We start from the raw sequence: 267,252 nt of genomic DNA on the forward strand, positions 1-267,252 counted from the left end.
AACCGACTACACACGAAAACTGTACAGCTCTGGTAGAAGAGATCACAAATTCCTCAACATGTACTGGTATGCAGTTCAAAGTCTCCTCTATAACAGCTCAATTATTTTATACTGTGGTAGAAGCAGGTTCTGTTGATGAGAAAACAAGCACCTAGGCTTTTGGTAGTAGCCCCTTCCCTGCACTTATCAAGAATACTCTCATGCTGTCATGGTTTAACCAAGTCATGGGTTGTGCTTCTAATCCCTAGCTGTCCCTAATACGGTCAATAAAACTTATAGAGTAATAGTATTAATAATAATGAAAATGTATATAATAAGAGACAATACCTCCTTTTCTCCCTCAGTTGCAATGATCTGAATCTTCAGTTATTAGAGAAAAGGAAAACCACTGTTTTTGTCTGAACAGAAGCACTAGCCCAAGTCATTCTGGAAAAGCAAGCCCTAAGTATCTCCTTGGCAGCGGGGAGAACAGGACACCAAAGACTGCATACTATTTAAAGTGTAAAAAGGGTATAAAATTTTATTTGACAAGTTAACAAGTAAGCATTTCATTAATCCATTAAAACACTTTATTACAAGTCAGCGTAGTTGAATTATAGCTACCCTACATTAAAGTTAATTCTGAGGTGAACAAACTGACCTACTAGTGAGTAGGCAGTTTAGAATGTATATCTATATCTATGCTATATCTATTTTATTTTTTAAAAGTACTTTGTAAAATTAAAAATTTACTAGCTGTCAGACAACTTCAAGAACTTCTAACACAGTGAACTTCAGAACTATTGTTCCCACATGATACCATCTTTTTTCAGTGTTGACTGAAGTTTCTGCACATATTTTAGCAGCTGAAGAGAGCTTCTGCTTTTCTGCCCAGGACAAGATTTAGAAAAACTTTTCCTTACAGTGACTGCAATTTCCTTTGCTTCCTTTTTGTCACCACACTTCAGTTCGACATGAGCTGCCCCTTGCTTCAATTTCTGAGTTTTTCTCTTTAATTTCTGCACCTAGGAAGAAAGTTTGCTAATTAGAATGTTACACACTTGGAAGACGTACAGCTGTGGAGCTTAACTGGACTTCTACCAAACTCCAAACTAAAGATGTCTAAGGGACATTAAAAAAAAAAAGTTAAAACCTACTAATCTTGCATATAGTTGTCTTGCTGTAACACAAAGCACCACAGAAAACTAACCTCGCCCACACAGAAAGCATTACAGAAAACTGACCTCACCCACGCTCAATAGGTTGTTGAACCCCATTACTCCCTAAGGTAAAAATGCTTGCCTGAGAGAGACAGAATATCATCTGTTACCAATTTATATTTATGATGGTCTTTTTCCCTTTCAGATTGTACTACCCTAACCAAAAAAAAAAGCACCCAACAAACGTATAAAATGTATACTGTTACTGTATCTAAGCAGTTCACTTTGAAGCCTCACAGCAAAATTAGAAAACAGAATAAATAGGGTTGATTGCTAAAGAATGTTTTTTAATAAGTCAAATAACAAGTCTTGACTTGCACTTGGCATGAAAAGGTCACTCCCAAAGATAAAATTAGGCTGGAAGCGTTCCATATGCCAATTTAGGCTTTTAGTCCATTTCTAAAAATAATTAACTTTAATTGCATTCTAGAACATATTATTAACTGTGAAACAAAGAGATGATAACAGTATTTTTAGTGTGACAGGTTCTAAAAGCAGAAATATGCATCAGAAATATTAAGATTGGTCTGTACAAAATACAAACAGAAATGCGTGGGTGCAAAAGCACCAGAAAAAACGATATAGGCCAAGGGTTACAGGAGTGGCCTGTATTGATAACCAGGACATGATGGACAGTAATCAAACAGACAAACACGAAGAATGTGCTATTTACATCATGACCCTACGGCGTGTGCTCTGATAAGGCTGTACCAGAGCCCAGATAACTTGCCAGTAGATCTGCACCCTGATAATAGGCAAGGGTGACAACAAGGTTGCACCACACTGTATCTGCTATTCCTCTTCTCCTTGTCCCAAAATGAAGGCAGACTGTAGTCTTAAAGATATGCAAAAGGAAGAAACAAAGGCACAGTTGTTGTCCATTGTCTCAGGTTCCTGGAAAATGAAGTCAGCAAGATTCTGAGGCAAGGACTAACACAGTAATTGTTGCCTCCTCCAGAATATAAGAAATTTATCCAAAAAACAGTTGACATCGTTGCCAAGAGAGGCAGTGAGGACTCAACAGTCAATGTCCTTTGTCCATATTGCTAACATGCAACCCTGACAAGACTACTTTGACATAAGCACCTTTGTGCTTGCAATTATGTGGACAATAAAAGGTTTGAGTGAGTAAAATCTATCAAAGAATGAATGTGAATAAAATTGGTCAGATTTAAATTAACCATCCCTCCCCCTTTCACAAGGTCTCACACTGAGTTTCATTTTGTTTCCTATATGAGCGAAGTTCTTAGGTAATTCTATTTATCCTGAAAGAAAAGATGGAAGAAGAGAAAACCATCAGACAGAACTATGGATTGCAATTTTTATCATATGTTCCAAACCAAATTGCTACAAAGAGGTTAAGCTGTTCATCTACAGAAGAGTAATCTTACATGGGCATGTATGAAAAGCTGTTTTCTATGCCTCTACAACAAATACTGACAGAATGCGTACAAGTTAGGGGTTAAACAAAACTGAAAGGCTGTCTGGATGACTTTGGAGAAGCCGTGGTCAACAGACTATTTGGTTAATAAAAAGCTTCAATATTTCAGTAATATAAAAGACATTTAATCCAATCTGTGCAGGAATTATAGCTTCTTTCTCATTCCCCAGAGGGACAGGGCACAAAGGAGTGAAATCTCAACAGTTTGTCTTAATGTGGTGAGCAGAAGTGACAGACTGAGCAACAGCAGCTCTGTATTGCAGAACTGCCACAGGGCAGGAAGTTTTCGCACTAGCATAGACACCTAGCTGCCAGCTGCAAGCACTTTTTCTTGATCAAAAGAAGGAATTGGAGGTACAAGAACACCGAGGTAGCAGCCTAATTGTAATCACCCATAATCCTGGTTTAAGCACTCCAGTGACATTCTAGTTAATGACAACAGGAGGCAGAGTTGTGGCAGCCTTCAACTAGAGAGTTTACATCTTGTTCTTACAGTAGCCTGATGCTTTTTCAGCTTGGATATTTGTTCTCCTTTAATCTCCATTTGTTTTACAAGGCAATCCAGCTCCCCTTCTAGGCCTTCACAAACTCTGGAATCTTCAATCTCCTGTATCTTCTTCAGAAGTTCTTGATGCTTGCTGTTAAAGACAAAAATGGCACACTAAGTATTCATGATATAGTCTCTAAGATTACTTCGAATACTTTCAGTGTATTGCAGGAGTTGCTACCTGTTTTGTCCACAGTACAGCAACTTAGCACTATTTACCCCCTCACACAATACACATTAATCTGAAATATACTCATCCTAGAAAAGAAAAAGTTTTTCCAGTGGGTCTGATTTTCTTATTCCAAATTTGCAGCTGATGTGCATCTTATTCCTCCCCCTTCCCACAATCATAACAACTACATGTGTAATGTAATAGTGTGCAAAATAAGAATTTAGAAAGTGAACAGCGGCTATGCAGCGTGGTATTTTCACTTCCTGCCCAATTTAGTGCAGACTTTGAAAGCTTAGTTTAATTCAGAAAAATATTGTTTAAACTAGTATATTTTATTTATAGTTTTTCTGACAGACAATTCAAATTAAAATATTCTACTCAAAAAGATCTGCAGTGAGGTGTGCTGGTTAATCAAATTAACCAATTAACCAGCTAAATTAAAAGAAATTAACTGTGTAGAATCATAGAATCATTTAGGTTGGAAAAGACCCTTGGGATCATCGAGTCCAACCATCAACTCCACTCTACAAAGTTCTCCCCTACACCATATCCCTTAACACCACATCTAAACGAGTCTTAAACACATTCAGGGATGGTGACTCCACCACCTCCCTGGGCAGCCTATTCCAGCGTCTAACCACTCTTTCTGTGAAGAATTTTTTCCTAATGTCCAGCCTAAACCTACCCTGCTGCAGCTTGAACCCATTCCCTCTTGTTCTATCACTAATTACCTGTGAGAAGAGACCAGCACCAGCCTCTCTACAATGTCCTTTCAAGTAGTTGTAGAGAGTGATGAGGTCTCCCCTCAGCCTCCTCTTCCTCAAACTAAACAGCCCCAGCTCCTTCAATTGCTCCTCAATGTAGATCTACTCAGTGTAGATCTACTCAGTGTAGATCTACTTGACCCCTAGATATCTGAACTAGTCGAAAACAGAGACCCTCTCTTAGATAAATAATCTCTTTACAAAGGTCACAGCTTCTTATTGACTTCTGAGTAACTGCTGCTGCTTGACAGTTTAATTGAAGCAACTGGATATTGCTATTAAAAAAAAAGTCTTGAATTGCCGTAAGTAAGCCAAAGCTTTTTGAAGAAGAGATTGGTTGCCAGTTTAAATTTTGCCACCAGTGTCAAACCAGTGTCAACATCCTAACTGGTTTAACCAACACATCCTCCTCTGTTCAAACCACAGCTCATTATGTTGACATGTCTAGTATGACCAGCTAGATAGCTTTGGCCCACAATTCTACAACCTTGCATTTATGGCAAGATGCCTAAGAACACAACAAGTTGTAATCCACATTCACTTGCACGGCTAGAAAGATACATACACTCCCATCTAATGCGTTAGCTTCTTCCACACCCTGCCCATTTTCTGGTAGGAGACCATCCCTCTTTCACAACCCTCTTACAGGACTGGCAAGTTCTCCTGCTACCAACACAGAAAAGGAACGAATTCCACACTGTCTTAGCACAATGACCCATCAGGTATGCAGGTACGGAGAAAACACCGAAAGAGTGAGGACAAAGTAATAGGCTAGATGTTGTGACAGGACTATTCCTGACCCAGCTGTACTAACCTATTCTACCACCCAAACTGACTGCATGCTGCAGGCTTGCTCAACATTAATACCACCTTTGCAGCCTTCTCCAGGAGAACATTCTTGGTGTAGTCAGTAGATCTCAGAGTATGTTTGAAACTTCTAAAAAGTACAGGGCTTTTTGAAATGAAAAATTTTTCATTTGCTGCAGCTGTTACTTCAGTAGCAGCTTGGTTACGCACAGGATACGGAAGCAAAAAGAAAAACAGCTGAAGAGTATGTTGCTTGCTCACAAGATGAGTTAAACACCAGGACAGAAAGAATTTTTTGAATGAGAAAAATCCTACCAGTCAGGCCTGCTCCGGCCATTCTGTCAACAAGTAGTCCTACACTTAAAACAGGCTAGGTTTGACTACAGCACACCCGTAGCTACCATTGAAGTCACTTTTACTCATAACACAAGGGATGAATACTCACAAGCTCATTTGGCCCAGCTCATCTTGTATGGCCAACAGAAGGTCCGAAAGATTTCTGGTGGCAGTAGGTGATGTGGAACAAGACGATACAGGTTTTGAAAGTGCACTGTGTGCTGAAATCCCAGATGAAGCTCCTCCTTGGCTTCGTGGTGAGATACGTGGATTGCGATGCTTCATAATATGCAACACACTTTGTACATTTGCACTAACAGAATGGCTGGAGCTGACAGACTTAAAGTAAAATTATTAAGTGGTTTACAGAAGTGATTAACAATTACAGTAAAGAGACTTATTAAAACTGTAAATGCCAGTTCAGCGGGAACATTTGATTTCACTCACCTTCCCAGCCACAAAAGGTAGTTCACCAGCCTTTACATGTAATTGTGAAAGGTGCATTTTCTTCATTGTAGGATTTCTCTGCCATAAGATAGACAGAAAAAGTAAGACAAGAAATTCCAATCCACTGAAACAACAGCACAATCTTAAACTTTTTTTTTAATAAGTAAAATTCATATAAAGAAGCAGCGAAACCTCAGTTTCCCTCTGGTTAAAAAAAAAATATTCCCTCCTGTATGAGGAAGGAGTAGGACTTTCCAAGAGCTGAGAAAAGTAAATTTTATTCCAGATGCGTTTAGCAGATAGTTTGACAATTAGGTTGACATTAAAGAAATTGAACATTGCTTATTTAAGTTTGCAAAACAACAGTTGCAAAATTTTGACTGACCTGTAACATGTGTTGCAAAATGAATTCTCTCGATTTCAGCAATGCCTTCAAAACACACCATCTTAAGATGCTTAGTTAAAATTGCTTTGGAAACTAATTTTGCCAGATAAACTGAAAGGCAGCAAAGACAGGACATGGGGGATGGCAGTAACACTGTAACAGAGGTTATTTTCCTGCTAGTAATTGAAAGTTTTACAGTGAGGTGCTACTAGCCCTAGCACCATTTTAACTACCAAAGGAAAAGAAAAAAGAAGTATTCAGCACTGTTCGTCACTTTGGAAATGGAGTAAAGTGCAGCAGACAAACCAAGTGCCTTTTACATCATCGTTTTTCACAAATTCCAATCTCTGTGCAAGTCAGATGCTATCAGCAACAGTATGCCAATAAAAACTTTCGTGTTACCTTCTTAGTTTTTTTCTTCTTCCCGTTTTCCTTTTTAGGTTCATTTTGAGATGTTACCAAAGACATCAAAATTCTGTTGATCTCAAATCCTGTTTGAAGCTGTGGGAATAAGCAAAAAAAAGAAAACAACCACTTAATGTCCTATTAGGAGTATGAAATCACATCGTTTAATTAATTCCCTCTTTCATGCATGGATAAGATCCAATTAAGGGCACTATTAACTGTCCTGCTTGGAAGGCATAAACTACACTTAAAAACCAAACAGATTACTAGGATGGCAGAGTACCAGGCAGATCTTGCAGCTCTGTCTTAGAAGTCCTCATTTTCATATTCAGCTGCAGCAGCTGTATTTTTCCATTGTGACAACCAGCAACTGAGATGAGCTAATTCTGCTGCGTGCTGGGGATCTGATCATAAAATCCAAAGAATATGAACATTTGGATCTTACAGTCTGGGGACAGAGAGAACTGAGCCCGTCTGTGTAACACTGAGGTCAAACCTGCTGGACAATCTTCAGGTTGCTCTGTAGTTCAAAGTTGATATAAAGGCCCATGATAAACAGGATAATAGCCATTCCCAATTAAACACAGGACAAGGACTTTGTTTTGGCACGTGTATCAGTTCCAGCTAAACAACACCGGAGGTCCATCACAAAAGTGAGATTATTTTGGCTTTTCTGTCATCAAAAGGAAGTGAACCACCCCACACCCTGTGTTTCCCAACCCAGATCCAACAGACCTAAATCCATCCTGCAGTGAACTAAGGATGATATTAATACTAGTTTAAGACTCAGTTTACTACCCTCAAGTCCTTTCTTGAGCAAATGTCTATACTACTGCTAAAGTAAGACTATCTGCTCTGGGAAAGTCATTCTTACTATGTTTCTCAGAAGATAAAATCTCCATAGTAGGCCTTCTGCTCTGCACCAGCAAGCAGTTTAAGCAAGAAACCCCAAAACCAGCAAGTTTTCAACTGTGTCATTCTGCTGGATTCTGGAGGTGGTCAGATACCTGGACTACAATTTGCATGTTATTTCAAGCTTCCTGGACTGATGAAATGATATCATCCTTGCATGAGGTATAAAAACTGACAGCAGTGATGAATTAATTTAAGCTGTCAGCTTTGCTTATGGCTAGGTTCTTTCACTATTATTCTTCAGCTCTGCATCCCCTCACCTTGCCCCAAGGGAATGCCACCACAACTGCTCTCTTTCAAAATGGCTACTACTTCTATGGGTACCTTGCTCCTTTAACAAAAGGTTTCTTTGATTTTGCTCTCTGGCAAATATTCCTCTCTCAGATGGACAGTGGCCCAACAAACTGATTATGGCTTCACAGAATAACAAATTATGCAAGCTCTCAGTTAATGAACAATGTAACAGTATCACTGATTAAAGACTTTTCCAAGTATGGTCCAGTATATTAGATTTCAGCAGATCTTAACAAAAAGAGGAAAACAAACAGAATAACCAACCTTACTTGGGGAATAAGGTTTCTTACATGACCACTTTCTAGTTACTGTAAGTTACGGTTATCTGATTTAGTTGCAGGTTCTCTACAAATTCATTTTCTACCCAGATCACTTACAGCAGCTTTGAGGCTGATGAACTGTATAACTAATACAAAACCAAGTAGAATCCTCCTTGACTGAGATATGCAACACACCTGGCAAGCTTTCTACTATGTAGTTTGTAACTGGTCTGGGTAGTATTCCAGGAGTTCTCCCTGGGTAATAATCATGTGGACTTTAATTGTAATAATAAAAAAAAAAAGAGTATTTTAGACAGATAGAATAGCTTTCTTCAGTCATAAAAAATAAGATAAAATAAAATCTTTTCAGTCTACCTGAGCAGTTTTGTCTTGTATTAGCTTACGCTGATGCTCTTCTTTACAAAGCTTTTCTTCTAAGTGTTTGATCTTGTCCTGAATTTGAAGGCAAGAATGATTAGTCACGCTCAGTTTGCCATGCTGAATCAGAAGTCTGAAGTAGCTTGCAATTGTAATCTGGGATAAAATAGGACTGTAGGAATTTTTAAAGCCCAGAATGATAAAAAGATTAATGAAAATTAAGCCAAGGTGGCATTCAGTCAGGTATGCTTTATGATCTTAGCTTTAATAGAGGAAACTGTTGCAAAACTTAGTACTATTAACAGTATGCCATACAAATGATATAAAATGAATGACTTTCAGGCTGTCATTCCATGCATCCTTACTTCTGCAATTCTCTGAGTAGCAGTAAGTTTAAAACACACTTCTTCTAGCATTTCAAGCTTTTCAAGTTTTGCGTGCAGTTCTAACCGCTTCTGATCTTCCTCTTTCTGAAACTGGGCCTGGAAAAAAGTAAGCAAGAACGGAGTTGGCAGCTGACTGAAATTGTTTCTGACAGCAAAAAACCAAGCACACTACAGTAAAGGTGTTTAACTAGTTTAAGTTTCATATTTTTTAAATTGCAAAGTGATGAAAAATAGCAGGCAGACAAAGAAGACTTAAGTTTCCAGCAGCCAAATGTGCAAGTATTAGCATGGTTTTGCTCATTAAGAGTTCCACCTAGGGAGTCTTTTCATACAATTCATTGAACAGTTGTCATCAGTCAGTCAGACAGTAAATTGCTTCCGTTTGCTACCACCCTGAGAAGAGCTTAGGAAGAATGATGGCCATAAAAAAGTTCTAATCTTACACATTTCTATACGTTTTAACAATATCGCTGCTTTGTTAGTATGCTAAAAGGCTTCACCTGTTGTTCTAAAATAATTTTCTTTTCCAGTTCCGCACTGGAAACCATTTTCCTCATGTAATCCAGCTGTTTCTCCAGCAGGGAGCAGCGGGATTGTGCTGCATTTATCTGCACACTTATATCTACAGAGAGAAACAAAGACATTCAGTACAGCAAGAGGAGTTACAAATTTAGACAGTCTGTCATCTCATTGAGGAATTCTCTGTCTTCAAAACATGCAAGAAAATTTTTGTTAGTCCAAACAAGTCATGTGGTTAAAATATATTTTATATATAAGACATGAGAATCAAAATGTTTTTCCAGACCTAGTCCCTAATTTGAATTCCAAAGGTGTGAGCATTGCAGTAACTTTGATTTATATCAGCAGATATCTAACCAGAATCTGGTTTCTTCCCTTCTCCTGACTTTCTCAAGTTAGCAGTGTTATACACGTAAGCAGCTGCTTGCTTATTGTAGGAGTTAAACATACCACCTGAAATCTGCTTGTTCTTTAAAATAGCTTCCTGGGTTATGCAATACTTGTTTAATGTATGTAAAAAAAGATCTCAACTTGATCCACAGTTATCCTGCCCCTCCCCAATCCTGAAGCAAAGAAGAAAGGGGAGTGCATTAATTATCAGTTTGTCAAAACAAACACTCCCTGGGTTATGCAGTCTTGGAGTTGCTGTGGCTATACCTTATCATTCAAGAGAAATACCTTTCCTCTGTTGCATCAGTTCTTGATGTACTGTGTCCCTCTTGTAGGATTCATGCTTTAAGGCCTTCCTATACTGAGCAGCTGCTATGGAGAGGCTGCGCAGATTATCTTCAACCTGTGACTTCTCCAACTCTAGATGGTGAATCTTTTCTTGAAGAGTTTTCAGGGCTGCCACCAGAGCTAGCAAACAATGCAACAGTTACACCTTAAGTAACGGTTCCTATTATTATTATTATTATTATTATTATTATTATTATTATTATTATTATTATTATTATTACAAAACACTTCAAACAGCAAAATACTATGTAAATTTTCTTCCCAGGATCACTCCTAAAATGAATTATGTTCCCCAGCAGTACCCTACCACACGCACAACGTATCTGGGAGAAAATGGACATGCTTACTGCATAACTGAGCTATAGAGCACAGGTCCTATGAGCAAAACTATTTTCACTCCAACAGGTAGCAAGCATAAAGAAATCGAAGCAAATTGAGTATAACGAATATAATGAACCCTAGGACTTCTGTTTACACAGAAGCAGAGAACACAGGTATCCAAGTATGTCACAAGTTTTCGTGTAATGCAGCTGGTGTGGACAGATTAAAAAACAAAACAAGACTCAGGTTTTGGGAGGGGGGGAAATCAGATACAAGGGGATATTTTAGTAGTGGATGCATTTTTAAAATGTTATTGTTTTAAAAGGTAATGATTTCATGCCCAGTTTCTTGTATTTGATGATTCTTTAAACCATAGAAACAATTCTGCAAGATTTTGCTTTTAGCATCAAATCAGTATGAGTCAAAATCATGCCAAAAATAAAAGCTGCAATTTAAGCTACAAGGAAAATTCTACTAGCTCTCCAAAAAACATACATATCTGTGGAAGTTTAAGACGTTCTGTAGCAAGTCAAGCTTCTTTTCTGACGTTTTATAAGCCTTGATAGTTTCCCTATACCAATTTTCTCAGCAGAGGAATACCCAGCAAATATTGCTGGCTCCTTAAGAACTCTCATTAGGTTACCACAGCCCCATCAGAATAAAACTTTTTTTTTTAAAAAAAAAAAAAAAAAAAAAAAAGAAAAGAAAAAAGCAGATACCAGAGAGCAGAAAGATGAAGTAGATGAAGGGGGACCACTTCTTCCATCTTTGTATTGGCATGCCAAACATTTCCTTACTTAAACATTTAGCTGCATAACATTAAACTGAACATTTTAATCCAAAAAAGCCCGAATTCTGTAGGACAAACGATTACTACAGAAGTTATAGATTCTTCAAATGAAAGAACAATGATCACACACATAGACTATGTTTGTGCAATATTGCAAAGTTGTCCGTGATAGTAAATCCAAGTATGGTATCCTTGTGATTCACTGAGCTCTCCAGATATGCCACCGACCATTTTTCCTGTGAGCTCGAGGGAGTAATTATCAATTAAGGCACCGGACAATCATAGTGGACCCATATTTCATACAGACTAACTTTCACGCTGCTAACCTTCCTGAGAGTCTGCATTAATCAAAAGTTCTTCCAAGGAATCATATCACACAAAAAACCTTAGAAGTGATTTTAAGCTAGAGGGAGTCGAATAGCACTACACAAAGCTAATTTCAAGTCAGCGTACGATACTAATGGTCTTTTTTTGCTGTATTAAAGTCATGAACTGCTTCTGCTGAGTTTGAAGCATTCTCCTTTGCTTTTAGAGGAAGTCTGATGATTTTAAGTTAAACAATTTTCAAAGCCAAAGTTTATAAGGATGTTAGAAGACTTGCAGCAGTTTCCATTCCAGACATATGACTTCAGGGAGACTACTCCCTCAGGACACATATACATCCTGTCTCAATGTCAGTCTATAATCACAGCAAGTCATTGAACTGAGTAAAACAGAACGGGGAGTTTGCTCAAGAAATTTCACATGGAACAATTAAAAAGACCACTTTAAGGACATATTTTGGTTTTACCTTGGTTATTGGGGATAGATGGCCTGTCACCACCAACAGCTGCCAACTTCTTTGATTCTACATAAGCAAAGGCTGCAGGAAGCATCTTATCTGGTGGCTGAAGAAAGCTTCCTACGAAACTGTTCTTTGATTGAGAATCCATAGCCTGTAAAAAGAGAGCTATTTAATGCCATTAGCTCTTTAATGGACTATGTAACTTTTCAAAGTATGTCATTGTGCTGTCCCTGGCTCTGTTTTATATCAAACCAGGTCATGTGCACCAAAATAATAATTAAAAAAAAAAAAACCACACGCCTCCAGATGAATCCTGTATTTTAATGCAATTCCAAAACAATGCCTTTCCTAACACTAAACATAGCTCTCCTCCACTATCCAATTTTTTTTTATGTTTCCTGGTGCTTTCTAATAACTTTTGCTGATTTTTTTCCTTTTAAAAGACAAGGATTAACACCATTTTATATTATCTATTTTACAGACTTCAGTGTCTGCCTCTCAGTACACCCTGCAGAGCAAGCATTCCAAGCTTTACAGCCTGTTTTCATTTGCAGCCTCCCTAGTGCTCTAACACCTAGCTTTTTCCATATGGCTTTATTACATAATAAAGACATGGTTCTCCACATTTAGTGTTGAGATAACAAAAGGATATTTAACATGCAACATTCCCAGCATTATCCCCATTATTAAGCATATGTATTAAGTCATGTTTCTCCACTCTCTTTCTGCCCTACCCTTTCACGTTCTTTATTTTATCAGAAGCACATTTGAAGACAGTCTACATCCCACCAAATAGCAATTTTCCTTGATACCTAAGACATGGACAGTGAAACTTGCAGAAAATGCTTTATGCAACCTCTAGGAGAGCAGACCCTTAAAGATACGCCCATATGCACTCTATGAGAAGTCATTCAAGCCTCATTTGGTTGTTTACATTGGTAATGCCACAACAACCAAGCATAGGCCATAGGTCATCTGAAAGAGGGCTACAGGCCATCTGAAGGAAAAAGGTGGTAAAATAACTAACATTAAAGAGCTAACATTAACATAAGAAGGACACAGAGTTGTTGGAGTGAGTCCAGAGGAGAGCCAGAAAGATGATCAGACGGCTGGAGCACCTCTCCTGTGGAGACAGCTGAGAGAGCTGGGGTTGTTCAGCCTGAACAAGGCTTCAGGGAGACCTTATAGCGGCCTTCCAGTATCTGAAGGGGGCCTACAGGAAAGATGAAGAGGGAGTCTTTATCAGGGAGTGTAGTGATAGGAGGAGGGGTAATGGTTTTAAACTGGAAGAGGGTAGATTTAGATTAGATATTAGGAAGAAATTCTTTACTGTCAGGGTGGTGAGGCACTGGCGCATATTGCCCAGGGAAGCTGTGGATGCCCCATCCCTGGAAGTGTTCAAGACCAGGCTGGATGGGACTTTGAGCAACCTGGTCTAGTGGAAGGTGTCCCTGCCCATGGCAGGGGGGTTGGAACTAGATGACCTTTAAGGTCCCTTCCAACTCTAACCATTCTATGTTTCTATTCTATGATTAAAGAGGTCTTTAATAACTTTGGACTTACTGGTACTGTAAAAATAGTGTTTGTTAAGCTTTTTCATTGTACTTTCTGCTCTTCTACTCATCTACTGGTCTTACATAAGCAGGAACAGCAGAGACTATGCTGCCCTCAAAAGTACACACTTTGGTCCATCTTAATAAGGGTCCTATTAACTTACACGTCAAAAATTGAGAGTTCCTCACTTCTGAAAGCTGTTAGCAGGTTTTGCTAGTGTAAACACCATACCAAGAGAAAGAAGTTAAAAGCAAATTTTAAATCACACTGCAGCTGCCCAGCAAAGTAGTACCAAGCATCTTACTTGATACAGTGTAAGAACTACAGGGTATATACAGCTTCAGTTAATAGAAAAGCAGCTTATTTGAAGGTTCAATGATACACAGTTATGGTATCACCCGAGTTTAAAATACAGGGCATGCAACTGGAACAGGCTTCCCGCTTGGACAGTGCTATTTACAGATGTAGTTCCCAGGAAAGTCACACAAAGGAGGTATGTAGTAACAGGAGGAAGGAAACCAAACGAAGATTGGAACCTGCTGATGAAGCACACCCAGGAAAAGCCATTCATACCAGGTGGGCAGGGAAGAAAGTTTTCAATGAAGGAAAAGATTTCCAAGAACAGCTCTTCCAGCACTCTTTCAGAGGCTGTATAAAATAGAAAAATCAGCATCCATCCACACTGCCTCTTTAAAATATGCACTAAACCAAAGGCACACAGAAATACTTCTTTCCTCCTCCAAGTTGTCATCACAGTCTCATCAACACGAGCATCTCTCCACCAGGGCTTGCTTGACATGGGGCCTCCCAGACACCCCTGCTTTCATATGCTAGCACCCCCAGGGCAGATCCCACACTGCATGACCCCCCGACTGGCACCAGCACAGCCTCCCCAGACCCACAAGGGAGGAGCTACCCAGGCTACCCTTGAACCACAGACCTTTCCCGGAGAGTTCCCCGCAGGGAAGACTTACCAATTTTCCCATTGCTTCTCAACCCCAACACATTGGTGATGAAAAAGACTAGCAAAAAAGGTCCATAAAAACACAGATGTGTGCATGCAACAGGCTTCCTACTGCTGTTGTGAACAGGGCAAGGCAACTTTGGAAACTCCAGAGGATGAACATGGGTTTTGCTCATGCCATCTAACCTTTTGGCATAAGAGGAGATTCACTTTTCCAACGTCCTCCAGTGGAACATGGCTCCCTCGCACGCCTGTAGCTGCTACGCATCAATTAGTTTCCTTATTACTGTCACATAAACAAGTCCTGCTGTTTCCAAGGAGATGGGTCTGTGGACAGTTGTAAGGAGGATGGTGATCTGAAGCAAATAATGAATAACAGAGAGAGGGAATAAAGCACCAGAAAAATTGAGAGTTTGTGGTCAAGCTCAGTAACACAAAGGGGGGGGGACACAGGGGACACCTATTCTGGAAAAAGGTAAGTAAAAACCCTTTAGTTCTGCAAGTGAAGCCAAAGGAAAGTGAAAGAGAAGAAGCCAGCTCACCAGCCCAGTGATGGTGATCCAGCTAATCCAGTGTGGGCTTCATCATGAAAACCCACAATTTTGCCATCACAGCAGAGGATAATACACTCTGCAGCTGGAGGGGGGAGCTCCCCAAGCTACTCGTACGAGCACAGGCTCAGCAAAGGGTGTGAAGGAATACAATACCACACAACTGAGACACCTGTGTTTGCAGAACCCCTGCTGTGGACATGGTTACGGACGCCTTGCTTTGCCACAGCTTTCTCAGACGCAGAGGCTGCGTGGAGCAGGCTGAGGTAACGGTTGCCATAGTGCTTGGAGGCTCTGTTAGCGTAATTACTCTAGTAGAGGTGCTCTGGTGTAGACGAGTCCTTTAATATCTTAGCAGGTAAATATAGTTTATAACAGCCATGCTGCACAGGAGTAATGTCTACAACACTGCAGACCTCAGGCAAGGACATGGGCCAGGAAAAGGACCAAGTCACTCTACAGTAGCAAGACACCACCAAACATCCTGACCACTTTCAGCCCTCTAGGACAAGAAACGTATCAGGAAATAATTAACTAGCTTGACGTATGTTTGGACGTCAGCTGTCCTACCATCCACTTTTTCCCCTGCAAGTATTTGAGTTTCTATAAAACCATCACAGACAGGTTTGCTTTTTAAAAAGGGTTACACAGCCCACACTGCAAGCTTAACCTACTGCTCTTATTCTGTGCTACTGTAGACGCTGGTACAGAGCCCTAGAGCAGTGCTTTAAAGCAGATATTGCTTCCTGAATGGCGATGTTTGTACTAATGTAACTCCATGAGGCTTAGGGGGATTTAGCACTTGAACAACACTTGTTAAAGCAGCCAAAACACCGTTGTTTAGACAAGCCCTTCGTTGAAGAAATTAGTGCACTCCTTCGAGTTTGGGGAACAGCCAAAGGTGAAGTATGCGTATTGAATGGAGGCTGACAAAACACCCCGGTTACAGGCAGAGGGAAGGGGAGGGGGAGGGAAGGAGGCAGAGATGCCTCGCTGCTGCCCCAGCTGCCTGTGCCATGGCAGGGAGGAGTGTTGTGTTATGTCAGTCGCATCCAGACTCCCTGCCAGCCCTTTGGGTTTTTTAACCAGAACTGACCCAGCCTGCACTAGTGGATGCAGTGGCGATGCTCAGGTGCCCGGTGTTATTTTACACATGAAGACACAAAGAAGCCAGTTCTTACATACCCTGCATCAAGACACGGGGCTATTCAGTGCTGCCTATAGGCCTGCCGTTAACCGTCAGCCTGGCCTTGCCACCTATGTTGTCCCCAAGCTGGAGCCAGGAGGCTCCCAGAGTGCAGTGCCATGCAGTCACAACCCTTTGCATGGTGCGTGGTGCCAGGCAGAGCAAATTAGCTGTGTGGCAGCACTGCACGAATGCAATTACACCGCCTACCTCTTTCCTACCTTGCTGCAGTTGGCGTGCTCCCCCCGGGGGTGTGAGGATGAGCAGTGGTACCCGCTTCTGCCTGTTGGGCTCACCGTCACATGCAGGCCAGGACCGAGCTTGCACAAAGGCTGTTGGAGAACAATCCCACCATCAGGTCTATCTGTACCTCTATATGTGGCTTTGACACCTCAGATGACAGCAAGCAAGCTGGAGTTTGGTACCTTGAGACAAACAGGGAATTTCCCATTTTATCATGTGATTTACATTTACCTTTACACTGTTTATTTTTGCTGAATGTGGCCTGCATTGAGTGCCAGAGTACTGGATTGGGTTGCTGTAAAAATCAATTGACATTTGAGTTACTGCTGTCTAGCACAAGTAAGCATGCCAACAGTGGAGAGCTACTGAACACCACTGAAATCCTAAATGTTACAGAAAGACCAGGTATGACTTCCTCATCCTCCTCCTGCCCTCTTCTCTGTTCCTCCCCTCCATTTCTAGCCACATCATAAAAAAAGTTTCAGAAAAAATTCTTCTGAAGTTAAAAGTCCAAAAACATTTTGCCACATATACAATTCTGTCCCATACTGTAAAGCAGCATATGGAAAAGCTTTTTCCACATGTGAACTATAGCAGATTCGGGGAATAATGCTGGCTTAGCAGTTTCCCAAAAGATATACAGTAAAGGAATAATGTAATAATTGCTGTGATAATGTAAGGGGTGCTTCCACTAAATTCTCCGATGCTTGTTATCTCACAGAGATCCTGGTTCATTCAAATCACTGTGAGGGCAACCTTTTAGAACCAAAGAAAGTGGTGCTGTCAGAACACCTTCAAAGAGGAAAGAGAAAAAACAGATCAAAGCATTTTTCAGAAAGAAATACACAGATACCTATCTTCTGACCTGACCTACTGGGCATGCACAATTTATAGTGGTTTTTTTCATAACTGAAAACAAAGTCTCAAATGAATCAAGGAATGATTCACTGTTTATCACACATAAGAGAAATTTTAAAGAATTGCCCCAACGCAGGCTATACCAAGAAACTCCCACATCGCTGGCTGCTGCCTTGTCTATTTGAGCCAAGCCTTGCTGGCGAAAGGTTATGTGAGAGGCCATTTTAGTGACACAATCCGAATTGGTCTATTTTTCTCCCGTTTCACTTTCCTTCAAGAACCAGGGAAAAGCTTGGTCAGCTGTATTAGCTATGCTGCAACGCTCTTTCAGCCTTATTCCCGACGGACAAAGAACAGCCCTTCCACTGACAAAAAGAAATAAATAATGTCATAGGCAAGCTGCATTGTTGTTTTGGGAACACCCGGTCTCTAGCATCCTGACACAACCGCTTTAATCAGCCTGAAACATATGACCTTGCTCAGAACTTATCTAAGTAACTGGTACTCATGTGCCTTCTTTAATCTAAGTGGGTTAGAAATGAAGTGGTGACAGCTGCAAAACTAATAGGAAGTGAAACCTCACTGAATGTTTTTAAGTAATGTCGAGTCCCACTTTAAATGAATTTAGAACAAACAACTGAAAATTGTTAGAGCAATTAAGGAACTTGGCAGTTTTTTGAAAAACTGACACAGGCAAATCCATGGGAGCAAGCTTGTTGTACAAACGGTCAGTCTCATCACTGGATATATAAAGGTTAAGTGCCCGGTTTCTTCTTTGATACTACAGTAGCAAAACCTATTCATTCATTAATTTCAAGTCTTATGCAGAACTTTCATCCAATAATTTTTTTTCAGTCTTGGAAGAAAAGGAAAAGAAATTCTGTGTTTTCTCATGACACTGTATGTACTGTGATGTATGGTAAAACCTGGTATTTTATTGAAAAAACCCCAAACTTCCTAAGCCCTTTATTTCATTGTGTCAGACCTTCTAAGCATTCATACTGATACTTCTACAGTTCCTGTTTGCTAGAGATAAAAGACAGAGAAGTAAAAGAGGAAGAAAGAAAATTGAATGAGTTACATAAGCACTTTGGGAACAAGGTAAAGAAATAACCAGGTGGGGAAAAAACAGAGATTTTTTTTTAAAAGAATTTTTTTTTAGGAATGGGTTCTAACCTGAGAGTGTATCAAGCAAACTTGGGTCATAATGTCATTAGAGTTTTGCTGTTTTCTTCAATGAGCACAGCAAACCCAATTCCTCATTAAACTAGGCCTTCATTCATAAGTGCATGAAAAAATCATATCCAATAGTTTGTGGGGAAATTGAGTTGGTGCAAACTGCTTTAACCTGTATGAGCAGAGGATAACTGAACTTAACATTCAGAGGAGCAAGACTGCAAATTCCTATCTAGTAACAATTGCTATGTTAGCATGAAAGCATCTGGCCTGGAATATAGTGTTGCCAAAATAATTACATTTCTAAGTCTTTTAATTAGTCCGAAGTAATTAAATATAACCTTTTTCTAATAAGTGTCAAACACAAAACCAAATAATATAAATGGTCACTAATATACTTCCTCACTTCCCTCGTAGTTCTGTCCCTCTTATCTTCTTTCATCCACCTCCACGTTATAATTGCTTTTTCTCCCTTATCTCCTCTCTCTTCCTTGTATTTACTTCATCCTATAGCTTTGTTCCTTGTTCTTTTCTCTTCGTTCTTCTTTTTCTCCAGCTCCCTCTTCTAGCATAAAAAGTTAGGGTTTTTTACAAAGTAAAAAGAGCCATTTTTTCCCACATAAGAATAACTATCAAATTTCTTCCCTTCACACTTAGGATGCAGTTCCAACAGATGCTGTTTGCTCTTAGTACGCTGACTGATGTGGAAATTCAAGGTGCTCTCCTCACCTCGGTACTCTACATGAAGAATGTAAAAAGCTACTTTTTCTCCTCACTGTTATTTTCTGCTGCTGATGCTATCACACTGTCTTCCATATGTAGTTTGCATAGCTTGGTCGCTTCTTGTTACCCTCAAAAATCTGCTTTTACTCATTAGATTGGAAGCAGCTCTCTCAGCTTTCTCAAGAGCAGAGCACCTGTGTCCCGATAGAGGGGAAGGCAGGAGGAAATTACTGGCTCTGGCTATTGGCCCTTGATTAGAAAGAGGGAGACTTTGGGAGACTTTGCTTTTGTGGAAAGGGAAGGCTTTCAAGGGCAACTGTCTTCTGTACAGAAGACTGCGTATCTGTGCACAGGCAGAATAATTAGAGACTAGAAAGGCAAATGCAGAATGGAAAAGACATATTAGGGTAGGTTGGGGCACATGTAAGAGTGGGTTGACATGGCAATCATAGTGAAGAAATATAATGAGCTACGGGATAGTTATTGCAGGTACTGACTCATTCACAGTAAACACTTTTACTGCATGATAATTTTCATCTTTTATGTCTCAAATATTTAATGGGATCACTGAAAGATGGTTCTGAACGTTGCAACTTGCCCTCTAGGCAGATGAAACACACAGATTGTGTCCCCACCATTGCCTTGGAATTTATTTTCAAAGTAAACTTCTGTTTTCACCAATTCTTTTTCTCAGGGAAAGTGTCGGTCTCTTCATCTGACATCCTTTAACCTAGCATGGAGATGAAGTAGGAGGTTGATTTTTATCCAGATTAACTAAAAGACCATGACATGGATGAGCAGAGAAACACAAAGAGGGTAATTGTTCATAGGATTTGTCTCCTTTTACCTACTACCACCCCTATGTTTTTTTTTTTTCACATATTCCTGTGCTGCTGATAACTAGGCACCTGGCAGGGATCAAGAACTTCATTATTCATTTGTACATCAGGCAACCTAACAAAAAGAACAAAAAAAAAAACCCCAAAACATAACAAGGAAAAGATAAGTTTCACTTCTAGCAAGAAGTGATTCTCAAAGTCATCTTTTGACAGGAACAATTGTCTTTAAAGATGCAGAAAAATTGCAAGCAGGTCCGACTCAGAGCAACTCCTCTGTCTTGTTTTGGAGACCTATTTTGCTGAAGAATAATTTTAAATTATATCATCTGCTTACAGGACTCAGAATGTTCACAGCAACTCCAACACATCTATATTGCGCATCTTGAACAGACACAAGATCGTAAATATTAATGCCAAAACGCTTGTAGATAATATAGTATAATGAGTATTCAAAAATGCAAAAATGGTCTATCACTACTTCTGGCCTGAGTTGTCTGAGAAAACTTAGAACATTCAAAGCCATGCAACAGAATGCTTGTTTCATACAATTTGTATATTTAAACTTGCATGATTTCAAGATGCAGGAAAAATCTGAGTAAGATGCTACAAAATCCTGCACAATGTGGCATACATAAAACTAACTTCAATTGATTATAAATTATTTAAGAGACATTTCTCCCCTATTAACTAGATGCACAGTTTCTGACTGCAAGGTAGTTTAGTGGATCTCTAAGGACGTGTCTTAAATTCTTGCTATTCTCTGTGACCTTAATAAATCACAGAGGGACGGTACTGATAAGAGACTGATGCTCCAGCATACATGAGCCTTCGAGCCTTAGGGCTGAATCACGAGTTTGGTAATGATAGGCTTATATTCCCTGCATGTAAAAGAAGTGCAGGTATACAGTCAAAACAAGCAGCATGCTCAGTGAGGAGCTAATAAAAGCTGTGTGCGGGGAAACTCCATGAACATAGATTTGTGTGAAGTCCCACCCTGGTGCTTGGCACCTTTGTCCTCTCGGGACTCAGAATTTGGAGTCCTCTTCTGGCGGTGAGTGCCAAAATCTGTTCTTTAAAACAATGAATAAAGAGTCCCTGTCGCTCCTCTGGTCTGTGACTTCATTTCATATGGCTGCTGGCCACCGCATTTTTCTTTGTGTTATTACTGGAAAACACCAAGGTCTGTGTTAACAGACAGCCTGCCAAAGGTGTTTAAAAGGCGTATTGGGCTGTCAGCAGATAAAAAATTCCCAATAAGCAATGCTCATTTTCTTTTAATTGTAGCTGGAGGAAATAGTGTCTATCTTCTCTGTGCTGTTAACCAGTGGTTAGAGCATTGGTCGGGAAGTGGGAGTTCCTGGGGAGCATTCATGCCACATCCCTGACCATCACGCTCGACTGGCAGGAGGAAGAGCAGGAAGGAAACAGGGAGTCGCCACCTTTTCGTTTGAAGTTATGACCCTGTTCAGACAGGCATGTAGGAGTCTAGGACAAGGAGAAGGCAGCAGCTGAGGTAAAAGACAGAGTAAAACAAGGATGTGTCTCTCATCTAGTTTAATCGTTGGATTGGTCCTGGGTTTTACTTCTGCATTTTGCAGTAAATAGTCCCTGGATAAAAAACTAGCTTGGGAATAGCTACCAGAAACCAGGAGTAGGGCCGTACAGCTCTCTGTGTCTCCTTCCTTCTAGTTCACACCAGAGTGACATGTTTGTCGACCTCTCCAACTTCAACAGGTGAGGTGATGAATGCTTCACTTCCACTTTGCAGTCCTTTTGAGCACCTGGGACACTCTCCCGGGAGTTAACAGATGTTGACATAAATCCCTTTGAGCTAAAAGCCAATTCTCTCATCACTGGGTTACTGCACTGAAGGTGAGCACTCTACCAAATGCGGCTGGGCACTGAAGCCAGCTGTGGCTATAACAGAAGAACCTGACCTGTTTGGCTCGGAGAGTTTCCTCTCAGCTGAACCTCTCTTGGAGCTGCTCTACCTACCTCCTAGACCATGAGTAAGCACAAAGGGGAGAGAGGTGCCAAGATGCCCAGCTTGGGGCCATTCTGGATATTTCTATCCAGAAAGAGACTAACAGCATTCAAGTGGCTGCCAGTGGAGTTTTGGGGATCTGACTGTTTAGTTTACCCATGCCCTTTTCCAGGGTCTAGTCTTTCGGGCCCTTAGTCTTTCAGGCCACATTTATACTGTTAAATGGAGTATAGTCAGAGAGTTGGCAAAGTACAGCACGACTTTAAGTGGCCTGTAGTTCTGGTGTGTCATAGCCCACCTCTTCTCAAAGCAACCCATGCTTCATCGTAAAACTATTCCATAGTCTTTCTGCCCGAAAGATTTGGTCTCTTAAGAAGAAGTCAGTGGCTAACTTTCCCATCCCTGCTGCATTTGTGACCTCTACAGAGGCAGAGTGGCAGAGTTTGGTGCAAAGGCACACAGACAACCCACAGCAGGCCAGAACCCATGGCAGATGTACCAACACGCGCTCAGAAACAAAACAAGGCCACATTTTCTCCCACATCTTACACTGCAGCTTGCTCCATCATTAAGGCCAGTCTGTTGGCGTGATACATGAGTCTGGGCTTGACACCAAGCTTGGGCCTGGGTTCAAAGGGAGTAAAGGAGTAGCCTCTGGATTTCTGGTGTCTCTCTGTAAAACATGAGTCACAGAGCTTTGCTTCCTCGGAGGGCTGCTCTGAAGAAAACCGCATTAAATACTGTGTAGTGCCCATTTATTGCTCCAACATGCCAAAACCCAGACCTAAAAGGGGAGGGTGAACTTTAAGAAGTAGTGATCCCATCCTAGGTATTTACTAGTTGGAATGAAATAAGCCTCAACAAAACCAGGTGTAAATAAAAGCAGTTGAAGGAATCTAATTTAAAAAGCAGTTTCCTCTAAGTTGCACAAGTTTTACTGTGGTACTACTAGTTCTCCAGTAACTAAGTGTATGCTGCAGTAAAGTGCTCTTTTGTGACATACAGAAACTGGAAAACACTTTTAAAGGTAAACATAATATAATTTAGATCTTATATCTTAGAAAGGACATGAATACAACTACTATACATTGTCTTTCAAAAAATAATTCTGCTGTTGGATATCATTTGCATATGGCTATAGAAGTCCTTATCTAGTTACAAAAAGAGGGAAGTATATAAATCATCAAGGAAGGAAATACTGAGGTTTAAAACAGCCACAAATTTGTTTTTCTTCAGCTTATCATTTTAAAAACTCAAATGCTGCAATTCTGGATGAGTTGCCAGATTGTTTCCTTCATAATTCTGCCTTTCTCTTATCCATTCTTTAGGGATCAAAAACAAGCATATTAACTTCAGCCACTGAACACGCAAATCAGACAAACACATTCCCCTAACTTCAGGCTCTGATTAATTCCACTGGTAGCCTTTGACCTTGATTTCCACAATGTCTTGCAGTACATGCAGAAACTTGACCCAGCATCGGAAAACTGCAGAGATTTGGTTTGGAAAAAATAAAACCACCTTCATCTCCATTACCAAAGTGCTACATTAAAATCTATAAAACAAAGGGCTGAAAATCTGAAGTTTAGGCCTTGGAGCCAGTTTCACAATCTGTTTCCTGTAGCCAGAGTTCATTTGCAGCCAGTGGAAAAAACAACTTCTAAAAGATAAAAGGCAGTGCTGTGACTTTCAATCAATCTTAGCATTCAGTGTGGGAATATAGCCGTACCAAAGTCTAACACCAGCGTTTCAGTTCTCATTATGGTTCACTTTACTGATCTTGGATGTATGTAGCCACTGTTAGAGACACCCAGCAAGCACAAACTTATCATGGGAAAAACGAGATCTATCCAACTTCTGAAGATCAAAATTTAGATAGATATAAAGCAAGCATACGTGATGTGCCTATTCACAGGAAAACTGGGAGACCATAAAGAGTAACGACAGAACGGGACGGGAAGCTGAAGTGGGAGCTAATGTAAAAAAAAAAAACAAAAAACCAACAAAAACCCAAAACAAAACATAAAAGGCACTGGCAGGATTATTTTCTTTGAACCCATCAGTTATGATGGGTGGAGGCCTTGAATGCTTAGAGAAGTCAAGACTCACATTTGTTACAGGTAGTGATGATTTCAGTAGATATATTGTTCACAAGGGTGCCAAAGGCCTAGAGGAAGCAGCTGCACAAAGCAGTCCAGGCCTGTCCACACTGCCGAACAATGGCAACACAGACTCCTTGCAGAAAGGATTTTATGGGAAAAAGAGATTGGTCTTCCTTGAAAGGTACAGGTAATGATAGAATGACACTTATTTTGCAAGCTTTAGAGAAACCCTGCCAGAAAACAAAAGGAATGTCAGATGAAGAAACCAGATTCTTTACAAATAAAAGAGTTGTTGATGGCTGGTGCTGGTGAGCCAGCCCAAGCTCTGTTCCTGGACTCAGGAGCCGCTTCTGTGTCTTTCTGTGGTATGCAAGTAGCTTGTTCTGCTTTTAAGTTCAGTTTTGAGGTTTGAATTTTAGAATAGGAAATGTGTAAATGAGAAATGTAAAATAATTATGCAAGACCCTATAGGCCCAATGTCCTGTTTCTGATTTACTTGCATGTGTTCTTTTCCCTTTCAGTATACTCAAAATTGTAGTTTTATGATTGCTTTAATGTGACACCTGCAAATGGGTGGTTCTGCCCTTGTCTACATGTTTCCTTCTCCTCTTCTCTGCCAAGAGGTGAATTACATCAAGGAACTGACTTGGCTGAAAATTACTTTTATCAAAAAAGTGCTTTTTCCCTGCAGGAAAAGCAAAAACAAGAGCAATACCAGCCCATTGGGTGGCAGATTAGACTTAATCACAGAATGGTTGAGGTTGGAAGGGACCTCTGGAGGCCATCTGGTTTGCTTCCCTGGACAGCCTGTGCCTGTACTCCGCCACCCTCACAGTAAAAAAATGTTTCCTGAATTTCTGAGGGAACCTCCTGTGTTTCAGTTTGCTCCCATTGCCTCTGGTCCCATCACTGGGCACCACTGGAAAGAGCCTGGCCCCCTCCTCCTTGCACCCTCCCTCCAGTTATTTGTATGTATGGGTCGGAGCAATCCCAAGCACAAATACAGGCTGGGCGGAGAATGGATTGAGAGCAGCCCTGAGGAGAAGGACTTGGTGGTATTGGTTGATGAGAAGCTCAACACAAGCCAGCAATGTGCGCTTGCAACTCAGAAGGCCAACTGTATCCTGGACTGCATCAAAAGAAGCGTGGCCAGCAGGTCAAGGGAGGTGATTCTGCCCCTCTACTCCACTCTGGTGAGACCCCACCTGGAGTACTGCGTCCAGCTCTGGGGCCCCCAACATAAAAAGGACATGGACCTGCTGGAACAGGTCCAGAGCAAGGCTGTGAAGGTGATTAGAGAGCTGGAGCACTTCTCCTGTGAAGACAGGCTGAGAGAGTTGGAGTTGTTCAGCCTGGAGAATACTCCAGGGAGACTTTATAGCAGCCTTCCACTATCTGAAGGAGGCCTGCAAGAAAGATGGAGAGGGATTTTTTACAAGCGCATGTAGTGATAGGACCAGGGGTAATGGCTTCAAACTGAAAGAGGGTAAATTTAGATTAGGAAGAAATTCTTTACTCTGAGGGTGGCGAGACACTGAAACATGAGAAGCTGTGGATGCCCCATCCCTGGAAGTGTTCAAGGCCAGGCTGGATGAGGCTTTGAGCAACCTGGTCTAGTGGGAGGTGTCCCTGCCCATGGCAGGGGGGCTGGAACTAGATGATCTTTAAGGTCCCTTCCAACCCAAACCATTCTGTAATTCTGTAAGGTCCCCACAAGCCTTCTCTTCTCCAGGATCATCAGCCCCAACAGAATGTGGATTAAAAAACCCTCTTGGATTAATTTGGATTACAAGACTGCAGAACTGTTGCCCAATTTTAATATTCCAGGTTTGTTTTTTTTTTCTCCCGCTCATTTTCAAGTGTTGAAGGCGCTGCATTTCGCTTGCACGGACTGTTTGCACGGACTTTCTGCTGATGTGTTTACTTAGGCTACATCAAAGGCTTCTGTCGAGGCGTCCATCTGACGAGACTTCGGCCGTTGCTTCCAAACACGCCTGTGCTTAATTGTTTTTTGGCCAATGCAAATTTCTGAAGCAAACTCACCACCGGAATCGCTTTATTCCTGGCTGCCGCCAGCCATTTGCTGTTGCGGTTGAACACCTGTTAAAGTGGAAGACACATACACCAAAAAAACTCCAATATTACGGGAAAAAAAGACCTGTAGAGGACCGGCAAGCGGACGCTCTCTCTCGCTCTCCCTCAGCGCCTGCGGCAAGGCGGGATCCACGCGCCGACAGCCCCGCGCGCTGCCTGCCGGGACACGTAGTCCTCCTCCCCCTCCGCGCGGGGGCCCTTCGGCCGGACTACGCATCCTGACACTCCCCATTGGGCCGCCGGCAGGGAGTGCTGAAAGGCGATTGGCTGGCGGGCGCGTCCGTCATGCGTTGGCCTTGCCCGTACCCGCCCACCCCCCCGCTCCGCGCTGGCCGGGGGGGTGGGGGGGTGTGTGTTTCGTCGGGGGGTCTGTGGCGGCCCGGACCCGGCGGGGAGGGCCGAGGGGGCCGCTCCGAGCCGCAGCGGAGAGGCAGGCCCGAGTCCGTCCCCTTCCCTCCATGCCTGGGGCGAGGAGGAGGAGGAGCTGCCGGAGCTGCCGGCGCTGCTGAGGCGAAGCCCCAGCGGCGTTGCTGGCTCGGCAGACCGGGCGGCGGTGGGCGGCGGTTGGCGGCGGCGCCCGCCGGGGCTGAGGGAACTGCCGCCCGCCCTGCCCCTCATGCGGCGCAGGCAGCGGTCTCTCCCCTCGCCGCCGCGTTTGTCGTCTTTGTGGGCGGGTTGGCGGCTGGCGGGAGCCCGCCATGGGGCGGCCGCGTCGGGGCTGCTGAGGCGGCGGCGGGGCAGCAGCCGGGCGGCCCCATGGAGGAGCGGGAAGGCGAGGTGCGGTGGGACGGGCTGTGCAGCCGCGACGCTGCCAGCCGCGCCGCCGCCTTGGATAACATCGGGCAAGCCGTTCTCCGCCGTAGCGAGACCATCGCTCCCGTGGCGGCGGTGCCGCTTAGCCGGGCGGCCGACGGGCCGCTGGTTCCCGCCGCCCGCGACGGGCTGAGCGAGGTGCTGGCCCGCCTGCTGATGCTCTCCAAGCGCTGCCCCTTCCCCGACGTGAGGGAGAAGAGCGAGGCGATCCTCAGCCGGGTGCAGGTAAGCACGGCAGACCCCACCTCCGCCGTGGGACGGGGCCGGGAGAGCCCCGCGGCCGCCCAGGGGCGGCCGCGGGGCTCTCCCGGCCCCGTCACACGGCAAGGGGTGCCCTCGACTTCCAGCTGTGCAACGGGGTGGGCATCTAACCCCGGCTGGTCGGACTTATTTGTGTAATAATACATGCTAAATGCTCCCCCACCCCTCGCGATGAAACATTTGGGGAAAAAGCGTTATTAAAAGGCAAAGGAAAAAAAAAAAGTGCGGTCCGGCGGAGAGGATTTAGCCATGAATGGCTGGCAAGTCGTTGGGGGTATCCCGAAGGAAGTGCTAACATGACAGCTTAAATGCTCTAGTTTTGGTCTGTAAGACCGGTACTGTGATATTGCCCGTTTTCTTTAATACAAAAGCAGGAAAGATTTGGGTATGAACATTCAGGGCTACCAATTAAAAATGTAAATCGGTGTGGGAAGTTTTTTTAGCTTTTAAAAGGTGCATGAGCTTCAAGAATATTAAAGCACAGCCTGTCAGAATTCCCTTTTTGTTGCTTATTGGTAAATAGTTTCTCCACTGGCATTGGAAAGATCCAAGCTATTTTTTTATAGCTCACAGACAGTCTAGCCAATAGAGGATTACATTTACTGTACTGACCTTTTATGCTAACAAAAATAAATGTTACTTTGTACTCTTCCACTGTTACAGTCTAATTATAGTTACTGGCATTGCAATTCTCTTGCTCACCTAAAGTTTTTGCTCAGGTCTTGGAATTCTGATGCAGGGCTTGTATCAACGAGTCCAGCAGCACTGCTAAAAATACTACTTGCTGCAGAGTAGGAAAAGGAAATTAAGGTATTTCTTTTAATCACAAGTGACTATATAGAGATATGCTTGGAGTTAGCTGCCTGATTCCCACAATTGTGTTTTTTCTACTTGAACTTACCAGGTTTAATATAGGGAATTTAGGGGAAAAAATAACATATATAATTATATCTAATACACATGTATATATATTATATATAAAACATTATATATATTATAATATGTATACAAAAACACATATATATGTATTTTAAAGAAACTTGTATATAGATCCATTTTTGCTCAGTCCTACTTTGAAATGGTTCAGAGAAATTCAGTGCTTGGATTATTGAAGCTGAGAGAGCCTCTGTTTATTTTATCTAACTTCTCAATAGTATACAACATGATAAATACACTATAATTTAATTTATTTTAAACAGTTTGGGCTGTATGGGGCATTTTTCTCACAGCAGATTTTTCCAGTAGAAGCTATAAATAAAACATGGTCTGTGTGAAAGGCTTGACAGCTATACTGCTTTTCTTTTAAAAACCCAAGGCAAAGAAACAAAACCACCCCTCACCAACTTGAATATTAAGTTGAAAACTTAATCTGGTACCTTTGCATTAGCATCTTCCCTGTTAAAGATTCGAATGAGATGTGATCCCATTACCAGTGAGAATGATGAGTCACTGGAGCAGACTGCTAAGGGAAGACTTGCTTTTATCAGGCACAAGTTATCAGAGCCTATTCAAAGGCCAAACAGGTGGTGATCTCTCACCTGTCTTGGAGGAGGTCAGAATACATGATCTGATGACTCCCTCTTAGGTTTTTATGTATAAAATTACTGGCATGTTCAACTACTAGTCGTGTTTAGAAACTTTGTTACTAACTTTTTTTAAATAGGCCAAAAAGTTCTAGCAGAAAATACATCCGTCTTGATAAAGCAAATGCAAGTTCAAATTCCATGGTGGTAGCTGACTTGATTAATAAAAATAAATGTGAAAGATATAATAGATATGAAACCAATTATATACACACCAGCTGCAGTAAAGGTTTAACAACAAGTTAAGCAAAATAAAACCAAATACAACATTACTTTAAGAAAATATTTAAAGGCTGCTTTTGTAGCTTTTCTTCTTAGGAACTAGATCTATGAGAGAAGTGGCAAGTCTTAGTTCTTATGACTGTACTCATAAATGAAAATTTTCATTGTAATCTTTGGATCCACATTTGTGGAAGAAATAATCTAACCCAAGTATTCCATTTTGGATGCTGCGGACTGTTGTCAGGCATGAAATGGTTTTCTGTTGATTCCATGGCCAAGAGGAATTCTATTCAAATATCTGCAATGAAGATGGCAGATAAAGCAAACTATTAAATTAAATTTAATTATCCCATAGAACTCATGGCTTTCAGCAGTTATTCTAAAGGTAAGTAGCTTAGTAACACTATAAAAATGTGAAATCGTATTCAGAATAGTAACAGTACTTAAAGGACTCAATTGTATTACTTTATCTCCCTGTTTTGGGATACGAAACTATCTTCCTTTAAGTCTACAGCAATATGTAGCATTATGCTCTCTAAACCTTATTCTCTGCCAAGTTCTTAAAGGACATAGAGCCTGGGGCAGGAGGCGGTAACTTTGAACCCAAAGGTTCTCCTGGGATCTGGTGCTTTCTTTCCTCCTTCCCTCTCCTATGGGATGGTCCAACTCAGACTAGTAGTCTGAGCTTGGACTCTTCCTGCCCGCTCCCCCCACCCTGCCCAGTAAAATGGAGAATTGTAAAATGTGCTTTCTTCATCTTTCTGCCCTGCATCCAGGATAGGTCAGTGAGGAAATCAAAGATTTGAAATTTTCTGTGTGGTCTGATAGCTATTTTTTTTTTCTGGGACTAGTGCCCTTTTGCCTGTGGGGGTAATCAACAAATATTTAGGCATAAGCAACTATGCTGATGGTGTTTTTGCAGCTTTGTGTCTGGAGCAAGTTGGTAGAATGCATTATATGGCTGGTGTAAGCTGCAGGCTTGGCAGCAGCCTCTGTCTGCATGGCATCCCTCTGAGCCTGCCTTTGTTATGGTCTTTTTTCTGGAGAAAAATTCCTCTGAAATATGGTGGAATCCTAAGTGTGCAACTTTTTTCTTTGCTGTTAATAAATACTATTATTAATGCTATTATTAGTAAATAGTATTGCCTGTATTAGAGTCTATTAAAATAAATTATTGTTCATTGTAAATTCCTGTGAATTTGACTTATATTCAGGATAATGAGTTTCTTATTGTAGGTTATATATATTTATATATAATAATACATTTTTTTTTGCATAAGAGAATATATCTAATTTCTCATTTAGCTTAGACAAGTTGTTTTTGTAAGAATTATTACAAAGACAGTATCAGCAAACTAGCCCTCTTTTTTCTCATTAAGACTTCCTTGGTTTTATTAATAAAAGCAAGGTAGCTAAAGTCACTGACCAAATATATATATATATATATTTTTAAATATTTTAAAGATATTTCAATTGCAATGCTTTAACCAAGTGAAAAGAGTTTGAATGTTTGTGTATGAATATATTTGATGAGTGTTTTTTGAGATAAAACCCCAAATATGTCACAGTTTTTTGATAACTTCTTGCATATGTGTTGTTTTGTACATATTTATAGCATGTTGCTTATGACCTTGCAGAATAGCGGGTCACTCCACCTAGTATGCTAGCCTGCACACCAACACAAAAATACTGGGGAATGAACAGCAGTGGAAGATTTTAACACGTGATCATCAGAAGTATTCTGCCCAGCCTCAATCAGATCAATTAGATGTATGTGACAGGAATATAAAGACAAAGCGTACTTCAGTAGCTGGAGAAGAATCATTGAAAGTATGAGATTTGCTAGTTAAAACCTTTCTTAATCATCCAATGGCTTTTGGAAAAGACTGAGCAGAGCATACTGCTCTGCTGAGATATATAAATACATAAAAATAGTATTTTAGATTAACAAAGAGAATGCCTAACTGGGATGCAGGCTCTGCAGAAGTGACCACAAGATGTTAGCCTACACAGGCTAAAAGATGACAGAACAGCAGAATAATGTCGAAAAGCTTAGAATTTGGCATGCAAAGCTGGATTGGGGGGCAAATATAAAGAAGAAAGAAACTGGTTTCAACTTCTTTGAGAAGTAATGTAGTAGTCCCAAACACTTTCACTGAAGGGGAAAATTAATAATGAAAAAAGGACTTTGTTCCCCATTGATGTAAACACAAGAAACAAAAAAAAAAGGGGGGGGGGGAAATTCTATGTTGCTGAAGATGCGTGAACAAAAGTGGGACAGTGAAATACATAATGAGGTATAGCTAAAAGGGATATTGGAAGAAAGCAAAAAGTAAAAGAGCCACAGATTGATGGATTGACAGATAGTGCTGAGGTGATTGAAATGTTTTCTGAAATGGTTAATCCATCCAGTGTAGTTAATAGCCACGATAAAAGCGTAAACAGTACTTGTCCCAGACTAGGGGGAAACAACTTTAGGTTGCTTGGATAAGCAACAGATTTTTTCAATCTTGTGGGGCCTGATGAAATTCATTCTGAGGTGCTTAAAAAACCAAAACAACTAGCTGAAGCAATCTCAGACCTGATAGTGATAGCGAAGGGAAATAGTCGACTCGGAGAATAAAGGTGCGTGCCTCTTCAGTATGGGCTAAGTGGGATAGAACGAAGGGGAAACTGGCGGATTTTTACTTTAGCTCAAAGAAAAAATACTGGAGCAGGGACAAATCACACTTTAGTGCCTAGAAAAAGATGCTGAACAACAGTCAAAACAGATTTATCCAGGATAAATTATTTTAAATCTGGCATTTCTACTTTTTCTATGATGGAGTAACAGGCCTTGTGGTGCAGAGAGATGATGTAATGTTAATATGCTGATATATTTGAGTCCTCAATATTTGCATGATATTATCATTAACAAGCTAGGGAATTATGATCTAGAAACTACTGTGCAGTGAGTAAAATTAGCTGGAAAACCAGCCCCAGAAGGTAAGCAAGGTCAGGTAGCAAGTACTTGGTACAGATTCTACAAGGGCCTGTCCAGCACGATCTTGAGTAACAAAATTTTTTTCTTGTTGAATTGCAGATTACAAGATGAGAGGGAGGGTAAAAATACCGGAGAGCAGCCATAGAATTTAAAATTATGTTAATAGTTAATAGGAGCTTGTATTATATCTTCTGGACCTCTGCTATTTTATTTTTTTTGAAGAAGAAGAAATTGGTGGTGGGTGGTATGGTCAGCTAAAAAGGAGGCTAGTGCAATATGTTCCCAAATAAATGGGCGCCAGAGGGGATGAAAAGACTGCTGGAAAGAGGAAGGAAACATGAGCTAGAATGAGTGATGTATTGATCTAAATTCCAGCAAGACTTTGGTTAGACATGTGGGCGAAAATTTAAAGGATTAGGGTAGTAAAGCATAGGCTATCCAGTGATGTTCATCGCTAGAACTCTTTGTCTAAACTGTTCTTAAACATCATGTAGGAGTGATAGGCTTATTTGACCTCACACTGGGAAAGGCAGAACATTGCTAACTGGATGATTTTTGCTTCCAGCCTCTTTTTCTGTGTTTTGTGTTGGTAACTGCTTGGAGGGATGCACCCTCCAAGTACTCTCCCTTTGACCTTGAAGACCATATTTACCAGATATCTAGCACTGGAACTTGTGGTCTGGAACCTCTGTCTCACTGAAAAGCAGCAGGTGGGCTTGGGAGGACTTTAAGTGCCTCCTTGTTTTCTTAGGCCTACAGCTTTAGTGGATAGGTAAACAGAATCTCATAGTTTGCTCACAGGGCTGTATGGCACATAACATGAGAGGGGTCGTATCAGCAGCTAAATATATATCCTATTGTATTATAACCTTCGGGCACTGCCTGTGACCTCAGCTTGCTTGGCAGGGGACATAGAATGGAATACCCTTACTTTCCAAATCCCAGCAAAATACTTGTATGGATTTAAATTAAATGAGCATCCAGAAAGGATGGGAAGACTTCTAGTCACAGCCAGAACAGGCATCCTGTCCTCTTCCTCCGCCACAGCATGTGTGACAAATAAAGCCTCTGCCGGGAGAGGAGGTAGTAGCTCCCCTGTGTATGTCCATAAAGGATAAAACAGGAGTTACTTTTCTGTTTCATTGGTAGATTTTTCTCACAATAGAGTTCACTGTCTCTTTGCTTTGTGTATGCCCTGTGGTGCATGCTTGTTAAGAGTAGTAAGAGTGAAACTCAAATATGCTCCTTGCTCTCAAATGGTTTATCCTGATGACTCTGGTATTACAGGAGACTGGCTAACTTTCCAAATCTTTAACCTGCTTTTGGTGTAATCTTTGATAAATGACTTCATAACTTTTTCTTCAGTCTTTTTAGCCTTCTTGCACAACAGAAGTAACTTTCTTTAGTGAGTCTTTAAATCTGTAGCTAGGCAGATCTGTTAGATTGTGGGATTTTTTTTGTCTGAGTAAATTTGGCTGTGTCCTGCTGTATGATAATAATGTTCCCCTGTGATGCTTACTGTTGGTCAGTCACCATGGAAAGGTGTATCAGATGAAATTTCTAGTCTGTTCAAGCCTACGAATTTAAATACAGTATCCTCACTTGTGGTGGTGAATCTGATCCATCTGGAAGCTGACTAGTCTCCTTCCACAATGCCAATACCCAAATGGGTTTCTGTTTCCCATAGTACTCTTATGCAAAGTGAATGAAAACATCCTTTTTTGTGAGTTCACTTCAGAGCAAAAGTATGTTCTGTCCCTTCCAACCATTAGGTGGAATGGGTTTAATTATGTATTGTAGGGTGCTCCCTTCAAAAGCTGCATGTCATTCTGCCAGGTTGCTAGTTTAGAAAACGTTTGTCTGTTAGGGTTTTTTTTGTGGTGTTCGGATACTTTGGCTCTTCTCAATATTGTGAGAGATACTGAAGTAATGACACGATGCACTTATTTACAACTTCTGCTAGCTTACAGAAAGAATTGTACCTCTGCAGTATTTATTGTAAACATGTTCTGATGATGAGTGTGTATCACATGTGTGTGGTGAGGCTGGCTGGAGAAGTTAAGGGAGAAGACTTAATCTTGACACGTCAGGAGATGTTCTGAACAGGGGTGTGAACATATTTTTAAAAAAAAAAAACTTAAATTGTCAATAGTCCTTAGATTGCTTTGTCTGACTCCCCCCTTCTTCAGCCTACTTGCCTGCTTTCTGAAGGCTCCAGTCTGTTTGTTGAGAGAGATGAAGAGAAATTTTCTTTTGCGGAGCTTGTCAGCTGCAGAATTGCTTGACCCTGAGAATGTCTTTAGTTGGAATAAAGAGTTGCTTGAAAACAGTGGAGGTTCTCAAAGTGATGTAGGATATCTGGGTCACTTCAAATGCTGTTTCTGTGTTTGGAGCCTTTCCATAATTTTCCATGCCAGCTGTATGCCATTCTTCTTCTATGGAAATAAGCTTTGCTCAGTCAACTTTTTCTTATAATTGTTTGGGATAACTTCGTCTGTAAATTTATGGGTTTATGTGATTCTGCTGAATTGATTTTTCAGGACATCATAACTAGAACTTTTATTTTCAAAAGAAGTGAAGAGTGAAGCACATATTTGATAATATTGGCTTTGTTGATATTTATTTTTTGACTGCATTGAAATGCTTTAAACTGAAGAAATAGAACACAAACATTTCCTCATCTCTTACTATTTACTAATGAGGTAAGCAACTGTAGGGTGTGTGTTGGTGGCTTACATAAAAAAAGGTTTGTTTCCTGATTTATTTTTTTTTTTTTTGCACAGGAGCTAATATGTAGAGATCTACAGAAACCAAAAATGCTTCAGCTTGAATGCATCTGTTCTCTTGATCTGGCAGTTGCTAAGTCACACGAGCTCTGGTTTAGGGTATTGTATTTTTGTATCTAGTCATGTATTCTAGTGTCAACTTCGTCCTTTATCTTGAACTATTTTTCTCACTCTGATACTAATGGTGTATGGGTAGCAGCAATCCTTCCCCTTTCCGCACTGATTTTGCTAGAAGTTCTGCTCTCCTTTAGTTTGCCAAAAAGGCAACTTATTTCTATTCTAAAAAAACCCAACACTCGTAATTTGTTTTCCCCATTTGGTATGTAAATAACTGTCTTAATTTTGGGGTGTTGGAATGCGTTTGGATCCTTTTTGCTTACATACGGAGAAATTTTATGCATTTTGAGGAGAGATTTTTCAATCAAAGTGAAAAATGCTAAGAATTTGGAAAGGTTTAGAGATTAGCATATGATATGCAAAGTATTAAGTAAAAAAAAAAATGGACTCCTAGGTTATGTAAAATAATACATCTTCCATTAGCTTGACCAAAGTATGTTGTTTAGAAGAAAATTACATTGTCTCACTGTGAAAAGTGCAAAGTGAGCATTGAAGAAATACTTGCTGTTTTGTCATCTTGCTCTTGACTTTTTCTTCAGGTCAGGGTTTCTCCTTTTACAATGAACTTAGTGGAAAAGTACTGAATATACCATTGTGTGACAGAAAAATAGTTTTGAAAGCTTGAGTATATTTTTCTGTGGATACTGAGTGTTCAAATTTCCAAAAATATGGTTTGCTGTCAGTATGGTTTTCTATTCCAGTAAGTTGTTTACGGTTTAAGGGGGGGGGGGGGAAAGCTTGGCGCTCTCTCCAGAAATCAAGTGAAACATGGAAATCTTCACTTGGACCTACATACATGAATTACATCCAAAAAGTTAAGTGGTGGTTTTTTTTCTTGTTTACCACTTTCTTGATGTTTCCAGTGACTTTGACTTTATTTTTTTTTTCTTTGTTTTTCTTCTGGAACGCTTAGGTTAGATTGCTGCCAAAAGTTGGGTTGGGAAGGTGAACTGGTTTAGTTCTAGTTAAACCTAGTAAACAATTAACCGTTTTCCTTACTCCACCTTTATGTAGAAACCACATTTGTTCTTTCAAGGCATTCTGGGCCAGAAGTATCACCCAGTGTTGTGTACTAGTGCCCAAATAGTACCCCAAAATACATTGGGCTGGTATTTTAAAAATAAAGGTGATGCTAGAATGCATATAGCTACTTATGAAATTTAATCGGATACAAATCTTTCTTCTGTGCAACTACAAGAACTTAGTTTCAATCCAGGCATGTGCTAAAGGAAAAGACAGTGCTTGTGAAAATGTGGTTGTTTTTTACTGTAAATTAATTAGAAATTTTAACTTTTCTTCACTTTTCTATGCTTTTTGGAGTCAGCAATAAGATTTTTTCATTTGCAAGTCTTACCTGGCAAGTCCTTTGTCTACCTAAATATCTGACTGGCTCTGTGAGTCTAAGTTTTGAGACTCAAGGTGTAACAACCTCTTACTTAAATTTTCTTCCTTCGGATATTCTTACTTGCTATTGAATTATTTTTAAACAGTTGTTCTTCCAAAATCTGTATTTTAGTTAAGGATTCCTTAGCTCCTGGATAGTAAACATGGAATAATAAGATATTTGTTCAAAGGAGGAACAAACTTGAAAATGGAAACTTACGTAAAGCTCTAAAGCCTTTTCTGTGTGCCTTTTTTTTTTTAATTTTCTGGAGGGGGGCCTCTTTTCTGAAAGATTTTTTCCATTGCAGCTTGTTGTTGAGCCTCCACTGTTTCTGGTGTTTTGGTGTAACAAAACTTAGCTTTAAAATGCAGCCTGTTTGCCAACAGCACATTCCACTCAGATTAAACTGTTTGTTTGGATTTTCCATTTATTTAAATTTTAGTTCTAATCTAGATTTTCACTGGTTTCCATGTAAAAGACTGAAGAGAGGAAAAAGCTTTTCTTGTATACATTTTCTTTGTATTTCTCTGAGTTTCCAATCAATGCTGAGTGCAAACTTATGTCCATTTAACAGTACTAAATAATTGGCAGCTGCCATGCATGTAACGCACATAACGTTTTCTGGAGATCATCATGTCATGAAGATAAGTCCTTATCAGGACAAGATTGCTTTAGGTATTTCCCCTAACTTCATATGTGTCCATTCTGTCCTTCCTGCTTGCGTTACAGAAAAGGTTTTAGAAGCATTGTAACTTTACCTAGATTATTTTTCTTTTTTTTTTAATAGGTATGTTCATAACAGTTGCATATATTTGCTTCAAAACTAATGTATAAGTAGTGTTCTGTACGAGAAGCTTCATTCTGACTTTTTCATTGTTACTGTTCTGTTCCTGGACACAGGAAAAGAAGCCAAATGGAAATGTTGTTGTCTGGCTTTTAGAATGCATACTGATATCTTGGCTTCTAGTGTTCTGCTTTTTTAACTATTCTGAACATGGCAACTGTGCTTGGCTGATGGCGTCTGGAATCTGTCGGAAGAAGAGTATGTGTAAATTGGGAAGCTCAAGTGTTGCTTCTCTTTCTTTCATTACTTGGTGTCAGATCTTCCTGTTAAAGGATTCAAGTTTTTGGGTGAGGTTTCGCTAGGAATGAAAGATGTTGGGTTTTTAATGCAGAAGATACTTTTTGTATTGCACAATGTAAAATATAATGAAATTTTAGATTCTAAAGGTAGTAGTTAACTCTATATAGCTTTTGCATTAAGCAAATACCTGATGCTGAAGCAGAGACTGTTTTGTGTTTGTTTTTTTTTTTTCTACTTTTTAGAGTTGGCTAGTAGGTTTGCTTACACTGGTAAAAGAGATTTGAGAGAAGTACAGTCTTCATACACTCTGAATTCAGGGTGCAAATCATTACTGCTCAAGGCAGTGGGAAATATGGCTGCTTCATAGTCCTTCCAGTGCAAAAATTATTTTTACAGTGATACATCCCATATACGTGCCTTACACCTACGTTCCTCCTCTCAGAGCCAGAGATCTGCATTAGAGGGTTCAGCAGTGCAATGTGTGGCACAGATTTGCATGTTTTGGGGGAAGTACAATTCCTGTATCTCAGATCTTCTGGGGTAGGGTAGCTACATGGCTCAAAAGTAGTTCCCAGTAATAATAAATCTTCATGCATGCACATAAAAACATGCTAAAATGATGAAGAAGATTCTGAAAATCTCATGTGGAAACTGAATAACTTGCTGTTCCCTCAAAAAATAATTGCTAAAAAGTACTTGGGAAGATGTCCTGAGGTTAAAAAAACCAAAACACTTTACAGAGAGTAATTTCAGATTTGAATACCATCTCCACACCCCAGAAATAACACTTGAACTTTTTCATGTCAGTTCAGACAGACAGCTCACCTTGGTTCAGCTCATCAGAAACTTCTGAGAGTCCTAGTAAATGCTTGTTATACAACCTCACAAGCTTTCTCTGAAGTAAATGGGCAAAATGGAGACTTGGCCCCAAATTCTTGTAACATCTCATCTTAATTTCAGGACTAAATGGTGTGCTATCTGGGAACTGTTTGTGACCTTTGTTATTCAGAGCTGGTTACCTAGGTGCTTTGGTGCTTACCTCTTGATAAACCAGACTAATACAGCAAATGCAGCAATAACAGCCGACTTCTCAGTGCCAGCCCCATTTAAGCCTAGTTTGTAATGGCCTGTTCCAGCTGGTATTTTGTAACAGATGTTTGTAATTGTGTTTGCGCTTTATTCAGGGATGCTGGCCTGGGAGGGCCAAAGCAGTATGTTTCAGTGAGCCTACTACCTTGTGTTGAAGATAGGGCTTTGGTGCAGACTTATCCCAGAATTCTGCAGTAGTAATACTTTGCATCTCTTATTTCCTATTTGCACACAGAAGCTGGTAGAAAGATGCCTTGGTCGGGAGATCAAGTGGGGCAGATGCCAGAGTGGTAATCTGATAGAGTGACCTTTGCTGTGTTCTCCCAGTCTCTCATGCAGTAGCAGTCCAGCAAAAGCAGAAATCTGTCTGGCCATGCTGGTACTTGGCACTGTCTGGAGTGGCTTAAATCTTGCCTCAGTGCACTTGCTAAATAGCTTATTGTGGAGGGATGGGCTAGAGAGGAAGATATTCTTTCTTCTCGGTTACTACAAAACACTTTCTAGATTTGCCAAATAAATATGCAGTGTGTAGACCCTTGGATGTAACATTCTCACCTTGGTTGCACTAGGGCCAAACCGAAGGGAACTACATAGGGTTGAGAATAGGGTTTCATAGTGGGCTTTGCTCTACCTTGCTGCCTAGAGCTGGGCAAATTTGGAACTGAAGCAGATCTTCTGTCCCTTGCTGATGGTGAAAGTCATTCATTTGATGCCAGTTCTGTTAGGACATTTACTGGGTATGCTATCATTTTTCCAAAAGACTATGTACTTGAACTATATTACAGAAAAACTCAGAATTTTTTTTCTTTATAGGTAGTTGGTTTAGACAGCTATAAGGAGATACCTTCTCGATTTTGTAACGGAAACAAACATACAAATCTCTATCATCATGTGAGTGTTTTCATAACTTCAGCAGAAAAATGAATACTAATATTTAAATATTTTTCTCTATATAATAATTGAATATTTGTTTACAAACAACAGAGTAGACAATCACACTAGGTAGGACTTGTAAAAAGCATTGAGTTCCTTTGTTGTCCAGAATTTCCAAGAAATGTAAATGGAAATCAAATTGGAAAGAGCACAGGCTGTAAGTTGTAATTAAGTATATACAATGTAGTAAGAGGCAAGCAATCCAACAAAGAACTAACTCTAACTTCTTAAGCCAAGCATTATTTATTTCATCTTGAAATAGCACGGAGGGATTTTACTAGGGATAAAATTATGCAAAATATCTTCTCCTTCTGTAACAGAAGTCAGGGATAATATAATTTAATAGCCTCACTTGAGACATGATTCCCTTATATAGTGCAATCTAGTAGATTCTGATGCTCACTGAAATCAAGCAGTGTATCTCTTAGAGATTAAGACGGTCTTAATATGGATAATAGAATCTAAAAAACTATGAGCATGAAGGTCTCACATTCCAGTCTGCTTTGCCTCTCTCAATGACTTGAGAGGGCAGTTGAATAGACAAAGTAGATCTCCTCAAGCAGTACAAATCGCATGTTTTTCCTTAAAGTAGTAAATATATTAGAGCATTTGCCTTAGATGTATGAGTTTCCCGTTCAAGCATGAGTGGTATCTGGACTGAACTGTAATTTTAAACCTGGTCTGCCTTATCTCAAATAAGAGACTTAGTTTTGAAGGTCTTGTTTATTGACAGGATGTCACATGGAGAAATAAGTACCTGAGGTCTTAAAACTTCCTCAAGTTAGGAAAAAATACCAGTTGTCCAGCTGCTGTGAAATTCATTTGCCTCAGTGCAAAAGTGCTTTATATTAAAACCAAAGTGGTGAGGAAGTTTCTAAGGCCCTCTGAGGTGGAGTGAGGGATTTTACCCAAGTAGCTGTACTACAGTTTTTAGATTAATTAGGTGAGCTGGACAATTATTTTAGTGAAGATTAAAACATGCTAAAATAATTTTGCCAATCATAATATTCAGTATTTATCTCCTGTTTCTTTTTTAGAACACTTTTAAATATGTTAACTTCAGAAAGCTAGGATGAAGTACATGTTTAGATAGCTTGTTTGAAGTTCAGCTACTAGAATCTTTTTCTTGGGGGGGGGGGGGGGGGGGGGGAATAAAATGTTGTGCTACAGAAATAACTCAGAATTTTCTTGTACCACAAGGGCAAAGCATTTATTCTTTATTCAGATAATAGGTTTGTATCCCTATGTCCCTTATTATGATATTAAACAAATCTGTTTAATTGGAAGACTGTTGTGGATGGCTTTTTGGTTTTTGTGTTTTGTGGGGTTTTTTTCCCTTGAAGATTTAAATTTTGAACTGGAGTAGTTGTTGTCATCTTAGCAGTAGTATTTTGGTCACCTGCTGTCACATTTGCAGTGGGAACTGTTTACTGAGGGTAGTTACATTACCCTCTGATGATTATTACCGTCTGATGATCAAAGAATTATGGATGAAAAATAAGCCAGCGTGTTCTTCATTAAGAATGTTGTGTACAACAGCCAATTTTGACATTATCCTGAAAAAATTCACAATTGCTTAATATTATTACTGGGAGCAGCCCTGAATTAACAGGGAAGCATACACGTTTGCAGGATTGAGGCTGTGTGCTGGTTGGTTTGTCCAAAAACATCTTGATACCTTGCAGGATTCCATTTCAAAACATTATTAGGACTTCCTTTTATTATGAACAATTGTGTGTTTCCTCTTACAGGTTTCAGGTTTCCTGGACCTTTTGTGGCCATAAGGTTTGTGATCACTATGCCAAGCTGATTGTCACGGTTGTCTCTTAATCTGAGAAGTTACATTGTGAGCAGAGAGATGTAGAAGGAGGTTTTGGATGTGCCATATTGAGCCTGGAAGCACAGTACCTCCATTTGTGGGGTGTTGTATCTTTTAGCAGGGCCTAGAAGGTTAAATGTCATGTCATATGAGTACAGCTGCAGTGTTTTCAGGACCAAATTGTCTCACTGATTGTGGCCTACCAGGTGTGCCAGTTACCATAGCAGTAAATAAACAAAGTCCATTCCAGTGCTTACAGTTAAATTAGTTAAGCAAACTCTTGCTCACTTGAGCATGCTTCACAGAATTCCATGCGGAAAGGGTCTGATAGCAGATAGCAGTTTTGAGATGACAACCTGCTACGGTCCAGCTCTGTCAGGCTTCTTGGAGACAGGAATAGCAGTTTTTTAGATCCTCAGCTGTACTGGAGCAAACCATTTTCTTCAGACTTGCCTTTATCGTTTTGTTTCTTACGTGACTGTTTTAACATGTAGGTGATCTAAATGAACTGAAGCTGATGCGCTCGCTGCAGAAAGATGTAATGATCTAAATGAACTGAAGCTGATGCGCTCGCTGCAGAAAGATGTAATGAATTTGAAGGAACACTTGGGGGAGACTTCATGACTCCTGTTTTATTTCCAGTTTTGGATTTGTTTGAATTAACATCACTGTGAATTGAGATGTATTATTCTAAAACTCCTGAAAAATGGAACATTAGTTCTTAACTTGTTGTCTCATGCTGTTTCTGATTCCAGAATAGTAATTTGAAAGCTTCTTGAGATGGGGCATATTTTTAGGTATTTCTTGTTGGTGATGATATCTTACTAGTTTTCTTTAAAAATGATGTAATTGTAACTGACTGACTTCTCTACCTAGATATGAAAGCAATGATGAGTGATACAGTTGTGGGGAAGGGAAGAAGAGGAGCATGGATGAATAACAAGCATGTGATAGTAGATGAACCAGATTGTTGTAGCACTTCATATATTAGTGAATGCTCACCACTATATTCAAGTTGCATGCCTATTTCTATTTTAATTCCTGATTTTCAGTATCTCAGTTTTATAAGGAATTTACCTTCAACTGAAACTTCCCAAATTTGATCTCTGTAGTGTTAATAAACACTTTGCATCAATATGTCTTAAAAAAAAATGAAAGAGCACATGTACAGCAAGAATTTACCACTTCTAAACACAGGAGGCATGCATTCCCACATACCAGAACAACAAAAACCACTACCCAACTAGAGTGACTATTCAACTATTCAAAAATAGTTGAAATAGTTGGAGTCAAAAAAGCCGAGGTTTGTGAAGGAAATCTGTCTTCTGAGTCTGTATGATGGTGTCTTTTGTTGCTGTCTGTGGCATAGACTTTCCCTGATCTAATCAGAAAATACTAGCACAGATACTTGCAGAAAATAACAGCCATAATCAGTCTGTTGTCTTTTTCTGAAGGATCTAGCAAGAGAGGGAAATGAAATTGCCGGAGAATTTGGGTGACTAACTCCTAGCTTCAGTTATGAGCTTACCAATGAAGAATTTTAAATTAGCGTATAGCAGATAACTAATTTTCTAAGTTGAGAGATCACAATAAAGTAGCTTCTATTTGGGGGGAGAGGGCTGACATTTAATGTTTTTGCTTTTTAGCTCATATTAAATAAAACTTAACCAATGAATGTGTTTAAGCTATCTCTAGAATAAAATTAATTTTTCTGCTGAACTATATTACCTGTAAAGTAAAATCATGTGTTGCATGGTAGTGTTGCTGTTTGATGATTTATTTTTTTTATTCCTGTTACAAGCAGAGTAAAACTACTGCATTGTCCAGGCTGAGTTTTGGAAAAATCTATTTAAATACTGCTCATTGTCCACTATTATAAAGATAGATAGTGGAAAAGATAATTCTTTGTCATTGGCAGTCCACGCTTGCTAGAAGAAACTAAGTTATTTGCTCTATGACTGTGGTCTATTACAAAGGACTTGCTCAGGCATGCTAAAAAGGACCCTGCACAGTGAAACATCCTGGATGCTGTGCTGCATTTTAGCTTCTCTCCTGCTGTTATGACTTGATGGCAAGGCCTCCTCCAGCTGGAAGGGTGCCCTACTTAGTTCAACCCTGACTGTAGCAATGACCCAACAGATTGTATGTATCCCCAAAGTTCACTACCAGGCCCTAATGCATCAGAACATAGGTGGTATTTCTAATTAAATAAGAAGGGGGGTAAAAAAAAGGCACTGGACCTTGTGGCTTCTTAGTCACATGAAAATACTCTTCAAGTTGTTTCAACTCCCTTACTATATGTATGCAACTGGAAGAGTTACACAGCTTATATCTTTGAAGAGTTTTCATACGCAATACTGCACCACTACTTACAGTGCTAGGTGTGCATTGGGTAGCCTCCTACAGATGATTTAAATGGTAATTCGGGCACTTGGTGTACATTTAGACAGACTTACTATGCAGTATTTTCATTGACCAGTTTGTTCCTACATAGCTCACAGTAACAATAAAAAAGGTGAAGTTCTGCAACAGATGGCACTGTAGGAAGAGGTAACCCTAACAGAAGAAGTTTTCCCTGTAGTCAAATGTAGATTTAAAAGTTGAAAGTTGGAATCACCTAGGTAGACTGAACTTCTGGTAGTTCCTAACATCAGAATGCATTGCTTTCCAAACTTGGTATTTTTATAGTACAGGGTTGGGTTGGTTTTGTTTTGTTTTTAAATGGAACAAGGTATCTTAAGATTTGTGGCACTCATGGTCAGCAACATAGGAATTCCTTTGTCCTGTATGATAATTATTCAGCAAGACAAAGGTCCTGGTTTTCACAAAGTAACTGAAGGACAATTCTGCAGCCCAAAGTCTGTAGCTGAGTTCTGAAAGCTTGTGTTTATGTCCCAACTCAGGACTTCAGAACTCGGGATCTGTCTAACCCTGTAGGTAAAGTCAGTGAGCAGCTAGGCAGAACCTCATCCGATGTTCAGCCATGCATGTTTCAGTTTTGAAAGTGGGCAATAGTTCCACGCCTATGCTCAAGTTCACTCTGGATCCAGAGATTAAATGTTTCCCTCTCTATCTTCTCTTAGAACTCGCAGAAGAACATGGTGTTCTCAGAGCATGTTTATTGAAGACCTATCAGATGGGCTTTGCACAAAACAAACCGGAGCTACCCCTCCCACTCCTGAGTAATAGCTTAGTGGTTAGAGCATTCCCAAAGAGTGAGGACTCTAGGTTCAGCACCTTTTCTGCCTGAGGTGATTCAAAGTCGTGCCTCTTACATGCCTAGGCTCCCAAGATGAGAGAACTGGACTAGCTTTTGCTCTCATTTCTGGGCCAGTGAACACCTTAAGAATTTCATGTAAAGCAGGACTAGTGCAGTTGGAAGTGCTGACAGTGTTGCCATCATTAAATAGCTTAACTTTGTTGTTTAGGGAGGAGAAGCTGAAATCACCTCAGGCTTATTAATTACTTGAACTTGGCCTCTATCTTGCTTAAGTGATCTAACCACTGAGGTGAGAGCACTAGTCTCTGGGTTTGAGGTTGTGGTCTTTAATAGATGCAGATGCGTTTTGGTGGTGGGCAGAAAGCTCTAGCACAGTGAGAGATGAGACTGAAGATGCACTCCTGTCTTTGGTGCTTTCTGTTGGCTAATTTAGGTGGCTTCCAACTTGACTTGCAGGTTTTTGTGAATGCAGGGTAAGGTGCGTTACCCTCCTCAATTTTTATATAACTATAATAAATATAACTTTTGTGTTCCCTGGTTATAGACTGAAGTGTGATCTTTGCTATGAGATCCAGGCATGGAGGAAGTATTCTTGTCTTGAGCATCATTGGGGTTGTCTCTACAGTGTAAAATTTGACTTTCCACTAAGATACTTCTTCCTCTAAATACCTTTTAACGGCTTCTACACTAGATAAGTAAACTGCCTTTGTTATGTTCCTGTGGTGAGAATGAACATGAAACTTCCAGCTCACAAGGCAGTTGCGAGTTGAAAAGGCAGTTAAAGTGCAGATGTTTCATAATTTGTTTCTTGCACCTGTTTATAGTACATAGTCTGTCTGTAATGTATGAGGACATTTTGGTTTGGTTTTTTTTTTTTTTTCCTGGTACAAGTAAGCATGTTTTTCTTCAGTGAGGGTCCTTTCCAATGGCTTGGAAAGTAGATCCTTCACAGTAGATCTCCAGGATTCTTCCACTTCACATCCCCTCACACTTGAGGGCACTGTAGGTTCATCCTTCCTTTATACTTGAACAGCTCTACAAGCAAGATCTTAGTGGAGGTTTGAACCAGAACTGGATGTCTCTTTTTGTGAGTTTTCTCTTTGTTTATCTTTAGTATTGGAGAAAAATGTTCTGATTTAGAGTTTCCATTAAAGGAGAAGAACAGTTCTTTAAAATATCAGTGTTGTTTGTATAAGACTTTGTAGTACAGTTTGGCACCTGGAGAAGAAATAATTGGTCTCAGGTGGACTTGCAACTTGCTTTCAAAACCCAAGCGCAACAAGACGTGTGTAACCTGCACTACTGCAGCTAAGTGGCTGAAATAGGGTTGCAGAACCAACAGGACAGTCTGGAGGAAGAGCAAAACGGTGTCAACAAGTACTGTACATTGTGCTGGATTTAATACAGGGTGAAGCTTAAATTCTTCTTGAAGAGAAATGTGTACTCTTGGTGCTATTTAAGTTTTCCCATCCCAAGCCTTTTCACTTGACTGTACTATACAGGAACTAGATCATTACCATTAAAAGAACCTGAAGTTCTTCCAAGTTTATGTTCAAGCCAAATGAAGTCAGCCTCTAGCAAACATGCAACTAGATGACATAATAGCATATATTAAATGTGCAGAGGCCTTTTTGTTTCCCCATCCCCTAATTATATCAAACAACAGGAGATGAAATACATGCCTCTTTAGTGACATTGTCCTTCAACTCTGTTTAATAGAGCTTCATTCAAACATAGACCTATGTGCAGTTGAAGCTTGTCCATAGTGGATGGCCACGAGCATCCTGAAATGCCAGAGGTTCTGTGAAAATCTGCAACTTGAAGAGCAACCAAGTCCTCCTCTGTGCCTGAACTTACAGGGTATGCTGCAACACTTACCTTCATACTCAGGCCTTCTGATTGTAGGGTAACTTCACACAACTGCACGTGAACTAAATCACCATGAACTTTTGAGTAGCTCATCTGTAACAACAGATTCGTCTGATTTGCTGTCTAAAACATGTCAAGTAGGCAGTGTAAACTGCAGTTGTTTGCAGTCGTGTAAACTTACTCTGGTAACAGCTCTTATTAATGTTTAGTTTGCCTTCTGTGTTAAAGCATGCCTAAAGACATATATTCTATCATCTTCAAAAATTTTTCTTAAAAGATTTTGGAAAGGAAGGAAATGTAGCAAATACCAAACATCAAGTGGTGCTGTAGACAATTATTGGTTTAATCTGTTGGCAGTAGATTAAAGAATATGGCAGATGATGGCCACTTCTTTCCCTGTTTTCCCACAAGACTGGGTTAATAGTTTTCCCCCCACCTCTTGCCAAGTGACATGAATTAGTTACACAGTTCCTGGGGTGACTGTTTAGTGACCTCCTAGTTGTAAAAGCTTTTATGAACATCAGAAGCCTCAAGTTATGAATATGGAACTTCAAATTGGTGTGGGTTTTTTTGTTTGGTTGGTTTTTGTTTCTGGAATAGCTAGCATAAAACTCAAGGTTGGCCTGTTGCCAGGTTAGCAGGCTTCCTTTGTGGTGATTCCTTCCCTCTGTTGTGAAGTTTTAATCTTCAAAATATCAAATGGAGAAACAAGCAACAAAAACAAAGGAAAACCAAACCTGGTAGCTTTCCTTTTAAGATTAACTTATCAGTGTCCTTGAAAGGAGGGACAGACTCCATTCAGCCCTTTACTGTGGATTATTACACGTAGCAGCAGTTTGTGCAAAGTGGAATCTAGTAAGACTGTGCTTGTGTGATGATCCACTGGTAGTGCTTGATTTCTCCCTGCTGGAAATCTGGGAATCTCCCCAGCCTAAACTATGGATGTGTAATAAATTCATCTATCCCATAGTCGCTTGTTCCACTGTGGGCCTAAGATCGTACTCAGCCAAGCCTTCTGGGTTATTAGACCCAGTTGGTTGAGAAAGGGATGATTTATAGGGGCTTAAGTGAGTATAGTTAGACCTGCGCCTGGACCAAACAGACACCAGGAATAGCAGAGATGTAAAGAAAAAGTAACAAGCTCTTTGGGCTCCTACAGTTTGCATTGTCCAAGTGCTGGTTTGGAGCTTTAACTTTTAGAAGAATGACATTATAAGCTGAAGGGGAAAACAGACACTTAACTCTGGCATTAGGCTTTCATGGAATGAGATGGTCCAAGCTCTAACAATCCCATTCCTTCTAGTAATTTCACTTCTTCCTTCTTAGCGCAGAGGAATTTGAGATGTGGTTTTCAGTTCATGACAGTCTAGCGGTTTGCACCTCTGGCTCAAGATCCAGCCTCTTGGAGGACTGAGGCTTTTAGGCTTCTTGTTTCCTGTGAGTTTAGAGGCAGGCAGGACCTTGTCCAGTGGTGCAGGTGGAGCAATGCTCAGAAGTGACCAGGGGTTGAAATGCATGCTATTTGCTTTCTTCTATGAAGATAAAGCTGAAGCAAGAGATGAAGTCTACTTACCGTTTCTGGAGTGGGAAAGAGAGAGAGGTATAGGTTGGTGAGAGGGATCAACACAGTAGCTTGTGAAGTTAGGAAGATTTTTCTGAAGTTTGTTCAGTGTTATGTCCCCTTCACTGGTACACTTTGAGAATATATTCAAAAGTAAGCAGTATTTTTCAGTAAATTAGTGCTTTGTGGGGCAGTAGGGAAAGGTATGAGGAAAAAGTGTAGCTAATAGTAACGTAATAAATATTGCTTTAGAATTTAGGCACCTCTGGGTGATTGTTTGGTGTTCTCGTCCTTGAAAAGTGCCCATATGCAGATTTCTGTAGAAAAAATTTTCGAAACCTTTTTGCCTGTTTTAACATTTTAATAGTCTGATTACCAAATGGCAGGGAGAAGGAAGTTCATTCAGTGTTAGATTGTTGAGACGACCAAGTAGTGGATCATAACCCTAATGCCTATTTTGCACCAACTGCTGAATAAAATCATATTATTATTGTAATGAAGTAGCATATATCCTGCTAAGGCACAAGAATACTTGGCAGTTAGCAATCAATCATTTCACAAAGCTCTACAGCCAGTGATCGTAAGGGAAGAGTGGAACCTGCAAATGTTAGACTGGCAGAATCTGGAAATGAAAGCAACGTGAATGGTAAATTCCATTCAGTCTTTATGCCTAGGCTAACTACAGATTTTTAACTAGCGTTTCTGTGCAAATTCTCTACGTCCATGTTAATTAATTGCAGTATATTATTGTTGTAGGCTTTTTTACACTTATTATACAGTATTGGACTCATCAATGTTTCACCTATGACTTTTATTTGAGGTAGACAATCTCTGGTGTCTGATTTGTAGATTCCATTTTCTGTCTCAGCTGTCTGTGCATAGATCAAATTCGTGTCTGCACTTGATGACTACCACAGTTAGCATATCCTAAACTGAACTCCTTTCAGCCTTTCCTTTCCCTAATCTCTCATCAGGTCTTGTCATTGCACTTGCTTACAACTTTGCCATCATCTCACTATTTTCCTACAGTATCTTGTGCTGTCATGAAATCAACACATTGTTTTTTAAACATCTGTTCAGTTCCACGGGTACTACATGAAGCTATTGATTTCTGTATTGACTATACAGACAGGATCTGTCTAACTTTGTGTGCCTATAAAGCACACACCATACTGGGCCTGTATCAATAACAGTCCTTCCAGATTGCACGTACTTGCATCATGCGGGATGCGGGGCTGCAGTAACGCATTCCTCTGACGCACGATAGCAAGATAGAAGGTGGTACTGCTGAGGCAGGACGTGGGGGCGGGGGTGGTGAGGAAATAAAGCAAACAATGTTTAACTGTCTGAAATCCCAAATGAAAGAAAAACTGTCACCCTGTGGGAAGTCACAGTTTAGTGTTGCAGCTCCTTGACAGAGTATGACAACTTAGTAGCATCTGCATAAATCTAAGATACAGCTCTAAGAGCTGAAAGCAGGTAAGTGTAGTGTGTTTGGTTTTTTTTCCTTCTAGGTTACTTCAACGTGTCTTTTTCAACATGCTTGTGCAGAGGCTTTCTGCACTATTTTTCCAGTGCTTACTGGTGAATCAAAAGAAAACCCCTTGTTAGCATGACTGAACTGTGTATTCTGTTACCATTAGAATATTATTCAAAATTTCCAGTTTGAGTCTGCCTGTACACAGAAGATAACAATCCCTGTCCTGGAATAATTCTTGGAGGTGCTAAGTTTCTTCAACAATCTTATAACTGATTTAAAGATTAAAATCTTCTCTAAAATGAAACTTATGAAGTAATACAAATTTTACAAATAGACAATTCTCTAATAAAATAGCTTTGATTTCTTCCTGAGAGATTAACACTGGGGTTGTGGTTATTTCATTGTTCAGTCATTGTATTTGCGAAGTTTTACAGTGAATCTATGAGCTTGTTAGCTTCAAATTCTGCTAATCAAAGCTACTGTAGATAGCCTTTAAGAGCATATCTTAACTTCTGAAGCCTTTGCCAAATTGGTGTTACATTCACATTCATGTGTTCTTTTGATGAAAGGTGTTTTATATGTTGGTTTGTTGTAAGGAGGGGACGGATATATAATTGAGACTTTGATCTCTCAAGGACTTGGCATGTGAGCGTTCTCTCTGACTTCTCAAGATTCCTTTACTAAGAAATCTTCCTCTGGCATTTCTCCACAAAATGTACCTTCTGCTTCTTTAGTAATATTGAAACGGACATAACAGTTCTGGCACTGGCCTGGGAGCACAGAGGAGTTCTGTTCCTGGCCCTGCCACCCTCTGATTTGCTGTGTGGTCTTGGATGTGTTACAGCCCTATTTCAGTTTGCTTATCTTTAAAATGGAAATAACGCTCACGGAACTTTACAGTAATTTTAAGTTATGTGAGAAGCTGCTAGGATAAAGTTATAGACATATGCTTAGTTGAAGTTGTAATACTCCCAGTTAACTTTTATACAGTACTGCACTTCAGAAAACTCCTATAGTATAACATATCATTATGAAAAAAATTGTATATAGATGGAATATGGTGGAAGTTACCTCACCTAAGAGACATAATAATTTCTTTTGATACTGTGAATGGGCAACGTACAGTGCTGCTATTTGCCATTTCATTTTATTGACGTTTCACTTTTAATTTGCTTTAATTCGGAAGCAGCTAACCATGTTCAAACTTTCAAAGAAACTGAATTTAAGTTGGGGGAAAGAAACAGAGCATGAGTAATAGGTGAAAATAACCATTTTACAGTCTTCGCATCCTCAATTATTTGAATTTGGGGGTAGGGTGGATATTCTCAGCGAGACACTGAGCTTTTTTTTTTTTTTTTGCTGACCATTGAAATGTAGCTAGCTTTGAGAAATGAGGAAGCCGTTCAGCAGAACACAGCAGTGCTGCACAGTATGTCAGAATATAAAGAACAACATACTGAATGTATAAGGGAAAGCAGGATTCAGCCCAAACTGGGATCTGGCCAGAAAGCTTGGGCTTAACTTAAGTCGAGAATGGTATTTCAAAACAAAACAAAAAAACCCCACTGCTTGTCTCCGTATGTTTGCCAATCTCTTCGGCTTATAAATCAGTAATGGGCTTTATTTGAAAGCATTGCTTTAAAATGGTGACCTTTAGAGCCAGGCTAGATTGGCATACCTTATGCTAGCGCAACCTCAGCACAATTGGAAGATAAGTTAGGCTTGTATGTTAGGCCTTTGTATATTTGAAGGACATATTCTAATAAACATACTCTGCTTGCATATTGCTTCTGCCATCTTACATGTTGTATTGCAAAGTGGGGCTTGCAGGAGGAAGAAAGGTGGAGAATGGCATCATCTTGAAATCTGCTGTGATTGCAAAGCTGACCTTCTAAAAGCTGTAAAATCAAGCTATGTTAGGCATACCTTTTCTGGAAGGTAGATACAAAACAGTTAATTTCCACAGCTGCTTGCAGAAGTTCCAGTGCTTAGTTTGAGAATGGGAGGACAAATCTAAGCCATGTTTTCACTTACATAAATGTTTTCTCTTATGAAATTCACATGTACTTAATGTAGGGTGCCAGGCTGATCACTGCAGCTGCTTAAAATAGAAAAGCAGATGGAACAAATAGAAAGATTTACCACACAGCTTGATCTCTTCCCCTGAAGCAGCCATTCATCAGCAGCACTGCCGAGACAAACAGCAAAACGAGTTTCCCTTCGGAGCTGCGGAGCTGCGATTGGGCTTGGAGGGGTGGCAGAGCTGCACAACAGCCTCGGGATTGGCCAGGCGGGAACACACCTCTGAAATCTGTTTATTTCCTAAAAATAAGATACAATCTTTTACATTTCATCTAGAGATCTTTTATCTTGCATTTAATAGCCAAGTGAACTTGAGCAAACACAGTTAACCTCTTTGGAAGGGCTGTAATACTTGAGCAAAATAAGTGGAATTAATTCAGTTGGGGGGAGGGGGTGTTGATGGTGTTTTTTATATTTTTTTTTCTCTCCTGAGTACAATGAGGGCTGTGTGAGTTGTCTAGATCTGTTGTTTGTATTTTTCTGGTTTGGTATATATGATATTGAAGAACGTTCTTGCATCTTACCTGGAGCCAAAAGTTGTTTTTCAGATTTTATAATGTACTGACTTTATCAGCTGATACTGAAAGCAGTTATTCTTTTAAAGCTGTTTTTATGTCTGCCCTGTAAAATTTTGTTTACACTTGCAATGTCTTTCGTTGTTTTTGTAAATATCAAGTTACTATTCCTGATTGTGTTTTAGTGAGATATGATTTCTTTTTTTCATTTAAATCAATTTAAATAGATCTGGAATTTTCTGGGATTTTTTTTTTTTGAAAGTTAAGGCCTTAATACGTTGTAAAGTCCTATGTAAAATAACTTCATACCATGACTGAATGAGAGATTTGATCAGTTGCAGTGAATGTTCCAGCTGAGTAAGTATCTGGCATAACTGAATACATCAGAACTCATTAACCTACTTCCTCTCAAAAAAAAAAGAAATCCAAGGGAAGAAAATTATATGGAAGATACATGCGACTCTTGTTGTGGTTCAAATGAGATGCATACAGAACCAGAAGGCTGTGAAAAGCTAGTTTCTGAAGCAGGAACTTGGGGTTTTTATCAAGTAACAAGGGTTTGGACAAGCACTAAATACAGGAATATTGACTACGGGGGTTTTTGCCTTCTGGAAGAAGAGGCAAAGATACATAGGAGAATGAGAAGGGAAACAGATCAGAGGGAGGATTAAAGGCAAGAGAAGCTGACTACCAGAAAACTCTTTAAACCCAAGTTCAGCTTTTTTTCCCCTCTGAATAATTGTTTTTGCTTCTGGTATGTTTAAATACGGATAAAGTCAGTAGTTGGTAATGCTTAAATTGCCAATCAGCTTTTGAATAAGCACCTATATTTTCCTTATCTATATGGAATTAACATTTCAAGATTTTCAAAAGATTAGCCTTGCTGCATTATGGATGTTGCTTAACCGACATTGAATGTTCCATTTTTAAATCTTTGCACCCTCAGTGATGGTTTTATAAGTTTTCACATTATCCCATTAAAATTTCTCACTCTTTGGAGTGATGTGATGAGGAAATAACACCTGCAATTATAGAGGAATTACCAGCAACCGATATTTTAAATTCTCTGATGCACAAGTCTATTTTGTTTGTTTAAATTCTTAACCCAGAAAAGTGTCTGAGAAAAGCCTTCCTCAGAAGATAACAAAAAAAAAATAAATTGTAATTCAACAGCTGCAAATGGGGGAGTGGAATGGCAATGGTATCGTTGATCTCTAAATTTTTTTTGTTAGTTGTAAGCTATATAACAAGCAAAGGTGGCTTTTGCTGTAGAGAAAACCTTTTTCCAGTTGGATAGGAACGGGAGAGCTAGCAACCTAATTTCTTTTATGTTCACTTTAATAACAGGTAACTGGAATATTTCTAAATTAGTGTAATTAAGGATAGCTGTGTGAAGGAGGGAAGCTTGTTCACTGACGCAGAGGTTGCTGAAGACCTGCTTAAAGAAAGGGGCTTCTCTGTCTGCTTCTCCCACCCCTACTTTTCTTTTGTAAACTGTAGGAAGTCCTAAGAAGAACCTTTTATATCTATGCCTTAGGGCTGATATAACAACTTAGGGTTTCCTTGGCTTACCAGCATTATGCTCGCATAACCTGAGATTTAGTAAGCATTTGTTGAACAGTGCAGGCCTTAACACAAAGCTCTCCCCTTTACATCAGTTCTGTTGCTGTTTAGCCCCCTTGCAGAGTAAAGGACTCATCTCTTCCCTTTCTCCAGGGGAGAAAAAGCAAGTGAGGGAATTCTGAGAGTTCTTATTTTGTTATCTTAAGTGACACTCTCTTAACCTCCTAAAATATTTGCTGATAGTAACTTGGTTAGTGAAACTGGATGCTGGTGGCAGAGAGTTTAAAAAAGTGTGATTAGATAGCAGATGGCATTCCGTACTGACAAGTGCAAGACATGCATGGAAGGCAAAACAAATTCTCGTTTTACATACTGTGATGGGCTGTTCTCTATGTGTTTACCACTCAAAAAACTGTGACATTACAATAGATCTGTCTGTTCCATTCTTGGTCAAATATCAGACAAAGAATGAAATAAAGAAACATTATAACAATCCAAGGTGTATTCTAGTTTAAAAAAAAAAGTTTTCTTTTTTTAAAAAAAAATGTTTTACTGTTTGAAGATTCTGCTGTTTCCCTAAATTTGACTTAAGTGCAACATTGCCCCACAAAACTCCAGCCAACTCAAATTCATGACTTTGATATCAGAGAAATGATGCCATTTTTAAAGCTAGAAGTGGAAGGCTGTGTTAAATTACTTGGTTTTGTTTACTTTTGGTAAGATTTTAAGAAAATGAATTGCTAGGAGATTTGGTTTCTATTTCCATATCAACCTCGAAAAGCCTGAACCAGAGTTCATCTTCAGAGGGTAGTATGGTACTAAAATAATATTTTACAATTCTTGGAAGAATTGGTAAAGGAAGAGGTTAGGTTTAGGAATTGTGGGTGATAGGTATCTAGAGATGCTGATAGGAAAGAACTTAGTATTGGTTTGTTGTTTGTTTGGGTGTGGTTTTCTTGTTACAGGGGCTGTCACCTTACATTTGACCTAAACAGTAACATCTGTCTCTCGTAACAACAAAACTTTTGACATTTTTTTTTTTTGATTTGTAGAGCAGTCCTGGGTTTTGTCAGATCACCAATTATTTCCAATACTTAAAAGATGCACAAGGCTTAGCATTGTAAACGGAGTCCTTAGATTGCAAAAGGCTCAAAATCCAAGACTGATTAAAAACTGTATTCCTGAGGCATAGGGAGGGGGAACTTCAGAAGCATAAAGTTATCATTTTGCTTCTAGGTTATGAATCAAATGCCACGGGGAGACAAGTATGTTCAAGGACACTTGCAGCTGTTCTTTTTTCCCCTGTAAGTGTAAAAAAAGAACACATCAAGCTTGGAAGTTATAATTTTAAAAGTTATAGGAAAAGAAAATATTACATATACAGTCCTTTTCCTGGGAGAAGCGTTATAGAGGAATATGGACTACTAGTAACTAACTTTCATGACACTTTGCATATGCTGTAAGGCACTGATGTGCATATAAGGGCAAAAGAGGATCGTACGCAAAGCAGAACTGAAAGTCTGTGTAGAAATGGTTTAGTATCCTTGTTTGAATTAGGTCAGTCTGGAATTAACCATTAGTATGAGTTTTATAGTCCCATTTACATACATACCGTTCAAATAATAATAAAAAATTCCCAAGAAATACACTTCAAATTTTAGCCATGTCCATTAGAAGCAAGGAAACAAGGAATTATTTAAATTTGTTTTACTCTAGTCTAAGACAGTTCTTTTAAATCTTACACTGTAATGTAGATCAAAATGATACAATGGTAGAGTGGTTTGGTTTTGAAGCTGTTGAGTCTGCTGTGGGGAAAGTTCTATTCCTCAGTCTGATCTGTTTGTCCATTTTTGGCTCCCAGCAACCTCCCAAAACTTCTCTAAGTTTAGGTTTTATTTATTGCCTTCTGGTTCTTAAGCCTGTAGGATTCATGTACTACATATTAGTTTTATTTTTTCATTTAAGATTCTTACATTTGCAAGTTTTCATAATATGGGCAATACATATATGCCTAAAATATGTTATGAATTAACAACATTGGATGCTGTAGCATCTCATCACATTTACTTTACTAAATAAAATGGCAATGGCCAACTGGGTAACACTGCACACAAGCAAAAACAAGGAAATGTTTAACAATGGTTACAGTGGTTTGTAGGAGTATGTTAGCGTTGGCCTTCTCTCTAGTCTGCTTTAAAGCAAGTGTTAGCCTGTATTTTTTTTTTTTTAAATAGATATATATTTGGACTCCTTGCTCTTGGCTTATCTTTCAGTTTCTTTTATTATTATTTTTATTTAATGTCTTAGTTTTAGTCTTGGAAAACCTAGCACGTATGAGTTACCCAGAATTAAACAAAAGAGATTTCTCTTTAAGTGGAGGAGACAGCCTCTGCTTGTTGTGTTTCATCTCATCACCTCAGTTTAGTGAAGGGAAAAAGATGGAGTGATAGAATTCTAAGACGGAAGGCATGCTCATTCAGCAAAACACCAATCTATTGTCTAATGAAACTGAAAAGGAAGTTGGAGCAATTGAGATGGTAAACTAACTCCTCAAGAACAGCAGATGGGGGAGGCCAGCTACAGATGTTTGGCTGGGAAAATGGAAAGTGGATTGGTTGGGTAGCTGGAGAAGAGCTGATTAATTCCTTATGCTGAGAGGATGCCGTAGTTTACCAATATTAAAGATAAACGTAAGAGGGGGAAAAAAAGTGCAAAGGTCTTTTGTGTATAAGTTTCTTCTTTTAAGTCTTCAAGGAAAAGGTGAAGTTTTTCTTAAAAGTTTGGATTTCTTTTAGAAGATAGAGGCCAAAATTTTATCCTTGACCGAGAGAAATGTTTAGCTTCAGTTATACTCCCTTGTCCAGGATCTTTAGTCATGCAGCCCAGGGAATAGGCAGAGCACAAACATTTAATGAATTCTGAAATTGAATTACATGTATCCTGGAGGAAGTAGGAACATATCTGTTGTGTCAGCAACTAGAAACTAAATAAAGGAATAGATTTTGTCAAGTCTGTATTGACTTCAAAGTTAATGTGAACTTAGTACTAATTTCAAAGCTCAGCCAAAGTATTAGCTTCATCAGCTGGTGCTGTTTCTTACAATGAAGAATCTTAATCTAGAAATGGAGGTGTAAGAATATAGGAGTTAATTTCTTCAGGCTAGTTTTTGGAACAGCATGTGCACACCTGTTAGAAGGTGAGACCTGACAGAAAAAAATCCAGAGTTTTAGTAACATGGTGTACCTGTGCGTGTGTGTCTATGCATTAACAATGCTTGCCTTGGTAGGAGAATATTCAGAGTTGGAACCCTGTCTTGGTGGCTATTAGGATTATATTCCCTGTACTGTGGGGCATTATGTGTTCTGTGATATCCTTTTTATCTTGTGTTTCTTGTTAAAATAAATCATAAGCCTGCTGTGATAAATGGCTGAGCAGGAAACACCTTGGTACCCTCAGTGCCTTAAAATAAGAGGTGAAAGAAATCTTTGCCAAAAGGAAGCTGATAAATAATTGCCTGCTACACAGAGGGATTGGACTGAGTTATACCATTCTGTTTCAAGTGGAAACTAAGGCAAAAATATGTAAACAATTTGTTCAGTTACTGTAAAAGCTCCAGATACTGTAGTTTAAACCCCCTCCTCTCTGTCTTTACTTATGCAGACAGGTGACTATAATCTCTCCATATTGAAAAACTGACGGAAAAGAGTGAAATCCCGCAAAGTAAATGTACTTAAGAGTAAAGACTTGAAACAAAAAAGATAGATTACAAGTGACTAATCTGATGTTTGAGGTCACTAAATTCAGAGCTGGAGAAAACTCTGACTGTGGCTTGATTTGGGAGGAAGTGCACGATGCAATAATTTGGGGTGGTTGGGTGGCTTAGAGATCAAACAGAACATGCAAATCACCATGCATCAAGATAAGTTTCAGTATTTTTGCACCTTCTAGGGCTTCCCCCCCCCCCCCCATTTTATAATGCTACTCCTCAGAAGTGTTTCTGTCAGTCTAAAATTGCCACATTACAAATTCTTCTCCATTTTATCCACAGCTATAAACTGTAGCAGCAGAAGTACTTTTGTCTTGTCATTACTATGTCTTCATTTGGGAGTTTTATAGCTATGCCCATATTTCTTTCTAAAGTAGTATTGCTTTGTATTACTGAGGCAGTATTATGTGAAAAACCTGCATAGAAATGCCCTAACTTTTCTGTGGGAAGGATTGTTATGACCTTTTCTTTGAGGGAGTCTATCCATTTTTTGCAACAGATCTTTTGATACGGCATGAGCAGTTGAACTACACAAGAGACCTTTTCTTTTTCCCATGACTACCACTCAGATTCGTCAGGGGTGTAAGTATTAAAAAGAAGGATTTCCCTTTGTGCAGTTACATGCCTCTGAAAACTTTGCAGCAGTTACGGGCATTGTCTAGGAATAGGAGGGATCTGTCATATGGGTTGTGAGGGTGGAGGTGTGAAAGGGTAAAACTGGACTCTGTCCACAAATCTAGTCGTGTAGTCATGGTAGATTTTTCTTTCCCCTGGAGCTGAAATGGGGGAAGAACATTAAAGCTGAAAAATGGGTATAAATGTTGCTGTTCACTAGAATTTCTGGAATCTAAGAGCCTGTGATGTGCGAAGAAACTTCTATTTGTGAGTAAAGTTATCCCTGTACCCCGGAGTACCAGGAGCCGCATTGTGCTGCAGTGCCAAAGGTTCCAGGGTTGAAGCTTAGGGGGAGTTTATGCAGGGTGCTGTTTGTGTTTGAAATCATTCATACAACCTAAATTCTGTCCCCTGGAGTTCTGACATTCTCTTCAATTACATAATAAAAGTCATCCTCACCACAGTCACTGTCCAATTAAATTCTAAGAATATAAACTAAAATTTTAGTCAAGGGCAAGTTTAGCATTTTCCCGTGTCCAACTAACATTTTCTAAACTTTTTGATGTGGGATATTATATGGATCAGGGACTATGAAGAGCTGAAAAAGGGAAGTGCCTGTATTTGCGTACATTGTCTCAGATCTCTGGTGGAGCTCTGTTTCATTGTTGTAGTCTATTTATGCCTTCCTGCAAGTTCTGGAAATGCTGAAACTGCAGAAAACAAGAATGTGGTTCTGAGCAACTGCAACTGTACAGCAAGTTCTATTTTAATCACTTTCATCAGCTTTATCCTACAGTGAAAGCTGTGTACTGTATCTCTTCATCGTGGGGGGAGGAGGGGGAATTTAAGTAGTAATTAAGTCCTATTTTAATATATGATCTACAGATGAAAGTCATAAATATAAATATGTTACAACCTTTCCTAGCACTGTCAGAGCATTATGAATGAATAAATGGTAGGCTTCTTTGTCCACAGATTCAGAATTGGGAAAAAAGATAGGAAACATCAGTTTGCTTCCCAGAATAGCAGCGTCACAACGTGAATTTGATGTTAAGTAGAAAACTCAAACCTGCTCTGGATTCAGGAGGACTGAGTATTTGATCTCCTAGGAATTTTATATTGGCAGTTGAGGTAGTGTGACTAGGAAACAGCTATGCACTGTCAGTATCGGTACAGATACTGGGGTAAAAAATAAACCAATAGCCTGACCGTTTTGCAAAGTTTAGAGTTGTTTTTCCTAGGTAGATTGCCTATGTTCTTAGCTTCTATGTAAAATTAAGTATTGACCAAAGCAGACAACTCCTGGCTGGCCTGTTCAGCTGACAGATACTTTCCTGTAATACAGGTAAGTCCTAGCTCAATAAGAGGTATTGATGCTAATGCATCCCTTAGGTAATAAATTAGCCAGAATTTTAAATTTCACTTTCGGCTTAAAAAATAGAAAAGTGTTTACAACATTTAATTAGACCTCAGTAAATATGATTTAATGTTAAATATCTACATTAAAAGCAATTCTCCAAAATATTTCAGAAATTGATGCTTCTGTTTTAATGTCATTGGCTGGTACTGTCACTCAGGCTTCTGCTTTAGTGATACTGCATTGTTCGTCTACGTAGGAAGCAGTGTTTATAAGACATTTGAAGTTCAATTCAAAGGTTATGAACATTTAAAATCAAGATTTTAGAGGTTTTGATAATCTTAGCAGTTTTAGAAGATATTAGTATTAAATTGCCAGTTGTTGAAGTGGCTGTAAAGTAACCAAAACATTGAAAAGAAGAGCAGAACCTACCTTACAATACTGTGAAAAATCCCCTGTCTCCTAAACAAACACTTTGTCTCAGTATGCTTTGTGGAGCGTATTATCTCTCAGAATGTTTCCCGTGTTTGTTAGATGGCTCAGCGCCAAAAGTGCTTTAACGCAGTCAGCTTGTTCTTTTCTTGTATGCCTTACTGATGACATTTTCCTTCTCTTCGTTATTCAGGTCTGTAATGTGTGCCATGTTATAATTTCTTCTGTGCGCATCTCTGATATATATTATTTCCTCACATATCTAAACTCTTCCACGTTTTGATGTTTCCGTATCACATACAGAACAAGGTTTTATCTTTGTGTCCCATGAACTCAAAATTTCCTTCAGGTAGAAATGGGTCTTCAGGATTGAGCTGCTCCAGGACTACTTTTTAAAGGGCACCTTTCCATATCACTTTCTGTTTCATGGGTGCCTGGACATACACAGAGCACTCCTATAGAAACACATGGTAGATACACATAAGATTCAAAATCCTAATTATTTTGTTACTGAGATTAATGTAAGAAAAGCGTAGGCCTAGCTGGTTTTGAAATCTCATTTTCACTCTGAAGAAATTCAGGATCTCCTGTTATCCTGCACGTGACTTCAGCCCCAAATCACAAAATTCTTTCTATGGTTTCTTGTCTAACGTTCCACACTTAACACTGTCTGTGTTTGCATTTCTTTGCATGTCCCTCCTGCGTTCCCCTGCATCTTTTAGCAGTCTCCAAAAGCTCGGTAACCCTCTAATATAACATCCTTTCATTCTTCTGTTTGGGGACTTTCCAATCCCCAGGTCATCATCCCTTAGGACTCCTTTCTGAGTGTTTCTGTCCAAGCTCCAGTATGCATCTAATCTAACTACAATTTAATCCAAGTCTATATTTCTTATAATGTCACTACTGTATTTATTCAAGGCTACAAAGTATGAGTGTATTCTCTATCTCTTTTAACTTAACTTACTCTGACAAAACAGCAAAAAAGTCCTAAGTTTCTCCGTGTTCTCTTATGAGTAAATATCTTGTCTTGGTTACTCTGGAGTCATATATGTGTTTGCAGCATATTAAATCTTTCTTATTATTAGATTTTTAGGAATCCTTTCTAAAATATATCTTAATTTAAGAAGATAGTTATACTAAAGTTCTGTTTTCCAACCACTTTATAATTTATTTTGACGTACAAAATTTCATTATTACTAATTTTTTATGACGACGTTGTGACAAAAATATCTAGACCTTAAGCCTAGGAGCTGTAAGTTATAAGCACGTCAAACATGCTATTTTGCTGTCACAGCTGTAGTAGCAATCTTAAATTTTCTTTAGCAGACAGGTAGCAGGAATTAGTTTCATTGCTGAAGTCTTCTGCTGAGCATCCAGTAGCAGGCTTGACAGTGTTTTGGATGCATTGCTGGCCAAAGGGAGAATTTGTTCTAGCAGTGGTTGTTAGGACAGGCTGAAGGTTAAATTGTTATGACAATAACCACACTTGGAAACATAATCTATTACTGGAAAACTTTCTGTGGGTTGTTAGTATAGGGAAGGGAAAGATTCCTTTGGAACAAGTTGTACAGTAATTAAAATGTAAATACTGACTATATGTAATGTACAGGGTAGGTTTAGATACGGATTAATCAGTACAGCAATAATAATAAAATGGATGCTTGTTTTTTCTGACATCCCTGAAAGCAAAGCGACTCTGGAACTGCTTTGTCAGGCAAGTCTGAGCCTATAGAGGGCTAAAAGAAAGCCTCATGTATAATTAACGTGAAACATGTCAGGCAGCCTTTAGGGAAAGTGGAATGTCTTTTTTTTTTCTTACCAGTCTTCGGGAGTGGATGGGTTTCATTTCTCTTTGCACATATTTCATGCCCAGAGCATTTTCAAGAGGCAACTCACCATTTCTTGATGGATAGCACACATCTTCCTCCTGCTATGTTCATTTTTCTCCTTGCATCTTTCCTCTCCCTATGTCCCTTTGAGTCTTCTCCTTGCCACGTCTTAAAGCTCCTTTCTTGCTTTGTGAAATGGAAGGAATGATTTTTATACGGCTGTTGCCTTTGAGGTACCTGGAACAGTAATCTTTCTGCCTATTTCTGCATCAGGTCACTTTTGTTTTCAGTCCGTTTGGCTCTCTTCCGCTGCAAAATGTGTAGACTAGGAGCATCTCATAGTATAGCTGAGGGAAAGAAATCTTTAGGCTGATAGGCCGGGTTAGAGAATTGTGATAATCTGATTCGATCTCTTGTATATGTAGGTCATGGAGTTTTGTTTTTCTCCCAGAAGCTGAATATAAGTATATCTTTCTGAAAGATCTCTAATCTTGCTTAAAAAATTGAAGCATTGGTGTCCATTTCCTGTAGTAAGAGCTTTCAGAGTACTTGCTGCTAGGAAATGGTATCTCTGCAAGATAGATTTATGTAATGTCAGTTTCCATTCATTGTAGTTTTCTGTGAGTTAATTTATGAATCTGAATAATCTTGTTTTTTTAATCTCTTTCTCATTTTCAGACATCTTAACCAGTCTTAGGGGTGTGTATGTACATAAATATAGATGTATAAGTATGTATATATGCAAAAAATCAAGTAATCTCTCAACTTTCTCTGTCATAATTTGCCTAGACCAAGGTTTTTAAGCTGTGTACTAAGAGACCCCTTTTCTTTATCAAGTCAAACAGGAGCCATAAAAATCCTTCCAGTATTTCCAGATAATTTTTGATACCAGGAAAGTAATCATATTCTTAAACAGTCAGATCAGCATAGCATATACAGGAAAGGTTGTCATTTGTTCTCCCTGATATTCCTAATTTTATACGTTAGATCAAATTAGCCTTCTAGGCAGCTGAACCACACTATAAATGCACAGTGGAGCCTGATCTGCAGTTCCCAGTGTTCTTTATGGAGCCGGTGCTTTCCAAATTACTTTCCCATGTGTACCTGTTTATTATTTTCTTTGTCCTTATGTGTGGGATAAGCTAGCTGTATTAAAATGTGTTTTCACAGAACCACAGAATGGGGAAGGTAGGGAAGGACCTGAAAACATCTGTTACATCTATGAAGATGCCCCAGGGAAGAACCAATTATTATATCTGCTGTGCATGCAAGTTTATCTGCCTGTTTTAAAGGCTACCAGCAGTCAAGACTCTACAGAATCTCCTTTCTCTTCTCAGTCTTCTCCTCCTTAGGTCAAATGTCTTTTGTGGTGTTTTGGCTTTACTCCCTGTTCCCAGTCTTTCTGTCTCAGTCATCTTTCTAGGCATCTGATCACTTTTGTTGGTGAGAATACAGAGAGCAGCATTCAGTTCACATCTTTGATATGTATTGACAGAAACGACAGAGTATTCCTGCCAAGTAGAACAGACAGGTTTGCTTCCTCTATCTTGAAAGCTAGATTACTGTGTATGGATCACATTAAGGTTTTGTTGTTGGTTTTTGGTTTTTTTTTTTGTTTTGTTTTGTTTTTTCATGTTGACCTTATGATTCCGTAATCCTTTATAACCTTAACTCTTTTGAAGCAGAGCGTCTCTGGCATCTTGTTTCCTTTTCCTGTCTTTGTATAGTTGATGATAATTTCTATCGGAGAGTAGTAATTTAAATGTCTTCCCTAAGAATTGTATTCCCTTTTTTAGATGATTTTGGAACATTTCTCCAGTTTGTCAAGAGCATTTAGAAGTTTGAGTTTGCCCTCTCGGGTTCCCTCGGTCTTACAAGCTTTGTATTATCAGTTCATTAACGTAAGCATTCTCTCGATTCCATAATTCAGGTCGCCATTCTGTGTAGAAACAGATTTAGGGGCATTTGTTATGGAATCCCACATGCTATGTCTTTTCATGCTGGCAGTGAGCCATTGATGGGTGCTCTTTCAGCACGAGACAGTTTGGTGCTCATATTGTTGTAGTCTCATCAAGAAAAAGTTTCCTTAGCTTAAAGTCATAATTGTAACATGTACTAGTGTCTTCCCATCTTCAAACCTACTGTCCAGTTGTGGAAGTCAAGTTAGAACGGTTTGTTGAGGATCTGTCCGCAACGTGCATGTCGAACTGATTTTTGGCTTTCACTTAGTCACGTATTATGGTCTCGGCACTTACAAACTGTTTTGCCGAATTTTGGGTTTTTTTTTTTGTTCTGTTCCATTTTTTTTCAGGAATTGAAATTCATCTGGCTGAACTGGTTCCTTTTTTATTTCCTTCTTTAAATAAAAGTGCTGTGTTTCTTGTTTCTCTGTTTTTTGATACTTTGCCCATCCTCCATAAATTCTTGAAAATAACACTAGCCATTTCAGTGAATTCTCCGTATATTTAAGGTGAAATTAAAGAATCCCAGCCAAATTAAAAAATAACTTTATTTCTCTTTAGCTTGACTTTCTGTCTTTTAGTCTGATGTTGAGGCCTGAGTGTTGAAAAAGGAAATTCAGATGGTTTTGTATGAGTAATACTACCTTTTTGTTATTTTCCACTCCACTTACTATCTCTTCTCCGAATTTCAAAAATTTTGCTTATAATTCCAGGTTAGGAGGACAAATAGATGCTGAAATACTGGACCTTCTGAATTTCTGGAGTTTTGGCAGCACCCTTCAGGGCTATGTAAGTGTGTGTTCCGTGACATACCCACATGCCCATGTGTTGCCTGTGTCACAACATCTTGTTAGGTCCTAATTGCATGTATTAGTGGAAATAGCAGCCGTACCAAATAATTCAAGTTATTTTTGACCTTTAACAATATAGACCAAAATACGATAGGCAAGCAAGGATAATGTTGTTTCTAATTGGAATATGGACAGGAGGTCCAGACAAGAATTTTTATTAAGATAATATCAAGTTAGCTTGGCTTTGATACTTGGAACTCTTTAACTGAATGCTAGATGGCTTGTACCAATGTTTTCCTGCAGAAGTAGCAATGTCTTTTTTTATTTGCCTTGATTTATTATTTAGGTCTAATGAGAGAGCAGGAAGTCAGCTATGGCTTTTGTAGCTGAGACCAGTTTCCTTGTCAGGAAAATGTTGTTGTTTTTTTTAAAAATACATACTGTGTACACACATACTCATGCGTTATATTACTTCTAACACAAAAAGTTGAATGCCAAATCTCTGAAATAGAAGCTTTTCAGCCATTTTTATGGAATAAGGTCTTTTTAATTTATGAATAGCATTTAAACAGTGCAGTAGTCCCTGTGTTTATCAAATAGCTGTGAAATGTTTACCAAAGTCCCAGTGATTTACAATCAGATGAATTATGGGAATCTTTCAAGACATATAAAGTTTTAGATTTTTTTGGTTTATACAGGCATATTTGAAAAGGTGGATCTTTTTTTCAGAATTTGAAAAACTGCTAAATATTCTTGGTAATAGACTGACAATTTTTGTCTGACTAAGTTGAAAATGAAATGTTCTGTTCAAAGTGAGTATAAAAGTTCCCTTATAAAGGAATGGTTGTGTTATGTTCATTTAAACTTTCAATAAAACTGTAAATATATTTAATTTTTTGACTGTAAATTTTGCCTCTAATCTCTGTAATATTTTTCTATTTATTAAATAAAATAAAAACCAATATCTTTTCTTAGCAGAAGATGAGTGCAGCCTAGCCATGATTCTTTCCTCTTTCATTTTCTGTAAATCCCCTTTCCATCCAGAATGAAATCCTTTTGTAGCCACTCTTTGCTGCAGTTTTCTCCGTGTCTTTACCCAGATGAATATTATTCTTCAGCAGTCAAGTAGTGTGGCCCAAGACTGGACCAGAGGACCAAAGAGTCTGGAGGAAAGTGCTTTGTCAACAAGGCTGCCACTTAAACCAGAGACACTCACGCTTGTATTCTTGTGTCACGGCTGGACAAGAGCTGGTCTTGGGAGGCAGGACCTGTGCTAGAGCTTGGGCTTCCCTCCTTGAGAACAAAAACCTGAAATTCTACTTCTAAACCATTAGGCAGGTGTGCAAAAAAGATGGTATTCCTGGAAACAGGCTGATTGACAGGGCCTTTTAGATATTAAAGCACAGTTGCAAAAGGAATGAGTCATGCTAAGCTTGGCTATGCACGCTGTTATTTATGACCAGAGTTTTACTTGCTTAAAATTGCAGTGTAGCTGTACTAGTTCTCTAGTCGCTCAGGTAAACAAGGCCTGAATTTCCAAGCTTAGCAAATAAAAATACCATTACCTCTCCCATTTTTTGTGAAGGGGAAGCAGAGCATATCACACAGGCTTTCTCGACTACTTTAAAGACTGTTGCAGTTACATTTAAACTTCTGTGTTAGTCTCATTGAGCAATGCAGCATATGTTTTTTGAACAATATAAACAATGTCTGTTCGTCAATTTGTGTTTTGAAAAATTACATGCATTGAAGTGTTCATATTATACAAGTGTATATCATAGACAGCATTTCCAAAGATTAATTACAGAATATAGCAAAAATTACTGTATCATTTTGGCTGTTATCACGCAGGCTATACAGCAAGCAGGTTTCTTTGGTTTTGGGGTTTAAGATTTGTCAGTTCTAGAACTTCTTATTGTACCTGAAGGCACGCAGCGGAGAGGGCTGTTTACCCTTCATGCTTTGCTTATGCATCTCTTTGAAACCATATTATTACAGTTCAGGTAATTTGTTTTCTGTTTTAGAGGGTGTATTACCATATTTGAGAAATAAAGGAGGCTATTTCTTCAGCATACAAACTTTGCGGATGCCCAGGTAATGTCTGACTTAGTGGTCCTTCTGCTTCTTTTCTATCCTCCCCATTTATACTCTTTGTAGGAAATTAGCGTTTCAACAATAAATTGACATCAGTAATCCAGCAGAATTTTTTGAATGCAGTTACAGAGAACTGTATGCTAATTCTGAATTACAAGTAAACAACATGCAAATATTTGGATTATGCATATTTAAATTTGCTAATTTGGAAGCTAAGCTTTTCATAAATATCTTGCCTGAAGCTGAAAGGGACCAAAGTTTGGAAATCTTGTTTGGCTCATCCACTACTGATAGGCAGTGTCAAGTTCAAATACTTAAGCTTCAGACTTGCCGTTTTCATGTTTAACGCCCAGAATTACTTGCAGAGAGCTTTTGTTATCCTAGTGCATTTATGAGGATGAAGAATTGAAATTGAATTTCTGTCTTTATTGTAATATACTCCTACAGTGTCTCTTATCAGATCTTAAAGTGCTTACACTTTCACAAGGAAACCACAGCAGTAGCTGTTCCCAAGCTGACTTGACAGTACTGCAAGAACAACAGCATACTTTTACATAGTTTTGTCAGTAGTCTGTTTTGCAAATGCTGTTCCATACATAACCCAGTTCATCAGTAAAATATAAGCTGTTTTCAGTCCTGATGTAAATAAAAGTATGAAAGCTGCTCATTGATTTGGTTTTATCTCTTCCTTGTTTAAGCCATTTGTCAACAGCGTTTAAAAAGGCACACAGTTTGTGACAGTTTAACCAAACCCATTTTAAATAATTGGCAGCAGTTTAACTACAAATACTGCATATAGGTAAGGCTATAAAAAGACTGCTTTCTCAATGGATCTTGTCTCTTCTCGCAATACAGTTATCTGCTGAGTGTAGCAGCTTGCGTGAATGCTCACTGCTTTTGACTCCTGTTAGTTTGGGGAACTCTCTAGTAGAGTAAGAATGAATCTGGTGGTCGTCCAGGATTGAATAGCATCAGCAAAGCCACTTTAACTGCTGGAAATCCGATACCATTTCTGGTTTTGTATGGTTGTTAATGATCGGAACAGAGTGATATTGCAAGTGTGTATCTTGACCTTCATTTGTTGGGTGTTTTCCAGGAGGCATAGACCTGTTTCTCACATTAAGAGGCAGGGTTTATTAGCTCTGAAATGGTGAAAACAGTGTCACGGTTATACGGTTTCTGCGCTGAAGCTGGCTTACGTTCAGATGCCTTCTTGCCCTGGCGCGGTAAGTGTAGGACTGCACTATGTAGATGTGCACTTTAGACTTTTGGACCCGAATGAATTTGCAAGCCCAGCTGTACAGCCGTATCGAATGTTTTTTGAAAAGCCTTTGTTTATTGGCTAAGTGTATTTCATATGGAATCACTGAGATACAGTGCAAGGGCAACCAAATAATGCTGCTTGAAGACAACCACATTTTAAAGGAGAAGGACTCTTTCAGCCATAAACTGTGGAAAAATAATTGCCTCTCTTGATGATAAAGTGAGCTTTCAGTTTCAGATAAATACAGTGCTTGGGTAAATAAGATCAACATATTTAAAGAGCACAATAATAATAATAAATCTCTATGAGATATTCGTAGAGTGGGATTTCATATTGAATTTGATTACATATGTAGACTTCGTGGATTAATGTACTAATTCATATTATAATTTGACGAACAACAGATTTCAGTCTTTTTCCCTAGGTATTCATTTATTGTTATTATGTTATGGCAGCTCCTAGAAGTCATAGTCGTTGACTGGGTTCCCACTGTGGTAACTGCTTTAGCATAATGTTTTGTTTCTGCTGCTCTCCAATGAGATCGTAAGCTTGTACATAGAAAGACACTTTTTGTTTTCCCCTAAGACTTTGTTGCATGGGAGGTTATTCTGTGTAGATTGAAGTGCCTGATCATTGCCTCAAACTGAGCCATAATGACGAATAAGAAGCCAGTTTAACAGAGAAGAAAACCTAGGACTGATTGACAAATAAAGGTTGAAATAGGGCTTATGTGCATGACTACAGCAATGCTGGCCCAATGTTTTTATTTAAGGAGTTCTTGGAAGGAGGCAGGGTGTTCCAAGTTACTTGTAAGATGAGAGGAAAGGGCTAGTAACATAGGGTGTTAAGAGATCTCCCGTTTTCCAAGAATTGTTTTTCTCTATCTTTACTGTGCTGTTGTACACACAGCCTCTCTCTGGCACAAATTGTCACAAATTTGTCTGAGGCTCCAGTGAAGGAAAGGTACTTATCTCAGCTACACCACTGTCAGAGCTGCGCTCAGCGTTGTTCCCTCCTTTTTTTGCTATGGGATTGATTTTTGTTGTCATGTACATTCGAAGGCGAGCAACCAGTAGTGTCCTTGAGCTACCATAGACAGGTAGAGAGCGTGCAAGGTGTAGCTGTTCTATGGCTGTACATGCTGAATGGTATCCTGCTTGGCTTCCCTAAGACAACCACAGTATTTTGGAAGATCCATGGAAATGAGCATACCCACTGGGGTATGTATCAATTTTCAGCCAATCTCTATTCCTTCCTTGGGAATAGACTGGAGGTAACAGCGAAAAAAATTGAACTTATCATGGGACATTTAAAAAGGCCTTTCCTTAATGTCACAGCAAAATGTTCTGTAGAGTCACATGTTGAAACAAATTGCAGGAAAGAGAGATAGTGTCCTTTCTGGGAACTTGGTGTGCATCTCTTATTTCTTTTGGATCAGACTGTACCTGAGTTGGGTCTTTTTGAGGCAGCACTGGCTGTCTTGATTGACAAGAATTGCAACTTCTGTCAAGTTGAATCACCTACAGTTTCCTTCCCTTAGCTGTCTGTCTTGTCTCTTTCCCTTTGCGCCTGCCTTGGCTTTATAAATTCACGTGCTTGGAATCTTTTATAGATGCTTACATCAAACCACCTGGCTTAGCTTTAACTACAGCTGTTTTTTTTTTCTTCCCCCATCTCATCCTCCTCTTTATCTTTTCATCTAGAAGCTGGTTGGGATCCTCTTCACTTCCCTATTCATTCAGGTTTGATGGAAGCTCTTTCCTTTCTTGTATTTCCTCCATAGTAGTTAGTTAGAAATATCCTTTCACATTGACTCTTTAAGCCTCCTGCACAAACCAACTGTTATCCATCTATTACCTACATGTCACCCTAGCTGGGGTCTGTACCTCTACACTTCTGTTTCACCTCTGCTCATGAAAACTTGAAAAGAGTTTCCACGCATTCCTTCCCTTAATCAAATGCGACAAGTTTTTTTGAAATCTGAACATCATACACTTTGGTGAGGTTTTGCTTGGAGACTCCTTGGTCCTGCTTTTGTGTGAATTTTCGTAAGTACGTTGAGGGTCTTCAACAAGACTTTTATTAAACAGCTATATACTTTTCCTTTCCTTTGTGCGTGCATTGAGAGGCTTGCTGATAATCATCTCTATTCTTCAATGCGATTACAGGGCTACTGCTGTTGTGTGAGAAAAAAATATATGGGCTGGATGTAGGACAGGATTGTTTTCTGTTTGCAGAATTCATGTGGGCAGGGAATAGGGATATAATTGTAGTAAACTGCCAGCAAAAGAAACAGTGGAAGAGAACGTAGGTAAAAATTTCCTTCTTGACTTCAGCTACTGTTAAGGCAGCACAGTGATGGACCTCTCGCTAGGCTTTTCTTACTGCTGCTCTTCAGTGTGGAAAGTTCTAATCTGTGACTTGAGAATGGAGAATAAGATATGAAATGTTAGGAGCTGATTCTCCAGTGGATAACCCGTGTATTTGTTGGATCAGCTAGAACTGGACATCCAGAAAAATTACTTGGAGAAGACTTTTCTGTGTCCAGTTGTGCAAGGGTGAGGGGAATGTAATTCCTCCCTCTTAAAGAGCGTTCACTGCAGCAGTAGTTTTCAGCAGTACATTAGCCACTAATTGTTCTCTGGTAGCAAAGGGTTGTGCAGAACAAATACAACATTTTGTCCCCATCATCTGAGGCAAAGATGAACAAACTTACTTGCTGTCCAAGACCATTACCTATCTGTCTCTGAAGAAGTCACCTCTCTCACTGTTAGCGTAACTAATGGTAGGTCTGCTGGAGAAGAACAAGAAATGCTCAAAAATTAGCAAGAGCTGGTGCCAAAGTGGGAGTGAATAGAGAAGGCACCTAAGCCTTTTCAGGCACCCTTCCTAGTGGCGTACTGCAACTGACTTTATTAGGGACTAGGAAGAGCACTCTATTCTTAATTTTTTTTCTTCCCCCTTTATCCTCTGCAAAGCATCGTTGTCAGGAACAGTGAGATTGGGGCTGCTGCTTTTCCTAGTAGTTTCATTCCCCTGCTCTGAAAAGTTTATCACAAAGCGATTGTTCTTTAGAAATTTTAAATCACCCTTTTCTTTATACTTGTCCCCGTGCTTCTCAGTCACAAATCCACTGTGGCCATAAAAGAATTGAGAACAATAATGCTTGAGCCATGCTTAAGTTGAAATACCTGTTGTCAGCTGTACTCTGTCATGCATTATATTTGATGCTGTTTGCTCCTAGACTTGCGCTTGTTGCACTTTATATCTGGGTGAAAAGACAGTTGTAGACACACAGCAACAGCATAATAAAAGTCTTTTTTAGCAATATATTCTGTGAGAACTGGTGGTATGTTAAATTCTTCAGCAGTTAGAAAAAGAAGATAATTTTTTTTAGAACACTCAGGAGTCATTCCGTGTTCACAGAGTAATTCAGATAATGGTACCGGGTAACATTTAGATCTCAATAACAAAGATACTCGAGCACTCTTGACCTTGGGAGTCATGGCACATCTGTCATGTCTTTGAACAGGTTAGGCAAACATCTGTCAGGATGACAAAGCTGTAGTTGATTCTGCTGAAACAGGAGGTTAGTCTTGAATAGGCTTTCAAGGGTCCCATCTGTCCTTTTTCTGTAGCTGGGATAATTTTGTAATTTCCTTGTGACTGTTTCCTAAGTATTCTGCATGCTATGCTGTACAAATTTCTTTCATATTTATTTCTGTTAGTGGTCATGGAGATTAAATCATTCAAGACTATCTAATAATTTTCTGTCACATTCCGTTAGACCTTTCTGTACCCATCAGGTACAGGTACAAATTAGGCAGAGTTCAATAACTTTATATTGAAACTAAACAGCTGCTCACTTTACAAAGTTACCTCAAAAATAGCAGAGCTGGTGACTAAACCTTTTTATCACTTAGCTAGCACAGAGTTTTTCTCTGAAATCATACTTAATCCATAGCTAAAATAAATTGTCTGACCAGTATTTCTTCTCCTGCTCTGGTATTTGTAGCAATGGAGCCTTTAAGGAAAGAATTAGTTGCTATTTTGATGGGGAGAAAAAACAACTAAAAACTTCTAGCAAATGTTCTAAGCTTGTTCTTTCTTTTTTGGATAAAAACAGTGTTGTAGCTGTGAGAACAGCAAATCAGACTTGTGGGGTAGTGGCTTTTCTTAGACGAGCTCATACAACTGATAAAAGTAGATAAGCTTTTAAGCCTGATCTGAAGTAGAGCTTGCCCCCTGTAGTTTTCCAACTGCATTAGTTGATCTAATTAAATTTATTATTTAAAAATAAACATTATTTTCTTGGAGGATTCTTTAGTAAATATTTTTCAAACCAGAAATTTCCTTTTTAGTGATCTTCATATTTACTCCTGCGGGATTTCTGTTCTATAACACTGCTCCACATGAAATAGATTTCTGCTCTAGGTATTATTAATAGAAGACATAGTATAGGGGAGACTAAATGCAGGTAATTAGGATTTACCTCTTCTAATTTGGGCAGAACGGGGGTTTAGGTGTTTCTCTGTGAGACCACTAGACAGTTGAATCTACCCATTTTGGGGTTTTAGTGACTTTCTGTTAGACGTTGTGAATAACCAAAGGCTTATTTTTCCTGTCAGCTTGTCAACAAGTAAGTAACATCTATTGGTTTAAGAAAGAAGGTACACAAATATTAATAACTTCTTTCAAAGGGTTTATTTGTATTTTTTTTTCTTTCAGAATTTAAATTGTTTCACTGTCATGTCTAGGGAGCTTTAAATAGTACTTCTCCAAAATGCATTCATGGGGAGAATCTGTCCTGTTTCAGCAGTGTACATTTATTCAGAAAGGGCACTCTGAAGTGCTGTCAGTTCTTGCCTGTAGCAGCAGAATACTTCCTAACAGAAATAGGTATTCAGATTGCTGGGTTTGGAAATACTGTTTAGAAAAGTTATTCTTCAGAGTACAGTGCGCTAAACTACCACAATAGCAAACCCCTTCTTTGAAGGAGTCCTTGTTCTTTCTATAAATTTTCTTTATGGAAAAATGGGTGGGGGAGGGAAAAGAGAAAACCCCCAAAAGCCCTATTTATGTGTTTCCAGGTAACACAGTAAATACTCTTCATAGAATAACCTTAAGTACGCATGTATTTGTGTGGCTGTGCTGTGTTTACACAACCTGCCTAGGTGAGATCACTTGCCTTTGCAGTGTGATTGGTACATGCCATGCTATTAGCAGCTCTGCTGCATGGAGATCTGGCTATTCATAAATGCCCAAATAACACCATGAGGTTACAGTGAGGGAGCCAAACTGCATGTTTTTAGATCCTAATCCTCTAACTACGTGCACAGAAGCAGGGGACCTGTGACTAATACTCTTCAGGAGTTTCAGTGAGGCAGCTGCCTGAGTGCATTCAGATGCAAGGTGTTTTTTTCAGTTTTTAAGGTTCACCTCGTCTTTCATAGCCCTTATAGAATGGCAATCCAGTCCTTTTTGTTGTTATATAAACAAGTGGGAGCACTAATAAATAGGGAGACCCAGCTATCTTATCTATGCTGACTTTGCAGCCCAAACAGAAATAAGTGTCAAGAAATTCTCTTATCAGCAGTAGGAGCTGCATAAGAGAGTGATGAGCTTTAAGAAGGGATTGGTTTTGCTATGTTTATTTCCATCTCCTTGATGTGGGTTCCTTGGGTATATCATCCGGAGTAAGGACTGGACCGTGAACACGTTCCTGCAAAATGAATAGTCACAAATGTGTTTTGAATGACAATATCCTTCTTACTCTGCAGGATGTAAAACCATACTTACAAAATGCAAGGAGTAATATTCATGAATACAGAGAGTATACAGGAACCAGATTACAACTGTATGATGAGATCTGTTGAAGGAGGCATTCATCAAACAATATTTGTAGTAGGGCTTTAGCTTCCTCACCTGCATGAAGGTAAGGGAGAGTGAGAAGATTGCTACTATCATGGTAGTTTCACGCACTAGCAGACTAGTGGAGACGTGGTTTTGTTGACTTACAGATTTTTAAAATTGCATTTAAAAGATTAACTTTGCAGCCATAAGAGTTAGGAAAATATACCTCCTACAGAATTTGAGTGTTTTGTGTAGTTTACACAAAAACAGCAAGTAAGATGATTAGCTATTTGAATCTCCCTAGGGCTATTGTATATTGATGTTCTTCATTTCCGCCTTAAATTTGCATGGAGGCAATGTACTCACAAATATCTGTGGCTTGCTTGTTTGTTTCTTAAATGTAACTCCACTTCCCAGTGGAATAGCTGTCCCCTTCTGCAAGTAATATTCTGGTTATGTTTATGTAATGGTTTGTGTGATCCCTTGGAAAAAGCATAGGCTGATAAATAGCACAGATAAGTAATTGGACTATGTTTACAACATGTTTTGTGGTGCTGTGCTGGATGCACCTGAACTAGCTCTGACAGGCTGGTACAGTGTGGTGAAGGATTGTGCCACAAGATAACCTCACGTCCCTGAAGCCGTCCAGCTTTGCTGCCTAGCGCTGCACTACTCTTAGAGCCCTGCGCTGAAATGGTAATGCTGCTTCCAGAGCTGGCATGTGGAGCAGTTCTCTTTGGTGCTGTGTGTCATGGCTAAATAGTCCGTGTTCAAATCAATGGCCCAGATTCCTACAGAGCTTTTTCATAAAGCTCTTATTGTATCCTGGATGAGACCAAAGGAAGCAAATCAAATGTTAGGCTATGTTACAGGCTAGGGAAACCAAGACAAGACGTGGTATTGTACATTTTCACCTTGAATGCTCTTTAGCTTTGGCTGTCTTACAAAAGGCACATCAGAAATAGGCAACTTGCATTACCAGAATAGGCTGGATTTTGGATGAGATGAGAAGATAAGAAAGGATAGGGGAGGGATTAATGAATGAAAAGAGCTAGTTGTGTGTTCCTGTCTGTCGTCTTATTCTAAGGTGATACATAAATTAAAAGCCATAGTAACTTTTGTGTAAAGCAGAATGTTCCAGGATACTTTGGAGGCAAGAGGAAAAAATCTTAAAGCCTAGTTGTCATCTCTCACCCACTCCTCCTCCTCCCAGAAATCCCGACTTGCCTCCCCATTGTCAATATTTGCACTAGTTATATTGAAGGTGTACAGTTATAAAAGTCTAACAGAGAATAGCAAGATCATCAGTTACGTAAAGGAGGGAAAACACCTAATCAGTATAGCATGCCTGGACAGACTATTGCAATTTATGTGTCTCTTTGGTATCTGCTAGCTGTACCTTGTGGGGATGGTAAACAATGAGTTTTAGTACACAGCTTTAAAAGAGGGAGAGGGGGGGAGTGAGGGAACAGTATAGCTCAAAGCACCGTACAAGCATTAAATAGCCCTAACACAGAGCCCACCTCACCAGCTACGCATAAAGCAGCCTGTTTTACCCCCGCTGTGTGCCAGGAGACTGACACAGAGATAAGGTTAAACAGTATGTACAGAATTCAAGGGCACAGTTTCTTTTTGCTTTCTTATCTGTACAGACTTCTCAATTGACTTTTAATCCTTCTTACACAGGCTGTTTAAATCCCATCAACACTGTTTATAAATGGCGGGTTTTTTAATAACTCAGCCGTACCCAAGCAGACAGTTTTAAGATTGCTGCTGAATGCTGCTGTGTTCATTAAATCTCTTAGTGTTGCCAGCTGTCCACTATTTCTTGCCTACTGAAAGGCTTTGAGTCCCTTTGTACTTTGGGACTTAACTGTTTTTGTTAAATTGTGTTAAGAGGTACTCCAACATCTTCTGTCACTGGCCTGTAGTGTTAATTGCAATGTCGATGATAGTTTGATGTCTGAAAATCTGTGTGATAATTAGATGCTCTTTGCGACTGTGATTTATGTAATTGTTCTGAAGAGGAGAAATAAAGAAAGGCATCTGGATTTTCTTTCTCAGATGCTACACATTTAATAACATATAAGGTTGTCTCTGAATAATGCTGCTGATTTTAGAAGGAAATTGTAATAAGGTCCATCGAGTTACACTGAAGACTAGTTTTTGTATGTAACTGCTGACATAACCAGCTGGAATTGTCCCAAGCTTGGTGAGTGTTTGTCCAAAGAGAGAAAACAAATACAGTAGCTGCAGTGGAAGGAACAGATAGGCTACCATTTTATTTTCACATTGAATTTTTGTGTTTCTGTTTACTAGCAGATCTGCTTAATAATAAAACTTGTAAGTTCAATTCTATGAATTGAATCCATCTGCAGAGGTTATACACCAAAGCTCTCTGGCCATTGGAAAGGATTTAGTTGCAGTTTGGTCACAGACTCAGGTAAACCCATCTTTTCCGTGAAGTGCCTGCCCTATCTTTAACTTTCACTGTTTGAAAGTTTAGTGAAGTTGAATCACATACTAAACCTCACCCCGCAAAAACTGCTTTTAGTCTGACAGATGTGATTTCCACTTAGTGCTGATGTACTACACAGCAATTTATGAAGCTGCTGTCCTGGGTGAGTCCCTAAGGGGGACTGACTAAGGGAGGCCATCCCCAAGCTAGACAAGTAGAGGGATGCTTTTCCCTAGGAGTCTTTGGCCCCAGATCTTCTTTCTTACTCTCCCCATGTAAGCCTCTGGTTTGTCATCCTTCACTTCCAGAAACTGCCTTTTCTGGCTTTGCACACCCCCATGTCCTTAGTGACTGGTGGATCCAGCTGTCCGTCACTAGGGAGGAACACAGCCTGTTTTCTTCTACTTTTACATGTATATGACATACAGGGAGAGTTTTCAACCTCTGCCTTCTGAGTTCTTCCAAGGTAGAAGGAAGTTGTGGTGTGATACTAGCTGAAACTCATTCTGCACTTAATGAACTCTTGTAAGTTTCAGGTTCATAATAACAAGCTCAAACCCAGATAAATTCTGCCAGACTTTGTATTTCCTGGGGCAGTTCAGACGTTTTCTGTCTGCAAGTGGCTTTGATAATGAGCCATCAGCAAAGTAATAACCTGCTCTTGCAGAGCTAGAGGTCTTTTGGAAATAGCAGCAACCTGTAGCATAGCAGAAATCAGACTCTTGCATACCTTGAAAAGAAAGTCTTTGCAGGTGGAGGTTGAGAGGAGTACTGGGGGCCTGCTTTGCTTGCGGTTGTTGTCCTGAAGCTTTAGAACATCACTCTAGCCCTTTTGCAGTTCTAGTTCTCGTGTCATGGAAGAATGCAGCTGTCCTAGTTTGGGAAGGAGCGGGAGCAAGACAAACTGAAAACAATAAACCAGAAGAAAAATGTTATCCTGATTTCTGTCTGTAATACCCAGTTTTGTATGACCCAAGCCATAGTGACTTTTCGTAACTGTGCTTGCTGGAGCTGCCGCATGCTCTGAAGGGAGAACATCCTCTGTTCTGCACATGGTACCACTAAGTTATCACTGGTGCTTGTAGTAGGACTGTCTGGAGTCAGGCAAGCAGGCAGGGCTGCTGTACAGATCCAGGGCACAATTCAGTTAATTACAGCCTAACCAGGCTAGCGGTAAGTAATTCAAGATAGGGTGGTAAAAAAAGTAAAATCAGATTTGTTCTACAGTAATTTCTGATTCTTTGAAGTAGAGAAGTAATGTCAGGGAAGGTGGAACAGTGAGAGAAAGGAAGGAGGGATGATGTAGAGAGGAGGGAGCCCAGGCTGCGAAGAGGGACGTTAGCTTGTGACTGAGCTGTGATTAGTGTGCACTGATGTGAATCTGAAAGCCCAGCTGTTCTCTCTACATTCTCATCACTTTTAGGTGTCGTCTTCAGTTAACTGGCTTTTGTGTTCTGAATTTTGTGACTGTATTTGCTGAAGGGGCTTCCCACCAGGGAAGAACTTGGTATACAAGATGTGCCGGTACACCTGTATTAAGGGATACACACATAAGTCGGTATCATCTAAATTTAAAGAGTTCCATTTTCTACATTTGATTCATGTTTAAGCAGAATTTCATTACATAAAATAGGTCATGAACCCAGGGTCCTTTTGAGTCTCCTATCTGCGTTTGGCTGTACAAACCTGTGTTTGGCAGTTTGCAAAAATACTGGGCAAAGGAAAAAGTTGGAAAATAATTCCACAGCATGGAACAGATGTGCTGATTCTTAGAAGAAGTGTCACTTAGAAGTTAATTGAAAACTTTGGAAGCTTTCTTTCTGTGTCTTTCCCCACCCACTTTTCACATATTTGCAACACTGCTTTACTTCAAAAGTTTTCAAGTTGGTTTAAGGGCACCTAAGATGGGATCCTCTGCTTGATGTTGTTTGTAAGCAGCAAGCCATGGAGATTAAGTGCCCTTCCACCACAGGAACTGTATGCTTTCCAGGGTAATGTACAAAATACACTTAGGTAATGTTCGAGGTTGTTACCAGACTAAAAATATGTGCTGTTTCTCTGGGCAGTTTGCTTAAATCTTCAAATCTAATTTGTTGACTCTAGTTCCCTTCATGTTCCTTTCACAATGCACTGTTAGTTACAAATTTTCTGAGCAGCTGCCCACTCCCCTTGCCCCCTGAGACAACTGGGAACATGGGCTAAAGGTTGTAGATGGTCCGATCAGGAAGTTCACATTAGTGTCAAATGCAGTTGCATAGCTTCTCCAACAGTTGGTGGAAGTTTTGTGTGAGGAGAAGAGGAAAACATATTTAGGGAGAGACTTGTATAAAACATATGGGAAAAATGGATGCAGCTGTATTCCTTCAAATCTGATGGTGGACAAAATAGCAGGATAAATGCCATTAACATTTAGTTGATACTTTGCTAGTTGATGGAGAAAACATGAAATAAATTTGCTTTTAGAGGTTTTATTTACTGTTTGAAAACTATCAAGTGTTGTTGCTCTATTCTGTCAACAAACTGTTCATAAAAAGAAACCACTCAGTTTTCATTATATTCTTCTATTTATTTAAAAAAATGTTTAACCATGCATAGCTCAGTTATGAATTTAGTAGGATACTCAAATGCAAAATTCAATTACTTTAAAACAGACAACTTCTATCAAGAGAGCTTGTTCAAAAAAGGAGTGGAAAAGGCATTTACTTGCCAAGTTCAGACTTCTGTTTTACTGCAGCTCCCGATATTCCCAACTTTTAAATAGGCTGCAGTCCTTCCCATGCTCTAGGTACTTGGGATCGAGCATGTTCTCGGCTACTGTTGACTGAGAATTGTAAGCCAGTAACTCTCAACGTGAAGCTGATTGCTTTAAGACTGGCTTGGACACCTCTGTGTCCAATGTTCCTTAGTGGTGTACTTTTAGAAAAAGGTTTTGCATAGTGACTTGTTTGTGGTTGTTCTCTGTTTTTTTAATAGCCACATAAATGTCAACAAGCTGGCACACGAGGCAGCATAGCAGGGTTGTAGGATAACTGTGGCCAGTACCTTTCCGTCATTCTTGTATCCAGATGCCTTCTTAACTTACCCTCTCTCTTGGAGAGTATTCTTGTGATTCCTCTATACTCAGGCCTGGATTTGTGCCATCTGTCCCATACATGCTGGTTGCTTATTACCAGGCAGTCCTGTCAGTGCTTGAGGGAGTAGCGTCCCTCTCCTGGGAAACTTGTGGCCGGTAAGGCTTTCTTAAAACAAAGGCTCATTTGTTGATATGTAAAGCAACAATGCAGAGACAAGAATATTGAGCCAAAAATCTAAATGTATGTTTTGTTTTATGTGAATGTCTGTCTTGTTATAAGGCAGAACAGGCAGTTGTGTTGGTTGTTTTTCCATCAGTGGGTACTCATGCAGAGAGTTAGTCTGTTTTTAGGACCCCATAAATAGTGCTGGCATTACCCACACACATTCTTGTTCCTTCCACCGCTGTCCTGCCTTTCCCTCCCCTCCTGGAAGATTGTATAGACAAGGGAAAAAAGGAATTTGGTCACTTGAGGCTTTTGGTAGCTGGTTACACAGTCTCTGTAAAATGACTGCTGCGTGCATATACCCAGGTGTCTGATGTGTTTTGGGCAGGTTCAGACCTATTACACATGCGATGCTTAGGAAGTCACAGGCAGTGCCCAGTGAGCTGGATGTGTTCTAGATGCACTGCAGTTACTTTTCATGTTTTTTCAAAATTTGTTGTTTTAACATCGTGTATGCTGGCCACCTGGGCTGTGCCCACAAGTGTTCCCATCCAGAAATGAGAGACCTCTATCCAGTGATTTCTTTTATTGCGAACCAGCTCCCCAGCTTGCCTCTAGCTACTTTCCTCTGCCCCTCCGAGCAGCTATGTATAAGAAAGGTTCAGAGGTTCAGAGCCGTTAGGAGAACTTGTCCAGTTGCTGTATCATGTCAAACAGGGCAAAGTCCTCCACTTCTAACATATTTGCTGTACAAGCTTATATGGGGGTTATCTTTCTTTCCTGTTCAGGTCAGCTTAGGCGTGGTCAGACGATGAATTTTGATTGCTTGTACAAGACCATTTCCCTCAGCCAGGGCAATGTGCTGCCAGAAACAACCTGAAGTCTCAAGTGACCCTAGTATAAAACATTCCCTTCCAGCAAAGTCTTGATTGTATTTCAACAAATACAGCTATTAAGGACAGCTATTAAGAAAGTGCCTGCCTGGGTGTGTAATGCTGCATTAATCTTCTGTAGCCCTGAGAACAAATTTATTGTAGAAAATGTGACCCTTGCACATGAAAGAAAGAATATAGATGATATTGCAATATGAATTCAAGAACGCAGGTTTTTATTTATTTATTCTTACAGAGCAGAGAATCAGCCTCTTGGAAACAAGAGGGGCCCAGGGACCCCTTTCACTTGCCAAAGATGAACCTCCCTTTCTGGGTCCTGGTCAGTGCAAGTTCTAAATTTCACCTGCTGGCTGTGGACATGCAAACACCTTGCCTTAGCAAAATGACTCCCACCAGGCTTAAGTTTAAATTTAAATGGCTGATCCTCAGGAGTTCTCTCTCTTTCTCTAGCCCAGCATCCGAATTCTGCCCTGCCAGTCTCTGATGGTTCAAATCCTAATGCTGATCCTGGCTCTGGTTTCTCTCTGAGCCCCAGATCTAAGCTCACCAAAATGATTTCTCACGGACTCATCCCAGTCCTGTTTGGTTTAGCCATCGTGCAGTGATCCTTGACAACTCCAGACCTGTGCTTTGCCAAGTAATTCCTTATTTGCCTACAGCTCTAGGAGTTGGTCTCTGGCCCTTGTTGGCTACAATCCGAACTCGGTTTAGCCTCAGCCCTACGAGCTTCAGAAGAGTGTGATGGTACATGAAAATTTCTTTCGAGTCACATTTCACATTAAGTTATAAATCATTTGGTACTCTTGTGAAAATTATCTTTACATTTACAGAAATAGTAGAATGAATTATTTTTGTGGTAGTCTCTCTGAAGAGGAGGATTTCTCAGGAAGGTGACAAACACACTGTGATAAAGAGAAATCATCCTCTCTGTTGCTGTTTGTAACATAGGCATGTCAGTGAATGAATAAGAGGTTTTTTTGCTAGTAGATTAGCTTACGGGCTTCAGTGATCATTGTTGCATCTTCATTGGTAGTGAAAATGTGGTCCAGCTCTGCCCAAGTTTTCCTGTACGGCATTGTGTTTTGCTGACATGGAATCCCTGCTGAGCAGTTAGAGGGCAGTTGTCACATTGGCGTGAAACTGAAGGACAGGTATGGATTTGTAGCTTTACTGACAGGTGGTGTTTGAATGCTATAGGTTCGTACACAGTAAAACAGATTTACAAGCTCATATGTCAACTGTAAACACAAACCCCTTATTTAAGGACATTATCCCTACTTTCATACTGTCTTAGTAAAATTTGTTTGTGTTTAGTATGGTATGTGTGCATTTTTATTTATTTACTTGTACTTTGTTTATTTACTTTATGCTTGAAACTGCTATAAATCAGGCTTTAATGCTAGCTTGATTGCAAAATACTGATTCTGCTATGGAAAACTGAGAGCATTGTGTCTTCTGCAGCATGCCTGCTGTATGTATTTTGTTTGTGGTTTCCGCGCATTTGAATCTCGGGGGCTACACATATAGTGCTGGCCTTTCCCAGGACTTTTGAAGTATCACATCTTTAAAATGCTGTATAGAAGTAGTCAGGGTGGTCCAACAATGGTAGGTGGCCTTTCCTCTCTCACAATAGCAAGTGGTTGATTTAAAATTATGATTGTTAACAAACAGTGGATTTACGGTTAAGTTCCAATATTGCGGTTAACTTTTAAAAAAACCAAACCAATCAAGACACTTAACAGTATTTGAACAGAAAGTGCTAGAATTGGTTTCAAGCCTGTTTTGATTTAGTACTCCTAGCAAATATGCATTTGAGAAGGTAGGTGGGGGAAGGTATTTAACAGTTTCATTGTTTGGATGTCACCATTGCAGACAGCAGCGTTGCAAAGCCCAGAAAACTCTGTGGGTTTATTGAGATCCCAAGCAGTTCAGTTGCAGAAATCTCCCTGCAGTTTTACAGTTGCCCTGCAGGGACCCAAAGCCTCTGTGGCCAGTGGAAAAGTGCCAAGGTGACAGCGGGGGTAGGAGGGTAAGGAGATGGTCCTGCAGGCAGCTTGGTGGCAGGCCAGCTTGTCCCAGGGGCCTTGAGGGAGCTTTCCAAGCTCTGGAGAAATCCAGGAGTTAGGAGGATGCAGAAGTTGTGCCATGTTAAACAGGGGCACGTGTACAATGTCCTTGAAGCACGTGTTGGTGGTGGCATTGCAGCTTGCTGCGCCTGCTCTGGGGCTTATCAGAGCGGGTGTTGGCTGCTGCTGTTTCTGGTTACAGGGCAGGTGTGGCCCCCAATGGGCCAGGGGGCTCCTGCTCCCTGCTGTACCTTCAGGGCAGGTGTCAGTGTCGTTTTAACTTACAGTAAGTGAAAAAAGTGGTATATTAATGCAAGTGTCAAAACAGTAAAACCCACTGGAGGAAATGGTCTTGACTGCTGAGTAGGAGACAGACCAGATCTTTTAGGAATTTTATCAGCAGGAAAGCAGTGCTTTTTTTTCAGTTCTTCTCTTTTAGAAATCAAAGGCCTAGTAAACTGATTAGAGTCAAAATGTCTTAGCCATGTCATCTTCTCAAATACAGAAGAATACAGTGCTGAATTTAAACGAAACACTAATAACAACTGCCAAAAATGGTAAGAAATAAGATTCATCTGGTTTTTGTTTTCATGATTCGCCTCAAGCAGAGGTCTTCATTGGTTTGTCTTTGAATAGAAAAGTAAAAGAAACAGATTTGATTCGAAAGTGGCACATCTGGTATTATCTCCTTAATTTATAACAATCAAGTGTTGAATAGTACCTAGAGAATGATCTGTTTTCTTAACTGCTATCATTAAATCAATGATGTGGGTTACTATTCTAGGATGATGTTTGTTACTTTTGTACTTAACTTTTTGCCAAGATAATGTTCTAAGGAGTTGATAAATCCTATAATATTATTTTACTTGGCTCTATATATTAAACAAATATGGAGAGAGATTCAGTCTCGAGGAACTTGCAACCTTACCATCAAGATAGGTCATTACAGAAAACGCAAGGGGAATACATCTTTATAGGTATTCAGATTTTTTTCCTAATAAAAAAAACTTTGATGGTTTTCCAAAACTCACAAACTCAGATTAACAACATATATTATTTGGGTCACAGCTAGACTGTGAAAACTGAAAAGAAATGATTTTTTTTTCCTGTCTGCTGCTCTGAGTTACACTGAGCATATGCCTGAAAGTGGCAAGTGTAAGAAGAAAGCCACAAAACAGTTCCCCAAACTGCAGTTACTGATATAAGGGTTCCTGAATCTCTAGCGGTACTTCCCATATTCGTTTAGTACTATTTCACTTGATTTTATCTCATTGTAACAATCAAGCTATAGAAGAATAGCGCAGAGTCTTCTTGAAGTGTATTAAGTGACATGACATGCTGTTGTCGCATTCCCGTCTTCTTACTTGTCTTTTCATGGGGAAAACATTGAATTTATTTAAAAAAAAAAAAAAAAAAGGAAAAAAAAATAATTTAGGTTTGGGCTGCAGTGTGGATATATGAGAGATTAAGGGTTGCCTTGAAGAAGCCTAACAAAGCATTTTATAAATTGATAGTTTGTTCCTTGGTGAAAGCTCTGTAGAAATAAGCTTTTTGTTTGTTGTACCTGCAAAATCCAAGTCAGTCACGAGCCTCAGGTCTGAGTTTCAAGCAATTTTCTAGAAATACACCTTGAAGCCCCTTAAAGTAAAGATGACAAAAAGCTTCTGGTGAGGAGAAGAGCTTCTGGGTTGCATGTCTGTCTGTACCAGAGTATGAAAGTGGGTTTTAGTTGCAACTTCTTCACAGGACACTTGCACAGCATTTCCTGCATGCTTGCTGCAATGTCTCAGCAGTGCAGCTCTGGGTCACTGGCTGTCATGGTCTCACCCAATTCCAGTAAGCCAGGTATAACACTCCTGTATTCCTAAAGGCATTTTTCCCCATGTGCTTGCTGTTGGCGTCTGATTTCTGTGAGAAGCAAATAATGACCTCCATTTCATTGCTTTTTCTTCTGTTTCCGTATAAAGACTATTTCTGGGGTGAAATGCAGTTTAAAAAACCCAGAAGCCTTAAACTCAGACAGAGATGATTCAGCTGGCCTTCCTGTGCTTTGAAGGCACGCATTTGCATTGTGCAAAAAGGTTTTGTTTGCAGTGGATTGCCCAGAGTGATAAGGCAGCTTCCATCTGTGTAGGACAGGCCTTCCAACAGCATCCTTACAGGACAGCGGTGAAGCACGGTCAGACAGCATTCCAGGTAGCATAGCAAGCAGGGGACTGCATTGTCTCATTGCTCTCAACTGAATCATTTATGAGGACTAGGAGTTGCAGGAAGTTCCTGAGGGTGAATTTTCAATCAACTGAGAAAGGATATTCGTCCCTTTTCAATATTCATCGGGGGGGGGGGGGGGGGGGGGAGAGGGGCTGAGAAAAGGATAGTAAAATGGATCCCAGCTCCAAGGAGCTGTGCAAAATGTCTTGGCGTTGCTGTGACCCAGCATTTTGCTAACTGAAGGGAAGAGGAGAGACCTCTTTAGGCCAAAACAGTTCTAGACACCTGTGAGCTGTGTTAAGTTTTATTTTTCTTGATTGAACTCCCAATGCACTCTTTTATTAAGGCTAAATTAGGTTTTTTTAAACATTAATGTTTATTTAGTACTGAGAGACTGCAGAGTGGCTGGCAGCCTGCTCTGTTCCATTCCCCAGAGAGTGTCAATCTGCAGCTGGACAACTGGTCCCTCTCCGTACACCCTCTAGCCACCAAAAGATCAGAAGTTACCTGTGAGTTACCAAGGTCAGTTATTAAACTAATTAACACGGACTTTCCTTTTGGGGGAGCTTAGGGGTGTGTTAACCAGAGTATTCTCACGTAGTGCATGAGCCTGGAGCCACCTCAGAACAGTATCAGAAGAACCCACTTCTGTAACGCTGGGTATTCACAGCAAGCCAGACAAACAACTTTTATAGTTTAGCTGCTGTTTATCAGCCTAGGAGGAGCTGTGTACCCTCATAAAAAGGGGGAAGAATAATCTGGTAAAACATTCTTTCAATCTACTAAACTTTAGATATGCATCTTTAATCTCTACCTATGTGTGTGTCTGTCTTAGAAACCATAAGTCTGTTTTCATGTCCTTGCCAAAGCATGAATAATCTCCAGATCTCAATTTCTTGTAGTTGAGATCAACTTCCCTACATTAAACTTTGTACTTCTGCTACCTAATAACTGCAGAAGAGAATGTTAAATTTGAACATGCTTTGGGGAGAGAAAAAACAAAACAACTTGTGGTTTAGAGGTGGCGGCAAGCTGTGGAAATCTTAAAAGCAGAAATTACCAGAAGAATGCCTGTTTTGGGGAATAAGAATCCTGAGTGATGAACCAAATAGTTCAGGGAACAGATTAAAGCCACTGGAGTTCTTGGAACTTGGTGAGTTAAAGTCTGTCAACTGTGAGAACAGCTCTGAGAGAAAAGATGCTGGGTCTTTTGGTGGGGATACAGTGAGCTAGGAATGACCTGATCTGTAATTACTCGCAAAACCCCTTGATTATTTGCAAGTCATTTGACCAATAAAGCTGAAGATGTGGCCATTAAGAAAGCAGCATGTAAGAAAGAGCTAGAAATAGAAAAATAGTATTTCAAGGATGAATAAGGTTTGAAGAACAAACTATAAATATAATCTCTGAATATTGTAAAATGTTTAGTCTTAGCAAGCCTTGCAAGCCTAAAGACTACAAAAGAAAAACATATATATTAGTCTAAACTTATATCCTGATGTGCCCAGTTGTCAGCCCTCTGTTCTCCTAAATGACTTGTTTTTGTTATTATTATAAAGATCTCAGGTGCAATGCCATTCCTAAGGGCTGATCCTTCTCGACACACACAGCAAGAATGTAGATTGTACAGAGAATACAGTTTATCTTCCTCCCTAGAATTATGTACTAATTCTAATAATAGAGTGGGTTTTGTGAAGGCTAACAAATCAGATTGTTAAGGTTAAATCAAGAAGAATGCTTTGAAATACTGCCCATTTTTTCTTGACCTGCATGCTAGGATGATATATTCTTCTATTTAAATTCTTTCATCACTGTAATGAATGGTTCGATTGCTGTGCCTCCCATATTGTTACGATGATAAAGATTTTTGCCGTTTTAGAAATAACAAATGTATAATAAAGGGATAGAAGAGATTAGGAGATACATTTGAAATTTGTTGTGAAAAGGGTAGTGGCTGTGGACAGCGAGGAACGAGAGGAATCCACAGGGAAATGTTCAGAGCGGCTGGCATGGGGCTCTTTAGTCATTGCTGAAACACCTGGTGACTTCATTAAGGCACCAGATTAGGTGGAGCTGCTCGAGCTGTTCTGGTTGAAGAGATTCTTGCCCCGGTGCTTTTATTGCTGCTTCTTCGCTAGGAGTTATGTCCCCTGAGAGCTGGCCGTTGTTAGTAATGCCTAACCTCTTTCAGTCAAAATGAGTTAATACAATTAAAAAAAACCAAATAAAATCAAAACTTCCCCAACCCAAAGTAGTTCTCTGAGATCGCTTACTTTGACTAAGCAGTACTGAGTGCTGTTTGCAGCAGCTGGGTGGGCAGGTCTTAGGGGAGAGACCCGTACCCCCTGCCGGGGGACAGTGACACCCGGGCTAGTACTGTAACCTCTTCAGCTGGCGTAGCTGCAGATGGGAGATACCGTGCGGACACAGCCATCAGCCGTCTCGGGGGGTTCAAAGCTTGGGTTGTTACTTGATTTGAACTTGAATCTGTTTTGATCAAATGCAAATCAAACCAGTTCAAAATCCCATTCACACTGGGACGTGAGTGCTGGTATTTGCATCCATTCTGCTCAGCTTGCTACATCTTGCCACAGCTGGCGCTACCCTACAAAACAGCGAGAGAAATCCAGTCCTAAGAACTAATACAAGTTGGGTAGCTCAGAGCCCTGAAGAATTATCTGGTTTTACTTGTAAATATTCCTGGGAAAGAATCATCTGATCATCCTCCGAGATGTTAATTGGATGTCCAGGGCACTGCAGTAACAGGCATTTTGAATGCTCTTGCTTGGATAGCTTTTCTGTGGAAAGAATTTAAGATCTTGGCTTGCCAGTTCTTTGGAGTCATCTGTTTGTGCTGAACTTGACTCAAAAAAAGTCGCCCTATTGGACTGAAATGGAACCAGTCCAAGTTACAGCGGCTAAATGCAGACATATGTGTTTGCAGGATCAGGCTTTTCATGTTGTAACTGGTTGGTCTCCTTTTAGCTTCACCAGGACATTTCTTTAACTGAAGCAGCAATAAGGAAAAACTGTATTTCTGATGACTTAACCTAGAGAGCACAGGTGTTAAATGCCATCCTTTTGTGCAGGCAGCTTTTATGGAAACGCTTGCTATGAAAGAGTATGTTTCCATGCTTTAGGTGGTGTTTGCTTTAGGTGATTTCATGTGTATCTATCATACACTCTTTCTGGGTGAAAGGAAACTTGGTATCTATTGATATTTTCACATTAAACATTTGTTGTTGTTTTTTCCTTTATGAGCATTTCACTCGATCTCTGTTTACTTGCATTGATACATGGTCAAACATACCGTTGTGTTTCCACGGGGGAGTGCTCAAGTTATGCAAACTGTACCCTAGAACTGTCCCTGTCTCCCCTGGCTGCACTGGGTTCTGCACTCATTAGTACCCAAACGGGCTTTGTGCTGGTGTCAAACCATACTCCCTCTTGAAATTGCTCATGTAGCTTGTCTTCCTAGCCCCCAAATGGAAGTAGTTTCAGTCTACAATTGCGTACTGATTGCTAGACCAGCACATGGCCTAGTTTTGCGTGTTCTTCAGTTTGTAGGAGTTGCACTTTGGAAATCCTTGTGTGAGGGCTGGGGTGGAGAAAGCGCCTGCAGCAGACTGGGGTGATGAGATTCTGCTAAGGCAGAGACATACCTGGGGGCTGAGCGGAGCTCGTGTACTCCGGCCATATGGGAGAGCTTTTAAGACCATTATTATTTGTTTGTTACAGCTGTGCAACTTCCTCTTCCCCTTTGTACATGCTTTTTCTGACATGCTGTCACGGCCTTCATCTGTCCTGATACAGAAAGCAAAGCACACAGTATAATTTCCTACCTTCTGCTGTTCAGCTGGTTGTTTAATGAGAATTTCCCTTGGCCAAAGTCAGAGAAAAATCTGTATCTGCCAAGGTTCTTTGTATAGGAACAAATGTTAACATAAACAGGCTTCCTCACAAATATCCAAGCAGGGCAATCGACCACAGTGGGGGAAAAACACTTCAGGGAACTGAGGGAATGCTGCTTCCCCCACCCCCCCCAGCCCTGTTTTCTTCCAAGGGTGTTAACAAATTCGTTGAAGGGGATGACCTTTCATCTCACGTCCAGGAAGACTTCTTATGGTGAGGCATCTTCTTGCATTTCAGCTTTCAGGTAATTACTCTCTTTTTTGACAGTGTTTCTGAGTGCAAGCCAGTTCTTTGCCTGTGTTGCAAGAGGAGCCCGTTCCTTCTCTTTTTGTTATGTTTTGCCTGAAGTAAGGAAGTAGCCAGTGGGAATTAAACAGTGTTCTTAATTAGTTTATTTTACTGGCTCACAAAATGCAACCTTCCTTGCCAGTATTGCATTCTTCTTCTTTTTCCATGCTTCTGTTGAGCATTTTATAAAGTGCAAGTAGGTATGAAGCACACTTCATTTCTTCTGGAGCAATTTAGCAGCTTAAAGCCAACGCCTCAAGTAAGGAGCTGTGGTACCTGGGCATCTCTAGGTAACTTAACCTCATAATTTCTTCTAAAACTTCAGAAGTAGAGTATCCTTTGGCTCTCCAGAGTTAATTGCATGGCCCAGAGAGGTAAGGGTATTTGGAAAGTGGAGAGGAAAGGAAGCCTTTAAAGCTTTAGCACTAGAAATGTGCAGAACTGCTGCCTTGAGTCATGTTGCCACATTCCCCTGACCGTCCTTGGTGTTTTCTGCATTTCGCAGCACGATTCGTACACCCATAACAGGAACAGCCTGTGAACGCTTTTTCAGTGTTCGGTTTTACATTTAACAGAAGTGTAAAGTTCAGTGTCATGGAATTTCCCTGCTTGTTGTTAGATAGCTTGGTAGGACTCAAAACCAACCAGCCTGAATTGTAGGCAGAAGCCTTCCTCCCCGAAATGAGTATGTTCAGGGGTTCAGAGCTGTCCTGGCCTCCTCCCATTAAAACTGCAATAGAAGTTCTCCTCTTGGGGTCTGTCATATTTTATTTTAATTCAAAATATTTGAAGGAAAATAATCTAAGAGTTTAGCTTTGTAGATCTTAAGAGTGCTGTGGAACACCAAAAAATCCCCAAACCAATAGTCATGTGGGCCAGCTCAGGGACTTGGGTTTTGGTTTTTTGGTGTTTTTTTCTTTTTTTTTTTTAAATAATTGATGCCATAAAATCCCAAACCCGAAGAGGTAGGAGATGGAAGGCATCTGGCAGAGTTTACAGCCCTGGGGGGTCAACGAGAGAAGTACAGCCTGCTGCAAACAAAGGCTGAGTGTTTTGCTGATGCGATTGCAAAACATATGTTTGCCCAGGACTGTTATGATCTTGGGAATAGGCAGGAGGCCAAATTTCTGCAGCAGCATACTTAGTCACACAAATATCTACAAAATGCTAACCTCTTGCGATTTCTCAGTTTAAAAGCCGTAATTACTTTGTTGCTTCAAGACAAGGTAGACAGAAACTCTTGCATAAGGAGCAGGGGAGAGGAAGAAAAAAAAAAAAAAAAAGTGTTGTCCAAAGAGCTTTTCCGTGCCGGGGAGGAGAGCGGAGCGGGGGAGAGCGGGGCTCGGGGGGAGTGGGTCCCCAGCCGGGCTGGGGGCAGCACGGAGGAACTGGGTAGGTGGGGTGGACTGGGAGAGGCCTGGGGCTCTGCGGGGCCACTTGCCCCCGAGGCGGGGGTTACCCCGCTGCAGCGGCTGCTGTTTCTTCTCCCCCTTTCCCTGCCGTTCGTTGCCATTCCCGGGCGGTGGGAGCAACCGGCGGGCCGCGGCGAGCAGCTGCCCCCCGGCCGCCGCTCCGCCCGCGCGGTGGGAGGGAGGGAGGGAGGGAGCGGGGGCCGGTCCGCCGGCAGGGCCCGCCCCGGCGGCTGTGGGCGGTGCGGCAGAGCGGCGGCGGGGCTGCCGGGGGAGCGGGGCCAGCCCCAGCCCCGCAGCGCTGGCAGGAGGGAGGGTGGCGAGGCCGGCCCCCAGCCCAGCACCCAGGTACCCGGCGGGCGGCGAGGGGCTGGGGCCGCGGCGGGCCCCCCGCAGGGCTGACCCTCCCCCGGGGGTGGTGGTCGTGCTCCCCCGGAGAGCATCCCCAGGGAGAGATCCCTGCTGGAAGGTGGGATTCAGAGCTACTGGAGGGTAACTTTGGGGGATTTGCTGGTCTTTTCTAGTTCCCTTCTGCGGAATGTCCAGCTACAGTGACAATGCAGGTGCTGCCGTTATCCTCCCCATTGCCACCTGATCCCAGAAGGGCTGTGTACCGCTTGTGTGGGTGCTGGTGGGGTGTCTGCTGGGTTTTTAGGCTTTATCCAACTAATTTTTGCCTCTGAATTGCCTGGTATTTATTTTGTTCTTGCACAGCCTTGGATTATCCTTTTGAAACAGTGAGGTTGGTCCTGCCTTTCTGATAGAGAAGAGCTTGCTGTAGTTGTAAACAAGTACAAGTCAGTAGTGTTATTTTGGACAGGAATTAAAATGCTGCTTTGGATCTCTTTTAAAAATTTCTTAGTGTCACCATGTTAAGATTTCTTATCTTAAAGAAAACTTTTAAATCCTCAAACTGCTTCAGGCTGCCACAGAAACTATTTTGTATTTTTCTGGTTTGTGCAGATCTAGTACATGTCGGATACAAGTTGCTTTGCTTTGACATAATCCAGCAGTAAAGTCTACATAATGCAAACGGTAACTGTCACATTTAAACTTGTTTCCTTCTGTGTCACTGATTTAAACAGTGTTTACAGCGTGGAAATTGCAGAGGTTCCTTCCAAATCCTTTGCCCTTTAATACTTTATGTTTCACTGTAGGCGTTACAGAACTAGCCTATAGAAAAGCTAGGCACTAGTCACTGAAATTCAGCCTCTTGGTTTCAGTGAGCTCAAATCAAAAGTAAATTGGGTTGTGGTCTCTAGGCAGTTTTGTCAGAAAACCACTTCAGGAAGAGCTATTACTGCTGAGGAAGAGTAGGTAGCACTTAGGTGCCTTGAGACTACTCCAGTTGGACCTGCTCTTACTGCTCGGTCCTAGAAGATGACCAGAGAAGAGGTGTCAGAGCTTGAGACTGAGGAGTCTGGCCTTTCCTTCCTGCCGGTGTGAACAGGGTATGTGACCTCGGGCACACACTCGCTTGCCTAGATTTCTGTCTTGAATCAAGTCACATAAACTAGTTGGGCATGTTTTTAAAATCTGATATTTCAAAGGACTTGGAGACTTCCACAGAAAATACACTTACTGGTATTTAAATTAAAATAAAGTCATTTAAGTATTTAAATTCTATTTCACAGAGAATATATTATTCTTATATGAAACAGTTCAATGTTTGCTGTGCTCTAATTCCAGTGAAGAGCGGTAGGTCTGTGGAACAAAGTGCTTTGCAGCAGAGGGGGAGTACTTGTTCTCAGTTCTTCAAATCCATGCAAGTGCAGACATGTCTAGTGCTTCAGTTGAATGACACAGTGTGAGATACCCAGAAAATGGAACCAGCATAAAAATTTAGAGTACATGGGCATTTTTGAGATAATTTTTCTGTCATTTTAATGTGAATCATGGTTGGTTTGAGAAAGCCTCAACAATTGCAGCTGCTTCTGGATTAGGTAAATGAATAAAATAGGAAAAACTGCCAGTTGTGCTTAGCCCCACGTTTAGAAATGGTGTAGGATTTGTGGGATTGTTTTTTATTGTTTGGTTGGGTTTATTTTTTTAGTGTTTGTAAGAAAAGAATCATATTTAATCACTACTTTTTGTGTCTTAATCCCTTAATTTCCAAAAGCTGCCCATCTGACAAGGAAACTATAGGAGGTACTGTATTTAGCAGAACTGAAAATACATCTTTTAAGATGAGTATGTATCAGCTTGGTGATAAATAACTTGTCCGGTGAGGCCAGTTGTGCCAGTCATTGTTGTTAAGATCCTAAACAAGGAAACTCCAAATTTGTAGCCTGTTAGTGTCACCACCAGTGAGGTTTTGCTGTCGGTGACCTTTAAAGGGGAAGCAGGAACCAGACACAGTGAGTGAAGCAGCAGCACTGGGTCTCGGAGACTGGTAAGTGCCAAAGCCTCCCTTGGAAATGCGGCGCGAGCTTCTTGGACGCTTTGATGCTTTAAGGCATGTTAGCCTATAAGAGTATAAAAGTCTAAATGGGTATTTTTAGTGTCAGCTGCAAATATATCATAGTATACTAAGCTGAATTTTCAGCACTGGCAGATTGGGGGGGCAGGGTTTAATTCTGCTTGGAGATTGTGTTGAAGAGTTTTTAGCCCACAGTTCATTGTGCCTTTCTTAACCCTAAGCTTGGATACGAATGCGCTTGGATTATGTAAAACGATCACTGGTTTTCTAGGAAGATGGTACCTCCAAAAAGGGTCACCTCAGACTCATTTCCCTTCTCTGGTTCCTTCCTTTAGATTGTTTTATATTACATTACAGTGTGTGATTTTCATACAGTTTTGTTTGAATCTAGCAGTATTTAGTGCTTAATCAGGACACAGCTGATTCAGATGAAGATGTTAATCCAAATGTGGTTTAGTGAAGTAAATTGATAATCATATTTTCACTTCGCCGGTGGCTTGTCTATGCTAAAATGTTCTTTTTGCCATTTAGAGGAGGCTTAAGTATGTATGTAAATAAGTCTCTCTGGGAGATAAAACATTTGATATTGTTACTGACTGTACTTGAGGGGAGCAAAGTGACTCACTGTGCTAACACCAGGGAAGCAGTCTGAAGACTGTGGTTCGTTGCTGGTGCTCAGCTCATGAATCCTCAATGACTGAAAATTAACAGTTTGGTAATAGTCCCCATACTCATCGGACAGAACTATAATTGAGTTTTGGGAGAGGTTTTGTGATAAGAGGCAGAGCTCGAGCTGCCAGGAGCCCATAGTGGGGGAGGAACAGGGCTCTGAAAAAAGCATTTTAGGTGCACTATGGAGCCGGAGCTGTAGCTAAGGTTAGGTTCCTTAGCTAAGGTTAGGTTTCTTGTCTAGTCTTAGTGGCCAGCCCAGCCCAAACCACAACAGCCCTGCGTCTTGGCTTCTGACTTTGCTTCGGTGTTTCTGGGTGGAATTTCTGATACTGATGTCTGTTTAGAAGTAACTCTTTTTCTCTTCACTTATATTTTAAAGAGGTTCAGAACCAAAGTAGATGATGCTTTATTACCAACCGAGGTTATACACATTGTACTTCAATTATTAAAGCCCCTCTTCTAAGCATTTGCAGTTCAATTTTCCACCTCAGGCTTTTACTTAAATTTTGTAGGAATGCTGCTCTTGACAAGACACTTGAAAAAATTACCTAAAAGTGGGCTTTATCGACTGAGTCTTAAGATACAGAAAAGCCATAAATAGAGTGAGTTTATACGTGCTTGTGGTTTTAGAATGGTCTTCTCTCTGCTTATATGTGCGTGCAGTACACATTTTTGGTCTGGTTGGCATTGTGGAGTTGGATGTACTAAATGGGCCAGTCTGGTGAGAGGGAATGGCAACCAGGAAGTGTATAATTAAGTTTGCAGACTTGTCTCATTAAGTCTTCTGTCTCAGCTCTGCAGAGCTGTTTCTTGGTGTAAATTTGCATAAAACATATTTCCTGGTTGAGAAGTCTCTGAAAAGGCACACAGTCTGATGGTTAGGGCATTAGCCCGTGACTTGAGAGAGCTCAGCTCAAGCCACAGAAGACTTTAGCAGCCTCTGTTAGACATGTAGCTTTTCTGTTTCTCAAGTTTTTTTCTAAATGGCAGATAATACGCTTGCCCTACCTCACAGGAATGTTACATGAATGTCATCTAATGTCATACATCAGATGAGATACTCAGATATGGCAGTGGTGAGGGACATGTAGATTCAGAAATGGTAGGTATCTGGTGAACATAGTTCCCATGGAAATAATAATAGTGGCTGCATGGAAATACAAGCTACATTACACAAGGGGAAAGAGGAGGCTTTTCTGTGATTTCTGAGGTCTCCACCAGCATAGTGATACAGCATTTTTATGGCTAAAATCTTGCTTCTCTGTCAAGGTACATCTGGGAGGTGAGCAGTGGAGTGGATTGCCACCTGGCGAGGCCCACCTTGCTCCATTAGCTGTGAGCTTCTGGGTGTTGAAGGTGAAATCTGTTACACCCTTGGTGCTCAGCTTTGCAGCCATCTGAGTTTTATGTTCTGGCTTTGAAGATGGAGTGCCTCTGGTGCATTATTATTATTACTATGTATTATTTGTACCTAAAGTCTCAGTTGTGGTTGGCTTTCTGCTGAGCTTGGAGCTGTATTCAGCTGCAGAGTTGCTAGACTGAGTGGAAGTGGTGTGGCAAGGTTAACAAACAGGAGGAAAAAAGCTAGGAGAAGTTTGATGCAGAAAACACGGCACTAAGTAGGTCACTTTGGTGTGCAACTCGGTGGTCTGGAATTGCATGAAAGTTGCTTATACTTTTGTAATAACCAAAATAAATATCGGTTGCTTGCAACTGCTGCTTGTCCTAGGCCCGGCTGCTTCGCCAAGTGCTTGTCAGTGCTCCAGGTGAGGCGCTTCTTAGGAGGAAGGGGCAGGAGAGAGACATGGTGGTGGTGTGGCTGGTCTTGCCTTTGAGAGGGAAAGCTGGAGAGCGATGCTGCTTGAGTCTGTTTGGAAGATGGAGGCTTAGTGAAGGGCATCATGGAGCATAGAAATATGTTCAAAACGAAGGGAAGATAGTCTGGGACAGTTTTGAGAACTGTTACTGTATTGTCTATATAGCATTTGAAATGTTGGGATACTGGGAGCACACGGAGATGCCTGTTGTTTCTCATGTACTAGGAGAACTTGATTAAATGTTGCTTCTGAAAAAAAGAGGGGCAGAGAGTTTTTAAAAGGTCTGCCATAGCTTGTAACTGAAGAATAACAATTTTCAGAAGATTTCCAATGGGTCAGAATTTATACAATGCTCATGACTGTGGTAACTGTGCACCGTACAGCAACAAGCTTATTTCTGTTCTCAGTACCCTCTGGAAGAAACATATTTATCCCCATTCTGAGATGGTAAACTGAGGCTCATCTTCACAAAATCCATCTCTGTCAGAAGAGACCCGAACCCGGGCTTCTAAAGTACGAGGCTGGTGCCATGATTTCAGGAGGATGCTTTCTCTCCTGAGGGGAAAACAAAGCAGCTTCTTCAATTCCTCCAAAAAACATAAGTCACTTTGCAGAGAGGGTTTGGTTTTTACTGAAGTGTTGTAATTAGGCAGTGTAATGACAGTGGTCTGGCCTCTGCATGCTTTAAAAAAAATGCTAAGTGTTTTGATACTGATGTATTTTAAATTGTGAGGCAAAATATGTTAGCAGCTTGCTGATCTCAGGTTCAGAAGTCATGGGTCTTTTTCTTCCTATAACTGTTCTGGGAAAGGGGAAGACTGAAATGTAGTTTTTCGAGAATTAAACTAAAGTGTATTTTTCTTGGAGTGCTTGAGCTGGCAGACAACTGCAGGCATCTGCTAAGTTAAATGATGCATACAGGCTTTTTTTCCTTGCTGTCATTTGGATGTAGGATGTTTCTCTAATTTACTAGGGTTGTTGTAGCTGAGATAAGAAGCTGTGGTAGAACTTAAAGTAGAGAGGGTGTTTTCAAGCTATAAATTCCATCCTACAAGTGGCATTGCTGGAGACTTGACTGAGAGGCAAAATTTGTGAATGTTAGGACCCTCAGCAGGAAAAACCTACGTTGCAAACTTTACTGTCACAGGGAAAATGTGAAAAGCCCTAGTGTAAGAGCTACCACTTGATCTTGCTTTATCCAAATGAGACTTGAGAAAGTAAGGAGACCCTCAGACTCTGATGGACTTTGGTAGTTACGACTTAGACCTGCGCTGACTGTTTCTGGCTTTTTGAAGCTGGTTTTTAATCTTGGGGGAAAGTTCAGGGAACAGTAACTGATTAATAAAATTGCTTCTAGTACAATGAACTCGTGCAAATAGAAACCTCAGCTAAAGACAGAAAAAGTGCAATAGTAAGTGAGACCAGTGTTGCTTGTTTATAACAACCTTTATCTATGGGGAAAACGTAGCAAAGTTTAAAACTGAATTTGACAAGCGGCTTTTAGAGGCTCCATTTGGTCTTTAGGCCTAAAAAGCTAAAGGTGCCCCTCTGCTCTGTCTAGCCTGAACTGTCTCAATACACAGTATTTATTTATCTAAACCCAGCTGAGAACCTGGATGGGGTCGGTATCATCAGAAAAGATGTTTGGGCTATGGAATGGAGGCAATGGATGTGTGTTAAAAGCAGGGGAGGGGGAATAGATAAGAGCCCAAACCATTAGTTGATATATAGCCTAGTATTTAGCACTGGGCTCCACCCACAGCTTTAATCCCAGGTCTCCCTCCATCTGTAAGAGCACCGTGCCATCAGCTGTCCTGTTGGAGCTGCTTCGGGTGTCAGGGCTCCCATCTTTCCTGGGGAAGCCGTGCCACTGGCCATGCAGTAATCCCCTTGGGAGAGCTGGTTTGCACTGTGTGCTGTGCACACGAGGGAGGGCTGAGCCTCTGTAGCGATGCAATTCCCATCTGGGAAGGTGGGCACGGGTGAGTGTGCGAGGTGAGGCTGTGTCCCATGTTGGTACATGTCCCATGGACCCTGACGTGCCCTCTCTGAGGGCTGCTCCGTGCCAAATGCAGAAACAGCCCTTGAACCCGTTTCTCCCTCCTTTCCTAAGGGAGCGGTTTAACAGGCAGGACACAAATGCATCCCAGTCTCCTCTGCAACTTGCTCCTTGGCTGCAGAGAGGGCCCAGGGTGCTGTAGGTCTGGCAGGATGGTCCATCGAGCTGAGAGGAGAGGGCAAGCAGTGAACTGCTGGAGGGGCATCCAGCCTCCTCCCTCTTACCTGCAAGGCCACATGTCCACAGAAGCGTGTGCGAGGATGTGGCTGCTGCTGTTCTGCTTGAGCAAAATCCCCTCTCTCCCTCCCAACGTGAATAGCTATTTATCTGTCTTGAAAAGAAAGCAGATGCAAATGTGGATCAGGTACTTTCAGCAGTCTGAGAGCTCTTTGAGGTGGGGGAAAAAGAAATCTGATTAGGGTTACAGCTGTTTCATTTCCTGACAGATGCACAGAGTGTTATGTGCTGGCGTACTGCGGATGTGCACACACACATCAGTCTCATTTTGTATCGGGCATAGCTACACAGCAGCCGGCTCTGTACTGAACTCCTTGTCCTGGACACCCTGCCAAAATATGCTTTGTGCAGAATTTTCTGTGAACCAGGTTGTAGTGTGTGTGTGTGTGTGCATATAAATTTGTGTGTGTTGTCTTCGGTTGGCAGGGCCTTTGTTGTTGAGTATTTTGTTGCTGGAGCGGGACGGTACACTGTAAACAAGCGTGGCTAATTATAAAGCACTTGTATAAAAAATGATTTGCGTTTGTACAAATGGTACTAGTAAAAGTACCCTGTAAGAGTACCGTGAGTACCCAAATAAGCCCAGCTCTGAATGGGGAATTATTTTCTTCCTTGCAACCACAGCTAAAAAGCTGTTTATAACTAAGTGCTGAGATGGTGTAATTTTCTTTTCTAGGAACTTGGAATAAGAATTCCTAGACCACTGGGACACGGACCAAGCAGATTCATCCCCGAGAAGGAGGTGTGGTACTGTTTTCAAGTACACAGTGAACTTTATGCTTTTAAGGAACAGCCTTTTAGTAGTAACCCACATTTGGTTTCAGGACAGCTGCTGAGCTGCGTAACATCTTCAGTCGTGATCACATTGAGTCCTGGTGAGACGCTGGCCACAGCTCTAGTGTACAGAAGCAGTGAGAGCCCTGGGGAGCTTTAGAATAGTTATGACCCCTCCTTCACTGCTGTCTAGCATGAGAGAAACCCAATACTGTTTTGTGTAAGAGCGTCTGTTTCCTTGTGAACATCCGGATGTAATTTCCTACTGGTCCACAAGGCACCTGCCCCCCTGCTCTGGGATTGCTTTTACTTGAGCTGCCTCTACCGTTCTGAATAATCTGAGAAGCTTCAAAGTGCTGTCTGTGGCTGAGCACTTCTCGTGCTTCTCTCCTGATCGTCTGGTAAGAGAACGTGGAGCAGAGGAGAGGTTAGGAATATGCCTGTGGTTTTCTAGGAATTGTGGAGCCTTAAGCTTCAATTTCCTTTTATTTCTCTCTCTTGTCAGCAAACTTTTTACTACTTTGCCTCTTTTTTCCTCAGTGAAAATAATTGTTCAATTACCTTGTTGTTATAAGAAACTGAGTTAGAGCAATTTGGGGCATTCAAGAGAGTGAAGGTGAGACAGTTAAAAAGGAGAAGTCAGTGTTGCACAAGGGAAAGCGTAAAGGCAAAAATCTGCTTTTGCTGTTATAACCACTTGTGATCTTCTAAATGAGACGTATTAAAGGGATTTTATGTGCCTTGCCTTATGTGCACTGATTTAATGCCATTAATAGATTTATATTTTAATTCCTTTCACTGGGGCCTCTGGGGGCTGTGGTAATACATTTATTTACTATTTTATTGGTACTTCTTAGACAGTATCACTAATTGCTCTTTCTGTTCAATCAGACGATTCAAGTGGGAAACGAAGACGCCATGATGCACGCGCTGTTTGCAGAATCTTTTGCTACACTGGGCCGATTGGACAATGTTACCTTGGTGATGGTTTTCCACCCACAGTATCTTGAAAGCTTTCTGAAAACTCAGCACTATCTACTGCAAATGGATGGTCCGCTCCCGCTTCATTACCGACACTACATCGGGATAATGGTATGCTGGAACATGAAACGGCCACTTTGGCAACAGTCTCTGGTCTTGTTTAATAGCAGTTATTACCGTGTTTTGCAGTTTCTAGCTGAAGAGGCATTTCATCAGGAGCTAAGGGGAAAAACAGAGTAGGTTTGTTTGTGTCTGGTTTACAAATTGTTTCATAAGACCAGTACTTTATGTTCATAGTTTCGGTAGGACTGGGAGAAAGGGGGAAAAAATCTGTTATAAAAATAAGACAGTTGTTTATTTTTGGTTTCCTTAGTATCTCTGAAACTATTTTTCAAGAAAGCTTGTTTGTGTGTGTGTCCTGTCAAATACACCTCTCTCTGCCTCAATAGTCCCTTCATCTGTTTCTGAATCTCTAAATTCCAAGCAAGTTTTCTGCCAGAAGTGGTTGATTTCATAATTTCCAATCTGCCAGTGCAAAAATTTTTGTCTGCTGAAGTTGAACCAAAGTTTTGGGCTGTGTCTTAATTTGGTGGGGAAAGTATTACGGTTTGAATAAATGATACTAGGTCTGTTCTCTGCTGAAAAGCTGCCCTTAGTCTCTCTTGCTGTATGCATTCTAAAACCTGCTTTTGTTTTAGCTGGTAAAGATTCACCTAGAGGCAGCCTTGCGTCTTCCCTGCTGGAGAGTACTATGCAGTAGGGATGACTTGCTTCAGGATGTACAATAAATCCTTACTTCTCCATGGATATTCTGTACTTCTGTACTTACTTCTCCACGGATATAGGCATGTTGCAGCTGTAGCCAGCATAGTTATAATGTCTATGAGTGAAGAATACTTATGTTGTGAGAACACTAGTCAAAACAGGCTGATGCCTTAATCTCAATATTTTATTTTTTTTTTTACTTCAGCCTTTGATCACTGCAAGTCTTATTCTTGAATATTTTAAGGAAATGATGACTTACGGTATTTGTCATAAAGCTTGCTTACTGTATTTACTGTAATTGCTTTCTGTATCACAATTGTGTTTTCCTTTCTAGGCTGCGGCACGACATCAGTGCTCTTACCTTGTTAACCTCCATGTGAATGACTTCCTTCACGTCGGCGGAGACCCTAAATGGTTGAATGGTCTGGAAAATGCACCTCAAAAACTGCAAAATTTAGGAGAACTGAACAAAATGTTGGCTCACCGACCCTGGCTTATCACCAAGGAACATATCGAGGTAAATCTTCCATGGAGTAATGTGACTGTACCCTTATTTTTCAGTAATGCAATCACAGATTCTTAGGGTTAAGAGCCAGACAGGGTGAAAGGTGTTCCGTGTTACTGACTTTCATCTCAGTGTTACATCACTGTGCCACTGCATGATACAATATCACTTGTGCCCTTGTAAAACCAGTGTGATCATTGCTGGTCTTAAACAAATTTAATTTACAAGACTCTGACATTTCAGAGTTGTCATGTCAGAATTCTGTTGGTGCGATGAGGATGTGCTCAGATGTGCGCTTCCTTAAGTTGTGTGCTGTCAGTAGCCGGAACCCCCTCAGCATTGCTGAGATGCTGCCAGAGGTGAGGCTGAACACACCGATCACCACATTTTTGTCTCCATTGCTGCTGGTCTACGCGCTTCGTTTTCAGGCTGGGTTGGAGGGAGCAGGCTGGCAGAACAGCCCAGGGGAGCAGTGGTGGTACAAGCTGGCCAGGACTGCAGCACCAACAAGGCACCAAACGGCCGCTTCTGCTGCCCCCTCCTCTGAGGGCTACCCGGATCAGCCAGCTTCGAGTTCATGCAGCCTGTGTGCAGCGATGGCAGCTCTCACGGCAGGGGCATGCCTGCCCTGGGCCTGGCCCTGGTTACTGGAGCAACTCCTCCCCCTCCTCCTCCTCTTCTCGTCTCTTTACCCTTATCAAGGAGGAAGTGGGTGCTGGGACTCTGTCGGCGCCGTCTGCCAGGTGGAGACGCAGCGGCAGGTCTTGCTGGGAGGCAGGTCGCCGGGCTGTGGGCGAGGGCGCGCGTGCTCTGTACCAGAAGGCCCCGAACCTCCCACACTTTCCTGCCTGAAGGGGAAGTTGGGGTTTGAAATTTCTTGTCAAATACAGAGCATTCCACCCACAAGGGACAAGATGGAGGGAGCCCAGCCTTGATGCCAGGTTTTTACACAGCTGATCTGCAAGGAGTTGCCAGGGTTTTACTGAGACTGTAAAGACCAGTTGAAGAAACATGCGACTGTTGTGGTTGCATCTTCATCAGAGGTGTGAAATTTCAATGCGAGTTGGTCTGGCCTCAATACAAACTGTGTGGTGCAAAATAGAAACCCCAACTGCTTCAATAGTTGAGGGCCAGAGAGGTGAGAGAAGTCATCTCCTCCGTGGCTTAATGATGTGAGTCTGCGGCTGACAGGTCACCTGGTAACAGGACACTGAGCATGCTAATGGCAGCAGAGAGTTAGGAAGCAATTGTGGGCGTCAGAAAAATAATTTTATCTGGTAAAGAAATGTGTTGATAAACTGCATTAAGGTGGGATCATTTGAAGGACTTTTTAAAATTAACACTTTTGCCTTGCAATGTCTTTAAAGCAACTTCTGAAGACTGAAGAGAACAGCTGGTCCCTGGCGGAGCTGATCCATGCCGTCGTTCTCCTTACACACTACCACTCCCTTGCGTCCTTCACCTTCGGTTGTGGAATCAGCCCGGAGATCGACTGCGAAGGGGGTCACACCTTCAGGCCCCCTTCTGTCAGTAACTATTGCATATGCGATATCACAAATGGTTACCATGGGGTGGATGAAATTCACGCCAGCCCAACTGGAAGTATTCCAGTAAGTATCTGTCTGATCAAAGTCTCTTTCTATAGTAATAGTTTCTTTGTAAATTTAATACGTGGAGGATGCCCATCACTTGTCATGCAGTGAGAGCGGGCTTGATCAGCCTAATCTAGATGAGGGTTTCCTAGTCGAAAAGATACATTTAGGAGAAGCTGACATGGTGCTGGTAAATTGGGCGAAGTTACCGAAGGGAGAGACGAAGATACAGCCTCTCAGTTGTCTATTTTTTGGGTCTCTTGTCATTCATGCAGGCAAACTGAAACACCTCCTGGCCTCAGCATGATACATGTCCTGAGCAGCAGTGGCCAGGAATGGGTGCAGTGGAAAGCTGGCTTTTTCTTTGATTCCAGTCTTTGACTTTGTTCCCTTGAATGTTTTGCGATACATCACGCAACGGATCATTCACAGTTTTCTGACTCTGTTTCTAAAACAGTATTTCCTGCCTGCAGCACTTATGCTCACTGATCTGTACTTGCTTCCACTTAGTGAAAAGCCTGATGTGAATTAAGCATTGGTGTGACATTTAAATTTTGTCTGCTGGAGCTCGCTGGTTCTCTCAAGGAGCAAACCAACTGCAAAAGGCAGAGAGGGAAGGGGCAGAACAGTATAAATGGAAGATAACTTTTTGCTTTGTGACGATGGATTTTTGCAAGGCCAGATATTGAGTTAATAGTGTGTTGTGGTGTTAAAACAGCTCTTGTGAAATAAGATTCTCTTGCAGTAGCTTTCCTTTGAGGCTTCATTAAATCTCCATTTACACTCACTCTTCCTTTTTCCTTCAATGTGTTTCTTCTCTTTGAGCAGAGAAAGGGGAAAAAACCAGTTGGGTAGTAAATTGTGGTTACTTCCTCTATCAGAAATTCTGTTACAGCTCCTTGTTTTTCAGTTGTTAAACATTTAGATTAAGTAAGAGAAATTACTTTAATTTCAGTGTGAGAACCGCTTGTTCCAAAAAGCTGTGATACTTAAAATATGCAAAAATACCAGGGATCCAATTGAGAAAAGATGATGACTACATGCGAACTGTTGGGTCAGCACAGATTTCTTTCAAGAGCTGTTTTCCTCGAAAAATCAGTATTTAAAGATGTAAATGAAGGACATAGCTTGCATTTAATTTTTCCGGCTTGACAATTTCTGCCATCATCGTCAGTTCTTGTTACATGGAAATGAAATGTTTTTCTCTCCTCTTCAAGTCTACGGAGTCTGTCTGTGAAGTTGAAGCCCTTATGGAGAAAATGAAGCAGCTACAGGAGTGTAGAGATGAAGAGGAAGCCAGCCAAGAAGAGATGGCTACGCGTTTTGAAAGAGAGAAGAGAGAAAGCATGTTCGTCTGTTCTTCAGGTAGAACAGCTGGAGTGTGTATATATATATATATATATTTATTTAGACTTTTCCAAATCACTTAAGAAATACTTAACTACCGCAAAAGGGAAAAAAAGTGTTACTAGGTGTCTCAAAAACATTACCATTTCTTTGAAGGGATCAAAATTAGGGGTGACTTGTTTTCTTCCAGGAACACTTAAAAGCAACGTAGTGCCAAGATTCATGACTTCTCTTAAACACACCATAATACTCACTACGTTTAATAGAAATTTCCAACAGAAATGGAATATCTCTCTTGAGAGATTTAAGAGTTTCACAAGAGATTTAAGTATTTCACAAGATGTTGTAAAAAGGAGTCCTTAACGAACTTAGCTGTTTAAGTGTATGAAACATTACTTTTCAGATGACTGTGAGATAATACTTAACCTGTTACGAGCTGAGGGTTGTTGTGGGCTCTTCAACAGAGTTTCCTCTAAAATGAACTTGGCATGGACATCTTAGAGGTCTCTTTTTTAATAAGCTCTCTGTTCCCAAACCGATTTTCCTTTGACGTTTTTTACAGACTCCTTGAATTAGGAGCAAAGTGTCCCGTAGCCTTAGGGGATAGGCTGAAGACTGGTAGACAAAAGAAGGGAGAAAAAGATGTTTGTCCATAAGAAAGAATCTGAGTTTGTTTTTCATGGAGTTGCCTCTAAAAACCACAGTTGCAGTTACACTGAGCTGTACCAAAGAATTTTCATACATGTAGTCCAGTGAAACTGTGTGTTCATTTAAAAAGCACAGCTACTCCCATTCTTCTGAGTTCTGCTAGTACACTTCCAATTTGTTTGTACTGAAATTGTGTGAAATTCTGTTTGAAATTAACAGAAGATGAAGAATCGGCACCAACAAGAGATGTGTCTCGTCACTTTGAGGATACCAGCTATGGTTACAAAGACTTCTCCAGACATGGGATGCACGTGCCCACGTTTCGCGTGCAGGTAACAAGGACGGGGGCTGCTGTCAGGAGCTTTAGTGCAAAATCGGTCCGTTGCGCCAGGTACCAAACGGGAAATTGCTGTGCTGGCACTTACTGCCCCACGGATGAGAAGGCTTAAAGCAAGCAAATGAACAGCCCTCCCCTGCCCCACCCCTCATTGTCTGCCCTGAGATAAATCCCATTGAAGTGCTAGACCTTCACAAGTTCATTTCTAAAATGCTCCATTCTGCATTTTTACTTATTCTAAGGATTATTCCTGGGAAGACCATGGCTATTCCTTGGTTAATCGTCTCTACCCGGATGTGGGACAACTACTTGATGAAAAGTTTCATATCGCTTATAATCTGACTTACAACACAATGGCCATGCACAAAGATGTGGATACCTCAATGCTAAGACGAGCTATTTGGAACTATATTCACTGTATGTTTGGAATAAGGTCAGTTTTACTACTTTTGTTTTATACACATCAGACTTGTTATGTTAGCATTGGCCTTTTTTTTTTTTTCTTTCTCAAATTGAAGCAAAGCATTGAGGAATGCGCACGTATTTTAAAACATAGTTTTATTTATGGGGAGGGGCCAGTAGTGGTATAAATTACACAAAAATTTATTTTGCCATAGGAAGTTAGAAGCAATGCAAGTAAAATACCTCGTTCTTGAAAATGAAAGTGTTTTTCTTTCAATTCCGAACAGATACGATGATTATGACTATGGTGAAATTAATCAGTTGTTGGACCGCAGCTTTAAAGTTTATATCAAGACTGTGGTTTGCACTCCTGAAAAGACCACAAAAAGAATGTATGATAGCTTCTGGAGGCAGTTTGAACACTCTGAGAAGGTAACAGTCTGCGTGCCTGCTGAGGGACGCAGCCGGTAGATCTGTTTGCCACACTAACAGCCACAGCCACCCCGCTATAGGGCTTTAGCTGATGTGATGGGATTCTGCTTGCGTTCAGTAAACTCATTAGGAGGTGTGGTACTTCCCAAAAGACATAATTTTTCTTTTCCAGCTGCACACTTGCTGGCTAACAGCTGGCACAGACTGCGCAAGCTCTGAACTGTATGGGGAGGTCAGAGGCGCAAATGGCGCAGCGTCACTGTGACTACAGCTTTCTCCTCCGCTGTCGGTTGGTGCTCCCTGTGTCCCAGGGAGGTGATGCGAGGTCCATCCCTTGCCTTCGACGCAGAGCCGCTCGCTTGCTGCCCAAGGGCTTTGCAGTCCTGCCGTCATTTTTAGTGCAAATGGCCCCAAAGCTGCTACTTGGCATTAAAGCCTAAAGTCCTGCTGCTGGGTTACAGTCTGGATTGCACCTCCCAGTAATAATTCTTGCTGTTAACTCTTGCATGTCTGCTCCATCAAGTTCCCATCCTCCATTTTTTCTTTGGAAAAAGATTTCTAGGCACGACTTAAAATGCATGCTGATACGGTGCTGAAATGTAAATGTGCCTTAATCAGTGTTCATATCATCAGAGGCTCTATTTCTTGCGAAACTCCCTGTGAAAGTTTAGAGATACCCAGTTATAACAGGGGTACTATAACTGCAATGAATTAAGGTTGTTCAAGTGGAATCACAGAATGGTTTGGGTTGGAAGGGACCTTAAAGATCATCTAGTTCCAACCCCCCTGCCATGGGCAGGGACTTTTTTTTTTTTTTTCTTTTTTTAGTTAGACTAAGGGTTAGAGACGAGTTTTTCAAGCACACAAATCCTTTAAAGCCCAAAAATTTGCATCTCCATAGCCATGAAAATCCCAGGATCATACATGTACCTGCACTGAATGCAGTCACCATCCGTCCTCATGGAAATCATGCGAATGGAACCAAACACAGACATTACATGCCAGAACAAACTGAGAGCCAACCTGCTGTCAGTGAGAGAATGCTTTTCACCCCCTTGCCCCCACGGTCTCTGATCTCATCCTCAAAGGGACACTGAGATGAGCTGGGGGAAAAAACTCTTACCTCCTGTAGCTGCTGAACACTTCTATCTCAGCAGAGACAGGAGTTTTATGGCATGTTACAATTTCTCTTGTGCTTCCCCTGAGCTAACTGCTCCATGTTGTCCAGGTGATAATTACCTGTGTGTTGCTTTCTCTGTCCCACAGGGGCAAACGACCTTATGGCCTCTTCCTTTGCTAACAGCCCCCTCCGCTCCACGGGTACCAGCCACCCTTTTGCCTTTAACTAATCGATTCACTTTATTAATCTCAATTTGAACAATTAATTATTTTCAGGCTATGCATAGTCTGCTGCTGAAGAAGGGCTTATGTGCTTGAAAGCTGGTCCACTTTTTTTCCAGCTAAAGCAGTCGATCTCCTACAGGATGACTACCTTTTCCTCTGAAGGTAGCCAGAGGCCCTGCTTTGGCATACCTGTGACCCGCTGCGGCCCCGTGCTGCAGTGCTGCGTACAGCACTTGCTCAGATAGACGCGGGTAGCCGAAACACAAAGCGCCTCCCCCACAAACACTAATATGAAACCCACAGCCCCACAGCCTTCCTTTCGCTGGGGTGCGTTATTGTGAGCACGCCAATAAAGCTTAACTTCTTTCCTTTCCCAAAGGTCCATGTAAATTTGCTTCTGGTAGAAGCTCGGATGCAAGCCGAACTACTTTATGCTCTGAGAGCTATTACTCGCTATATGACCTGATGTCTCCGGCTGCCTGTCGACGTTGGAATGTTCTGCAGCTGCAGCGTGGCAGAGGAAGATACGAAGCCTCAGGACCAACGGTAGCTAAAAGTTAAGATGCCCATTGTGCCATAACTCCTTTAGTTTCAGCTATTATTTCCGTGTTTGGAATATCACTGCCGCCACTCGGCAGTGAACGCTTGGCAGTTGAAAAGACAGGGTCGTGCAGAAGTGCTGCCTGCTCATGGTATTTTGGCTTTAGACAGCACGGGACACTCTATGAACTTGTGGCAATATAGCAAACGATAGATATATAGATCTTGTGTTAAGGCAAATACTACGGGAGTTGGAGCGTGACAAGAAGTGGGACTTGATGACATTTGCTTTCCCTCTGAGAATAATTTTAGAAAATCTTGATGCTGCTATTTGTGCTGGTGGAGTGAACAGACACAGGCTGTTCCAGTTAAGCTAAAAGTGAAAGTGAGCACTGCTATTGTCTGAGCCTTTATTGTGTGTGGTTTCAAAAAAAGCCTTGTTATTTAGATTTCTTTTTTTTCTTTAATCAGAACTAAACCTCTTCTGTCCACACTGATAATTTGAAAGATAGCAGTCAATTTTCTCAAATAGTTTAGCCTTAAAATGCTACAGGACATTTGTTCAGCATTATTTGGTGAGCTCCAAAGTGCAATGGTCTTCCTATGGAAAGAAGAGGACTTGAGTCCTCAGAGCTTTTGAGAGATCCGACTCCGTCAAGTGTCGAGTAGCTTCTTGTCCTGTTTTTTCAAGGATGAACCGATACCTGTTCCAGGAGCTAGGACAAGGTGTGGGAATGTTGTTCTAGACTGCCAAACAGTCCTACTGTATTACATGCCCAACGCTGGTCTTACTGATTTTTTGCAGTTGCTTAAATAACTAGGCTAAAAACCATCTATTTTTAGTAAATCAGAACGTGATTAAAATGCTGACGTTTAATATACAGTGGTTTTGGAGAACACATGAATACTTTTGTATGAGTGTGAATTGCTTTTTAAATTTGTCAGTATTATTGGTATTTTTTAAATAAAGGTAACAACTTTTTCTCTTGGTGTTTTTTGTCTGGTTTAACTTTACGCTTCTGTTCTTACTGGTTTACTTACTGGTTCAAAGACAGTTTCAGAATGTTTGAGACAGAAACTGAGCAAACACATGTAAAATGACAAACCGTGACTTTTTTGCAACCGAGTCTAAAGTGATGGGGGAACACAAAGGTTAAAAAATAGATTTAGGTTTTCACTAAAACAATAGTAGGAACAGCTCTCATATACTCCTGATTTTCATCCTTCCCATAGTCCTCCATCCTTTCCTCAGTATACTCTGTTGTACAGGGTCTTCTCTTTCCTCACAGGTAACGGGGGTGACATGATTGGCGATTCCAAATGTATGTTTATATAATCAATGACTAGGTCTAAATGTTATTTTGAGAGTTAAACTGGTCTTAAAATCCTCTGGTACTGAACTTAGTTCCACATGAGGCTGCTGATTTTCAAAGGCTAGTGCCAAGAGGATGTCTGGCATCAGCAGGAGAGCCAGGTCCGGGCACTTGGCCTGAGGAATTGTATGGTGAGAGGCACCGGGAGGGGGATTTGCTACAAGGGAATGACAAACTCTTTTGGCCACACTGCTCCAGCCAGCTGTAACCGGGGGTGGGTGCGGGTGTGGTGTTACAATGCGCTCAAACGTAGGACCTCCTACCTGCTTATAGGAAGGTCGGAGCCTTGTTTGTAAAGCAGGAAAGAAATGGATTTTTCCCAAGCTCACAGGTAGATTTAAATGAAGATTTCTGTCCCGGGCCTGCTTCTCAGGCAGCTCAGACGGGTTTCTCTTACTAGAGAACATTCTGAGAACAGTTTTAAGCTTACAGTCCAAGAAGGTAAAATATCTAAAAAGAGCTAGGGGAGAAAGATTAATAAACTGTCAAAAATTGTGACTAACAGGAAGCATCTGGTGTTTCCTCTTAACTAAAAATACAGGATTTTTAATGTTCCAAAAAACAGAGCAAAACTTTCCTGTTTAAGGGCATATCGTAAAGCTAAACTATGCCTAAGGACACAGAAGAAGCGTCTTTCCAGTCTGTAAGTGGAGTTTCTGCAGCACCTGAGTCTCCTGACGCTTTTTGGGAGGTCAAAGGTAGACATGAGATTTTCCGAGAAGCCTAAACTGGCCGGTTCCATCCTGTGCTCTCCAGCCACGTGCAGGTACCTGCAGGCACCCTCCCTCTCCCTTTTCAGGCAGCAAACACTGCAGAGTGAGCGAGTGTCTGTCTGTCAGTGGCTTAACACAGTCACATTTTCAAACAGAGCGCTTGGCACAACACACGGACAGTCCTGACTACACACAAAGCTACTTACCTTGGAGAAAAAGCCCGAAAAGGTTTGGGGATTTTCCATGAAAAATGCCGAGGTGTTCGCGGTCCTTAGTAGAAAAGAACAAGGAAGGCTGTTAAGCACAGTGGCAACCAAAGAAGTTGGTGGGGCCAGCCTCTAAAAATAAGACAACGGTTAAGTCACCAGATACTGCATGAAAGTGGCGATGGCTGCACAGAGCAGCAGCTGTGCACGATGCAGGGCACAAGGGACAAGCCACCGCACGGCCTCGGTCACCGGCGGGTGGGCACTGCCCTCCTCTGCTGCGGGCACGGGTAGCACTGGCCGCTCACCCCACAGACCGTGTGGGCGGGGGATCCTGTCCAAAAGGCCTGGCAACGCATGGAAGGAGACTAAGTGAAGGGAACTAAACAGCTGGCTGCTGCCTGGGCCCAGGTGGGACACTATTAAAAAAGAAAAAAAAAAAAAAACAAAAAACCAGGATTTTCTTTTGAGAGTCTGCTTGGAGAAGTGTGGCAGAGCCATCTGCCCCGCCAGCGGCAATTAACAGCCCTCCCCAGCAGCCCCGGCCTTGCCAGCTTCTTTGTAGGTTCAGTTCAAAACTCTGTGCGCATGCGCGCGCACACATTTGACCCCCCCCCCAAAAAAAAAAAAAAAGAGCAGCGTGACAGAGGCCAAGGACTTGGTCACTAAACAGTTACAGGCTCCTGAAACGAGAAGAGAGCTTCTGCATTGGAGTTTGTAGCAAAGACACCCAAATGGTAGATGAAGCCACAAGAACACATGAGAAATTCAGCGCCGGGGGCTTGTTCCTGTTACCTACAAGTTTTGTTCAGTGAAAGACGTGGGCCCGTGCAGCTCCACGGGAGCCGCTGCTGGGTTTTGCCGTGGGGTGCCATGGGGCCTCTGCTGCCCTCACCGCTCTACCCAGCGCCTCTGAACGCGCCTCTTCCCGAGGTCGGTGAAGGCAAACGCCGAGCACGAGGCCAGAGCTCACACACAGCGGCTGCCCCAGCTTTGGGCTCCACTACAGGATACCCAAATTTCCCCTGTGCTGCAGGAGACCCGAGGTAGCACTTCAGGCCCCTATTTACAGTTTGATCAGTAATGACTGACATCATAAACTCGCATTTTCTTTGAACAGATCTTCACTGCCTACCGATCCACCTTGACTCGGGCAAAACCTCAGGTGCAGGCTGCCCCTGACAGATGCTCTGTGCTTGTCAGTTCTGATCAGACCTGCTGACAGGACTTGGCCACGAGGCCTTTTCCACTGCATCCCCCCCCACCCCGCGTTACACAGCCTGCTCTTCGCCTGCCTTTGGCCTCCGTGCGAGCGCCAAGAACAAACGCCTCCAGCTCCCTCCCCACAGGCGAGTACTTACCCGTCGCCCTTTCTTTAATGCCCCCAGAAAGCAAATCCATTCTTCTTTCCAAGAAACAAACAAGGCACTGAAGCCATTTATCTTCCTCTCAACTTCAGCTCAAATTAAAATAGCAAAAGAAGGAATGATAATTGAGATCTTTTGGAGCTCAGCAGAGCTGCTGTCGGAGCCAAACCGCACTGAACTGCTGAGCAGTTCTCTCCTGCGGATTGCAGCGATGGAGGCTGCCCGAGTGCTCCCCAAGCGATTCACGGCGGGGCTGAGTCCTGCTGGTCACAAGAAACACCCGAGCTGCTGGGACAAAAGGAACGTTGCAAATTTCATTACCTTCACTGAAGTTTCCTCCTCACCACTTCCAAAACCTGGACTACGAAATCCCCCCTCCCCTGCTCCATCAACAGTAAAGAAGTCCCCAGAAATGTAGAAGCAGGAACCTACACCAGGAAAAAAGCTTCCCTGCCCTTCTACTTACTGCTCTGCTTCCCAGCCTCCTCACTTCATCTCCTCACCTGGAAGCAGAGGTCTGGGCACTGCCAAAGGTATCGGCGGTGCCACTGAGGGAGCTCTGAAATGCTGCCTCAGAAAAACAAATTCCTCCGGCCTCTCTGCAGGGATTCCCAGGCTGGAGACTTGCTCTCCTGGCACACAGAGCGCAGTGGGAAGCGGCTGACCCTCAGGATCGGAGCCAGGAGCTGGGCAGCCCCTGCACAGTGGTTTATTCTTAGTAATCTGAGGTCAGAAAAGAGCGAAATGGGTCAGGTCTGTAAAGCTTTCTGTAGCCAGTGGGGCTCTTAATGCTTGAGGCCAGCGATGCACCTGCTGAGCTAATCCATGGGCTACAAGCAGGGACTTCTACACACTAAAACGATGAAAACGGAGCAATAAACAAGGCAGCAGCAGTCAGAAGGAACGTGAAGGATGTAGAGCCTTTTTTTTGCCCCATGGATGGAGACATGAGCCCAGGGCAGACGGCTGGCCGAGACGATCTGAGAAGTACAGGCACACAGGCAGCTCCTGGGAATGTGGGAACAACTGAAAGGAGACGACACCAAGCCAGCTAAAATCTTCCCTTACAGCAGGGATACGGGTGTTTTGCCTTGAGATGTGAAGTCCCGATTCAGAAAAGCCTCTTACCTGCAGAGCTGGAATTAGAGCCCACGAGGGCCAAGGGAGGAGCTGGGATACCCCGGCCACACAGCGTCGGGTAAAGAAAGAGGGATCTCCAATGGGAAAGGGAGCCACTTTCCCCAGACCACTGACAGCATTTTTGGTACCACAGAGGTCCAGGTACTCAGTGGCAATTTACCTTTTAAAAATTAAAAGTTCAGCAAATACTTTTGTTTCATTTTCCCAGCCAAGGAACTATGCGATTAATAGACAAATCACACACTGAATGAAGAGCTGCTCGATCAGCTCAAATATATTGTAAAAAGTAATTACACATGCAAAAATTTCATACAAGCTTCTCAAAAGATAGTATCCAGTATATAAATGCTAGGCTTTACTGGCTTTTATAAAATTAAATTGCCACACTCTCCAACGTGCTTACTAAAGGCAATGTACGGCGATATTAGAAATATAAAGCTGTACAATCTACACCACAAAAAAAAATAATGACTGATTAAAATGGAGTAATAGTCGCAGCTGGAAGACAGGACTGATGGCTTTGAATTCTGTCAAGAAGTTTTTCTGCCACAGGTTTGAACTCTCTTTCCCAATATAGTTTGTGGTAGTCCCTTAAATCTGTGTCGAGGCTGTAATCCAACGCTACCTCTTCATCTGTAATCAAGGAAAACATCAGCATCAGTTCGGAATAAAAACAGACCCAACCATGTACTTTTTGATCACAGCACGGACAACTTATCAGTTGTGTATGTTGATGGCTTAAAAACAGCTCCATAGTTAACTAAGCACCACTGTCTGAGGGACTTTGCTTTAATTGAAGATAAAGGATGTCGAGGTCAGTAAAACAGTGGAAAGGGTATTGCAGGCTCTATTATTTTTACACCTCACAGCTGTAGCTAAACTCTGTCTCCGAGATCAAGCATTTACTGTGACTGTCTGCCTGGAAACTACTCAGGTTTTAACATTACTGCCAGCAGGTTTGCTAAAGTAAGTAATCAACTCGTCCAACTACAACCATGTTTTGCCCGGCACAAACTGCTTTGCCAGTCTAGTTCGTGAAGACTCTTTCAAACCGTATCCACTATCATCCTTAAAGAACATGAACCACACTGGTTACTGTATTACTGATGCCCTCCCTTCCTCGCAAACTTCATAAATAACGCGACGCTCTTAATAGAGGCAAGCAATCTTAGGAACGAAAGGAAGCCATCGCTCGTTATTCCCCCTCCATTTTGCCGGGCACAAACCCTTACAGACAAAAGAAATTGGTCTGCAACCAGAAACGTGCTCCTGAATCAGGAATCTACAAACACAACTGATGATGCTGAACGAATGCTTTCATACAGTTTAAGAAAGGATATTTGACTGCCTTTAGGCCAGAAACGGACCTAGAATGAAGATATAATCCTGCACCCAGTGGGCCACCATCTGTTACATAAATAACTCTGTCAGGGAGCTTACTGCGCGTTCACAGCAGGTAAAAGACAACTTGGAGCTGAAGAGAAATTTCAGTTACCCACATTTTGAGTCAAACTTTGTCTAGAAGAGAGACGCTCAAACAGTAACTATTCCCATTTGAAAGAATGCCAAGGTGCCTATGGAGAGCATATGGCCTGAGCTGCAACAGCTATACAGGAGGAGATGACATCGTTCTTGCATGGAGATGGGCTCCATTTCATGGAAAGTTACCACAACTGCTAACGATACTTGACTTCTATGTCACTACAGTGTTTCTAAATTATCAAAATTAAAGAGATGCTGATTGTGAGGTAGATTCCAAAAGGGTTTCTTCTTCTAAAGTCAAGAAGATTGACTTTAGGGGCTTTTTGTAATAAAATAAAGAGAAAAAAACCCCCCATATTCTTTCAAGAAGGAAGACATGTCCTATCTCTGCAGGAAGAAACCCTGTAATCAGAGATAAAATCCAGCCTCAGACATCAGATCTATATTTGATGGTATCACAGGATAATTTAGGTTGGGCAGGACCTCTGGAGCAGAGCCACCCTAGATGAGGTTGCTCTGGTCCGTGCAGTGTTAAGTACTGAACATCTACGAGGACGGAGACTGCACAGCCAATACTTGACCCCTGCCATGGTGGAAATTTCTTTTTTCGAATACTTAATTGCAACTTTTCTTATTGCAACTTGTGCCCATTAGCTCTTGTCCCATCCAATGGCGCAGTAGCCCAACATAAGTATAATGAATCTCAATAGCAGAGAAGTGGGAAATCGTGAAGAGGAAGATAAGGGATTATGGGTCTTGTTTTCAGGCAGAATTGCTTTGCCTACTCCTGAAATGATTTTTCTACACAAATTAGCTATCTTCTAACACAGAGCAAGAGACATTTCTCCCTTTCAGTGCCTGTGCCCCCCAGAAGTTGATTGAATGTTTATGGAATCACTGAGGTCAGGAATTCCAGCCTAAAAGAACAAGGGTCAGGACCAGTTCAAAAGCTGAAGTGTTGAACCAAAACAGGCGACTTCCCAAAGCGGAATGTGAGTAACAACTGGGGATCAGCGAGGATCAGTGTTCCACATGCAAGCTGTGCATCCTCAGATAATTTAATTTTCCCACGACCCTCCTCAAAACTAGCGAAATTGGGTACTGGCCAAACAGCATATGAACTGGCTGCAAGCCCAGGAAGAAGACAAGCACGTTGGGTCTGCATGGGATGGGGGAAGCTGAAAACTGGAGTACAGACTCTAGTCTGCAAGGGCTACCCATCCCTGTAACTCTGGTAAGAGTCCACGTTTATGGAGATTCCAAAATAACCTTCTCGAATGGGTAGTGGAGCTAAAGGTGAGCAGAAGAAAAGTCTAGGAAAAGAGAGGCAGAAAGAAGATTTCACTAAGTGACCAAACAGAAGAATGTTCTCAAGACAGAGGCTCATCTCCACATACTTCTGAGGAACTGGGGCAAGGCAAAGCTGCTGCCAGGGGCCTGGAAACACCAGCCTCCAGAAGCTCTGAGCCAATAAAGCGACGTGCAACTCAAGAGCAGCTGAAAGAAGGCAAATGACGGCGCCATTGGAAAGCAGTGCCACTGTGCCCCAGGCTGCTGGGATCAGGCAGGGAAAAAGAAAAAACAAATGTCACCTTCTGTCCAGCCTTTCTCGGGCCCAACATCTTTTCAGACTATTTCCACTCCCTTTTGGCTCCCTAATATCTTCTGTCATCTTGTGCCAGGTAGAGGAAAGAAAACTAAAGGGGAGGAGGCCAAGCACAGCAGGTGAGGCGAGGTGTCTGCTGTGCCACGTGCCGCTTTTTCCACTTCCTGAGGGCGTGCTGATGCTTAAGTACAGTCCACCGACTGTCGGCAGTTGCCTCCTGCTTCCTGAACGACAGAATCAGAGCAATGACGGTTCAAGGCTGTTACGGGATACAATGGGAGGAGGAAGATGTAGGCCAATATTACCCAGCTGCTATTACTAAAATTTGTTGGCTCTTCACACCAAGAGAAACCAGATCCAATTAACAGGATGCGCTTTTTCTACAGCTACTCTTTTGACTGCAGTGTGAAGAAAGATCACCCTTCTGATTTAATTCTGACATATTTTTAATTAATTGTCATTACAGTTGCATTACAATTGCAATTGTCCACGAAATTCCGGTTCACAAAAGCTGTATTAGTTAATGAGAATTCCAATTACTACCCAGCCTGCACTCTGCAGTCAAATTAATTGCTGGAATAAGCAGTGTTAAATGCAGAGGAAAAAATAAGTAAGAATCTTCCAAAATAAAGACATATATTCCTTGCTGCATGCCAGAAAATTCAAGGATGATTGTGGCTGTAAAGTTTACGGTTCTGCTGCAGAATGTTAAAAAGCGCATTAATGATCTTGAAACACTGAGTATTTTCAGAAAAATAGATGGAATTACTGCCCACGTTAAGATATGCTCTACCATAGCAAGGAATGTGATGCAAGGAATGATTAAAAAATGAATAACAGTAATTCTGCTATAACTGGAAAAAAGTCCTCACAAATCCACTCACTTTTCTGATTGTCTACAAACAAAAGAGACCGGGGGATCTCACTTTCTATCTGGGTCTGACTAACACGCAGCCTTCACAGCACGCATACAGCTTTAGTAAATTTCCAATTAAAACTAAATCAAAATTAGTTAAGGCTTGCTTCAATTTCATTTACATTTTAAAGATATTTTAGAAATATAATCGCAAATGACCTACCCAAAATAAAATCCTAACCAACGCAGTGCTCATAAAATAAAGGAGGAAAATTAAATATAGTGACTATAGGACTATTACAGAGCAATTACACTCGGTGGAATTCGAAGCAAACATCAACGTGCAGATGAAAAGATCCAACTGGGTAAGCGAATCAGGGTCTTAACATTCACTTGCAGGCACCTTTCAGCCTGTGTTTGTGGAGGAGCACACCCTGCCTAGCTTTAGGGAGCAGGTGAGAAATTGTCAGGATGTTGCCCTGTCCCACAAGGAGATCGTGGTGAGAGAAGAAGGGCGGCCAAGGAACTCTTATCACAAGCAGAAGGCTCGTCCCGTCGCACCACACGGCCCTCCAACTAAGGCAAAAAGCCATATTCCCGCCAGCCCGGTGCTGTACAGTAATCCCATGCATCAGAGCCGAGCCCCTGCTTCTGTCAGTACCTGCAAGGACCTTTGAGGCCAGAAGGGCCCACATCCAGTGAAAAGGAAGTTTTGTACTGAAGGTCTACGGGACAAGTTGGCTCAAGCAGGCAAAAAGGCAACTGGTGAAAAGCATTAGGGGCACTCGGCGAACTAGACAAACTGGAGTGGGGAGTGACGGCGGCCAATTCCACCTTGGCAATCTGTAAGATCTGAGGGAATGTGCCGAATGGCAGTAGACCACTGTGTTGCTGGATAGTCCGTGCCGGCCAACCACTTAAAGCCACATGACGGACTTCCCACCCAAACTAACACTGCTTCGATTTTGCTCCTATTTCTCTTATTAAGGAAAAGAGACCAAGATGATGAATCTCACCTAAGAGCGATGTGAGCAGCACCAGCAACGTGTTGGCATCTTCTCCAAAGCATGAGGCTGCACTTGTGATGTTTTCACTGTAGTTCCACAGGGTTTTGCATATCAAACAAGCCAACTGCCAGTCTGCTGGCCCAAAGTCTTGTAAACAGTCAACTAACCTGTCAGTGTCAAACAAAAACAGTGGTTTGCTCCATGTAGGTTTCTCCTAAGCCCTTCAAAATCTGGCAGTCTAGAAGTGTATGCTGACTCCATGAAAGTTTGCAGGAAAATTCTATGTTAATAAGCTTAAGATCCTACTTTCTTCCTCAGTAACTCCCCCCTTTTCATTTAGTCTACTTCCCTAATGATGTGAACATGCCTTTTGTCTATACATCTACGCGTATGCCTGCCTGCATCTGTCCATCCCCTATAGCTTTTTAACCCAACTGACCAATTTCAAATCACGTACATCACAAATGTAGCCATCTCAAAGACACTAAAATTCCATGACAATCTGTCCCAAATCTGTGGCTACCACTAGAGCAGCAAAGATTGCAATGCGAGCCAAACCTTACCAGGCACCAATAATTCATCTGCAAAAGATGGTATGAATGCAGAAAAAGCTTCAGTCAGAATATCCAGCTTATCGTGCATCAGAGGATCTGACCAGAAGACAAATCCAAAGGAATTTGCTCCTTTCATGACTCACAGAATTACCTCTTACATTCAGTGAAGTCTGACTGTTTTGCAGATCTCACCCCTTCCTGCATTTCCTCAGCCTGCACTCCCAACGGACTCCTCTCAGAAATGCCAGTTTTACAAAGAACCATTAGGTTCTTGACCTTTCTCCCAATCTCACTTCCTTGCAGATACCAAAACACAGGCTAGATCATAAGCAGGACTCGGAAATTAAGCTATAACTTTTCTGCCTGCACCAGCTGACACGCAGTATCTATCCAGAGTTCCCATTACCAAACAGCAGCGTTCACAAGCCCTGGGGCAGCAGAAAGTAAATGCTGTTTTTCACCTGCAGGTGACCTCGGTAATAGTAATCCTTCACCGCTGTTCTCTTCCCCGGCCCTGTGACCCCCTCTTTCCCTTACTTCTCCACTTCACTGTGAGATTTATAAGCTGGTGATTAGTAAAGGGAACGCAGGAGAAGTACTACATTCAGGTATGGCTGAAAATAGCAGTAATTGAAAAGCAATCAAAAGGAGGTTTGCTTTTTTTCTCTCCTCTCTGAAGGCAGTCATTGTGGAAGACCAGGAGGCATCTAATGAAAAGCCAAAAGAACTTGCCCTAATTTTTTGAAGTTTAACTCCCTGATGAGACTAATTCCATGTTTTATTAGGGCCACTATATATTGGTACATAACCTCATTTCCAAAAATCCACAGAGCTAGTTTGGCACAGTGAGGATGACCTCCTTAACAATCACTTGCAAACTCTCTAGATTTATTCCGTACTGTTACTGTTTTTCCTTCCTTCTTCACGAATTTTCCGACAGAGCACAGAAAATTCTATATTCTGTATAATTCTATATTCTACAGAATGTTCTATATTCTATATAAAAGAAATTTCTAACGTTTATTATTCAATTTCCCTGTAACTTATTCTTCTTTTCAGCTTTATATTTTGTAAGTTAACTAGAACATGGGAAGGAAGGATGAGCAGACTATGCATTGTTTACACTGTATAAAAAAGTAATTACACAATGTATGAACAGGAAAGCATTTCAAAGTTAGGCATATTGTTTCATAAACGTGGCTTGTATCAACTGCTTTAACAAGCACAGGAACGCGACCTTTCATGTTGCTCCAATTAAGCTGGATCTGCTATCATCTGTACATCAAAGCCGCAAGTGAGGCATCCACAGCGGTATTTCAAGAACTAATACCATTTACAATATAAGCACCTTAAACTTGAACTCTCAGAGAGAGGAAACTCAGGAGCTATGCTCTCCCGAGCATGGCTACATCAGACAGTTTTCCCTACAGTACTGAGTAGTTACAAAAATCGCAAGAGACCACGTGGGATGTCACAGTTCCTGAAGTAACCTTCACACCTACCACGGGTACACATTAATGGTGCCTGTTAACTGTAGCCCGCATAGGATCCAGTGAAGTCAAACATAAGCAGCTACTGCAAAGCCATGCCTTAGTTGCTTTGCTGTACGGTACTCTCCTCTGCTGTATATATTGGGAGGATCTTTGGAAGTTTATTCCATGGTTTTGGGCTCTGCAGTACACTAACCACTCTAACGCTTTTGCAAAAAACATACGACAGAATATGAAAGGCTCTTTCTTGAAGAACATTAGATGCTGAATATCTATTAAGTATTTATCCTTATTACCAGCTATTGGCCCAGTAAAAGAGAAGAGAATCTGATTGAAACTCAGTCTAAACTACTCAAAATTGTCTTCTTTTTGTAAGCATAATCAGGAACTTACTTTCCAATTCCTCCTTCTTCCATCAGAAGAGCTCGTTTGTTCTTATCTACTGTGAGATTGAGCAGAACTCCACAGGCAGAAAAACAGACATCTTGGTTCTTGGCGTCAAGCAAAGCAATCATGAACTTGTATACTGGATTGTAAAGAAGGAAACAATATTATTGGGAAGATGGACTTACCATGCAGGTGGCACTACAAGATACTTATTAAATGTGTATACTTAGAAAGCAGTCAAATGCAGGATACCCTACCCCAAAATTTAACCTTGTAGCATATTACTGTGACATTTGCAGAGTAGGCACGTGACCCAGAGTAACAGCCATTATTACGTCATGCTGAACACCAGTTTTCTTCAAAGCAACGCATACAAAATTCTAGTTATAAAAATACACCAAAGTAATGTGAAAATCCAACCAGAAGAGGTTAAGTCGAGCAAACTGAATTACAGCTTATTTCTTAAGAGCATCACCCTCCTCTCAGTTGCACGGTCGGCAGAAACCGCTAGGATTTGGCATTTGGCACTCAGAGAGGGAAGTTCTTACCTCCATGAGTGGCGGGGTTGCCCTAGACTGCACCAAGTCCAGCTGGAACTGCTGCAGCCTGGGGCTCCTGCGGGAGACGGGCGAGAAGCAGAGGCTGGACGTGCAGCACCTCGCAGCACATGCTGTTCTGAGCTCAGCAGGCAGTGGAAGGCAACCCCGGCGAGGGAGTCAGGCTTGCCTAATGGAGAGGCAGCCCTTAGCTCTTCTTCCTGAGCTTGGCACACCGACACCACGGTCTCTCCCAGGTGGGCCCTTTGACTGAGTTTCTGTCCTTTGACTGAGACAGCTCATCAGCCACCAGTTAAGTGTCAGTTATCCCTTTGCGGATACCTTCTCCCCCAAAAGCGGTGGTATGCCCACCCTTGAAAAGAAGGCGTCGTATATTATGGCATATCACCTCGCTTTCAGCACTGAGAGGTAGCTACAAAAAATGTACAGTCAACTGGTGTTTAATTAAACTTATGACACACTTTCTATGGATAGCAAGAAGTTGCCGTTTTTCCCAAAGCTCTTTAGACACCCAAAGCAAAAGGACTTGAGAAGACTTGTATCCTACTTCACCCAGAGGCAAACAGGAGGTCTCTGTGTTGAGGCAGTCAAACATCTTCAATGCATGCTACAAAGTGCTAACAAGCTGTTGAACATGGGAATCAAAAATCTGTGATAATGGAGCTAAATGGGAATTTAGCTGGATTTTTATTTTATATCATATCACTACTAACCTGTAGGATTTGGAAAAACTGAAAGAGTGAAGGGAAATTTCAGAATTAAGAGCTTTAGGAAAAACAGGGGGTTTGTAGTATTTTTCTTTGTGAAGGCACCATGGCATGTTTTTCCTGCTCCAATATTTCCGTTTTAATGAAACTGAAATAAAACCGTATTTACAACGATAACTCTCGGATTCTAACATTTGCCTAACTTGCAAAACATCAGAGAATACTGCTTCCACCCTTTAACTAAGACAGCTTATTAACAATCTTTTTAGAACTATGGACATTTAAAAACAGGACTCCTACAAATGCAAAAGTAACTCACTCTTCTTCTGCATGATGAAGTCACAGATCTCATGATACTGGGAAAGATTGCCAAAGACTCTGACAGCCTCTACAACTCCATCCATACTGTTGCTCATTAACAGCTTTAAAAGCACTATTGGTTTGCAGAGAAACGAAATAAAAACAATTACTTGTATACCACAAACATGTGCTTGGCTTTTTATCCATAAATATCAGAATGCAAGCAGCAACGGCAATAAATGTAATATATGGGAACAGTTGTCTATCTGCCTGGTTGCAGTGAAGGGGTTGAGGTGATGGTAGAACAAGAGATAAACTGTGCAGGGCTTTGAAGATGAGACAAAGAGCTCCAACATGGGGCTAAATGCAAAGGAACAAATGAGGAGTTACGAAGATAGTCTAAGCACAGTTGTAATAATGGGAGCCAGTTTTGCTATACTGTTTTGAGTGGGCTCATGTGAAAATGCAGGAAGACAAAGAAGAAACAAATGTTGTAATATATAAGAAAAGTGATTTAGATCCTGAACAGATGGTCTTATGGTGGGATGTCTCCTAAAACTCACATTATTTTCTGACATTAGCTCTATTTTCCCTCAGTGCTGCTATAACAAGCAAACACAGTTTCTCTGAACAGCTACTTAATATTGCCCCTGGTCCAAAGTATTTACTTGCTTGCTGCTTTTCTGCTTAGCGGTTTCACATACAATTAGCGTGTAACTTCAGGGGACAGAATGAGACCTTCTACATGATGGTAACTCTTCCTAGGAAATGCTGGTTTTCCGTGCACGGCAAAGGAGTGATGTTACAGAAGTTACATTTATCGATCCTCTGTGAGAATGAAGTGAACCACTGAAATCAGTCCATCATATAAAGGACTCAAATCAGTCAACCCTTCTACCACAGAAAAGTGAGAGAGAGAAATATAGAAAAGAGGTTGGCTTCATTCCCATTACTTCCTTTTTTGAATGGTCCAATACTGAACATGCTTTGAACTTGTCTTAAGCAGACATCTGACATCATTATTTTTTGTCATCGGGATTCACCACTTGTACCAAACAGCAAGTATTCTCAAAATGTCTCCTGGAGGAGGAAGCCTGCTGGTCTTCCATCAAAAGGTCTCCTCCCTCCTCAGTTCAGGCAGAGGAAAGGTGATGGGACTGGTTCCACATGCTAACCATGTTTTTAACAGGAGAGGGAGAGCAGATGGGAGAGACAGAGAAGTCATTTGTTTCCACATTTCTCTGACCACCAGTAAGAGACAGCTGGCTTATGGGTGATAAAACGACTTGTGCCAGAACAGCAGAACTGTTACCTAGAGAGATGATGTCTACCAGTCAGGGCACTAGGTTGACAGCCAGAATATTTTTTTCTACTCCCCATTCTACCTGTTGTGCCAACTTCAGGCTCCATCTCTCCTCCATGTCTTGTCTGTTTAGACAGAAACGTATGCAAGACAGACTATCTGTCTTTTGTATAACACTAACACAATGAGTCCCAGAACTCAGATGCAGTTCCTACACATCACTAAAATGTGATTTGTCCATACTGTCAGAGGGGAGAGAATCACACAACTCCTATACTGCCAATGGGTTTATAAGCCAGAAACAGACATAAATCAGATTTTGCAAGTTTATAAGGTACTAAGAAGAAAAAAAAAAAAAAAAACAACTTTGTTACCATACTGCAATTAGAAGTAAAAAGCAACATGATTATTTTGGCTCCGGTATATATGTGGATTTTGAACAAGTCTGGCAAAAATTGCTAAACAGAAAACAATATGGCAAATTCCTTTTGGGAGGAAAAGAAGAGGTTTTGTCAGCCACCTAACTATTTTCACATGAGTCACAGAACTATGTTCCAAAAGAATGAGAAAACATTATGGGAAGAATTTAGTCCTATGAACTTTCTATTCCTGCAATATACCACAAAACATTATCAGTGTCTTTATTTTCTGTAGTGTTAAAATATAGCATGAATAACTTCCACTTTCAGAAAGCTATACAAAAAGTACTAGTTTAAAAGTCCTTACTTTCAGCAATGTGTAGCTTCTTGTCTTGAACAGCAGAACTCTTCATTTTGTAGTAGGATAAGTTGTTGATTGTTGTTGCAGCATTGATGACCAACTCCTCACAGTCATCAACTGACTTGCATTCTGGTAGTAAAAAAACACAAAGACGTATGTGGATACGCACACGCACATGAGTCTAACTTAGCAGTGCATTATATCTCAGAAGAAAATTGAATCATAGTTGACATGGCCACTATTACAAACAACTATTCTGTTTTTCAGTAATACAGCAGAAGCTAACAGGAACAGCTGATCCAAAAATGGCAATACAAAAATCACTCTTTCCAACTCTTCTACGAAGGCAACATGGTTTAAAATCTAGTTAGTTAAGACATTTTACAGATCCTATTTGCTGTTTTAAGATGGAACCGAGGAGAATACACATGCAGAAATAGGCCTGCGGGATCAACAAATACCAAGGTCTACTATACTGAAATGAAAAATGGGGAAAAAAAAGGGGAAAGAAAAAAAAAAAAAAGAGACTTCTTCAACAATATTTGAAAGATTCTCTCTCTTAATGCTCCTGACAGAATGTTAAGCACTGTAAAATTACACCAGGAAGTCTGAAAGCTGCATATACCGATTTATCTGAGGTTTCTGGCCTCAGAAACCAAGAGTGAAGGAAATAAAAGAGGGGTAAATTCACAGGGAGAGAGAACATTTTGTAGTAAAATAATTGATACAGTGCCCAGGAAGAGGGGAGAGTGGCAGGGAGAAGCTTTGAGGCTCAAAAGCGCTTACACAATGATTGAGACAATTCCAACCCAGGAGGCTCCTACAGGGCTTAGGACAGTACAGATGAAGTTGTGAGTCTGCCTTCTCGAATCCCCCATGGCTGGTGGCTAAGGCTCATAAGCTAACATATAATCAGGTTGATTGTCTTTACATAATATTTAATGTTCTCATCACACACTAAAATATACTGAGTTCTTTGAGCCGGATCTTGTCACTGCTAAACTCTGTTATGGGGAGAAAGACTGCACAGTCCTAGTCTGTAATCAGATTTACAGAGATCAGTAAGTGGTAAAGGAACTGGAGTTCTAAGCCTGCGTTTGGAAGGAAAGGGACGCTCTCTTCCACCTGAAATAAATAAGGTTGGAAATCTGAAAAAGAAGAAAAATAAGAGCAAGTTTTTCAAGGAAGCTGAAAGTTAAGGGTGCAGAGAAAAAGAATACTTAATCCAGAACAGTCACAAAACCTGCAAAGCTTAAAAAACCCCACCACCAAACACATGTATGCAGCACCTGATAAGAACGGACTTCCCTTAAATACGAACCCTCAGTGAGACGTAAAATAAAATGTTTCCTTATCCTTAATGATCATATCTGCAAATCTTATCACTTAATGAAACACTTCTACAACGTCTTTCCCCAGACGTTAAAATGTCAGTACCAAAGCAGCAATGCTTCCACTGTCTCAAACGGGCATTCTAGATAAAACAGTTTATGAACATCAGCAGATTGGCTTTGTTATTTTAGCAATGGAACCGATTTAGTTACGGCTCAACCTAGATAAGAAGGTCAAGTAGAAAAATTCTAAACTCTCCTTACAGACTGAAGAAAGATAACACACACACCAGATTTTATTACCTAGTACTGTAACAAGTAATTCTACAATACGATGGGCAGCTGCCAGAGCTGCTCCTACACTGGGATGAATGGAGAGGTTGGCCAGCACTCTTATCAGTTTTATCAGAACATCTTCTGCTTCCGAAGGATGCTTTGGGTGGTTTTTATCTTCCCTTCCTCTTTCATGGTACCGTTTCTGTGCATTCAAATCAAGTTCGTGGTAGGTTTGGAATAATGATATCAAGGTGTTAACACTTCCTCTTTCTTTAAAAAATTGCTCACGGGCCTGGTTATTCTTTTCTGTTAAATTACCAAGAATGAAGATGATACGGATAACCAAATCCTGCAATAAAATAAATAAACCATATTACATGGAAAATATCAGAATCTATTAGCTGTTTAAAAAGAAGATAATACTTAATTTGCTTCACAATTCAGTTAATAGCAGGTCCAGAACAACTGAAGGAATGCCAAATACAGCAACTAGAAATAATTTTTTATGCTATTTTTCATAGCACCATTTACGGAAGAAATCAAAAACAACTGACAGAACTAGTATAGCATTGGGGTAATATGGGATATACTTAGTATAGGTCATCTATTTTTACCAAGCCCACAGTAATCTGAAAACATCTTAAAACAGCACTTTATATAACTAGAATAATCATACGGGCCAGAGCTTACTAATCTTGCAAGTAAACAAATGTCAGTTGTGATGGCCAAAGTCGACCACATTCTCTTCTTCTCTAGGACTGCTATCCATCGTAGAGATTAAACTCCTTCCCCTTGATTTTTTACTGTTAAATCCATGTTATTTCTCACTTATTTCCTTGTTAAGTCCAATTACTTCACGATAGCCGAATTATTTGTTCCAGATTTTTACCAGAAATGTAATGTAAACTAACTAGTCTGTTATTGCCCTGTTTCTCCTCTTTCTCCTTTTAAAGACAGGTGTCATACAGCCTTGCCATCCTATGTAATTTTTCAAGAATCCCAGAGACATTATCCCTTTCTGTCCTTTTGTAAACACCAAAGGGTAAATTTCATCAGGCCTAGCTGGTTTGAAGACACTCAAATATGCTCCAGCTCATTTTTTAGTGATAAAAGAACTCAGGCTGAAGTACAGATTAATCATTTGAAGTACAGATCAATCATTTGATCATACTTAACCTTTTCAGAAAAAGAACCAAATAAAGGCATTCCACACTTCATTATTCACAGTGGCATCTGTCAATAATTCTCATCTTCTTCTGAACACTGCAGCAATTATTTCCTTATTGCCTTTTCACTATTAAGGTACTATAGGAAGTTTTCTTGTTTCTTTTTATGTCCCTTTCTAGTTGCATCTCATTTTGTGCTCTGGTGGGGTTCTTTTCTGATTTTGGTTTTGTGTGTTCTTGCTACCCTTTTATTCTTATCATTGCTAAGTGAGACCTACTTTCTATTTTTATACTGTATCTTGAGATCTTGTGATTTAACCAAGTTGCTCTCTTACAGCACTTTTTATCCCTGCCCTTCAGTGGGATATAGATATAGAATTACATCTCTTGTTGCTTCATTTTGGACATACTGAGAAACAGCCTTTGTTTTTTTGCAAGACTAGTGGATCCTAACTGAATGGCATTCAACAACATCCCCATCTTTTTCTTATCCACCTGTATGGAAGAAGAAAAAAATAAATTCTGTAAGTCTGAACTAACCAAAGTATAAACTAATTAAAACACTTGCCTCTGCCACTTGCATCAAAACCTATTCATTTCCAAAAAAAAAAAAAAGTCCACTGCTTTATCTTAGCAGTACAGGTAAAGCAACGGCATTTCTTCAAGTACAGCACGGCCATCTACCCCGAGCTGCTCAACTGCTGTACTGGCACTAACCTAGACTTTTGCTAAACAATTTATATGCTGGTTTTCTTCAAATATAAAAGTTATATTCACAGATATTCTAATCCTTCCTGGTATTAATAATGTAAGTTAACCAGGCACAGTCCAACTTGTTAAATTACACATACTAATACTGAAGGAAAAAAGATGTGCAAGCAGCAAATCCTTCTTTCACACATGCCTTCATCAATAAGTTTCAGGTCTTAAGCCTGTGCCACAAGACATTGACAATAACATCCTCTTAGGGTCAGGAAGATGAATGCTATCCCTGAATATGACAAGCAGGCAGTCTCCTAAGTGAGGAATAGGTTCTCGTAGCCATGTATTTAATACGATCACTCTGTAGGACCCACTTCCACTTTTTTTTTAACTAGGCATCCTATTTTTGCTAGCATCTAAATGTCATCAAGACAAATTTTTATGAACATTTATGACTAACCACTAAGAGCTTTCACCTTTGCTGGCACAACCCCCAATTCACAAAGGCTGTAAGAATTTGAAACAAACAACTGATGAATCAGAAGAGAGAAGTGAAAAAAAGCAGGCAGTCTAGTTTGACTCGTTTATATTGACTTTCTAATTTTGGTCAAAACAGTATCAGCCCAGCAACAGCTCTACCCAATCAGAAAACAGACAAACAGGTACCGTACAGCAATCAACTGATATTTTGAGAAGTGTGATCTCAACTGTGCTTTCCACCTACAGGCTAGCAAAACAAACTTATAAAATACTTCTTTTTAGCTACGCGCATCCGGTTTTAATAGCGTATTACTGAAGTTTCATTACCTTCCAGTGACAATTTAAGTAGCAGAGTCAAAGAGAAAAGCTGGTACAACTTCTCCTGAGTAGTATAATACCCAAGGGTTTGTATTATTTTTGGCTATATTTCTTTAAATGCTCATAGAGTAAGCACTGCAAAAGAAGCACCAACTTAGAATTGCTGTGTAAAGAAATACATGTAGAGATGAATGACATTTTGAAACTTCTTGCAAGACTAAACCTGTACAAGGCCCATGGGCCTTTCTGTACATAACAAAAAAAATCAGTATAATAAATGAGATTATTACGGTTTACTTATCAGTAGGAAAGAAAAACCAATTAGGTCAGTATTTTCTAACTAAACCGAGATAACTAATGGAGGGGAGTCCATTCTAGAGTTTGTACACGCTGGCCAAGTACCTGTTGTTAGTCTATTTGGCATCTGGACTCTCAGAAGGGAAGGGGTAGTATGAAAAGAAATTCAGATGCCAGCAGCTAGGTTCCTATTGAATCTCCAGCTGTAAATGAAATGTGTTTTACATGTTACACAAACTTCAACGGAGGTAGTCAAAATGCTACCACCTTCCCAGCACCATGAACTGCTTCCTAGATTTGAACTGCTTTTCCTAGATTAAAGGATGGTCTACTAAGAGAAATGTCTTCCATGTGCAGATTCTATTTATAGGAAAACTTGCTAATGATCTGACCTTTGTCATTGATAAATTAATTTGTTAATTTTGGGTGGGTTTTTAACTCTAATCATTCTTTTAGCTCTTTTCAGAGCTGTTCCCAAGCTTTCGTCATCTTTTGTAGAAATGAATACCAAATAAATAAGACAAAATATTTTAGTGACAGTTGCTGTCACACCAAGCAGTAATACCTTCTTATTATTCTTATTTGATATTCTAACATTTACCTATCTAGTAATTACATCCACTCTCTTGTATCTTTTGATACACCAGAACAGCAGGTTTCTATATGATATATGCCACTGAAGGCTGGTTGAGGACAAACTCTGAGCTCTACGTTCTGGATCATTTTACATTCAGAGTACATATCACGTATTCTGCACCTTCCTTACCGCTTTTGCCTTTTCTTTCAGACAAAAATCACAACCAAAGTATTAGGAAGATGGAAATACACTATCAGCTCAGCATACTGTCAGAAATCATAGGGAAAGGGTGACCTTCTGTGGTCATTCTTATTTATCAGCAAATTCCTTCAGAGTTGTCAGAAAATTTATCCTAAAATGGGTACTTCCTTCTTGAAAAAAAATTCAGAGAGAATGAATGATCAGTTATGAATATGCACACGCAAAACACGGGAGAAAAACGTTGTATTTTGGTTCTTTAATGGGTGATTACTAGATCTCATTCGTAACTTTTTTTTAATTGTCCAAGGCACTATTATAGTGTTGGGCTAGAGGGAGGAGGAATACAACTGAAAATATGTATTTGTAAACATAGGAGAAGAGAACCACATGATGTACCTAAGTTCTTCACAGGGTTACCTTGACAAGCATTTCAGCAGAAGTGGTGGCATAAAGAGCACCCACTCTCCTTTCCATTCACAGTTTGATTCCTCTCCCACATTGTTTCCTCAGTATTTGTGAACAAGGAACTATTTCTGTGGCTGTTCAATAAACTAGACTGGAAAGCAAGGCAGGTGATAACCTAGTAAAGACTGGGATTCTTTTTTTTTCAGTTTTAAGGTTATTGGAAGCTGGATCAGTTCTGTGACCTGATGCATCACGCTGTCACACAACCAGCTGTCATCAGCCCAAATGAGGGATGGCACAGAGGGGAAAAGTGAGTAACCGAAACACAAAGAACACTTATGTCGGCACTGATGACCATTTCTTCAGAGGCACGATATGGGTACAGAAACACATCCCCACTCCAACCTCCAAGAAAAATAATAATAAAAAAATCTTCAGTATCTCATAAGACACTGAACAGAGTATCAATAATACTCTCAAAGCATTTAGGAGGCAAACGTGTATCTGAACGTAACACAGGTGTAGCATTAGACTCTATTGTTAAGAGCCTGTGGCTGCTTTGGGGTATTACATGACTTATATTATATGACTGACTGAAACAGACAGATAGTGGGTTCCTGGGAGCTCATCACAGAACTCACCATAAGGCTGCCAAGAACACAGCCAGGAAGGCCAGTCACTGCATGCAGATAAGCCTTCACCTAATAAATAAAGCCAGAAACAACGTGGAGAAATTCTCTGCATTTACATGTGACAACATTCCCAACAGTAGCAATCCTAAGAGCAAAAAGGACATTCAACAGCTCTAAAAATTAGTCTTTTTCTTGGACGGAGACAGGAAAAAGTTGCACAAGCCTGCTAGCTCACATAAGACTATAAAGTGATTTAGGACCTGCTACCTGGTAGATAACATTTGGGAAGGCGGCTGGGCAGATCCAGCCACAGTGAACCCGATAAATACAGACATCTCCTTACAGAGGATGACAAGGCAACATCAGTCTATTCTTCATTTAATAAATTGTTTCTGACAAACTGATTGTTAGAACAGGTAAAGCAGTATGCAAATTATAATTGTAAATCAGTGCAGTTCTACTAGTTGATGCAAGAGACGCAAAAATAATAACAAATCTATTTAAACATATCAAGACCAGGAAGCTTGCCAGAATCTGCAGAACTAACTGATGATCAGGATAAAACAGGAGCATTCAGAAAAGAAAATATCATTGGAGAGAAGCTAAGTGAGTTTTTTGCATTGATTCATGCACACTGTGAAAGCAACTGGGGGGACCTCAATGCTACAGCCTTCTCTGGGGAAGACTTATCAGAGGATAGGTCCAAAGCTGAAGTGACTGCCAACAATTTCAAGGACAAAACAAACAGTAACAAATCACCAGGACTGGATAATCACCCAACAGTTCTAAAAGAACTAATTAATTAAATAGCCAAATTACTAACAGTAATGTACAACCTCTCAAAACTGCCTTGATGCCTAAGGACTGCGAGGGTAACAAATATGAAATCTATTACTAGAAAAAGATCGAAGTGAGATTCAAGCTTGTGTCTCTACAAGTTAAATTAGAAGAAACCATAAAAAAGAACAATAAAATGAGTGGACAGTCAGATAAATGCAATCAGCTTTAAGACTCCTAAGTCCTGACTTACCCAATTCTTGAGTTCTTTGAAGGAATCAACAAACGTGTAAAGACAAGCCATCTGATACCACCCATGTGCTCTCCAGGAGGCTTTTGCCAAAGTCACTCACCAAAATCCTAGTGGAACTAAGCAGTCATGCTGTAAGTGAGAACATCCTGGTATACATAAATAATTAGAGGATGGAAAACACAGTAAATCAGCAGTTCCTGCAATGGTGGAAGACGACCGGTGGAGTTTCACAGGGTTCTGTGCTGGGACCTGTTGCATTCAACTTGTCTATAAGCAATATGGTAAAGTGGGTGACAGCAGTGACACGGAGGAGTTTGCTGATGACACTAAGATATTCAAAGTAGCAAAGATGAAGGCTGACCAAAGAGCAGAAAAAGGATTTGTAGTCAACTGGTAATAAAACAGCAGATGAAATTTAAATGCAGACATACATAAAATGTATGCCATACCTTCATGTATAAAATTACAGACTTTGAACTAACCATAACGACTTGCAGAGCAATCTTGGGGTTAACGACAGATTCCTCGTGGGGGTTTAATGCTTTCAGAAGGTCAAGAAGGCAAATAAAATTTGGGGAATTCCTGGGAAATAAACTTATGCAGGCATGCAAATCTACTACATGGCCACATTTTAACTACAGTGTTCTGGTTTCCTCATGTCAAAAAAAGTTACAGGACACAGCACTATAAAAAGTTCTGAGAAAAGCAAAATGGATGCACAATGGTATGGAATAGCCTTTATATCAGAAAGCACCAAGTAAGCAAGGACTCTTCAGCCTGGAAAAGAGATAACTCCAAGAGGATGTGATAAAGGTTTCGAAAGTCAGGAGTGCTGTGAAATGAATGATTAGGGATTAAATATTACCGACTTTTCAATATAAGAACCGGAGGGTATCAAATAAAGATAATAAAGGCCAGATTCAAAACAAGCAAAAGGAATTATTTGTGCAATGTGTAGTTGCTATGGCAACTCCTTGCCAATGGATGTTTAAGATGTTAGACGTTTATATGGGGTAGAGGGGAGACTGTAGAATTTCATGGAAAAGAAGTCCACTGAGGTTTATTTCATGTACAGAGAACCACAGCTGGCTGAGGAAGTTTCCAGAATGGAAAGAGCTAGAGGTTTGGTAAGTAAACACAGGAAGTATCGTATATGCTTGCTCTGCTTTTACTCTTCTCTAGGCATCTGATTTTCACCTCTGCCAAGAATGGATAGTAGGCTGGGTGAACCTTTCATGAGACCCAATCTGATTATCCTTTTGTCGAATAGGCAATTGCTGCATCCAATGATGTCAGATACTTAACAAGTGTCTCCTAATTAAAAAAGCAGGCTACACTAAAGTATAAAGGGACTTTCCTATACAACAGGCACAAGATTTCTTCTATGCAAATTTCAGTGTCACACCCTGTGTTTGTGCACTTAGGATTGAAAATAGACTCACCTGTACACTGATAAAAGATTCCATGGAAACTGGCAGGGCCCCAAAAGGCCACCTAAGCTCAGGTAGTGTCTGATTTACCAAGAGAAGCTACTTCCTTACTTAGGCAATCTCCCTGTTTCAAAAGCATGGCCTCCTCTTGACTTATGCCATTAACCACAGCCTGAGAAAGTCATCCTTTCTATAGCTCATCTGAAAAGCTTAGAGAAGATAATGATATTGGAAGAGGGGAACAGCACCTTGTTAAAAGATTTCTGGAGATGGGCAAAAGTCTACAATGCTGACTGGAAACAGAAGCATGCAAAGCTTATCCTGCAAGACAGAGACTCTAAAAGAACATTTCTGACAGCTTTCATGGCATGTGGCAGCCACCAAGGACTTTTTTGTTACTCCAAACAAGTAAGCTCCAAAACCAACCATGAGTGAAGTCCAACAGAACACGTACTTCAGATGTGTAGAAAAGCACTGTGGGATTCCCCAAGTCCTACCTTGCAGATCCAGCTTTTCCAATCTTCTGTACTCCTCTCCTTACCTAAGACTATGACACATGGAATTTAGCAAGTCTTGCCAACTCAATTTCCCCAAAAGTCTTTCTCACAGTGTTAAATTACTACTCTACCATTCTGTCTGACTCTTTTACCCAAGAGACAAAAGGAGCTGGGGGGGGGGGGGGAAAGAGAAGAGCTGAAACTGCAGCGTGGTGAGAAGAACAGAGACTATTTGGGTGGCAGGTGTGGAATTCAGTGTATGGTGTGGGAGCAAGTCATTAATCCTATTTCTAGTGCTCACATTTTTACTTTCACAATATTTTTAAAGTCACAGTTATGAAAGCACTTGAGAAAGTCTGAATGCTGGTTTTCTTTTATTTTTTCCCTGGTATGTTTCTAGCTGTCACGATTGCCAGTAAAAAATCTGATCCCATGAACTGTGCAACCTGAAAACACAGAAAATATACACGCTTCCTTTCTTACCTTATCAGTTCTTAGTCCTGAGGATTTTTAATGCTTGAGTTAATAATACTGATTTATGCTCCTCTTTGCTGCTTCTTCCCACAGCAGACAATTTTACTCACACTGCTGTTACTTGTTTTCTTTTCAACACATACCATCTCACTCTATAACTCACTAGCTGTCAGCATTTTAAGAGAAAGATTAGCAGTGCCAACTACACCTCAGGAAAAACATTTGCACTGCTCACAGCTCAAGTGTTTATTATATACTACAGAAAAAGAGGTGCTTTACATTATCCATGTCCCTCTTCTTGTTTCTGCAGGGCTTTGCTAAGCTGACAACTGACAGTTGCATGCTTGTTTAAAAACTGCAGTAAGAAATAACTATTCTGAAGACATCGCACATATAATCATCACAACATAATAACTGAGTTTTTTTAATACACAAGCTATTTCTTTACTAATTTGTATTTTGATAAAACAACTGACATCTTAACACAAAAAGCAATGCTAATCTAGTGAAGATAGATATATTTTAGGACCACTTAATAAAGTAGACAAATGAGAATCTAAATTCTGAACACTACCTGACAACAAAAAGATTTTACCCTACAATTGATTATGAGCCTGCAACTCATTATGACACAGAGCTATTATCTCAGGAGCCTAGGCAAGTTCTCCTTAAAATTACAGATGAAGATTAAGAGGAAGATGTTCCTCAATTTAAAGTCCATATTCCCAGCACCATCATTTATTGGGCTTTTAATACAGTGCTCACAAGGAAAAATAACTATAAATCTAGTAAAATATCATGCTTTTGATATTTCTTATATTATTTACGTAGTGTTTACACAGCATTTTACTAAAGTGTCTTTGAAGACTATACAATGCAAGAACAGCCTGAACCTAGAAATACTCAGATATGCTGCAGAAATGTTAATCAACAGACACTTAGAAGGATAGAAACAACTTAATATTTGTTCCTCTTCCATGTGTATTACCGCAGAAAACAGGGATGCAGGTAAACAGGAAAAGGAGAAACTATTTTTGCATTTGGCAAGAGAAAGAATAGATTGTTTAGCATAGCTGATCTGGTTACCTTCGTTAACTGCCTTTAACAATAGCAGCACAAAAGACCTCCTTCCGACAATTCTCCAGGAATTACTAACCCTGAGATAAATTGGTTATTGGTTAACTAAACATCCTCAAACTAGTTCAGATGCTGAAGCAGCCAAGAAAGTTCCTTACTTTTAAGAATAAACTTAATGTGACTAAATGTTCTGTTTTGAAACCTTGTTCCATCTTTGAACATCTATGCCTTACATAGCAATTATTTTCATCTTAAATCTTACCTGGCAATAGAGCTAAGTATTTGCCATACATGGCCACTCCACTCTTAGCAGTGTAACAATCTTTAAAACTGTGATCCTGCACCAAAATCCCAGAGCCCGGTGCTCCAGTAAATGTACGAAAAATCACTATGATATAGCAGGACAATACAGCAACACCTGACCCTTGAAGTTCTAATGAAGTTGGTAGCAAGTATATTCTTATAATATTACTTCATTAATACAAGGCATTTTGACAAACTCTAAACATTTATTTCTAGGTGAGTGTTCCAAATGTGGTATTCTAGACACATGCTTTTCTCTGCTAGAGGAGAGATACATTCCGATACCTTATGCAATTATCCAAGAACAAATTTTCCTCTGCTTTCAAATTGCTTAGCTCTGGAAATTTTACACTTCTTTTGCAGGGGAGGGCAGGAGAAATCCCAACAACTTCCTACTATTAAATATTCAAATAAAATATTTGCTTTAAGAAGTATTTTTTAAAACTAAGAAAAATGAGTACTCAAAGGACAGTTTCTACACATGCAAAGGACAGATAAGTTAATCAACTATCTGTCCTCTGTAGTGCTTTGAATTTTTAATCTAAATGATTTCCTTTCAGTTATTTACTGCTTAGAAATGCTGTGAACCATTAAAAATTTTTATTTGGTAAATGCGTAAAAGTAGGTCACTGAAAACAAGCTTATACACAATAATACACAGACATATCGGAGGATTAATATATAAAAAGCAAGAGATGAAAAAACTGACCTGCTGCTTCTGGTGTTTGTTTAGCAGGGCTAAAAATAAGACGTAACATCTGGAGCAGTCTGCTAAAGCTGCACAGAAGTCACTGTAGGAAGAAAGTTTGCTACAAAGGTAAAAAAATAAAATATAAATGAATGAAAGCACTTTTTTTCCACAAAAGACTTTTTTTAAAAAAAAGAATCACTCTGCTTTTGACTCTCAGAGCTGTATTTTCCAACAAATGAAATGAACGCCAATACTCTGACTTCTAGTAGGGGCATACGCAGTTACAGAATAGCACAAGAGAAGTCTAGCTGTCCCTGCCACAGTGAATCACGGGAAGAAGCGAACATAAGGAGCTTCCCAACCTGCTTGCCATATGGGCACCGTATGCTAACATTAGCACTTCGCAGTGTTAAATGCGAGAACTGTAATGTCAAGATGACGTGGGAAGTCGGACAGGAGATGAAATAAAGGGTCCCTTCCTAACGCACATCTAGTAGAGCCCAGCGACAGCGCTAACAGAATGCACCTCTCCCAGCAAACATGGAGAATGCACCTTCTTGCAGTCACGATTTTATCCCTGCACATTCCCTAACAGCTGCTCCGGTCCTACACTGCTCACCTTGACCATTACAAAAATAGAGAACTGGACACGCTTTGGTCATACCAGAAATACTGCAATAACAGAACAAACTAGAATAACCTCTTACTTCCCACGTAGGCAAAACCAGCAAATACCTATGTTGATGTTCAACTCCAACCAATTACAGCAAGACTTACAGCCTTAAAGAAATCAATAGTCTGAATAGATTGAACGTATTCTCTACAAAGAAGCTCCTTAAAGTTACTGAGAGAAAAGAATAATCATTCTGAATTACTGGAAGATAAAACAAAATTCAAGTCTGTGCTCTGTACTGCATAGTATAATATATTTTTTTGTGATGGCAATTTCCAGGAAGCTAATTAAATTGATTTTATGGCTAATTTGTATCCTCGGAGCATGCAGTTCACTAAACTTAAGAAAAAAAAATGGAAACAGTAGGAAACTTTAAATCAGACAAATTACTTTTGCTCCATACTGAATTCTAGATCAAGCAAATGCCCCTGTCAGAATTACAGTGTAAATATTGATTACATTTAATTACAAACCCATTACCCCACTTTTCATGGCATTTTCCAAGGAGAAGAAATGCTCTCTCCTTAGAAGAAGTAAATATGCTCAAAGTGCTGTAATCATTGCTAGAACTCAGCTCATTTTTAGGAACAAAATTAGAGACAGATGTGGACAAGGTGGCACGGAATTGGGGAAGCAATTCACATGCTTTACAGGTAGCACAAACAGCAAAGGACCAGATTTGCATGTTTTTAGCCATGAAGAGGAAGGAATGACAGTCCCTTATGTAGACACTCTTCAAAGCACAACCCAGTCTCACCTAGCGAGGAGAATGTGATGGATAATTTGGAGGGGCTGAACAGAAAAAGAAGTCCACAGCAGAATCTCAATGAACATGGAGCCACAGGGAACATGAGTCAATACAATAACAAAGCAGCAATGCCAAATAATTAATTCAGAACAGCATTCATAAATTGTGCTTATAACACAACTCCTCCTGAAAATACCGACAGTTAATTTCACAACTTCTTCAAAATCCTTAAATTGTCTGCAAGCCCATTTAGCATTGGATGTTGCAAACTGGTGCTTGGTAACGGGAAGATTTTTGACTGGGGAACTATTCAGACCACAAAAGGATCTTTCTGGGTGATTCACTCGTACTGATCTCCCTCTAAAAAGCACATCTTGGGAAGCAGCCACTGAGCTGCTCACAAAACTGAGATTCTTTCAGTGCTTCCATCTGCACACTCAAGCCCTGATCCCACAGATTAATCTCCTCAAACACTCTGCGGCAGCTCAAAACAATGAACACTGATCACATTTTCTGTTTTATATTTTCTTTCACAATACACAGTTCCTGATATAACTTAAGCTTGTAATTTATCTCATTCATTTTTTTAAAACACGGCTATTTAATACTAAAACATTATTAATCCTATTTTTAGGATTAATAAGTACTTAATAATTTATGTAGCTTTAAAATATAAGAAATGGTACTCTCAAAATCTCAATCAGAACCTGTGGGATCAAAGAATGACACAACGCAATAAAACACTTTTCACCGGGACAATGAATCCAACTCGTATGGCTACAATTAAACAATTCTATCAGTATTAACAGACACAATTATACAAAATCATTAAAAACTACACTGAGCTTTCAAAAAGAACAGTTCAATGTAAATCTTCCAATTTTAGTGCTCGGTCCCGCCCTCTTTGAGGTCACTCAAAGCAGTAACGGCGACCCGACTGCATGCAGAAATAGGGCTGTGCTCTATACATACCTGAATATCCTGACAATATAGGTGCAGACGTCCGTATCGTTCATGCGCTGCTCTAGCGCCACACAGAGCTCGGAGACTGCGCCATTGCAAACGAGTTGGCATCTTGCCGGAGGTAAGTCAGCCAAGTTTCGCAAAGTAGCTGTCAGCTGCATATAGAATATTTAAAGACTTATTAATCACAGCCGTTTGCAACAGAATCCACGCTGCTTTGAAAGTTTAATAAAGCTCAGATCTTGTTTATAACGTCTAGGGCACTCCGAGCGCCCTGTATCCAGAGTACGTTCTGCAGGTATGTACCTACCAATAAATTATAACAGGAAATGGGTAAGTAACAAAATTGTGTACATTGCAATAATTGTTTGAAAATGAAGGATTGACACTGGTCTTTGCATGCATGTAACCTCCTTCTTTGAGGGAAATATGATCTTTCTTATGTTTTAAAATCTCGTATGCACCTATACAACCATATACCAGTTGGAAATTAGATGAAATGTTGTGGATGGTTAAAGTGATTTTTTGCATAATGTCTGATTTTGCAAATTTACATTTAAGTCTTGAAAATTAATACTGATATATAATATAAATTTTGAGAATAACTATAAGTTGCAAACTAAGATTAATTTATTTTAAAAGATGATAAAATTAATTTTGATTAAAAATTTTAAAATTTAATCACGATCAAGAGAAACCCACTATTTGAACAGTATAAAAATGAAAAGCTTAAGTCCTCAAGTTTATTTTGGAGAAACCAAAATATTTTCAGAAGATACTGTTCTATTTCAAGGAGTTTTAAGCGTACAATATCTATCACTTGTAGATATGCAAAATTAATCAGCTATTGCACATTTTGAAATGTTCTGGTTCTCTTCCAAGGTACGGGGATTCAAATGCCAAAGCCAGACAAGAAATTACATGTAAGTTAACTGTTGAGCTAAACCAGAACTTACTATAAAATTAATGTGAAGTCATTTAATCTAATGTGAATGTGGGAATTCTTCAAATTTTCCTTATTCTAAGAGTAAGGTATTTAACTTCAATTTGGTTTTAAATGTGGCTTGATAAGGCACAAAGACTATCTGTTCAAATTGTTTTTAATCACAAAAAACTCCAGAAATTAACTATTTTATCACTGAATTGGACAGCTTGTCCAGTGATATGCAATTGCTAATTTTAAAGGAAAAATCTGACAAAGAGCAGGCTAAGCTGTGTTTGAGGAGCTTCTGGTCATAGGATTCTACGCACTACTCTGTCCATTCTCCAGCAGCTTTCAAATTTGCTGTCCTACTTCAACAAATTTGACAAAAGTGTCCATGTCTTCAGTTACCACACGATGTTCTGTAACGGACCAAGAGGAGATGGAACAATATGTCAAAATGGATAAGCAAGGTACAGAGGGGAAAAAATAATTATGTGGTAATGTGAAAGTGATATGTGAATGTATTTAACTTCATCACTAAATATGAAATGTGTACTATATTCAGAATAAACAGAAACGGAACCTATGGAAGCCATTTGCTTCATATTGCTCACATTTTAAGACAACACCTGGAGTTTTTTGTTATTTTAACTAAACAAGTGCAAAAAATACAATTCCAAATATGCATTCCTTCACAAGTCACAATGCTTCAAAAATCAACATAATATTGGAGAAATATTTTAAAATAAAAATCCTCTGATCAAATACTTGGCTATTCAAAAGTTTTGGTGGAAAAATTCCACAGAAGACTCCATTCAGCGCTCACATACAACATTTTCACAGTCAGCCTAGGATGACGTTTGTTGCGCTTTAGCTAAACTTCCCAATAAAGAAAATGAAGGATAAACCACATATTAAAAGTGTTGTTCAAACCCAGACCAGTGCTTTCACTGCAGCAAAGAAACTTACATATTAGATGATGAAAAAAAAAAAAAATATTTATCAATAGATAATGGTGCAGAGGTCTCCAAAAAGAGAATAAAATTTTTCACTGCCTGAGACAGTTAGGCAGTTCAAAATTCTCCAGCAGTAAATTCTATCAAGAGCTATCCTCAGATAAAGAGAGGCTGGAGAGAAAGTCAACACAAAATAATGTATACACTGAAACGTGCGAGACAATGAAATTCAGAAGTTCACAGAAGTATATATCCACAAAAGAACAGTTAGTACACAACTGAAATTTGAAGAGTACATATTAAAAAAAATAATAGAAGCTAGCCAGACAGCAGATGAATTCAAGAGAGATTCCAATTGCTTCAAAGCAGACACCATGATTCAGGGAGAAATGCATAACAATTGGCTCTAGTAATCCCCACCAACCCTAATCCTTATGTTGCCATGTGAAAGATCAAATTCACCCAAACAGAAAATCTAACAGCAGACAAATGCTATTTTTAAAGGAGAAGACATTTAAGTGCTTTTCAATTACAGAACGTGGAGTACTTGTTAAGTCTTGTCAGTGACATTTCAAAAGCCTCGGCTTTTGAATAAGCATTTCCATATTTCATATAAATATAATCAGACTATTAGGTGAAGCAATATAAAATGAGTCAAAGATGACCTTGCTTTAATGTCCTCTATTAAGGAAAAATAATTATTATTACAAACTTTTTTTTTTATTGTACTGTGGGACTTCTGCATAAAACCCATTGTGCAACAATGAAGGAATCAGAGAGGGTCTTTATTCCCAAAAATGACCTGGCCAGTTTACATATAACATTGCCATCTGCTGATTGTGCAATTATATGGTTAAACAATGACGAGTTGGTCCCAGTTAACTGAGACACTTCAGTTATCAAGGTTAAGAGATGGTGGAGCCTCCCTCAGAGACCACTGTTCTTATTTGAGGTGTTTTTCTCCTCCAATAGAATTTGTTTTCTATTACTGAAGACTTGTATTTATTCATTAGTTTTGTATGTTACTGGATATTTGATCTTTTGCTACAAGTCAAAAGTATGCCACAAAAACTTCCTTTATTCCGAAGACCTGAATCACAGAAGACGCTTTCTTCAATACTATATCCCTGAAAACAGAACTATGCCTACATCTGTCTGTTGATGACTGAACAATTAACTCACATGGAAGAAATGGTGCACGTTAATGTAGATTTGTTGAAGAAACCGATACGAGAAAGTCACACAGGAATTCCATAGAAGCAGGAATCACTGCTTTTCTCACAAAAGGAAGAAAAATGAAGTATCGGTACTACTACAGAAGAGAACACAAACAAGCTGAACAGCAGCTTCAACGGAGACAGTTGTCAGTATTGACTTTTCCACAAAATACTTGAGGCCTTCTTGGAAACAGTCAGTCTATTCAAACTGTACAAAACAGTTTTGCTACACTTCCAATCATACTGAAAACAGCAGAGATAAAAATGACCCGCCAAAAAGTGTAAAATGTAACATTTTTCTTTCATGTATTTGCAAATTAAACCCTTGATTTAAAAAACTAAGTGTATCCCAAATACAAATAACAGGAGAGAAGACAGTTCTGCAAAGTCGTGGGGAAGTTCAGACAGCTACTCTAACAGCTAAAAATTATCTGTTTCATTAGTTTTATTACTTGGACATCATTTGTTTTTTTCAAATTCCCCAACTGGCAAAAACTTTATTTAACATAAATTTCCATCTCTTTCTACTCAACAGGATTCCTATTATATGTATTACATGATCAATGCCAACAGCAGCCAGCAAATACCAGTACAAAAACCCCACAGCCTATGTATAACTTAAGATTTAGCTACATATTTTTTTTTCTAAACCAGTAAGATTTAAACAGTTTTAGGGCAGATTAGTTTTCATAGGCACCACTCACCAAGGTACCTCGTACGTGAAAAGACAGTTTTGAGCCTGCTGCCCTCAAAAAGATTCAGAAAGTGTTGGCTTTTACAACTACCTTTTCCTGATATTACAGTTTTTCAAAAATACTTTGTCAAATAAACGTAACTATATTTTCCTATGCATTTTAAAAAATGTAACATAGTGCTTGCAATACAAAGCTTTTTATAGTCGCCTAGAATATTGCAGAATCAGTTTGTATTTATTATTTCATTTTAAAGAATTTAGACAGGGAACACATTGTTATCTGTTTACTATATCCAGAACATTGTCAGCACCATAAAGTGCACGAACTGGTTTTATTAGGTATCTAAAAATATTTCTATTAACTTCAGAATTTCTAAACCCTTTAAAGTTGACTACACAAAAATATCTATGATAATTAAATTTAGGTCCTGAACAACTTGATGTAAATGCCTTAAAGAGAAGCCTATTCAAATACAGATACAACTCTGTCAGTGGCACACGGAGTTAGCTTATCTCCTCTAATTAAATTTTTAATTTGACCTTGAAGTGTGTACTTTCAGAAATAAAAGTAAAAGCTAACCTGGACTAATAAGTGTCCCAAGTTGGAGAAATATGTGTCATTTTCTTTTACTTTATTAATCTGCTTCATTAATTGCAGCAACATTTCAGCAGCTCCTTTGTTGACCATTTCATTAAGGAGTACTGCATTTCCAGACATGAATTTTATAGCTCCCATGCAATACAGGAGAGCTTCACTGTTTTTTTGTAGATCTTCAGTTCTCAGGACCTCCAACAAACAATCTAAAAGGAAAATTATTATTCAGAAAGCCTAATATTAACATTTATAGTTGATACAGTCCAGTCATTTAAGAGATTCACAATTGCAAAAAAAAAAAAAACAAACCCCACCTCAGATTGAACTCTTATATTTCTAATAAGTGGGGTAGAAAAATTGGGTATTTGGATTGAAACCAAGAAACAATTATTGATGAATAAGAGAATGGGCCTGACTTTTGTTCTCCCAGGCTTCAAGAACCAGCATCAGTTGTAAACACATAGCAGTAGTCATTGAAATCCTCAGTCAAGATTTGCAGAAGTGATTTTGCGTGCCTGGAATTTTGTGTACTAAACTTGAGATATTCTAAAGAGGTTTATTCCTACTACTTCCTTAAAAATCAAACGTCTTAAAGCAACTCAAATGGAGCACTAAAAAGTACAGCTGCGTAATTCAAATCTCACATTTGAAGTCTGTTTGTAGCCTTTTTAGATTTACTTTTTCATAGAATCATAGAATGTGTTGGGTTGGAAGGGACTTCTAAAGGTCATCTAGTTTTTTATGTAGGTAAAGTTATTGTAAAAGTTTTGCTTTATGCTGCCACTGTCAGATATCTGAAATGTTAAAATTAACAGCTGTTAGCACAAACCCAGTGTATCTTTCACATTAAAAATTGAGACATTCTGAATTTGATGAGTGTATCTTCAATAAGTAATCCTAACCAAATTTATACTTTTGAATTTCTAGTAACTGATTGAAACTGATACTTAATTCTGCTTCCTGCATTCCATCCAGCTGAATAAAAATATTTTTTCCTCTCATTAAACTTAAGAAATTTCTAAAGTTTTTTTCTGTCTCAACTGAAGTACATGGGTGTATATGGATGAAGTACACACACTTTAGGCTCTTGCCCAAACTCTCACCTTCACCAACTGCCTAGCAGCCAGCTAAACCACTTGGGTTATGGCAGTGTGAGAGATCAGTTTCAGGTCCCTGCTCTGCTCAGTAGCAAACAGGGTCTTGAACAGTAGTTGTCTATTTTGGGATGAACTGGTATTTCTTCTTCTGGAGTTACTCCAATGCACATAAATAGTTCACAGGGCCAGAGAAAGAAAAAGAAATTGAACCTATAACCCAGTGACTGCAACATGAATCTGGGTGATTATGATGATAACTCAAGTTCATCATCTTTAGCCTGGATGAGGTAGCTCCAAAACATAAAGAGTGGATAAACAAACAAACAAAATCCTACCAAAAACATTCCTTCCTCTATTATTTTTTAAAATACAGGGAAAGAAGAGCAAGTGAAAGAAAAGTGAATGAAGACAGAAAGGAGAGGAAAAAAACCAATGCTTACACGGACATAGGCACTCAGCTTGTCCAGATTTTTGTATGATGCTAATCTCTACAAAACTGTAGTTTTCAGTATCCAAAGTCAGTTGAGCTATCTGACCTGTTCTCTTTTCTCCAAGTCCTTTCCTGTTGATCTTACTACTGGAAAGGCTTAGCTGGTCTTTATTTCTGACAACACTCACATACTAAACTCTAAGACCATCAATACTCTCATCTGTTTAAGCAGATATACACATATACTTTAACTTATGCACTTGCAATAAATGCTTGCAAGGTCAAGGCCTACGTTAATAAAACATGATGAAGTTTTAATGAAAGGAATTACTATCAATTGATACTGAGTATCATTCATACACTGTCATTTTCTTCATATTTCTCATATTTGCAAGGTGTGTGTGGATAACATAAATACGGTTACAATTGTGAAGGAGTTCTTAGAGCCATTGCTGACAACTCTCCAAATCCATTGTCTCAATGTGCAGCAGCAGCTAAAAAAGCCAATGATTAGTCTCAATATCCTTCCTGATGATGGCCAGCAACACAGCTTTATTTCACTTTTATAAAATTTGGTGCGGACACATCTTGACTTGTATAGACAATTTTGCTCTGTACAATTCAAGAAAGATCTACTGGAGTTCAAGAAGGTACAGAGAAGGGCTACTAAAACAACTGAGAGAACGACACAGTATCGTTTCAAAGAGAGAGCTAAAAGGCTGAGATGCCTCAATCGGAAGAGAAGGCAGAGATACGTGATATGACTGGTTTAAAAATTTGTGAAGTGGAGGGTAAGCTGAATGAAGAAACTTACAAATCCCGCAAAACTACAAGCAGGGGTATGATGAAAAGTAGATAGGTTTAAAACAGGAGACAGAACTTCTCCTTGTTGCTCTATGAAACTGTAGAGGCAGACAGAACCAGAAAGTTCAAAAGGGAATTAGGCAAATTAATGAAAAAAAGATCTATAAACAGAGACTAAAAACGATTAGGCAGGGACGCACCACCTAATGTCCCTAATAGAATGTAACAATTCTGGATGGTAGGGTACTACAGGGAAACAGATCACAGGAAATTCCTAGGCTTCCATGCTCTCCCTAAACAGCATCCCCTATTGCCATCATTACACACAGAATACCAGACTAGATGGACCGTTAGTTTGACTTAGCAGGCAGTTTTTACTGCATTAACTGTGAGAATGGTTCTTGAAAGATGATTAACTATTGAATTTCAACATCTAACTTATATACAAGAACAGAATACATACCCAATAATCTATCATTTTGAATGATGTAATCATTTTTTTCATTCCTGCAAATTTTAAATGCAAGCTTGCAAACACCGAGAAGATTTTTTCCATCCACTTTCATCTGCAAATAAAGTAATAGACATAAAAATCACAACTAAAATCTACATACAAAAATGCGCCATAACATTTTACAAGCTCAGACACATTGGCAAACTTGTATTCTCACAGATCTATTAAATTCCAGCTGAAAACCTGACAGTACACTGAGCCAAACTGAAAAGTTTGCAGAACTAAAGGATTCTGAAACCTATTTAGTTTAAGCTCTATTTAGCAAACTGTGCTGACTGACTTTAAAATAACATTATATACAAACTTCTTATGTATTTTCTGCTGGTAGCATATCAATAACTTGCACAATTTTATTTCTCTAATTCACTCTTAGAAAGAAATTCTGCCCAGGATTCACTGGTTTGGCGTCTATGGCCACACCACAAAGAACTCCAGCACAACAATACACGTCATAATGAAAGTTATTCTCAAATATTAGAAAACAGATCTTATGATGTACTAACGGTCATTGAGAGATCATGAAAGGGCAGTAAAACTGTTAAAAATACAATGAGAAATCTCTTCTCGGCATTTCAAGGGCAATTTCTTCTCTTGTTCTTGATTTCTAAAAGATGCCACAGAAAAATGACTGTAAAATAACTTTTGTGTTTTATAAGCACCACTTACATCTATGCAGTATCCGAATATATAATTATATCTTCTGAATAAGATAACATACACTAGCTTAAAGGAGTCCCTTCTCCCAACACACACACACAAATTACTTAAATGTCTACAACACAATGCTAGGTGGTATCCTTTCACCAGTGACTGTCCATACACACTTAGTAGAAGCTGAACCAATAGGTTCAAAAGCACCAACTTAATTGAGAGTTTTAACTGTAAATACTGGAGAAAGAGATAATTACACTTACTCAATTTACAAAAAAAAAAACCAAAACTGCTTGGGTATTTTCAGATAAAGGTGTTTAATAAGGTCAAGATATGATTCAAAAACTAAGCTTCATTTCCATGTGTAATTTTTTAAATTATTGTTTTGTTTAAATCCCTGCCTGTGTATCCCAGCTAAGGACACTGTCTCTTTTCCATGCCTAAGCAATATTCCTGCCACCATACGCTAGCTATCCTATTTTGTGTCCCTCCTTCGTCCCCCAGACCTACTTTCTCTGCAAAATATAGGCTCCAACAAGTGCCGATCTGGATGAATGGGAGACTAGTATCCATATGGCAAGAAATTGTGCTTAGGAAAGGGTTAGTTTAGACACAGTTTACAAATATGAAATGAAAAATTAATTAAATGCAAGTTGTAATTCACAATTTTGAGCTTCACATTCTACCAAACAGCATTTTAAAACACTTACAGCCAGAATAATCTTTGCCAGCTTCAGGCAAAGTGGATCTGAATCAACGTCCACAAGTTTATATAATAACTTCAGAAGCACACTTCTCCTTTTAAATCTTTTGCCAAGCATATTTCCTTCATTCAAGGCTTGATAGAGCTTGGTGCAAGCCAGACAAAGATTTTCTATATTGTCTTCTACTTGAAGGGGGCAGGAAGGGAGAGAAAAACAAAAAATTATCATCGGTGCCACCTCTTCCAGAGCCTTTCAATAGACAAAGACACAGGAGAACAAAATAAAGAATAGGTTCCACAACAACAAAAATAAGGTGCCTAATAAATCTCTTAAAATGATAATGCGATTCTCAGAAAGTTTTATTCTGCTCTTCCAAAAAGAAGAGATTCAAGGCAAGAAATCACAGAGCCAAAATAATACCTAAAGCTAAAATGAAACTCACCTTTAATGCTTAATAATCAGAGTGACCAAATATCTACCAGGAAACTGTGAATCTGAATATATTTCTTTAAAGAGCTCCAACAAACATTACATGTGAAAAAGAGACAGTTAAGGAATATTCTTCTGCCCACATACATAACCAAATATATCAAACCCTGCTGGGATTACAAACAAGTGAGTGTAAAAACTCGTTAGAACTCTCTGATGCATAGCAGAGGTGCAAGATATATTTTAGTGGACTGTTGGCCTATTGACGTAAAAGTCATCTACCTCCTAACCCGAGTCCCTCAGACACTATTTAAAAAAATACAAATATAAAACCTGCAGTAAACTATTACAAATTCTGCATCTCAACACAATGGAATAATGTACGTGTTTACTTTAGAGGCAAAAGGAAAAGTCTTGCCTATTTTAAAATTTAAGGGGTTGTTTGTTTGTTTGTTTGTTTTTTTCTTTTCGTACATTTGCTTTTGTCTACAAGGTGACACTAATAAAGCACCATATAAAGCCATTCAAACTGCCTGCAAAAACTCTGCATTTACTCCGGATGTACTTCACAGCTGAAATAGAGTCGTATTCAAGGAGGCAAAGCACTCGCGATAAAATATGTATGGACAGGAAATTACAACAAAAAACATTATATCTGAGGCCCCAAACCTGTTGGCAGATTCAAGGACCCACCTTTCATGCTGAGCAGTGCCGGGAAGCTCTCAATTTGCAATCATCACACTCAAGCAACAGCAATGACTATTCCATTTCTACTCCCATCATGACAGAAAATTTAACAAAATTTAGCATGATTCTAAACCCTCTACTCCAGGAAGCAGTGAAATAGGAGTGTCAAGGAACCAAAATTGAAAGGACTCCACTCCATTTCATCAAAATTAGCAACAACAAAAGTTATTCATCCCATGGGGCATTTTTGAGGCTTATCCTCCCTTGAGTACTGGACTGTAACAAAATGAAAGTATTTGCTCCTCTAGGAAAAGAAAATTTGGGGTTCTACTTGTTTTTGTCATGTAACAATCATTCATAAGATATTCATAAGATTTAAGACAATATTAAGTTCCAGGTTAAACTTCAGATTTGTTTTTGAATTGAGAGTTTTCTGCAAGTATTTCTGAGGAAGAAAGGGGAAGAAAAAGGCTTTTCTATTAATACATAAAAAACGAATTGTGACCTGAATGCACATGCAGGGAATTAGCTGAAAGGTATGAAGCAAGTGACTGCACACAAAATTTAAAAATATTGAATTACCAACGGATCCACTCAAAACCTTAAAATTATGGAATTCTAACATTCATTTTGATATGAAAAACTTCAATTGTGCAGTAAACAGCCTAAATAAAGCAATTTAACATGCAGCTGCAGAAGGCAATGATGCAATTCAGTTACAATCGATGTGAATATACAAGAAGCAGCAAAACTCTTAACTTTAAGGTTTTTGTAGTACTACGTTCAGTCAACTGGTAAGAAAGTATCATTTGATAATTTCATTTATTATTAGAAAAACTAACCCATAATCAAGTTTTTAAAAAAAGCTAAAAAAAAAACCCCAAAACGCTAACCAAATCGAGTAAAGACTGAGGAAAAGGGGCATGAAAACTGATTTACCTTAGTTACATTCATGACAAGGGAAAGACATGATTAGATTTTACCTCTAAATAATATTTTGCTTACCTATAAAGAACATCTCACTATGCAAAACTTAACTCAGTGGCTCATATTTGACAACCTCAGCGTTAAGCAAGGAAAATGTGAAGTTGCATAGCTGTTTTCAAATTTCCTGATCACTGTTTTAGTACGTATCACTGACAGATGTGGGAATTAGAATCCTGTCTTTTTAAAATAATGATATATTTTGGGAATCACTCAGTACTGTACAGGTGTTTCATACTCCTCAACATCTGCAAAATTATGCAAAAAAATATTTTAATCTGTACCATGCTATAATGAACACTGCAAAAGATCCTGTAAAACAGAATCAATCCCCTAATTTGACACTCGCTTTTAAGCGCTTGTAAAAATAAATCTACTTTCTATATTCCTACCATTCAAATAAAAATAATGTCTATAGAAGTCGCTTAAACAAGTCGTTGAATGAAACATTAAAATGGATTTCAGGGTTCAATCTTTCAAGCCATACTTGATTTACGCAATTTTGCTTCAATATTCTGGGTCATTGCATACTTTTCTGAGACATCTAACACTTTAAGCACAGATGAAAATTTTCATTAAGATTTCCTTAGTTTTCAACCTTCAACACAGTCTATGCTTAAAACAGTGAATCTGTGCAGTACTGCATTCTTAAAACTATTACCTCATCACTGACTGCTAAACTGGCAGAGCTATGTTGTCTAAAATAAGGTAATTTAACCAGAAAAGATCTTCTCTAAACCAGTATTTATTTTTTACAAAATCACAAGTGCTTGAGGTTGGAAGGGACCTCTGGAGGTCATCTGGTGCAACCCCCCTGGCTCAAGCAGGGCCACCTACAGACACTTGCCCAGGCCAGTTTTACAGTGCAAAGTCACCGAACATATGAAAGCACATAAGGCTACATAGTCCAACTACTGTTATTCTTCTCTAGTAAACAAATGAGTCCCATGTTTCTCGCAGGAAACAGTACAGAAAATACTCCCTTTCAAGAACAGTGTTACCCACCTTCTTCCAGTTCCTGCAGAATTGGTAGAATCTTTATATGCCAAAAGATTTCTTCCTCTTCCAATTCATTTATTCTTGTTTCATCCTCTGAGCCTTCAAAATACATTCAAAACAAAGCACATATTCAGTGAAGGTTTCAGCTTTTACACAAATAAATAGCTACACCAGTCAGAAAAAAAAAATCTAAAAATGACACATTTTGCTATATTCTGGGTTATTCTATCTACTGAAGCTTTTGTTTTTATTTAGATTTTCTCAAAAACATAAGTTTGAAACAAAACTAGATGGATAAATGTTTTGATATGTAAAGCTGTACCGTAAAGCCAGATTTGTTTTTGTTTGCCGACATTAATGTTTCATTTCATCGCTGAATTGGAAAGTAATGACTACTTTCACATCAATGCGTCCTACTATTTTTCAGCTCTGTGTCCATGTGACAGCTTATTCTGTGTTAAAAAATATCCATACTACAGACAATCTTCTAGGATTGTACAATTTTTTCTAGTACACATGCACAATATTACAATAAGCTTGGTTAACTGACTTTTTGGTCAGTTAGGGAAAAACAGTCTTGTTAGCTATTATATCCTGTAAGCAATTCTAACGATTACACGCAATTAGTTTTGAGAACTTCTCGACTAAATTTTTGTAAAATGCATGTTTCACTCCTACTCTTTGTCACGTTAAACAATTTCTCACACAGGATCTTGGGAAATCAATAGCAAACTACAGATATCTGAAAGATGGTTTGCCTCCAATAAACATGTCAGAAGCCTTGAAGACAACCAACTCCCAGTTTTCTTGGCCATCCTCAACCAATTTCCTACACAGTGACTGAAAAAGAGCTACTGCTCATTATCAGAAACCTTGTCCACTTCACAAAGGGAAGTTTTAAAAAAAAATTTCCCTTTTTTTACACTTTGCTTCAAAAAGAAAAGACAAAAAAAAGGTCTATCAGCAGACATCAAGTTAAAAATTGGTAGACCAAAAAAATCAGCAGTCCGGCGTTCTCCTGGAAACAAGACTGGGAGCGTGGATCTGTTTTCAGATTGGATAAAGGAGTTGGTGAAGCACAGTTTATTGAAAAATGGATTCCAGCACTGACTTTCATATGGATACAACATCATTAGGAATTATTCCTACTTGCTGAACATCCTTTTCACATTCATCTGGCAGTATGTGAATTGACAGAATTCTGGTCTTGACCATTGTCCCACTACAGCTGGACAGCCAGAGTTTCAGAGCAACTTGAGTTTTAAAGGATCTAACAATTGCTTACAAGGTGCATGTAGGCATCTTTTTGGAGTTCAAGATTAGGTTAAGCTGCTTATCTTGCAGACAATCGAAGTTGTTGTTACAAAGATGGGGTTTGGCTTGTTCTTTTCTTTTCTTTAAAATAGGGAAATAAAAGTCACACAATCCCACTAAGTAACATGAAGAAAGCCATTAAGACTAGAATATATACTTTTTTTTTAAAGCAACAGATTTGTCAGAAACTGTATCCTACTGTTCGTTACTAGCTCTTGCATTTAAATGACAGTGTAAATTCTTAACATAATCATTATCAAACACAAAAAATACTGTCCTACATGAGAACACTGATATTAAGAGGTTTGCATCATGAGAACAGTATCTCAGATCTTAAAAAAATTACTGTCTACTGAGCATTACTTGGAACAGAGAAACATTAAAAACTTCCTGATGATTTTGAAAGCTTGCTTTTTAAAAAAAAATCCAGATTCTTTTTGTGTATTTGTATTAACTTTAGCTGTCTGCCTATATTTTCCACAGAATGAATCTATCGATTATATCTGTTTCAACAGATAATACAAAAATGCTGCTGCTTCCTAAGTAATACACTGGTAAGTATGATATTACAAAAACTGTATTGTTAGTGTGTGCATGTATATACATATTAGTATATGTAATTAGGTAATATTATTATTACTTATTTTGCAAACCTTTTTTATTTTCTAGATCAAATGAGTTAATAGCCTTATTTAGATCAACAAGTAGCTTAATTAATAAAACATTACGCAGCATTTGCAATGAAGTGAAAGTTCTACTTCGGATAATGTAAGAGCACAGCTGAAATAACACTAGAATAGTTTGCACTGTTCCTTCCTGCCACAAAACCCACATATTGACTCGATTATTTCTGTTCTTTCCAATTTGTAACTACCTCTCTTAAACTGAAAGATGGGCCTGACTTTCTAACTATGCACATGCCTAACTTTATTAAGCAAAAAATAAGAATAGTTCACGTAGGCACATGCAGATATGACCAAACTTCTCACTAGAAAAAAAACCAAAAACCAAGCCATTCAATTTTTAGTTCAGAACAAAATGAACTGATTTTTCGTGCCATTCTGCTGCAGTTGTCTCACATTCAGCAGAAAAATACAGCAACCTAAAAATCATAATGGCATCATTTTTTTAAACAAATATCTCTTATAACTAGGAAAAAAAAGATAATCAGCTTTTACGAAACAGTATTAATCCTAGCAATAAGAATGAATAGGAAAGATTTTATTATAAATAAAAGCAACATTAATAACTTGTAAGCTTGTATGTGTCTCAGTCCTGGGAGATTTTTAAGGTGCTAATGAAAAATTATGGCACTAGTTGTATTTAAAATGTTGCAGAAGCTGTCCTGAACCTTCTAATTGAGCGAATCGCAATTCAACAGCAAAAACACTCAAGCAAAAGAATTCAGCAAGTTGAAGTTCGTTGTCTCAGTTTTTCATAGGTCTTAACCACAGCTTTGCATTCTGGTCAAAAAAAAAATAATCACTAATCAGTCTACATTTATTGGTTGCTGTTTTTAGCATGTAAATACAAGAGCCTTGGCAACACTGAGCTTTCAAAAGCTGTGTACTGCCTGACTTATTATGTTTAGCCTTTTCGTGGAATACTGAGTGGCTACGAATGTATCAGTATTAAAACAGCCTACCTCCTCTCTAAAATGTGAAAGTATATACACAAATCATATCAGAAAATAGAAATAATCTGTAAATGAACACGCCCTCCAGGACCCTACTATAGAGGAAGAAATGATTGAGAACTCCTACTGCTATCCCACTGTTTATTCTGGGATTAAAGATGAAGTATGCACAAACTAAGGAAGCTACATAATGTTGAAAAAGTAGATATAAAAAGAAACAATCCTAATAGCACACGTGATTTTTTCAACAGCACCAATAAAATAGCACAAATAAATTAAAAGGCTTATAAAACAGAAGACACAGCCCCACAGAATACTAACTCCCATGACATGGTAAACACTCTCAGCTCTTCTGAAGGAAATGAAAGCAGAGCACATTACAGCCTTCGCCAGAATGATCCAGAATAATTCAACTTCTCAGTTCTGGAAAAATAGTAATAAAGCATAATAATAGCAGAGTAGAAACTTCAGGTTTCCATACCAGACTCTCAAATATGCCCTAGCCATGTATGTGCCGGCTATCAGGAAATATTAATTAAAATCTGTTATGTAAAATTAACAAAATGCATCCCTACAGGGTAATCCAGAATCTTTGTCTTTAGCTAATACAGCTTGACATAACTTTACTAGTTTCTGTGCAACTATGCCAGTTTACAAAAAGGGATGGGCAAACAAGCTGTTAGTGGACTGGCAAGTTCTTAAGCCTACATATGAGAAAAACAAGAGGAAAGCATCAACAGATTTTTAGAGTGAAGATCTCTTCAATATTGTTTCTCTTCACCAACAACAGTAAAAAAATCCAATACAACTAGAAAACCAAAAATACTACTCAGTGAATAAAGAAGAAAAAGATCAAATCACAAAAATTCGGTTATTTCTATTTCACTGTAGTTCACATTTCTTGACTGGAGATTGAAATGCCTTATGAAGTACCTGTTACTCTTTTCTTCCAGCCTGGACTCCTTGGCCATGCTGAACTTGTGTCCGGCTTTTTCATCTGGTCACTAAAAGATACAGTGCAGACACACACAAAGTATGTTAGAATACAATGCTCAAAATGCTTCTTTCTTCACATGCACTCAGTATGAGATCTAATTGGAAAAGATTAGAAGTTATTTTAATAAGTTTGTAGGTTATCTGCTCATTAAAAATGACATATAAATAAAGCTTCCTCAAGTATGTATTACAAAAAGCTTCTTCAGAAATACTGACATATTTACACCACAAGAGGTCACCGTTATGGAACACAAAACTTAAAGCATTTTCACTTGTACAATAAAACTGAAAGCTGAAACAAACTAAACTGAGAAAGAGCCAATTTTTATTTTATCATCAGTTTCATTAACTGAATATTATCTGAAGTAGCTTAAAACTCTAAGTTCATCCATTCACAAGGACAGTGATTTCTTCCAATAGAACTAACACTTAAAAGATTTAAACGAGAAGAATTTTCAAAGCAACAAACATTATAGTAACCCTTTTGTAAATATTAGAATTTCCAGGTCTGCCTGTGAAGTATTGCTAACTGCATAGTGCTCACTAGTTCTGTTAGTACAAGAAACACGTATGTTGTCATTTCATTGAAAAGCAACAGTGAGTAATGCCATAATTCCCGCTGATTGTATGATTAGTCTTTCTTTGGCCAGAGGAAACTACTCCATACATCTGTGATAAATCTATTCTGTTTGCCGAGCAACACACTAGCAGCCCTGATCTAAAAGAAATATACAAGATATAGACTCTTTTTGCTAGTAAACAGGAATCTTTCCTCCTTTAAATTCTGTACTAAAGACAAAGGTCTTAATCTATGTTTTCTATACTTCTCATCTGTTTAACACTTCTCATTCCATTTATAGTTCATGTACCAATATCCTAATCTCCTAAATTTCTGTCTAAAGATAACAGTAGTGTTTTAGCAATGTTATTTCAATTTTATTTTTTTAAAACCTGTTAATTTAGTTGCTATAAGGCTTAAAGCTGAACTGTTGTTTAAGTGGTTTGCTGGATTGGCGCCTAAATCCTGTCTGCCAGTCCAGACAGAAGATGTAAGTCATCCTATCAACAGATGGAGACAGAATAAAAGACAAAGCTCTTGTAAGATCACTTGCCTACAAAAGGGACTGGAAAGCTCACTGTGATCAGTCAAAAATTTCCCAAGCAATCACATTACAGAGGAACACTTGCTTCATTATGGCTAACAGTGAATAATGCTTTCTTTTTACAGCACGAGGATTTAAATGCTCCAAAATCCAAATGCTTACACAAACTACCTTGAAATTATTTCAGCTCATATACAGCAATTCTTACTCCTCTGGGAAAGCAATGCTTTGAAAAAAAAAAAAAAAGAAAAAAAAAGTAGACAAGTGCTTGCATCTCTACTCTAAAATAGACTGACATCTGTAAGAAAGGTTTCTACAGCACACATTAAATACAGTTCAACATATTAACAGAAATCAAAATTTAGTTCAATTTATGTTAATATCTTGTCCTACAAACTTTAAAAGTTTAAGAAATCATTCTACAAGGTTCAGCCATCCCTGAAATCAAGACTATAGCCTGACTTCAGCCACCAAACGCTAATCCAGCTATATTCAGAAATCAGCACCTTCAGAATTACAGGTAGCCATGATGATACTATCTGCCTACATGAATACAGATGTCTGAGTTTGCTTTCCTCAGAAAAAGAATTTTGTAACTATATCCTGCCTGTGCCTCTTTCCCTAAAATGTAAATCCAAGAAACCTCAACAAAGACAATCCTACAAGTTTTGTAGGAAACAAAAACAGGTGAATAGAAAAGACACTAAAGCAAAGGATGTGGTAACCTGAACATTTATCAGATAGAAACACCACATATGCAAGATGAAGGGTAAGATCATGTCAAAGTCTGAAGTGCCTTAAAAAACGGTATGGTTTGTAACCTATGATTCTGTAAATACCAGTATCAACCAGTTTAGAGACCTAGATGAGCAGGAAAGCAGATTGCTGTACTGCTGGTATTCACAGAACTACCTGTACGTTTGGGAAACGTCCTCATAAGTTAAACAGCTTAACTGGAACTTTCATTACTTACAGAAAAAGAATACACTGAATACGTACATAAATGAGAATGACTGGTGGGCAGGCTTATCTATAGGGAGTATGTACAATTTATGAATGTTGTGAGAGATTATAAAATCCCTTTATGTATCTTTACCATGCTGCCAACTCCATTTTAGTTTACAGAGTCTTGTTTCTTTGTTATCTTTTCACTTTCATGCAGGGCTGAAACTTAGGCAGCAATATCTTGTTAAGAACTATGCAGTTAAAATGTAATCAACCTACTCTAAAAAATAAGTTACCTACTATTGAAGGGAACTGGCTTGTCAAGAGAGTGGTTGCCTTGGAAACAAAGTCAATTGGCAGAAATCCGATCATCTGATAAGGGACTCATCAAGAAATCAACTGACAGAGGCTCTGATGATTTACAGAGGAAAAAGAACTTGGCAACTGGATCATCTCTGTCCTTCTCGTATGAGGGAGCCACAGTAGTCCTCATAGTAGCCACTATGAGGAACAGTGCTTTCTTGAATGTACACAGACTACGAGGACTTCCAAAAGGAAGGTGAGCCAGCACTGCAGCGGTGTGTTCAGTATTTTTCCTTGGAGAAAGAATGCATAATTAAGTGAAAGCAGCATTTATTTCAGAAACTCTGCATGTTTAGATGTTTACTTGCTTGCTCTTGCCATAAGCCTCTTGTTAATGGTAAATCTGCAAAGTCTCACCTTCAGTGGTATTCCAGGGAAAACTACATTTCGGTCGTGGTTTAACCCCAACCGGCAGCTAGAACCACACAGCTGCTTGCTCACTCCCCGCCAGTTGCGACAGGGGAGAGAATCAGAACAGTAAAAGTGAGGAAAAACTCATTTGTTGAGATAAAGACAGTTTAATAGGTAGAGCAAAAGCCACGCACACAAGTGAAGCGAAACAAGGAATTCATTCACTGTTTCCCATCGGCAGGCAGGTGTTCAGCCATCTCCAAGAAAGCAGGGCTCCATCACGGTTATTTGGGAAGACAAACACCATAATTCCGAATGTGTCCCCCCCTTTCTTCTTCTTCCCCCCCCCACCTTTTTATACTGAGCATGATGTTATATGGCATGGAACTTCCCTTTGGTCAGCTGGGGTCAGCTGTTCCAGCTGGGTCTCCTCCCAACTTCTTGCGCACTCCCAGCCCTCACTGGCGGGGCAGTGTGAGGAGCAGAAAAGGCCTTGACTGCTTAGCAACAACTAAAAACATCATTGTTTTACCAACACTATTTTCATCCCAAATCCAAAACATAGCACTATACCAGCTGCCAGTAAGAAAGTTAAGTCTATCCCAATTGAAACCATGGCAATTTCTCAGAACTGCATCCCAGAGGCAAAGAATTGGTCTAGTTCTCTCCAAAGAAGCCACACACGACAGGAAGGTCTGATTCACAAAGGTGGGTATAAGATCCCAATAGAGAAATAGTGCCTGGGCTCTCTCCCCATACTGCAGAGCCTTAAACATCTGAGAATCTGGCCGCCTCTTTACAGTCTGGCAATAGGCCTGAGTTTTGGGCCACACCTTTCCATACAGTTAGAGCATGAGCATGGTCCCTGCTATGGTTTTGGCCCAAGAAAGGTAGTACTTTCCTTGACAAGTGTCTTGGCACAGGGCACAGACAAACAGATGTAGGGACATTCCCAGACAACACTTTGTGCGTGGGAGGGAGGGGATTAGAGATACTTTCATTGTATTAACATAACCCGTGACACTGCAGTTGGCCACCAAGCCAGAGAGTAACTCCTTTATTCAATTTTTATTAATTATTAGTGCAGATGTAGCCCTGCTGTCCCCGATTATTTAGTTATCGGGTAAGAGGGACACATAGCCTAATACAAACAAGTTAATGCTTCTCTACAGAATTGTCTCTAACAAGCACCTTTGACCAGCGAGGTAGCAAAGCTTAACTGGAAAGAAAAGAGAACGTGATCCTCTTCTCTGAATTGTCAAACTCAAAGGCATTCCCTCTAGACACTACCCTCTCCTCATGGTGAGGCTCTTGTAACACCTACATATTCTTACAACTTTGGGAGGCGACACTAGAAAATATGGAAGTGTGAGAACAGAGGAGTGCAGTAACTGAGGTAGTGCACTAAGGGATGAAGAATATGATGGTTAGTTTCCAGAGTAGAGTAGGAATAACAGGGAATGAGCAAAAGATAAGGGCAGTGGTATGGAAAAGGCCATAAGCCCCATACTATCTGCTTCTGCAGGTGCAAAGATCTCACATGACTTTGCTCCTCCAGAGATAATGAGCCTCTTCTCTTGCACCCACGTAAACTGCGAATCTGTGAACTCTCTCTCTTCAAGTAGAGGTAGGAACTGGGACTATCATGTAAACCAGAATCTGAACAGAGTCTTACAAAGGCAGAGAGCTACTCACATGCAGACAGTGGACAGCATGCCCTGAGTAAACGCTGTGAGGAAGTCATACACAGTAGACACTAGCTGGTGTCTGGAAATAGATTTATTTACCATTTTACAACAAGAAAATGACAATGAATTACCAACTTTGTGATCCAGAAGATAACAAGACTCTGCAGAGCACCCTTAACTTTGTATTTATAGGTATCTTTTGTTGGCGAATTCTACATGACTGCTTAAGGCAACTTCTTTGGGTTGGGGGTGGTTGAAGACATCAGAACCACCAAACTGGCTTCCACTGACAGAAACAGAAGGAATATTAGGCTTAACATCCAAGGACTTTATGGAGACTGACTAACAAAACGCCATTTTCGCTCAGTCAGCTCCACACAAAGCTTTGCAAGGAGTAGTAAATCTCAAACATCAACATTTAAACCAGAAAAGGTAACTTGGAAGATACTTGGAAAAACACACAGCACACTGCCTTCTGAAGGCGTTCACCTGCATAAACTACAATAATACTAGTCCAAAAACCTGTCTTCAACTACCTCTTTTAATGTATCAAGAGGAAAACTGGTAAGTACAGACACTCACAGAAAAAACTCTTCAGAAGTTCCTTCCTGATAAGAAGCCTTAGTCTGTGTTGCCACCACGTGAAAGATCTCTTATCATCCATGTGCTCTTGATAAAACATTGGCCTCATTGCTAACTTCTAGTAGCGTTTTCTAAAGTAAAGTAATATTTAGTTGGGGGATGGGATTCAGTTTATTTTTAAATAAATTTTTAAGGCCTTTGAGTTTATTGCCCCTTGATTTCCTTTTACTTCTTTGATGCCCTTTTTCTTAAGTCAGAGACTGTAATTTTGAGCATACAATTTCTACACATCTATATCTGCAGAGCATTTTCTATATCTATAGAACCACAACTCTAATCTTCTAAGTTCCTTCCTCGTAAGCAAATCTAAGCCCCAGATAGTTTCATTGCTTGTACTTAGAGACCTTTTATTTTTTGTCTTTATTTTTAATAAGGTAAACAAAACCAGTTGTACTTTATCTAAAAGTACACTAGCAAACTATGTAACAAAAATATACAAAAGCTATAATAGCTCACACTGAAAGTCCACCTTGCTCAGTGTCTTCTAAAAGTGACCAAAAATTAGCTTCTCAGATGCCTCCAGCAAATAGAAGGTGCTGTTGTGGTGCCCTGCCTGCAGTTCTCCTTCAATTTCTGCCTTCATGTTTTTCACTCAACAGTCACTCAGTTTCCCCCCAATGTTATTTTCCTTCATTGCACCCCCTTTAAGCCCCACAAACTTCCTTTCTTCTAGTTAATTTAAAACCCAAAAATGTGACTCAGATTTTTACAAATTCTATTTTGGATCCTTGATATATCGATGATTTCAGGTCTGCAGACATCTAGGCAAGCAATTTCTAACTTTTCACAAGGCTCTAAAAAGGCCTAGGCGCTGCAGTAAGTATAAGATGCAGACTGTTTATACATAAATACAAGCACTGAACAACTGATTTTACAAACATACGTTGTGTACATTGGAAAGTCAGACATCATGTATCTACGCCCAAAAATCAAGACATTTCACTAAGTGGTAAGAAGAACAGATTTAGAGCAATGCTAATCAGATCCTGGGGGCTTGCTCAGGCAAGCCAGATGTGTCAAAAGGACTATTAGGCACAAAACTGTTCTTTCACCTAGATCAGAGCTCAGAGCCCCTGATTGTGAGTAATCCTGAAAGAGACATGCCATTTAGAAAGTCTGTTCTTTGAGATGTTACTGACATGTATATTCAGAGTGTGATTATCTACACTGTAATCTGGGTTTATTTTTAATGCTAGCAGTATCCAGGATGGCATGCCTCCTTATCTATTAAGGATCATTTGGCTATTTAAGCAGTTGTGTATATTCCCAAATTCTATATGGACTACAAAGGGAAAAGCTGCAAGGATGTGTTGTGAAAGTATATACAACCAGTAAGTCTCTAAAAAGAACAGTCACAGGAAAATAACTAATTTTTCCTTTTCTGAGTGCCTGCCACAGGGGAGAAAGAAGAGCTCTTGTCATGCAACAAATGCAGGTGTCACAATGCACCCTCCCTTTGTGTATTTTTATACATTGATAAGACCCCTTCTGAGCCTTCTCTTCTCCAGGCTAAACAGTCACAGCCCTCTCAGCCTTCCCTCATATGAAGGACTCCAATATCTTAGTAGCCAGACTCTCTCCAGCTGCTCCGTATCTCTATTGCACTGGGGAGCCCAGAACTGGACATAGCACTCCAGGTGTGGTGGAGGTTTTCAAGACACAAATGAATAGCGTGTTACGTAATCTAATCTAGGCTCCCTTTTCCACAAAAGATTGGACCAGATGATCTTTTGAGATGCCTTCCAACCTGAGCTATTCTATGAACTTGGTGTCCACCAGGACCTCCAGATCTTTTTCCACAAAGCTGCCTCCTGGCTGGACGGCCCCCAGCATATACTGGTGCCTGGGGTTGTTCCTCCCCAGGTGCACGACTTTGCACTTGCCGTTGTTAAACTGCATGAGGTTCCTGTCAGTCCATTTCTCCAGCCTGTCAAGATCTCTCTGGATGGCCGCACAACCCTCTGGGGCGTATCAGCCAGTGGGTTCCTGATGTACTCACTGCCAGTTATAATTTTTCTAAATCATTCAGAACTCTGGTCTTCTGAACTATCCATCAGGTCTCTTGGCAGGAACATTGGTGAACAGGGTGCAAAGATACCTACGGCTCTAGACCAAGTTTACCAGGGCATAGCCAGACTCAGCAGCTTTGTCTCAAAAAGGATGGATGGCGGCTCCAGAGAAAGTTTAAAGAAACTAATGGGGGCCCTGGGAATCAGGGCAAGAAGGATGATGCAGCAGACTGCGTCTTGTCCCTTGAGCAAGGGACAAGGCGGTGCAAGAACCCCAAAGCAAAGGAGAAAGGTAGTCAGATGCGCAGCCAGCAAGTGAGAGAGACTGCGACTTATTTTCTCAGACAATGTTCAGTTATACAATGCTTAGGAACCATCGCTTTAGCACATAAGCCCTCTGCTACTGTGATTCTTCCAGTGTAAGTATTTAGTGACCAGGAAACAAGTTTTAACTCTAAACCATAGTTACTGATTTTAATAACAACACGCTGCCCTGTAGACTTTGAAAGGAAGACTAAACAACTTCCTACTAGTTTTGCCAAAGCAACTCATAGAAATTGGTTTTAGCCTTTAGGAAAATTGAGGAAAATGAGTATTTTGTTGTATCATTCACTCTCATAGAAATTTTTCCATAGGCCAATTAACATTTGCATTTTTCATTAACCCATTTATTCCTATTTAATTACACTATCCAGACCTTTAACGTTGCCAAAAGGACATCAGAATTAGTTTTCTGTATTGTCTTTCATTGGTTGACCAGTAGGGAATATGCTTTTGCAGAGTTTGTTTCAAATCAGGTGATTTCTTGTGACCCATAACTTAGCACTTGAAAGGCACTCCATCTTTTTAGACAAAGAATTGACCTTCAGTAAGACACTTAAAAGAATGTGCCCCTATTTTGCTCAACTACTACTGAACTTTCCTTTCTATGATGCCATCTCAGGGACAAACTAGATAGATACAAACACAATGTGGAAATAAGTAATAGGTGTGCCTCAAAGAAAAAAGAATTAGCATAACAGCTCAATTCTTAAAGAGTATTTTCCTTTTAGAAAACATAACAGACACATAGTAAATTACTTGTGGACAGCTTAAAGAAACATAAATTACAGTATTAAACCAATTACACAAACCTCTAGTCAATCCTGTTTCTCAGCCACAAAGCTTTTCAAAAGCATGTAAATAACTGAAAAACTGATAATATAAATGTCCTGAAATTATTTCAGGAATTGTAGAGGATTATATCATAAGTAACGCCACCAGAAAAGACAAAAACAAAGGGATCGAAAACTATTAACTGAGACTATAACTGATACCACTGATATGAAAAAGGATGAACCGTAGAAAGGCAACATAATTTGCAAAAATATGTTGACAAATAGGCCAACTACAGTCTGAGTCATCCTAAAGATGAGCAAATAACAATTCCTCTATAAACACAATCATGGGTATAGTCCATTACTTATGACAGCTCCAGCAATAAAAAAGAATTTATACAGGCTATTGATAAAGAACTTCATGTACATGTTAAATAGTATGGCTTAGAAGAATAATAGAGGTTGATGAAAAACCTATATCCTTATCCTTTTTATTCTTCATAGTCTTTGCATCTTCTGCCTAATACAGGAAAGTATTAACAATATCTATTTGTGGAAGGGTATCTTCAACCAAGCAGATAACTGACAGCCTAATTCTAACCATAAAAAAACACCTAAAAATACAAGTCTAAATATATTTGAGTCTGAAAACCACAGCATCTTCACCTTCCTAACTTAAATCTTGCATAAGCATTCTCATTCTAAACAAAAATTCAATCTAAATCCATTGTTACTATAGTCCTACCTAGACTGAACTGACATTCCTTCTTTACCCCTTGCATGGCACACTTCCCCATTCCAGAATTACCATTCAGTTGCTAATCAGGTCTCTCAAAACCTGGATCTCCCAGATTTGGAGACCAATGACCTTATGCTAAGCTAATGAATAGAGTGGAAAGATTCCTTTTGGAGTAGGCAGTAAAAATAAGCCTAAACTCCACTCTCTCTTTCACAAGCGAAAAGACCGGAGATAAGAGCTACCTGCTGCTCTCTTCTGCAGAAGTTCATAACAAGTTCTGAAAAAAAGAATTCTTCATTCCCAATTTTCTTTCAGTATCCCCTAACCCTATACTGAACCAGGCACATTCTTGGAAGGGCAAGTGGCATACTTTCTTTGGAAAATGCTGTAGAAGGGTCTACCTGTGAAAGCTTGCCCACCACTCAGTTGGTTCTTTCTTAAACTAGTGGTCTCAATAGCTAGTGGAACTGAGGCAGAAACAGAGAAAGATTAGGTAGGAGTGGATAAATTTCCTGTTTCCATGCCTTTAAGAGAACTCCAGAAGTTGTGAATATACATAATAAGAAAAGACAAACCCTGAAAGAAGTCTGAAGAATCTGCAGCAACATCAGCTAAACCATACAACAAATATCCACACCATGTCATTAATTTCAAAAATTCATCCAGAGTAAAACACAATGGGCGTTCCCTTCAGGAAAGAAATCTATCTCCTCTGTAGGAATCCTTTTCTTTGAGGAGAAAATGAATGAATATTTTGGGCGCAGATGTGAAGCTAGTTTAAGAAATCAGACAGAAGTGATTTCCAGTATTCACTTGTCCCCTGCTTTTATCATTTTCTATTGAAGCATTCCAAAACTCTAAAAAGCACAAGAAAGAGAAACTAGTCTTATGAAAGCAGTTGATGAATACCTCTCAAGGATTCTGTCAAACAGGCATTTAATAAGGACAGCAATGGTGATAGAAAATGAGGCATAGTATATCTTCTTAACAGCACCTTCTAGCCCTTTTGTAGCTACTTACAGAAATCACTTATTAAAAAAGGCGTAGAGCAGGCCACTTGGGAATCAACTGTTTGCCACCAAGCTTTTCCTCACTGAAGGCACCTATGTTTCTAAGGAGTCCTGGAATGGCATCTAAGCTTTCAGAATACTGAGAAATTGGAGGAGAAAAAAAAAATAAAAAAAATCATCTTTTCTCACCAGGGAAACTGTTGCTCTTCATCAGCAAATCTGCCATCACTGTTGACACTTCTGTTGAAATACATGAATGCAGAAAACATTTTAGAAGTTTCATTTCTATAGCAATCACAATAGATGGCAAGGCACAATGGCTAGATGAAGATGTAAACAAAACCTAGCTTCCTTATGATTGTCAGAAATTGTTCCTTGCTTTCCTGAGGCAACGTCAATAAATTCAATCTGCTTCAATTAATATACCTATTCTATTATAACTGGATGGTTATGTGAAAATCAGAATTGCAAACAAAATGGCAAATAACTCTTCCCCTCAAAAGGTTCTTTTCTCTTTTTCACCCCCCAGTATCTTTCTAAAGCAGTAGATTAACGCTGTTCATTCTTTTTGTCAGTCCTTGGGACAACAAAAGAATCTGAGATGGAAAGTGAGCATGCCTCTTGCTGGACTAAAATACTTCCCTTATGTTCTCTTTGAAATAAATGTACCAGCATTAATGGCAGGAAGCTGCAATGCTATTTTGGTGTGCTCTACAGTTTCATCATTAACAGAAAAACATCTTTATTAGAAAAGTTATTTTGGTACACACATAGGAACTGGGGGAAAAGGGAGTAAGGAATCTCATGCGCTTTCTCCTGTGTGAAGTGTACTATTTCTATAATCCTCTTGCTTAATTCTTGCAAGGATTTTAGATCACTGGGATACAGAATTGAGGGTGACACAACTGCTTCATATGGAGAATGACAGGACTCCAGGTAATAAAACTTTTCACATTCCTTTAAGCCTTCACCCTATTATTCCTCAATACAATGTACTTTAAGGAGAAAATATCTTTTAACTTCATACAAGATGCCTCAAGTATTTATGACACAGAATCAGATGCAATCTAATCACAGCAATCATCTAGTACCTGTAAACATATTCTATTGAGAAAGAATGCCAAAACTCTCTTACTGCAGTGTAACGTACTGGAACCTTTTATATACAACTCCTATCAAGACCAAACTCAATGAACTATATTGAAGGATAGGTTTGTGATACCTTTCAACTGCCGCGTCAGATGAACGACATCTCTGAACTCAGCAAAAGATATAGATCAAGGTCTGCCTGACTTGTGTAGTATCATATGTGAATACTGGAACAATGTGTTTACTGGCATAAGTCTTTGCAATGCGTGCAAGCAGTTGAGATTACCTAGAGCTATTCCATCATACGATAGCATGAACTGCTTGAGCTAATATAGATGAGGGATGCCTTTACTAAAGGGAAAGCATTTTGTATTATTTTTGTGCATATTGCAGAATTGGAGGTATGTCTGGTACTCTAAGCCATACGAGCACCTTGTTAGTGATCCTTGGTGCAAGAATATAAAGCAGCACAGGCAGCATCTCTTAGGCAGCGTTGGCAAAAATCATCTCTCAAGTACACAGAAAGCACAAACAATGCACAGAAGGTGGTAAAGATGCACCATTCAAAAAAACCATACCTTGCATTTAACACAGAAAGAGGGAGGAATATTATGTTACTCTTCTATTTCAGAGAAAACTAGTCAGAACAAGACTGGAAAACATTTTTTTGTATTATCTTAAGGCCAGTAATTTGAGATCTAATTTAAGTGATAGCTGAGATTCAACAACCTCTAGTATTATTCTCCCTAGTTCAAACATGGATATGACAAGCTACATGCATTAGCATTCCATCTTTTATGGTTAGAATCATTAGTATCTTAGCTATCACATTAAGAGTCAGAAAAGTAAGTAACAGGTCATAAAGAAATTAAGCCAGAGGAGCTTACGCAAAATGAACCTTGACAACCTATTCTTCAAACATGCATAATGATATTTTGAGAATATAAAAATTGAAAATATATCATTTTCCCCTTTCAACTTTTTATATTTTCTAAAACTCCTCCTACACGGAGAAACCAAACCAAAAATGTCCTCTAAGACTTCATGTTGCAATGAGCAATCTTTTCCATAATAGGCTTTTTTTCACCTGTTCCGAAGATCATTTCAATAGAGAACCCAGTCATTCTCAAAAACTATCAAGGTAATCAAGGTAAATCATGACATTCTGTGGTTCAGGCTACCAGAAAACTCAATGATTGTGGTACACAATGCCATATGAATGGGTGATTGTGAAAAGAACCAGTAACAAAAACCCAAAATCAAAAGCTTATGAAGTCTCAAGCTTATGAAGGAGAAGTACATAATTTTGAACAGATAGCAAGGATGTATAATGACTTAGCTGTTCAATCATACCTGCAAGTTTTAAAATTATGACTCAGAAGGAAGGTCATTCCTTGCAATTAGCAAAGTATCAACTGACCCTTTCTTATTAGACACTCTTGGATACTATTAACTAACTACCCATTTCAACTGCAACACTAAAGTACTTCACACCACACCTTTATTAAGTAAAAGTCAAATTATAGTAACTTATTAAGTATGATACACCATACAGTCTTTACCTAAAAAGTCTTTCGGGTCACTGATTTTAATGGGAGAAAATGATTTTGCACTGAAGCATTTTCCTTGGTGCCTTACTTTCCTTCACCCACATTTTTCATTGCTGAGTTTATTTTCTCATTTTCCCCTCCCTCCATACTCATTAAACTTCTTTGCTCCCACAAGTCTCCAGTATTTCTGAATCCATCTTTTTCTTTTTTTAAAAATCATGCTTCCAGTTTAGTATAAGAGTACTATGATAGCTCTGCTATATATCATTTGCTGTAACAGCCTCAATGGACAACATTCTCTAAACTATTCAGTACTATGATCGAGTTAGTAAATGAAAGGCGTTCCGTTTTATAAAATAAGAATATATTCCTTAATATAAAATGTGCTTAAGAATATCCAGGAAAAATATTTTTTTCCTAAGCATAAAAACATGCTAGAAAGGAGATATCTAGTGGCAATTTAATAGTGAATTTAATAGTGACCAAGTGTTCATAGAAGTGGTTTGAAAATAAACTGTTATTCTTTTTTTTGTTGTAGAGATTGTCAGATCTGTCAATGTTATTAGCACAAAACAGTCGTTTGTCCAACTACTAATGCAGCAACTGATACACGTACTGAACATAGTGCCACGGACTATTCCTCCCTGTGCAAGAATTCAGATCTGAATCAAGAGGAAAAAAAAAAAAAAAAAAAAAAAGACTTAATCGTGAATTCCAGAATGGATGTAGCAATCTAAGTTCAGTAAAAACAGACTGCATGCACATAAGTCTCATTAATCTCTTACATCTGTTTGGTTATTAAAAAAATGAAATAAAAAAATTCACAAAGCCACAAAAAAAATCTGCCTCTCTTGCCAATGAATTTAAGCCTGGGTTTTGTATATGGTCACATATTTCCACAATACCAGAATTGAAAACATGGCTCTACTCATCTGTGGAGCTAAGGGAAGAATGTATAGCACCTTAAAACAACAGGCTTGAACTGTAAAAGCAAGAATATTGAATTTAAACTTGAGTATTCTATATGCAATTATTAGAAGACTTAGTTTTGAAATGTTAATGATCAAACAGAATTAAAGTTATTTCATATCAAGCAACTCCCTACCATTTTTGGACAAATCAGTCTTTCGAGTGTAGAACCTTCCCAAGAACAGAATTGTAAAGATTTTTTTTTCCTAATAATCTAAACTTAGTTTTGTTTCAATGCATAAATAGTGGTACCTTCAAATTCCATCATTTTTAAACATTTTGATGGGCACAAGCTAGAACATAGGAAGTTCCGTTCAAATACATGGAAAAACTTCTTTACAGCGAGGGTGACAGAGCACTGGAACAGGCTGCCCAGGGAGGTTGTGGAGTCCCCTTCTCTGGAGATTTTCAAGACCCGCCTGGATGCAGTTCTGAGGGATATGCTTTAGGCAATCCTGCTCTAGCAGGGGAGTTGGACTAGATGATCTCTAGAGGTCCCTTCCAACTCTGAAGATTCCGTGATACTTGCACAATTGAGTATCTAGGAAGCGGGTTGTGTGGAAGGTGCATATTACCATACTCAAGTCATACTGACCTTTCTCCTCTCAGTTGAAATAAAAATTTTCCTGCTGTCCCTTTTAGGGAGTCCTCCAATCTGTTCATACGCTGATTACAAATTAATTGTCTACTTTCATCATTAAATGGTGCGTACGACCTTTGCTCTGCTAGGCAGTTGTTAGTACTTCTGCAAAGATTATTCATCATAGCTGGTTCTTCAGAATCTAGCTTCTCTTCATCTGAAATAGCCAAAGAAAATATATTTTGTAGAAGCCTGTTTAGACAATAAACATGTGCAATGGAGCTCAAAATTAATTACTATTTGTCATGTTACAATATCAAGATTTGCTGTATCAATTTAAAAGGTGAGAAAGCTTACAATTATTTAGAGCAAAGTAGCCGAAGTCTTCTTATGAATATTATTTCTTAAAGTCTTTCAGTTTTGTGTTTTAACATTTTAATCTTTCATCTATTTTTTTTTCTATTTCTCTTTTAGAGATAGTGGATTCTACCTTGTGAAAGAAGGGATTATATTTTAGGATCTGAATATTATGAAGGAACTCAAGCAAAAGGTAGCTGTTAATCTTGTACCTTGATATATATATATATGTGATAAGAAACTGCACAAAAAATGTACATAAATATTTGCATGATCCCCAAAAGGGAGAAGAGGCAAACTCAGGCTAGAACTACATTAGGTTCTCAACTCCTACAATTACTAACATCAACTTATTAAGGCTAATGGATGAAACTACATATAGGGGTACATGATACAAATATATGTACATAATAGAATATGTACATACTATTGAAGTAGAGTTTAGTACTTTTTGTATAAGACTTATTTTGCAATAAGGTTAAAAGTGAGATATTCAGTTTATCAGGTACAGTAACAATCCCAGGCAATGTAAGAATTGTCATTATTACAAATGAGTCTTCATTACAGACAGAGCTCCAGCATGTTTTATTATGAGACAATGTGCAGGAAACGAAGATGTCAAGTCATTTCCTATCTGCAAGAAAATTACTTTTTAAATCCCACATTTAGCAATCTTTATTAAGTCTTCATTAATGAAACTCTTAACAACAAATATTTAGTTGAAGGCCTGTCAAGACATATTATTCCTTTTTACTCCTCTTTCTATGCTTTCTATCCATCAGGGAATCTCCTTAGATGATGCCATCTTATTGTCTCTTTAAACATTTCAGCGTTTAATGTTCATTTTACCCATTGAAGAAAGCTTCCAGTAAAAATTCCATTATTTAGAAACCTATAGGAAAAAAAGGACCAGCTTTCAACTCACTTTCAGAAGTGAAAGCCAGTATCGTTTTTGGAAATCACATTTTCAAAACTGCCTTAAAGCCATTTAAGTATTTTAAAAATTTACTATGAAAGGACATGCAGGTATATATAATATAATAATTCATGCAATTAGTGACATTAAAACCCATCATGCAGTTATTTTTCCTGGAAATAATATGTATCAAAACATTCTTACTCTGAGCAGGAGGAACCATTTTAGCTGAAAGAAAACTTCCCTGAGAAGTTCTTCTAAAAAAGCGTGCCCGAGCACTGCTGAGTTTTCTAACCTCTGCATCATCAGCAGGAGGTTTTGGAAGGCAAATGGAAGAATCTTCATCTTTTGCAGAAGCGACTAGTACTGGTTTCTGTGACAAAGATAAAGACGACATTTTAATAAAAGCACTGATAATTTCATTTCCATATAAGCAAAAATAAAAATAATTTAAAAAAAAAAACAGAAAACCAAATTTTTTATACACAGGGTTAAGTTCAGAATAGAATACATAAAAGTTACATAGGTTTACTTAGTAAAAAATTTTCATCTTCATATCCAGAATCTAATGATACCATTCCACTGAACAAGCCAGATATCTATACCATTATCACCACAGAAAGAAAACATTCAGGGGTGCAGAAAACAAATAAAAACTAGCCTGAGTAGAGCAAATGAAACTCAGAATTATTCATTTCCCTCATATTCATTTAACATCATCTGCAGTATGCTTATTTGTCAAAAAAATGTTGTGCCAAAGACTTGCGCTAACAATTCTACAGGCACATCTATTCTTTATGATTTGTTTTTGAGCACCAACGTAGTATTTCCAAAACACTTCAAATGTGTTCATATCACATGTACCGCTTCCTATCACACTGAGACAAATCATGCAGATCCAGAAACATGCAAGTTCTAGTTTTCATTTATGTTGGTATCTTGCATCTTAGAGGATGTGACCAATCCCCTGAACCTCAGACACAAAGCACTTGTTGTGCCCTACGTAAATGCATTGCCCTGTAAGATCAGGGGTCTCTACAAGTTTCCTTAATATAAAGAATCCATTTGAAAGTGTCCGGTCTGATCCTTCAGAGCTCTCCCTGGTATTAGTTGAAGATAGCCAAGAGGTGAGACCCACTCCCCACAACCACCACGGCTAATACAAGCCCTGCATTTACAGAGTACTAACTTATCTCCGTTGGTAAAGCAGAAGAGGCAGGTTTTGCATTGGTCTTTAACAGCAGTTTTCTCTAGTTTTTTTTTCCCCCTCTCACACACAAGATAAATAAAACTTTAACACCCGTATTTAAATCCAACTGTAGATATATTTAATCTAAAGGTAAGTATGGTCAGAATTTTTAAATTTGATTCATAGAAAATAATATCTTATCAAAATTACTGAAGTATAAAATTTCTTGGATTTTTTCCCCCCTATTTCCTAAAGAATGCTGCATTTAGATTACTGTCTTGAAGAAATAATACATACAGCAAGTATACTTGACCAATTTAGCATGCTCTGCTCTCTCAGGTGCTAAACAAATGTTCATGACTTAATCTTATATTTAAAGATTAAATATAAAAACCCTGAAAGAACAGATACATTTATAAATTGAAAACAATTCAAAACTTTCACAGAGGGGAAAGGGGGGTTCTTACAAGTACCTCTGTTTTTTAAAATAAACTACAATCATTATATTTTACAAATGTGTGAGTCAAATAGAAGCATAATCAATCTATTTACTTTCAAGTTATTAATCACAGAACCACAGAACAGTTGACGTTGGAAGGGACCTCTGTAGGTCAATCTTACCCAACCACCCCACTCAACCCCCCCTAGACTTGATCATGTCCAGGAAGCTTTTGAAGATCTCTGGGAAACCTGTGCCAGGGCTTTGTCAGCCTCACAGCGGAAAAAGTGTTTCCTGATGTTTAGAGGGAACCTTGTGTGTTTCACTTTGTGCCCACCGCCTCTGGTCTTGTCACTGAAAAGAGCCTGGCCCCAGCCTCTTCAGACCCTCCATTCAGGTATTTACAGACGTGGATAAGATGCCCCCTGAGCCTTCTTTTCTCCAGGCTGAATGGTCCCAGCTCTCAGCCTTGCTCCAGTCCCTTCGTCATCTCTGTGCCCCTTCATTGGACTCTCTCTAGTTGCTCCACGTTTCTCTTGTGATGGGGGGCCCAGAACTGGACACAGCACTCCAGGTGTGCCCTTACCCGTGCTGAGGATCACTTCCCTCAAGCAGCTGGCAGCACTCCTAACGCAGCCCAGGATACCATTAGCCACCACCTTAGTGACAAGGGCATATTCCTGGCTCATGTTGATGCTCATGACCTTTTTCTATTTTAGTAGTCTTACACAAGAAAGCTGACTCAAGTATCCATCTTCTGATTCTTGTTAATGTCACTTACAATTACAACACAATACAGCAATATTTAAATAGTTTAAATTATTTTCAGGTTTCTTTTTGGGGAAAAAAATTACAAAATTGATTTTACAGGCCTCAGACTAACATTAAAACAGTCTTCCATTTCTCCCCGACCTATTTAAAGCATATATTTTCCTAACACTACTGATATATACATTTTTATGTCAGTATGGCATGAGTCATTTCGAGAGTACTCACATGATCCAGTGGGCTAAGACGAACACCAGAAACTGGTCTTGATTCAGCCAAATCAAAACTGGATGCGTGAAGACTAGCATAAAGAAATTAAACTTAACGTGAATAAAGCAGACCCAGTGTTTTGTGGTGTGTTTTTTTTTTTAATTGCATGCTTCTTCCATTTGCCAATGAATACAGGGAAAAGGAAAAAGAAAGGAAGAGTAACAGAGCACTTTTACACTATCACTTTTCTTCCATGAATGCCATCTAACTTTGATATCTGGGAATCCAGCAGTATCAAGGGAGAAGAATTACAAGATTGCCAGCATACCTGCCATGATACAGTTTATTTCATACACACCTGCAAAAATTCTCTAATACAAGCCTCAATTCATGCACAAGCCCAACTGCGGTTAGTGCCTAAGATATCAGACACAAGCTGCAGAACAACTGCAAGGCAGAAGACCCAGGTTTGTGCAGGCATGAGCATGCTCCTTCCTATGCACAGGAGAAGCACAGATAGAACAAGCAAGGATGTCAGACAGATTGACCTCATTACCTGGTGACCAACAAACAGCCAAGTCACTCTCAGGCTCCTGCCTTCTGCAGGGGCACAGCACTATGCAGTAAGGAATACTGGATACCTACAGTGCCTGAAGTCACGCTGCCATGAAAACAGCATGGACACCGACTTACCCATATGGCCATTCAAACATGTTTCAGCATCCTTTCTGGCATGCCTGACACCTAACATTACAAATACAGCTCATATCTCCTCCCTGCAGTCATCATAGAATTGGTATATAAGGAGAGCTAAAAAAATAACTGGGAAAATGGTTGTAAAAAGCCCAATATACTTTTTATTTTTTCTCTTTCGTCACAAGAGGAAGATCTACTGAGCTCTGTAAATTATACTACGTAACAAAACTGCACAAGGAAATAATTTTGAAGTAGTAAAAATTTTGTTTAAAAATTAGCATTTCAAACTTCAAGACCTACACTTTTATATTCAAAAAGAGCTGAGAAATCTCTGAAAAAAAGATCTAGCATACAGTTTATGTGGAAACAAGCAAGCGTTCACAGTTTCTAGCGAAAAGCTGAAGTCTATCTCAATCAAAAGCGTACACTGTCGTAAGAAAAAGGTGAGTTACAAACCATTTTCCTATACTATTCTTCAGATACAAAACTAGTGTAATGACTGCCTGGGGTAGCTCTAATCCACAGGAACTTCCTGGACATGTAGATTAACACCAAGAGTAAGGATCATTAGAAGAAGGCAAAGGATGTGATTAGGAATACAGATTAACACGGGGGAGAAAAAAAAATAAAAATCACCAGAAACATAATTACAGAATCAAGTCTCTTGCTGATAAAGGTTATTTGAAAAAATCTTAAAGCCACAGTACCTAAAAACTGAAGGGGGTCTATTTTGAGGAGGTCGTGAGGATCCAGATCCAAAAAGTTTCCTTTGATTCCCTGTAGGTGTAAACGGCCTCCGAGTCCTTAGTGTTCGTAGAACATTTCTGGCTTCATTTATAATCTCAGAACTGGTCTTCTTTGGCAATGAAAGCCTGTAGAATGGTTCTGCCTTTTCTGTATTTTTATCCTTTGAAGGTTGCATTCTGCTGCAAAGTAGCGCACAGGAAGAACACTGTACTATATATATATATATGGAAGGCACAGAATATAATGCTAGTTTTAAATTACAAACTATTAATTCATCAATGTTTATGCTACTGTAATGTAGTTTCAAAAGATATTCTAACAAGATCCTAGGCGGTGGTGAAGTCGTGGAAAATAAGGCTCATTGATCTCATTGATACTGCATTTCCATTACTATTTCTCCATTCTGTAGGAAAATACCAAAGAGCAGAAAACATCTGACACGGAGGACCTTTAGTTTTTTAGAGGCAGCTAAAACACACTACACTCAGTACCACAATGCCTTCTGGGCCAAACGTGGTACTCTCCAAGAAAATCTGTTTCTGAACACCCAATTACTTATAAAACAACATAACCAAAACAGGTATTCAATAATATGCTGTAAAGAGGCCCTTTCTTTCCAATTAATTTAGGACACACCCCATATAAGCTATCGATCTTACCAAGGGCTGCTTCCTAATAAGTCAAAGAGGTATCATTATGAGTAACTGAAGCACAGTTATCAGTAAGTGATAAGCAGAGACAAGGAAGAACAGGCAATCCATTTTTTCCCTCCAAGAGAAATGCCTCCCCAGCCCACCCCCAAGCACACGCAAACAAAGACAACACTAACATAAGATAAATTATCAACACAAACTTTCAATCAGCATTCTGTCCTGCTGCATCTCCTACCAAATGCAGTGGGCAGTAAAAGACTTGCTTTATCATCTCTAGAGCCCCCCCTCCCCAAATCAATCAATATCCTGGTGCAGTTCTCTGTAAATACCACCCTTGTCATTTTACAACAAACTCCTCATAAGCTTTATACCACACAAAATTTCTCTTCTGCTTTTCAAACTTATCTAAAAAGGAAAATACATTTCTGCACAGTCTTTGATTCAGACCACCTGGTAGCTTCTACTCTCTCACATAGTTTGCGACAATGAACCAACAGTAGACCAGACACCGCCATATTGGTTATTTCTTAACTATGGAGCAAAAACTTATTTCTCTAGTTTTTAGTTCACTTCTTCCTGTTCTGCATCTTTACATTTCCAACTGCCTTTTCTGTTCTTTCTTTCAGAGCCTGTACAGTCTGGCAAAGTTTCTTTAATTAATACTCAACCCAACCTCTTCAGCTGAACTATACAAGATAAAATTGGATGCTAAGGAGGAGTGCACCAACCTCTTTCACTAAAAGATGCATAATTACAAAACACAGGAAAAGATCAGGAGCCTGCGACTGTCTGTGTTTTTAATTCTTCCAATTACCATTAATACATTACTTTTCTTCACTGTGACTAAATTTGGCTCTCTGCTCCCTACTCTTCCCTCTCTTACAACATGATTCAAGAGAGTTAAGTAAGGAATTCCACTGCAGTAGTCTGTTTGGAGCAATTATACAGCCATTCGACACTGAACAGGGAAGACAGGTTATCATTCCCTATTCTCCCAGCTACTTGGAGTCAAGATTTTGACCTTTAAGTGGAAGGTCTTCTGCGTAGACCAGATGTCTGACACAGATATCATCCAGCACACATGGAAACAATAGCTGAGAATACACACTAAAACTTAATCAACATGATTCTACAAATCAGAAATCTGAATTAATTCACGTTTCTTCTTTTCTGGTCTATATATTTCCATGTACCTTGCTAAATTTTAAAATAAATCTTCTCAAGTAATCTAATGTCTTACATTTAATCTCTGAAAGACACCTTTTTCTTTAGTTCTTAAAATCTCTGTGCTCTGCCATTGAAATGTGTATTTTATGGGATTCATGTATATGTTCTTCATAGTTAAACTAAGAAGTAACCCAAGACATAACAATGGGTTACTGTGGAACAGCACCATCTCCGATACAATCAACTTAAGGTTTTGTTAAGTCTACTGCCAGCTGCAAATTTTCTATCCTAGAAGTACGTTTATTTGCCACAGTTTAGACCAGACTGCCATTATAATAACTTTTTGTTGAAGCTTTCACCTCGTACCATTTCTTTTTAACTGGTAAACGAACTTTGCTACTACAAGCCTAATTAGTGAAGTCCCACTACTCAGGCACTGTTAGTCGCCCTTCCAGCCCACGAAAACCAGCGGTTTAATAATTAACGTTGTAAAGGGCCCCTGTGACTTCGTTTGCAGGCTCGACTGCGCCGGCTGCTGCTTTAGCAGAGATGGGGGGTGGTGGGGGAGCAGCACGTCCTTTGCCCGCCGCCGGAGCAGCAGGACGGGCGCGGAGCTGTCACCGGGGGGCGGCAGCGAGCAGAACGTAGGACTTCACCGCGCCCCCCCCCCCCCCCCCCCCCCCGCCCAGGAGAGCGTTCACGCTTCGTCAGTTTGGCCTAAGGTAGTACTATACACATTCAGAATAAGGTACCAATATAGCATTAATTGATATCCTACAATTATCAGCCAGAAAATGAGAAAATGCAATAGAACACTGAGAAACAAGCAAGTAGTGTCATAAACTACAAGATGTGTGTGTGTGTATATATATCTTTTATATATATACATGAATATATATACAAAATATATATATACACATATATATGTGTGTATATATATAAACACACACATATATATATACGTGTAGATACATAAAAGAAAGCTCACTTTCTTGCAAGCATTTAAAAACCACGACTAATTCTTTATCTGAAGGAGTTTGGCTGCTTTGCCATCGTACTACAAGCACTGTCTCTTTCTCAAAAGACAGATACAGAAAGACAATTTGTACTCTCTGTTTTATAATGCCTAAGGCTGAAACATTTAAGCATCAGGCAATTGCTCTGCTGCAGCAGCACTCAAGAAAGAAGCTTCATGTGCTCTCCAGCGTCCCACACCCCAGAAGCTTCGAGGAAGCACCTTCAGCTATATTACACTGTTCTCTTCCTAGAAAACTACTACCTAGAGACCTGTGCATAAGGGAAAAACCCTCCAGTCACCAGAAGCTTTCCTAACTTTTATGAGAGTAAGGTACCTGGATCATTCAATTGCAGTACCAAAGACTAATTTAAAATACTGTACAACAAACTGATGCAACAAGCAGAAAGTGGAAGTATAGGATGAAGGAGCGGTACAAGAGTGGAAGGGAAATGACTGCACTGGCTGCCCAGCTCACAGTCCGGTTTTACCCATGGCTTTCACTATTTATACAAGACTAGTTCTGTCTGGTTTTCTATTTATTTGTAATATTTTATATTTTTCCACAAACTCTACTCTATACCCTTTTTAAAATAAAGTATCTTAGTTGCAAATAAGAAATAATTCTAATTATTAGTGCTTCTTTCTGAAAATCCAGCAGTGTTCCCATTTTGCTCTCCAATCCCTGCAGGGGACAGATAAAAGGAATGTTGCAGTGCCAATGGGGATTGTATAACTGGTATGCACAGATCTTGTCCCCCACTGCTCTCACCATTTCCCAGGTAGCCTTTAACTTGCACAGATGAAGATCTCCTCTCTGACTCTCTAGTAGAAGGTAGACGAGCATTAAACCAGTGTCTGAAAAGCCATATTTGGGCTCTTGTCTTTTTTACCCAGTTCTTTACTCCAGAGGTCTGCCCTTTGTTGTACAGGAAGATTTGAAAGCAGCAGATAGTGGTACAGGATCAGAGAACCCTGGATTAGTCCCAGCTATCTCCAGAACTGAGACAGCCGCGCTTATCCTGGGTCAATCATCACACAAGAGAAGCACGGCTGACTACATCAGATGTGGCACCACACTGTCTCTGCCACCTTATCTCCCATCTCAAAACCAGTGTGATTTAATTGCTAGCATACCAAGCCGGTATACTTGCAATCACCAAGTACAGTGAGGAGAAACCCTGTACTCAAGCCATGATCACTCGGCTCACCGAGATCTGAATCCAAGTTCTGCCTGCCCAAGCAAATCTCTAGAAGAGTTAGCACCCTTTAAGTACAGGTTTAGTAAGGATGAATGAATAATGGGTATTACTAGATATAATTTTAAACATCAGCAACTTATCAATCACAACTGATACACTGGTGAAATTTTGAAGCAGAGACATCACTGTCAAAAAGAAATGAGGACAAAGTTACAAGAAATTGCACCTGCAGCCCTCAAGAGAGCGGGATTTTCAGCGCAGCCGCCAGATAACACGTCCAAGAGGAACTCCCCAAACAAGCGGCACCTGTGGAGGAAAAGCCGTCCCGAACTCCGCAAAGTAACCAACCCAAACCGGCAAACAAGACTCCCCCGGGGCACGGCAGACAGCAAGATGCCGGGAAACGGACCGGAGGTTCTCCCTCTGCGGCCGCTTTTGCAAAGCCTCCCGCCCCGCGCCCCGCACACCTCGGGCCTCCGCGCCTCCGCAGGGAGGCGGCAGCCGCCGGGGACGTGCGTTACGGCCAGGCAGGGCACGCCACCGGGCGCTGGCCAAAGCGCTCCGCCTGCCTAACGGCCCCGCCGACCCCTCCTTCCCGATGGTGGCGGAGGGTCGGCACCCGCCACCGCCTCCGCGGGGCCCCTATCCCCCGCGCCCGGTAGCGGTACCGGTGCCCGCTGTTCCCATGGCAACAGTACACACCATGGCCGCCGGGCCGCGGGCGAGGTGCGGCCTATCCGGCAGGGCGGCGGAGCCAGGCGGGCCCCTCACTCACCTCCGCCGAGGCGTGGCGGCGGCCCCACAGCGGCGCCGGAACCGTTACGCCCCACGCGCTCCCCTCAGCCGCACCTGCGGGGTGGGCGCGGGGGGAAGCCCGGAGGCGACCAAGGCGCCTGCGCGGGACGCGGCAGACGCAGGCGCAGCGCGGCTGAGGGGAGCGGCGGCGGCTGGTGGGGGGCCGGGCCGGGCCGCGCTGTGACGTGACCGTCCAGCGGCGGTCGTGGCCGTTGTCCGTCCGGTCTGACATGCCCGCGGGCAGTGGCAGTGAGGGGTCCTGTCGCAGCGTTGGTGGCTTTCTGTTGTCAGGCGCTTCCCCCGGCCTGTCCCGGCCCCAGGTGGTAGCAGGTGGCAAAAGGCCAGATGGGGTTTGACAAAAGTTACTGGGTTCGGAAATGCTGGATGGGAGCTGTTGTGGTACCTGCTGTCTGAGCTCAGATTTACAGATGGGAAACGGAGGCATTGAAAGTTTTCCGCCATAAAAAAAAACCTCAGGGCAGGGTGTAGCAGCGATGTCTAAAGAGCGAAGTTAAACGTTTATCAAGACTTTTCAGTTGGGACATCAAGGGATGTACCGAACCTTCAACGGGATGTGGAGCGAAACAGTGTTCCTTTGTATTTAAAGTGTTCCTTTGCAGTTGCTAACATAGACATTAGAGCAAAAATATGACTTCTGGACCAAATTTGAGCTAAGAGTATCCCAAATTAACCTTGGGTAATTATAATGCTAAAATACACACCCCATTGTGAATAATGAGCATGCTAATCAGATAACTTCCCAAAATGTTTTAAACATAGGCTTAAATGCATATGTATAGTTAGGAGTGGCAACTGAATCATTATTGACCAATCAGCTGTATTTTATCATTCTAAATACTGGGGGGTGTGGAAGGTGGGGTGTGCTGGCTGTTAAATGCCTGGCACCCACCTCTGCAGAACTGAAATAAAAACAAGGATCTCGACTCCGTGTGTAGATTAGCTCTTGCACACGGGGTGAAGAACCCCCGTTTAGGGCCAACAGCAGCAGCTGCCCATAAAACCCCTTCTCTGGGTCACCCTGCTCAGGCACCACGAGTTGAATCACTCATCTCAGTGGCTTCCTCTTGGTCCAGAAGCGCTATCGCATCTCTTCCTCGCCTCCGGTTCTCTAGTGGCAACGGGGCGGGGGGGGGGGGGGTGTCACGGGAAGTGTCCCCTCCCAAGTTGCCTCCTGGGCAAGGCCCTACCAAAGGTGAATTCACCAGCAGGTTTCGGGGCCCCGTTGTCCAGGTTCACCAGGCGCTCGCTGACCAGCTCCCTCGCACCCCTCCTGCTGCCGGGATAGATAACGTGATCACAGCCCCTATCAGAAAATCTCTAGACGTGTAACGACAACAAAGGCCTGTTGCAGCAAGTGGGTTGTTCATGACTGACAAGGACAGTCTTTGTTCGCTATGTCTGAATGCATTTTGAAATTTGTCTAAAAACTGCTATGGGAGGGTGGTTATTAACTCTTTGTGAATAATAGAAAAACACAACAAATACAGCTCCATCTGACCAAGCTTCTTCCTTGGTTCCTTTATAACACGCTTCAGATATATCTGAAAGCACTCTCCAAATAAATTCGACTTGTATGTATATTTATATGTAAATAGAGATATATATCTCACTGACTTAAAAGTTCCTCTTACTAATTGCTTACTTCCTCTTGTTTGTTAGACAAGAACCCTGTGGACATTTTAAATTTAATTTGTCTTTCTGAATATTGTTTGAAGCCTGTTATGCCCCTTTCTTCTAGAAAAACGCCCTCTTCCCGTTCCTTTTTTGATTCTGACAGGCATTATGATTGCAGTAAAAAGATCTCCATGTGTAACCCTACCCCGTTTACATAACACATGCCATTATCTCTGCTAGCTTCTACTTTATCTCTAATTATTAGACATCTAGTCCTTTCTTCTGCAGCCAAGTTCAATACCTCAGAAGTAATGAAAACCTTGTTAGTATTATACTTGCTTTTCTTTGTATATTCTTCCTTAAAAGCCAAAAGAATGTGTGTGTGTGTGTACATGCACGCTATTTTCAGATCATTCATGGTTAGCACGTTCTCTGTTATTTTCTTCTGAACCTTTCTTTCATTGAGATAATACAAGCGAAGTTTCAGAATAATGTGTAGATCTGTTTCCTGGTAAAGCCAGTTTGAATCTCTTTTTACTGTTATCATCTCATCATTCTTTAAACAATTTTTAAATCCACCCAGTTAAACCCACTAAGCCTTCCTTCTTGGCTTCTTCTTTAATCCTTTTCATATGCACATTATTTCTCCTCTCTCTATTTTCTAGGTCATCAAATTGAAGAGTTAATTTTTTATTCATTTTCTGAGCTTTGGCAATTATAGCAAATATTTCTTTTGTGATGTCTCTCTGCTGTGTCTCAACTGTTACAACTTTCTGACTTAAATCCCTTTCCTCGTGTGCTTTTATTGAATGAACTCTCTCAGCACCTATTTTAAATGCGGGTACTTAAATAAATCTCCTTGTTTGCAATAACACTGCTGGAGGATGGAAGTATCATCAAAACATACAAACTGACTTGGCCTAGGCAAGCCAGTATTTGCTCAAAAGTTTGCTGAGGTAAACCTAACTAAAGTTCTGCCTGACTAACCAAAAAATACAAAGTATTCAATTATGTCATATTCATTCAAATTACTTTATTTTTTTAGATTTTAAAATCATGAAAGGGATTTTGTGCTGGTACCCAGTCTCAGTTTTCAGTTTGGCTGACTTAAATTTGTCTAGAAATGAAACTTGCCCGGATATCCAAGCATACAAGGCCTGTATTTCAATGCAATTCAGAATTAGTTAATAGTATTAAACACTTTGCATGCTAAGTGTTCACTGATCATATTCACTGCTTCTTGTTGCTGACCTGTAAGAGCAGCCTCCAGTGCAATTTCAGCAACACAAGTGGCAATGCAATCCCCATTTCCCCCTGTTTCTTTCCTCTTTTTTTTTTTTCAAAACAAAACAACAGTCCCACCTCCAATCTGGACAAAAATCTTCCTGTCATATTCAACTTTGCATAGACCATCTGGTATGTACTGTTAAATAAGCTCTGTGTTTCATATCACTTGTAGCTCATTACAAAGGCAGGTGAAGCAGTTCATTTTACGGCAGTTAGAAATAAATCAGGTACTAGGTGGCCTAATAAATTTTAATCAAACAGGTTTACGAAGATCTCCATTATATGCAGCGGGGAAATCTGTCACAGGAAAAGAGTACTGATTATATGATGAGATGACTAGCTTGGTGGATAAGGGGAGAGCAGTATATGTTGTTTATCTTAAGTAAGGCTTTTGACTGTCTCCCATTAAGCACTCACAGACAAACTGATGGAGTGTGGGCCATTTAAGTGGATAGGGAGCTGGACTGAAATTTGGCTTAACTGCAGAGCTCAAAGGGTGGAGATCAGCAGCACAAAATGCAGCTGGAGGCTGGTCAGCAGCAGTGTGTGCCCTCAGGAAGTTTGCTGACAATGCGAAACTGGGAGAAGTAACAGATACACCAGATAGTTGTGCTACCATTCAGAGGGACCTTGACAGGCTGGACAACTGGGTTGAGGGGGATCTCAAGAAGTTCAACAAAGGGAAATGTAAAGTCCTGTACCTGGGAAGGAATAACCGCATGCACTAGTACATGCTGGGGGCCAACTGGCTGGAAAGGAGCTTGTCAGAAAAAGACCTGGGGATCTCTGTCAATACCAAGCTGAACGTGAGCCAGCAATGTCCCCTTGCTGCAAAGGTGGCGAACAGCTGCCTGGGCTGCATTAGGAAGAGTATTGCCAGCAGGTGGAGGGAGGTGATCCTTTTCCTCTGCGCAGCACTGGTGAGGCCACAACTGGAGTACTACGTCCCATCATGGTTCCCTACTACAACAGAAACATGGACATACTGGAGTAAACCCAGTGAAGGCCACTAAGATGACTAAGGGACCAGAGCATCGGTCATGTGAGGAGAAGCTGGGAGAGCTGGGATTGTTCAGCCTGCAGAAGAGAAGGCTCTGAGGGGGTCTTGCCAGTGTGTATAAATATCTGAAGAGAGGTGCAAAGAAGATGGAGCCAGACTTCTTGGGGGTGCCCAGTGAAAGGACAAGAAGCAGTGGGCACAAACTGAAGTACTGGAAACTCCATTTAAATATAAGAACAAATTTCTATGGTGAGGGTGGTCAAACACAGGTTGCTCGGAGAGGTTGTGTAGTCTCCATCTTTGGAGATATTCAAAAGCTGATTGAAAAAGTCCCCAAGTAACCTGCTCTAGTTGACTGCTTTGAGCAGGGGGGTTTGACTAGATGATCTCTAGAGGTCCCTTCCAACCTTAAATATTCTGTGGTAGATGTGTGGGGTTTTTTTTCATTCCTTAAAATCTTATTCAGATTTGGCTGAAGTTTTAAGATTTTGGAAATTGCCATGATCAATCTCTAGCTTGCATTGCTCAGCGTGATTTGGCCACTGTACCAGCATCCTGCAAACTCTGCACCTTACCCTCACTCTGGCCAGCACTTGATTCCCTCCATGCTCACTGTTCAGTCTTGTCAAAAAAACCCTGAATTTTCCTGGTGACGTTATGCCAGCTTCCCAAGTGAAATACCCTTCAGTTGGTGTGTTTCTGCTGACAGATGGCATGCAAGAGCTTCTTGTACCAACGAAGCATTGTGAGCCATCTACCAGCCGCACACCTGCTATGCGATTGTCCCTACATCAATGACCGCTTTCATTGATCTCCTGTTAATTCTGCTGCCTCTGCCAGTGACTGGAAATCCCTGGTTCTGTTAGCGAAATGCCTGCTTTTCTTCTAGTCTGCCTTTTGACCTGATGTCACGTCCCACTCTCAGTCAAGAGGGGGGATAAGTGACTTCAGATTCGTAAATTCTCAACGGTGCAGACTAAGGTGAGATAAATCTCAAGGTCCATATAGAAACATTTATTAGCCTACCAAAATGGTTAGTATAGGTCTTAACAAGTCCACAATAATTGGTTAGGTATATAACAGATTATGGCAAGTGGTGGGGTATACATACTGTTAGTTAACAACAGTTATATGACAACTTATGGCAAGCGGTACTTAAGGTCATTACTTAACAACTCTCACCGTTACCTAACAATTCTAAGATAAAGAAGAAACTGAGGGATAGAGAAAGGAAAAGACAGAGAAAAAGACAGAGATAAAGAGATCACCGGTCCTGGTTCCAGCGTCTTTTTCAGGGAATCTTCCCAGGCATAATCTTCTTCTTTCTTGGAAAAATCTTCCCAGGCACTATCTTCTTCTTTTGTTTCTTCTTTGTTCCCCCCTAGGGACACTTATTTTCCCCTTTTGTGTTTGCTGAATTACCATGGTCCACCCCCCTTGCTGAGGACAGCCTCGTCTCAGGTTTCTCCCTTCTCCCAGGTGACGTGTAGCATGATTTGGGTGGAGAGACGAGTGCCATAGTCATACATGTTTAGCATGATCTCTATAATCTTCATTAGCATATGCAGGGTGTGCGCTTTCCTATGCATTTCACAGATAATGAAGCAAAGGTCACTCATCAGACACAATGGCCTTGAGAACTGAGAACTAGTAAGCTCACCACATGAGTGGCAGAACTGTCTTGTCTTCACAAGACAGTTCTCCCACACTTTCAGACGCCAGAAGTATTAGCCTTCTCAGTTCTTTGAAGGCCAGGCCTGCATTATTTATTTCCTTGCGAGTGTCTGAGGCATTCCATTGAAGGCTTGGAGGACCTTCCGCCCCTCGTCAGGGAATTTACAGTCTGTCCCTTAGACCTGACTAGATGGACAGAACTTTAGTGCTGCTACTCAGTTTAAGACCCATATTTCTACTGGCAGAGTAGGAGGGGATACTTGGGGAAACAGCTTTTTTTTTCAAGAATAAATAGATATGGAAGGAAAATGTGAATATCATGGAGGCCACAATCCAACATAAAGCCTAAAAGCCGAGATAAGAGCCAGCGCCAGGTGAAGAAGAAGAAAAGGCGGTTTGTTTTCTCACAAGACACAGCCAATAAATTTAGTGGTCCAAGGTGCTCCTTTTATGACCAGTTTGTTGTGCATTCCTTACGATGGTTGTGCACTCATTACGGACAGCATACCGATCTGGGATACTGCTCTTATCATTCCCATAAGCCTGCAGTGAAGAATACCAAGAACTGGGTAAACTGGAAGAGATTTTTGGGAACAGAGATAGAGTCAGAACTAGAGATGGATAGAGTCAGAACTATTGAGATACAGAACCCCTTAGGGAGCTCACTGAACACATGTAGCTAATTTAGGAAGGGAATTTACTGTAATAGGTCTGGTGCATTAACTTAGTGTTCTTGTTTACTTTCTCAAGGTTTCTACATCAGCATTTGTTGCCTTTCCTCATAACGCATTCTCCTGTCAAATTGTATCTACCAGCTGCTGGTGGGAGGGAAAGGGGAGCATATATTAAGAGTACTGAAATGTCAGTTTTTGGCAAAAGTCCATAATAAAGTTAAAGCCAAAACTTTCACAGAGCAGAAACAAAGCTATTGCAAAGCAGTGAGTGAGCACGTTCATTGTTTACAGAACACACTTGCTTTAAACCAATAACATGCAGTATCATTGGAACAAAGCCAAATTACTTTAGATGATTTTTAGTGACAGTGGAACCAAATGAGTGAGTATGTTCTATGGAACTTGGACTTCCTGATTTCTACCTAGGAAATCATAAGACAGAAGTCTCAGTCCATGTACTGCACAGCACACACACAGTCGTGCCAGACCTTCTGTGCCTGTGTTGAGCAGAATATCTGTGAATATGTGATAAACTGGACGCGTCCAGAACACATTGCACTTACTGCATATATACAGGCTGCCTGCAGACCACAGGTGCTGCATGTCCATAACATCAGACTCATTGTTCGGGAACTTACGTTACATGTCTGGGTATGCAGAGGTCCAGCAGGTTCCATGCATGCATATGGTCTCTAAGGTCTATGTATTCTCCACCCATCTATATATTCTACATGTATGGTAGCTATCTAAGGAATGCACTTGTCTCTAGTATCATGGAAATGTCATGGGAAAAAACACAGCACTGCCAGTGACTTTGTGCTGAATTCAGACAACAGGATGAAAGTCCACTCAAGCACATGAAAAGACCCTATGAGACCCGTGTCTTTTGCAGGAGACTGATAAATTAGTTTTGTGGTTTGGTGGATATTTCTGTTATTTTTTTCCCGTTAAAGGGGTTTTGTTTTTACAAACACCTTTCAAAACAGAGCTGCCTTGTCTCTGTTGCCAGATCTCGCTTTGTAACTCCATTAATGAAAACAGGATAGACAGGGAGGCAAGCATGGGCTTTCTCCCAAACCACATTGATGTAAAATACTGTCTAGAGAGATCACCATGGAGAAGCACTGCTTTCATTTTATTTATTCAAAACAAGATGGGGCCGAATTGGACATAAACCTTATTTACTGTTCCACCACAGTTAGCAAAGCCCATTGTATCAGGTTCATCTCTTATTTCCAGTACATTACCCAGCATGAAAAGACCATGCAGCAGGAAATACTTAATTTTGTGTAGCTCACTGGAGACTGGGCATCCCAAATAATGCCAAAATGCCCAGGTCGGCACAGCTTTCCAGAAAGCTGGCACCACCTATTTCTCCACTGTCTCCTCTTAAGCAGCTCTGAACTCAGGATGAATGTGCTCTGAGACTGGCATGGACTTGACATCCAACCCTGAAATTTTCTCTCATCCAATGTTCACAGTATTTCTTGAAACTACAATTTGTTCTTATAGTTTAGCAAATACTTACTGCAAATAGTTAGCTGCTGTTCATTGTCTCTATGTTCCACTTGTCCACAGTATCCAATATTTTAGGCTGTTCTTAGATATGAAAGAATCCTTTCATCTGCCCTAAATGAACAAGAGAGCTCTGCTGTTTGATACAGTCTGGGTTTCTGGCAGTGAGAAATCTGCAATATGGAGAAACAACACATATAAAAATAGGTTATTGCACAAGATAGAAGGTTTTTTGAAGATCTGACCCAATATTTACACAGATTTTTTGATGTGACATTGTATCTCACAGTATACAATGGCAGCTCCACAATATGCTGCAAAAAATTACCAGAAGGCAGTCTACCAAACGTGGCACAAGGTATCCAGGGTTAGCCTTCCATGATGCCAGACTTCTTTTGCTGATAAAAACCTGGTGCTCTGAGGACATACTGCATCTTTAAAAAACAGCCAAATGTGAACACATCCTGCCAAAACAGCTATGTCAGTAGCACATGCCAGCAGAACTTCTGCCAGTAAAACTTTCTAGTTCAAACAAGGCCAGCAGCAGCAGCAACAACAGTGTACACAGCCCCAGGGCCCCTCATGAGTGGGCATCCTGGTGGCTGCAGTGCAAGGGGTGAGGGGAGAGCCCAGCTGCCCTCATCACCCAGGCCAACGTATGTTGCAATCCGTATCTCTTTAGGAAAACTTTTTACACTGAAAGGGTTATTAAGCATTGGGAACAGGCTGCCCAGGGAGGTGGTTGAGGCACCATCCCTGGAGGTATTTAGAAGACGGGTAGACATAGTGCTTAGAGATAATGGCTTAGTGACGGATTTTGTCAGAGTCAGGTTGATGGTTGGGCTAGATGACCTGAAAGGCCCCTTCCAACCCAGGCAATTCTATGATTCTGATTCCTCCTCTGTACGCTCCTGTTGCTGGCCTTGTTTGAACATGGCAGTTTTACTGTCAGAAGTTCTGCTAGCAGAATTTCAACAATTGATCTGCAGAGGACTTCTTCTTTGTAGGTCCAGTTATGCTGGCATTATGCAGCACTTCTCACTAGGCTGCAATGGAACCGTCCATCTTACTTTGCTGTACCGCCTTCATACCACTGGCAGTCCTCCCTCTGCAGTACTGTGCTGATGCAGCAAACCAAGCTTCCAGTAGGCCATTCTCTGCTAAATGATAACATATACTCTGCTGGAAAAAACAAGATGTCTTTCACTCTTCTCAGACTGATCAGCAACAGAATTGTAGTGTTAGACACAACTGAGACGGGTATGAGCTTTGGTTTGGCTGCTGTCAATGGAACTTTTCTTCAAACTTTTTGACAGGAGATCATGTGACATTTTGCAAATAAAATACTAACAGGAAAAAAAGAAACATCACTGATAATTATTGAAAGATTTTCATTGATTTTGCTGACACTGAACTCTCCAACTGAAAAAAAAAGACAGAAAGTAGGGAAGGGCTAAGAAGGGGTGAATGTAGGCCCAGCGTGTCCTGTGGGAAGAATGGTACAGCTGCTCATAGTGGGAATAAGAGGAAATTTGAACTTTCAAACCCACAAATAACAGGAATTCGTGGAGAATGTGATCTCAAGCATAGGGATCATCTTCTCCAGGGAAGCTGTGATTTGCTGGAATAGTATGAAAATGAAAAGAAATTAAACATAAGACTGGCTAAAGGGTGAAATTGACTGCTAGGGTAAAAATAACTTTAAAACAAATATTTTAACTACCAGAGTCAAATGCTTAGAAACAATCAAAGTGACCACTAGACCATGAGTACAATTCTTACACTCCAGATTTTTATAGCTGTAAAGAGGCATGTACATGGAATTATGAAAATCCTTATTCTAACATTTTAAGTAGGTGTTATTAAATTTTAGGTAATTTCAGATATGAAATAGTTCAGATTTTTGAAGACAAGAGTTTGGAAAGTTTATATCCACTACAGTCTGAAATTTAATTTTCACTGAGCTGAACTGTATCTCCTGCAAATGTGAAATTGAAGAATTCACTTCCTACTATTGTGCTACCTGGCTCTGAATGGTATTTTACTAACAGAGTTCCTCAAGGATACATCTTCACTCATATTTTTATTCATTACCTTTAAATAGGAAGATAGAGTTTGTTAATGAAATTTGCTGATGACACGAAAGTGGGAAACATCATTAATATGGAAAGGGATGGCAATATGATACAGGAAGACCTGAATAACCGTGAGAACGAGAGTAATAGAAACAGAACGAAACTTAATAGCGCAAATTGCAAGCTTGTGCCCTTGTGAACTAAAACAAATTTCTGTCGTAAGTTGCAAGGTCATCAGTTCAGAAACAAAGATGTGCAAGTTGTGCCTGGAAGTGCAAGTTAACCACTGGCTTTGAATGTTAAGGGGAGATGAAAAAGGCAAATTTGATCCCTGGGTACACTGGGCAAGATATTTCCAGGAGACGGTGCGAGTGTGCGTGGCTGGAGGAGGGAGTGCTGAGACACCCTCTGGACCCGTGTTCTGGAGAAAGGGATTAAGACGGGCATGGGTGCAGAGAAGGGCAGAGAGACTGATCGTGGGACAAGCCTGTCACAGCATAAGACTACAATGGCATGGCTTGTTTATTCTGCCGAGGCTTTCTCCATATTATCTCTTTAAAGAAGATAAAGAGCAATTTATGCTAAAAGAAAATGTTGATTCAGAGACAAATGCGCATTATCTGACCTGAAAAACTCAAAATGGAAATTTTTAAAAAGGTTTAAAACCACTGGAGAGGTAAGATTCTGAAACAGCATCCCAAGAAGACTGGAGGATGCAAAAACCTAACTATATTAAGATCTGTATTAAAGTTGTATAAAAAGAATGGGGTGAGGTAGTTGCCCGAAACAGCAGGAGCTAGACCCAGTTGTCCCATTCAGTGTTCCTGTGGTAAACTTTGAAGTGATTTAGTAGTCATTCATTAAAAAAAGCAAGTAAAGAGCCAGCCTTTGCTTCTGCATTAGCACGAATCAGATCATTTTTCAACTGGTGAGCCAATTCTTTGTTTTTCTTGGTAATACGAATAGCAGTGCCAGTTCCAAGGACAAGATGAATACAAGTGGAATTTAGTATTTGTAGTTACAGGACTAAATAAACAAATATTATTTCTCCCCCAGGTAACACTGAAGTTCTCAGAGCATTACTTTTTCATGCAGATCGCTTGCTGTAAGGCCAGTTGCCTGCCTCAGTCAAAGAGATTCCCATTTGAAAGCTCAGGAAAAAGGCTGAGTGGCACTGCGAGCCTTGAAAAGAAAACAACTGTTTTCGCTCTCTCTCTCTCTCTCTCTCTGTGTGTGTGTTTTCTCTGGTACGGTTTGTTGTGCAACAGCAATAATCTCTATTGCTTTGTAGTATACTCACAATAAATGGCTTTTTAGATTGATTACATGCCTCAACTTTGCTTTGGCTATTAATCAATCTCAGCAGCTGTTTATTGCTTTGTACATTACAAAGCAATAAAGATTATCCCTTAAAGAGCTGTTAATGCCTCATGGAAAAGTTTGAAAACCATTCTTTTTAGAAATAGTACTGCTGATATATAATTTTCTGGCTTTTCTTTCTTCCTTCCATGTTATTTTAAGAGAGCACAGTGCTTGTGAAACGCACAACCATGTGTCTAACCATCTTTGTTGCTTTTTTGGATTCCTTTCTATTGCTTTGCATATGATTCCTTAAATTGCTAAACATGGTGCTCCATTGCCGACAGTGTTTTGTCTAATGGTCTGGATTCGTCCTGAGCCAGCAATGGATTTTGCATACGAGGGTAACATCCCCAGACATCCCAGCATCAGTACTATTCCTGTTCTTCCTGAGTTTCTTTTTATCAGTAATAGTTTTAGGACTTGTCTACACTGAAAAATGAACCAGCAAATATCTAGCAGTCTATTTATGAATGTAAGGTTCCCTGCGTGGACACTTTTACTCCAGGATAAATAAACTAAGGAAAAAGACATTCTTTGTTATTTTGGAACAAAGACCTCCATGTGGGGAGTGATACTATCCTACATACAAAAATGTAATTCTACCTGTAGAATTACATTGGCAAAAAAACACTTTAATTTCTGGCAGGAGCTGCAGCTCCGATATTCATGGATATTTGAGTGGTATCTGCATGACCTTGCAACTGTCGTAGATGTGCTCTCTTTGTACTTGTGCCAAGCCCACCTACTTTTGCAACCCTGCTGGCCTGCTCAGCACCGCCTCTGAAGAAAGGTGGGCTGCTCTGTATTTTTGCAGCTACTATTTTTCGTCACTTCTTGTATTCTACAACCTGCCCCTGAGCACAGACAGGAAGGATTGGATGAAAGAATTATTTTTCCTTCTGTCCTTGTCCCTGTGCATATTCACCCAGCAAACTACAATCTGGCCCATCCTGTCTTAGTGCACAGGAGATTTATTGTCAATGTTAAACCACAAGCTCAGGTTTTGCAAGCTTTTCTGTGGTCTGCTGTCAGTGCAGTCTTTAGTCATGATGTAAGCAAACCCATTTCTAGCGGTGAGGAGCTAGCTTACATTCAGTCATCTACTTTTTCTACTGAAAGTATGAACAAAAGCCCAGGGTGTGCAAAAAATTTTGTAATTGTTACCCTCTCCTTCAAAATTGGACTGTTATCTGCCCATTCTTAACACATATACTAAGACCAATAATCAGTCACTGGTTGATGCCGAACTTGGTTTCAATCATATTAATGAAGTAGGGTTTGATATATTAAAGCTGTAAACTAATTGAAGTAGGGGCTTAATATATTAGAACTGTAAATTAGAGTAGGAGCTTAATTTAGGAGACTAGGCGCCTTAAGGCTGTACACAGAGCAGATGCAACAGTTGTAGTACTAAATGTCAGAACTTATCTCTTATTTTTTAAGACAGAATGCTTTAGGACAATATAACCTTGTAGTAGAAGCTTATCTCTCAAAACAAGGGGCCCAGGATTACTGAGGTATGCAGAGACTAGTCAAAACTAACACTTTTGATGCACCAGCAAGAATAAAGAAGTAGAGGCCTGCAGTTCACCAGAAGGTCACGATGAAGAGGAGTGGAGGAAGTAAACGACCACCAGATGTCTCTGAAGACCACCAAGAGACTCTAGTGCGCATGCGGGAGTGGGCAGTAACCTGTAATAATGAGTTAATGAATAGGTAATGATTTCTTGGAAAACTAGTGAATATGTATACATAGTACGTATTTAAACTGTACAACTAAATCAGTCAGCACACATGAGGTGGAGCAATCCCCTGTGCACCCAGCGCTGCAATAAAGAATACCTGCGTAATAGTCACCGAGGCTATTGAGTCTTAACTTCGGCATTTCACTGCATCAGTTCTGGCACCCCAGATGTGACCCGCTCTGCTCGGCTGCAGGACCTGCTGACAGCAGGACTCCCTAGGATACCCCGGGAATTTCCCGGAGGGCCTCCTTGCCTCAATCGGATTGCTGCAGGAGCAGACAAGGACCATCTAATAAGGTATTCTTTAAATATTCTTTAAATTTTTGGTATATAGGTAAAACGCGTTCTGGGTTAAGGGATCGGTCAATAGGGGGGTTCCCATAAGTCATAAGAGACGTCTTACGCAGGGCGCCGTATACCAGGCTACTAGTGCCTGAGGGTATACATTTGATATTGGTATAAAACTTGCATAAGTGTTTGTACTTCTGGTTTTGTGCATGCTCATTGTGAGTAGTGTACTCTGGTATTTAGTATGTTGGTACGGGCTGGGGCTAAGCTACATACTTCTGTGATAACGTACTCTGTGGCGGTACTGATTTATTGGTATTAAACTCAGATATACACATAAAGAATTATTTACTGAAAATTGATTTGGATTTGGTACTTATGTGTGTATGGACCGAGTCGCGACTTGTGCCTGAGTGGGTGAGACGCGGCATAGCTGCGAAGCAAGTGCGGAGTTCTGATCCACAGTTCCGTTATCCCACGAGGGGTGCGGATGGAGACGAACGAAGCGAGTGCAGGGTTTTAGGACCCGTATAACCTTATTGTTAACTCTGTCATTATTCTGTTACGCACATATTAGCATCCTAACGTGAAAGTGTAAATTGAGAGGATAGCACAGTGATAATACTGTCAGTTTGTTCTCGTGTTGCTGTAAAGTAGTTGTGAATAGTGTCCGAAGTGCATTTGAATGTGCCCTCCCTGTTTTGTGTCAGAGTGTATATGGTGTAGTCGAAAACTGCGGGTAACTTTTGGTTGGACTTTAGTTGTCCTAACTGTAACGTGTGGACAGACTGGGATAGGAGAGAAAGGGCTGCTTATATAGTTTATGTACTTTGTGGATTAAAGAATCAAATCAGGAGTCAGTAAAACGGGAGGACAACAAAGTGGTGGTATTTTGAAGAAAAGCCCCCTAGGGTGTATTTTAGCCCACTGGAAAGAGATAGGGGGACCGCCAGGTGGGAATGTATACAGGAAGACATTAACTAAGTATTATAATCAATGGTGGCCCCTGTACAAACTAGAGGATAATGAAAAATGGCCCTTTAACGGATCTTTGAATTAAAATACTATCTTGCAGTTGATGTTGTTTTTATGGAAAGAAGGATAGTGGGATGAAGTTATGTATGCAGATATGTTTTTCACCTTGCGAAATCACCCGGAATGGCAAAAGGATTGTGGTATTAATATACCACTGCAATACCCTCTAGTTTTATCCCTCGAAAAGGAACAAACAAAGAAAGGAGAGAAGGGAACAGGAAAAAATGAAGCGATGTTGCTCAGCATGTAGCATTGGACAAAGATGCCTGAAAGTAACAAACCCCAGAAAGAAAAAGGAGGAGGTAGGTGATCTACTTGAGGATATGGAATTCCCTTCTCCACCCAAGAGTTTGTCCCCCCCACAGCCGACATCACCATCCAAAGCAGATAATAGTAGTGGGAAGAGGGAAGAAGCTTTTACTCCAATTACGGCACAGACCAGGAGTAAAACCAAGACAGATCCACAAATCATAGCCCCGCTGTGGGAAGTAATGGGGGCAGGAGGACCAGCTAGAGTAAGAATTCCCTTCTCCACCACTGATTTGGATGCTTGGAAAGAAATAGCTAAAGGGTATTGGGATGACTCCTTTAAATGGCAAAATGGTTTGAGTTGATAGTCAAAAATCAAGATCCTGATTGGTCAGATGTAGATTTAATCTTGGGAGAGATGACAGAAACAGGAAAAAAATTAGTGTTAAAAACAGCTCGAACCCATGTGCAAGCTCAAATTACTGGGGGTACTTTACAGGGACATGTAGATGATCATGTTCCCCTGACTGATCCACATTGCGATCCCAATGATGCACATGATTATAGAATGTTAAGAAAGTATCGAGAGTGGATTAAATTAGGAATAGAAAGTGCCATTCCTAAAGCTGTTAGTTGGTCAGCCCTATATGCGATCAAACAAGGGACAACAGAAAACCCTACAGAGTTTTTGGATAAGCTAAGAGAAGCTATGAGAAAGTATACGACTTTAGACCCCTCCTCGGATGTATGGCGACAGCAATTAGTATCTTTATTTTTATGACAATCATCTACCGACATTAGAAAAAAGCTCCAAAAATTAAAGGAAACTGAAATAAGGGCCTTAGAGAAATTACTTGAAGAGGCATGGAGAGTTTTTCTCAACTGAGAAGATGCTGACACAAAGAAATTGACAAAAGTAATAGCAGCCTCAGAGCAGAAAGGGATGGTAAATAGAGGAGGATTTAGAGGAAGGGGAAGGGGAAGGCCCTTTGGAAACAGAGGAGGAGGGTTAGGAAGAAATCAATGTGCAATTTGCCGAGAAATAGGGCATTGGAAAAATGAATGCCCAAAACACAGAGAAATCCTGCAGGCTTTGATAGCTGAAGCAGAGGCCGACTGGTGGGGACCTGGGGCATCTATCCTAGCAGATCCACTGGTTACAATAAAGCTTGGGAAAGCAGAGAAAGAAGTAGAATTTCTTGTGGATACAGGTGCTTCTTTCTCTGTTTTGAATCATGAATTGATCCCTATAAATAAAGATTTTGTGAATGTAATAGGAGCCACTGGCCAACACGAAAAAGCATTCTTTTTGAAACTGCTCAAATTTAAATTAGGAAAACAAATTGGAATACACCGATTTCTATATTTACCAAAATCACCCAAATCATTATTAGGTTGGGATTTATTAGAGCAATTGGAAGCCGAAATAATCTTTAAACAAGGAACTATGGAATTAAAGGTAGAAGAAGATCAGATTATTGAAATTTTAAGCCTAGCCCTAATGCACCCTGAAGAGCTTACTGAATCACCACCAGAACTTGAAGAAATCATTAACCAAGTATACCCAGGGGTTTGGGCTACAGGAACTCCAGGAAGGGTGAAAAATGCCATTCCCATAGTAATAGAGATTAAGGAGGGAGCAAGCCCAATACGCCAAAAACAATACCCCTTGAGATTAGAAGATCGTAAAGGAATAGAAGGTCCAATTAATGATTTTTTTACAACATGGGCTACTGGTGGAATGTGAATCAGAATATAACACTCCCATTCTACCAGTAAAGAAACCAGATGGGACTTACTCAGTAGTGCAAGATCCGAGGGCAGTAAATAAAATGGCTAACGATTTGCACCCTGTAGTCGCCAATCCCTACATTTTACTTACCAAGTTGAAAAACAGTCAGGTATGGTTTACCATACTAGACCTGAAGGATGCGTTCTTTTGTCTGCCTTTGGCCAAAGAAAGTCAAAAGTTATTTGCATTTGAGTGGGAAAGACCCACCACTGGCAGAAAAACCTGGACAGTGTTACCCCAAAGTTTCAAAAACAGTCTGACAATTTTTGGAAATCAATTAGCACGAGAACTTGAGGCCTGGAGGCCTCCCTCCAAAAATGGAACCCTTTTACAATATGTGGGTGACTTATTAATAGCAACTGAGACAAAACCTGAGTGTATCCAATGGACTGTGAGTTTGTTAAATTTTCTTGGACTAAATGGGTATCAAGTCTCTCAACAGAAAGCTCAGATGGTACAACAGCAAGTGACCTACCTGGGATATGAGTTGTCTGGAGGACAACGAGAGTTGGGAACCGAACGGAAGGAAGCCATCTGCAGAACTCCCCTCCCTCAGACGGTAAAAGAACTCAGGACCTTTTTAGGAATAACAGGTTGGTGTCGATATGGATTTACAATTATGGAATCATAGTAAAACCATTATATGAGCTCCTGAAGAATAATCCCACTCAATTGACCTGGTCTAAGGAAGCTCAAAAGGCATTTGAAACACTTAAAAAGGAACTAATGAAAGCCCCAGCCTTGGGCCTACCTGATGTCACTAAACCCTTCTGGTTGTTTTCCCATGAAAGACAAGGCATAGCTCTAGGAGTCCTAGCTCAGCGGCTAGGACCCTACAAAAGAGCAGTAGCCTATTTCTCTAAGCAGCTTGATGAAGTGAGCAAAGGATGGCCAGGACGCTTACGAGCTGTGGCAGCCGTGGTCTTGAACATTCAGGAAGCTCGGAAATTTACCTTAGGCCAAAAAGGTCACAGTGCTAGTCTCAGAAGGGAAATCTCTGCCTTTCCCTGTCCCGGTTTTTGCAATACCAAGCCATTCCAATTGAACCTGATGATGTGAATATTGAGGTGACTAATGTTACGAATCCAGCTTCTTTCTTCAGTGGGCTGACATCTGAACTGCTGACACATGATTGCCTAGGAACCATAGAGACTGTGTACTCCAGCAGACAGATCTGAAAGAAGAACCCCTAGAAGATGCACAGGACTCCTGGTTCAAGGATGGAAGCAGCTTCGTCCGACAAGGTATCCGAAAGGCTGGGTATGCAGTGACAACAGCAAATAAGGTAATTGGATCCCAGCCCTTACCTGCTGGAACATCATCTCAAAAGGCTGAAATTATTGCCCTGACTAGTGCCCTAGGATTGGCGAAAGGGAAGAAGATAAACATATGGACAGATTCCAAATATGCCTTTGGGGTTGTCCACGCTCATGGAGCCATTTGGAAGGAACGAGGATTGCTGACCACACAAGGGAAACAGATTAAACATGCGGAAGAAATACTTCGCCTATTAGAAGCAATTCAACTGCCAACCAAAGTCGCTGTCACGCACTGTCGAGGACATCTGAAGGGTAACACTGACCAGGAGAAAGGTAACCGATTATGAGGCTAAACAGGCAGCAGAAAGAGCGCAAAAGATCTTAACGCTAATTCTAGACAATAGAGGTAAGAGTGTGGATAAGCAGGAAAATATTGAATACTCTAGGGCTGATAAAGAACTAATAGAAAAGTTAGGAGGGCAGATTCCTTCAAAAGGGTGGGCCTACTTGAATGATGGCAGAATTATAGTTCCTGCCAAACAGATATGGGGAATTGTCAAAGAAGAACATAATAAAACACATTGGGGAGCAGATTCCCTGTATAAATTTCTAAATCAGAAATCAGTAGGGAAAAATTTATACACTACAATCTGATAGATGACTCAGCAATGTGAAGTATGTTTGAAAAACCATCCTAATACTAGAAATCGAGTACAACTGGGAAGCATCGGAAAGGGAAATATACCAGGAGATCACTGGCAAATGGATTTTTCTGAACTTCCAAGAAGAGGAGGGTACATATGCCTATTGGTACTTACAGATACCTTTTCCAGATGGCCAGAGGCATTTCCATGTAGAACAAACAAAGCAAGAGAAGTGACTAAGGTACTATTAAATGAAATAATACCTCGATTCGGGGTACCCATGATCATTTCATCAGACAGAGGTACTCATTTCTGTGCGCAAGTAGTGCAACAGGTAAGTAAACTATTGGGAATTGATTGGCAATTACATACACCTTATAGACCGCAAGCCAGCGGACAAGTGGAAAAAATGAATCACATGATAACAAATAGCCAAAATATGTCAAGAAGCAAACCTATATTCATATCAGGCACTACATATTGCACTACTCAGGATACATGTAAAACCCAGAGCTAAGGAAAATCTGAGCCCTTTTGAAATATTCTGTGGGAGGCCATACCAAGCTAAATATCAAGGGGAAGACTTGAATCAGATAGGGAACCAGTATTTACAAAATTATGTTATATCCTTAGGAAAACAATTGGAAAAGATTAATAAGAATGTTTTGGGAGCTAGGGCTAAGGGGTTGGACCATCCGATCCACCCATTTAGCCCTGGGGACTGGGTTTATATTAAGAATTTTTCAGGTGATCCAGTACAGGAGAAGTGGAATGGACCACTCCAAGTCTTACTGACCACCTTCACTGCAATCAAGATCAGAGAACAACCAGCCTGGATCCACTACTCCCGCGTGAAGAAGGCTCCAAATGAGCAACGGACTTATGAACTGGCTGGACCCTTGAAGTTGAGATTACAGAGAAGTTAGAATGAAGCCTTTAAAGGTCTTAGCTTTAAGCGTCAGCATTGTAAATATTGTTGTAGCTTGGGATGAAAATGTACATTACGCGATCATAATGGCAATAGTAAACGCAACCCAAGCAAAAGACTGTTGGGTATGCACAGCATTACCAAAAGGAAACATGAGACTACCCTTTTTTGGGGTCACCTCAACTCATTGGAATTATGATAACAACACTTTGCCTGAGTTCTGGAGACGGTCAGATGGTGGTTACTGCCAATATGACGATACGAGCAGGGAAGAAGGTCTGAAATTTGATTTGCACTTGCTAAAAGATGAAAATACTCAGTTTCTAGTGAGCAGCAATAATTGCAGTTGGAAACAAAGATCCCAGAGCTGCCTATGCCCACCCCCTCCTTCTTCTGTGGGAGTGGGCAGTAACCTGTAATAATGAGTTAATGAATAGGTAATGATTTCTTGGAAAACTAGTGAATATGTATACATAGTATGTATTTAAACTGTACAACTAAATCAGTCAGTGTGCATTAGGTGGAGCGCTGCAATAAAGAATACCTGTGTAATAGTCACCGAGGCTATTGAGTCTTAACTTCGGCATTTCACTCCATCATTAATGATGAATAGGTTTAGATATTCATTTAAACATCGATGCGTGTGTAATAGGTATATACTCATTAATAATAAAAATACAGAAAAAATGCCTAGAAATATGTAGAAATATTCTCTCATATAGTGATGGTGTAACCTAGAATATGCAAAGTAAAGATGAGGAAAAAAAAGACATACAAAATGGCAAAATCACCTTGGTGAGAGAAAGCTTATCTGGATAGAAACGATAAAATGGAAACAAGGTGAAGAAGAAGAGGAAGCGAGTATGAAAGGGTGAATGGAATCCCTCCCCTTTCTTTTTCCTTTTAATTGACTTCTGTCCTAAGGATCTTTAAATCATCAAATGTTCTTAGAGGATACAATTTCACATTTTGTTAGTAGGTGAATGTAGCCCCTTCATCTTATGAGTCTTCAGTTTTGTGAAATTAGTTACAGAATTACATCTGCAGACTGACACATACAAGAAGAAAAGACTCACTCATCTAAAATCAGCTATTTTTAGTAGCTGTATCAAGTGGAATGGATAAATAAAGTACGTAACATGCCACGATGAATTTTCCTGGTGAACCTCATGTACAACATCTAGAGAACTTACTGTAGACAGAGGGTATGAAGTGGAAGATTACTTATCTTTTGAGACATCACCTGTCATATTCCCTATTTCTGAGGAGAAGACATAGAATACAAGCAGTGCAAAGAATTGCTCTTAAATGATACAAAAATTCCTGTTCAGCAAGGTTCAATATAATCAGAAAAGCCAGTGTTGCCAGATGCTGTGAAATGTTAATAGTCAATGTTGCATAAATAAGAGCCCTAAAAATAGCCCCATTCTAAATTAAATAAGATTTTTCAGCTACATTTAAGTGCAAATATGATGGAAGTAGAGTAAGTGCAAGTTGCTAAAACCAACACTGCAACATCACCCCATTTACTTTAATTTTCACAAATATAAATACTTAAAAAGAAAACCCCTTTCTTTTGAAAGCTAAGGTTATGCTTCTGATGGTAAGCCCTGGAGACAGATAACGTGTTTCCATCATGGAGGATGGCATGGCTGTAGTACTGCCGGCTGCTGCAGAGTCACTCGGCCTGGTCCAAGCAGGATGTACCTAGCAATCAGATTAGACTATCAACAAAGATCTGTGCAGATACATTTTCTTTTGCTATCCCCACAGTGGTTATGAATTTCTGTTTCTTTACTGCAAAAATCAAGCAGGCCCCTTGGCATAAAATGACTGAGCCTTGTTTGCTCTACACCACTGGTCGAGAAGTGATCAAGTCCTTCACACATTAAAAGGATTTGGTACAGATTCAAGCAATGAAAATTTGTCCGAGATGTTTAATCTCTGTAGGTACAGGAGGTCAGTCAGTAACAAGACTATCATTAAGTGTGCTCCAGAGTCACGCTAGAAAAATGACCTTTCCAGTTTGGCACGTGTTTAAACATAGTCGACAGACAGGAAATAAGATAATCACACCCTCTAGGGTCTTGCAGCAGCTGACACCTTCATTCCAAAGCCGGGGTAATTTTGAAAGGTAGGCATGTTTGGTAGGATAGACTGTGAGAAGCAGATGAAACTGAAGGTACGAGGAACAGCGTTGCTAGGTGGGAGGGTTTAGAAAAAACAACTGTATTTCTTTTAGCTGTCTTCCTTTAGCACACCACTTTTCTAGATTGTTCTTTCCTACCCTTCAGCTATCCCCTCACTGCTCCTGGAGCAAGCCTGCAGAAAGTGAAAAAGCACAAGAAGTTTTGTTCAGGAGGCTTCCAAATACTTTATAACAGTCTCCAGCTGTGATATAAGCAGAAAACCATAATATCAATACAGGTGAGCAGCAAATAAGGATCTGTTATCGTACAGCTGCAACCTTAAGACCACAAACATGTGACAAAAGATACCTTACTGCCAAGCTAAAGCCAACCTGTTATGTTTTATGGTCAGGTAGTGTATTGACTAATAATCCTCCTACTTCCTCCTCCTAAAGATGAGGCAACATCTAGGTTGTCTCTGGGATGGGGCATCATTTTGCTAGTGTGTTTATACAACATCTCACATTATGGAAACCTGGCCATGACCGGACTCCAGGGTGTCATCAGTCTGCAAGTGATAGATGAACCAAACAAATGAAACTGAACCACAGAAAATAGGATCAAAGTGAAAAATAAGAATGTATTGGTCACTTATGGCAAATTTTCTGATTTTATCATTATTGTAAGACAATTCTTGGAAACTTCTCAGATAGTGAGGTTTTGCCTTATGTCAGAGGATATGAAAGGAAAGACATTTTTGAAGAACTGGTGGACTTCACTTCTGAAAGAGCTGTGCCCTTCCCTTGAAAACTGGACTACTGGCTAGCTATCAAAAGGGAATTTTGGAGCCATCAAGTTCAATAGAGAAGTTCTCTCTTCATACTCTGGCAGCAATGTCAAATGCTAATAAGAAAATACTTGTTCTAGTCCCAGGAAGTTCTGTGGGGACTCTAATCCCTGAATGATATACAAATTCACTTTGCTAGGAGCATGTATTTCCAAGAAAAGGACACTGCAAATTTGAAACACAAATTAAATGTGCAATCAAACTAAAAAAAATGCACAGGAAGTAAAAAATCACCAACAATCCACCCCACATCTTATTCTTACAGAGTACCATTAAAAGAATGAAAGCCGCTTTACATACTTTAAATTAGTTTTATAAATCAGTCCAGTGGGAAAACTTGAGAAAATAAATTAACCAGTTACAGGCCATCATCACACAGTAAGCATTTATTTATTAGAACTCATGGTAGAAGATAGAGACTCTGTGTCCCATCTCTTGAAGGCCAGTACAATAATTCAAAGCCAGAAGTGGGGTGTGCAACTGCAGTTTTGATTTCCCACTGTGTCGCCCTCATCCCAGTGGAATGTGAGGACTGAAACTTTCCTCCAGCAAAGGCTAGCAGATAGAGATCCTCTGGGTTATGGCAGACCACGCAGGCCGCAGAGCCATTCCTCCCCCTCTTCATTGTGCAAGATGCCAAGATTTCTACTCCATGCTGCCAACAGCAAGCCTGTGTGAAGCCCTTTACAGGATACTCAGAGGTGGAATAGGCAATGCTTGCAATAAAAGACTTCAGCCCGGCTAGCAAGGGATGCAGCACTTGCACAAACATGGAGCTGGGGCAAGTGAGAAAATCTTCTCCAAAGAGTTCTCACAGTCTAATGCTTCAACCAAAACTCTTTTCTTTCTTACTGTTACATCCTACTGCTGTTATATGTATGCTTTTGTAGCACTTGGAAGCTTGCTAAACTACCTTACTTGTTATTCCAGCATTTCACTATTCTGAACAAACACTAATCAAAACAGTATTTCAGGCCCAGCCATTGTTAATCATCCCACAACAAACCGTAGTCAGCAAAACCCTACCATATTTCATGCAAGATCTGGTTTCATTTTTTAAATAAAATTAAACATATTTGATTGATATGAAGCTGCAGCCCTGAAGCAGGTCTGGAGGCCCTTCTGGAAGAGAAATTCTCTGCTAGATGAGCAGATGTGGCTTTTGTGGATCTACTTTTGTCGTGGTTTAACCCCTGCTGGCAACTAAGCACCCTGCAGCTGCTCGCTCGCTCCACCCCAGTGGGATGGGGGAGAGAATCAGAAAAGTAAAAGTGAGAAAACTCGTGGGCTGAGATAAAGACAGTTTAATAAGTAAAGCAAAAGCCGTGCACGCAAGCAAAGTGAAACCCGGGATTCATTCACTGCTTCCCATCGGCAGGCAGGTGTTCAGCCGTCTCCAGGAAAGCAGGGCTCCATCACACCTAACAGTTACTTGGGAAGACAAACACCATAACTCCGAATGTCCCCCCCCACCCCTTCCTTCTTCTTCCCCCAGCTTTATACACTGAGCATGATGTCACATGGTATGGAACATCCCTTTGGTCAGCTGGGGTCAGCTGTCCCAGATGTGTCTCCTCCCAGCACCACACCCCCCCCCAGCCTACTCACTGGTGCAGTGGTGTCAGGAGCAGAAAAGGCCTTGACTCTGTGTAAGCTCTGATCAGCAATAACAAAAACATCCCTGTATTGTCAACCCTGTTTCCAGCACAAATCCAAAATATCGCCCCGTACTAGCTACTATGAAGAAAATTAACTCTACCCAGCCAAAACTCTGACTGACTGAAGTGAGATAATAACCAGAAAGATCACAGCCTACAACACTGCATTGATTCTTCATCTTGCCTTAACTGGCTGTAATTTTTTTATTTTATTTTTGGTAAACAACGGAAAATTAAATATCATCTCATGTTTTAAACACAAGGCAACAGCTCTTTAAATAATCAACATTTCTCCATCCCTTTTTCTATTGTCCATCCTAATCTTTCCTATCCCTGACATTCAAAAATCATTAATTTGTCCCCCAAGCCATAGCATCAGATCAAAAATTCTTAATGTTTATTGTGTCTTTTAATGATTTTAAGTATCATTCTACTTCTTAAGCCTTTGTACATTTTTATTTTCATCTTCTCTCCAGAAGTACAGGGCTAGAGACACATTTTTCCTCAAATGAAAACTGAAAATCTCATGCAAGTCACTTGACCTTTTGAGCTGGTGCATTAATAACTATGATAAATATCACAAGAGTCAAATACAGTCCCTGATAATGGACTTACCTTGGGAGACTACGTTCTCCCAGGCCAGACACAGTGCCTAATACAGGTCTTTGGTGACACTCCCCACTTGACCTTGCACATTGCTCCACCATGGAGCAACTCGAGAAACTCCTGCTGAAAAGCCACAAGCAAATGACAGAGGTAGAACCTGAGCTCAGAGCTCTGCTGTCATGCTAACAGTAACTTCCCTAATGCATGCTAATGTGAACTCATGAATAACGATCCCAAGTCCAATTTTCAGTGCAGCTTCTATTTGTTTTTTGTACAGAACTTCTGACTTCCATTTTTCCTCTGCAAAAATTAGAAGTTTGCACTTAAAGAAAGAAATTTCATTTATATCAAAATACAAACTGTTCCACAGTGGTAATTAGTGGTGTTTGAAAAATGGTCTAACCTGGAACAAGCCCAAATCAAAACTGCAGAGCTAACATGCCTGTCCTTCAGGGTACTTAGACTGTGTCACTTTGTAAGATGAAGATAAAACAAACACCACCAGACAGGTTTTCCCTCTAAATAGAAGGGGTGAACATCATTGCTGTGTCTCTCACTGCCATAAAAATTTGTGATTAAAAGCAAAGGAAAGAAAGAGCATATAGTCTGGGAAAATGAAAATAAGCCCTCATCTTAGTAATAAACCATTCTAAATATTTGGTGTCAAATTGTGGTTTGTCATCGCTAGTGCACAGGACAGATGCAATAAAACAACAAAAAAAAACCCTAATAAGACAGACAGCTAATTACAATAACATTGTGAAGCTCAGGGATGTAATTTTAGGGGCTCCTTGGGATCACCTGGGATGTGCTACTTACCTGCATGACTGCAGGAGTACATGGTAAAACACGTCCACCTGCTATACAACTTTTAAATAAATGGTCAGACTGGTCAATCTTAAATCTCCCATTACACTGTCCACTGAGGTGTGGCTAAACATTTGGAGGTGATGCTGGACACTGCGCTCATATACTTCCTGATAATGGACATAATTGCTTCCCTTGCTTATTCTCATTTAACAGTATAAAATTACAAACTTTGCAGTGGTACCTGTACTGCAGGTACCTGTTCATGGAAAGGAAGGCAGGGGGTACAGCCAAAGGCCTAGTGCCTGCCTAAATTTTGCTCCACATTTTGGAAGGTGATCAATATTGCAATTTATAGGTGGTTGTTATTTCTGAGATAGTACTGATGTGAGGAGTCATATGGAAAACCTTTTATAAAGGAGACTTCACATGTAATTAAAAGAGGACCTTTTTTAAAAAAAGTTCTGGGTTCTTAAAATTACCACTGGACAGTATATATTGAAGGTTGGTTTTTTTGAGTGCATCCTGTGCTTTTTTTTTCCTGTACTTGAAGTATAAAAATTGCCTAGAAACATTTTTCCTTGAAATTTCTTATGATTTTAACTGGTTCTGCACATCACCAGGTACAGACAATGCATCATCAGCAGCTACCATTTATCACTATCTGGGCTCACCTTTGTTGGTGTCACACAACCTTGTCCACATGAAATTCTGGACACTTCTCAGCCAACTGGGCCATGGAAGTACAGAATAAAAAATAAGCAGCCTGATGTAGATGATGATGTAATTCTGGTTATGGTCAAGGGGGAGAGATGTGCAATATGGTAGCACTCAGAGATTAATATATTGGTCTGAAATACCCTTTGAAATAAGGGCAGGAAAATGAAACACTGACTTGAGCTAAGATCATAGTCCATGAATTGTCAGAGGGCTGTTAGGGGACTAGATATGCAATTAAATAGCCATAAGGAGATATGATCAGCCTCTGTTGTGTCTGCCACCTGGTGTGGGACTGCAGAAAAATGGCAGAGAGAACAAATGTGAGTTATGGGGGGTGTTGGTTCTATGAAACTGCACAGTATCGGCCTGTCCACTTTAGGACAGCAACATTCTGGGCAAAGGAAGATTATGTATTGATATTTTTGTTAAGATTTAAAACCTTTTCCTCTTCTATTATATTTTTATTCCAGTTGTTTCAGGTTAAATAGTATTTTAGGTGAAGTGGGTTTACCAACGAAATTGCCAAACCAGTTGGCTCTGTGGGACAATTTCTATACTGGTAAACTAATCAGGCACAGGGCATTTAGTCTGGATTCTGCCTTGCCACTATTCATACTGTTAAACTGTTAGACTGATACATGCCATGATACTGATACAGCCATGGTGCTGATACAGCTGAGACCCCAGCACTAACCAGGAAGGATTCCTACTGGGCTGTTTGGCTGGTTCTTCCTGTGAGAAGCACAAAATGCAGCCACGCAGCACAGTTACAGACATCTGTGGGCAGATATTACAAAGCTAATCAGCCAATGCAATTTTTTTTGTGAGTTTTGCTTGCATTTACCCAAAATACTTGGGGTAAAATTGTAACTTCACTAGGCTGAAAGATTTGCCAGGGATTTCAGTGAGACCAGGATTCCGCTAATGGACCTGGAGACGTTTCATCCCATGGTTGCAACATGTTCCATCTTTCCCATGTCTGCACGGAGCCTAAGTGCCTGTGCAGTGTGAAACTTCTGCAGCGTTTGATACCGGATATCTGCCCTGCGGTGTAAAGATTTGACTAAAGATGACCAGGCCTCAGACACAACAAAAAATGTTCCTTCTATTCCTCTTATCTTTTGGAATTTCAAAAGAGTTTCTGATATTTTTCATTTCCTACCCCAGAGGAATATAGCCTGCTGAGCAACAATTCCATTTCGGTAGCTCATCCTAGCAATTTCCAGTACCGGCATTTCTTAGGTAGTCGTATTTATACTGAAGTAAAGAATTATCTAAATGCACCATATTTTAAATAATTTTAATTATGATGCTGTCACTTTTTATAATGGATGGTAGCACAGAAAAACAATAGTCCATCAGTGTACCAATGTAAAAAAATTAGTTGTGATTGGGTGAAAAATTGAGCATTTTTTCCTATGATTTAAGACATGGGAGACAAGGTTTTTCATATAGAAAGTAAAAGTTCACCAATAAATCAGCAAAAGCAGTTTTTAGACATGTGCTCTATACTTTCATTAATACGCTTTTTTAGATTGGTTGGTCTCTTTCTGTTTTGTAATTAACTTATCAAGGAGTAATGGTCTAATTTTAAAAAGCCGACTGGATGACAGAAATACTATTTGTTTTAAATTGAAAATATTTCAGCATCTGCCAAGATTAGATTTCTTTAAATTACCCTTTAAAAACATTGATTTCTAATACCGTATTTCCTTTTCTCAATAAAATAGAAATATGTGTTCAGAGGAAGCTGTTTTTAAGGAGGCATTGCTGAGAAACAAAGCAATTCCAGTAATATTAATCCCTCTCCGATGAGCTGCCAAAAATATAGTCTCCATTTAATGCTACAAGTTTGGTGTGTAGTCATTTTTTATTATCCACCAGACTGAGAATCTGAAATTAAATGTTCAGCAATATTTATATAAATGAAGAAGCCCCCAGCTCTATACTTTGACATAACTAGGACGCTCTAACGTAATAACTTTATAAAGATTAATTCTCCCCAAAATTAGTGCCAGATAAAAACATATGGCATTGTGTTTACCAGGAGGAAGAGCTCTGGTCTCATATATAGGCTTGTTGCATTCATAGCATATAACCAATGCCTCTTGAATGATGCCCTTTGGATATTTCATTGCTGTTATCACGGCAATACCAAACTAAACATTATATTTGAAATATCCTTTACCTGTGCTAACCTCACATTATGTGGTTGATATTAGAAAGCTCATTAAAGTCTTTAATCCTGTCTGAAAAGTGGAAGTTAAAATGTCTGTACTTGGGCAGACCAAAGGTCTTCATAGTTTGGTTCTTTCTTCCCTGCAGTGGCCATTTGTGGGTGTTTACGAAAAGCTCATTAGACATATAAAATAATTCTTTCCAGGGCATATGCTGTAGTTCCCAGTAACTCCAAGCAGGAGACTTCTTTCTAGACTACAACATAACAGTCTTCACTGGGCCTGTCTTTCAGATCGCTCTGACTCCTTTTTTAACTCATTCCCATTTTTGCCACCATAACAGTATGTGTATTCTACATTGAATTCTACATTATGGGAAAAATAACTTCCTTGTGTTTTGAACCTGCCAAATGAGAATTTTATGGACTCCCATTCAGTTCTCTTATTGTGAGAAACCCCACGCGATTACTCCCTATCTACTCTTCTCCATACAGTCACCATTTTCAAAGATTTCTTTCACAGTATCCCTTCAGTTATCCTTGCTCCAAACAGAAATATCTTAGTCTGTTCACTTTTCATTTACTATCTCCTGATATGGAAAATGTTTTACACCTTTGATCATTCTTCCTGCTCTTCCCTGTAACCTAGAGAAATATGAGATAGAGAAAAGCAAAGTGCTATACTGAAGTTTTTCATTTGTTCTCAGTTTCTTCCCTTGGGGTTTGCTTTTCAACTGTGACTGAGTATTTTCATCAAACTGGTCAAAATGATTTCATGGCCTCTTTCTTGAATGATAGTAATGTTAGTTGAGAAACCATTAGTCTGTATTGAAAAGTTAGGACTTCTTAAAATTAACGTAATTTTTGTCAGCTCTTTTCTCCTTCAGCTATTCATGGGGTCCTTCTGCAACATTTTACAGCTAGCTTTTGATTTTTGTATCCTAAAGGACTTGGTATCATCAGTAAACCTTATCACCATATTCTTTACCTTTTTGACATCACTTAGTAATAAATGACCAGCACAGATTCCCAGTAAAATTGTAACAAATCTCTGTTGTGAAAAAATTTGTATTTTTATCCATTGCAGCATAGCTTTTAAACAGTTACTGATCCACAGAACATTTTGTCTCTTACCTCATCAGAAACTCATTTTTTTTATGAGGCTTTACTGAGGGACCTGGCCAAAAGTATTTTGGAAATCTAACTAGATCCCTCTCAGCTCCTAGTTCACTTTCATACACTCATCATAAAGAGCTCTAATAGATTTTCAAATTACAACTTTCCTCTGACAAAACCATATTGACTCTTATTCTATCCACTTACTGTATACACTAGTTCAAGTTTTGGTTACAGTTTTGCTTTATTTTCTTGGTACAGAAATCAGACATACCTGCTTACACTTACCAAACACATGGCAAAGCCTTAAAAAAATCCCAAACCCTCCACCTTCAATTCTTCTATTACTCAGGGCAATTCAAGTGGCACACCACAAAAAGGAATACAGCAATTTTGTATTTTAGCTATGCTAAAATTCAAGAGTAGATACCGTCGAGTCCTGGCAATTTGCACAATTCATTTTTATCAATCTGTTCTAGTATCTTTTTTAGTGAGAGATTTTAACCAGCTTAAGTCATCTGCACTGCTGCTAAAGATATGGACAACACGATGTCCTGCCCCACGTCCCATGTAACACATGTCCTTATTTCCTGCCCCTGCCGGGGGCCCAAATCAGGCAGCTGATCCATGAGTACGTAACTGTAGGACCACTTGTGCTGCTGGCAGGTGTGGGGCACAGGGGAAGGCTGCAGCAAAACGGACTGAGAGCAGCAGAGGCTAATTGTGAAAATGCATCCTGATACTTCAGCTTGAGGCAGTTTGCTGTCATTATACTTTTATGCATTTATGTGCATGAGGGATTTCCACAGAAGTCCATGCCAGCATAAGATTTAATTCTGCTGTTGAGAATGGATATGGAGTGATGATCTCCAAGAGTGTGGGAGCATCTCTGACCAGCAACACCACATATAAAGAATGTCTCCCTTGGCTATCACAGGTACAAAAGAAATACACTTAGCCAACAGCTGAGAAAAGCAGGAACTCTCCCTATTCAACTACCAGATAAGCAGGATCAGATGATACATTTTCAATGGGAATTTTTTTTCTTTGCATGTTCCTGAAATCCATAATGAGAACTGAAATTCACTTTAGCAGAGCTTTCAGGGGTTGCATGGATACAGAAAGTAAGCATTCAAGCAGAAGTCTCATTCTACTTTCCTGTGATTTCAGTTATTAAAAGATACACCACTCTTCCACCTGCCTACACAGGGACTCTGCATTTTGATCATTGGCCTAGGACTATCATCTCTCACTTGCTCTTCTTACAGGTGTGGACGTATAAACCTGTCTTTTTTAATACATGTACGCCAATACACATACTTTTCAAATTATGTACATAGAAATATGAGTGATTCTTGCAGAGAGGGAACACTTTTAAGTATACTAACAAAACTTCTTTGATGGACAATAATGGGAGTACACAAGAATAAAAGGGGTTTTCACTGGCAAAATAAACACATACACAGGTGAGATGTAGCATACCTCATCCAGATGACAGTGTTGCGAACAATCTTAAATGTGCAGTAACAGGCAATAAGGCTTTAATGGAGCCTCAGATTCCTCTGAAGACTGAGCTCTTGCTTCATCTCCTAGGGATGTTAATATAAGCCAGACCCCTGATGCAGCATGGCTAGAACTTGGGCTGTGATTTGTAGGCTTGCAGGATACTGGAAAGCCATAGTTCAGGAGAAAGAAGGTTGATGAGAAAGCTCATCTTTATAATCAGATGTACTGCTAGTAATGGTCCTAATTCAGGAAAGCACTAAACATAGTGGGACTTCATCATAAGGAAATATTTAATTTCTGTATCCTGCCCTGTTATTCCCATGATACATCCAGAGATCTGTATTATGACTTTTGTCACTAGTGCAGGAAGAACAGTACTCCTGAACTGGGCAAGCAAAGGACAAACATTGCTCAAATTCCACATTCCCATTAGGTCTGGGATTTTCAAGTATTTGTAGGGAGGAGAGTCCCACAATCTGCTTCCTTTGTTTTGTGGATGCTCTTTCAAATACATTGTTAAATTTCCTTAATTGTAAAAATACATTCAACACTTATACTTCAAAAAAATCTTGTATTTTTGGGGAGGGTATACTTGGACTTTTGTGATAGTACAGCCAGATGGTGTCCTATAAGAATCTGGTGAGATTATAAAGCTTAGAAAATCTATTACTTTAAGTATCCAAAAGAATACACAGTTGGTTTTGAAACTGCTCTGTCCTAATATCACAGAATTGCTGCAATGAAGGCTGATCCAGTTTACAGTCTCGTGAGGGTCCAGATAGACAATAAAACTGCTGAGTATTAGTTTTACAAATGAGGTAAGAAGGATTCCGTGGCAATTTAAGCAATGGAGAAACATTTTGTGGATAAAATTCTGAATCACTGACAGTTTGTATTTTCTCTCAGGAATATTCCACAAAAATCTCCCAAAATACTCCCTAAAATCACATGCTGTTTTTAAATGAGTACCTGAATAAAATAAAAAATATCTGTATTTCTGTAATACCTAGGAATTCCAGTCATGAATGATAAGCCAATTGTATTAGATGTTTCTCTAAGTACAGAGCAAAATGATGACATTCTTGGTCACAAAGACTTTGCAATGGAATTATTAGGAAAAAGAGAAGTGGGTGCAGGGAGAGAGAGATGGTATTTATGAAGGAGTGGCTACGACAGCGAGCGTAAATCCCAGAATGTCTGCAACTAGATTCTGGCCATGTTTTGGTTCCTGTCATGACAGACAGTTTTGGAGAGTGACTGGAAGAAAGATAACATTTAAAATGGTCTACCGTACATGTTCGTAAAGGACTACTCAGACTTCAAGAGTAGTGAGGAAGAAAGCATTTTGAAGTGTGAGTTGAAACTCAGGTAGGCAAAGCAGTATGGAAGCACTGGCTGAGCAAAGATAGGAACCAGCTTCCTTGAAAACCGGGAAAGAGAACAAAGGGCTTCTCAGATCACTGAAACTGATCTTTCATTAAAAAAGCTATGAGATGAAGAAAGTCCAGATAAGTTTCAATTGTTCCAGAAGACTGAACTATTTTAGGGATAATTTAGGGGAATAATCAGACAGTTTTACACACTGTAGGGATATGAGGACCCTGGGGAGACCAAAGGCAACACCTAAATGAAGAGATAATCTCAATAAACATATAGAGCTGTGTTTTATTTATGCTAGGAGAGAGGACATTACCAATGAGGTGGATAGGTCAAGTAGCCAAGATTTTAGTTTGGATAGAAAACAGATCTGGAATGAAGAGGGAAATGTTTTACTCCATTCACGTACATTCAGTTAGCACTGACTCATTTAAGCTAGACACAAAGCTGCATACATGTAACCTCTACCCATGCTCAATGGTGTAGAGACAAAAGAGACTACTGTGCCCATCGGGTCTCTTCCCACTGAGCTATGATCCTGGCGTATCCAACAGCCACCCCTTCCTGACTACCCCTGCACTGGGAACCAGACTTTGAAGGGAAAGGGCAGAAACTGGGAGAGGAGCTTGGAGAGAGTGCAGGAAATACCTAGCATTAATTGATCCTGGTTTAGAAACCTACAAGGCAGGCTTGAACTGACTCCAGAGACTTCAGTATTTTGTGGTTTAGGTCAGGATGGGCTAAATGCACGCATTAATTATTATGCAATAATTGGATCTGTGTGAAGGAGCATGGATATTCATTACCTCTGTGAAAAAGTGATTAATAATGCAAAGAACAGTACAAAGTTACAGCAGAGTGGTTATCTCTACTTCCCCTTTCCTTGCTGACAGGACCATTGGTTGTCAGTGGTCAGGCGGAATAGCGTTAAGTGTGCTGGTTCCAGCTACACACGCTTGGTCCCAGATGTCCCTGAAGGTAGGGCTGTGTTACTGCCCTTCAGGCTGGGGTAGATGAGTTTTATCAGGTGGAGAGCACCTTTACTGGTTGGTGGTCCACTCTGAAGTGTTGCTCTGGGTGTAACAAGTTGCTGGGCAAATATTCTTGTATTAGGTTAGTTCTGCTACTTCTACCAGTTATGTCTTCTTCATAACACTTGCCTGATTGTGCTTTACCTAACAAAAGTTACATCCCTAACAGCTACACAGCAACATAAATGAAGGTCACACTGCAGGCCTCTGACATCAGCGTGACTACTCAAGTGACATCAGCTCAGTAGGCCAAGAAAAGGTAAGGGCAGCTGAAAACTGCTTTGGGAGACAGAATCTGCTGTTCTGGCATAAATAATCCTCACCCATCTTCTGCCCCCTTTTTGCTTCATAACAGGATTCACACCAGCATCCTCTTTATTTCAGCAGAGAATAATTAGAGGCTACAGCAAAACCATGAGGAGGGTTTTTTCTAGGCAGAATTGAGTTGATACAGGAAGACAGCTATAAGGTGGGAAGGAGACAGCTGTGGGCTTTGGAAACAAGCTGGAAACTCCAAGAACAAGAGGAGCCACCCCTAGGGAGGAAGAGATGGGAGCAGGTTGAGATAAGGGAAAGAGACTGAGACTGAGTACAACCTCGCCCTCCTCCACAGGTCTGCCACAGACACCCAGCTGACTTCTCCCAAATTCCCTTCCCATCCCTACACGCATCTCCCAGGTGTCTCACAACTACCCTCTGTGACTTCCCTTCCCATTCCCAGGAACATGCTTCGATGCCACAGAAGCTGAAAAATGGCAACTACTGCCAAGGAGCTTTAAGCTGCAAATTCCTAACAGCATTCCAGCCTGGAGGCTTGCCCCAGGCAAGTAGGTCTGAAGACCTTTAACGCAAGGTAACTCCCAAACAACAAACACTATTGTTTGACAGCTACAGCTTTTTGAACCACAGAACCAAGTGTACTGTGGCTCTCCTCATCTTTCCTCTGCTCCTGCCAGCCACATACCAGATTATGCCAGGGATCACAGGTGTCAGCATCTGCAGATACCAGCAGCTGAACTACCTTTATTGCTTGTCTCCACGTTGCAGTACAGCTTGCACATTACTTGTATTTTAGAAATACTACAGATAAAATAATTAGATAAGCAGGTCTCCGGTGCTAAGCAAACAGCACTTATACACTCTTCAGCTTCCGACGGGTCCTGGAATCCCTAGGTAGGGTCTTAAACTATAATGGTATGCTTCTGTTCCATCTTTGCTCTCCATGCTTGTTCACTTCTTCTTTACTCTATTGCCTCTGATTTTCTCCACCCCTACGAATCCCCTTGCATCTTCCAGCTGTTCTGTGTCCATTCCAATGCTGTCTACTGTTCAGACTTCCTTCCCTAGAGTCCTTCAAACAACCTCAAAATTGCCATGAAACAGCACTACATAGTCATAACAAGCAGAAAGTAGAAGTTAAGATGATACTAAGTGTTCCACTCTGGGCTGTTTGGCAATCACACAAAGCCAGAGCCTCTGCCACAGCTCAGTCTCCTCAGCATTTGAATTCTGCCTGATCAACAACATGTGACACAAGTTTATATATGATACTGCAACTAGTATGAAGTCTCTCACAAGATTTTCCAGCAACACGCTTCTCCACATACTCAACAAGCTTGTTTTGCTGTGCATATTATTTCCACCCACACCTACAAAATGGTTATCTTTCTCCAACATCTTTTCATAGCTGATTTACCCCTAAATTACATTTACCTAAATGAATTTAAAGAGTAACATGCACCCTCAGCTCTCTGCAGCACATCACAATTTCTTCTTGGCTCTTATTGTTTTGAGGACGCCATACAGAGTTTCACACCTTTTTCTGAGCAGCCACCAGACGCAATTTGTACTTAACAGTCCTTGTTTTTCTTGCCCTGAAAAAAGTCATGTAAGATTCAGGCAAATGATTAAGTGGGACCATGTTTTTTCTTATTTTCTCCTGCAGCCTAGACTGTCACATTCTTTAATGACATCTTTATAAATGCTGTGCACTTTAGTGCTATATGTTACCTATCAGATATTGAATGCAATGTCAAAAGCAGGATACCAAAGCTGGTACTCATGACACCAGTGTGCCCATAAATACCTGTTTTCTCTCTCTGTTTTCCTTTTTTGATGCAGATATTTGGATAACTTAGAAATTAAAATTATATTCTGCTCTAAGTGCTCATTCTTATCAGACAGCATGAAAAGGGTACTTCTTATCCTTTCTACTACTGCATCCTTTTCTGTCTCCTAAGCACATCTCCTTTAATTTATCTGTTATAAATCCTGGTATGTGTATTCATTATGGGCTAGGGATTGTTTGTACAAATGAGTTCTGATTCCCTTGGAAAAACAAAAACCAAAACAAGACGCCAATCAAACACGTGGACACAGCTCTTAAACAGATAAGTAATGCTGGATTCACTCCGGGGGCTTTTGCTCCGTGTTAGGACAAATTAACCCAGTACCTGCTCAGTGTTCTGTATTGCTCAGGATGAGAAGCTGTGAGTGCTCCTTCTTGCAGGTGTTGCCTTGTGAATGGTTGATGATTCCATTTCAGCCCATAAATTTGATATGCACTTCTCCTGCATGCTGAATTATATAAATTGAAAAGCACCGCGTGACTTACAACTCCTAACAGAATAATTATTCAAAGGATGCAAGGGAAGTTGAGGTTGAGAGTATGTGTACCAGAGCAAAGATGTATATTTTTATCTCAGAAATTAAAGAAAACCTCAGGAAATAGCACTAGAGACATTTACCTCTTTCTGTCTACTCAGGAGTCAGACACAATTTCAGTTTTTGCGTTAAAATTATCCCTTTCCTTACTCAAAACCAGGAATTCACAGAAACCAGAGGAATATAGCATTTTCAGTGGTTATAGAAAGGAAAACAGACCCATGCAAGCATGGCAAAGAATAGAAATCAAATCTGAAAACCATGGAAGAGGCTGTGTCATGATTCCACTCATGCCACTAAGGCGAGATCTCTCATCTAGTAATTGGGAATTGTCTGAGTGTGCTGAAAGTCTGATTCCCTCAGCAAGTCCTCCAATGGCTGACCACTAGGCAAGAGGGGGACAATAACCATCTCTCCTGGTTTGCATTCTTGATTGGAAATAGCTCTGTGCTGAACTCAGTAAGCTCCATGTATGCTAAAGATGCAGCTGTCTTCTTAAAGCCATTCCATGTAGGATTAAAACAGCGTCACAAAGATGGTAGGTGTCTGCATATGCTCAGATGATGAAGAGGTGATGAGTGGTTTACATGGATTCGCTTTTTTGGAACATGGCGCTTCAACCCCACCTAGATCATACTCTAGTGCTGATACATACATACACATACCTATAGGCTCTCATCTCAGATATTTTAGGCAAGAATTTATATTAAATGTCATGCTGGTATTTACTGTAACAGTCATCTCTGGACTTAAATTCTATGGTAGCTATCGTATAGGCTGTTCTTCGGGATTGTGGGGAGAAGGAAAACAACACTGAAATTTGAGAGCTAACTTTTAAAAACAAAAAAAATTCAGATACCAGGAAGTTCAGCTGACAAGCTTCCCCTTTCCTTATATAGGGCTATAAAAGGACATTCCTATCAAGTTCCCTACCCTTTATGGAAAATTATGCAGAAATTAATATTACCTGCTGACATGATATCACATCATGCTATACTTTCTCCCAAATCTAAAAGTAGTTGTGCCAACAGGTCACTACTTAAGAAACAGACTTCGTAATATATACGTATAGATAAGTTTCACAAAAGAATAAAATTTTACACTGCCTTAGGAACACTGTACCTAGGAAATACTACATAAAATTCCTCCTTGTGCTATTTTGAGCACATTCTTACAGCGTTTTTTCACGTCCCCTGTCTTTTGATACATGGTCCCAAGCTACTAACAAACAAAATATCAAAATATTAGTCACACAGCTTTATCGCAACAGGAAAGCTACAATTCAATGGAGCTTTAAAAATACTTATCAATAAAATTTAAAAATCCTCTAAATCTCAGTGATGGTAAATAATGAGCCTTCATAGATAGATTGGTCTGTTCTATTCTGCTCCCTGCACTTCAGCACACAAGAGTTCACCATACTCAAATTGCAAATGAGCGGCATAAATGTTAAAAATGTTTCTGCATGTTGTTTTCATTGGCATCAGTCTCAGCAATGTTTTGGAGATGGAAGAGCTTTTGCAAGCCTCAGTGGACTGCAAGAAAATACCCATTTTCCCAGTTTGATTGCCAGAATGGAGAATTAGCTTTATTCAAGTCCTTGATCTTTTCCCTGCAATCCTAGTTGGCCTGACTAGGGATCTGACTACCGCTGCAACCATCTTCTCTATAATCCCAGATGATCACCAGCGTCCTACATGTTTGTCTCCGGCAAGCTGGAAGAGACTTTTCTAAAGGCTTCACAAGATGTTTGTTGCAAGTGATAACCAGGCAACACTGTGGAGGAAGCTGCTGTGGGCAAAACATGCAACTGAACCCCAGTACATGCAGAGATAGTATCCACCACTATATAACATAACATAGAAAACAAACCGGATCATCTACCTTAGCAATGGCTGTGAAATTAAGCAGAGGACTGCTTAGAGCTCTGAGCTACTGGTGCTACACCAGAGGAGAAAACTTGGAAGTTAGCTTATACTCTAAGAGAACTTGTGTGTTATAGGCACGTTTGGTTAATCAACATTTGTCTGTAGTCTCTAATCTAGGGCAATTTCTTTAGGCTGAGGAGCCCACGTCTGCATTTTTTGGCATATGGAAGCTGCCCACTGACTGCCAGGAGGACCATTAGGGACAACACACATGAAGACTGAAGCATTTTATTCCTTTAGGAATGGTGCTGCGAATTGCAGCGCTAGGAATACAAAACCATCTCAGAATTCAAAGTTTGTCACGAAGACGGGACAAACCAACTTTCTAGGAAAACAGATGTGACAGTTACCATTCTGTGTTGCTTTCCAAGGCCTGATGGTGTAGCCTAACAGCACCAAGATGTACAGAATTGACCACAGCAGAGCCAGGGACAAACTTCTGACACAACCTACTGTTCAAAGAGCCTCAGGAACAAAGCCCTGATCATCAAAATTAATTAAAAGGTGATCTTCTCCTTCATTCCATAGAAAGAATCATTAGTAACTCCATTTCTGTGAGGAAAAGGTTAAATCTGAACAGCTTTTTGTGCCAAAATCTTTGTTTTAAACACAATTAATGTCCATTGGTACCTAAGACTAATTCATGCAACAGCAGCTGCAGCAATGATTTTATTTTTTTTTGCCACCTAAGAAAAGTTTACACTGAAATGTGGAATAAAGCTATGTCAAAGGTAAAATAAATAAAAACATGATAGCCAATGCCGGCCAAGAAAATAAGATCCAGCACTACAATCCTTTGTACTGTTGAATGACTCTCTCTAGTTTTCACATTTTCAGCTTGTGCAGATTATATATTTGTAAACTCAAATGTCTGCTGGGACTGGAGTAGAAGAAAAGTTGTGATTAAACCCTTCTTCTGTCCAGCCCCATTCCTTGAATAATCAGATGAAAATAAAGGATGAAATAAACCATGAAGTCTCTCTTCCAGCAGTCAGAGTATTGTAAAATAAATTGCAGTTAGTCTGTAGCAACAGAACTGTCCATTTCTTCTAGACAGATGAAATATAAAATATGCAGTAATGCTTAGAGCAGTTGCTAATTATTTAACAGAGGGATTTTCCACACAAAACACATTTAAAAATTGAGAAGCTTCACTAGTCCTGACCGGAACATTTGAAATAGATTTTTACCAATGATATTTTGAAACAGGGGACTGCAACTGACCCCATCTTGCAGCCTGAATTCAGCTGAATCCCACACAGTATTATAGACTCTTCTGCAAAATTGCTTTTAACAGGAAGAAAAAAAACCACAACGGTATCATGTATCACTAACCTGAAGCAGGAACGATTTCTAAAGACTGGCCAGAAAGAAGCAGTGTCGAGACTGGGAGGGGATTTCCAGTTCTGCCTTGTCTGAACTTCAGTGACTCACGTGTCTCCTAGTTTCTCCATGACTCAGTTTACTCAGCCTTAGCAGCAATCCTTGTACGCCCTGTGAAACTCCGGACCCGAGGTGCTGCAACACACAGCAATTTCCAGTGAGCATCATTTGCAATAATATTTTATTGTTCATCATTCAGTATCCCCTTTCCTTAAGCATCCTAAAATTTGGGGTTTGCTTTTTCTTTTTCAATGGAGCTGCACAGATCAATTTATCAACCAGCTGTCCCTATGTCCCTCTTTTGACCTGATGCCACCACTTCAGCACCATCCATCCATCTTCCCCTGCAGCGTGTTCTCCTTTCCTAGGGGCTGCAAATTTCACCTGCCATTAATTTTGTTCATTCACCATAGTTTATGAGAGAAAACTGACTATGAGGAAATGTTGAAATCACTACTTGCCTTCTTTCTGCAGACCTTTCTTAAACAGATATGTAGGACTGAAAGTGAGGAGGGGTCAGGGACTGCAGTCCCCCCGGGTCACATTAAGAGAACTAGAAAAAATTACTGATGATCAAAAATTGAACATATTGTTTGATTAGCAAAAAAAAAAAAAAAGAGAGAAGGCTGAGGGAACACTTGCTGACAGTCTTCAAAATACATAAATTCTATGGTAAGGTAGGGAACAACTTGTTCTCTGCATGGATGCAACAAGAGGTAATGGGTTAATCTGCACATAAAGATTTTCTAATTGGAGGCAACAGAAAAATGTGCTAAGCTAAGGGAAGTGGAGCTTTGGAAGAGATGCCTGGGGAGGTTATAAAGTTCCGTTCCTGAAGGTCTATTGGATATTTACCAGGAAAGAGATGGGGAGATTGGATCCTGCTTTATGGCAACGAAATCAAAGGATGGACCAGATGAGCTCTTCACATTCCTTTCTGCCCCCTACACCTACGCCACAGATGTGAAGTCCAGAAAGATCTATTCATCTTTCCCTCTTCCATTCACACATATTAAAAAACATCCCCTGCCCAACAAGCAGGTTTATACTGCTCCAGGCTGAGAGCTCTGTCCATTCCAGCAGCTCCTACCCCCAAAATACCCAAGTTCATTTTACAAAGTGAAACACGGTCCATCTTCCCTTTTTCCCCTCAAAATGCCCCCATGTTAGAGAAAGTCGTCTTCTCAACTCAAATCTGATCATAAGATTAGTTGCAAGCATGTGAGCAAGACGCATGAGTCAGGAGCAGGACCACCACAAACGCCTCTGCCCAGCTTCTCATCTCTTGCTAATGCTGATTTGACATTTCAGAGAAAAGTGACGCTTCCTCAAGTCACCTGAAGTCATGCAGCCAGGGACCATGGGGAGAAAATTTAATCAAAACAACAGAAAATTATTATTTCTTGAACCTTGCAGGCAACTGACAGAAAATCTGGAGTGTGGGATTAACGGAAAAATATAATACATAAACAACACTCCGAGTGTAGCAAGTTCATCTTTATTCCAAGCAGCTTTCCAAATAGGGTGGGAAAAGCAAGGAAATGACAACGGGACTTAAAAGGCATACGGTGTCAGTTCCTGGAAAGGGCTCTCACTTCCTTCCATCTGACTCTTGGTGAAAGTCCTTAAATGAAAATCAAATTCACCTTGAGGACCCCAATTTATGACAAGCCTTTCCTTTCTCTCACAGAAGCCACCTCCATGGTCAGCCTTCCCGTGCTGTCTTCTACCTCTGTTGCCTTATCCTGCCACAGTGAAGAACTGTCGTTTCAATGACAGCTCCTTCACACGTAACAGTAAGGGCTTTTCATCCTTCCTTGGGAATTCCAACTCCCCACTCCAGCTTTAATTACTAAGCCCTAGGTGAAATCTGCTCTCTCATGCTAATTATGACTGTGAATGTATGAAGCTCCACCATGAAATAGCAAAGGCTGTTTACTCCTGCTGTCCTGTTTGGGAGGCTGTTGAGACCTTCAGTCCCCTGGTTGTCAGCAACCTTCTTCCTCCTGGTTTCCAGTCCCCATTTCGTCAGGACCGGTCTCCTCTGTCACCAAAAATGTTCAGCTCAGTAATGCCCTGTATGTTCAAGCTCACTACACTACAGCATTGTTCTTATGGAACCACTTCCACAGGTCACCACACCATACATCCTTCTGCAGCCATGTATCCAGACATGCATCTTTAGGCAACCAAAACACCTGTAGTTACAGGCCACAATCTATGGTCACAGCACACATCCACCTGCAAACTGAGAAAAGCTTGCAGTTTGTTACCCGATGTTTATTTGTGCTCCCATCATATAATGAGTGACATGCCATGGTATGATGGGAGATGCCTGCATTTTGATCACACCATAGGTAAACCTGGGTCACACAAGGGAAAGAGCTGTGCAACCATCAGGGTATTGGGCACCAGGCTGCAGGCAGGATGATTACATGCGCCTCAGGTCAAGTAGCTCTACTCTAATCCCAATTTTCAGCCTTTATTAGGCTACACAAGATGAGCTGCAGGACAGATCTCCAGCATATTGAAGTGCAGAGCAAACTAGAAGACATTTTCTGCCAAGACAGACCAGTGCATTTGCATCTTGTTTTCGCATATCTTCTTCTGTTGTAACGTGACACCATTTCAACTCCATCTGTGAATGCTGTGCTGGGAAGACAATAGAAAACAGAATGCATCCAGCTAGAAGGACCTATCAAGTTTTAGCCTCTGAAAGTCTGACTCACAGAACAAGACCTGCCATTAACAGGAATCAGAAATGCCAGAGGAAAATCGGCCAGATGGCTGTACCCTACTATTGGTATGCTTCCTGGCCTTTAAGCCAGCATCATCAATCGAGGATTTCCCGCCTGTGGCATTCCTTCAGGTTCAAAACCAGTCCACCCTGGAACACCCAGGGGTAAGGCACACCTTCCCGAAGGCATGGTTCAAGGGAAGAAATTCAAAGCACTTCATTGCTTTTACAGTACCACTGAGGCCGTGGGGAGGCACTGGACGTGAATCAGAGCGGTGCAGAAAGGTGCTGCGAGGTAACCCCTCCCCCTCAACAGAAGTGTTCCTAACGCGGATAGTAGCCCTTTTGCCTTCTCTTTAAGAGATGGCCTAACATGAAACTCGCACAACTAGCCAGCCCACCGGACTGCGCCCAGTCCCAGCGCGCCCCGTGCCAACACCCTAAAATTAACCCACAGGTTCCAGGATGGCCACCGGGATAAGCGCACCGCTGCGGCCGAGAGGGGAGGGGAGGGCTGCCAGATCCCGTCAACGCGGGGATGTTTCAGCAGGTGCGCCGGGCCACTCCCGCTCACCTCCCCTCCGGAGGCAGCGGCCGCCCCGTGACTAACGCGGCCTGACAGGCGCGGCCGCCGCGCTCGCCTCAGCACCAACCGCCCCTTTCCCCCCCGACAACCGCCACCCCCGCTGACATCACCGAGCTGGATTTAAATAGCTCCGCAGCCCCCCGGCCTCCCGGATACAGCGCGCCCCATTGGCGGCGGCGCCAGCCAATAGCCGCGCCCGCCCCGCTCTTCTCCGCCAATAGCGGGGCCGCCGCCGCCGGGCGCCTCCCCTGTCGCTAAGGGAGGGAAATACAGCGCGGGGCGGCGGGCTGTCAGGTGCGCCGCGCTGTGCCGGGCTGCGCCCCGCCGCCCGGGGACGGGGATCAGCCCAGGGGCTGGGTGGGAGGATGGGGTGAGGAATAAACGCACCTGGCGGTGGTGTTGGGCCGGGCGGGGGCGGGGGGGGGACGGAGAGGGGCCGGGTGACCCCGGAGGCCGTGGATGTTTGCTCCCCGCCGAGCTGCAATGGACGCTGCCCGCCGCCGGCCGCTGAGCGGAGCCGCCCCGCCGCCGCCGCCGCCGCTGAGGGAGAGCTGCTCGCCAGGAGCCGGCCCTCGCCCGGCGTCCGAGAGGGACGGGGGTTTTACCTCTTCGGCAACGCTCCGCTGCCGCCGGCCGTCCAGATAGGTGGCATGGCAGCCACGGCTCGAGCAAATAGGTAAACGCCACTGTGTAGATATGCTGTCTGGAGAGGAAAAAAAATAAATAATAATAATAAAAAATACGAGGATGCGGCTGTTGGGCCTGGCACAGGGGAGGTGTAATGGCCTCTTCTCCTTTGCGAGATGCAGCCCGAGGAAAACGCAAGCCCGGCGTGAGGCGGGTTGGAGACCTGCGGTGCCCCCCCCAAAATTGCGCGGGTCGCTCCCCGCCATGCTACAGCCTGTCACCACCGGGCCTGTCCTGAAAGCAGACTGTCATCTGTCCGAGCTCTGGTGTTTAAGAGCTGCCACAGCATTGTGGAACAAACAGAAATCAGTTACATTCCGAAGTCAGAAAATTTTTTAACTCCTTTCACATGCTACCAAGCTTCCGAGCTTGAAAGGAGAACGTAGAAATCTACTTTGTTGTCAGGCTGTAATAGCATTTCTTAAAACATTTCTGCTTGGTTACTGTTTAGTGCTTTGCACCCCCCATATATTTCTGACTTGTTTCTTTCCCCTACCTGCAATGTGTTAATATGTTGCCTGAATATCCTAAAGATGTCGGTGTGCGTACTCAAAAGGCAAATGTGTGTGGAAGAACTGTAGGCAAAACACAGAGCAGGGTTGAGATATTTCTTGGATTTAACGTCGGTTTCTGGCTCAGCCTACAGTGTAGAGCAAGGTGATGAACTTTCTGCTGTGCTGCTTTTCTTCCCCTCTTCCCCAATCATCCACAAATTAAGAACAAAACTTATGTCACAGTTTTGCTGGGGAGATTTATTTTTTTTTAAGATAAAAAATTCCTACGCAACATGAATTATCAATTATTGTAGGAGAAGCTGCAAATACTTACTATAGAGGCCCTGGAAAAAGTAAAAATAAAAATCAAAAGAATCTTTTTATTCTTCCCTGAAATGAAACCACTGAGTTATCAGCAATCTGAGGTGCATGCCTGTTTATGGCTTTATGATATGATGAAGTTTGTGTCAAGGTTTCTTTCCCTTTGAGAGAGGGGAGCCTGTAATAAATCCTTCCCCCTCTATGTTTCTGTTTCCTCCTTTTTCCTTACCTGTTATCCCTGTCCGTGAAGGATGAGGACTGTGAAGCCTTGTTTCCCCTTCTGTTGTTGCAGGACTCCTTGGATGAAAGCGAAATAAGTGCTGGGAACGTTCGGTGATGTACGTGGGAGGAAGGCACAAGCCACCAAGGCCCCGTTCCCTCCATCTTGAGCCTTCCATGGTGATTTGCAGCAGCACAGGGAAGTATGAAGCACTGAGGGACTGAAGTCAGTGTTTAAATCTCACTTCACTTAAACGTAAATGGCTGTAGAAGGCTCGGATCGATGAAGGACGAGGGGTAGAATAGCAGAAGTACTTAAGGTGCCTCTTTTAAAAGTTCTCTTTTGAGTATTTAAAGATGAAGGAGTTATTTAGAAAAGATGACTCTCCACATGTGTTCATGTTTACATGTCCTAATAGAAGATGATGGTACGCATTATCTTACATGCTAGATACATCTTGGGTGAATCTGTATCACCTTACTGATTTCAGGGGAGCTGTATTGATTTAAGTTAGTTAAGAAACTAACTCAGTTAAGTTTTAAATAATTGGAATGATATTCTCCCTCTCTTTCCGTCAGATTTGCCCTTCATGTTACTTGTGTTTCATAATCCTCCTAGCTCTCCATTTCATCATTACAAGACCAGCATCTCTATTGAAAAAAAAAAAAGAGGAGAAAAAAATACCCCTTAAAAGATAGTCTTTTTACAATCTGATCTTTATTTTCATGTTAAAATACATTTAGGGCACAGGCTCATCCTATTTTTTTTAATAGGCCGGTTTTGTTTCATTTACTTACACTGGCATTTTTTAAAGCTAGAAGCTCTCAGGAAGAGAATGTGTTCGATGCACCAGAACCCGTTAGGGTTTTGATAAAAGACATGATATCATGAGTAACATCTCCACTTCTGTTATTCTTCTTATGTAGTAGTGACAAGATTGAATCACCATTTTTAGCTATTCTTCAGCAGAACTTGTAATCTATCAATGTGTCAGCTCAACAGCAGTTTTCTCTTCACACTAATGTGAACCAGAAGGTCCAGCTATCACTGATTTTGACAATTTTATTTTATCTGAGATTGTGTGTATTGCAGAAGTTTGAAGAAAATGAATTATAGGACCTATTATATTTTCCTAGAGATGTGCAAAACATAAAATATGTCATCTAAAACATTTTAAACTCATTTGTACTGGGTAACATTCCTAAGTTAGGTGTTTCATAAGCCTTAAGCTATAAGCACTAGAAAATATTTGTGTGATAGATAACAAGTATAAGATCAAATGTGGGTCCCATATTTTTTTGAATGCCTCGGATTGCCCTCTGTGTTGTTACATAATGCATCATAAAGAAATACGTGCCTTCATTCTCTTTAAATCACTCTGGCATGGATAGTGCTAAGCCTTCCTTCAAGTCCTCGTTATGCAAGTCCTTGCTACTGTTAATAGCTGTCAGCTCGGCATGGTTACTTAAAAAACAAGGTAACCGCAGAGTTTTTGTGAAGCTCTTGCATTTCTGGAATTTACAATGAGTCAGTTCCAGGTGCTTTGCTCCCGTTCTCAACTGTAAACTAAATTATTATGAACAAACAGGGTTTTCCCTGTTAGAAGAAAGTCCCATTCATTCCCCTGAATCACAAGGTAATCTGTGGTTTTTTTGTTTAGTTGCGTCTATAAGCATTTTATATTATGAGTATCTGAATGCACTCCTCCAGTGTCAAAATACAATGGAATAGACCAGAATACAGTAATATTTTGAATGATTGTTGAAAAATGCAGGCATATGACTAAGTACTGAAAAAATACGTAGCATAGTAAAAATCCACGACCAATCTAGCAAAGCTATTAGATAGCAAAAAATCCACGTAGGTATTAAGTACTATTATTTAAAGCAAAATCTGTGTTTTACAGTATAAGCAGCATTCAAGTGAAATTGATGAGACATCTGTATATAACAGAAAGACTCATTTTTTAAAGCTATGATGTTATGACGTTCTGTATTTCTTTACTTGGGAAGTGGAATTTTCCTTGTCTTTTCGTAAAGGCATAAAATTAACAAGAAGCCCTTCAGAGAATTAGGTGCACTCCTGGTTTGTGTTTTTTTCCTCTATCAAACATAGAGATCATTGACGAAAAAAAAATGCGGAGGAACCTATCTGGGTTTTCCAATATCATGGAGATCTTTCCAAGTAGCCTGTCATTTAACAAGGCCTCGATTTTAAAGATACTGAAATAGGACTATCTCAAAATTTGTAATACTGACTATATAAAGCAAAATTTTGCTCTCAGTTTATACTCGTAGAAGTATGCAAGTAGTAACTCGGTGATGTGTCACCAGGAAAGGAGGGTTTTGTTTCATATTCTATTAACAGATCTATTAGTGTAACAAACCTCTATTGCTTTTTTACATTTTTTTACCTTTTTGTTGCTCTTGTAAATTTGGGGTGCTAGCTTACTTGTTTTCTTCCCTTCTCCTACTAGTAATTGTTTTTAAAAGTTCAACTATATTCTGTTCAGGTTTTGGTACGACACATGGAAAATATTTCTTTTTTTATTCCTTTTGCAAGCAGTAGGTTGGTGGGAGGAGGTCTGCACTGTAAAATAGTATACCTACTAAATTGTACTCCAGTGGGAGATTAAAGAAGAAAGAGCAGAATGGCTGAGACAAGTCGTTTGTCACAGATGTTCATGCAGTTCTGTGTTTTCTTTTAAGCTGGATTCATCAAACATGATAAGGAGTAATTTCTGTCTGATATGAAGTCCCTATCCAAGGAGACTAAGTGGGTTAAGTTTAAACTGTGGTTTGAAAATACAGGGAAATGTTACTGGGCTCTCGACAGCTTGATTCAGTAGCCAAAGTGGACGCAAGGACGTAAATTGGAGAATGCTATTTTTGCAGTGTCTAAAATGCATCAGTTCAGAAGTAAGAAGGAAAATGCATCACAAATATATTACTATGGAGCAGAGTTACTTTAGCTACATGATACTTTTGCCTATAAAGCACAAAGGTTTTACCATAAATGTCTGAATACGTAGATTATAAAGGGTACCGATGCTGCCGGAGAGCAAGCATGAAATGTTGATGTGATAACGTCTCATACTTAAGTGGCATTTACGGACTGCTTCTACAGTATTTCATAAGTTTATAAAATAAGTTTAGTAATAAAACTTAGTGAAAATGCACGAGATAAGCACTAGTGTAATAATTATTTCAGTTTTTTTAGATAGACTGATTATCATATTTAATAAAGTAGAATAAGAATGAGAAGGCCCAGAACTAAGCTTACTTTAAATGGGGGATTTAAAAAAATGAATATCAGACTCATTCTTATTTTTTATTAGTTACTATCTCTTTTAATATTTTTTTCCCTCTTGTAAGTTCCTATCTGTCTCTCTTCCTTCAGAAATACTATGCCCCTGCCCCGAAAGGGAGAAATATAATGGCCACAATTAGCTTCCGTTTACTGGAGCAAAATGATTTTTTCCCAAACTGAAATATATGCATTAATTTGCTAGACTTCCAGCTATTTTTACCTACGTTGTTTCTGAGAAATGGATAGTGATGTCCATTTTAATGCAGCTTACTGCAGTATAGCAGCTGTAATCTAGCGTTTTTCTCCTTGGTAGTCAGATATACAGAATTGTTGGCCTGTTTGCTTTTAAGTACCTGAAAGCCGTATCAGAAAAAAACCATTTTTGATACAATAAGTTTGGCTTTTCAGTCTGTACTTCCTTTTGAGTTTTCTAAGTAAATGCTACATAGACTGATTATCAGAAAAATCGAGGCTTACATAATCAAGCCATACATTTTTCTGCTGCCTCCCTTCCCCCACTTAGCCTTCATTTTACTCTGAAAAATGAAACATTTTGAATAGAAAATTACTATGGGATACTGATTATATACACATTTTTGTGAGACTGCATAGCTAAGCTATTCGTATGTATTTAGTAAAAGAAAGCAATAAACAACATTTTCAAACCTTGAGATGGCTAAACCATAAAATTATAGTAATCGTTAAATACAACTTGTACCTGGCTGTGTAGCATTGACTCTTTTTTCTTTGCATGGGGGATTTGGGTACTTCTATATATTCCTTATTCAGCATAAGAAAAATAAGAACGTCGTACCCCGCTTTTTTTACTTGTCGTAAAGCTGATGCTCCCTCGTAAGGCAGTTAGTTTTAATACCCAGCTTTCAGAGGATGAGCAGTGATTGTTGTTGGCAAAATATATAGCAAATGAATCAAAACTCTGTCCTGTTAGAATAATTACAAATTGAATTAATTACAAAGAATAATATTAAAATGTTATCAAAATATGTTAACATGAACTCTTACCCATAGGTGGCAGTCAGCTTTCACTGTAGTAGGGATGCCAAACTTTTGGTTCACTGGTATTCATACTTATGCTGGAATAATGTTGATAGCTCTGCGTATGTGCATGTACGTAAGTATATACACATCTGTGTGTTGGGAGAGGGGGAAGGAGGTAAAATTTACCCTAAAATAAATTAGTAATTAGGACGATGCTGAATTTGCTGTCTATGAGCAAAAGCAATTATCATATTCTGGACAAAAGATCCGGGTATTATTTTTTAAAACCACACAAACGATTTTTTATCTGTCCATTGCTGGTGCTCATCTAAAATAAGTGATAATTCAGAAACATGCAGGTGCCCCTGGAAATTGAGCAGAGAGGTAAGTAACTCGCCAGCCTTAGAGAACATGACCCCGTACCGTGCCCAATCCTCCAAACTACATTTCTGTTTCGTCACCCCTTATCTGCAGATTACAGAAGCGCTGCAGTGATGACACTCTGCCCTGGAAACCCCAGCAATAAGCTCCCTTAAACATCGAGCAAATGCAGAAAAGGTGCCTGGCGTGAGGGTGTCCTTTTAGCCACAGAGAGGGAGCAAAACCTCCGCTGGGGTTCCCCTTCTCTTTGCAGAGCTGCCATTGACACCCGTGGCAGGGGAGCCCCACGCAAGGGGAGGACGCTGCCTGCGAGAGCAGAGATCCGCTCCGGTTTGCCCTCAGCTTCTTTAGGGCTTTCTGAGGTTTACGGGGATTTCCTTTCGCAGTATCGCTAAGGAGGCACTTGGGACCCCACCAAAACTGGAGGGGATGGAAGGAGCTAATAAGGCCAAGTCGTCTCAGTCTGAAACAAACAGAACTTGGGAAACTGCACACGTGGCGTACTAAGACAGTAGAGCTCTTACGGGAAAAGAAGACTGAAAACTTGACATTCAAGAGTAGGTAAAGTCATATTCTTTTTACTATTACAGCTACACTGGCACTCTTTTCAGTTAAGGTTAATCTAATGTCTCAAGGTAAGCCACTGTACACATTTAGCAGAGGTCAGGAACTAGTGTTTTACAAAATGGAAAATTGGAAAAATACACAATTATGTGTTGCTACTACAATGTTTCACTGTGATGCAAGATTAAGGGCTCAGAATAGAGTGGAATGGCGGAGTATTATTAAAACAGAAGGCCTAATTCTCCTTATGCAAGAGTCGCAGCAACACACATCGTTGTATAAGCCAAAGCAGTCAGTATGATTTCGTAGTCAAAGAGGGTATTTCCACATACATGCCACCACGACGTGACTAATTAGATGCTTGCATATACACAGACCCATTTGTTCCCCAACTGTAATAATCGGGAGGATTGCGCTCCACGTTAATTTACACTCTTGTGTAACACTACTGAATACAAGATAGCAGGTGATGATAAACTGACTGGTGACAAACGTGTACATTTTGCATGAATTTTGAAAACCAAAGCTTTTGTAGTCAGCTCTGACCTTGACGTAGGCAAGACTGGAGAAGACCTCCTCAGCCCCAGGGCCATCTATCGCGTCTGTGGCCCAGCTATTGCAGGCAGCCGTGTTGCACTCTTCACCTTGCTTGCAGAGAGATCAGACTCCATCTTGAAGCTACCCACCCTTGTCATGAGGTTGCTCCTCATTTTCTGTTCCTCTGAATAGTTAAAGATTTCGGATCATGTGTATTCAGCACCACCCTCGTGTTCTGTGGGGTCTTTGACTTCAATTTAAAGAGCATTGCTCTCTCCTGGTATAATCACAGAATGGTAGGGGTTGGAAGGGACCTTTGGAGATCATCTCGTCCAACCCCCCTGCCAGAGCAGGGTCACCTAGAGCAGGCTGGACAGGAACACGTCCAGGCGGGTTTTGAATGTCTCCAGAGAAGTAGACTCCACAACCTCTCTAGGCAGCCCGTTCCAGTGCCCTGTCACCCTCAAAGAAGTTTTTCCTCATAAAGTCCCTTCCAGTCTGTCACCCCTTGAGCTTTCGTAGGTTAATGCCAAAACCTGCTCCTCCTCAGTTCAGCCAAAGCAGCCATGCCATACCTGTCCTAGAGGAGGATGCCTTTCCCCCACCATTCCTCTAACTCTCCTTTGTACCTTTTCCACTTCCAGTAAATCTCTTTTAATGTGCAAGGTTAGAAGTAGACATAGTACTCCAGATAAGATGTCATTGGGGCCTCTCATGGTGGCATTAATATCTTCCTATCCCAGCTAGATATACAATATTCTGATATTTTTTAAACTTGTGTATTCAGAACTACCTGCTATCAACATCTCACAGGCCATCTCACCCAACATACCCTTTTTTTATGGATGTTGATAGCAAAAGGTCTTGTTAATTGTTCCTAGTTTATGACGGTGAACTTTGCTCTATTATACTAGTATTGCATGGCAAGGGTGTCAAAAGGCTTTTTATAAGGAGAGTGTCATCAGTTTCATCCAAGGCACGGGCTTCCCGTGAGTTTTCTGGCGCGTCTGGATTTGTTCAGGAATCTCCACGCTTTGCACGACTATAGACGTGAGCTGGCACATGCACATGATACGGCACAGGGCTTTACAGGTGAGCTACCTTGGCTCATGAAACAGGGTTGTCTCTGGTGTTACGTTACCCCGGCCACATCACGGTATGTTATGTCAGGTGAGCCTTCAGAAAGTCGTCCAGTACTTCGGGCTTGGTGTCCTGCACTGGCTTCAGTTGACAGCTCTGGGAGCAAGAGACCAAATTCTGAAATATTTTTCCAGGATCAACAGAGGAGATGGACTGAGTGTCACATTATATTGTTTCTATTGATCTTGTAGGTTAATCTGCAGTTTACAGGTTATGCCTGTGAGATTGAAGGGAAAATGGGATGTACGGGAGTTGTGTGGCACTCCTGAATAACACATAACCCCCCCCTTTTTTTTAATAGAAGAATATGGAGGGTTTTGGTGGTTCTGTTTCTGGAAGCTAAGTAGCATTATGACTGTCTCTAATTAAACAAGCAAAAATCTGTTTTTCTTTCTTCTCTTTGTCTTCTCTTGGAACTTTCTGTACGAAATGTGTGTTGTGGCATTTTTGTGTAGCAATTTTATTTGATATGTTTTACTTCTGTGCCTGCAGGACAACTAAGAAACTTGACCATTGTGGTTTATCTTTATAATGAAAATACCATCCCGAAGAAATTTTGCTGGGTTTGGTGTTCCAGCATACCGACTTCCAGCATACTGAGTCAAGCCCATAGTGTAAAGTGACTTTCGTGCCCTTTGTTATACGATATTTTAGCCCCCCCCTCTTTGTGCAAGCAGTGCCCCAGCTTTGTGTCATCAGTTGATCCTTCCTCGGTTAAGGTAGTCAATGAAAATAGTTCGTAAGATCTATCTGGGATCATTCTTTAAGGAAGTCCACTGTCAACTTCCCTTTAGCCAGAGACTTCCCCTTCAAAACTACTTTGCAAGTTTTTATTCATATGAAGAGTTAATTTAGTAATTGCTGTCTTCCTTAGTTTAATTTTTTTTTTTTCAAGTAGCGTACTAACAAATGTTTCCCTGAAATCCAATCATATTAGGTCAACTCATTTCCTTGATGTAAAAAAAGTAGGGTTTGATGTTTGTTTTTTTTTAATGTCTGGCTAGTGTGCCATAATCTATTCTTAGGAAAGCTTTGTGGTGTTTTTTCTTATTTTCTATTTATCCAGTTTTATCCTGTGCTTCCTTGTGTCCAAGTTCTTGGTGGGCAGTCCCAAGTTTTTCGCCTTTTAAGCTCTGATTGATTACTTCAAAATCCTATTTAAGAAGGCTGCTCTTCCACGTGGATTCAAAGACCAATCTGTACAAGTTTTCCCAGCCAGAAATTAAGAAAGGCAGAATGAAACTAGTTTGGGTTTTTTTTGGTCATTTCACCTCCATCTAAAGGATTCATGAAGAAGCTCACTCAGAGATGGTGATAAAACATGGGTTTTCTTGGAGTCGTCAGCATGTAGCTGAGAAGACCATACACATAAGAGCCTCAAAATCCTGCAATTTACTGCTCCAAGATGTTCACACTTGGAGGGCTCATCATATCTTAGGACATCTCTAAAGTCCTTAGAAGAAAGTTAACATAGCTAAACGACTTGGTTAAGGTTGCTACAAGTTAAAAGGCATCTTTAAAAAACCTGATATTATACCCAAATGAAGAAAACAGAAAAAAAAACAAAACTATCTATCTGGTAGATTATATGTGTAAAAACACAACTAAGTGTATAAAAAGATGAATTTGAGGAAAAAACTCACTGTCTCACATGACAAAAATTGTTATCGATGGCTCTAGAGAAAAATACAGGTAACTACAGAGCATTAGGCCTGATGACCAAGCCAGGTGAACTGGTTAAAGAAAAGAATTAGTGAACAAATGGGTAAGTAAATGTGACGTGGGGAAAGAAACGGGCAGCTTTTGTGAAGGGAAGCGATGCCTTGCAAGTCCCTGTGTACGGGGAGAGGAGAGCTGGTCAATACCCCCACAAGAAATTAAAAAACGCATTCGACATCTTTTAGCAGAGGCTCTCAGAGAAATTAAGCTGCACGGGCAAAGAGGCAGCTTCTCCTGCGGAGAAATAGCACATGGAAAGATGGGCAGCGAAGGACAGAAAGGAGCGCTCACCTGACATAGTGGTGGGAGACAAATAGCAGAGCCCCTCGACCAGCATTAATTAATTATACAGCAAGCTCAGAAACGTTCTGGGAAGGGGCGTGAATACAAGTTGCAGAGATTACTGTCAGCGCGAAGACAGGAGGAGAGGGGACACCGTGAAGGTGAGTGACCGGGCAACAAAACAGCAGATGAACCTCGGTGTAGGTGACTGCACTGTGTTGGATGGATGGTGGGGTCTCAGCTGGCTGCTGCCCCTCCGGAGCAGCCTCCTGGGTCTGTAAGAGACGCTTCCACAACAACATCAATACGCTGCTTGGCAGTGGTTCAAAAAGCAAGCAAAATGTTAGGAATTACAAGAGAAAGGGACAGGGAACAAAACAAAACAAAACAAAAAAAAATACCATCCAAACCAAACATGATTATGGTGCTGCGCAAAACTTTTCTACCACTTCCCAAGTCTTGCACACGCTTCTCTGGCCTGGCTGCCTTTAGCATAAATGCATAGCAACGTGCGTGTTTAAAAAACATTGCAAAACCAAAGCTAGAAAGCCAGTATCAGCCGAACAAACAAAACCCACTGTGCTAAAAGAAAGCAACAGTTTGCTTCACAGGCTTCTCCCCCCACCTTCAGAAAAGGCCAAGAGGAAATGAAGCAATGTAAGGGGATAGCCGTGGCACTGCTGGAAACATGCTAAAGAGCGATGGAGGCGAGTATGTAGAATAGCCTGATGATACTTTCACCCTTATTTGCACCTCTCTTCCCTTATTTTATCCTTCTAGATCTAATCTATTAAGAAAGCAGTAAAGAAATTATTACAATGCTGCGCTAAAAATCACTAGTGAGCAGGAGAGAGCCAGGACTGTAACACACACAGAGACACAAAACACTGGGAAGAGAGAGATGCGATGGCAGACGCTGTTGACGTGGTTTCCTAGATGAGGCAACCGGGAGTACCTCAGATATCAGGGTTATTTAATATTTTCATTAATGACCCTGTACCAACAACACAACCCACGTGTGAACTGCACTGGAGAAACCTGCCAACAAGGCAAGAGCTGGGAATCGCTGTCGGTACCGAAGGACTAGGCTGTCACGGTGGAAGTGAACGGCTGTGTCCACTGCCTTAATAAAAGCAGGTAAAAATGTAATTAAAATAACATGCCTGCACGCTAAGGAACTAGTAGGAGCTTCAAGTACAGATGGAAGCTTACAAGTGAGACTCTCCAAGACAGACATGATGGTCCGTGAAGGCCACGGGATGACCCTGCGGAGCACAGGAGTGATGCAGCTGGGAAAGGAGCAAACGCAGACGTCGGGTATAACAAGTGTGGATGAGGGATTTCCAGTATCGGCACCGCTTTCCAGACCAAATAGCGTCTGCGATATCATTCGTGATTCGGGTCACCTGTGCTCAGGGAACTGTGAAGCCTAACCACGTGCAGAAAGCTGTTGAGGACAAGATGGAGCTCGTCTTGCGAGAACTGGTTCCAAAGGGTTGCGTTCATTAACCAAAGATGGACAGGGAGGGGATACTTCTTGGGAAGGGCTTTTGTTCTCCGACTCCCACAGCCTTCCCCGTCCCTGCTGCTCAGGTACATGTGGAAAACTGAAGGTGAGGAGGAAGCAGAGCTGGATGCGCTCGCCGGCTCCTCTGCAAGGCATGGAGAGTGATTGCGGGTGTTCAGCCAACGGGTCTGCCATATGCATGACGGATGGTCACATTTTTCACCACTGTAAGGCGGCAGCAAACATTTTTAAGCGTGGCGATCAATTTTGTTCTCTAGCATCTAATTGAACATCAGTAAATATGTTATTAAGATGCTTGACAGTGTGCTCTTTTGCAATCAAGGCCAAGATGTAGCTGGATACTCATCTTAATCTCTCCCGACACATTTCTAATGAATTTTTACAGCGACTAGAGGAAAGGTCCCTGGTCTGAAGTGGGACACCTCGGTGATAAAAGCAAATTGTAATTAATAATATATTGTGTTTATGATGTCAGACTGTCATTTAAAAACGGTGGTAAAACCTTGTAGTATAGGCTACTGCTAGAATCCTATTAATAAAATTGCTTGCTTTAAATCACTCCCAAAGTGTAAGGTGGGATGTTCCTTTGTTGACAGTGCTTTCTCTTGAAGATTTTTATTTAAATCCCTATTTATGCTCTATCAAGAAACTACCCAATACTGAGATAAACTGTATTTTGAAATAACTCCATTGTATTACAGTGGTTTTGTTATCGTTCTGTCCTGCGAAGATACGGATAAACTTCCTTTCTACTTAGCAGAAATATGGCAGAAGGTCAAGGCGTGTGCCATTGCAGAGCACAAGTAGGGCCGGGCACTGTACCTGCTTAGGATTAGTATACAGTCTCCTTGACTACTCAGTCCTCTATGTCTTTGGGTAGTCAATCCACACTTCTACGATGGCAACTTTTTGATATTCTGTTTTCTGCCAGGCTAGAGTAACCTCTTTTTTTTTTTTTTTTGAGTAAAACTTACGAATTTTACTAAAAAAAGTCTGCTGGCTTCTGCCATATATGAAAGCCGATCACAGCAGCATATGCTATAGAAATAGATTCTATTTCTCATTGAAATTCGCATTTCTAGTCAACCTAATTTTACTACGAAAGCGTTTTGTTTTCCTTTGCCCCCTAGATTTTCTTATTCTTTTGGAACCATTGACGCAGGAAGGATGGAATCCTGGCCCCATTGCAGTGCTGGAAAACGTGCAGAGAGCTACACTGAAATGAGGGCCTAAGGTGTTCAGAGATCAAATGAGAGCTGTTTGGGTAATGTAGTTGGCTTTGAGCAGTCTTCTCAACATTTTAGCTCAGAAGACTACATAACCAATCTAGAAAAAAAAATAAATCCATTTATCACCTTGTGCAGTGTAACCACAAAAGGCTTGAGTAATAATAATAAAATTATTATGAATTTTAGTCGTCTGCCTTTTTTTCCCAATACTTGTTCTTTGACTTATATGTGTGAAAGCATTTGTGTATTTTAGTTTGGGGGGTTATGACATCACTTCTGGGAAAAAAAATAAGTGCAACAGCTTGGCAGACAATTTTCTAATATTTCACAAACTCCTAATAGCTCCTGAATGGCAGACCTGAGTTAGAAGACACAAAAATTGCCTGCATTAAGGTATTTATCAGGAAAGCCTGAAGCGACTTATGATGGAATAATTTCCAGTAAATCATTATTATCAGGTGTGAAGTAAATTTTCCATTCATTAATTACTACAGCCTTTGGACATTCATCCTTGACCTATAGATTATTTTCCCTTTTTTTTTTTTTTTTTTAAGAGACAGCAGAATGTGAAACCTTTATTGTTGTAATAACATGGCAAAAAAATAAAGGACTCAGTGAAGCAACCGCAATCAAGGTGGTAATACGACAAGCCTATTTGAGCAGTAGATACCCAGAAGAGCACATCTTCTGTACCATGAACCCAGGCAGAGATCAAAGGCACAAAAGCAGCTGTTGGACTGAAGCATATGGACCTCCTAAGAAACTGGGATTCCTGTGGTTCCTACCCACCCCACGGTCCTTTTCCTTCTAGAGAAACAAAAATACTCGCAATGTCCCCGTTCTGTCAGGGAGCTTAACGAAACTCTCACTGCCAATTGCAAAATCTAGAGGCCTGATTTAAAGGGTGCCACTATTTAACCCTGGGGCATGGCCGTAGAGATAAAAGCGGAGAGTGGCAGAGTATAGCAATCTTCAGGATGCGCGGCATCATTATCTGCAGACGCTGCATCAGCCTGGTACAACAGCTCCTACCGCATCTTCTTTGAACTTGAACTATACCTTCTTTAGGGCAGAGAAACGTTTTCAAAATTGCCTGAACATCATGGCATTTTTTAAAGGTATAATTTTCAGCTCTTCCATTGACTACTTTTGGGGCAAGTCAGTAGTTCGCTTTCCCCTGATTTATTTGTCTGCATCATAGGGATAACTGTATTTGCCCGCTTGCGTGAAATGCTGGAGGGCCCTGCAATTTCTGTAGTTTCAGATTGTGGTTTATCTTGACGGGGAACAGTATCCTCCGATTACAAATATATTCATTTCCTTCCTGGAGTGGGAGGCTTTCAGGAAATAAAAGCCCATTCCTAATCAGGCAGGGAAATGAGGGCAGCACCAAAGTGAGACAAAATATTTGCAATTTTAATATGAGATGCTCGTGTAAGTGTGTTGACTCTGCTTTTTGGAGGACAAGGAAATATGAAAAATGGTAATTTTTTTTTTGTCTCAAATTATACGAAATCCTATTTTGTATAAGAGTTAAACCAATCCTACTGGGTACGGATAGCTGGGATTTCAGAAGAGGACAAGGCCACGTAGAACCAGGATTTGTCTGTTGGGTGTCACTAAAAGACTATTCAGTTAATATCTTCCATTTCCAATGACTTTTTATGAATCCAAGTCTCAGCCATCACAGCCAGGGACCGGACTAACTCTGCTATCCTCCGCACTCCCCCACACCTGCACAATTCCTGGAATGCCAAAACCAACGCGTTGGTTAAATGCTTTTTAAATGAATAGCCTAGCAGTAAGAATTACCTCCCAGGCTAACCACAGTCTGTTGGAAATCCCAACAGGTACATCCTTGTTTGGAACAACGTCTTAGTATCACTCTAAAAAATTTTTTTAAGCATTCATCCAAGGCTTTAGCTGCTGCTAAAAGTTGCTAGTACAGATCAATTAACAAAAACATTTGGATTCTTTAAACCTCCACAGCGCACGCCTATTCTTCTCTGAACTCCTCTTTTATTTGCGGAGAGAAGTAAGTACCAGGTCACGGGAGCTGAGCTCCAGAAAGTCCATTTTGTCCCATTGACTGAAGGGAGGCTGCACAGTTTGTTGGGATCACAAGTGGTTTGATGTGATACATCACAGGAAGGGATTTCTTTTTTCATTTGATGGTTAAGTTCTGCCTCATTTGCACCCGTTCTTTCTCACTAATAACAGTGGAGCTGCACAAGGACACTTAAAGGCAAGTTGTGGTCCATTATCTCGGTATGTTAATGAACTCCAAATTTTTTTTGCTACATTTTATGCCAAAAAAGCTGGGTGTGGGGACAAATACAAAAGGATCTTGTTCATCAGATTTGCCTTCTGCTCAGGGATACAAGGCGGCTTTCACTGGGTGCAGAACATATTTTATTCATTTCATAGATTTTGTTTTGCATGTGACACAAGTATTTGTGTTGCTGGATTCTCAAAACTTCTGGAGAAAAAAAAAGAAGAAAAAAAAAAAAAGAAATGTTGCCACGTAAATGCATGTCTTTCCAGAAAACAAGCAAACAAACCAAAGAGCCAAGATCTCCAACTCGGCGCCGCTCAGCTGACATCAGCCACTTTGCACGAGGAGGGAGCGCAGCCTGGACCTGCTGTAGCTGAATCACTGCAGATGAGAAGAAAAAGCAAGTTTTCCACCAACCAGGGTTTTGTCCAAAAAGGACGTCTGCTTTCTGTACACATCCTAGCAGCACCTGAGGGATGGGGCAAGTTTTATTTCCCGGTGAACACCCTTTAGGTGCAAGAAAACAGGGTAAGTCTGGGAGAGACAAGAAGAGGAAAGCAGGCAGTATTAATGGCAAATGAACAGGGCGGTCCTTAGGAGGATAATTTTCTCCTTTTAAATCTGGTGCCCGTATTAAAATTTCTCCCAGCAGCACATGCAGGACCGATACTTACTCAGCTGGTAACGCAAAGCAACAGTGACCCTGGCACCATCGCCGAGGCAATATTTACAAAAGGATGAACTATTTTTGAACAATGTCTCCAATGTACTAAGCACAAACAGGCTTTTCTTCAACATCAGGCATGCATGTTGTCTCGTTCCAACGATTTTGTTCATGTAGAAATGTATTCATTGTGGACAATGCAAGGAAAATGTCATTCTCTATTTATATCCCAGTTTCCCTTTGTCCTCTTTACAGTATCTCGGGGCAGTGATGCAGAGCGGAGTCTTGCTCTAAACTCATGCCGCTTCCCTCCCCATCTTCTTCCGAAGCTCTCGCAGGCGCAGAGTTAAAAGGCTCTCTGCAGCAGATTATTTTTTTTTCTGAGACACAAAGATCGGTCTCTCTCCCTCCACTTCCCAGCAGAGAAGATCTAAGTCCTGCCTCTTGCTCCGTCACTCGGAGCACATAATGGTCTTGGCAGCGGAAGATGTGGTGGTAGCGGCGTTTCGAGCCCCGTAAGTGGATGCACCTGGCACATCAGCGTGAATAGGCGACGTTAAGGCAATTCTCCCCCAGTAATGTATGAAACCCTCCACTTCATGAACTGCCTCTCTGTGATAAAGGCTGCCTTTTTGTTGACTTGGATAAGTTCCCCAGTACGGTCAAAACAGAATAATGGAGGACATTGAAAGAAGGGCCTTTGCACAGAAAATAATTAATCTAGCAGCGGAGGGGCAGGGAGAAAGATTTAGTGGCACTTGAAAACAAAAAGGAACCCCCCCAAGTCCTGGGGCTACACTAAAAGCTTGGGTGCAGACTCGCACTGTCTTTTTGTCGTAGAACAAATCACCTGCCCTGAAAGCATCGTTCTTGGGCAGGTTGGCCACATTTTCAGGTAGGAATTAGGAACGTCATTTTAAGTGACATTTCAGGGAAATGCTAGTTTGCCTTTCAAGTATCAGCTAATTTTCTCCAAGGTGGAAATTTCCACTGCTCTCAAGTGTGGCATTCCACTCTGATAGGCTTCAGTTTATTGGTAAACCCATAAGCATCGTTTTAGTACCTTTGAGCACATCTTTAAAAAATCAATTGATAAAACTCCTTACTTCTGCCATTAAAATCACTTTAAATTGGAAGCTCAACTTTAAGCGGAGTTTGCCTGTAATAGATTTCTGCAGTCTTTCCAACTATGTGTATACAAAGAAAATATTCATACATGCCTCAGATGCAACAGTGAAATTAATATAACACATTCCACATGTTCTAAGAAATTTCAAAACTCGCCTTTCTGAAGAAAGAATATATGACTGTTTTCCAATGTGACACTCCTGAGGCCGCACATGCACTTGAATGGATCTCCCAGTAAAGAACATCATTTATACACAGGATTCACGTCCAATTCACTGTCAAGCGTCAAAACATTCACTGATGCTTATAGACCTTGTAAAAAATTCACTTTTTTCCCCCAGATAAAATATCTCAATCAGGTTGAAGCAATTTTGTTCTCTGAAAGAAGAGTTTGAGACTTAATGAATATTACTAAATGAAATTTTTTTAACCACCTAATGCGTTTTAGATAAAGGTTATATATAACACCAAATAAATGAACTCTTCTTGTAATTCGTACTTCTAATAATGCATGATTTCATATGCTTTAGCACATAAAAGATTAGATAGCTTTAAAATTAGAGCAGTCAAACTTTTAGCACAGCGTGAGATGAAGATAAGGAGTATTCAGTCACTGAAAGCATCTTTCCTTCATCACCGTCTTTCTCATCCTTAAGGAATTTTAAAATTGCAATTGAGCAATTCTTAACTGCTGGACAAAAATAACTTCTATTAGCTGGAAAATATTTTATGATCTTTCAACTTTAGGGTATAGAGATAAACTGTCATGTGAGGGCATGCCTTATCATCCCGATGAATTGCAGTTTGACAAAGGTTGGTAATTCTGACATTCAGAGAGATGATTAAACCTAAATGATTGAAAGCTATGCATAACCCTCAAGATTAAATGAAGATTAAATGATCATCTATTATGGATGCATGCAATATATATGATTTCAACAGTTAGCTGGCAGCAATCATTCATTCTCGTTTTTTTCATTAAATTTTTAGAAAGTAGCATCTCCCAAAGTTAATACTGGCATCTCCAAATAAGGGTAGTATTGTAATTCAAATAATTTGGTTGTAATCTAGGTTGGGTTTTTTTGCTTTTGGGTTTTTTTTTTGTTTGGTTCTTTTTAAAAAAATTCCTAACGTAGCTCCATTGCCACATTGAAAACACTCAGACAAACAACTGATTAGGCCTCTTTCAGATAATGAAAAACCTTTGGAAGTGTTTTAATGTTATTTGAGTCTCTAGTGAACGCTGGGAAAAATATGCTCATTTCAGCAAAGTTTTTAAAGCTGTTTTCTCAACTTGCAAAGAGCTTCACTATGTACGTGTCAATACAGAAGACCTTTTCTGCCAAAACGTATCATTTTATCTAAAGGTAAGTATTGGAAAATGCTACTTAGCAAGTTCTTTTAATCAGGTAATAGATAATGAATGATTGCAGCTAATGATATTTTATGCTTTTGTTGGTTCTGCAGCAACCAATATTACTGTTTTTTGTAATTTCACATTTCTTAGCAACAAAAAAGTTGAACTTCTGTTGTTGGAAGCTATGCTAGGATTATTTTCACAATCTGTTCAATTTGTCTGCTCTTACATCTGACAATCCACCATAAGCAATTGAGAAACATTTTCTGCACAAGCTACATTAAGCCTTATGGCAATTATTGCTATCTTGGCTGATCCGTTCAAAACCATTTCTCCACTTTATCCGAAAACCTAACACTCTCTCTTTTCAGGCTGCAATATCTTGCCTCGTGGAAGGTGTGTTACCGCTGGAGTCATGATCAGAATCCAGGTACAGATGCAACATGATCGATTAAAGTTACATAGAGTCAATGTTAGGTTATAATCACTCTGATGATTCCCACTCTCTGCTGGGTCAATACACCCCTGGGTACTGTGCTAGACCTACAGCCAGTATTGAGCCTGTTATAAAAGTGCGTGGTCACCATTTTTAGATACTAAAATTTAGCGTATGAGATGAACCTAACTGCAGTTCTGCTAGTGTCACCACCTTTAGCCTGGGCACGTATCTAAAATGTATCTTTCTACACTCTGCTGATAGTTCAGTTCGCAAAGAAACTTAGGATTTGTTGGGTTTAAAGGTACCGTATGGATGTAATGCCCAAAATAAGAAGAGGGACTGTGAAATAAGAAAGATTTTAGCAGAGATGGCTGAGGTTCAGCATCTAAGAAATCCTTCTGTGAGAGTGAATACTTAGCACTTTTCATAGTAATTGTGAGATCTTTGTTTTCCTTTGGACAGAGAGTTGGGGTTGTTCAGCCTGGAGAAGAGAAGGCTCCAGGGAGACCTTAAGCAGCCTTCCAGTACCTAAAGGGGGCCTACAGGAAAGATGGGGAGGGACTCTCTACCAGGGAGTGTAGTGATAGGGCAAGGGGTAACAGTTTTAAACTGAGAGAGGGGAGATTTATATTAAATATCAGGAAAAAATTCTTTGCTGTCAGGGTGGTGAGGCCCTGGCACAGGTTGCCCGGAGAAGCTGTGGATGCCCCATCCCTGGAAGTGTTCAAGGCCAGGCTGGATGGGGCTTTGAGCAGCCTGGTCTAGTGGGAGGTGTCCCTGCCCATGGCAGGGGGTTGGAACTAGATGATCCTTAACACCTCTTCCAACCCAAACCATTCCATGATTCTATGGTTCTATGGTTAGATTCAGCAATTTTCAGGCTATAGTGTCAGTTTGGTGCCTGAACCAGTGCCTCGAACCCGGAGCCCTGCCTGTTATTTCTACTTTGGGCAGGGTGCATCACCCAGCACTTGGGACACTGATTTGCCACATCCACCCTGCACCAGCCATGGGCTGTAAACACGTTCTTGGTCCTCTCATTGCCCTTCCGGCCCCACGTAGGGCAGAAGAGCCTTCCCGACCTGGTTGGAAGCAGGCAGGCAGCACAGCAATCCCAGCCCCATACACAGCCACCCTATGCCTGTGCTGTCCCTGCCTACGGCAGTTAAATAAATGGATGCTCTTTATTTCCTGGCCTTCGCTGAATTGAAGACACATCCTACGCTTAGCTGTTATTTGTATTTCCTTGCAGCACTAGTAGTCTGTGTTATGCATGTCGGCCACTGTGATGTATAAGTGTATTATAAAAGCTGGACATTGCAAGAAATGGGACGTTTTGACTCTTGGACAGGTGAAATGCTGGGGAAGGGGTGCAAACCCCTGTAACACAAATTAAGTGGCTGTTTCCACTGGGGCAACAAGGTGCAAACATTTGCGATTTATTTCGTAGTTCAACTTGTATTTTATACCCCAAAGTTAGCAGATTACTCCAGATAACCACAATGATTTTGCCAGAAACAAATCTCCTCTCTGAGCTGGCTGGCTCTACAGATGAATACCGCATAACTGAATTCTCCCTTCATAAACTGAAGGTTTTCTTCTGCAGCTGTAACCACTAGAAGTGTTGTTTGGGATCTGTGGGAGAGGCTACATGACCCCAGGAAGGTCTGCAGCCCAGTGCTCGAGGAGTTGGGAAGCTCTTGACCGGGGCTGTGTCTGCATGGGATCTAGTTGCCTGCATGCCGCAGTCCCACCGCTCAACAAGTACTGCATCTTCTTGGGCTTTTATCACCCTGACACACATTCACAGATCTGGACTAAACATTTCTTAGACACTGACTGAGGGATGGGGCCAGACAGACTTCAGTCCTTTGGGAGCGTGCTCATGGGGCTGAACAGAAACATTGCACCCTACTCCTCGTCTGGTAGAGGTCAAGTAGCATCACTGACCTTCTGCTCAAGTCTCCAGGTGAGCGCTCGCACTCTCTGCAGGCAAAACGGTTTTAGAAGATGCTGGGTGAATTTCAAGTTTTACTTACACCTGAGAAGCTAATAAAAAAGAGCGGGGTTTAGTTTTCATTTCACTTTTCAGTGACACTTTAAAGACCAGGTAATTTTTAAGCAGTGATAAGCAAATAGCTAGAAGGGAGAATAAAATGCTGGTACAAATTTTGGCAGCTGACAGTTTTCAGAAATTTGGCAGCTGTCTTGATTATTACCATCTAGTATGGGTCTGAGGGAGCTAATGGTTCAAACCTCTTTCACCACGGCTGGGATATCCAAACATCTAAAAGAGGGTCAAATGTCATCACGCTGATCCCTTTTTTTTTTTTTTCTGTAGTCAATCGCTCTTCTGAATGTAGAGGATGATTTGTTGATTAAATTGCTATTTATTTCAATGTATTCTTTGGAAATGAAGCCTAGTCCGTAACAGGGACAGGTCACTGAAAGGTGGCTTTCCTGTACTCATGCAATTCACACCTTCTAGGTCAAGCGGTCTTGATGCGCACCCTTGTGCAAAAGCTTCTGTCGGACGTTTTACTTTACTCCTTAGCCAGTGACATTACATTTGATAGCAAAACTGCTTCCACCCTCTTTATATCAGTAACTACATAAAGGTAGGTTAGAGCACATGGTTTTAATTTAGCTGTTAGTGGTTTTATTTGGCAGGGAAAAAAAACACTGTTGAGCACTAACCTTGAATTAGAAGCTGACCTCCGAATTAGTCAGCCTTTTTCTTGTAAATGCATTTCGTAGAGTATAAACATGAACCATCTATTTACATAACGTTAGTGACAGCCAAATGATTTCTTACCAGCATTAATGCTGGAAATCCCAAGCACTCCCTCCTTGCTGGAGAATGGTTTATAACTCCTGAGAATAATCTCTCCACCAAGTAACTGAAAACAGAAAAGGCTGATCATTTTTCCAGCCAAATTTGGGATTTCTCTAGTATTTCACTAAGAAACCTTCCTACAATTGTTGGATGATAGCTGTAAGCTACTGTTAAATGAAACACAGGTCACCTCCCAGGGCGCATGTGGAAAGCTCTGACTGTGCTGGTGGTGGTGGTGCAGCCCGTTCCTGTATCACGGTGGCTTTATCCACTGTGCTACGGGAGACACCATGAAAGACCGAAAGAGCATCCTGAGTCCAGCTTGGCACTGGGGAGCCCCGGTGCCAACAGAGTACCAATGATGGCCTTGGGGGACGTCAGTCAACAGCGACCCCACTCTACGCCTAAGTTTCTCCACGTCTCCCATTCTTGGTCTGCCAGGAAGCCAAGGGCAGCGAGGAGCACGGGATTTTGGTCCTTCTGAAGCTGAGATCCTCCTTCAACCAGGGGAGCCTCCAGCGGGTCTGCAGCCCACCTCTGCTTTCCCAGCTGGAGCGGCACAAGAAGGCGGGAGAGCAGACCGGTGGGCCCTGCACACGCGCTGCTACCGCTGGTACCTGTATGCAAGCACTGCGTCCTAACCAAGCTCACTGCACTGTCTTAAAGGTTTTTAGCTTTTTTCTCACATCCAGGGAAAATGGAAGCCATGGAGCACCACCAGGCGCTGTCAGCAACACCAGTCTGTTTCTTTGGCGGTGAGCTTTGTTATTTTTAAGAATAAAATTCGATAAAACGGACATATTAAGTATGATGAAAAACAAATCTGAAAAAGATACAAAGCATTTGTGTGGAATATTCTGCAGGCCACAGGGGCACTTAAAGAATTTTGAGAAGCAGAAAAGTAACTTAGTTCATTTTAGTTTATTTTTGCCCACTTTAAAGAGACGATATTTTGCGGATGTCATAGCTTTTTTTTTTTTAATTATTGTCAAAGAAACAGCAGAACACCCTTTCTTTTCTTGAAACTGTATTTTCAGAAGGTAATTTTTTTTATTATTGCAGTAAGAGTACATACCATAGCATAGCACTTCTACCTTGCTCCGCATTTATTGTCATGCACTGCTGTAATATGCCATAATAAGTCTCTAAATTAAGATGGTATTTTTCATGCTTTCAGCAACAGCAGCAAAGTACTCTGCTCTTTGCTGTGTGTTGTTATTATTAGCTCCCCCATGATCGAATTCCACCCTCGGGCGCTGGTTGTGTGATGGGGCCGAGCTCTGATGGCAGGTTTCAGCCCTTGTTTTGTCTGGCTGCGTGTGCCCTACCTAATTCACAATAGGAAACACAAAGACTGGGCTGAACAGAAGTGCACAGCCATTTTAGCTATCCTCAAATTGCTGCTTACGACTTGTCCCCAAACTAAAGTAAAGCGACTTCTCTTTAACATAAAGGGTGGGAAGAGTTTTACTCCAGGCAGAAGTTTATCAGCCCCAGCACCATCGCCAATAGGTGGGAATAAGAAACAAAAAATCTGAAGGCTCCTTAGATAATCAGCAGCAGACCACTTTTCACTGCCCAGCACTGTTTTGCTCGCTGGTGTCCTTCATGGGGGTATCACCGAGCCGTTGAGGCTGGACGGCATTTGGTGGGCAGGCTGCAGGGGGCACGGGTGGAGTTTCTTGGTTCTTCAGTGTCATTGAACAGGCAGGTCAGAGCAACCTTGCGGCCACCTTGGGCAGTGTGGAGCTTTTTCTGAAGGTTTGCCACAAATACTGTCACTTGCCACTAATAAAATAAGGCAAACATTTCCCCTCCCATCATGAGAGGGTGCTGGTGAGTCCCAGCTGAGGACATGGTCCATTCCTCCTGACAGAGACATCCAGCAATGTCCATGTAATGGCTCACAGCAAGAGGGCAGGAGCATCAGCTCCCATGGGTGTACCTCCTGCCTCTTCAGCTAGGCTGGGGTGGATGAAGCTTGTCCTTTCTCAGGCCTCCTTCCTCCAGTGGTCTTCACTGTGCAGCAGAAAGATTGTCCTGTAAAGAAACCAGCTCCCTCCAGGACCAGAAGCCAGACCAAGGGGGCACATGCATTCACTATGCTCATTTATATTCATTTTACTCATCGTAGTCAGATATGAAAGCAATGTCATTTCACAGGTGGAAAAAGCAATTCCTCCATTTCATTTTAGGATGACTTTCTGGGAACATAGCGCTGTGAGGCTGAGGCACGTGTCCTTTTGAGGCAGGAGAAGACTTCTGATCTTCACTGAAGCCCATAGAAATTCCCTGGCCACCTTCTGAAATCCCCAGTCCTGGGCTTGGACACAGCTGGAAAATGAAGTATTGCTGCCTATTTCTCTTCAACGTGCCGCTCTTGAACTACACCAGGAGACTTGCTGGTTGCATACTCGTCCTCTGCTAAAAGAACTCCTTCTCCAAAGGAAAAGAGTTGAATGGAAATTTTAATGTGATTAAAACACAGGGCTCTTGGAAAAAGCCTTTGGCCCATCAAGAATATTTCTGTTTCAGGATAAATTACAGATCACAGAAAAAACTTTTCTAATTAGTTAATGATATAGACAAAAACCAGGAAAAGTTCTTGTCCTTTGCCTGGCTTGCTTTGTGTCCAGAATGGAAAAGTTCTGCTTACTCTGGTTTCCAGTGGTAAGATCCATTGCACCAGTTATGTACTTTATTCATTTTTTTTTAATGCAGAAGGAAAACAAGTCTTTGCAAGAGTGTCTCAATCTCTCTCACCAGCACCATCATTAGCAGAGCATTTCTGGTAGTGGACCGGTTTTTCTAAGCTAAGAAAGCGAGGCATCTTCTTTGTGGCAGCTCCTCAGCCTGTGTGACGAGCAGGAGCACAGCACAGTGGGGCCCAGGTGAGCTGGAGCATCTGCTGCCATGTTTCTCTCTGCAGCTTTGGAGGGCAATGGCTCCTCACAGTGACTTCCACACCCAGCTCTCTCCTGAAAGCACACGGCTGGCTGCCACCAGGCTGCTCATCACTTGTCTATTGCTCTTTCAGGTTACAGGGCTTTGAGTTGTCGTCCAGCTCTGTGGTGGGCAACTCCGATGGCAAATTATATACACTCCTGTTCTCTCTCGAAACCTCTGATTGGGATCCTCCTGGTGTAGTTTAACATGCCTACTGTCTGCCAAGTGTATTTTTTTTTAATCCTAAAAGCCTTTCTGTTGCTAGGTGGAAATTTTTCTGCCTTTCAGATATAAAGTGACTAATGGGATACATTTCGTAATACATCAGCAAGTGCAGTACTTGTCGTTATCGTATTTCAGTGCCCTTTAAATATTACCAACCTGCACCGGAAGGATGGGGTAGTATGCAAATTGTACATAAAAAGAAAGTAGGGGGAATCTTTGTGCTTTGATAATCACTTTTTATAAGGTTAAGAAGGTTTATTACATTAGGGAGATGAGGTTAAAAAATGTTGGGATTTTTAAACAGTGCTTTTCAGGAGATGAATGAACGCCCAGCAGGAGATGTTAGGTGTTGGGACTGAGGTGGAATTGAGATGCTGTACATCTCATCCTGTTCTGATGCAGGTCTCCTCTCACACTTCCATGGTGACGGACTGGGAACGCATTTTCTCCCATCCCAGCTGGGTAACTGCTGGTTTTTCACCTCCTGCTGCTGCGTCCTCCAGTTCTGTGTTAATAGACAAGCCAAAACATCCACTCATAGAAAAGAAAATGAATGGAGAAGTTGTCACATGGACAAAAAGGAGGAGTGGGCACTGACATTGGACAATGTCTCGGGATAGTATTGAGTGTACATCAAGGAAAAGAGTGACGATGCCATTTAAATCAATATATGTAGTTGCAGTTTTTGTCCTTTAAGCTTCTGCTAACAAGTCTTTGTGCTACTGACAGCCACTCCCGGTCACTAAGGTCATTGTCTCACAGGTGGCATAGTTCTAGTTCCTGAAAACCTGCAGCGGCCATGCTAAGAGAAACAGGCTTGGAAGATTCATCTGAGGCTTAACTAAATTAATCATTTCCACCTGTGCAGGTACACGGATTCTAGAATAAATAAGATTTACATCCTTCTTGGCTACTCTGGGGACTGTGTGTGAGGTATGGCATGTTCCCTAAGTCACTGCGAAAGAGAGAATCCAGCTCCGTACCAAGGAGCCCCTCAACCCGCACCGCCACGCATCGCCCATTTCGCATTCTTAAATGCTCCATTATTGATAATTTCAAGGCATATATGTGAGAAACTTGTATCACAGAGATTTGTCTGTAAAAGAGCATTTAAAACACCAGGCAATTTAAGTTAGATACAGTGCGATGGGTTTTGGTAATAAAGACATAAGGTTTTTGTTAGTATATTGAAGCGGTTACAGAATAAAGCTGGGCTATAATATGATCAGAGTTTTCTCGCTGGTTCCGTTATGCCTTCTTACACAATATTTGTAAGTGAATTAGCAAAATGGTTTGTGAAGATTCCTCTTGAGCATTTGTTCACTCTTGTTAAAGAGATACCAAGAGGTCTTTTTGTAATTTTTAAATATTCCCTAGCCTTCCGGTTGAAGGTAACAGATTTATTTACTGCACCTGATAATAATGAAGAGATAAATGAACTCGGACCCAGGTTTTGACTAAAAAAGATGTGTTCAAATCTGGAATAACTCTAGAAGTAGAAAGAATATACTAAATATTGTGAAGTAAGAAAGCTCGATTTTAGTGTCGTGGAATCGTTTGGCTTGGAAGGGACCTCTGGAGCTCATACGGTTCCAACCCCCTGCTCGGAGCTGGACCAGCTTCTACACTAATTCAGGTTCCTCAGTGCCTTGTTCAACTGAATTTTGAATATCTCCAAAAATGGAGATTTTTTTTTATGCATTCTCTTATTCAAATGATTTGCAAAGAAACAATTCACTCCTGATGTTTAAAGTGTTGCCTGACAGCGTAGAAATTTTGTTTTCAATGGCAAATTTTTGTTTTTCCTTGAAATTCCTTGACACATCTGAATAGCAAAGAGAAATAAAAAAATCACCATTTGTACACCTGTGTAGAAATAAAAGCACAGAAAAAAGATAAATCTCATCATTTTATTTAACAGACAAAAATGAAGTTATGATTACACTCTTAGCTGTGGAAAATACAATTGTAGGTATGAATTGGGGTATATGAAAAAAACTTCTATGCCAGTCATTGGAAAAACTCAAACAAAAGTCCTTAAAATACATTAAGCCTATTGAGTACTTACGCAGCTTTTTAATTTTTAACATTACACGTCCTTGGCAAAACTGAGTGCCTATCAATGGACTCATTATAATGACTCAAAACCTGTGTCAGGAAGAGGAGGACTACACAGAAGAAAGATTTCTTTTCTATGTGTTTTGAAAAAATCTGCTAAACTTATTAAAAAAAAAAAGATTGAACATTCAGGTGGCAATTTTGAGGGTTTTTACAAGAAACCAATAATCTCAGACCACTCTTAAATGCTATTTCAAACAAAAGTATCTGGATTAGATTTTGACAGCCCTTTCATTTGTTTTTATTCGAGTTCTACAGCTGTTAATATAAACCTCTTTTCTGTTTTAAGTAAAACATTTTCATTTTAGCTGAGCAGCCACCTTCGTCTTCAACACTCACTCTAACAGTGAAGGGATATTCAATAGCCAGCTTGCACGTTCTGGTCAAGGACTCAGTGGTCGGCAGGTATGGAGGTCTTATCTGATGCCGTGTCTTAAAACTCTCCCCCTCATGTTTTTCTTTCCTGTTTCCTTCCTACCCTTGGCTATTATAGCTCTCATCTTTTATACCACAGAAAATGTAAAGTAAGTAATATAAGGGAGAGTCTGCATTTTTGTCTGTACCAGGTTGTCTTGCCCACACACGTTTGGAAGGATGAATAAGTAGAAAATGAAACTGTCCAAGCTTCCCATCACATTTACATTTATAGTATTGCCAAAAAACCAGCTAACTTGCGTTTAACCTCTGAAAAACAGAACTACGCAGTTTGTACCACCTTTCCAAACAACTTTTCTATACAATTCACCTCTTAGAAACCCATCCTACTCAAAAACCACAGGGGAATAGACAGGTCTTGAACTGAAGACCAGTCCGAAACATTCTGAAGGCTAAAAAGAGAAACAAGGGACCAGGGCCATCCCATGTGAGAGCTGAAGCTCGGTGCTGGGCCAAATCCACAACTGCTACGAGTTGTCCCAGCTCCACTGACTGTTTAAGCACGGCAGTTTCCACAGCTTGAGTGTGCCAGTTTTCAGTACTCTAGTTTGGGGGCTGCTAACCAAAATGCAGGCTGCGGACCAGACCTTTCCAACGAATTCAGATGCACGGCCCGCCGTACGGTCGGAAAGGTCTGCGTGCCCACCTCCAGTGGCAGAAGCAACAAAATAGGCTTTGTGTGTGTGTGTCGGTGTGCATTGCATAATTCGCCATCCAAATTTAATCCAAAGTATTTGGATGTCGGCCCACCCCACGCTTGCTTGGTGGAGCTGGAGAGGCGTGCCAAGAGCAGCACCAACAGCTGGGGAGCCTGGGATGGTCCGACTCCCAGGCTGGAGGCCCTGCACCTGCACGGAGGCACAATCCATGGACTGTGCAAGTGAAAAGGATCCTGTTTGTGTTGGGTTTTTTTCCAATCAGCTCTGGAGGCAGCTGAGGTTTGCCTCGGTGAAAGCAAAGCAGGGGATAGCTTTCAGCCCGTGCGCCAGTTCCAGACCACCTCTCCCACCAAAACTCTGCAGCTCATTCATTTCTTGCAGGATTTTATTCCAGTGGCCGCCAGGACGGATTTGGCAAGTCACTGCTGTTTTACGGGTGGGAGCCCAGCTTAACCACATCTAACTGCAGCCAGGTAGGGACTCGTAGAGTTTTAATGTACGACTGTTAATGTTCGTTTGCCTTTCAGTGCTGCTTGCAACCCAAGATTTCATTTTAGCTGGTATAATACGCTTGCATCATTAACAACAATTACCAGTCATTGTTCCATTCGGATTTCTCTTGCTAATTAGATTCACTCTGACAATCTGTATGGCCCATAAACCTAACCCCAAAAGGAGTATCTTCCCACAGTGAACAGAATGCAATATGAATAATCAGTTTAATAATTGTATTTGACTTAGCTTCTCAACACCAACGTGTTTATCAACAGGCTGCCGGGGTTCCCTGGTGGGAGAGTCCCGCTCCGCTCCCGGTTGCTCTCGTGAGAGGAGCGGGAGCCCTCCTGGCTGCTTTGCCAAACCTGCAGATGCTGTGTGGGTCTTACACAAGCCTCTACTTTGAATTCTTGTGATTTTTGCATGGGCACCCTGCTCTTCTCTTTCTTGTTTACTTTTCTCTCACACCCTGCCTTTCCCTCTCGCCCCTCTCTTTAGAAAGGCGGCCGTGACAGAGACAAAATTAGCTCCTGGGGAAGCTAAAGAAATTCGTGAACACAAACACGCAGTCCTTCTGCAAAGGGCATGGCCCTGCAGCCCAGTTTCGACAGCCCCGAGCATCTCTGCTCCTCTTGCTGAGCTCAATATTTGGGTGTCAAACCTGGGCTGGAAGCCATTTCTTTAGCATCTTGCTGGGTCTTATCTGATAGCCCCCAGCAACAGTCCCTCTCCGGCAGCGTCTGACTGGCTTGAGGCACGGCCAGAGGGTCGGACTCTGTTTATATGTTTGTCTAGGTTTCATCTGGAGCCCTCCTGCAAATTCCCGTCTCCACTTGCGGAAAAACTTCTCTTCTGGTAATTGCTAAGCAGAGCAATCTGCAGTTTATCTCTCTGGCTGTGAATCGCACAGACAGACAGTGGTTTTTATTTATTTTTCAGTTGCTTTCCCAAGCTTTGAGGAAAAATATTAAAACAAATCTAATTGCATGCAACTGCATCCGCTCCTCACCAGGGGCCGTCCTTGGAGTCGGACCTCTGACACTGAGGCGCAGTTTGAGCCTGGCTGCAGCCTGAGGTGCCGGTGGAAGGGCTGGTAACTCCTGGGACGGAGGGTGAAATATTGCACCGGGGCTGCATTTGGTACCAAAGCAGTGTGAGACACCAGTGAACTGGTCCAGCCTGGCCTTTCCTCCCTCTTCTACCCTACCCCCGCCTACGCCACTTGCCCCAGGGGTTGCTTTTGCCCCTAATGCAAAGAAAATAAATGTGAGTGTGCTTGCAGCTGGCAGCAATGTAGGCTAGCCTTAGGCTAGAGCAGCCCGGTTTGGATACTGGAGCCTGAGACTGCAGGAGGGTAGCTGCTCCATCAAACTCCATCCCCATCACCGCATGCATGTGCTCCAGGACCATCCCCTGGCCTCCTGGGAGACAGGGTCTCCGGTCCCCTGGTCTTCCTTGCAGCTCTTCTCTGCAGCTGTTCTGCTGTTAATGCATCTCTCCCAAAAGGAGAGGTGGGAAGGGAGGAGAGTCAATCTGGGCTGTGTATTTTGGCACTAATATTTCCTCATCTCAACCGGAAATAGATGCAACATAAGGATCAAGCTGGCAGCACACAACTTTTCTATGACTATCTAAAGCTGATTTTTCTTTCTCCTCAGTTATTTTCCCAAATGATTCACTCCCTGTTAACAGCAAAAGCCACCTCTGACACTGGTTTTCACCTGCATGACTCTCTGTCTTTTACTTGAATGTCATCCTCCTTTTATTACAGCCATTCTCGAGGTCCCCTACTCATCCTGCCTGGCCTCCAAACCACCTCCGTGCCGTCGATGCGTCACAGCTTTGTGCAGCGCATTTCATCAGCACAAAGCTGCGTGGGCCAGGAGCATGCCATTAATGCAAAGATTAAAGCAGAATTGGTCCCAAAACTCCTATTTGAAGAACTCTCCCAGAACTCCTCCTGGCCTGAGATCTCCACCCTTAGCGTTCATTGCCTCCTCTTCTTACCAGCCGTGCAATTCCTCTCCTAATCTATTTTGTCTCCGGCAACATCAGTTGTTTCACACTTGACATCATAGCAAATACATTAAAGTAGTCTAGATAAAGGAAACCTGGCAGATATCACCTGTCTGGGAAAATAATTGTTTTATCAAAGAGAACCATCGGGTTAGTCTGGCAGGATGTACCTTTAGTTGCATTTCATCCCATTTTTGATGTGCCTTTGCATTCTTAATCAACCTTCGAGGCATGTTCCAAAGCCTCGCATACCAGTGAGGTCAGAGTTACAAGGACGATGGTTGGCTGGATTATGTTTTAACCCTGCGTAACCAAACGCATTGTAATGGATATTCCGCAGCCACGGGGTCCCTCGCCGACTTGACAGATGTATAAAAACAGTTGCTGTTAGACGTGCCACCTCACATGCTGGTCTTTCCAGAACTCCTGGACAGGCATGACCTGCCCCCCCAAGAGGAACGCAGCCTGCTCTTTGAGCTTTCCTTCCCCACAGTAGTGATTCCATTTCCATATCCTCGTTCCCATTAACCAGCCTGCTTTTGCCCCTAGGATTTGTCTTCCTTAAATGAGAACAGAGGTAAAATACTCCTTTGATTTTAGGCCATGCCTAGATTATCTTTAATCTCATTTACTGCGCAGCAGCCTGACTCTGCTTTTCCTCCTCTCTAACATTGAGATTTGAAGAAGTTTTTGCCATTTTTTCTAGCATACTTTGCAAGTTTCCTTTCAGGTTTGCTTTTGACAGTTACACTGGCATTTCTTGACCTCTCAACCATCAGGCCCTCTTTCTGCAGGCTGTGAACCCTTGTGTCTTCCCAACAGCCTTCCTGAGGCTTCCCAGGACTAACTGGAGAACTGAGTGCCGTAGACACGTGGAGCGAGCAGGCAGGGTGTGGGATCCCTCACCTCCCTGCCTCTGCCCGTGCCTCCCCTGCACTCAAGCCTGCACCTTCTCCGCTCAAGCCGGCTTTGCTGAGGAGCATCACCCCATTTCATCAGTTTGCCCACTGGAAAACCGAGTCTCAGATGCATGCATATTTGTGTTTATTCCCCCATTTGCTTCAAACAGTGAGTTCAAAGCTCTGCTCTGTGACTAGATCCCTAGTAACTTAATTGCACATCAAAACAACATCACCTTGTACAAGTTCGCTGATGAAGATGTTTGTTGGTTGTCAAATCCAAGAATATCTGGGCCCTACTGTTGCTAGCTTGAAGCATCACCAAGTAATGCAGTCTCCTCAGATTGCCAAAGCACTGAATGAAGATATGAATAATTTCCAAAAGAGTTTTTATCTCAGCCAAAACCAGGAGCAGCGACTAAAGGAACAAAGACAAAGCGTATTTCTGACCCTGCAGCTTTGCTCCTGCTGGGTTTCAGAGGGCACATGTGACCATCAGAAGTACAAAAGCTGCTCAGCAAAATGTTGCCAGAAACTTTTATGCTGGGAAGCGTGTGGTTATCAGCCTGAGATGTTCTAAGGCACAGCGGAAAATGCTCCTCACTACCTGGAGGACAGAAGCGGGCCAAGTCCAAATGGTGTCAGAGAAGATTTTCCTTGACTGATCTCTCCAGTGCAGACGTGTTGCGTGTTGCATCCTCAGCGCAAAGGACTACCTGGCCTTGCTTGCACAAAGCTGGGATCAGTGTCAAGAGTGATTCTCTCAAGATCTGCTCTTCATTTCATCTAACCTCATCAATTACCTCTGCCCTCCAAATCCTGCTGGATGTGTCAGCTTAGCAGTTAAAGAAAAATTATTTCTCCTCCCAAGAGCAGACACACCACAAGTGCTGTCATGAAGGAGAATTTATAGGTTCTTGTTTTCTATTTGGTTACACTTTTGAAAACATTTTTGACAGCAACAGCAGTTCTTTGGTGCCTGAGATGGGAAGCTGGACCGTTAGGGTGGCCGCTGATGGTTCGGGTCACCAGCAACTCAACAGACCATCCCTGCTCAGTATGGGGGGGATGCACAAAAATCCCCTATGGGCTGCTCCCTGCCTGGTGCAGCACTTTGCAGGGCGAGGAGAATAAGAGAAGGAGTTCAGCCATAGAAAGAGCAGGGTTTTAGGCACAAACACAAGCAGAGTGCTGTTTTCAGACAGACTGGTGGGTGACTCCAGGCTGCCCCAGGCCAAGGGTTTTGGTGGCAGAAGGAGAAGAGGGAGCCAAACATCCCAGTCCCTTCAGAGCAGGGATTTTTTTTCCTCCTTGTTTGGCCCCTTTTCTGCAATTTTGAGACCACGGAACGTGTTGGAGGGCTGGATCATGATTTCAGCCCAAAGGGGCCACAGATGCACCCTGCAAATGTATGAGGACTGAAGATGCTGTGAAGGCAGTCTGTGCACCATACAGCACATCCTATAGAGTGCTATAGAACAGCAGTCAAATAAAACTTGTAAAACTTTGCACTGAATCCCGGCCTTAGCAGAGAAACCTTAAGCAGGGCCAGCTCCACGTCTCTCATTCTGCGTTTGGCGGCCGGATGCGAAACAACAATTACATTGTGAAATGTCGCGGGTCTATTGAGTGGCTCCAAACATGTCAATGCTGTCTTCTGGTTGCATCAAGTCATGATGATTTTGCTTGACTGCATGCCTGGGTGAAACAACAGAGCACAAAACCAAAGAGAGACGGGGCCAAAGCTTGCCGGTGCACTACTTTTATCTTCCTGCCTTCTCAGCGCCTCCATCGCAGCAGCGTCTGGGTGATAAGTCCGTCTCTTTACAAAACAGGAAGGCCGTGGGCTGGTTGGCTTCTCTGATGAGCTATAAATTACCCGGGCTTTACCTGGCTCCCAGCCTGCGCTGTACGCTAGGTAAGGCAGGTGCTAATGGAGGGTGCCTCGCTGGCCAGCGATAGGATAATTACTGTTATTGCATTAGGAGAGAATAGCTGCGACTTAAGAGCCGGAGGGAAAAGGAGTCCCAGGAAATGGAGCACCAAAGGCATCGCGAGCTGCACGCACACAAAGGCGACCGAGCTATAAATAATCTGACCTCTTTGTTCCAGTAAAATGGCACAAGAATTAAGACCCCGGTTCAGGAAGAAACTTAAAATGCATGACTAAACTCGGCATAGCTGAGCAGACCTATTGCCACCCCTGGGGCCCAAAGGCGTTTCTGCCTTCTGAGCCTTTGTGCTCACCTGGGAGAACTGCAGGGCTGCTTAATGGGGGGCTGGAGGGGTGGGGCAGGCTTAATTACTGCAGGTAAATGAGTTAAAGAACACCCCCACCCCAGTGAGGCTTGTCAAGGATACCTGGGGTGGGGTGAAGTACTCTTTCTCAGCTAAGTTACAGCTAAAGAAAGAAAAATCTGTTCCCCTCAGTTACCTGATAAGAGTTTGCAACTTGAAAACGAAACGCTGACATGTCAAGCAAAAATAATAGGCAAGGTGTTAGAACATAGCCTAACAAATGTACCTAGAAATTTGTCAGTAAAACAAAATCAAAACAGAAAAAAAAAAAGAGAAAGAGAGAGATGAGCCAGCAGCAGGGTAGTTCATCTCTAGGTTAGCTTTACTCTGCACATGTATCGTCTCTCACCTTTGGCAGAAAACCCACCCAAAAATGTGCTTTTTCAAATGAAAAGGCTTGTCATCGGGCTCTGAAGGTCCTTGGCAGCCTTGATAAAGTAAAACTAGAGCTACTTGTGAAAAAAAATAAAGGCTTTGATAGTTGCCTGGGGTGGGGAGTAGCACCACTTACAAATTCATTTTTTTCCTGTCTCTTGATCACAGACACTTACAAAAATTTAATCTGAAAATTATTGGTCAATATAAATAGACCAGAAACCTTTCCTAGCTTTTTCTTTTTATCTTTGCGGTAGAAAGAGAAAAGAACTATTTTCCTGGAGGTGAGGAGCAAACCTGGAGGGAGTGCAAGACTGACCCAGCATCGCCCACCCATCACCAGCCCCTGGCCCGCCGTGACTGGGATCCACAGCAGATACAAGTGTCCCGAGAAAGACATATACAGGATGTGTTTAAGAGCCATTTTCTTGCTGTGGGGAGAAGTACCGGGATCTGGTTAAGCATGTTTGAGGCCAGTGGGGTGTCAAACTTGGTTGTGTGCTACTGGGTTAGCAGCTGGCTGGAAAAGCGATAATCCAGCAGCCTTTTTCCCAGGCAAAGGGAAAACAAGAGGAAGCAAAGTTATCTGCCAGGAAGTTTGCAGTGGCCATTTGGGCAACCGCAGGAGGTTCAGCCGCTCTCATTTCTGCTGCGAACACCTGGAAAGTGAGGAGCTCTCAGGCGTGGACCCTTCCCTTCTGCTGGCACTGTGTTTTCATGTATCTGGGGATGCTGAGGGAGAGTAGAGACACATTCTCCTCATATAACTACTTATCCCAACCCACAGCACCTTTCCACTTCACCGGCCTTCCCCATGCCTCGCACGTATACATAGCCCCTAAAGCAAGCACTTTAAAAAGACTGCAAGCACAACCCAAGTTTGCATTATAATTCTTCCTGTGCAGCTTAGTTATTAGTTACCACGGAGCAATTAAGAACTAACAGGTCTAGCAGAGACAAGCCAGTGTTTTCTGGTTGCTTTCTCCAAGCTCCCAGGACCATTTCAGCTGACCTCCTCCTGGATGGCTCTCAGCCTCGTCGCAGAGTATTATATGGCAGAAACTCTGCGGCCAACTATTTCGCAGTCGCACGTTGTGTGCGTGCTGTGTTTATACAGTTCCACACTGGGAGCTGCGATGTTAAAAGCCGTACCGTCCGCCTGTTTCTCATGCTCCTCCCGTGCGCATCCCCCTGGTGTCCCAAAGAGCTGTCAGGCTCCAGAAGAAGCCAAGAGGCAAAGTTCATCTTTTTGTTCCGAGGTGGCGCGGCGCCTGGCACGGCTATTCCTGGTCCCTGACTCAGGGCACAACCATCTTCCAAATAAATAAAATGAAGAAGGAGAACGTCTTTGGGCCCATGTTTGACACTTGTATTCCAACGCCACTTGACATTACATAAACCATACGGATTGGTATGGTAGTTATTTTGACTTATGTGTTTAACAATCATTTTATTTTAATCAGTATTTATTTAACTCACCGGCTAGACAAAAGGTCCCTAATTTCTTCATCTGATTTAATTGACGTGCCCTGACAGAATGAAGCTAGACTGGATTAAATAGTACAAACCGTGCCGCTTGTCTTCATCTTCAGTTTGTATCTCTTTTAACAAGTCCTGTGACTGTCGCAGAGCCAAGGCCCATCTTACGTCTTGCAGACAAACTGGGACCGTACGTGGCTGTACACTCTAGGACCAGAAGCCAAGAAACACGCCAAAACAGTAAGTGTTGACATAATAATTAGCATATTGATTCTCAATGCAAATTACCTCTTCATACATTGTGAAACACTTCACAGTTTCAGAGGACTTCAGAGGAGCCTGTGGTTTCTTATAGGCACCACAACAATTAAATACATGTCTTCAGTTGTAATATTAAAATACAATTCTGGGTGAGGGATCATAGAAAGAGACATGCATGTTGTGCAGATAAAAATGGATGGGATGCATCTACCTGATATTCCCCCTGCCAAACATGCACCATAAGTTACATTCCTGCAGGAGCTTTTGGGCTGTTTCAGGCCTTCTTAGAAGAATGTTTTGCTTTTTCTTCGAAGGAAATTGTCTCTACCTTGTGTCACTTCAGCCTTGTGCCAAGGGAGAGAAGTGGCTGCACGTCGAAGGATTGAAACACAAAGTTCAATCTTAGCCCAGTACCCCATTTGTCTGGACTTCAGCATAACCTAAGAGAGACTGGCTTTCAGAGGAATGATTTTTTCAAGCTCAGTCACAACTCGGGCAGAGGAAAAAATGAACTCTCACATTTACATATGGTGGAGTCACACAGAGACTCTGATTCTGAAGTCCACACGTGGAAAAGCTCAAGTGAAGCAACGCCGCAGCTGTAGCACACTGCCCAGATTAGTTCATACCCAGCTCTCACTGCCAACATGTAAAGTCTTTGTGAAATGCTGAAGTGTAAAGGGTAGCACTGGCTCCCAAGTCCAAAGTCAACTGATATTAGGAAAGGGTGCAATAATTTTATGACCATTAACAACATTAACAACCCCGTGAGTTGAGACAAAAAGCTGCCGGCCCTCGTGCTGCAGAAAGCCCCAGAACCAACTCTGCAAGGAGGAAAAATCCCTCTCCCCCCAAAAACGTACTGCAGTGTTGTAAAAAATAGCTAACTAACTAAATTGTAGGCTTAGGGGGCAGAGTTGCCTGCAGTGCTGGAGGCAGATCCCTTCCAAAGACAAATCTGACACCGTGAAGCACCCTCCAGGACACCTAGGTTTAAATGTAGATCTAGGTACATCAGAGCAGGGTGATAAGTCCTACAAAAGGGAGCCTCTTCACCACAGTAAAATTTTAGGAACAAGTCACCATCCTCTAATGGAAGGCCTTGAGGTTCACCAAGAAGACCGGAGCTCATACACAATGCCTTTCTCCTTTCCTTCAGTGATGCCCTTTGTATGCTCTTCACCTAGTTGTTGCCAAGCGCTAATGATACCGTAGATTCTTGATGAAAAACATCAGCTTGCATGCATACTCAAGTTCAGGCAAGGCTTCAGGGGGGGCTTGAAAAAGGCCATGGAAAGACCCAGACCCTCTCTGAGCTCCAGGGAACAGGAGACAAGTGAAGAAATTTCATCTTCTGCCAAGGCACTCAGATCAGCTCAGGATTTGTTCAAGCTCGGTTTTCTGCAGAAACAAGTTGTATAAGGTCAGACGCTCCCTGTATAGAAGCTCTTGAAACTGTTGGCTGGTTTTGGTCACGCATGGTGGGACATGAGGATCTCTGTGATCACCTAGTTCCTGCGAGTTTTCATGCAAACATTACCCTTTCCTGATTTGCTCAGGGAAGCATGACCAGAGGGGTCAGGGATGCCAGCAGAGGACAGGGCGCTGCGTAGGCTCACTGGGTATTTGTTCCCCATGGCGGAGGAGCAACCGATTACGACCTGAATGATGGGCTAGACCTGCTCCAAGGCCAGATCCTGGCCTCCGAGTGTGCGCATCCAGAAATGAGGGGAGGTCCCAGCCCCGGGGGGTTGAGTGGCACAGGTTGAAATGGCTTTCATTCTGCTCCAACTGCAATTCAGCTCCTCCACTCTGCGCCCCAACAAGTCCTGGCTGTTAGCGAGAGCTGCCAGCCTTGAAAGCTGCCCGTAATTGCAGGCTTTCTGTGCGCTGAGGGAAAGGGGAGGGACTGGATAAAAAACACCTCGGGTCTTTGAAGCACAGAAAAGGTGTCCGAGTCGGTTCAATAGCCTTTTGCAGACCCAATGAAAGGTTAATCAAATCATCCGTAATGAAAGCAAGTTTGGCATCCCTGTCCCTGGGTTAGCACTAACGCAGAATTGTCATGCCGTTGCCTACAATCGATGCTATTATTTGGGAAAGGCCTCGAGTACAGTCCTACGGGGTTGGGGGGTGTGTGTCATAAAAAACCCACCTCAAACCCAAAAGGCTGCAGGGGCAGAATTGTGATACAAATTTGCGCTTTTCCTGCCTGTGAACATAATTCATGCAGTTAGCACTTTATCAGAACTAACTTAACCCACTTTCTCATTTAAACTACTGGAAAGTGAATTCAAGTAGATTCCTTTAACATAAAGGACAACTTTTAACCCAACTTTGGTTCCTGTTCACCCCGCCCCCACTCAGTGCTATTTAATGGCTTGAAACGTGACACAAAAATACATGCCTTATCATATCGGTTGGCTTTTCTCACTGTAGCAGCCCTTATCAACACTCAGCAGCCCTATTAATGCTGTCCCCTGCAATCAGCAAGAAAAGGTAGCACTCCATAGATCTCTGATCCGTCCCTTCCCGACATCATAGGCCATTTCTGGATGCCGAATAAAGAGCGGGAGCTCTTTTTATGCCAGCAGTTTGCTCCGTTACATCTGTTCTGCATGCCTGCGGTCCACAGCTCTCGCAGCTCGCCCCGTGGCAGAGCCCTGAGCTGCTGATCCGGCACGAAGCTGTCCTTCTCTGGGACATGGCTGATGGCTGCCCTGTTGCTGTCACACCAGGTATCCTTCCTACGGTGAGGCTGGGACAGCCCTGTGCTCATGCCCTGTGTCCAGCACGTATGTTTAGGGGAAGGTTTACCTGGATAAATATTACACGTAGCACACTCCTAAGTACAAATTGCTCCGAGGGGATATCATAGATTTGCCTTAATCCCATACTGCATTCTCAGGAGACGTGGTGGAATAAAATGCTGGCAAACTATTTCTCACGAACTGCCAGAATTTTTGTAGAAAAAAACTGCAGAGACCCAAACCTACAGAGCCTAGTCTGAGGACCAGGGCTTCAGGAGTCAAACCGTTCAGAAACTGGGAGCTGGACATCGTCACTGGGCACTATAGTTGACTTCCAAACAAGAGAAACCCCAGCAACTCCATCTCCATTCTTTTTAGTAGAGCTGTATTTGCCATTTTTCAGCCCTCATTGCATATGTTGACAACCCCTTTACTAACCACTTTCCTTGGGTTATTTTCAGTTGATGGGTTGCTCCACTTCATTTAAGATTCCCAATAAATTACAAAATAATGTAAACAAGTGTTTTCAAAACTGTTTGCATCTTCCCTTGTTCCCTCCTGAGGAACGGAGGATGGGACCGGGGTGTCCTTGAGATACTATACTTGATCTTAGCCAACAGACTGAGAAACAGGGTCAGCAAAAACAGACAGGGGAAGGATATTGCAAAACACCAGTGAAATGTTTTCCTTTGGGATTTGGAGTTTGGGCAGGCAGGCGAGGCTGGCAGGAGGTGAGGGGGACGACCTCTCCACTGTTGCTCCACATGAAGTCAGGCTTGCCAGGAGGAAGCCTGTGTTCTGCAAATGCCCCTTGGGCAGAGTTTATACCAGGCGTGAGAGGTTACGGAAGGTTTTTTGGGGCACCCACGGTGCAAAGACGGGGCACCTTTGACACCTCTGCATTGTTAGAGTACCCACGGCACCTCTGCAATATTGGGCTACCCAGGTGAGCTTAGGACCAAGCCCTGGGAGGCCCCACCACTGGTCCACGTCTGGGGGATTCCAGCCAGGCAAGTCCCACTGCCATTCCTTTGGTTACCCTGTCTCAGATCAACCCTCAGCAGTGACCCCCACTTCTGCAGCCCCATCAGTCACGGCCTGTGAGGGACAAGAGGTGGGCAGGGAGGTGTCAGCAGGAGCCCCCAAGGGCCAGGCTTTCCCCCTGAGGCTTCATGGCCCTCTTGCAGGGCGGACAGGTCAGGTAGGGAAACAAAATCTCCACATACAACTTCTGTTGCAAGACAGAAACTGCAAGGCATGGTTGGTAGCTACGAAAAGTTATCCGGGGAGAAGGTTCCTCTCTTACGAAATGCATCTCCTGATCGTCCTGCAGAAACCGTCCTCGCCCTCGCTACTGCTGCCGCCCCTCAGCTTTTCAGTTCTACCTTTGACTTTCTTGCAAGCTTTTAGGAATGTCTCCACGCCAGGCTGCCAAGCAGTGTGTTAGCCTTGCTGCCTTTCCTAAGATGCGCAGTTTCAATCGGCGGAAAAGAAACCCCCAAACCCTCCCCTAGCTTCACAGTACTGATGTAAATGGTTTTGGGTTTATTGGGGCTTATCAGTTATAATTTTGTCTAAGCTAGGGTCGATTTTTATACTTGCAGTGTTGCATTCTTATTCTTTAATGTACTGTTTGGAGGTGTTATTAACACATAAAATGGTAGCAGATCTTCCTTTTAAGACCTTCCTTTTAATCCTCATGTGCACAAAAGCAGAGAAGTTCATACTTCCCTGACCATTTCATTTCTCTATTTCTGACATCGTTCTCCAACACCTGCAGAATTATTACAGATAAGAAAGAATCATTCCATGGTTAAATAAAAGTATGTATACTTTTTGTAGGAAAGGAGGAAAAAGCAGGTATTTTCATATTGCCTTTAAGAACTTTTACCACGGCAAGAATGGGCTAAATTTGGACCAGTGAGCTACAGCTCAAAAACATGTATTGCCAAAACAATTCCTTTCTTCTAGACTCTAGTTTGCATTAACATTTCTTAACATTAAACCCCCTACTTGGTACAACAGCAATTTGAAAGGTGTAAATTGCTAAACAAGTTTGTGAGGAAACACTTATTTAGATATTAATTTAGGTAACCAAAGGTTCTCTGTGCCCTCTGTGTGAAACCATGTGAAACCAATGCATCATCAGGGCAATTAGTGGTGATAAAAAAAGCTGGAGAGGTTGACATTCTCTTCTTTCAAAACTTCTGGCTTCATTTATACAACCACCCTTTTCGTCGCATGAGCGTTCAGTCCACAAAACATACATTTGTTTGTGGTGAATATAATTTTCCTGGGGAAAAGGATAAAACGTCTCTAGTCAGCCAACGTATTAGGATTTTATTGTTGTTTTCAAGGAGTGATTTATCTGTGACTGGGGAGCAGGCTCTTCAGGAGCCACGCACGTCACGGATTACACAACGCACATAAAACGTGATATTGTCATTACCACACCTCTATTTTTTTTAAATACACTTCCTTCTGCGTTTAGGTTGGGTCCAGTTATTCATGGGGAGCATCTGGCTCCGTACGAGGAAGAGGTGAATCCTCCTCCTCCTCCAAAGCACGCAGCTGGCGAGGAAGGCCAAGTTTTACTCAGGGATTTCCCACCAGACCTTCAGATCAGATCTCTTCTTTCCTCAGTAAACTGCAGCGCATCTTTTTTGCATGCGCAGCCATGGAGGAAAGGCCTCGATTAAACCGGTGAAGCTAAACCACCTTCCCAAAAATCAAAATTTAAATGTACCACGGAGCAAGTAATCCCGGTTAATCCCAGCAGCCCCTGACAATCCGTTATGGCGCAGGGCGGGCAGGGACCAGCCGTCTCCTGCGGTCACTGAACATGCCCACAGCCGGGGACTTGCCCCGTGGCCAGGTATGGCACCTCATCATCAGGGGGACACAGCAGGTGGGGCGCAGGATCTACAGTCCCATGGCATCCTCAGGAGTCCTCAACACCCGCCGGTCCAGCCAGGGGAGAAATCAGCCAGAGGGAAGCTGAGGACAGCCCTTTGCACCGTGTTCGCTTGCTCTTGTTTTCTTCAGAGACCCTGAGCCGCCCACTCCTCAAAATACCGAAGCACAAGGGAGCAAGAGACTAATTTATCACACTTTGGCAGAAACTGCTCTAGTTTAAGCCATAGGTAAGGGCAGTTGCAGACAAAACAGCAACAAGGACGAGGAGAGACCCCTGGCAGGTTTTTCTCTGGGCCCGTGCTCTGGGCAGGGCAGGCAGATAGGATCTGCAGCACCATAAATCAACTCGCGGCAAAGGGAGAAGAGAAACGGATTGTGAAATGAACTGTAAAATAAACATCTAGTGTAAACATCGAAAAGGCAGTGGTTTGTTTTTTCTGACTGTGAGCCCAAGTCCAGCACAAGTTCCTGGCTGACTATGCCGGGACCCTGTTGGGGGGGGTGTGTGTGGGGGTTACTGCCGGCCCCATTGCAGGGCAAGGAGGTAGTGGACACTCTTCTTTGCCGGCAGAAGAGGAGGCTGATCCCGCCATGAGCATCCCTGCTGGCCTCTGGCACAGCCCAGTGTGCTGGTTTGGGTGGCTGCGCTTTGCCCACGGTTGCCGGCACAGGCTGTCTGGCTCCTCCTGACCCAGAAGGACGCCCTCCCGGACACCAGCCTTGGTGGCCTGGCAGCAGTGACGGGGACACCCCCCCAAAAGGCTTCAGGCTGCATCTTTCTCCAGGACCTGGTTTTTCTGATAAGCAAATGCTCACCCAAAGCTGCCTCTCCCTGCCATGCCTCCTGCGTCCCTCCCCACGCCAGCCCTGCTGCTCACGTCGGTGGGGCTTTACTGCTTGCATCTTCTCCTGGTCCAGCCAATCCTCTCTGCTGGGAGGGCCAACACGTGCCCTCAGCGGGGGAAGATGGACACCTCTGAAACAAACCTGACCCATTGCAGGAATATCTGCCTTTTCACCTGTAGTTATACTTCTGGTCCTTCAGATTTCCAGGGATCCAGCCATGAGAGGAGTTGACAGATGCTGGAGCATGTGCTCCAAGAGGAGCACTTTCTGCACTGGTTTTCATCAGGAAAAGGTAACCTACAGGGCAGTGCATCTTCTCAGAGCTTCGAGTCTCATCAGGAACAGGAGAGAACAGCTTCTGTTTGCAGCGAGATGTGCCTGGGGAAAGAACTGGGACAATACGCAGCGTCTCCGGGCGCAAAGGGAGACACTGGAGAGAAGAAAGTAACCAAACACCAGACTTTTAGCAGGCGGTTGCACTCCATCAATCCCTCTCCGGGGTCTGGGGCACACCCTGGCTCATGCGTCAACACACCGGGACAACATTACTCAATACTTGTTACACTCAAACCCGGAGAAAAGATAACAATTTGCAACCATACATAGAGATCTGTGCCTCAGGTAGGAAAGGGCAGAAGCTTTTGTGCTTTGTTGTGTTTTGTTTTGCTTTTAAAGCTGTTTTAACTCTTTAAGGCAAGTCATAGGAGCACGAGGTTAGAAGGAACCTCAGGAGATCATCCTCCTGCTCTGAGGCAGGGACAATGAAAATCCAGGCAAACATTTTGCTCCCCAAAACACTCTTAATGAAGAAAAGTCTATACCTCTAGGAAAAGTGTTAATTACCCTCATAGCTAGAACATAACCTACATTTGCTGCAGATGAAACACAGCTATGTCTTCTCCATAGTGGGCAGGAAGGGTGTTTTTCCAGTAGTCCTCTATGTAAAGGGCAGTTTGTGTCCCCTCTCAACCTGTTCTAACAAATAAAACCAGCCTTTTCCCATAGGTCCCCCATTCTTGCTGACTCTGCCCATTCTTGTTGCTTTTCTTCAGGCTGGCTCCAGCATCCAGGACCGCCCCAGTGCCACAACACTGCAGCAGGAGCTCAGACGGTTTCTAGCTCACTGCTGCCCACAATAGCCTTATTCCAGTGCTGCTGCTTGCACCCTACTTGGTGTACGGGCAGCTGATCTCTCCTTCCTTAGCACAGTGCTGTGCACCTCTGTCTACCGACTTCCATCTGGTTGATTTTCCCCTCCCAGTTCCTCCTGGTGGCACACGGTGGCACTCCTCCTTCTGCATGAGGGCCTTGCTTAGGGTGTGGGGCACATGTCCTGCAGCTGCTGGGCTGGCTGACACACACCAGCACTCAAGAGGCTGCTGACAACTTTCGGGTTCCGGGGCCTTCCTGGCTGTGGGCACCCAGCCAAGGCTGGGCAGGGCAGGGCAGGCAGCATGGGGACCGGGGGACACGTGTGGCACAAGATTAGTCTCAGAGGAGGAGGATGGGACGGGTGGGAGGGGAGATAGCGTGCAGGTCCTGCTTTGGAAACGCGCGTGCAAGAGCTGATAGTTGCTGAAGTGTCTGGCGGAGAACTGGTTTCTACCTCCAAATTCCTCTTCTATGGCCACCACCCGCGGTTCTGCCTGGAGGAGGGGGAACAGGCCGAAAATTGACACTTGGACAAAGAGCCTGTGGGATACAGCAGAGAAATCCCCAGAGGAAAGGGACTTTTAGCTGATCACCATTTCCCAAGAGAATAGTCTGTGTCCTGTAATGCCCTACCAAATAGGGCAGAGGGGATGCCACTGAAGATACTGATTTTAACTGGGGGAAGTTATTGACGTCCCCTACTCAGCTCACACTTTCAACCATACCTACAGTTTTACTATATCTTCATACATTAATTTTGTGGGAAGAAGCCAAGCAGGTGTAATACTTGCACCATGAAGTGTGCTCTGAGCAAGGCTCTGAGCAAGGTGTGCCCAGGGTGCGTGGCATTACAGGCCACCCTTTGTGGATGACTGTCCCACGTGCAGGGTACAAGGGTCCCCAGGCTTTGTTTCAGGTACCATTATTGGCTATTGCAGCAGCACAGACCCATGTTTGGATACAAAAAATTTGGGAGTAAACTGCTTAAACACAAAGAAGGTACTTCAGCAGTTTTTGGTGTAATTAAGATTTCAGATAAGAGCGGCCAGAAGAATGAAATTCAGCTCTATCCATTTCCGAATACATCTCCTTTGTTCAGACCCTTATCATTATTATTCCAGGTACCAAATTCAACCACCTGTAATTTTGTAGTATAGCTTCGTCCTGAGACTCTTGGCACACAGGTGATGTCTGAGACAAGGGTAGACAGAAAAGAAATGTGTGTGGGCTCTGCGTGTGTATAGAGATATGTTAGACAAGGCACCTTTAGATGGGTCTTTCCTCAACCATGAGCTCATCCAATCTGCCCATATGATAAATTTGACCTTTAAGTTAGTCTTGAAATGCTGAACATGCATCTACAGAGGACTGTCAATTACAGTGGAAAAGAAGCAGATAAGCTTTTTGTTAACTTATGGATGAGGTGATCAGCATAAAGTGTTCAAATTCTGTTAACCTTCAAGAGAAAAAGTTAGCAGATTCTTGACTCGCTGAAATAGAGAGAATCAGAGTTTTTCAATTTCATTTTGCAGATTATGGCCCAGGGAAGTATTACAGGTGACAAGTGCCAGCACTGCCGGAGGGCAGGCACCACGGCCGACTTTGTAGATGGTTGTTCCAGGCTGCATCTAGGCTCTACGCTACTTCACAATATCCGTTTCTCACAGAAAGACTCAGCACAGCATGAGCAAAGAGAGACGCTTTTAAAAAGAGCAAGGCATTCATTTTTTTTCCCATTCCTTTGGCTGTAGCGGTTTTCTCTGAAGTGGTGCGTTTGTGTGCCTTTGAGCAGCCATACCTGGTAAGAGTTCCACAAACCATTTCTACTTACTCTCAGCTCCGCATCTCCTGACCTTAGCAGACCTTTGAATACAGCCACCGGTTCACACTGGCTGCAAACTTGCTGCTCCGCGGGACGCAATGTGCAAGGTTCAGCCGACGTTAGGAAAAGGCGGCTGACACAGCTAGACCAGCAAACTCTGTCTTCAGACTCAAGACGGAGCTTGAAGCAGCAAAAAAAAAAAGAGTGCTTCTTGCCAGCATGGCTGGAATGGAGTGAGTGGTACCGGCAACGAGCTCTTAACTGTGTCACCTGGGCTTCTTGCTTCTATAAAAACACCATTAAAAATAATCATATCCACAACTGACTTTACTGACCCCACATTTTAATACCTGGCCTTAGAAAAACAGACAATGTGAAAAAGTCAGAGAATGAAAAAGAAAAAGAAAAAGAGAAAGAAAAAGAAAAAGAAAAAGAAAAAGAAAAAAAGAGAAAGAAAAAGAGAAAGAAAAAGAGAAAGAAAAAGAAAAAGAAAAAGAAAAAGAAAAAGAAAAAGAAAAAGAAAAAGAAAAAGAAAAAGAAAAAGAAAAAGAGAAAGAAAAAGAAAAAGAAAGAAAGAGAAGAAAGAAAAAGAAGAAGAAAAAGAAAAGGAAGAAGAGAAAGAAAAAGAAAAAAAGAAAAAAAAGAAAAAGAAAAAGAAAAAGAAAAAGAAAAAGAAAAAAGACTTCTTGTAAAAGAAAGGCTCATGGGGGTCAAAAGTTAGTAAGACCATTGCTGACAGCAGTGGGAACCACTGGTGACCTCAGTGGATTGAAGAATGACTGAAGGGCATGAAGGAGTGGTTCAGGTGCCCCCATGGGAATGTATCGCTTAAAGGGTAGCATTTGATTAGGCTCTTTTCACGTGCCGCCTTATTTGCCGTTCCTGTACCCTCACAGCTCTTGCAGTTTTCTCTGTGCACACACAGAGGAGCCGGCTCGGGTGCATGGCCCATGAGATAGGTAAGGTGGGAGCTGGCCCCTGCGTTTTTGAGGGACAGTCAAACAGAGGGAGTCTCCCGCTAGCAGCAACATCACGTCATCGTCGCTAAGGCCCTTTCTCAACAAGAGAACACAGCTTCAGCGATGTGAGGTGAAGAGATTGTGCAAAAGCAAAGATATTCAGGCAGAAGTTTTAAGAGGCTGGAAATATAGCAACAGAGTCTCAGCCAAGTCCCCCAAAAGCCAGCAGTTCAGGGCACTTTCTGCAGACGACTTGTCAGCTTGATGTCCTCTAGTGAAAAACAGAGTGAAATGGGCTCACCCTGAAGTGCCAGTTACAGAGGAGATAGAGAAAAGGAAGCGAGGCTTTGTATTTGTGTTACTGCAGGGTAAGTTCCCACATAACTGCTCCTACTCTGGGGTAAGATAATTAGCGCTGACCCTTTGCTGACAACAAGGTAGCCCACCTTACCCGGGCTGCAGAGCAAACACAACTCAACTGCAAAGTGAAGACCCCCCTGTACATCCGCATCTGACCTTTCCCTGTGCTACCTTCTCCTCCTAGCTGTAGTCCTAGAGGCAGAAGCTTCGGCGCAGACACCTGAAGGTAGCTGCCTTCCCCAGGAAGAGACTTTGATATCTCCTAGCTCTGAAAGCCACTATAATTTTGTAACCGCTCAGGCACAGTAGAGTTTTGACTTAAATTGTGGCTTTTCCATAGGAGCCCACTAGGCTGAGTGGCAGTGCATAGCAAAAATGTCTGTATAAATGAGGCAGTCTCGCCATAAATTTTGCTTAACAGATGCACACTGAGGTTGATAACGCAGTTTGATATCGCAAGTATGACTCTCAAGAGAAGTGTGAATGACAATGGGTTTCATTTAATGAGTAAAAGGACTAAGGTTTTTTTTTTTATTTTATGTCTGTTACAAATTGCTTTCTAAGCACTGACTTTTCTCCCGGACATTCATCCATGAACTAGTTAATGGTGTACAAGCCTGGATAGCCTTAAGTAAAAGGAGCCTATAGAGATTTAAAATAAAGTGCTGATGAAGTATGAATTTTCTACTGAAACAACAAACGCGACATGAGAGGCTGCCCAGACACCATGCCCATCATTCACAGATGGAAAGGCTGGATCTCACCCTCCTGGAGGGGAAGGTGTCAGGAGCAGCATCCTCTGCCGCTCCCCAGGAAGCACCTCCGAGGTGGTCATATCAATGCACAGCTTTCCTCCGTTTTTTTGCTTTGGAGATCAGAGTACAACTGCATTTCTTAATTAGCACTT

General features: G+C 41.0%; 3 protein-coding genes and 2 long non-coding RNA genes across 24 annotated transcripts; 2 read left to right on the top strand and 3 right to left on the bottom strand.

Moving 5' to 3' along the window:
* Positions 1–588: 588 nt before the first annotated feature.
* Positions 589–15,036, bottom strand: CEP57L1 (centrosomal protein 57 like 1). Of its 2 annotated transcripts, none has more exons than XM_063331105.1 (12): positions 14,946–15,036; positions 14,590–14,759; positions 11,892–12,036; positions 9,931–10,110; positions 9,234–9,355; positions 8,713–8,829; positions 8,345–8,422; positions 6,501–6,599; positions 5,714–5,791; positions 5,376–5,605; positions 3,134–3,278; positions 589–1,004 (listed from the first exon to the last, which is right to left on the bottom strand). In XM_063331105.1, exons 3-12 carry the CDS (start codon positions 12,031–12,033, stop codon positions 780–782), a joined length of 1,416 nt encoding a protein of 471 aa, XP_063187175.1. In that variant the 5' UTR covers positions 12,034–12,036; positions 14,590–14,759; positions 14,946–15,036; the 3' UTR covers positions 589–779. The 2 variants fall into 2 exon arrangements, with proteins under 2 accessions (XP_063187175.1, XP_063187174.1); XM_063331104.1 differs by having other exon boundaries at positions 14,414–14,759.
* Positions 15,037–26,672: 11,636 nt separating this feature from the next.
* Positions 26,673–107,814, top strand: SESN1 (sestrin 1). Of its 8 annotated transcripts, XM_063329825.1 has the most exons (11): positions 26,673–27,197; positions 34,805–34,906; positions 97,842–97,907; positions 98,831–99,031; positions 100,020–100,202; positions 101,558–101,800; positions 103,000–103,147; positions 103,997–104,109; positions 104,357–104,547; positions 104,804–104,948; positions 106,672–107,814. In XM_063329825.1, the coding sequence occupies exons 1-11, from the start codon at positions 26,916–26,918 to the stop codon at positions 106,756–106,758; spliced, it is 1,761 nt and encodes a 586-aa protein (XP_063185895.1). In that variant the 5' UTR covers positions 26,673–26,915; the 3' UTR covers positions 106,759–107,814. The 8 variants fall into 8 exon arrangements, with proteins under 8 accessions (XP_063185895.1, XP_063185897.1, XP_063185903.1 ...); XM_063329827.1 differs by lacking the exon at positions 34,805–34,906; XM_063329833.1 differs by lacking the exons at positions 26,673–27,197; positions 34,805–34,906 and adding an exon at positions 90,182–90,309.
* On the bottom strand, positions 45,583–59,764 carry LOC134513323 (uncharacterized). The gene is made up of 4 exons (XR_010070380.1): positions 59,694–59,764; positions 51,506–51,685; positions 46,332–46,415; positions 45,583–45,671 (listed from the first exon to the last, which is right to left on the bottom strand). It is a non-coding gene; the product is annotated as an uncharacterized LOC134513323 (long non-coding RNA).
* ARMC2 (armadillo repeat containing 2) lies at positions 105,431–219,735 on the bottom strand. Of its 12 annotated transcripts, none has more exons than XM_063329814.1 (24): positions 219,613–219,735; positions 215,855–216,037; positions 184,591–184,691; positions 181,983–182,931; positions 171,921–172,139; positions 170,536–170,608; positions 168,116–168,284; positions 166,654–166,855; positions 162,640–162,690; positions 152,441–152,511; positions 148,564–148,656; positions 145,465–145,643; positions 144,053–144,155; positions 141,244–141,464; positions 136,881–137,026; positions 134,506–134,605; positions 124,235–124,556; positions 122,607–122,729; positions 120,597–120,710; positions 119,020–119,152; positions 116,592–116,749; positions 110,486–112,264; positions 109,125–109,543; positions 105,431–105,605 (listed from the first exon to the last, which is right to left on the bottom strand). In XM_063329814.1, the coding sequence occupies exons 5-22, from the start codon at positions 172,133–172,135 to the stop codon at positions 112,107–112,109; spliced, it is 2,631 nt and encodes an 876-aa protein (XP_063185884.1). In that variant the 5' UTR covers positions 172,136–172,139; positions 181,983–182,931; positions 184,591–184,691; positions 215,855–216,037; positions 219,613–219,735; the 3' UTR covers positions 105,431–105,605; positions 109,125–109,543; positions 110,486–112,106. The 12 variants fall into 12 exon arrangements, with proteins under 12 accessions (XP_063185884.1, XP_063185890.1, XP_063185891.1 ...); XM_063329820.1 differs by having other exon boundaries at positions 145,465–145,640; positions 184,591–184,750; XM_063329821.1 differs by having other exon boundaries at positions 134,506–134,587; positions 184,591–184,750.
* Positions 219,736–219,765: 30 nt separating this feature from the next.
* Positions 219,766–230,452, top strand: LOC134513322 (uncharacterized). Its single transcript, XR_010070379.1, has 2 exons — positions 219,766–219,901; positions 221,020–230,452. It is a non-coding gene; the product is annotated as an uncharacterized LOC134513322 (long non-coding RNA).
* The last annotated feature ends 36,800 nt before the right edge of the window (positions 230,453–267,252 follow it).

The sequence above is a fragment of the Chroicocephalus ridibundus genome, chromosome 3, assembly GCF_963924245.1.
Source record: "Chroicocephalus ridibundus chromosome 3, bChrRid1.1, whole genome shotgun sequence".
Taxonomy (NCBI): Eukaryota; Metazoa; Chordata; class Aves; order Charadriiformes; family Laridae; genus Chroicocephalus; species Chroicocephalus ridibundus.

Bases quoted from the DNA above. Each gene is read 5' to 3' on its own strand.
- CEP57L1 (XM_063331104.1), bottom strand. The intron at 10,111-11,891 runs GTAAAACCAAAA...ATTGTTTGCTAG, and splicing joins ATCTATCCCCAATAACCAAG to CTCTGGTGGCAGCCCTGAAA. The intron at 8,830-9,233 runs GTGAAGCCTTTT...ACTTTTTTCCAG, and splicing joins AAATTATTTTAGAACAACAG to GCCCAGTTTCAGAAAGAGGA.
- SESN1 (XM_063329825.1), top strand. From the start codon at position 26,916: ATGGAGGAGCGGGAAGGCGAGGTGCGGTGGGACGGGCTGTGCAGCCGC. The intron at 34,907-97,841 runs GTATTGTATTTT...TTTCTTTTCTAG, and splicing joins CACACGAGCTCTGGTTTAGG to GAACTTGGAATAAGAATTCC. The intron at 99,032-100,019 runs GTATGCTGGAAC...TTTCCTTTCTAG, and splicing joins GACACTACATCGGGATAATG to GCTGCGGCACGACATCAGTG.
- ARMC2 (XM_063329814.1), bottom strand. From the start codon at position 172,135: ATGCAACCTTCAAAGGATAAAAATACAGAAAAGGCAGAACCATTCTAC. The intron at 148,657-152,440 runs GTACTTCATAAG...TGTATTTTGAAG, and splicing joins CTGGAAGAAAAGAGTAACAG to GCTCAGAGGATGAAACAAGA. The intron at 144,156-145,464 runs GTAAGTGTTTTA...CTTTATTTGCAG, and splicing joins TGGCAAAGATTATTCTGGCT to ATGAAAGTGGATGGAAAAAA.